Source organism: Haliotis rufescens, unplaced genomic scaffold (assembly GCF_023055435.1).
Source record: "Haliotis rufescens isolate VD_foot unplaced genomic scaffold, xgHalRufe1.0.p SCAF_28, whole genome shotgun sequence".
Taxonomy (NCBI): domain Eukaryota; kingdom Metazoa; phylum Mollusca; class Gastropoda; order Lepetellida; family Haliotidae; genus Haliotis; species Haliotis rufescens.
The window spans coordinates 4,809,668-5,052,239 of NW_025963979.1; the positions used below are offsets into that span (position 1 = coordinate 4,809,668).

A 242,572-nucleotide genomic window follows, 5' to 3' on the forward strand; every position below is an offset into this window, starting at 1 on the left:
GATAGGCAGTGTGTATGTGGTATGCAGAGTAACATGACATTCTTTGGTGTATTCTGATTTTTGAGCCCGATGTGGAATGATATTATAAAATATTACTGCAGATGTAATGTATGTGGACTTCTGTTATTGATCTTTATAAACCTAAAGTTACAAGTATTCCAGGAACATCAAGGAGAACTGCAGGTTTTTCCAACCTACCTACGATATTATAACCATCATACCCAAGGACGTTTAAGTTAGATTTATTAATTTCTCAAAAACAAACTGAGATCCAGCTGGACATATCTCCGTATGAAGTGATAATGACATGACATGTTTTTACACAAGTCAGCAAGGTGTTACAATTCAGTTCTTATTGCCAACGTTAATGACTGGCCCAGGTCGCCACAGAGTTTGCAACTGTGACGTAAAGGAAATTTCAATTATTACTTGGCCAAATATGGCACGTTCCAGGAATACGTGTTATAATCAGCTGATTCTACATTACATACCACTATTTTGAAAAGTGAATATTTCAAGAATTTCAATTCCGGGTTTTAAAGACAACACGAAAGGTGCAATCGATCTCGCTTCAATCCCGACCAGATGCCTGTCTGTGAAGGAAGACAGTCTGTGTAATGTGTCGCTCCAGGGACTCCAGCACAGAACTCTCTTGCATCATGTCTGTGTATATTAGAAGGAATTAATTTGCCGGAAGAGATTGGGATTTCAACTTCTTTCTCGTACATCGCGTTTCTACATTTCTTCGTTTTCTCTATTGCGAGACAAAGCACAAATAACAATACAAATATATTATTAACGTTATTGCAAGAGAAAAAAACAGTCTTGATTACCGCCGAAATTGATTCCATTTGGCGTGTAGGGCAAAATAGATGTGAAAATTATATGAATGGACCTCTAAAAATCAGTGATGACAAAAGGTGTTCGCGAAAAGGGTAGGCATGCCCTGTCCCGGTAGTACCCGCCACTCACACAATATGCAGTTATGAGTTTGTCGTATTTTCATATTGGCAGTATTTCAGCCACTTAATGAAGAGACCAATAAAGCGAGTACACTCACATATGCATGTGTTTGTATTACGGACACCGATAGTCCGGTAACCCCGCCATTCCAACCATTATTGAAGCGTCTAGAGAAACTTTAAACTGTCGGCGACTTCAGACCTGCTATAAGTCGCACTCATTGTTAAAGAGGTCACATTTCGGTTTTATGGGGTTTGACATGATATTTGTATCAGCAAGGTAGGTTGTATATCTGTCTGGTACCACGTCGCGATGGATGTGTTTTTGCGAGCTCGTTGTTGATTGTAAATCGCTCCAATATGGATAGTGATAATGATTGGAGTGGCGGTAGAGGTACTTCAAAATGTTTTATGGCAGTGTAATTTATTGTTAAATAATGATTGTAACTGTATTACATTGTTTCTGTTGAGATTCAGTAGAAGTTCCTTGCATTGTATTTGGTCAATGATTAGTTGTCAGGAATGTAGTACTATTTAATGTAAGCAGTGGGGATGTAGTTATTATATTTAGATGCTGGAATTATCTGTAAACTTCCGGAATAGCATGGATCGATGTCAAGAGTTATAGAAACATGTGGAATATGTTGTGATGCTCTAGTGACACTGGACTGGTCAAGCACTGTGTGGAAAGTGCTGGGAGCTAGTTAGACTATATAAGTGCCTGTCATCACACATTTCATCTGACATTACATCAAGACCAGCTGTTGTGTGAAGATCACTTCTTATCCGAGATTCCCAGCCTACCACTATCTCGGAAGCTTGCCCACTGTTGCAGATAGGTGAATATTATTATCACTGAACTTTTGCTATCACCTCTTTGATACTGCCACTGAATAGAACACTACCACTCTATTGTGTACTGCCATTGTAATTGCTGTGCAGTAATTTGTATTGATTTGTAAACCTACTTAATTTTGTAATACAATTGTTGATTGTAAACCATTTGTTGGTTGGTTGTTGGTTTAACACTGATGTCTTTTAGATACAGATTTCTGGGTTAACTTAATGTTTCAATTTGGGAATCGACACGTCACAAAATGCATTTGACTTTGAAGAAACGTGTACTAGCTTTGCAGAAAGTAACTTTACTATGGTATAAGAAACGCAAGTATCAAGACAGAACTCTCCAGAACTGTCCTCGGATTGAGCCACAAATATTTTAGTCCAGTAACTCTAAATCATGGTGTTCAGAAAAGTATTGGTGATGTGGAGTTCATGTAAAACCTTGAAAATGCAATGTTGTGATTCATTGTAAGGTTGCCTTGAACGTATCCATCATTTCTCACATCCTTGTCGGGGATTGTGTTCCAAAGGGTCTGACTCAAAGCAAAGGGGTGACATATAACGTTGACTGTGACGTTGATGTAAACGAAATTGTTGAAAAAGGTTCTACCTGCCAAGTGTATACTACAAGGCGAGGAACAAGAAATCTGTTGACATTTGATACCCCTCATCTGCCTGTACGCATCGAGGTGTTTTTTTAGTTACCTCTGTTGTCGTTTTGTTGCAATAAGGTGTTGCAATTGTTAACGGTGTGGCAGCGTGTCATCTCGGTGCAACAGAAATATAACCAGTATGTACACGAGCTAGTGGGGATCATAACGCTGAAAATGGTAAGGAGGATTTTTCAATGTGTCAAAACTGTGGAGATAATCACAGTGCTGCTTACTGAGGTTATGAGAAGTATGAGGAAGCCGTGTCTGTTCAACGAGTCCAGATTAATAATATGCCTAAACCACTCACATTGTCATGGTCGCGTATGCTTCTTACACTGTCTACTTCAGGAAGCAACAGTGTTGTCTCACCTCCACCAAGTAAGGCTAGATTGGCGATCTGCTTTTTTAATTATCTGAGATCTGCTAAATAATGTTAGAGTTTGAGAAAGGGACGTTCATGTACAGGTCATCATGTACGACTCCAGATAGAATTTAAAAAAAGTTTTATGCAATCAAGAGTACATACGTCTTCCTCGATATTGAAAATGTTTATAAATCCGTTTAGGTATATTGTCAAAACGAAGTGGGGTGCTGATAAAACCTCAATTGCATTGCTTAATAAAACATTTATATATCAAGGTTTGAATATGGCTGCCAAGTGTTTATGTCTCCTTCAGAATGATATGTTTCTAAACTTGACCGCATTCAGTCTAAGGTTTCGCGAATTTTACACGGGTGAGTTTTGCAACTACCCCAGTTTCAGCTCTCCATGGTTGAACGTGTACAAACGCCACTGGGCCATCGTGAAGCCATGTCTCTCGAACAATAACTCAATTTAAATCCAACTACAATTCAACTAATGATGTTAATGACTGTGTTTTCGATTGGTAACATACTTGGACATACTTATTAGATTTGGGACATCTGTTGTTCAACCACACGCGTCAATCAGTGTGTCCTAAACACTTTATTCGTGATGTTGATAGAAATACAAACTACATAACACAGCAATGACTAGACGTCAGCTTGGAGGCGTTGGTCAGCCGACCTGCCGAGCTGCTGTCCGATGGTCAAGTCAAGTCTCGATTAACACTAACACTATCGCGAATCACTGTCAGACTGCAACGTATACATGCGACACCTGTGTGGTCATTCTGCAGTGTCCCACACCTCATCCACAATGCCATTCTTTGACCAGTGGCCAACCAGTTATTCCCAAACTTCAATCAGAGACCATGTACCGGTAGATGGTCACTGTTTTCATGATGGGTGCAAACCCATCCACGACTGGTCACGGTAAATAGCCCAGCTGCTATTATCTCCTTTGTGTTGACAGCACTGTGATTATCTAGATATATACATGTAACGTACTGATTGCTTTCTTTTCACTCATTGTGACAGGGTTGGTTGGGATTGTTGTTTTACTCCGCACTCAGCAATATTTCTAGCTATATGACGGCGGTCTGTTCAATCATATAACGCTGACCAGACAATCCAGTGATTGACATCATGAACATCGATCGACTCAATTGGGATCGATGACATGCATCAACCAAGTCAGCATGTCTGACCAACCGATATCGTTAGTCGCCTTTTACGACAAGCATGGGCTGCTAAAGACCTATTCTACCCCGGATCGTCGGGTCCATTGTGACAGGGCATAAACATATTTATATGGAATGCGAGTTTCAAATATTCACACATTTTATCACCAAACAGGTCATCGGGTCAGGATCTGCTGGCTTTCCGTTTGAATCACAGATTTGCATCAATAAGGAAGCCAGGTTTGTCAGCACAATACCGTAAAGTGGCAAACGTCCACATTCTTCGTCTCTTTGTTTTTCCGACATTAAAGTGTCGCAGTATAAAGTGAAATACTTGTCAAAGTGGCGCCAAAACCATCTCTCTATTTTCAGTTTTGACCAGGGTACCGTCAAATGCGGGACGGTAGATTGAATTAAAAGGAACACAGATGTTTAAGAAATCCGTCTATTCTTGTGTGGTAAGGCAAATTAGGTTATTACGATACACATAAATCGGAAACCATGAGAGAAATATACTCCGGATAATTCAATCTTGTGCCGTTTAGTGTTTAAGAAATGAGTAATTTGGTTTATCAACGTGAAGATGAGTATTGATCGAGGACAGACGGATTGTCACATCTTCAAATTTTAGCCCACTTTTAGATACAGTGTCTCATTTTGTCTAATCAATTATCCCCCCAAGGCATTCTGGGGCTTAATTGGCCCCTAGTGCTCGATCCGTGTTATAAGAGACGAAGCGCATGAAGTCACTGTAATGTATGGATAGCCGTTAGATCGTCGACCAACCTAGGAAGACTGGCAAGTTCCCATGGCTTGTACAGACGCCCAGTCCATGGTGTACCTGCTCCAGAGCCTTGGCATCGCAGACCGCCGCTATCCAACTGATAAACATCCAGTATAACATTCCTCTCATTCTACAGCATACCCCCATCTTGTCACCCGACAACCCAACCACCCACTTACACATTAAGCCACTCGACAGCCCACCCTACCCACTTACACATCTAGTCACCCGACAGTCCACCCACCCACTTACACATCAAGTCACTCGACAGTCCACCCACCCACTTACACATCTAGTCACTCGACAGTCCACCCACCCACTTACACATCTAGTCACCCGACAGTCCTACCACTCACTTACACATCTAGTCACTCTACAGTCCACCCACCCACTTACACATCTAGTCACTCTACAATCCACCCACCCACTTACACATCAAGTCACTCGACAGTCCACCCACCGACTTACACATCTACTCCTCACTCGACAGTCCACCCACCCACTTACACATCTACTCCTCACTCGACAGTCCACCCACCCACCCACTTACACATCTACTCCTCACTCGACAGTCCACCCACCCACTTACACATCTACTCCTCACTCGACTGTCCACCCACCCACTTACACATCTACTCCTCACTCGACAGTCCACCCACCCACCCACTTACACATCTACTCCTCACTCGACAGTCCACCCACCAACTTACACATCTACTCCTCACTCGACAGTCCACACACCGACTTACACATCTACTCCTCACTCGACAGTCCACCCACCCACTTACACATCTACTCCTCACTCGACAGTCCACCCACCAACTTACACATCTACTCCTCACTCGACAGTCCACTCACCCACTTACACATCTACTCCTCACTCGACAGTCCACCCACCCACCCACTTACACATCTACTCCTCACTCGACAGTCCACCCACCCACTTACACATCTACTCCTCACTCGACTGTCCACCCACCCACTTACACATCTACTCCTCACTCGACAGTCCACCCACCCACCCACTTACACATCTACTCCTCACTCGACAGTCCACCCACCAACTTACACATCTACTCCTCACTCGACAGTCCACACACCGACTTACACATCTACTCCTCACTCGACAGTCCACCCACCCACTTACACATCTACTCCTCACTCGACAGTCCACCCACCAACTTACACATCTACTCCTCACTCGACAGTCCACTCACCCACTTACACATCTACTCCTCACTCGACAGTCCACCCACCCACCCACTTACACATCTACTCCTCACTCGACAGTCCACCCACCCACCCACTTACACATCTACTCCTCACTCGACAGTCCACCCACCCACTTACACATCTACTCCTCACTCGACAGTCCACCCACCCACTTACACATCTACTCCTCACTCGACAGTCCACCCACCCACTTACACATCTACTCCTCACTCGACAGTCCACCACCCATTAACATATCTACTCCTCACTCGACAGTCCACCCACCCACTTTCACATCTACTCCTCACTCGACAGTCCACCCACCCACTTACACATCTACTCCTCACTCGACAGTCCACCCACCCTCTTACACATCTACTCCTCACTCGACAGCCAGCCCACCAACTTACACATCTACTCCTCACTCGACAGTCCACCCACCCACTTACACATCTACTCCTCACTCGACAGTCCACCACCCATTAACACATCTACTCCTCACTCGACAGTTCACCACCCATTAGCACATATACCCTCACTCGACAGTCCACCCACCCACTTACACATCTACTCCTCACTCGACAGTCCACTCACCCATTTCCACAAGTACTCCTCACTCGACAGCCCACCCACCAACTTACACATGTACTCCTCACTCGACAGTCCACCCACCCACTTACACATCTACTCCTCACTCGACAGTCCACCCACCCACTTACACATCTACTCCTCACTCGACAGTCCACCAACCCACTTACACATCTACTCCTCACTCGACAGTCCACCCACCCACTTACACATGTACTCCTCCCTCGACAGTCCACACACCCGCTTACACATCTAGTCACCCGACAGTCCACCCACCCACTTACACATTTAGCCACTCGACAGTCCACCCACCCACTTCCAATTGTACTCCTCACTCGACAGTCCACCCACCCATTTACACATGCACTCTTCACTCGACAGAACACCCACCCACATCCACATGTACTCCTCCCTCGACAGCCCACCCACCCGCTTACACGTGCACTCCTCACTCGACAGACCACCCACCAACTTACACATGTACTCCTCTCTCGACAGTCCACCCACCCACTTACACATCTACTCCTCACTCGACAGTCCACCACCCATTAACACATCTACTCCTCACTCGACAGTTCACCACCCATTAGCACATATACCCTCACTCGACAGTCCACCCACCCACTTACACATCTACTCCTCACTCGACAGTCCACTCACCCATTTCCACATGTACTCCTCACTCGACAGCCCACCCACCAACTTACACATGTACTCCTCACTCGACAGTCCACCCACCCACTTACACATCTACTCCTCACTCGACAGTCCACCCACCCACTTACACATCTACTCCTCACTCGACAGTCCACCCACCCACTTACACATCTACTCCTCACTCGACAGTCCACCTACCCACTTACACATGTACTCCTCCCTCGACAGTCCACACACCCGCTTACACATCTAGTCACCCGACAGTCCACCAAGCCACTTACACATTTAGCCACTCGACAGTCCACCCACCCACTTCCAATTGTACTCCTCACTCGACAGTCCACCCACCCATTTACACATGCACTCTTCACTCGACAGAACACCCACCCACATCCACATGTACTCCTCCCTCGACAGCCCACCCACCCGCTTACACGTGCACTCCTCACTCGACAGACCACCCACCAACTTACACATGTACTCCTCTCTCGACAGTCCACCCACCCACTTACACATCTACTCCTCACTCGACAGTCCACCACCCATTAACACATCTACTCCTCACTCGACAGTTCACCACCCATTAACACATCTACTCCTCACTCGACAGTCCACCCACCCACTTACACATCTACTCCTCACTCGACAGTCAACTCACCAACTTGCACATGTACTCCTCCCTCGAGTCCACCCACCCACTTACACATCTACTCCTCACTCGACAGTCCACCACCCATTAACACATCTCCTACTCACTCGACAGTTCACCACCCATTAACACATCTACTCCTCACTCGACAGTCCACCCAACCACTTACACATCTACTCCTCACTCGACAGTCCACTCACCCACTTCCACATGTACTCCTCCCTCGACAGCCCACCCACCAACTTACACATCTACTCCTCACTCGACAGTCCACCCACCAACTTACACATCTACTCCTCACTCGACAGTCCACTCACCCACTTCCACATGTACTCCTCACTCGACAGTCCACCCACCCACTTACACATCTACTCCTCACTCGACAGTCCACCCACCCACTTACACATCTACTCCTCACTCGACAGTCCACCCACCCACTTACACATCTACTCCTCACTCAACAGTCCACCCACCCACTTACACATCTACTCCTCCCTCGACAGTCCACCCACCAACTTACACATCTACTCCTCACTCGACAGTCCACCCACCCACCCACTTACACATCTACTCCTCACTCGACAGTCCACCCACCCACTTACACATCTACTCCTCACTCAACAGTCCACCCACCCACTTACACATCTACTCCTCACTCGACAGTCCACCCACCCACTTACACATCTACTCCTCACTCAACAGTCCACCCACCCACTTACACATCTACTCCTCACTCGACAGTCCACCCACCCACTTACACATCTACTCCTCCCTCGACAGTCCACCCACCAACTTACACATCTACTCCTCCCTCGACAGTCCACCCACCCACTTACACATCTACTCCTCACTCGACAGTCCACCCACCCACTTACACATCTACTCCTCACTCGACAGTCCACCCACCCATTTACACATCTACTCCTCACTCGACAGTCCACCCACCCACTTACACATCTACTCCTCACTCGACAGTCCACCCACCCACTTACACATCTACTCCTCACTCGATAGCCCCCCCACCAACTTACACATGTACTCCAAAAACATTTCCCTATTCGTAAAACGAATCTCTGCTATAAGCAGAGTCCATTGTACGATTCCTGACTATAAAAGCCAATAGGTAATGTCTTGAAGATACTCACTGCTCTCCTTCAGTAGAAACGGGGGCGGGCTTCTCTACTCCAGGTAAATGGCGGTGCTTTTCGACAACACTCTATAAGATTTATACATTGAGCCCTAGTCGTTCTTAACTGTGAAGCATCAATATACTAGATTTAAACATTATATTAAAAATCAAATCAAGTAAATGGCTCTGCCTCTGATATTTTCCCAAATAGCCAGAGGATGTAAACAAGGAGACATAGCTCCCATTTACATACATTTTCTGGAGTTTGTTCTACAAACAATTGATTTCTCTGCATTCTATTTCTAAACCTGTACTATCTTAGGTAGAAGGGATAGGGTCACAATATTGAGAGTCCCCGGTAAAAAATGGCAGACTGAACTAGTCTGAACTAGAATTTACACTTTTCACGAATTTACGCATAATATAGCGGAAATGGTTCAAAGGAACTGCAAGGACAATTTAAAAGAATAACATTCCTTATGAAGATGTGGTCAACATCGACATAAAGTGCTTAATTCTACCAAACTTCAACCACCTCTTTCAATCGCTTCTCAACCAGAAAGAAAACATTCAAACCATAACTCTCAATGTTTCAAGTACAAGTTGAGAAATAAACCAGACCAAGCAAGTAGAAATTCATAAAAAAAACAAGCTTTGAAAAAGGAGCAGCACAAGTCAAAACACATATGATTCATGCGCATTAAAAATGCACGTGTATCTTCGGCTGCCCAAGCGGCATGTGTATTTCACTTTTTCCCAATTTCTACAAAAACAAATGTGTCGTTGACGTATGTAACTATCTACATGTAGCAATGTTGGTTTGGACGATGTGTTTTGTATTGATTTAGTTTGAAGTTTTGTTTTTAATTTTTTGCAATTTCATTTTTAAAGAGGTAACTACGTTTATAACGAACTCAAAGGGACCATTTCTTTCTTTCAGTTCGTTAAAACCGTAGTGTACTATAAATATGTATACTTGCACTTACACGATACACAATTCATGACATTTTGGTCTCTTTTGCACCTATTGTTCAAGTAATGCCAATCATTATTTATATTTATTGCTCAGATAACAATGTTCGTATAATAACAACTCGGCTGGTGCGCGCAATCATCACTCATTGTGAGTAATTTCCTATCACACGGTTTCTAATATAGGAAACATACGACACAACACTTTACTTGGTTGTGTGCAGTGCCGAGTCATAAATGCCTCGTTCTGTCACATACATACATACATTATACATACATACAAAGACAATGAGACCATCGCCCTGATGTAGGTGTGTCGCACTACTACAGGAGAAGTTCCAGCAATCAATACGCGATGGCAGATAGAGGCTGTGTTGATGCAGGCCGCTGACCTTCGACACGCGCCCGTGGCTCACATTCCTATAGCCTGTAAAATGGAAGAGGTCATCGTTTAGTTTAATATACTTCTCCCCTTTCTCCATGGATCCCCATGAATGCGTACTGTCACAGAAACATGTGACGAATGATAGGCGGCATTACCCTTGCTTGTCTGCCTATGTATCGCAGTTACTTTGGAAGTATTGTTGACTATTATTCAGGAATCTTTTCTTTAAATTAATCATTATGTGAAACGATGTTTGCAGTTGACTTAATTTGCATTTGCACTTATTCATAAAAATACTAAACATGTTAAGGTATAAAACAACATTTCAACTGCGACTTGTATGCATTCAATAGGTTTTTCGCATTATTTGCCTTATTCTAGCATGTTCTGCGTTAAGTGTACCACTAAAAGGCTGTATCCGCGTTTGCGATTGCTTGCCGCTAAATATACACCATCCACCCACCCACCCATCCACCTAAAAGATAATCAAAGAAAAATACATACATTAATTTCAACGTTTTGGTGATGGTAATATATTCAGAGAGCTTCCTATTGTGCGTCTCCTCAGTGAAATTGAGCTGGTGGCGATCTACAGGTCCAGCTTTCCAGCTTCATATTAAAAAAGGGGGCATCGAACGCTTGTACCTCTATACGAGTCTATGGAACTCAACCAACATCTTCACTTGAATAATACAGCATGTACTGGATGAGACTATACTTCACTAGTCAAGTACACGCCAGCGGACACGAATGACAGGGCATGCGTGTGGCCGGATATTGACTTGACCTTTATGTCAGTGAGACATGAATAATATAAAGGAACTGTTTTTTTCAGAAACCCCGGTGTATCATATTTCCTGTCCCCATCTTTCTTGCAATCTTCAGAACAAAATTACATTTAAATAATCCCGAGTCAAGTACATCATTTTATACATCAAAACGATTATCTTCATGTGACACTTTATACCAATATTTACAGCCTAAAACGTAATTTATAAAGTACAGTAATATGTATCTTGAACGTCTTTAAAAACATTATAGCTTACGTCTATTTCACCATACAAACATATGTTACGATAATGTTTGCAGATCGCCGGGTTGGCCTTGTAGTTTAAGGGCTAGCACGTGGCGCTGATTCTCCACGTGAGTGCCAGGCATATGTACATCAATCAAACTAAAGACGAAGAACATGGGTTGGGTGGAGTTACAAAAATAAAATGATCATATGTAATTCATCAGATTTAAACGAGGTAATTGTCTAGATGGGAAAATGTTTCTCCCTTCAGCTGATCTTGATTACAGGATTAGGGTATAAATATTCATGGTTGTTCAACACAATGTCTAATATCGACCCAATCTCGTGGGGTTCCTTGTACCAATCTAACAAGGCATTTACATTTGTACTTTTTTCAATGACGTTTCAGGGCACGCGTACCTGTCAGCCAGACCCCGCCGGGAGGTGAGTTTAGACGTTATCCCAGTATTGTACAACCGCATGGTGGTTGTCAGTTGCTGCCAGTGCTGGATCAAGCCAATCATACCACGCTAGTTACTGCCTTCTGCAAAGTCATCATAGTAATATATAATTTCAAAGAAAATCGAATATTTCCATTTGTATAAAAGACCATCGGTGCCTTGTCGGGTGCCCTTTATGCGGTCAGGCCTACATACTATGAGATCATTCAAAGATATAATAAACATCACGTGGGCAATGGTCACAAGCCAGGATGCAGGAGTCCGACAAGGGTATCAATACTTCGTTAAGACACAAGGAAACATTCGCCGTTTACAATGTTATTCCATATAAAGACCGTATCCTGTATTAATTTCCGACACAACTAGTTGCTTTGTTCACAATGTGACATACTCAGACGGAAATACGGAAACCGAGATCCAGTATCTGCCGACTTGTTTTGTAACTGTGCCAGGGCAATAGCTATAGGTGAAGCCAGTGGGTTCACTTAAAGGTCTATAGTGTGTAATGTGTGTGTTATAAATCAATTAGTAGGTTCAGTAAAATGCTTAGTGTGTAATTTATGTATGAGTCCGTTCTACGATTCCGACTATGTCATGCGCATGAATCACTATCAAATATTGATGACACTAGGTTTTCGCGAAGAGAGTGAACATATCCTGACCCATCTTTGCCACCCGTCGCAAACACATGCGGAGGCAAGTCAATTGTTCACATGCAAATAAAACGTGACAAATGGTACAGTTCAAACTAGGAGATTATATTATACATCATTTTTGTCACTGTTGCGTCATATCTCTCAATGTATTCCACATGTCCGGCATAAATAATTTTGAAAGCTTCACTAATAAGGCCATGAATGTTGTAACCCTGATCAAACAATGTGTTAGGAGGATTTGTGTCGCGCTCTTTGAAATCTTCGCAGAGGGGAGCATGCTCCATCGTACCTTAACAGCTGTGAAATATAGACACCAAAAGCTGGAGCTGCTGTAATATTACTGGATGAAGGGAAGGTTGAAATCCTCGCTTTTGTCATACTGCTTGGTGGTGAGTGGGTTCAAAAGTCGAGTGTCAAACACGTGTGTCCTAAAGTGATTGCTACTTTGAACTGATAAAATTTCAGAAATGAATTCAATATCAAGAAAAGTGTTGCACTTGGGCTATCGAATTCTGTGTCGAATGTTTTGCACGTAGTATATTAAACGTCAGAGAATTATATCAGTATCGATCTGCCGAAACAGACTCCACGCGAACAGTAGCAAAAAACATATGAATGGATCCCAGAACAACAGTGATGCCACCCATGCCCGCGAAAGTCGTGCTTCACCGGTAGCACCCGTCACTAACTCAACTTGCAGGAAAGGGAAGCGTTTTTCTGTTGCCCAGCGCCATACAGCGACACTCCTGCCATACGACGTCTGCCTGCAAACATTTGAGTCCCGACCAGAAATCTGACTGTGTTTAATTGTAACAATAATTATATTGCTAATTATTTTTGTTTGTCTGATGTTTTATTGCACGATCCCTCGTCCCAGAGTTGTCACTAACAAGTCAGTACAATTACCACTGCCGGTATTGGGGGTTTTTTTTAATGCCGCTTTTACAACAGTATATCGTTAGAAATAGGATTCAAAGCGGGATGTTCGGTGTGACGGGCGACTGCTTTAGACACTATGCTACTCATGTCATTGTCTGTTCATACAAACCTTGAATCTACAAGGGTTAATAAGTCAAACTTGATGCAGCAGTTTTGACAGATACATCTGATGAATATTGTTTACCTTGACGTGACCTTTAACCTCCACATGCCCCATTTGCAGCTAGTGATCCTCGGCATATTCAAGGCAAGTACTCGCTCTATGAATCCGCAGTTTAATGTAGACGATATCATACATGTGCCACAACGTCTTTATAGGATTACCATTGACTGATATACGTTTACATTAGACATCATACATGAGTCATAACGTCTTTATAGGATTACCATTGACTGATACACGTTTACTTTAGATATCATACATGAGTCATAACGTCTTTATAGGATTACCATTGACTGATACAAGTTTACATTACATATCATACATGAGTCATAACGTCTTTATATGATCACTATTGACTGATACAAGTTTACATTAGATATCATACATGAGTCATAACGTCTTTATAGGATCACTATTGACTGATACAAGTTTACATTATATATCATACATGAGTCATAACGTCTTTATAGGATTACCATTGACTGATACAAGTTTACATTAGATATCATACATGAGTCATAACGTCTTTATAGGATTACCATTGACTGATATACGTTTACATTAGACTTCATACATGAGTCATAACGTCTTTATATGATTACCATTGACTGATACAAGTTTACATTAGATATCATACATGAGTCATAACGTCTTTATATGATCACTATTGACTGATACAAGTTTACATTAGATATCATACATGAGTCATAACGTCTTTATATGATCACTATTGACTGATACAAGTTTACATTAGATATCATACATGAGTCATAACGTCTTTATATGATTACCATTGACTGATATACGTTTACATTAGACTTCATACATGAGTCATAACGTCTTTATATGATTACCATTGACTGATACAAGTTTACATTGCATATCATACATGAGCCATAACGTCTTTATAGGATTACCATTGACTGATACAAGTTTACATTACATATCATACATGTGCAATATTACCGTTGTTGGCAGGAGAGAGATAATCCCGGGGAGCGGACAGCTGGGAGTGGTGTTGGGCACGTCGTGTCGATGTCGTCACCGCTTTGGCCGCGAGGGTGGTAACGTGTAGTCTGCTCCTGGGCTCGCTATTTCAAGAAGACAGACAGAAATATGACCACCAGCTAGCCTGACTGTCGGCAGTGTGGCACGGACCCACTAATCAGGGCGTCTCAAGAGTGGCCGGCATCTCCCGGCCAGCAACGGACATCAAGCAGGAAGGACGAAGGATAAAACATCATTCTTCTTTGTTCAATAAACTGGCCAACTTTGTTGGATATAGCATTTCCCATATCTGAAGCTAGTTGTCAGTTAAGTCTAAAAAGGAAAACGTGCCTTCTAGATGTTTGATGGGGAAAAGGGGAAGATGGAAAACCCTCCCCCAAACCACGTACCACCCCACCCCTACTCCATAAGATTCCTGCAAGAGCACAGTGCCCCTCGCCAATGCCATTGCAATAACATTGCATGCCTGACACCGCTATATCTCTCAGAGTGTAAAGACTAAGCCGAACGCACCGTAATGTGTCTGCATAACAATTTGTACAGAGTCTAGTAATTCTCTATTGGCTGTGCACGGTGTGTGTGACAACCTCATTTCCATCTCCTGGCACGACAGCCTGCCTCCTCGTCATCGACTACAAAGCTCGGGAGCCCCGCCAACGTCGCTTTAAACAAACTTAGAACTGCGCTAATACAATACAAGATGTAAACGCGTATTGATTTCGCTTCTAACTAAAAACAATCCACTTTACTGTTTTCTGTTTCAGGAGGTAGTTTTAACTGAAACTGAAGTAAGTCTGACTGGGCACGCAACAATCAGCACGCCTTGTGATTATGTGCAGGATTCGTCTCCTGTCATTGTAAACAATGTGGTTGGGCAAGCCCTGCCCGTCACCTCAAAGGCCGATGACTTCCCCCATCCCATCATTAGATCCGCTACTGTGGATGTTAGGGTCGGCATAGCTGGCGAAACCGTCCCACTTCTTTCCCCAGTGTCCCCCGCCGCCATTATACCCAATCAAAGCCTTCCATAAGCCATTACAGCCAATCACTGTACTGCTCTCTCAACTCAACTTGGAGCGGCGCCAGTCTCCACATTCCCGTAATTAGAGTCCAAGTGTTGTTAAATCACGCTAACCCGAGGTTTAGATCCCCCCTGCATACGCGCATCTCTTTGTCTCTGCGTTTCTCTTAGTCCTTCCAAGACTAGACTCCTGAGCCGATTAAGGAGCCACATCGGTTCTGTACGACTGTGCCATGACGTGTTATTTACTCACGGCGTGGACCAACATGGAGAACATGTTCTTCCGTTTCCCGAACACCTGGTGCCATTTCTGTTACGTTGATTCAGAAACACCTGGTGTCACCACTTTTGCAATGATTCATGAATACCTAGTATCACCTTTGCCAAAATGAGTCACGAACACATGGTGTCACCACTTTTACAATGATTCGTGAATACCTAGTCTCACCACTGCCAAAATGAGTCACGAACACCTGGTGTCACCACTTTTACAATGATTCGTGAATACCTAGTCTCACCACTGCCAAAATGAGTCACGAACACCTGGTGTCACCACTTTTACAATGATTCGTGAATACCTAGTCTCACCACTGCCAAAATGAGTCACGAACACCTGGTGTCACCACTTTTACAATGATTCGTGAATACCTAGTCTCACCACTGCCAAAATGAGTCACGAACACCTTGTGTCACCACTTTTACAATGATTCGTGAATACCTAGTCTCACCCCTGCCAAAATGATTCACGAACACCAGTGTCACAGTTTGTATTGTGATTCGTTAACACCCGGTGTCACCACTTTTACGATGATTCATGAATATATATATATATATGAAATAATCTCAAACGCGACAAACCACCTCACCTCACCATCTACCGTCATATCAACAACCGATGGAGCGATCCCATTCCCATATAGAGGATTACAGTATCAGTGTGGAGCACCGGGGACCGGATATATTCCGACCCGCCAATAGCCCTATCTGTATCAATTATCTAAATGCATTACTCGGATACGTTAATGCTCGCAATGAAGCCTGAAGTCTGTTTTCATCCTTATCAGGTAGCGAGAAGAAACATCACCAAACTGTAGCCGTCATATGTGTTGATCTCCAGAACGCCGCCGTTATTGCACCTACAAAGCGAGAGCATCAGTCCATTCGAAGAGATTGCCCTGGAATTGGTCGGAAAATAAGAAATGATCTGGCCAGGACAAAAATTGATAAATGTATGTATGGTTTATGTAAAAAACAAACAAATAGAGATGAGAGCAAGATAAAAGCGGAACACATAATGAATTATAGATGCAGAATTCTCTCAGTCCTGATCGGAAAATAAATCAATTATTTCGGAGATCCTACCTTGTTGACGGATTGTCATTCTAGGAGAGAATATCATCTGCATAAAAAGCTGGCCTAGACATCTAAAGTGAGTGAGTGACTAGGGTGCCATTATTAGCAGTAGCACAGCACGGTGTGAGAGCAGATTCTAACGGTAGTATAATGAAGGGCAGTACTACAGCACGGTGTGAGAGCAGATTCTAACGGCAGTATAATGAAGGGCAGTACTACAGCACGGCGTGAGAGCAGATTCTAACGGCAGTATAATGAAGGGCAGTACTACAGCACGGTGTGAGAGCAGATTCTAACGGCAGTATAATGAAGGGCAGTACTACAGCACGGCGTGAGAGCAGATACTAACGGCAGTATAATGAAGGGCAGTACTACAGCACGGTGTGAGAGCAGATTCTAACGGCAGTATAATGAAGGGCAGTACTACAGCACGGCGTGAGAGCAGATACTAACGGCAGTATAATGAAGGGCAGTACTACAGCACGGCGTGAGAGCAGATTCTAACGGCAGTATAATGAAGGGCAGTACTACAGCACGGCGTGAGAGCAGATTCTAACGGCAGTATAATGAAGGGCAGTACTACAGCACGGCGTGAGAGCAGATTCTAACGGCAGTATAATGAAGGGCAGTACTACAGCACGGCGTGAGAGCAGATTCTAACGGCAGTATAATGAAGGGCAGTACTACAGCACGGCGTGAGAGCAAATTCTAACGGCAGTATAATGAAGGGCAGTACTACAGCACGGCGTGAGAGCAGATTCTAACGGCAGTATAATGAAGGGCAGTAGTACAGCACGGCGTGAGAGCAGATTCTAACGGCAGTATAATGAAGGGCAGTACTACAGCACGGCGTGAGAGCAGATTCTAACGGTAGTATAATGAAGGGCAGTACTACAGCACGGCGTGAGAGCAGATTCTAACGGCATTATAATGAAATGACTACGGCGAGGTTTAACCTATGCACCTACTTCCATGTAAAAGTATCGTTCTCACAAGGTTAGCAGACTTCACGGACCTTCATCCAGATCAAAGTACTGGTTTACAGTTACACAGCGTTTAAAACGGACAAGTTATTTCATATACATATTCAATATATATGCTCAAAGTTATTTAAACTAAACCTTGGCGGGTAGGTCTTATCGTTGTTATCTAAATTACTATCTCATGAAACTGATAGGTAGTGATTGGGTTTCGTTTGTAAAGTTGAACTATAAAAGATATCAATATTGACTGCCAGTTCGTGTCGGCAGAACGTCCACAGGAGTAAGTGAATACGCAAATCGATCGCCGGATCTCATTTGAGACATCAGAATGTTTTTGTTCCCAGTTGAGACCGGAGAACTGACGCTAGTCCTGTGAAAGTGTTTTGCCACATAGGCTAGGGCGCAGAGCCGAGTAGCCGACAGTAGTCATCGTCGTAGTCGATGTATGTGACGGTGGACAGATTGGACGTTGTGTAGTGCTTCATAATAGAGTCACATCTGTGTGGAGGAGACGCAGAGAGGAGCACAATGAAGACGTTTGCTTCTGAAACACATGACCACTGACAGAATAGATTGACAAGTTGCAAGATTCAATATTGTCAATGTGTATGCAGCGCTCCAGTCAGCAGTCGGCTGACAGGTTATTGTCTTCGGCGCTAGGTTGGTCTGTGGGGAGTATCTTCCCTAACATCATCTACCTCCACTGCTACATCACATCTCGGCTGACCAGTGTCCGAGTTCCACCAGTATGACCCCAGGAGCAGAGAGGTTTAAAGGGGGTCACTACCTTGGCATAAGCCAAGAGTCATAGAGAGAAGATTTTACAACTGTGTGGTTCCGTCGAAGTTTAGGTCTGTTTGACATAATCTCATCTGTCAGGAAACGAGCTGACTGTCACTCACCATACCCTTGTGGTCAGCAGTCGGCAGACATTCAATACGGCACACTGGCCCGTGTTCTCCGGTATGGGATTATAAAGACAGACTATTGAATCTCCTCGCGTGGAATTAAAGACTGGTCATTCATTGCGGTTGAGATAGTCGGCGCTCAAGGGGATAGGTGTATCGGACTCGTGGCCAGGAAGGAGAAGAGCTATAATCGTTTGTGTTGCCCCTCCATCCATCATCGACCAGAGCAGAGGATTCCTGCCACTGTGTGTATGTAGTTAGTCTTTCATTCTGCAATAAGACCATGTGGGACATATGGTGCCTCAGCAACACCGCACATGAGTAGATGAGTTTTAGTTCCAACTTGTCGTCTGCTACCACCCTTCGTGAACCCCGGATGTTTAACAGCGGTGGCAGCACACAGACCTAATCTGGTAAGTGACAAAGTTGTACACTTAATTTCCTCCCATTTACTTCGCGCGACAACCTCCGTTGTCATTGATCTCCATGAGGGACGCCGAGAAAAATGACTTGTGGTCGCATGGGGACGGTTCGCAGATATGGGGTGGGTGTGTCTCTTGGACAGAGACAGACTGGAAGGCAACTGCTCGCGATGACTGTTTGTGTCTGACATAGAACACATGTTCAGTGCCTGGTGTCTTACATAGATGTATAGGAACAAGTGTTCAGTGACGAGTGCCTGGAGAGCGTCTTACTTTTAGAAATGGACATACGAACTGACGATCCGATAACCACAGATGGGTAAACTACATGTGAGCACCCTCTGATCGTCCTGATATGGCGACACATAAACTCCACGGCGAATCTTAAACGAGATATGTCTTTACTTGGATGCTAATGCTTACTATGATGTGTGTTCATGTTGCCGCAATGGCGGTTAAGCTTGGAAGTAACCTTGATAAGGAACATACGTTGGAGTGTGTTCTTCGAGTTGTGATCTGGGCGAGTGAAACGCAAATCGATTAATAGAAAATATTTCACTGTTTGTCTGCACTAGGTCCAGTCTCACTCACTGTTTTGAGCTGAAGTTGATCATGGTGAAATCCATCATCACTGCCGCTCTCTCACACGTCCGTCATCTTCTCATCCCTAATGGTGACACTACGCCCTACAACACACGTCCGTCATCTTCTCATCCCTAAGGCTGACACTACACCCTACAACACACTTCCGTCATCTTCTCATACCAAAGGGTGACACTACACCCTACAACACACGTCCGTCATCTTCTCATCCCCAAGGGTGACACTACACCCTACAACACACTTCCGTCATCTTCTCATCCCAAAGGCTGACACTACACCCTACAACACACGTCCGTCATCTTCTCATCCCCAAGGCTGACACTACATCCTACAACACACGTCCGTTATCTTCTCATCCCTAAGGGTGACACTACGCCCTACAGCACACTTCCGTCATCTTCTCATCCCTAAGGGTGACACTACGCCCTACAGCACACTTCCGTCATCTTCTCATCCCAAAGGGTGACACTACATCCTACAACACACGTCCGTCTTCTTCTCATCCCAAAGGGTGACACTACATCCTACAACACACTTCTGTCATCTTCTCGCCCCTAAGGGTGACACTACAACCTACTCACACGTCCGTCATCTTCTCATCCCTAAGGCTGACACAACACCCTACTCATACGTCCGTCATCTTCTCATCCCTAAGGCTGACACTACACCCTTCTCACACGTCCGTTATCTTCTCATCCCCAAGGCTGACACAACACCCTACTCACACGTCCGTTATCTTCTCATCCCTAAGGCTGACACTACACCCTACTCACACGTCCGTTATCTTCTCATCCCTAAGGCTGACACTACATCCTACAACACACTTCCGTCATCTTCTCATCCCTAAGGCTGCCACTACACCCTACATCACACGTCCGTCATCTTCTCATCCCAAAGGGTGACATAACATCCTACAACACTTCCGTCATCTTCTCTTCCCTAAGGGTGACACTACACCCTACATCACACGTCCGTTATCTTCTCATCCCTAAGGGTGACACAACACCCTACATCACACGTCCGTCATCTTCTCATCGCCAAGGCTGACACTACACCCTACTCACACGTCCGTTATCTTCTCATTCCTAAGGGTGACACAACACCCTACATCACACGTCCGTTATCTTCTCATCCCTAAGGGTGACACTACACCCTACATCACACGTCCGTCATCTTCTCATCCCTAAGGGTGACACTACACCCTACTCACACGTCCGTTATCTTCTCATCCCTAAGGGTGACACTACACCCTACAACACACGTCCGTCATCTTCTCATCCCCAAGGGTGACACTACACCCTACAACACACTTCCGTCATCTTCTCATCCCTAAGGCTGACACTACACCCTACAACACACGTCCGTCATCTTCTCATCCCCAAGGCTGACACTACATCCTACAACACACTTCCGTCATCTTCTCATCCCAAAGGGTGACACTACACCCTACTCACACTTTCGTTATCTTCTCATCCCAAAGGCTGACACTACGCCCTACAGCACACTTCCGTCATCTTCTCATCCCTAAGGCTGACACTACGCCCTACAGCACACTTCCGTCATGTTCTCATCCCAAAGGGTGACACTACATCCTACAACACACGTCCGTCTTCTTCTCATCCCAAAGGGTGACACTACATCCTACAACACACTTCTGTCATCTTCTCGCCCCTAAGGGTGACACAACACCCTACTCACACGTCCGTCATCTTCTCATCCCTAAGGCTGACACAACACCCTACTCACACGTCCGTCATCTTCTCATCCCTAAGGCTGACACTACACCCTACTCACACGTCCGTTATCTTCTCATCCCCAAGGCTGACACAACACCCTACTCACACGTCCGTTATCTTCTCATCCCTAAGGCTGACACTACACCCTACTCACACGTCCGTTATCTTCTCATCCCTAAGGCTGACACTACATCCTACAACACACTTCCGTCATCTTCTCATCCCTAAGGCTGCCACTACACCCTACATCACACGTCCGTCATCTTCTCATTCCAAAGGGTGACATAACATCCTACAACACACTTCCGTCATCTTCTCATCCCTAAGGGTGACACTAAACCTTACATCCCACGTCCGTCATCTTCTCATCCCTAAGGGTGACACTACGCCCTACTCACACGTCCGTTATCTTCTCATCCCTAAGGGTGACACAACACCCTACATCACACGTCCGTCATCTTCTCATCCCCAAGGCTGACACTACACCCTACTCACACGTCCGTTATCTTCTCATTCCTAAGGGTGACACAACACCCTACTCACACGTCCGTTATCTTCTCATCCCTAAGGGTGACACTACACCCTACATCACACGTCCGTCATCTTCTCATCCCTAAGGGTGACACTACACCCTACTCACACGTCCGTTATCTTCTCATTCCTAAGGGTGACACAACACCCTACATCACACGTCCGTTATCTTCTCATCCCTAAGGGTGACACTACACCCTACATCACACGTCCGTCATCTTCTCATCCCTAAGGGTGACACTACACCCTACTCACACGTCCGTTATCTTCTCATCCCTAAGGGTGACACTACACCCTACAACACACTTCCGTCATCTTCTCATCCCTAAGGCTTACACTACACCCTACAACACACGTCCGTCATCTTCTCATCCCCAAGGCTGACACTACATCGTACAACACACTTCCGTCATCTTCTCATCCCTAAGGCTTACACCACACCCTACAACACACGTCCGTCATCTTCTCATCCCAAAGGCTGACACTACATCCTACAACACACGTCAGTTATCTTCTCATCCCTAAGGGTGACACTACGCCCTACAACACACTTCCGTCATCTTCTCATCCCTAAGGGTGACACTACGCCCTACAGCACACTTCCGTCATCTTCTCATCCCAAAGGGTGACACTACATCCTACAACACACTTCTGTCATCTTCTCGCCCCTAAGGGTGACACAACACCCTACTCACACGTCCGTCATCTTCTCATCCCTAAGGCTGACACAACACCCCACTCACACGTCCGTCATCTTCTCATTCCTAAGGGTGACACTACACCCTACTCACACGTCCGTTATCTTCTAATCCCTAAGGGTGACACAACACCCTACTCACACGTCCGTTATCTTCTCAACCCTAAGGGTGACACTACGCCCTACAGCACACTTCCGTCATCTTCTCATACCAAAGGGTGACATAACATCCTACATCACACGTCCGTCATCTTCTCATCCCTAAGGCTGACAATACATCCTACAACACACGTCCGTCATCTTCTCATCCCAAAGGATGACACTTCACCCTACAACACACGTCCGTCATCTTCTCATCCCAAAGGCTGACACTACACCCTACTCACACGTCCGTCATCTTCTCATCCCAAAGGATGACACTTCACCCTGCAACACACGTCCGTCATCTTCTCATCCCAAAGACTGCCACTACACCCTACAACACACGTCCGTTATCTTCTCATCCCTAAGGGTGACACTACGCCCTACAGCACACTTCCGTCATCTTCTCATCCCAAAGGGTGACACTACATCCTACAACACACGTCCGTCTTCTTCTCATCCCAAAGGGTGACACTACATCCTACAACACACTTCTGTCATCTTCTCGCCCCTAAGGGTGACACAACACCCTACGCACACGTCAGTCATACTCTCATCCCTAAGGCTGACACAACACCCTCCTCACACGTCCGTCATCTTCTCATCCCCAAGGCTGACACAACACCCTACTCACACGTCCGTTATCTTCTCATCCCTAAGGCTGACACTACACCCTACTCACACGTCCGTTATCTTCTCATCCCTGAGGCTGACACTACATCCTACAACACACTTCCGTCATCTTATCATCCCTAAGGGTGACATAACATCCTACATCACACGTCCGTCATCTTCTCATCCCTAAGGCTGACAATACATCCTACAACACACGTCCGTCATTTTCTCATCCCAAAGGATGACACTTCACCCTACAACACACGTCCGTCATCTTCTCATCCCAAAGGCTGCCACTACACCCTACTCACACGTCCGTCATCTTCTCATCCCAAAGGATGACACTTCACCCTGTAACACACGTCCGTCATCTTTTCATACCAAAGACTGCCACTACACCCTACTCACACGTCCGTTATCTTCTCATCCCTAAGGGTGACACTACGCCCTACAGCACACTTCCGTCATCTTCTCATCCCAAAGGGTGACACTACATCCTACAACACACGTCCGTCTTCTTCTCATCCCAAAGGGTGACACTACATCCTACTCACACTTCTGTCATCTTCTCGCCCCTAAGGGTGACACAACACCCTACTCACATGTCCGTCATCTTCTCATCCCTAAGGCTGACACAACACCCTACTCACACGTCCGTCATCTTCTCATCCCTAAGGCTGACACTACACCCTACATCACACGTCCGCTATCTTCTCATCCCCAAGGCTGACACAACACCCTACTCACACGTCCGTTATCTTCTCATCCCTAAGGCTGACACAACACCCTACTCACACGTCCGTTATCTTCTCATCCCTAAGGCTGACACTACATCCTACAACACTCTTCCGTCATCTTCTCATCCCTAAGGCTGACACTACACCCTACATCACACGTCCGTCATCTTCTCATCACAAAGGGTGACAGAACATCCTACAACACACTTCCGTCATCTTCTCATCCCTAAGGGTGACACAACACCCTACATCACACGTCCGTCATCTTCTCATCCCCAAGGCTGACACAACACCCTACTCACACGTCCGTTATCTTCTCATTCCTAAGGGTGACACAACACCCTACATCACACGTCCGTTATCTTCTCATCCCAAAGGGTGACACTACACCCTACTCACACGTCCGTTATCTTCTCACCCCTAAGGGTGACACAACACCCTACATCACACGTCCGTTATCTTCTCATCCCCAAGGCTGACACAACACCCTACTCACACGTCCGTTATCTTCTCATCCCTAAGGCTGACACTACACCCTATTCACAAGTCCGTTATCTTCTCATCCCTAAGGCTGACACTACATCCTACAACACACTTCCGTCATCTTCTCATCCCTAAGGCTGCCACTACACCCTACATCACACGTCCGTCATCTTCTCATCCCAAAGGGTGACATAACATCCTACAACATACTTCCGTCATCTTCTCATCCCTAAGGGTGACACTACACCCTACATCACACGTCCGTCATCTTCTCATTCCTAAGGGTGACACTACACCCTACTCACACGTCCGTTATCTTCTAATCCCTAAGGGTGACACAACACCCTACTCACACGTCCGTTATCTTCTCAACCCTAAGGGTGACACTACGCCCTACAACACACTTCCGTCATCTTCTCATCCCAAAGGGTGACATAACATCCTACATCACACGTCCGTCATCTTCTCATCCCTAAGGCTGACAATACATCCTACAACACACGTCCGTCATTTTCTCATCCCAAAGGATGACACTTCACCCTACAACACACGTCCGTCATCTTCTCATCCCAAAGGCTGCCACTACACCCTACTCACACGTCCGTCATCTTCTCATCCCAAAGGATGACACTTCACCCTGCAACACACGTCCGTCATCTTTTCATCCCAAAGACTGCCACTACACCCTACTCACACGTCCGTTATCTTCTCATCCCCAAGGCTGACACAACACCCTACTCACACGTCCGTTATCTTCTCATCCCTAAGGCTGACACTACGCCCTACAGCACACTTCCGTTATCTTCTCATCCCAAAGGGTGACACTACATCCTACAACACACGTCCGTCTTCTTCTCATCCCAAAGGGTGACACTACATCCTACAACACACTTCTGTCATCTTCTCGCCCCTAAGGGTGACACAACACCCTACTCACACGTCCGTCATCTTCTCATCCCTAAGGCTGACACAACACCCTACTCACACGTCCGTCATCTTCTCATCCCTAAGGCTGACACTACACCCTACATCACACGTCCGTTATCTTCTCATCCCCAAGGCTGACACAACACCCTACTCACACGTCCGTTATCTTCTCATCCCTAAGGCTGACACTACACCCTACTCACACGTCCGTTATCTTCTCATCCCTAAGGCTGACACTACATCCTACAACACACTTCCGTCATCTTCTCATCCCTAAGGCTGACACTACACCCTACATCACACGTCCGTCATCTTCTCATCCCAAAGGGTGACAGAACATCCTACAACACACGTCCGTCATCTTCTCATCCCTAAGGGTGACACAACACCCTACATCACACGTCCGTTATCTTCTCATCCCCAAGGCTGACACAACACCCTACATCACACGTCCGTTATCTTCTCATCCCTAAGGCTGACACTACACCCTACTCACACGTCCGTTATCTTCTCATCCCTAAGGCTGTTACTACATCCTACAACACACTTCCGTCATCTTCTCATCCCTAAGGCTGCCACTACACCCTACATCACACGTCCGTCATCTTCTCATCCCAAATGGTGACATAACATCCTACAACACACTTCCGTCATCTTCTCATCCCTAAGGGTGACACTACACCCTACATCACACGTCCGTCATCTTCTCATTCCTAAGGGTGACACTGCACCCTACTCACACGTCCGTTATCTTCTCATCCCTAAGGCTGACACAACACCCTACTCACACGTCCGTTATCTTCTCATCCCTAAGGCTGACACTACACCCTACTCACACGTCCGTTATCTTCTCATCCCTAAGGCTGACACTACATCCTACAACACACTTCCGTCATCTTCTCATCCCTAAGGCTGACACTACACCCTACATCACACGTCCGTCATCTTCTCATCACAAAGGGTGACAGAACATCCTACAACACACTTCCGTCATCTTCTCATCCCTAAGGGTGACACAACACCCTACATCACACGTCCGTCATCTTCTCATCCCCAAGGCTGACACAACACCCTACTCACACGTCCGTTATCTTCTCATTCCTAAGGGTGACACAACACCCTACATCACACGTCCGTTATCTTCTCATCCCTTAGGGTGACACTACACCCTACATCACACGTCCGTCATCTTCTCATCCCTAAGGGTGACACTACACCCTACTCACACGTCCGTTATCTTCTCACCCCTAAGGGTGACACAACACCCTACATCACACGTCCGTTATCTTCTCATCCCCAAGGCTGACACAACACCCTACTCACACGTCCGTTATCTTCTCATCCCTAAGGCTGACACTACACCCTACTCACAAGTCCGTTATCTTCTCATCCCTAAGGCTGACACTACATCCTACAACACACTTCCGTCATCTTCTCATCCCTAAGGCTGCCACTACACCCTACATCACACGTCCGTCATCTTCTCATCCCAAAGGGTGACATAACATCCTACAACATACTTCCGTCATCTTCTCATCCCTAAGGGTGACACTACACCCTACATCACACGTCCGTCATCTTCTCATTCCTAAGGGTGACACTACACCCTACTCACACGTCCGTTATCTTCTAATCCCTAAGGGTGACACAACACCCTACTCACACGTCCGTTATCTTCTCAACCCTAAGGGTGACACTACGCCCTACAGCACACTTCCGTCATCTTCTCATCCCAAAGGGTGACATAACATCCTACATCACACGTCCGTCATCTTCTCATCCCTAAGGCTGACAATACATCCTACAACACACGTCCGTCATTTTCTCATCCCAAAGGATGACACTTCACCCTACAACACACGTCCGTCATCTTCTCATCCCAAAGGCTGCCACTACACCCTACTCACACGTCCGTCATCTTCTCATCCCAAAGGATGACACTTCACCCTGCAACACACGTCCGTCATCTTTTCATCCCAAAGACTGCCACTACACCCTACATCACACGTCCGTTATCTTCTCACCCCTAAGGGTGACACTACGCCCTACAGCACACTTCCGTCATCTACTCATCCCAAAGGGTGACACTACATCCTACAACACACGTCCGTCTTCTTCTCATCCCAAAGGGTGACACTACATCCTACAACACACTTCTGTCATCTTCTCGCCCCTAAGGGTGACACAACACCCTACTCACACGTCCGTCATCTTCTCATCCCTAAGGCTGACACAACACCCTACTCACACGTCCGTCATCTTCTCATCCCTAAGGCTGAAACTACACCCTACATCACACGTCCGTTATCTTCTCATCCCCAAGGCTGACACAACACCCTACTCACACGTCCGTTATCTTCTCATCCCTAAGGCTGACACTACACCCTACTCACACGTCCGTTATCTTCTCATCCCTAAGGCTGACACTACATCCTACAACACACTTCCGTCATCTTCTCATCCCTAAGGCTGACACTACACCCTACATCACACGTCCGTCATCTTCTCATCCCAAAGGGTGACAGAACATCCTACAACACACTTCCGTCATCTTCTCATCCCTTAGGGTGACACAACACCCTACATCACACGTCCGTCATCTTCTCATCCCCAAGGCTGACACAACACCCTACTCACACGTCCGTTATCTTCTCATTCCTAAGGGTGACACTACACCCTACATCACACGTCCGTTATCTTCTCATCCCTTAGGGTGACACTACACCCTACATCACACGTCCGTCATCTTCTCATCCCTAAGGGTGACACTACACCCTACTCACACGTCCGTTATCTTCTCATCCCTAAGGGTGACACAACACCCTACATCACACGTCCGTTATCTTCTCATCCCCAAGGCTGACACAACACCCTACTCACACGTCCGTTATCTTCTCATCCCTAAGGCTGACACTACACCCTACTCACAAGTCCGTTATCTTCTCATCCCTAAGGCTGACACTACATCCTACAACACACTTCCGTCATCTTCTCATCCCTAAGGCTGCCACTACACCCTACATCACACGTCCGTCATCTTCTCATCCCAAAGGGTGACATAACATCCTACAACATACTTCCGTCATCTTCTCATCCCTAAGGGTGACACTACACCCTACATCACACGTCCGTCATCTTCTCATTCCTAAGGGTGACACTACACCCTACTCACACGTCCGTTATCTTCTAATCCCTAAGGGTGACACAACACCCTACTCACACGTCCGTTATCTTCTCAACCCTAAGGGTGACACTACGCCCTACAGCACACTTCCGTCATCTTCTCATCCCAAAGGGTGACATAACATCCTACATCACACGTCCGTCATCTTCTCATCCCTAAGGCTGACAATACATCCTACAACACACATCCGTCATCTTCTCATCCCAAAGGATGACACTTCACCCTACAACACACGTCCGTCATCTTCTCATCCCAAAGGCTGCCACTACACCCTACTCACACGTCCTTTATCTTCTCATCCCTAAGGCTGACACTACGCCCTACAACACACGTCCGTCAACTTCTCATCCCTAAGGCTGACACTACACCCTACATCACACGTCCGTCATCTTCTCATCCCTAAGGCTGACACAACACCCTACAACACATGTCCGTCATCTTCTCATCCCAAAGGATGACACTTCACCCTACAACACACGTCCATCATCTTCTCATCCCAAAGGCTGATACTACATCCTACAACACACTTCCGTCATCTTCTCATCCCTAAGGGTGACACTACACCCTACTCACACGTCCGTTATCTTCTCATCCCTAAGGGTGACACAACACCCTACTCACACGTCCGTTATCTTCTCATCCCAAAGGGCGACAATAGACCTACTCTCACATGTCCATCATGTTCTCATCCCAAAGGGAGACAATAGACATTCTCTCACATGTCCATCATGTTCTTATCCCCAAGGGCGACCAAAGACCTACTCTCACATGTCCATCATATTCTCATCCCCAAGGGCGACACAAGTCCGACTCTCGCATGTCCATCATGTTTTCATTCCCCCGACGATACTAGAGCTACTTTCACAAAGTCCCAAGGGCGACACAAGACAAACTCTCACATGTCCATCGTGTTCTCATCCCCCTGACGGCCATAGATTTACTCTCGCATATCAATCATGTTTTCATTCACCCGACGACGCTAGACCTACTTTCACATGTCCATCATTTTCTCATCCCCAAGGGCGACGCAGCACCCACTCTCACATGTCCATCATGTTCTCATTCCCAAGGGCGACATAAGATCTACTCTCACATGTCCATCATGTTCTCATCCCCAAGGGCGACACAAGATCTACTCTCACATGTCCATCATGTTCTCATCCCCCTGACGACAATAGATCGACTCTCGCATGTCCATCATGTTTTCATTCACCCGACGACGCTAGACCTACTTTCACATGTCCATCATGATCTCAGTCCCAAGGGCGACACTAGATCACTCTCACATGTCCATCATGTTTTCATCCCCCTGACGACAATAGACCCACTCTCACATGTCCATCATGTTCTCATCCCCAAGGGCGACGCAGCACCCACTCTCACATGTCCATCATGTTCTCATCCCCAAGGGCGACGCAGCACCCACTCTCACATGTCCATCATGTTCTCATCCCCAAGGGTGACACAAGACCCACTCTCACATGTCCATCATGTTCTCAGCCCCAAGGGCGACACAAGACGAACTCTCACATGTCCATCATGTTCTCAGCCCCAAGGGCGACAATAGACCAACTCTCACATGTCCATCATGTTCTCAGTCCCAAGGACGACAATAGACCAACTCTCACATGTCCATCATGTTCTCAGCCCCAAGGGCGACACAAGACCCACTCTCACATGTCCATCATGTTTTCATTCCCCCTGACGACACAAGACCAACTCTCACATGTCAATCATGTTCTCATCCCCAAGGGCGACAGAAGACCAACTCTCACATGTCCATCATGTTCTCATCCCCAAGGGTGACACAAGACCAACTCTCACATGTCCGTCATGTTCTCATCCACAAGGGCGACACAAGACCCACTCTCACATGTCAATCATGTTCTCGTCCCCAAGGGCGACACAAGATCACTCTCACATGTCCATCATGTTCTCAGTCCCAAGGGCGACAATAGACCAACTCTCACATGTCCATCATGTTCTCATCCCCAAGGGCGACACAAGACCCACTCTCACATGTTCGTCATGTTTTCATTCCCCCTGACGACACAAGACCAACTCTCACATGTCCATCATGTTCTCATCCCCAAGGGCGACAATAGATCAACTCTCACATGTCCATCATGTTCTCAGCCCCAAGGGCGACACAAGACCCACTCTCACATGTTCGTCATGTTTTCATTCCCCCTGACGACACAAGACCAACTCTCACATGTCCATCATGTTCTCAGCCCCAAGGGCGACACAAGACCTTCTCTCGCATATCCATCATGTTCTCATCCCCATGGGCGACAGAAGACCAACTCTCACATGCCCATCATCTTCTCAGTTCCAAGGGCGACACAAGACGAACTCTCACATGTCCATCATGTTCTCAGCCCCAAGGGCGACACAAGACCAACTCTCACATATCCGTCATGTTCTCAGTTCCAAGGGCGACACAAGACGAACTCTCACATGTCCATCATGTTCTTAACCCCAAGGGCGACACAAGACCCACTCTCACATGTCCATCATGTTCTCCGCCCCAAGGGCGACACAAGACCAACTCTCACATGTCCATCATGTTTTCATTCCCCTGACGACACTAGACCCACTCTCACATGTAAATCACGTTCTCACCCGCAAGGGCGACACTAGACCCACTCTCACTTGTTCGTCATGTTTTCATTCCCCCTGACGACACTAGACCTACTCTCACATATCCACCGTGTTCTCAGTCCCCAGGTCGACACCAGGTCACTCTCACATGTACATCATGTTCTCATCCCGAAAGGGCGACACAAGACCTAATTTCACATGTCTATCATGTTCTCATCCCCAAGGGCGACACTAGACCTTATCTCACATGTCTATCATGTTCTCATCCCCAAGGGCGACACTAGACCTAATCTCACATGTCCATCATGTTCTCATCCCCATGGGCGACACAAGACCCACTCTCACATGTTCGTCATGTTTTCATTCCCCCTGACGACACTAGACCTACTCTCACATATCCACCGTGTTCTCAGTCCCCAGGGCGACACCAGGTCACTCTCACATGTCCATCACGATCTCATCCCCTCATCCCCAAGGGCGACCAAAGACCTACTCTCACATGTCCATCATGTTTTCAGCCCCTTGGGTGACCCTAGATCACTCTCACATGTCCATCATGTTCTCATCCCCCCGACGACACCAGACCCACTCTCACATGTCCATCATGATCTCTGTCCCAAGGGCGAGACTACATCACTCTCACATGTCCATCATGTTCTCATCCCCAAGGGCGACACAAGACTCACTCTCACATGTCCATCATGTTTTCATCCCCAAGGGCGACAATAGACCTACTCTCACATGTCCATCATGTTCTCATCCCCAAGGGCGACACAAGACCCACTCTCACATGTCCATCATGTTCTCATCCCCAAGGGCGACAATAGACCTACTCTCACATGTCCATCATGTTCTCATTCCCCCAACGACATTAGACCCACTCTCACATGTCCATCATGATCTCAGTCCCAAGGGGAACACACGACCCACTCCCACATGTCCATCATGTCCATCATGTCCTCATCCCCAAGGGCGACCAAAGACCTACTCTCACATGTCCATCATGTTTTCAGTCCCTTGGGTGACCCAAAATCACTCTCACATGTCCATCATGTTAACATCCCCAAGGGCGACACCAGACCCACTCTCACATATCCATCATGATCTCTGTCCCAAGGACGACACTAGATCACTCTCACATTTCCATCATGTTATCATCCCCAAGGGCGACACTAGACCCCCTCTCACATGTCAATCATGTTCTCATCCCCCGACGACACCAGACCCACTCTCACATGTCCATCATGATCTCTGTCCCAAGGGCGAGACTACATCACTCTCACATGTCCATCGTGTTCTCATCCCCAAGGGCGACACAAGACCAACTCTCACATGTCCATCATGTTCTCATCCCCAAGGGCGACACTAGATCACTCTCACATGTCCATCATGTTCTCTCTCATGTCCATGATTATGTCATCAACCCCCACCCCACCCATCCCCCCACCCCCCACTCCCCACCCGAAGACACAAGACCTACCCCCACTGGTCACTTAGAGCTGTATTCCTGTCACGTCCAGAGAGACTATCTGATGATACATAACCATGGACGTTATTGACCTTTAATCAATAGCTTTCTTAGAGGAAGGGGAGTATCACCTGACCAGTGATTCCTATATCCCCTCTCGATTCATCAGGTAGGAATCAGTGTGTTTCGCGCAGGCCTTTAGGGAACTAGATATTCACTGCGTCTTTGTCATCGCTCAGATTACTGAGGATATCAGAGATAATCTTCATATAATTTACGAGTGCCTCATGTTCGTATAGCATCAATTACACCTACAATCTTTCTGTGATACTGACTGACGTTCCAAAGTTTGACTTGTATCAATTTAAACACTTTCTCAGATTGATCACAACGAAAGTGGCGAAAAGTGGTCTGCCATTAAAGAACTGTCTGCTGACAACTGACAGGAAGAATGTCACGGCATTAAACTGGAATTAAAACATGACACACCTCACTAAACAGGATGCCACGCCATGACACACTTCACTAAACATGACGTTACTTCATGACACACCTCACTAAACAGGAAGTTACTCCAAAACACGCCTTATTAAACACGAGGTCACGCCATGGCTACACTAAGAAGGGAGAAAATTATATTCTTTCTAAGGGACCGGTCAATTATTTTTTTGTTTTTGGGGGGTTGTTTGTTTTGTTGTTTTGTTTTTTGGGTGGAGGGGGGTGGGGGTGGGGGCGGGGGTTGGAGAGGTAGAGTGATATAACATAATACCCAGATTCGGGGAAGGTGTGTAACATTTGACAGTGTATTATAAACTATACAGTGCTTTTGCATTTTGTCTTTTCAGGGTGGATCATGAAAAAAGATGTGTAAGGACATGGGGTCGTCCACAATATGACGAGCATTAGGGCAGGGTTATTATTATCTGGTCCAGGCAATTTTCGAAGTTATTTAATATATCCCCACTCTGCCTGTCTCGAACTACGACTCGAATCTATTATCGATGGTGAAACGTTGCTCGCGTTAATGATAATTCACTGTAAAGCATTATTAGGATACTTATTGAGAAAAACATTAAAGGAGGTGAGATGAGGATGTCGGCAGCATAATTAGGACTCCAACCTGTCCAACATCCCTGCTTCACTCTGTGTGACGATGTCGGATGTCTGAACATATTGCATAATGCTGCGCCAGATCAAGTGACCCGGATATTAAGGCAGGGTAATTGACGATGCCATCCTCTCAATATCAAGTATCCATAGGTAAATGAACACAGTCACGCATCTCCATGACGTCACAGAAATGGAAATAGGCGCTGTCACGTCTACTTTCGTGAGATGCTCCATCTCCCAACAACCGAGGGAAGACTTCAATATCTGTGACGTGAATATCATATGCAGAATTCGGTAGCTCTTACGCGTCTCAAAGTTCAGTGACCCGAGTACATGGCTCTACTTAAGGAACAGCCTGAAGTTGTTTTCTCTTTCGATATTAGCGTTTTACAAAGAGTGGTAGAATTGCAGTTCCGTATGATAATATGTTATTGTTTATTCTCAATGACGCATGCAACATAAGAAGACTTGCACAAGTCTCTAGGTCATCGATTTGGGTTTACAAGTCCAGAATGTGTTAATAATAAGGACAAGTTGTCCCTATAAAAGACGCCCTTGGGTTGTCCACTTATCTATACTTGCCTATTATAAAGGATGGAATTACTATACATCCTATACATGGACGTATCAGTCAGTGCAGCCTTGGAGCAAGGCTACAGCATTAGGAACCGAGCCATTGTGGGGTTTACGTCCTCAAGTGTTTTCATTATGTAATCAAACGCGACACATCAAGTTTCATTTCAACTTTAGAATGTCAACATAAAGAGAATTTACGTCCATGCAAAACTGAAATTCCATTGATAATACGCCAAGTTTATTTCAATTCAAGATATTCTGTAATCCTAAGATTTGAAATGATAGAAGCGCCTTGGGGTTTTGTAAGCTGTGGTTTACCTCAACATTTTGCTATTGGCAGTCTGGCAATTCATATTGGAACGACTATAATCTGGATATATCCGCTTCTTTCACCAAGCCGCCGTCGACTCAGTAGGGTTACATGTCCTTGTTTCATGAAGAGGGACCTCTGGTACCACTAAAAAAAGGCCTCTCATCCCAGTCAACAGGCATCACAGTAATTACAACCGGCGGTCCGTGTATAGTTTCTATGGAAACCAAATTTAAGGATATTGAAAATATATTTAAGGGCGATATTTTTCGAGGACAATGAGAAATATATATTAGTGTAACAGTCTCCGCAGACACTCACACGAAGTCAATCACGTCATTGGAGACAACGTGGCGGCTTGGTCAGAGGTACAGCAGGCTCCGGATTCAGGATCGAAGGTATTGATGGTAGCGTTCTTGAACTGCTCGGACTTTGATCTCCTCGCGTTGGTGGGCGAGTCGTATAGAAGCAGGTTCCCGTCCGCTGAGCCCGTGCACTTGTACATCAGTGGAAGAACTTACAGGCGCAGATTGCATATTGTCAGTGACATGTAGCATTGAATAAGACTCAACTAGTCATAGGGATACTGAGATATTTCACACGTAATAAGAACCTTTGGGAATATCTATTTGTCAACATCTCAGCTTAAAATGAAGTTGAAAACGTCAGTTCCTTGGCAATATTGAAGACTATTTTGCATGACAACAATTCCAAGCAAGCAAGCAGAATTCAGTCTCCGTATGCTATATGAGGGGTCAGACGTAATGAGTGCATGTGTTAAACTGTAACGTCGTTTCGCCATTGTTTCAGCACATAGCGACATCCCGGGTCGGAATAAGTCCCCAGTAAAACATTTTGTGGTAAGAGACGGCTAATATGAAATAGTGTGCCCTGGATTTGTGAATTATTGCTTGTCACAGCATCCCGATTGAGTGGGTCGTGCTCATATTTCTTTGTCTTCCTGGCCTGACTCCAATATTTCGATGCCGCCGTGAATATTACTGGCGCTAACAAAATGTCCCACTCACTACCTGGGACGCCAGAACACCGGGGTAGAACAGGTCTTCAGCAACCTATGCATGTCATATGAGGCGAGTATGCTTGTCGTAACGGGCGACTAACGGAATCAGGTGGTCAGGCTCGATGACTTGGTTGATGCATGTCACCGCATCCAAATTGCGTAGATTGATGCTCATGATGTCAGTCACTGGATTGTCTGGTCCAGACTCGATTATTTTTTAAACCGCCGCGATATAGCTGGAATATTGCTGAATGTGGCGTTAAACAACAAACAAACCAACAAACAGAACGCTCCTTTCCAAAGTTGAGTAGTTTATACAAGAACATGTAAATAGCATGGCAACAGCTGCTCAACAAGCGAGATGAACTACATAGCTTCAATATAAATTGCACTCCCTCGCCTAGGAATTGGTTTAATATACGTGCACACTGAGAGTTATGGTGGTGGTACGAGATGGTGACTATTGTCTGTGCATGGTACAAATAGCTACGCCGGGACAGCAGCGTTAATATCTCCATTCTGGCTGCCATTTGTATCTGGGGGTTATATTGATGTATTGAAGAGGGTAAGTACTAGCATACCCATTACCATGACATCCTGTTTCAGAAAAGTATTATATGAATCATTGATGGGAAGTATTTGGATGTGCTGCTATGATTTTCACACTTAACGAGAAGCAACTACATTAATCTTTCATATCGCATTCTGCCGACACACTTGTAGACCTATGTTAATGACCTGGTGGTCAGGTCGCTGCTGTCATGCAGTCGTGTAGTGTCAGAGTGTGTCGCCATCTCTCGCTGGTCCTGAAACAGCAGGTCGTGAACAAATGCATAGAAACCTGTTAGTGTGTGTATAAGACAAATGTTTATGGTAATGTGGAATCTTCCAAGGTCATATTATGAGATACTGTAAGGGCATTCTCACGTTCCCGCGATAGAAACCATGTCAAAATGCTCAAAGCAAGAGAATGCGAACCCGTGATTTCGCATTCTCGTATTTTCATTTGAAACACGAGAATGTCCCTGAAAATATAGGTCTTCAGCAACCCATGCTTGCCGTAAAAAGCGACTTACGGTATCGGGTGGTCAGGCTCTCTGACTTGGTTGATGCATGCCATCGTATCCCAATGCGTAGATCGATGGTCATGACGCCAATCACTGGATTATCTGGTCCAGATTCGATTAATTACATATAGCTGGAATATTGCTATTGAGAGGGCGTTAAACAACAAACATCAAAGAAAGAGACATATAGCACCGTGCTAGTTTCGTTAAATAGTAAAATAGAAAAAAGCTAGAAAAAACGAGGTAGTATTTGATTCTTGTACGCACGAGTTACTCAGTATTAACATGTCTCACATAATTTTGACTTTAAAGTCATCGACACAATATCTTGTCACAAAATTGTATTCTCTAGCATTTCCCTGGGTTCCAGTTTCCTTCAACCATACCTAGAATCAGGCGAAGGAGGTATGTTGACCTAACACCATGCTTCCTGCCTAGCGTTATTGACAAGACATGACGTGCCTGCAGTAATTGTTATAAGGCCATGCTGCACCTGAAGTCTGCCTTGAACGCCACAGTGTCATCGGCTTCCGCGGGGAGTTGACACGCACAGTGCTGTACACTGACTGAACTGACTGTGTTTCACTTGAGACTAAAAGACATAGCATGTTGAGGGTTAACAGGGATCAATATATACACATACATGGCGGCAATATGTACAATAGTCACTTAAAAACATTTGTAATACATTTACAGAAAATTAAAAACTTCTTCATAGTAAGTTTATCTTTACTTTCAAAAAATTTCACCCAAGTAATCATTGAAGGATTTCTTGTTAAATAAGAATAGATATATTTTGAGCGATAGGTAACATACTTTTCACACATTAAGATATATTGATATCCATCAGCCTTTCCTTGCATGTACAGAACGGGCATGTCATATCGGAGTGTCAGTGTTGGATGACCCGATCTTGTCTTAACCGTACATTTAAAGGACATCGGTACACATGGAGATGTATTTATCCTAAACAGCACCGAGTGGCCGGCTGACCCACTCCGAGAACAATATACAGACATTATCAACCTTCATATCCCCGATAAGAAATAATCATCTCATGTATGTTAGTATATTTATTGCGCTAGCAGAACTGAAATACTCTGTTTGGAAAACGGATGCTGGTACTTCCAAAGAATGGGCCTCAATACCAACACGCATAGAACTTCAGTGTTGAGAGTAATCCGCGTTAACAAAACTTGTTGCGACTTGTTGATGTATCTGGACTAAAACTGAACAACCGTGACTTTAATGATGTTTTGTTTGAGCACATACACGTGGAAATGCACATACAACATCAAGGGTCCGGGACAAGGGGGAAGTGGTGGACATGTAAACCTATGCGACATCAGATGTTAACTATTAGGTCCTATAATTTCGATCAGTATACTGATAATAGAACGGGGGTGTTTTATTTACCTATTACTGCAGCAAGTGTACTACATGATCCTTAAAACGCTGTTAACGTATTTTACTGCGCTACAAGTGTCTCCTAAACCCATAACTTGTCTACTGCTTCATGGCGGCCACGCGGTTTCATAACCGTCTGTACAATTATGTACCAGAATAAAACTATTAATAGATTAATTTCTCGTGAGCCCTGTTTGGAAGAACTATGATTGAGTAAGTGAGTATGGTTTTAGCAATATTCCAGCAATATCACGGCGAGGGACACGAGCAATGGGCTTCACACATTCTACCCATGTCAGGAATCGAACCCGGGTCGTCGGCGTGACAGGCGAACGCTTTAACCACTAGGCTACCCGACCGCCCCGGAACAACTTTGACGCCTCATCTTAATCACAATGTACCTTTACATGACATCTCCATGTATAACCACCATATTCTGCATATCTTCAACATGTCTATTAAAACACCATATACCGCATATATACCATATCTACTTATAACCACCATTTTATGCATATATAAAGTATCTACTTAAAACACCATATACCACAGATATAACGGATCTACATGTAAACACCATGTACCGTATATATATATTCATGTATCTACGTATAAATGCCATGTACCACATATATACTTATAACCATATACCGCATATAACATATCTACTTATAAAGACAATGTACCGCGAATTCAAGTCATCTACTTAAAAGTACCATGACACACATATATAACATGTCTACTTGTAACCATGAACTGCATGTATAACATATCTGCTTATAACCATATACCGTATGTATAACATATATACTTATAAAGACCATGTACCGCAGATATAAACATATATACGTATGAACACCATGTACCGCAGATATAAACATATATACGTATGAACACCATGTACCGCAGATATCAACATATATACGTATGAACACCATGTACCGCAGATATCAACATATATACGTATGAACACCATGTACCGCAGATATCAACATATATACGTATGAACACCATGTACCGCAAATATAAACATATATACGTATGAACACCATGTACCGCAGATATAAACATATATACGTATGAACACCATGTACCGCAGATATAAACATATATACGTATGAACACCATGTACCGCAGATATAAACATATATACGTAGGAACACCATGTACCGCAGATATTTACATATATACGTATGAACACCATGTACCGCAGATATAAACATATATACGTATGAACACCATGTACCGCAGATATTAACATATATACGTATGAACACCATGTACCGCAGATATCAACATATATACGTATGAACACCATGTACCGCAGATATTAACATATATACGTATGAACACCATGTACCGCAGATATAAACATATATACGTATGAACACCATGTACCGCAGATATTAACATATATACGTATGAACACCATGTACCGCATATATCACTGGGACTACCGGGAGATAAAACAGGAGGTATTTGGGGAATTAAGGCCGTATTCGGAGTACCAAGATGAATCCCTTAAAAAAAGATCGAATTGCTAGTTTCTAATGTGCAGTCACAAAGGTAATACCCTCAGGATCTCACAAATGTATTGGCACGTTTTCGCCCACAACTGTTTGCGCGTAGGCTTCTTATTTTGTCTCTTATTTTTTAACTCTTTGTCATATATTTGTCCTAGCCTTTCTTTGCCTGTATTCATTGCGATTACTACCAAGGTCTACTCTTTCCGAAGATGTCATTGGCCTTGAAGCATAAGGGGTTACTGATAGACAGTTAAAAGTCACTGAAAATGTAGATTTTGTTCATAACTTCAAATGGCTATAAAGTGATTATTTTGATGGTATGGGTTTGTTTTGGTGATAGTGTCGAGTGCACATTGCCAAGAGCTTTCCATGAATCTATAACAAATAGCCCTTTTGCATTATGGTCGGAAATAACGTTTGAACAGAGTTTGGACTTGCAGAGCATATGTAACATATCTTCTTATAACATAATGTACCGCATATCTGCTAACATAAGAGAGCTTCACGATAAATCGGCAAAAACAACGAAGAATGAGGCTTGGTGTATTTAGGAGATAAATCTACTGTGTTTTAAAATTTGATGTAATCCCACTGTAGAGTAGATACCTCTTATTTTCTATTTTGAACCGAGCGCTTCAGCGTCATTTTTTTGTTTGTGAGAATCTTCAGGAAATACCAAAATTAACCCCCCCCTGGACATAAAATTGACTTGTTCGACATTGCCGAGATCGGATTTTATTCAGGGAGTCATCATTATTTAAATACAAGTATATATTTTTAAAGCTTATAAATTTTATTAACATTCTTAAAGAGGTTGTACATAATGTTGATATGTCATAAAAGAAATAGACGACTCGTGGTCGTTGTTTATTGCACAATAAAACACTGCAGAGAGAATAAACCACTGCGCAACTCGTGGTTTAATCTCCATGCAGTCTTTTATGTGTACGATAAACAACCCCCCTCGTCATTTAAAGCATATACAACATATCTACTTACAAACACCATGTACCTTTGTGAACGCAAAGGTCCCAGTGGGCTAGGGATTTCCTCATCTACCAGAATGCGTTGGTCGCGTGTTATAATTTCATATTCGTCCCTCCCTACATGGGCACGGTGTGCGAAACCCATTTCTGGTGTCCGCGACATGTTTTTAAGGGAATATTGCTGAAAGCGGCGTGAAATCTAACTCACTCACCCGCACTCACCCGTATTCGCCCTTTTAAGGAGTAAGGGTTTGTACGGACCATACGGTACCCACTGGTTTCAGTAAAGCGGTCTACCTCTACGAACTGCGTCACTTTGGGTTCGCTTCTCACATTAATATGACACGGCGTGATATCAAACTGACATACTGTTCAAAGCGGTGTTTAGGTGTACTCCCTCCTTCATCCATTACCTAAGAGAGTTGTTAACAGCTTCCGTTAAGAACACCAGACAGTATACCGCTAATCTTAATCAGCACTATCCATCGTGCATATAACCAGCATAGACCCTATACATAAACAATATTAGTAGAGATCCCACGATAGACGCCATTAGGCGCTCACCCTTTACTCATACAGGTTCGCAATGATTAAGCTAAAGCACGGCATTTAAGCTAGCACACTCAGGCGCAGGAATGATATAGTGGTTATGACATGCCCAGCACAGTGATATATCAGTTATGTCATGCACACCACAGTAATATACTGCTCATGTCATGCCCAGCACCGTGATCTATACCAGTCATGTCATGCACACCACAGTAATATACAAGTTATGACATGCCCAACACCGTGATCTTTACCAGTCATGTTATGCACAGCACAGTAATATACTAGTTATGACATGCCAAGGGCCGTGATCTATACCAGTCATGTCATGCACACCACAGTAATATACTAGTTATGACATGCCCAGCACCGTGATATATCAGTCATGTCATGCACACCACAGTAATATACAAGTTATGACATGCCCAGCACCGTGATATATCAGTCATGTCATGCACACCACAGTAATATACTAGTTATGACATGCCCAGCACCGTGATATATCAGTCATGTCATGCACACCACAGTAATATACAAGTTATGACATGCCCAGCACCGTGATCTATACCAGTCATGTCATGCACACCACAGTAATATACTGGTTATGACATGCCCAGCACCGTGATCTATACCAGTCATGTCATGCACACCACAGTAATATACTAGTTATGACATGCCTAACACCGTGATCTTTACCAGTCATGTCATGCACACAACAGTAATATACAAGTTATGACATGCCCAGCACCGTGATCTATACCAGTCATGTCATGCACACCACAGTAATGTACTAGTTATGACATGCCCAGGGCCGTGATCTATACCAGTCATGTCATGCACACCACAGTGATGTACTAGTTATGACATGCCCAGCACCGTGATATATCAGTCATGTCATGCACACCACAGTAATATACAAGTTATGACATGCCCAGCACCGTGATCTATACCAGTCATGTCATGCACACCACAGTAATATACTGGTTATGACATGCCTAACACCGTGATCTTTACCAGTCATGTCATACACACAACAGTAATATACTAGTTATGACATGCCAAACACCGTGATCTATACCAGTCATGTCATGCACACCACAGTAATATACTAGTTATGACATGCCCAGGGCCGTGATCTATACCAGTCATGTCATGCACACCACAGTAATATACTAGTTATGACATGCCTAACACCGTTATCTTTACCAGTCATGTCATGCACACAACAGTAATATACTAGTTATGACATGCCCAGCACCGTGATCTATACCAGTCATGTCATGCACACCACAGTAATGTACTAGTTATGACATGCCCAGGGCCGTGATCTATACCAGTCATGTTATGCACACCACAGTAATATACAAGTTATGACATGCCCAGGACCATGATCTATACCAGTCATGTTATGCACACCACAGTAATATACAAGTTATGACATGCCCAGCACCGTGATCTATACCAGTCATGTTATGCACACCACAGTAATATACTGGTTATGACATGCCCAGCACCGTGATCTATACCAGTCATGTTATGCACACCACAGTAATATACTGCTCATGTCATGCCCAGCACCGTGATCTATACCAGTTATGTCATGCACACCACAGTGATGTACTAGTTATGACATGCCAAACACCGTGATCTATACCAGTCATGTCATGCACACCACAGTAATATACAAGTTATGACATGCCCAGGACCATGATCTATACCAGTCATGTTATGCACACCACAGTAATATACAAGTTATGACATGCCCAGCACCGTGATCTATACCAGTCATGTTATGCACACCACAGTAATATACTGGTTATGACATGCCCAGCACCGTGATCTATACCAGTCATGTCATGCACACCACAGTAATATACTTGTTATGACATGACCAGAACCATGATCTATCAGTAATGTCATGTACACCACAGTAATATGCTAGTTATGACATGACCAGAAGCGTGATATACCAGCCATGTTATGCACACCACAGTAATATACTAGTTATGACATGACCAGAACCGTGGTATACCAGTCATGTCATGCACACCACAGTAATATATTAGTTATGACATGCCCATCACCGTCATATACCACTCATGTCATGCACACCACAATAATATAGTCGTTATGACATGCCTATCACCGTCATATACCAGTCATGTTATGCACATATATAACAGTTCCAGAAAAAAACATGATATATCTAGTCATGACATGGTCATCGCCGTGATATAACAGTTCTGAGAAAATCCATGATCTGTGCTCGTCACGACATGGCCATCGCCGTGATATAATAGTTGTGACAATATCACCCTGGCACATCAGGACTATGATGTAACAAGGATGCCTGCAAAGCTGTTCCAGAGTTATAATATGTAAGGAATATGTACGGAATGCAAAGCTACACTACTGTTATTCACCCGACTGACAACACATCAATATTCATACCTCCATTATAAAGCTGGCGGCCAGCAGAGTCGAGTGTGACAGTCTGGTCGTGCTGGGCGGGGACATTCCGGCTGCAGGAGGACTTTCCCGTCCACGCATGTCGAGTCTGGGCTGTCAACACTGTGGCACTTCAGAGTCGTGTATGTTGCATATACCTGAGAAATGATGACTTGTCAAATATTCATGGGGCGTGTAGTATGGGGATACTCTATAAGAGTGTTTGTAGAGTATTGTAAAAGAAACTAAAGTAGTAATAGTGTCATATTGTATGTATGTATAGTGTGAGATATTAGTGTCAAGTGGCGTGTATGGAGTAGTGTGAGATAATACTGTCATATTGCATGTATGGAGTAGTGTGAGATAATACTGTCATATTGCATGTATGGAGTAGTGTGAGATAATACTGTCATATTGTATGTATGGAGTAGTGTGAGATAATACTGTCATATTGTATGTATGGAGTAGTATGAGATAATACTGTCATATTGTATGTATGGAGTAGTGTGAGATAATACTGTCATATTGTATGTATGGAGTAGTGTGAGATAATACTGTCATATTGTATGTATGGAGTGGTGTGAGATAATACTGTCATATTGTATGTATGGAGTAGTGTGAGATAATACTGTCATAATACATGTATGGAGGAGTGCGAGATAATACTGTCATATTGCATGTATGGAGTAGTGTGAGATAATACTGTCATATTGTATGTATGGAGTAGTGTGAGATAATACTGTCATATTGCATGTATGGAGTAGTGCGAGATAATACTGTCATATTGTATGTATGGAGTAGTGTGAGATAATACTGTCATATTGTATGTATGGAGTAGTATGAGATAATACTGTCATATTGTATGTATGGAGTAGTGTGAGATAATACTGTCATATTGCATGTATGGAGTAGTGCGAGATAATACTGTCATATTGTATGTATGGAGTAGTGTGAGATAATACTGTCATATTGTATGTATGGAGTAGTATGAGATAATACTGTCATATTGTATGTATGGAGTAGTGTGAGATAATACTGTCATAATACATGTATGGAGGAGTGCGAGATAATACTGTCATATTGCATGTATGGAGTAGTGTGAGATAATACTGTCATATTGTATGTATGGAGTAGTGTGAGATAATACTGTCATATTGCATGTATGGAGTAGTGTGAGATAATACTGTCATATTGTATGTATGGAGTAGTGTGAGATAATACTGTCATATTGTATGTATGGAGTGGTGTGAGATAATACTGTCATATTGTATGTATGGAGTAGTGTGAGATAATACTGTCATATTGTATGTATGGAGTGGTGTGAGATAATACTGTCATATTGTATGTATGGAGTAGTGTGAGATAATACTGTCATATATATAGGAAGCAGTGAGTGAAAGTAGGACGATGTACTAGTATATATGTAGGAAGCAGTGAGTGAAAATAGGGTTACTATGTATATATGTATATAGTATATAGCAGGAAGCAGTGAGTGGAAATAGGGTTACTATGTATATATGTATATAGTATATAGCAGGAAGCAGCGAGTGAAAGTAGGGTTACTATGTATATATGTATATAGTATATAGCAGGAAGCAGCGAGTGAAAGTAGGACCATGTATATATGTAGGAAGCAGTGAGTTAAAGTATGTGAATCTTGTCGCCATATATTTATGTAGAGATTTATGTGAATTTAGGGCTGTCTTGCATTTTTGTAGGGCGTAGTGTAGGAACATTGGCCAGTTGGGGATATTTGGCTGCCGTGTATCACTGCAGACCGTGATGTGAGAACATAGACATAACTTGTTAATTGAGAGTATGGGTAAATGCACGAATTATCAATGTCGTTTTTATAATACAACCGTCGGTTTACATGAACTAGATGTTTAGCGTCTACTGTATGAGACTAGTACACTCTACACACACCGAACACATCGAATCTTAGGGGCGGTCATATTGCCTGATTTATCTTCCCAGCAGAAATCAATCCTAAATAACAGTGCAATCAGATTTGAGACGCGGCCATGTCAACACTAACTACCACCCAGGACCCGCTGGCAGATTTCCTGTGTACGTACATAATCAGCATAAACTCCCCTCTAATAGTCAGTACCGGCATTTACACACACACACTTAATGTACAGGTGAGATATGGCTTTATAAATCACATCTAGGATTCACATAATTACTAGCTGTTTATTTCCCAGTTGGAAGATAAGGACACATATGTGGCCGCCACATCACGAGGCTGGATTGTTCCTGTCACTCTATCTAGTGGTTGTACACACCAGGGTTATAATCATCTCGACTGCACGACATTTCACATCGAGTGTTGTTTTGTTCTTTCTTACAGATGTAGTCCTTTCTAACATTTAATAGCTGGTTGACCTAGATCACAGCCGAGAAAATAGTGTCCGTTGACATATTCTTATTTCTCAGTGTAACAAGTTGGTTGTTATAGCTATCATTGCCCACTGCCCAACAAAGCTTTGTATCGATACTAGCTGCGCGGAGATACGCCGTACTAAATACACAGAAAGAAGAGCATTTTGTCCTCGATAACGTCCCCTTTTATGTGTGGGTAATTGTGCATACTGGTAACTTGCTGACAAGCCGACAGTCAACGCTCACATACGTCCATTCATACGCGCCAGTGTGCATCTGGCGTTCCAAAGAGAGTAGAGTCGTCACCTCGACTACCTGAACTCCATTACGTGTTCCATGTCCTCAGCCGATTTACGTCTCCGACAACGATTTCTTTTGTTTTCTGTTGATGTCGGAGTCAGCGATATGACACAACGTGAGAATCTCTGCACTCATCCTCAGCAATTACGTCTGAAGGTGGCTGGACATCAAACAACTCTCAATCGTGAAAACTGATAGGGAAAACGAGTCAGTTCCTTCATATCGTTGGCAGGAAAGTTGATGGTTCGTCACGCTTCATCCACGACTAATTAACATCCTACTGGGACCCCATGTATGTCTGGAACGTGCTTTACATTTGGTGGTAAAAGCAGTTTTCGGATTTGAACAGTAGGTATCTATCCAGCTGCCCGAGAAAGCCAAGCATAGCGTAAAACGGAACTCGCAAGACGTCTGAGCCTCGGAGGCAGGAAAGATACGAATTATGACAGCTCGTCGTCCACGATGACGCGAGGGGGCACAGCCCAGCGACGTAGCGATAGTAACGGTAATCCTAGGTCTGCCATGTCAGCTGTTGAGTAACAAGTCGCAGCCACATTCCCCCGAGGTGTTGATATTGGGAATTAACAAGTTTAGTGTTGTCACCCGTGTAGACTCCTCTCGCCGTGTTTCCACATTCCACTTGACTCCACACACGAGCAGGCGACAGTGAAGCAGACGACAGTTTGAGTTGACTTGGGAGACAGTAGCAGAAACTGTGTGTGACTCGTGTAGGCACATCTGAGTGAAGTATTTATACTCTTCAGGTTCACCCGTCAACCCCCAGCTCTGGGTAACGCGCTGGTAAATAACGGTAGGGATATGTGAATGGGGTCATTGAGCCGTGCGAGTCCAGAACGCCAAACACAGTTAGTAGCAAGAGTCTGTATCACAGGAACCACATAGAGGGCGGTACCAAGAACATACTGGAGGCAGAAAGGATACACGATAACACTGGTCATTTTTCAGAAGGATTAACTACGCATCGCACAGTGCATGCATGGGTGTTTATTTCAACAGACCTCAGCTGAAACGCGAAATTTGAACTTGTTTACAATTAAGATATATTTCCGTCGTCCGGAGAAAGGCCACTTAAGGAGGTAAGCGTATAGTTTGTCTTATATTGCCATAGTGAACCTGGCCTTGTTTGTTTTTCTAGACTGAGCAGCGTGTGAGAGGGTTCGCATACCGCTATTGTTGAGCCCATATACCTGTCAGAACCAAAGCCGAGTTTTCTCTTCGAGATTAATCACTCTTGCTCTTATCATTTTATTGAATGTTGAGGCTCAGTAACGTCAGTTGTCTTGATGGGATGTTACACAGAGACACTCACGTCTGTGTCAGTTGTCTAGCAGGGATGTTACACAGAGACACTAACGTCTGTGTCAGTTGTCTAGCAGGGGATGTTACACAGAGACACTAACGTCTGTGTCAGTTGTCTAGCAGGGATGTTACAAGGGGACACTAACGTCTGTGTCTGTCGTCTAGCAGGGATGTTACACAGAGACACTAACGTCTGTGTCTGTCGTCTAGCAGGGATGTTACACAGAGACACTAACGTCTGTGTCAGTTGTCTAGCAGGGATGTTACACAGAGACACTAACGTCTGTGTCAGTTGTCTAGCAGGGATGTTACACAGAGACACTCACGTCTGTGTCAGTCGTCTAGCAGGGATGTTACACAGAGACACTAACGTCTGTGTCAGTCGTCTAGCAGGGATGTTACAAGGGGACACTAACGTCTGTGTCAGTTGTCGAGCAGGGATGTTACACAGAGACACTAACGTCTGTGTCAGTTGTCTAGCAGGGATGTTACAAGGGGACACTAACGTCTGTGTCTATCGTCTAGCAGCGATGTTACACAGAGACACTAACGTCTGTGTCAGTTGTCGAGCAGGGATGTTACACAGAGACACTAACGTCTGTGTCAGTTGTCTAGCAGGGATGTTACACAGAGACACTAACGTCTGTGTCAGTTGTCTAGCAGGGATGTTACACAGAGACACTAACGTCTGTGTCAGTTGTCTTGGATGGATGTTACAAGGGGACACTGACGTCTGTGTCAATTGACAACTCCAATATATAGAAATATATAGATAGGGTGAAGATATATAGTGTTGGAATTATTGTAGATTATTTCAACCACACGGACAATTAAGCATTTGATTGCCCTCAATTATATGACCATATCTATTGACTATCTACGATAAATATATAAAAACACTTGTGACCTGTTCTAATCCTATACACGGATTATATTCTTATACCTAGAAACATACCCACCACCCACCACCCACCACCCACCACCCCACACCCCCTCCCATCCCAACAAATCACACACACACACAATCACAATCACACATAATCACAGACAATCACACACACACATAATCTCTCACTCACTCACTCACACACACACACACACACACACACACACACACACACACACACACACACACACACACACACACACACACACACACACACACACACAAACACACAAACACACAAACACACACACACACACACAGACAATCACACAATCACACCACCACCTTGTCGGTCTCCGGTCCCTTAGTCAACTAGGATCGACATCCCACAAGATTATAAGGTATAAGGTAGTAGAGGGTAACATTTGGTTTCTTCTGTGTTTACATATCCATTGGATAATGGCGCATTTACCTTTACATCTGCACAACAAATACGCTGATCGCCCTCTGTATATAGTATAACAATTACGAACAAGCGTGTAGTCATGCTTGCATTTGAATTTAAGTTTTAACACCATGGTATGGATTCTGTCGCACATCCTCAGTGGAAACAGTTCGTACATGTATGCAACTCGACATAAATGACAGCATTACATATTCTTTCTTGTTACTGAAAAGCTGCGGTAGAACAGAACCTGGCCACAGGCAAAACAACGATACATCAAACAGTGAATAACCGAAATAATCCTTACGACCTCCTCGGATCCCTCCTGAAACACCTGACCAACCAAATCACGCATCTTCACACCACCCAATCCCAGACCACTACACTTCAAACACACACCCAAACGTTCACGACCTAACACCACCCCCACCAACCAACCCCCCCCCCCCCCCCCCCCCCCCACACACACACACACACCCCGACAACTACACTTCACACCCCCACCCCCAGACGTTCACGACCTAACACCACCCAATCCCCGACCACTACACTTCACCCACCCATCACCAGACGTTTACGACCTAACACCACCACCCCCCCCCCCCCCCCCACACACACACCCCGACAACTACACTTCACACACCCACCCCCAGACGTTCACGACCTAACACCACCCACTCCCCGACCACTACACTTCACCCACCCACCCCTACACGTTCACGACCTAACACCACCCCCCCCCCCCCCCCGACAACTACACTTCACACCCCCACCCCCAGACGTTCACGACCTAACACCACCCACTCCCCGACCACTACACTTCACACACCCATCCCCAGACGTTTACGACCTAACACCACCCCCCCCCCCCCCCCACCCCGACAACTACACTTCACCCACCCACCCCCAAACGTTCACGACATACCACCACCCACTCCGCGACCACTACACTTCACCCACCCACCCCCAAACGTTCACGACCTAATACCAGCCCCCCCCCCCCCCCCCACTCCCCCCCCATCCCGACTACTACACTTCACACACACACACCCAGACGTTCACGACCTAACACCACCCACTCCCCGACTACTACACTTCACCCACCCACCCCCAAACGTTCACGACCTAACAACACACTCTCCCCGACCACTACACCTCACCCACCCACCCCCAGACGTTCACGACCTAACACCACCCACTCCTCGACCACTACACTTCACCCACCCACCCCCAAAACGTTCACGACCTAACACCACCCACTCCCCGACCACTACACTTCACCCACCTACCCCCAAAACGTGCACGACCTAACACCACCCACTCCCCGACCAGTACACTTCACCCACCCACCCCCAAACGTTCACGACCTAACACCACCCACTCCTCGACCACTACACTTCACCCACCCACCCCCAAAACGTTCACGACCTAACACCACCCACTCCCCGACCACTACACTTCACCCACCTACCCCCAAAACGTGCACGACCTAACACCACCCACTCCCCGACCAGTACACTTCACCCACCCACCCCCAAACGTTCACGACCTAACACCCCCCACTCCCCGACCACTACACTTCACCCACCACCTCCAAACGTTCACGACCTAACACCACCCACCCCCCGACCACTACACTTCACCCTCCCACCCCCAGACGTTCACGACCTAACATCATCCTCTCCCCGACCACTACACTTCACCCACCCCTCGTACACCACCCCGGTAACCACAATGTCATGTCGACATGCCCTTTGTCACAAGGAGGCCCGACACAACCGGATATTCTAGTTGATTTTGCGCTTTCTGTTTCTTGACCTTTCTCGAACGGTTTTCTTTGAATTCTTGTATTGCGCGAACGTAGCGCCAGCTGAAGAGATGGAAGAAACCAGATGATCGATTTCTGACATTTTATACCAGGTTGGCTTGCGTTCTTGTCAATCTTCAGTGTCCTCAAGTCGAGGTTATCAGACAAAGGGGTTACATCATATCCCCGTACCTCCAAATCATCAACTATCAAGTGCTGTTGTCCTCAATGGGTACAGTGTATTTGTCATAATAAAATAGTGAAATGGTTTTGAATTGGTTTATCGAGGATCCGTCCCCTGGGATTCTGACTGCACTACCAGATTTCAGTATTGCATCAGTGACACAGTCAAGTAGTTTCTTGCAGTGTAAACCAGATTTCAGTATTGCATCGGTGACACAGTCAAGTAGTTTGTGGCAGTGTAAACCAGATTTCAGTATTGCATCGGTGACACAGTCAAGTAGTTTGTTGCAGTGTAAACCAGATTTCAGTATTGCATCGGTGACACAGTCAAGTAGTTTGTGGCAGTGTAAACCAGATTTCAGTATTGCATCTGTGACACAGTCAAGTAGTTTGTGGCAGTGTAAAGCAGATTTCAGTATTGCATCGGTGACACAGTCAAGTAGTTTGTTGCAGTGTAAACCAGATTTTAGTAGGGCATCTGCGACACAGTCAAGTAGTTTGTGGCAGTGTAAACCAGATTTCAGTATTGCATCGGTGACACAGTCAAGTAGTTTGTTGCAGTGTAAACCAGATTTCAGTATTGCATCTGTGACACAGTCAAGTAGTTTGTTGCAGTGTAAACCAGATTTCAGTATTGCATCGGTGACACAGTCAATTAGTTTGTGGCAGTGTAAACCAGATTTAAGTATTGCAACGGTGACACAGTCAATTAGTTTGTGGCAGTGTAAAGCAGATTTCAGTATTGCATCGGTGACACAGTCAAGTAGTTTGTGGCAGTGTAAACCAGATTTCAGTATTGCATCGGTGACACAGTCAAGTAGTTTGTGGCAGTGTAAAGCAGATTTCAGTATTGCATCTGTGACACAGTCAAGTAGTTTGTTGCAGTGTGACCCAGATTTCAGTATTGCATCGGTGACACAGTCAATTAGTTTGTGGCAGTGTAAACCAGATTTCAGTATTGCATCTGTGACACAGTCAATTAGTTTGTGGCAATGTAAACCAGATTTCAGTATTGCATCGGTGACACAGTCAAGTAGTTTGTGGCAGTGTAAATCAGATCTCAGTATTGCATCGATGACACAGTCAAGTAGTTTGTTGCAGTGTAAACCAGATTTTAGTAGGGCATCTGTGACACAGTCAATTAGTTTGTGGCAGTTTAAACCAGATTTCAGTATTGCATCTGTGACACAGTCAAGTAGTTTGTTGCAGTGTAAACCAGATTTCAGTATTGCATCTGTGATACAGTCAAGTAGTTTGTGGCAGTGTAAACCAGATTTCAGTATTGCATCTGTGACACAGTCAATTAGTTTGTGGCAGTTTAAACCAGATTTCAGTATTGCATCTGTGACACAGTCAAGTAGTTTGTTGCAGTGTAAACCAGATTTCAGTATTGCATCTGTGATACAGTCAAGTAGTTTGTGGCAGTGTAAACCAGATCTCAGTATTGCATCGATGACACAGTCAAGTAGTTTGTTGCAGTGTAAACCAGATTTCAGTATTGCATCGGTGACACAGTCAATTAGTTTGTGGCAGTTTAAACCAGATTTCAGTATTGCATCTGTGACACAGTCAAGTAGTTTGTTGCAGTGTAAACCAGATTTCAGTATTGCATCTGTGATACAGTCAATTAGTTTGTGGCAGTGTAAACCAGATCTCAGTATTGCATCGATGACACAGTCAAGTAGTTTGTTGCAGTGTAAACCAGATTTTAGTAGGGCATCTGCGACACAGTCAATTAGTTTGTGGCAGTGTAAACCAGATTTCAGTATTGCATCGGTGACACAGTCAAGTAGTTTGTTGCAGTGTAAACCAGATTTCAGTATTGCATCGGTGACACAGTCAAGTAGTTTGTTGCAGTGTAAACCAGATTTCAGTATTGCATCGGTGACACAGTCAATTAGTTTGTTGCAGTGTAAACCAGATTTAAGTATTGCAACGGTGACACAGTTAAATAGTTTGTGGCAGTGTAAACCAGATTTAAGTATTGCATCGGTGACACAGTCAAGTAGTTTGTTGCAGTGTAAACCAGATCTCAGTATTGCATCGATGACACAGTCAAGTAGTTTGTTGCAGTGTAAACCAGATTTTAGTAGGGCATCTGCGACACAGTCAAGTAGTTTGTTGCAGTGTAAACCAGATTTCAGTATTGCATCGGTGACACAGTCAATTAGTTTGTGGCAGTGTAAACCAGATTTAAGAATTGCAACGATGACACAGTCAATTAGTTTGTGGCAGTGTAAACCAGATTTCAGTATTGCATCTGTGACACAGTCAAGGAGTTTATGGCAGTGTAAAGCAGATTTCAGTATTGCATCGGTGACACAGTCAAGTAGTTTGTGGCAGTGTAAACCAGATTTCAGTATTGCATCGGTAATACAGTCAAGTAGTTTGTGGCAGTGTAAACCAGATCTCAGTATTGCATCGATGACACAGTCAAGTAGTTTGTTGCAGTGTAAACCAGATTTTAGTAGGGCATCTGCGACACAGTCAAGTAGTTTGTGGCAGTGTAAAACAGATTTCAGTATTGCATCTGTGACACAGTCAAGTAGTTTGTTGCAGTGTAAACCAGATTTCAGTATTGCATCTGTGACACAGTCAAGTAGTTTGTTGCAGTGTAAACCAGATTTCAGTATTGCATCGTAGACACAGTCAATTAGTTTGTGGCAGTGTAAACCAGATTTAAGTATTGCAACGGTGACACAGTCAATTAGTTTGTGGCAGTGTAAACCAGATTTCAGTATTGCATCGGTGACACAGTCAAGTAGTTTGTGGCAGTGTAAACCAGATTTCAGTATTGCATCGGTGACACAGTCAAGTAGTTTGTGGCAGTGTAAAGCAGATTTCAGTATTGCATCTGTGACACAGTCAAGTAGTTTGTTGCAGTGTAAACCAGATTTCAGTATTGCATCGGTGACACAGTCAATTAGTTTGTGGCAGTGTAAACCAGATTTAAGTATTGCAACGGTGACACAGTCAATTAGTTTGTGGCAGTGTAAACCAGATTTCAGTATTGCATCGGTGACACAGTCAAGTAGTTTGTGGCAGTGTAAATCAGATCTCAGTATTGCATCGATGACACAGTCAAGTAGTTTGTTGCAGTGTAAACCAGATTTCAGTGTTGTATCGGTGACACAGTCAAGTAGTTTGTTGCAGTGTAAACCAGATTTCAGTATTTCATCTGTGACACAGTCAAGTAGTTTATGGCAGTGTAAACCAGATTTCAGTATTGCATCAGTGACACAGTCAAGTAGTTTGTTGCAGTGTAAACCAGATTTCAGTATTGCATCGATGACACAGTCAAGTAGTTTGTTGCAGTGTTAACCAGATTTCAGTAGGGCATCGGTGACACAGTCAAGTAGTTTGTGGCAGTGTAAACCAGATTTCAGTATTTCATCTGTGACACAGTCAAGTAGTTTGTGGCAGTGTAAACCAGATTTCAGTATTGCATCTGTGACACAGTCAAGTAGTTTGTGGCATTGTAAACCAGATTTTAGTAGGGCATCTGCGACACAGTCAAGTAGTTTGTGGCAGTGTAAACTAGATTTCAGTACTGCATCTGTGACAGAGTCAAGTAGTTTGTTGCAGTGTAAACATGTTCATTATGCAGAGCGGATGGTTTAGCTATAAGATGTACATGATTTAGAGCAGGTGGTCCTATTCAAAGATGTACATGATGTGGAGCAGGTGGTCTTATTCAAAGATGTACATGATGAAGGGCGGGCGGTCCTATTCAAAGATGTAAATGATGTAGGGCGGGATGGTCCTATTCAAAGATGTACATGATGAAGGGCGGGCGGTCTTATTCAAAGATGTAAATGGTGTAGGGCGGGGTGGTCCTATTCAAAGATGAACATGATGTAGAGCAGGTGGTCTTATTCAAAGATGCACAGGTTGTAGGGCGGGATGGTCCTATACGAAGATGAACATGATGTTGAGTGGTGGTCTAATTCAAAGATGTTCATGATGTGGAGCAGGTGGTCTTATTCAAAGATGTACATGATGTTGAGCGGGTGGTGTATTTCAAAGATGTACATGATGTTGAGCGGGTGGTGTTATTCAAAGATGTAAATGATGTAGGCGGATGGTGCTATTCACAGATGTAAATGATGTAGGCGGGTGGTGCTATTCACAGATGTAAATGATGTAGGCGGGTGGTGCTATTCACAGATGTAAATGATGTAGGCGGGTGGTGCTATTCACAGATGAACATGATGTAGGCGGGTGGTGCTATTCACAGATGTAAATGATGTAGGCGGGTGGTGCTATTCACAGATGTAAATGATGTAGGCGGGTGGTGCTATTCACAGATGTAAATGATGTAGGCGGGTGGTGCTATTCACAGATGTAAATGATGTAGGCTGGTGGTGCTATTCAAAGATGTAAATGATGTAGGCGGGTGGTGCTATTCACAGATGTAAATGATGCAGGCGTGTGGTACTATTCAAAGATGAACATGATGTAGGCGGATTGTGCTATTCACAGATGTAAATGATGACGGCGGGTGGTGCTATTCAAAGATGTAAATGATGTAGGCGGGTGGTGCTATTCACAGATGTAAATGATGTAGGCGGATGGTACTATTCACAGATGTAAATGATGTAGGCGGGTGGTGCTATTCAAAGATGTAAATGATGTAGGCGAGTGGTGCTGTTCACAGATGTAAATGATGTAGGCGGGTGCTATTCACAGATGTAAATGATGTAGGCGGGTGGTGCTATTCACAGATGTAAATGATGCAGGCGTGTGGTACTATTCAAAGATGAACATGATGTAGGCGGATTGTGCTATTCACAGATGTAAATGATGACGGCGGGTGGTGCTATTCAAAGATGTAAATGATGTAGGCGGGTGGTGCTATTCACAGATGTAAATGATGTAGGCGGGTGGTACTATTCACAGATGTAAATGATGTAGGCGGGTGGTGCTATTCACAGATGTAAATGATGTAGGCGGGTGGTGCTATTCACAGATGTAAATGATGTAGGCGGGTGGTGCTATTCAAAGATGTAAATGATGTAGGCGGGTGTTGCTATTCACAGATGTAAATGATGTTGGCGGGTGGTGCTATTCACAGATGTAAATGATGTAGGCGGGTGGTGCTATTCAGAGATGTAAATGATGTAGGCGGGTGGTGCTATTCACAGATGAACATGATGTAGGCGGGTGGTGCTATTCACAGATGTAAATGATGTAGGCGGGTGGTGCTATTCACAGATGTAAATGATGTAGGCGGGTGGTGCTATTCACAGATGTAAATGATGTAGGCGGGTGGTGCTATTCACAGATGTAAATGATGTAGGCGGGTGTTGCTATTCACAGATGTAAATGATGTAGGCGGGTGGTGCTATTCACAGATGTAAATGATGTAGGCGGGTGGTACTATTCACAGATGTAAATGATGTAGGCGGGTGGTGCTATTCACAGATGTAAATGATGACGGCGGGTGGTGCTATTCACAGATGTAAATGATGTAGGCGGGTGGTGCTATTCACAGATGTAAATGATGTAGGCGGGTGGTACTATTTACAGATGTAAATGATGTAGGCGGGTGGTGCTATTCAAAGATGTAAATGATGTAGGCGGGTGGTGCTATTCACAGATGTAAATGATGTAGGCGGGTGGTGCTATTCACAGATGTAAATGATGTAGGCGGGTGGTGCTATTCAAAGATGTAAATGATGTAGGCGAGTGGTGCTGTTCACAGATGTAAATGATGTAGGCGGGTGCTATTCACAGATGTAAATGATGTAGGCGGGTGGTGCTATTCACAGATGTAAATGATGCAGGCGTGTGGTACTATTCAAAGATGAACATGATGTAGGCGGATTGTGCTATTCACAGATGTAAATGATGACGGCGGGTGGTGCTATTCAAAGATGTAAATGATGTAGGCGGGTGGTGCTATTCACAGATGTAAATGATGTAGGCGGATGGTACTATTCACAGATGTAAATGATGTAGGCGGGTGGTGCTATTCAAAGATGTAAATGATGTAGGCGGGTGGTGCTATTCACAGATGTAAATGATGTAGGCGGGTGGTGCTATTCAAAGATGTAAATGATGTAGGCGGGTGTTGCTATTCACAGATGTAAATGATGTAGGCGGGTGGTGCTATTCACAGATGTAAATGATGTAGGCGGGTGGTGCTATTCACAGATGTAAATGATGTAGGCGGGTGGTGCTATTCACAGATGAACATGATGTAGGCGGGTGGTGCTATTCACAGATGTAAATGATGTAGTCGGGTGGTGCTATTCACAGATGTAAATGATGTAGGCGGGTGGTGCTATTCACAGATGTAAATGATGTAGGCGGGTGGTGCTATTCACAGATGTAAATGATGTAGGTGAGTGGTGCTATTCACAGATGTAAATGATGTAGGCGGGTGGTGCTATTCACAGATGTAAATGATGCAGGCGTGTGGTACTATTCAAAGATGAACATGATGTAGGCGGATTGTGCTATTCACAGATGTAAATGATGACGGCGGGTGGTGCTATTCAAAGATGTAAATGATGTAGGCGGGTGGTGCTATTCACAGATGTAAATGATGTAGGCGGATGGTACTATTCACAGATGTAAATGATGTAGGCGGGTGGTGCTATTCAAAGATGTAAATGATGTAGGCGAGTGGTGCTGTTCACAGATGTAAATGATGTAGGCGGGTGCTATTCACAGATGTAAATGATGTAGGCGGGTGGTGCTATTCACAGATGTAAATGATGCAGGCGTGTGGTACTATTCAAAGATGAACATGATGTAGGCGGATTGTGCTATTCACAGATGTAAATGATGACGGCGGGTGGTGCTATTCAAAGATGTAAATGATGTAGGCGGGTGGTGCTATTCACAGATGTAAATGATGTAGGCGGGTGGTACTATTCACAGATGTAAATGATGTAGGCGGGTGGTGCTATTCACAGATGTAAATGTTGTAGGCGAGTGGTGCTGTTCACAGATGTAAATGATGTAGGCGGGTGCTATTCACAGATGTAAATGATGTAGGCGGGTGGTGCTATTCAACTGTAATTGTAAGTAAAATTGTCACTACGGGCAAAAGTAAACCGTTTATTAGGATTTCACACTAAAATGAAACAAAGGAATTGTGCAGAACACGTCCAATAAAACAATAAATCAGCTTGATGTGGGTAGGACGTGTTCGTCCCTGAGGTTTTTGATACAATACAACACTAACCCATCTATTAACAAGTCAGAATCCTGCCACGTGCGTCACACGAAGTCAGGTCAAGTCAGGTGAAGCACATCAAGAGCAGGAACAAGCTTCCGTGATAAATTGTCGTGACATCTATGTTAGAGGATGACGGAGAAGGCTGTCCACAAAATGTTGGCCACACACAAGTGTACTGGAGCGTCGGGATGATCACGCAGCTGCATCCCGAGGCTGTTGCCGAGAGCTTGTATGTTACTCATACTTGTCACAACTTTATGGCACTGAAGACGGGATCTTGAATACAGCGAAGAGCTGTTCTGATTTATTCTTAAAGATAGATTTGTCAGCCGTGCTCGTGGGTTTCGCAAACGTGTTAAACGTCTGAGACATGCATCACTTTGGGCTTTCCTCTAGCATTAAGCTGACACGCGGTGATGTAACTGGAATACTGTTCAAAGCGGCGTTAAACCCAACTCACTCACTCACTCACTCACTTATTATTGAAGTTATTATCCCTATACAAAAATACCTCACATTAGTGTCGTTTGTTATTGTTAGTCACATCTGAATAGATCCGTTTGTTGGGTGGGTGGGTATGCCGCTGGTGTCTGTGTTATATACAATGCTCTGAGCTCTTTATAATACTAGCAGCACTCAAGTGGGTTGCTCTTACTTGTTTAGGGTAGGCCGTTCATTTGGTACTCTCTTGTAACATGGCGGACAGTGGATGACAACGGCGTTCACTCATTGAGAAACGAAAAAATTTATCGATTTGTAATGTCGGTTGCATCTAAACACTACCCCACGTATTTTACGTACGCTTCACTCAACCAAGATATTTTTGCGACTACGCAGAACTTTAGCAAAGGTAGCGTTCTGTATTTGTTCACAGACAGTTTGATAATGTAGCTATTCTTTGCCAAGCATTTCACATTCAATGAATATATAACTCTTTAAGTGTTGATATGTTTTCTCATGAAATACATAAGTATATTTAATCTGTATTGTAATTACCATTTTGATAACTTAAGGAGTTTTAAGTTTCGTTATCATGGGAGACAACTCTTATAAGCTTCATTTGTTTTTAAAGCCCACTTGAGCAGAAATAACGACATGCGATCCATCATCCGATGAGACGTGCCTATCATATATGCTGAGAGTTGTCGTGCTATGTCTGACGCAAGCGGTACATGTCGTGATGCTGCGCTATGCCGGCATAGGATGAGTCACCTGGTTGGCTGACAAAAAAAACCATGAATAAATCCTAGGAATATGTTACTTTTCTTGTTACCATTTTTTTCGGAGTAGTTTTTTAATAAACCCGTACGACGAAGAGATAAAAAAGATAATTCTACGCATATTTGGAAGCGTTAAGTGAGCATTTCCTCTCTCAGTAACACGGGGTTGCCGTGGTCATTTCACAAGAACGTCCACATTTATCTCACAGTAAAGACGAAGAAGACATACATGATAGAGCCTATACATGTCTGTGTCAGACCTCATTGCTGCTGGTGTGGACGTATACACCGGTGTATTATGGTGTAGGGGATGGGTGGTCTTATACAAAGATGTACATGATGACGGGAAAGGATGGTCTTATACAGAGATGTACATGATGTACGACAGGGTGGTCTTATACAGAGATGTACATGATGACGGGAATGGATGGTCATATACAGAGATTACATGATGTACGACAGGGTGGTCTTATACCGAGATGTATATGATGTACGACAGGGTGGTCTTATAGAGAGATGTACTTGATGACGGTAATGGGTGGTCTTATACAGAGATGTATATGATGTACGACAGGGTGGTCTTATACAGAGATGTACATGATGTACGACAGGGTGGTATTATACAGAGATGTACATGATGTACGACAGGGTGGTCTTATACAGAGATGTATATGATGTACGACAGGGTGGTCTTATACAGAGATGTACATGATGACGGGAATGGATGGTCTTATACAGAAATGTATATGATGTACGACAGGGTGGTCTCATACAGAGTTGTACATGATGACGGGAAAGGATGGTCTTATACAGAGATGTACATGATGTACGACAGGGTGGTCTTATACAGAGATGTACTTGATGACGGGGATGGGTGGTCTTATACAGAGATGTACTTGATGACGGGAATGGGTGGTCTTATACAGAGATGTATATGATGTACGACAGGGTGGTCTTATACAGAGATGTACATGATGTACGACTGGGTGGTCTTATATACAGAGATGTACATGATGTACGACAGGGTGGTCTTATACAGAGATGTATATGATGTACGACAGGGTGGTCGTATACAGAGATGTATATGATGTACGACATTATGTTCTTAGGCAGTTAGTGTGCTCTAATGCGAGATTGGGATCAGCTATAAGCCAGTGACAAAGTAGACACAAGTTTGGACAAGTTCTACCGAAACGTCGCCTTTACAGTAATTAAAGAAGTTATGAGACCCACCGTCGATGGCTGCAGCAAAGGGAGTAATACATATACGTTCACTCCCCATCCACCCACCCACCTACTCACTCACTCCCGATCCACCCACCCACTGGCTCACTCACTCACTCCCCATCCACTCACCCACCTACTCACTCACTCACTCCCCATCCACCCACCCACCTACTCACTCACTCACTCCCCATCCACCCCCCACCTACTCACTCACTCACTCACTCCCCATCCACCAACCCACCTACTCACTCACTCACTCCCCATCCACCCACCCACCTAATCACTCACTCACTCACTCCCCATCCACCCACCCACCTACTCACTCACTCACTCACTCCCCATCCACCCACCCACCTACTCACTCACTCACTCCCCATCCACCCACCCACCTACTCACTCACTCACTCCCCATCCACCCACCCACCTACTCACTCACTCACTCGCCATCCACCCCCCACCTACTCACTCACTCACTCACTCCCCATCCACCAACCCACCTACTCACTCACTCACTCCCCATCCACCCACCCACCTAATCACTCACTCACTCACTCCCCATCCACCCACCCACCTACTCACTCACTCACTCCCCATCCACCCCCCACCTACTCACTCACTCACTCCCCATCCACCCACCCACCTACTCACTCACTCACTCCCCATCCACCCCCCACCTACTCACTCACTCACTCACTCCCCATCCACCCCCCACCTACTCACTCACTCACTCACTCCCCATCCACCAACCCACCTACTCACTCACTCACTCCCCATCCACCCACCCACCTAATCACTCACTCACTCCCCACCCATCCACCCACCCACCTACTCACTCACTCACTCACTAACTCGCCATCCACCCACCCACCTTCTCACTCACTCACTCCCCATCCACTCACCCACCTACTCACTCACTCACTCCCCATCCACTCACCCACCTACTCACTCACTCACTCACTCACTAACTCCCCATCCACCCACCCACCTACTCACTCACTCACTCCCCATCCACCAACCCACCTACTCACTCACTCACTCACTCACTCACTCGCCATCCACCCACCTACTCACTCACTCACTCCCCATCCACCTAACTTCCTACTCACTCACTCAATCCCCATCCACCAACCCACCTACTCACTCACTCACTCACTCACTCACTCGCCATCCACCCACCTACTTACTCACTAACTCCCAATCCACCCACCCATCTACTCAATCATTCACTCCCCATCCACCCACCCACCTACTCACTCACTCACTCCCCATCCACCCACCCACCTACTCACACACTCACTCCCCACCCATCCACCCACCCAGCTACTCAATCACTCACTCCCCACCCACCCACCCACCTACTCACTCACTCACTCCCCATCCACCCACCCACCTACTCACACACTCACTCCCCATCCACCCACCCACCTACTCACACACTCACTCCCCATCCACGCACCCACCTACTCACTCACTCACTCACTCACTAACTCCCCATCCACCCACCCACCTACTCACTCACTCACTCCCTATCCACTCACCCACCTACTCACTCACTCACTCACTCACTAACTCCCCATCCACCCACCCACCTACTCACTCACTCACTCCCCATCCACCAACCCACCTACTCACTCACTCACTCACTCACTCACTCGCCATCCACCCACCTACTCACTCACTCACTCCCCATCCACCTAACTTCCTACTCACTCACTCGCTCACGATCCACCCACCCACCTACTCACTCACTCACTCCCCATCCACCCATCCACCTACTCACTCACTAACTCCCCATCCACCCACCCACCTACTCACTCACTCACTCGCCATCCACCCACCCACCTACTTACTCACTAACTCCCAATCCACCCATCCATCTACTCAATCATTCACTCCCCATCCACCCACCCACCTACTCAATCACTCACTCCCCATCCACCCACCCACCTACTCACTCACTCACTCCCCATCCACCCACCCACCTACTCACACACTCACTCCCCACCCATCCACCCACCCACCTACTCAATCACTCACTCCCCACCCACCCACCCACCTACTCACTCACTCACTCCCCATCCACCCACCCACCTACTCACACACTCACTCCCCATCCACCCACCCACCTACTCACACACTCACTCCCCATCCACGCACCCACCTACTCACTCACTCACTCCCCATCCACCCACCCACCTACTCACACACTCACTCCCCATCCACCCACCCACCTACTCACTCACTCACTCGCCATCCACCCACCCACCTACTCACACACTCACTCACCATCCACCCACCCACCTACTCACTCACTCACTCGCCATCCACCTACTCATTCACTCAGTCAACCAATTACTGGAATGTATGGACCTGAATCGATTATTTACTTCCGTCATATACATGTTGAATTTTGCTGAGTGCGGCGTTGAACAGGAAACAACCAAGCAAACACTCACTCACCCGCTCACTCACTCACTCACTCACTCACTCACGGTTACAGTGAGGACTGTGCTGCACTAGTTACACTGCAGTCTGTGGAGAATGAAAGGAATTACAGAATAACAAATGACCAACGAGGAGGTATTAAGGATTATCTGTCCTGGCTGATTTGATTTCGAGTCTTTCACTACGAGAATTTATAGGAAGAAAATACAAAGGCAGACGACCCATAATTTTGAGCTATGCTAATTCTATTGCTTACCGATCCTGAATTCATTCTGGCTCAGCTCAAATGAAGTCATATGAGCTTAAACTCCTGGAGACTGTCCATTGTCCGTCCGCCGCGAACGTCTTCATTGACATCACAGGGGCTATGAAAGTGAAACTCTGCTTGAATGAAACGAGGATTGTGTTCCCTCAAAGAATTTCGATCCAATTTGAAACATGGCTATCATGACCGTCATATTTAAAATGCTTAATTACCCGACACTGTGTCATTTGTTCCTAACTACTATTAATCTCGTTGTGCCCAATAGCACAGGTTACGCTTCTTAAGCTCTATTTAACCTTTATTTCCATAAATCAAGCGATATAGCTTTCTCGATATGTCCTCTCAAATAGAGCAGTGAAGTGCTGAGTAAGTGATCCCAGTGTCTCTACGGCGGACTCGCAAAATACCGAGCCAACTTTAAATTTGGCCGTCACGGCTGCCATGCTCAAACTGCCGTGTCTACCTGCATCAACGTGAGTTTTGATATCCAGTAAGTATGCGATACGAAGGCTTTACACTTACAGAAGAATACGGCAGTGTAGGATGAGAAACGCCATCGTCGACATGTATGAAAGGTTTAAACGCGTGTAAAAGTTACGCTGTCAACCAGGCTCAAGAAAAAGTGTAAGTTTCATCTGACGTATTATGAGTTAAGACTGTAAGATGCGTCGTCCTCTGATTCCCCATCTCCGTTGAGATGTTGTATTGATCCTTGCTTCTCGAGCCCGGCATGGACACTTGTGGTACCGACGCAGACATCGAATTCTGAATGATCACATATTTTCGAAAATGATTCCCAAGTATTTAGTGTTCCAAGTATTTATACTGGTGCTGATAAAGACCCTCTACCGTTTGACTAGTTCCCATAAAGGGGCTCAACTGTTTGACTAGTTTCCATGAAGAGGTTCCACTGTTTGACTAGTTCCGATAAAGGGGCTCCACTGTTTGACTAGTTCCGATAAAGGGGCTCCACTGTTTGACTAGTTCCCACGAAGAGGTTCCACTGTTTGACTAGTTCCGATAAAGGGGCTCCACTGTTTGACTAGTTCCCACGAAGAGGTTCCACTGTTTGACTAGTTCCCATGAAGAGGTTCCACTGTTTGACTTGTTCCAATAAAGGGGCTCCACTGTTTGACTAGTTCCCACGAAGAGGTTCCACTGTTTGACTAGTTCCCATGAAGAGGTTCCACTGTTTGACTTGTTCCCATAAAGGGGCTCAACTGTTTGATTTGTTCCCAGGGGCTCCACTGTTTGACTAGTTTCCATGAAGAGGGAGGTTTACAACTGATAACTCTCTGTTTCATGACTGACAGGAATCATCAGTTTACAGGGAGGGGACTTGAGTTCAAACTCTTCCTATGACCCACTGGTGCTTCAAGGAAGTCGACTGGCACCAACGACGTTCTGCAGTTATGCGATCTGCATATCATTAAGGAGCATCGTGTTATAAGGCGGATGTAGCAGCACTGTAGCTCTAGAGTAGTGTGGACAACTGTCCCGCCACATACCAACGTTCTAATCCACATATGTATATTAATTCTACGCTATGATATGCCTCTAGTGTGCTTATACAACCCCACTACCCCAACTGATATACTATATATACCAGTGATATCAGTGTTATAAAACAAAACCTGTTCAGGCAGACTAACAGACGACGTTGTAGGAAGTGGATTTCAACCCACGCTAACGCTGCTGCTGCTGGTGTCATTTTGATCTTCACATCAGCACCTCAATACTGACAAAAAGGTTTGAAGATGGTTTGATTTGAATGGTCAGTTCTGTGGACCAGAGAGTCTGACGATGTCCTTTACACGTAATTAGCGTCATATGTATCCGTGTGTGCGATAACATAATCCTCTCCAGTGAGTATTAGATTACTTCATGTTCAGTTGCTTTTGTGATATTATCAGTATAAACTGATACCGTGTCATGCTGCGACAGTCAGGTATTTGTATGACAGTTAATATGGCGACTAGTAGGGCTCAGTCAAGGGCTGATCTACCACATCAACGGGGAACTAGGGCTTATAATATGGCGTCTAGTAGGGCTCGGTCAAGGGTAGAGCTACCACATCAACGGGGAACTAGGGCTTTAAATAGGGCCTCTAGTAGGGCTCAGTCAAGGGTAGAGCTACCACATCAACGGGGAACTAGGGCTTATAATATGGCGTCTAGTAGGGCTCAGTCAAGGATAGAGCTACCACATCAACGGGGAACTAGGGCTTTAAATAGGGCCTCTAGTAGGGCTCATTCAAGGGTAGAGCTACCACATCAACGGTGAAATAGGGCTTTAAATGGGGCGTCTAGTAGGGCTCAGTCAAGGGTAGAGCTACCACATCAACGGTGAAATAGGGCTTTAAATGGGGCGTCTAGTAGGGCTCAGTCAAGGGTAGAGCTACCACATCAACAGGGAAATAGGGCTTTAAATAGGGCGACTAGTAGGGCTCAGTCAAGGGTAGAGCTACCACATCAACGGGGAACTAGGGCTTTAAATAGTGTAGAGCTGAGATACCTCCCATGTCGACCACTATTAACCAGAAGCTAAACGACAGTCAAATTATTGGGAACAGCTAACGTCTCCAAAGAAAAAGGCAAAGTCTGTACGATCAGCTTACAAGCTGGTTGCTTCGGTTTTGTGGGATGCCAAAGAAGTCCTACTGATGAACACGGGAGGTCTGACCATTAATGGCCAATGTTATGCTTATCTGCTTAGGCAACTGTGTGAGACACGCAAGGCTAGACTCACAAAGGGTGTCTTGTTCCACCAGGACGAGGTACCCGTGCACAAGTCCCTTATCGTCATGGCTGCAATGCATTGTACATTCACACTGGCACGGTCAGATTTCCACCTCTTCCCAATCTTGAAGAAAGAACTGTCTGGTAAGCGTTATTCAAATGATAATGTCGTCATTTCTTGTGTGAAGGACTGTTTACACGACCAGGAGGAAACCTTCTACGCCAGTCCAATTCATGTACTCCGGCATCTTTGGCAGAAAGGCGTGGACCTCGTAAGGGATTATGTTGAAATATAGTTCCATTAACGCATCATCGTTAGGCTCAGAACTTCTCAGCCATCCCTCGGAGATGAAAAGTATCGACAACAAAGGGCAGTCCAAAATATATTCCTCTCTGTCCAAAAATATTTATAAATATAATGAGAGGTATATGTTTTTTCTACCGGTCCCGTTTTGTTAATACGTACCATCTATAACTAGTATTCTGATGGAAGAGCTGTAGAATGTATGCTGTCGACACAATACCGGGCCGACCAAACACATGCCCTTTGCTGTAGGTATTAAAAATACAGATATTGTTTTGTCGATACTATCTACCATCAATTCTCTGTCTCAACTGTGGATATAGGACCAGTTACTCCAATGGACCCGTCTTAATCGGTTCCATACATGCGCAGTTCGTTTTTCACAGTAACTCCAATCTCAACACGTGTAGATGTCTTCAGTTCGTTGTTCAATATTCGCCATATCCAACCCCCTTATAAATCAAACGGTGACTGCACCATAATATATATATATTTCTTCTTGACTCTTGGATTCGATTTATGGACAGCGAACGTCTAAACAGATTTAAAACGTCAAACTAAATACAGAATGAAGCCATGGCCAGTTGTCTGCTTGACCACGTGATGTATCTAACTCTTCAAGATAATATAGCTCTTGGATACTTTTGCAGACGTTGTTCGTGCATTTTGAGCAGTGTATGGTCAGCGTCTTGCAAAAAGATCAGTAGATCAGCAACCTTTTCCGTTTGTGATTCCAACTTTTGATAAATGATTAGTACAACGTGACGTGTGTGATGGTTACGTGATGTGAAAAACGGCATGGAAGAGAATAATGACAATGGACAATTGCAAAAGAATATTGGTTACATGTCTGTCTCTTTATCTCGAATCTCACGCTCGAATCATCTCGAAACTGAAGGGTTGGTCCCTTTAGGTGCCTGATGGAGGACTCTACTGTATTGGGAACATTCCACGTTCCCCATAATCACATCGCCGAGAATGTGTGTTCTGTAGGAGTGTAATATATATCAATATTGAGAAATGGTTTTTCAACAATTGTTTGGGTGCCATCACCTTCTACAGAACCCCTCCCTTTGTGGGCATACAGCTGCAAGCAACGTCTGTGGCGGCCTCCAAAGCTAATGACTTCGCTTATGGCGATGCCCATATCGTCAATGGCGACCCATGTCGCCTTATGACCAGTGTCGCCTGGTCAACAACTAGGGCTTCCAGAGACACAGTCCTAACCTCTATGCATTTATGCGAAAATATATGGATGCTTGGCCGCATTTACATCATTGAAATATCATTTGACCATTACCATACATTTGTTCACGCTGAAAAATAACAATACAAATGTAAGAGAAACATGACCATCGCCATGGTGATGCACCTGGTGTTTTGGTGTTATAGCGGGTTTCACAGCTTGACTTCAACATGGATTTCACACGATGATGAATACACCTGGCACTAAAGTTATATCACATGAGAATATTTCCATGCTATTTGCCAGTCTGAACAATCTTCTCCTTAAAAAAGCAAAACTTGATGAATGCTTGAGAATATTTTGCTCAGAAACCCAATGTCCCAGGGAGTTAATACTGTAGTTGTGTGGGGCCATACCGAAACTGGCATTTGTTCATGGAAGTTTTAGTAAACATTTAAACTTATGCATTTTAGAAATAACGGCATCTTCTCAGAAGCATTACGAAAATTGGTAGAGAGCCTATCCGTACAATGGACTCAGGTGTAATCAAAATGTTTAAGAAGATCCTTCACATAGAAGAACACCCAAGAAAACATTTTGGTTGAAGTGAATCAAGTAATAGTATGTTCGTATCAAATATATTATATTGATGGTACATCTTTAATAACATTCCGTGCCCCCTCCAATCCGCCGGCCCATATCCTTCCCCTAATCCCAACCCAAACAACTCTTAGTCCAACACCCCCCTCCCCACAACTCCCAGTCCCAAACCACACACTCACACACCGCATCTCTCAGTCCCACACACCCCTCCTCCAGCCCAGCCACAAATCCCATTATGAAAGTAACGTTGTTATTATGAAAGTAGTGTTGTTTTGATGAAAGTAATGTTGATATTATGAAGGTAGTGTTGTTTTGATGAAAGTAAAAAATGTTGATATTATGAAGGTAGTGTTGTTATTATGAAAGTAGTGTTGTTATTATGAAGGTAGTGTTGTTATTATGAAAGTAGTGTTGTTATTATGAAAGTAGTGTTGTTACTTAGCAGGTAGTGTTGTTATTATGAAAGTAGTGTTGTTATTATGGAGGTTGTGTTGTTATTGTGAAAGTAGTGTTGTAATTATAAAAGTAGTGTTGAAGTGATGAAGGATTTAGCTGTCCGTTTACGTTGCGTGCTGGCTGAAACTAAAGGTACCCGTAGCCTCGGTCAGAACCATCTTCGATCATACCACAACATCGACATAAGACCAGCAACGTTTATTCATCAAAGTTGCTTGCTAAAGTTAATGTGTCATTCCTTGTGCGTCTAAATATAATTCTTATTTTGTCTGAAACATTGCCATTGCCGGTTGTCTGGGAAAATGAGTGGAGTGGTCATTGCTCGTACCAAAGGTTTCCTGGTCGATCATAGCATTCCAATTATTCGGCAATGGAGAAATATTACGTGGATATGGGACGGTTTGCTATCTCACCCGGTGTCTGCCGAAGTTAATAATGATTTATATCCGTGAAAAGCTCGAGATCGTGCAGTACATATACATAGCTACCAGGGAAGGAAGAGCATCCTGTTGTACTTCAGTGAGAGTCAGAGGGCGTCTGACGCTGGTGCTGTATAGGGAGGACAGTCTCGAGTGAGAGTCATAAGGCGTCTGACGCTGGTAGCTGTATCAGGAGGACAGTCTCGAGTGAGTCATAGGGAGTCTGACGCTGGTTGATGTATAGGGAGGACAGTCTCGAGTGAGAGTCAGAAGGCGTCTGACGCTGGTTGCTGTATAGGGAGGACAGTCTCGAGTGAGTCATAGGGAGTCTGACGCTGGTTGCTGTATAGGGAGGACAGTCTCGAGTGAGTCATAGGGAGTCTGACGCTGGTTGCTGTATAGGGAGGACAGTCTCGAGTGAGAGTCAGAGGGCGTCTGACGCTGGTGCTGTATAGGGAGGACAGTCTAGAGGGAGAGTCATAGGGCGTCTGACGTTGGTTGCTGTATAGGGAGGACAGTCACGAGTGAGAGTCATAGGGCGTCTGACGCTGGTTGCTGTATAGGGAGGACAGTCTCGAGTGAGAGTCATAGGGAGTCTGACGCTGGTTGCTGTATAGGGAGGACAGTCTCGAGTGAGAGTCATAGGGCGACTGACGCTGGTTGCTGTATAGGGAGGACAGTCTCGAGTGAGAGTCACGGGTAAAATTCTGTTGGTTAACTGAGGTGATCTATAGGCAGACGCCAGCCTTAATGTTCCGGCTTCGTAATGGTCATGTATAAAGCATATTTCCCACTTACAAGTTTAGATGATTTGATACAATTTTGAAAAAAGACGTCAGATAATATCAGTTTTGCGCTTGGACGGTATATGGATATTTGATGTAGTGGCATGCATATAGAAAATACTAAACTCGCTCGAGTGTAATATTATTTAGTACTTGCCATTTTTAACTCTTTTCTAAAATGTCACTGTCGTGTGTAAATAGGCGGGCATCTACGCGATCCACAGCATAATCCAATTGAGTTTTAAATGAATAATACGTCAAACACGTCAAAAGTTTACACGTATTATTTAATACCATACAGCGGCCTACCTTTGTCAACTTTGTGATGCAGGTGTCCGTTCCACAAAGCTATCATAGAGATAAATTAAGTTATCGTAACTCCAATACTTTAACATAGACTTTGACCCGTGAAGATCCGGGGTAGAATAGGTCTCCAGCAACCCATGCTTGCTGTTAAAGGCGACCATGCTTGTCGTAAGAGGCGACTAAGGAGATCGTGTGGTCAGGGTCGCTGATTTGGTTGATGCTTGTCATCGATCCCAATTGCATGGATCGATGTTCATGATGTCAGTCACTGGATTGTCTGGTCCAGACTCGATTAGTTACACACCGTCGTCATATAGCTCGAATATAGCTGAGTGCGGCGTTAAACAACAAACAGACAAACAAATAACATAGACTTTATGTTATACATCTTTTATCCTGCACGCAAAGTTTACAATCACGTCACAATACCCTATGACGTAATTTGTGGAATTGTGTTTAAGATCGCCCGGCAAAACAATAGCATGTGACGTCAGCATCCCTGCAGGGTTGCTTGGGTCATCGAGTCTTCACAAGCCCCTCTCAGTGATCTATCATCTCTACACGCAATGTCATTGAAAACCCCAGGGATGTTGGGAGTTTTCAATATTTGTTAGTGAAACTTGTTCCCTCAGTACATCAGCACGCGCTTTGGTATTACACAATGTGTAATACTGCTTATGTTTATTAAAAGGGTGATCTCATCACGGGAGAGTAGTAAATATTAGTTATACATATAAATAAAAGTTGTTGTTGCCGATGATGATGTCATAATTGCCTTGTAACACTGTTATAATAGTATTCTAATACAGTGACGATAATAAGCGCCCCGCTCTAATAAGCGCAAAGGCGATATTTGCTAATATATTGGCTAGTGAACAATCACAATTAGCACCCCTTCCATTTGATCAATGTACACAAGACTTATTTATTCGCGTATAATACACACTCCCCATAATTAATTCTGGAAAAATATATCTGTCGTACATAAACATTTCAGGCTGTCAGCATAAACCACGAAATTTATCTTTCAACTCTGTTTTTTTTTCACCAAAATAATATTCTAATAAGAGCCCCCTACTCCTAATTTTGAGAGCGCCCTGGGCTCTTATTACGTCGAATACGGTAAATGATATTTAATCAGAGAGATTACGAAATGCGTCAAACGGTTGTTATCGACTTCGTTTTGTCGTCACAATGACGTCAGAGGATCATTGTTTATAACGCCTGTCTCTCGTGATCGCGCGGTGTTACAATGCCCTGGTGTCGAACATTAAAGTACCCAACACAAGTTCACCCAACGCTATACACAATGACGTCCTTAGGGTGAGGTATACGGGCACTCGCTATACACAATGACGTTTGGCAGTGTCCAAGACGGGTTGGTTAGCTATACCGGCACTCGCTATACACAATAACGTTGTCCGGCATTGTCTGGAGGGTAGGACGCGTTGGTTGGTTATCAACCTTATTTCGCTATAAGAGTATCATTACATCGAAAATATACATATTATGAAGTGTGTAATGGCGTCTATTATTTTATACGTGTATTCATATTTGTTCCTTTACGGTAATCGGGGATATTGACATAATCCTCGGGAATGTATTTCAGTTATATCAGCTTATATGAGCGTGTCAGCTTCTGTATTAATAAATACAAACCGAAGTGATGCTGGTCCAAGGCGTTTACCACTTTGGGGAAACCCGCGAGCCCGGGCATGGTGCTGATAACCAAAACTCAAACTAAGTGCAAATGATACGATTATCAAGCCCGAGGAACACAAACAATGTATCCGCGAAAACAAGTATAACCTGTAATATTTTATATGTGAAGTAAATTGAATAGTCATATTTACAAATATGTGACCTGTCGAAAATATGAGAACTCCTCTTTATCATTCTAAAAGATGATCATTGAAAACACAGTATCTTCTAAAGTTATATACAGGTATACGTTCTCTATGTAACATGCACTTGATTTCACATGCTAAAGTTATTGCGCGTTTTTGCAAGGCTAACACTCTGTACAGCGTGAATTCGTGTGTCAGTGATGAATTAATAACAATCGATATGTATTATCTCATTTTGTTTAAATGGTTGGTTATCCACTATCATAACTCGCAATAAAGTCGATTAAACAACGGTCTGTCATTAAGCGTTTGTATAGCTTACGCAGTTATCGTGACAGTACAGTTGTCGACACCACTTATTAATCACAGGAAATATCGCTGCCATGTTTAACTATGTATATATTCTGTAATAAAAGACATTCACAGACTACGTAGTTCAACCGTAATATTGCTTATAGCAAACAGAATTCACTGGCGCTCGCATCTGAAGCACGGAAGTTGCTGTTTTAAAATCATTAGATCGGAATCTCACTGAGTATAATCCCTATTTTCATGGTATTTACATCTTGTTATTTCCTCTATTTGCAGAGCCACCGCCCAGTATGGAGTCCTAACGGTTTTACTCAGAGTTAACGCTGAAGAAACGTTGCTATGCAACTGCTCATCAGCACCGTGGCTCTATAAGAATAGACCGTACGTGCGCCAATCGGGTGAGGATTGAGTGTGACGTCACCGACTTGTGTGTACAATGCCTCCACCGCTCAAAGCGTCCGTGGCCACGACTACTCCAGCCAATGCTGGCAAAGGCACGACATCGTCAGGCCGCGGAATCACCGGCGTTCAGTCGGACCGGACAGCTCACGCGGGAGGAAATACCGCATCTAAAACGCTGAACTCTTCAAGCCTGAAAGGAAGTGGGAGCCGGCCCACGGGGGTGCGAGTAAGTGCCACTACCGGCGGCGGCCCCTCCCCCAAAATTCCAGCCAAAAACATGGGGAACGGTGCCAGCGCCACACAGGTGGTCATCGATGGGGAAACCCTGGACTTGGTCAAAATCAAGTTGCTCATCCCGTCCATGAGATCGGATCTCAAAGACAAGGACGTGAAACTGGCTGTATATGAGAAGGAAATTAAGGAGAAGAATAGGGCGATAAAAGAGAAGAACTCTGAGATTCAGAAATTAAAAGAAGAAGTGCACAAACTGAAATCTGTGTTACAGTTGAAGGTGGTCAATGAGGATGGCCGTCCGGATATATTGGCGACAATTCAGGAGGGACCTGCCGCCTCGGAAACCAGGTCCAAAAAGCAAGGCGTGTCTGGGGAGAGCCCTATGGCATCTCAGGGAATTATTGAACTCAAGCACTTCGAGAAAGACTTTAGGTGAGTTTCTGTATTTTCTGTCGCGAAAACACAGCCTTAATTACAAGTTTCATCACAATCTGTCAACACCCAATTAAGAGTAACAAATTTTGCCTGCAACACCATTTTCCCGCCTCTACCTGAAGGCAGAACGGTGTACATCGAACTGTAGCTTCTTACATGAGCACCAAGCATACTAGCTGGCTGTTTCACTTACGTTCTAGAAGTTTTGTTTAGAAGTACTTATGCGGTTTGATGTATATATGATGGTTCCATATAACGAGTTTCAAAACATGTTTCCACTGGTAAGAACTTCCAACAGTAAGCTCTTTGGTATATATACATAGGTGATATGATAAAGGATATCGTCATTATGGTTCCATATAGTTATCGAAATGAAAGTTTCGCAGAACAAGTTTTGAAACCTGGTGGTGCCCTTACAGTTTTTGCTCTTTAAATGGCCATGCAACAACCTTCTTACCTCAACAAAAGTGTGTAGGACGCTTCAAGTTCATGTCCATGTTAAAAAATGATTCTACCCCAGATTTAAAGGTTCTGTAATTTCTATAATATGTGATTTTAATTGAAAATATATGTATTTCAAACCCTAAGTTGCTTTTAGTTTCCACTCAGTTATAGCAATGTTTTTAGACACTGAAATAAGAACCCCTATGGTACAGTTGTGAAGTACACTGAAGATACATTATCCTGCTCTTGAAAATAACCTCCCACATCAGCTATGTTTCATCATCTCCTTCATCTTTGCATTATAGCCTGTAGTTATTCATAAAACAAGATATAAAATTGGCCCTTCCTAAATAACATCCTGTGTCAGAAATAATGTTTGTGATGATCACTCTTTGTGTGTATCCAACTCAATGAGGGTCTTGTGATGCCCAGCATCTTGACTGAAGAACAGTCAGAATATTAAGACAAGGTTGTGTTATCATGATAATAAGGAAATTATTAAAAACAGTCACGTGCACAGGGAACAATCACAGAAGCATTTTCCCATTAAAGGCCATTTTGATCCCTCTTCTGGTTTATTCCAGAATCATTGAGCAATGCAGGGCAATTTCAAAGAAAATATTACCTATGAAGGTCAGGATTAGAGGGTTAGGTCTTCAGCAACCCATGCTTGCCATAATAGGCGACTGTGCGTGTTGTAAGAGTCGGCTAACGGGGTCAGATGGTCAGGCTAGCTGACTTGGTTGATGCATGTCATTGTGTCCCAATTCCGTAGATCGCTGCTCATGATGTCAATCACTTGACTCCCTGGTCCAGACTCGATTTTTTCCAGACTGCCACCATATAGCTGGAATATTGTGGAGTGTGGCATTAAACAAGAAACAAACAAACAAATCATAGAAAATATAAATTTAAGTAATTGTTTATAAACAATGCATAATTTATTGTGTCTAATGTTCAATGGATCAGTGTGGAAGTCAGAAGATACTTAGCGAGTGCTTGACAGTGATGTAGTCTACTACCTTTATAAGGTGAAGAAACTATGTTTCATCTGTAATATTCCATTTCCTTTGGAATGGAGAAAGCACTCAAGGGTGTTTTCAAAATCATTTTGAAATATTTCCCAAGATTGGATGATTGTGTAGGGTAATCCCAACAGGTCATGGCAATTTCTGGTTACGGATGCCTAGGACTTCAATCCTATTATGCAGATACTGAGGCAGATGAGGAAGAATTACTTTGGACAACCCAGCCATAGGGGAGGCACTATCAAGATGGTTGATGTTGCCCTTGGCAAGAAGGCATTAACCGCAAATACACGCAAAGTTAATTGAAAAATTTACAATTCGCAAATATAACTTGAAATATCTTTGACTGATACAAATTGGTTTCAAGAATATTTTAACTTCATATACACAGGAATTAATTGAAACCTTTGCCTTTCAACACGTTAATACCACTTGAAATATCAGCTACAAAAACTGGTCATAGCAGGTATCGTTTCCATGTGCACTACCTTATTCAATCTCATTAGAATCATATCATTTACTTTGACTTCATACCTGTCTGTGGCAAGATCTGGCTAAGTCTCCACAGAAGGTCATATTTGATGAACTTCAGCATCATCATGGATGCTTCCTAATCCTCAAGTACCTACCAGCAAAGCAGAAGAAGCATCAAGTCTGATTTCTGTATCTTTATAACAAACATATACAGGCTTTTAAGAATGGAAAATAATGAAGGCTATGCTCTCTATGCTGTTGATATTTCATACAATGAGTGTTTCTGAAAGCCATGCCATCTTCAACTAAGAAGGTTTTCTATTGAGGGAATATCAATTATTTGTGTTCTTTGTGGGTTTCCTTTTGTTTTGATCAAATTTCTTTTTTGAGGTGGTAAAGCCAATTATGTTTGAGAAAGCTGATGTCTGTTTGGCTCAAGAACCCACCCAGCCTTCATTTTGATTGGGTGACTTCGTATACATTTGGTTGAAACACACACTTCCCACTTACAATATATATGTCCAAAATGCTACAAAGCAAGAATGACTAGATTGCACTGCTTTACCCTGCGACATGGCTTTCTATTGGTGATATGGTTTTTGTAACCATAATTAGATGTATTACAAAACAACATTGCAGATGCAAGTTGTGTGGTTGTTTACGCAATGGACCTCTTATCTCAATGAGATTGAAAGCAATTGGATCCTGTGGCCCATACACATCAGACATGGAGAAAAGAGCAGTGTAGCACTGAAGGATACTGACTCGGATGTAGCTTCAGTGACAGATGTGTGCTTGTGTTTGCTGAGTACTGTGTAATTCCATGGAGTTCAATAATCCTCAGTTTTGAGGTGTCTCCAGAGGCAGTGCACTTCTTCTTTCCCCTTTTCTATTCTGCCCACAACATCTGGGCGTCTGTGGTGTGAGTAGTGCAGTGTGATGCTGCATGACAAGTCCATGGACTGTGTGGAGGCTGGACCTCACATTAAATGGGTGATGCCGATCACCCCCCACAACATCTTTAGACAGCTACAGATGTGTTGTCACTTTGACCTTAACCTGCTCTGCCATTTAGTGCTTTTATGTCAGCATATTTATCTGATCATGGTCAGTTAGGTGTTTTGTTCACACACACAACAAAAAGAAAGTATAAAAATATACAAAGTACACTGAGAATGGCTGTCACTTGCCAGTGGAGTTGTCTAATGTATCTAATCATCTAATCATGGCTGTCACTTGTCAGTGATGCTGTCTAACATATCTAATCATGGCCAATACAGGACAGTTATACATTTTGTAGCCAGAGGATTGAAAGAACCAGTCAATTATGGGTTTTATATCTGTGGATCACCAATATTGGTCATTTATGGGTTTAATAGCATAACTGGGGATTGTCTACAATGGACTCTCACGTTCCTATTGATTATAAGTGGATTCTATCTTCAGCGCCAGGACTATTAGGCCATCTATATTTTTTTTATGTGTTTCTCATCTCCAACCTCCACCAGCTGCAGCAAGAGAGCGGGTAGGTGAAATTTCAAATATAAATAAGAAAACTAGAAACAACTGTTTTTTACTAATTGTGTAACTTATTTTATGAATTTTTAAAGTTTAAAACACTTTATAATGGTCCTTAAATTAATTTATGAAGTAGATTGAATAAATTCAATTTGGCAGTGAATTTTTAATAAATATACCTGAAGAAAGAACCGGTTGTTTGTACAGATTCACTCAGATTATGACCCTTGATACGTCAGCACTGTCTTCATGGGTTTCATTAACGTTGTAAACATATACAATCTGCATCACTTATACCTGCCTCCCACATTAAGCTGATGTGTCATGATGTACCTGAGATACATCTACTGTCAGAGGTCAAGGATTTTGAGAACACTCATGAACGTTATTTTGTTGGTCGTTCAGTCACTATCTAGACTACGTTTGTGTGGGTTCTGGGTTAGGAAAGGTCCCCAGCAACCTATGCTGGTCATAAGAGAAGACCAAATGGATCGGTGATCAGGCTCAATGCTTTGGTTGATTGTGTGTCATCGTCATGATCATACCCTGGTGGTGTTGTCCAGAGTCATTTATTTACAGGCTTCCGTCATATAAGCTGCAATAGCTGAGTACTGCATTATGGAGAAAAAACAAATGTAAGTGAGTCCCATGGCAATTCCTGCACTGATGACAGACAGACTATCAATGACTTCAAATCAGTTTTATTGTATAAAGCCACACACCGGATGCAATGAACGCAAACGCTATGATGATGAATTGGTTTTCAGAATTGATCGATACTGAGTGAAATTTGAGAAGATTCGAGAATCTAAGTTCTAAAAGCTTCATGACTTCAAAGTACTATTGTTTATAACACAGCTATTGCAGGGTATTTAGGTATTGACAGTGAAGGTTAGGTGTACCTGTTATGTTAGTCACAGCAAACTGTTAACTTGACAGTGTGATATTATTACAGAAAATGTAACATGAGAAATTAGCATACAAGGAGCATTAGCTATCATCATTCATTCTTCTTATGATCTGAATTATCATTGTATTGATGAGACATTCTGAAGAAATATGATTATTTCCGCATATCAATAACATTTCGTTCTTTGATAACAGATCTGAGTGAAATAACCTCCACCAGTCCTCTTTGCATTTGACAGCTTTAATATAAGCATTCCCATTAAAGCTGAAACATTTTATGCATGTTCTTTACTTGTTTCTAGTGGCTGCAATTTGTTTCAGTTTATTGGAAATAAAACCAGAAGTATATTTTTTCCATAATGAAATGAATAGGAATTCAATCAGAAAGTTTCCACATTTTCAATACTAATTACTTTTAGTGCCGAGGAATCCAACAATCGAACCACCATGAACCCCCTGGATGCCACAGGAACATATATGTCCTTCCTCTACAACCCTCACTTTGAAGTCGAATAAAATGAAAAATACACCACCTACAAATACACTTCACAGTTTTGAATAAGGTGGGAATTCCCTGTTCTATGATATCATCCACTGGCATTTTAGGCCACGCAAAAGTACTGAAAGTGACCTCTGAAAAATAGGTCCATCGTAAATGTCGCCATTTTTCACACATTACTAAATCACCACTACAGCGTTATTTACAGCATGTTTTGAAATCTAAATTTCGGATATTTACTCGGTGAAATGAAGTATTTAAAATAGATACATTGCCATGATTTGATATTTTCAACAGAAATTGTCAAAGTTACCTTCCTGTGTATCGCCATGACTGACGCAAAATCACGCACGACACAACGGTATTTATCGGAATTTCTGACTATCTTTGTTAGTTTCAATGAAAATTAGAACAACAAATTACAGTACATAGATTGTCAGAATGTTTCTGATAACTTACATGTCACATTTATGTATATATGATCCCTGAATCAACGAAAATCCCCTCGTAAAATCCTGCATGCTAATGACAGTGAACACCCCATTTTGTAAAAGTCGGTCACCGGTAGTGATGTCATACGTCAACATTGTTGTACATATTTGGTCATTTCTTTGAGGTGAAGGGCCTTGAATGAGAGTGCACACGATCATTGTATCATGTTGTTTACAGTTTCAGTTATGATGTAGATTTTGCATATCTTTTATACATTTGTTCACACAATAATTTTCACTTTGGATATTTGTCAATGTTCAAAATGATATCATACGTAAATATGGGCCACAACATGTATGAACGAACCTTTGATAATCTGTTTGTTTGAACATTGTTTACATAACAATTGATAGGTTTATAGTGACGAATACGATATTTCTTTCCTTCGGATAAGTGTTACAAGATGAAGCGTAAATGTAACTGCAGCATGTACGTATTTCTTGTGATGTGTAATAGTCAATATTATAAGTTCATATAACCAATGTCCATGAATAGCCGTTTCATTTTATTGTATAACTAAAACTGAATATATTACTTTAACAATATGGATAATATTTTTCGTTAAAATATATGCACACATTTCTGAAAGAATTGTCTTGGTCTAGGAATTGTTTTTTATGTCGTTTGATACACAGAACAGTGATATCCATCAAATCGCCAGGTTGACGTTTGTCACAAACAATTTACAAATTATTCCTCTTGTTTTGCATTATATAATCAATGGGTTCATTCTTTTTTCAATATTGTGATCACAGGATATTAAACTGTTTACTTTATTTCTCCAGGAATTGTATAAAGTATAAAAACAAAACCCATGCCAGGTACCTCGTTGGTTTAAGCTTATACGATTATCCTGATAATTCTATACCACGCCGAGATTTTTCATACTATTAACGAAAATTAGGAGATAGAGATATATATTAAACAAAATAGCAGTGTTGTCTTTCTCTGACATTATCAAAGACCTAAAACCAGCCATGACGTCAAATAGAATGGTGTTATTTTGGGGGCATTTCATTACATTTGATGATAAGGCTAGTGTTCCATTAATAATTGAGCAACATTAGTCAAATTACACTTACACATTCAGGAGAATGTTGGACTAAGTTATAGGTTAGATAGGGCCATCCATTTCTCTATTACCGTATATGACCGCAGATAAGCTGACCCCGTAGATAAGCCGAGACCATGTATTAAATAAGCCGAGACCGTGTATTAACTTGACCATTGAAATACGAAAGAAAATTATATGACCCCCAGATAAGCCGAACCAGGAAGTGAAAGGCAAAAAACACTGCGAAGTCGGACTGCAAGACATGTACTCGCAGATATTCAATAATATAAGATGAAAAACGTTGTAATTATATTGAAAAAGTCATTATTATTTCTAATAAAGATTTAACAAACCACTCATCCACTTTCATAATGTGGGAAGCTGTCTTTTTTTAATCTCATAATGATCGTTAAATGTTGCCATCAACAACGAGGCGCAATTTTGTGAATCGGTGTATATTGAATCTTTTTTATGAAGTATGATTTCATCATTTCTTATGTTTGTTTGTTTTATAACTAAACGTAAACAGTTTCAATAACAATATTTGTGTTGGAATAGTTTGGTTACTCGTGAACAATACACCACGAGAATATATTGTCCTTAACCACAGCTAATTCTCACCAAGTGACCTGAGTTACAATAAACTAGTGCTAAGCATAGCAGAGTTATAAAAAAATCGTCGCTTAGTACTTTTATTGTGTAAGATATAAGGCGGAAAAATGTACTGTTTTTCAAAGCAGAATAAATTTTCGGACAACATTTAAAAGTGTCTTTTTTAAAACCGGTTTAATATTTGCAAATAAATATACACCATCAAATAGGAAATTTAATATTCTCCGCCTCTGCATAATTTTATAGCTCAGAGGTAGATCCTGTGCCACATGAGCGCAATTTTCGCACAACCTTCACTTTTCCGATCTTAGGAAAATGTTCGTCAGGAAAAAAACCTCGGCATCCAGAGGGTTAAGTGATTGTTGTTTCTGACAGACAACCCGGGTTCAGGGGTTAGTAGGGAGGGACAGAAGGAGACATTTTAGGAATTAAAGATCCATTTAAAGTTAAGAAAATTTAGAAATAAAAAAACAACTTGAAAGCCATGGGGTATCAGAGGCACAGGATATTTTGATTCCAAATCGGTGAAGCCAGGCCAGTGTTCCATGAGTAACCCCCATTGGGATTCTGAGGCAGAAAAGGTTCTGAGTTTCATGTGTGTTGTTAAAGTCAAATGAAGAAGAAGATTGGGTGGTCACCAGATGACTGTGTGTCTTCATACCCTGACTGTGTGGATCTTTGTTCAAGCTGCTTGCTACCCTCTACACTACAGGCGATGTGATGGGCATATTGCTCACTGCAATATGAAATGCATTTGCTCACTCAGACAGGAATAATTAAAATGATTCAGAATCTTTTTAGCATGTTTGAGATATGATGGAGGGTTACCAATAGTCTCTCTCTCAGACGCTAGAAAAGGAGTCCAACTCAAGTCTAGAATGATTTGGCAAGTCTGGATTGCCTCAGCTCAAGTTCTGAAATTAAGGAGTGTTCTGGGTTCCATTTGGCTTTTGTTATTTTTATTTTATAGATAAATATTTTTTAATAAGATAACTTTATTTCTGACTAAATGTTAGTCTAGGCTACCCAAAACAATTTTTATTTAGTCCTCTTACAGCCATGATTCCCCTCTGAATAATGTGGAGTCATTACTTGCTGTCTCCCATGGTTGGAAGGCCGTGAACCCAATCTCAAGTAGCCCATGGTCATCTTGTTGCAGAGCCAGAGGTCTTCAATAAACAAATTAATCAGTGATGAGGATGGGTCACATGACCGGAGATGATGAATGTGAAGAGTGTGTAATCACACTTATTTCGTAGTCTTGTGTACCCGGAACGTCATGATGAAGTGTCGGAAGTGAGTCCAAGTGTCGGAAGTGAGTCTAAGTGTTGGAAGTCAGTCTAAGTGTTGGAAAACAACTCTAGAATGTATCGGAGGGCAACAACCACATTGTCACCATGTGTGAGCTGTGTGACTGAGTAGTGTTTAATGCTGTTTGAACAGTATTTCAGTTATATCACAGTGTGACAGGTTAATGTGGGAGGAATGATATGAACCTAATGATCTCCTGTATTGTGCATAGAAAGATGATGGGAAGAGTTGCATCCCTTAGCCATACCAGGATCCACACATGTGTTCAGTTCCATTATAATGATCTTTACCAAGTATTTTATTGTGCTTGTGGGTTTAATCAAATTGTAAACATGTGTTACTTTACTCCTTGGGTAGGCTGACATGCTGTGACATAATTGAAGTACTGTTCGAACTTGTGTTAACCCTATGTCACTAATACAGGATGACAATAGACAGGTCAGCAGACTTGCCTGACAGTCAGACCACATCAGGATCTGTATTAATTACTGGGAATATTTTCCTTCTTAGTGCTCCAACTTTGCGTGATCTGTGATCCCTTGACTCAATAATAAACAAACTGCCAAGCCCTGTGACTAGCAGCAACCAAAGAACGTGGGGTCGCCACGGATTTCTGTAGACCTGCTGATACAGATAGTCCTACATAGGAATTACAACATGTCCAGTTCATCTTGTTAAAGTTAAGACTAATGTTATGGCTTTCTAGAGGTGACTTTCACTGATGACAGAACCAATAAGTAGGATCGAAGAGGCTTATGTGCTTAGTCTTACACTATTACATTGAACAAAATCAATTTAACAAAGACTCCAGTTTTGAAAAAAATAATGATTTGTTACCCGTTTGCCTGCCAAGGGCACCCAATCTGGGTAAATCCTAGATAAATCCCTGGTCAGACAAAATCAAATGAAATATGTATAGATATTTATTATATCTCAGATTGAAGAGAATTTCCTGTTCAGCCGTTGTGTCCATGCATATATGTTCCAAGTGATGTATTGTTGGGTTGTAATGGGGCTACATTAAAGTGGTTCAGTAAAGTGTGATCAAACAAGGATGTAACAATACCCTGCCTTCAGTAAGATTGGTCATACTTGCGATGTTTACAATATATTTTGTACTTGCAACAAATATTTAATCAAAATTGACTAAAGGTCTGCTAAATTTTAAGGTTTTCTGAAACTATTTTGTCTTTTGTCTGGGGATCTGAGGTAACCAGTTGGGCAAGTCGTGCATTGATTTTTCACCTCCTTGGTGATCAGGATAAATTGTGAAACACTTGGGAAGGATATGTTGAATAATGATGTACCTGTTGGAGGATCATTGCCTACAGTACTGATAGATGGAAAGCTGTCGTCTCTACCATGGGTAAACAACTAAACATTGGACTAAGTGAGTTTAAATTTAAGTAAATGCGGAAAAAACCCTTTCCATATTCATAAGAAATTGATTCCGACTGTTTGTGAATCGCTTTCAAAAGGTGAGCGTATCCTGCACCGCTTTTGGCACCCGTCACAAACACATTCGAAGGCAATTCAGTTTTTCACCTGAAAAAAACATGGGAACATATGGTACAAGTCAAAAGAAAGCCACCTTGGCAGTATTTCAGGTATATCATGATTAAATGAAGAATCGGAACAACATTCAGACATGCTCTATAATAAAGCAGTTAAACTCACTCTAAGAATATTTCACTAAAGTACCAGTTCAATAAAAATAATGTTAGATAGTCATAAAGCAGAAGACTAAGAACTAGAGACCTGATGGTCTACACATCATCCATCTGACCCCTCCGTCTAAACCCCACCATCTGACCCCCCCCCCAACCCCTCCGTCTGACCCCCCAACCCCTCCGTCTGACCCCCCATCTGACCCCTCTGTCTGATCCAACCATCTGACCCAGTCTGACCCCCGTCTGACCCCTCTGTCTGATCCCACCATCTGACCCAGTCTGACCCCTCTGTCTGATCCCCCCGTCTGACCCAATGATCTGACCCCTCTGTCTGATCCCACCATCTGACCCAGTCTGACCCCCATCTGACCCCTCTGTCTGATCCCACCGTCTGACCCCCGTCTGACCCAATGATCTGACACCCGTCTGACCCAACGATCTGACCCCTCTGTCTGATCCAACCATCCGACCCAGTCTGACCCCTCTGTCTGATCCCACCATCTGACCCAGTCTGACCTCCATCTGACCCCTCCATCTGACCCCACCATCTCCCACAGGGCTGGAGGGTGGCATTACCAAGTTCTTACTAGAGGGGGTACCTTAGCCAGGTAGAACAAAAGACAACAGATTTTTTTACATGACCCTCATATATATATAGGTAGGTAACAAATATATACAATAACAGTAAACAAACAATATACTTCCCAGTGGCCGAACATGTTCCTAGGAAGGTGAGAGCAAAGTCTGTAGACACTTCTTCCCGGACCGATATATATACTAACCTACATGTATATGTGTTATACCAAATCACAACAAGCTTAAGTTGTGGGGGGACCACCCATTTTTATGGATTAACATTTATATGAATAAGTAAGGATAGAATTTATGGATGAACAACTTCTTTATTACAATTAAGAGAGACGTTTCGGTGTAAGTTCTAACACCATTATCAAGCAAGTGATATACAGAGTAGGGTTGACAAGTATATTTTCAGGTAGGAGGCAATGTTTATACAGTAGAGTAGATATTAGATGTAGTTTTACTGGAGTGGAGAAGTGTAGTAAAGACAATTATCAGCGAAGTCAGTAACATAAACAAAAGGGTGAAGCCAGTAATATAAACATCACAATTATGGCTGTTTGGGGTCTTTGATGAGTTGATAAGCTGTGTATTTGCATAAAATACGCAATAGATAAACTGAAATACACCAACAAATCAAACCAAGTGTATCAAATACACAAGAAAAACTATAAATATGCTATTGAAATTAAAATTAATGTGTATATTACAGCTATTAGATAAAATACTACCATTGTTAGATAAAATGATTGTGTATCAACCAATCGCGAAATTCACTTACGACAGTAACATTTGGAAAAGCTTGTGTGACAAAAATAATGATAGATGACAATTGAAAAGCACATCGTTCCTAGTCAATGTACATGTAGTTTCTTAAACAGTCGCTGGTTGGAGTTAAAAAAAATAATGCCTTTCTTACAATGCTAGGTTTTGCAAACAAAAACGGCTTCCCAGAGAGGGAGCCACATGCAGACGCAAACGAAATTACGAATATTCACATAGTTCTAAATGATTTTCAGGGATTGTTATGAAACAGGTTTTCAAGTTAAAAGACCCAAATGTCAAGAAACAGGTGGGTAAAAAAGATGGAATACCCTCTAAAAGATATGCAATCAAAATCAAACCCCTAGGTAAAATACCAAAAAAAACAAAGCTTATCTTTAGCTCTGTAACAGTTAAGTTAGGCAACTAAATCTGTGCATGTTGGATAGTCAGTGTTGGATTGTTAATGTTGGATAGTCAATGTTTGATAGTCAGTGTTGGATAGTCAATGTTGGATAGTCAGTGTTGGATAGTCAGTGTTGGATAGTCAATGTTGGATAGTCAATGTTGGATAGTCAATGTTGGATAGTCAATGCTGGATAGTCAAAGCACTAGTGATGGTATATGTTGGACAGTCAGTATGAGAGTTAAGTTAGACATCAATATCTGTGTACATGTTGGAGAGTCAATTTTAAGGTTAAATTAGGCACAAATATCGGTATATGTTAGAGAGTAATATGACTGTACATTTTGGCCCCAGTTATGGTATAATTCACGTAGACAGTAAAATGGTGCACATGGGTACCAGAGATTCACCTTGGACATGTTGGAAGCATTTTAATTCAGTGTTTGGGACACACTGTTTTTTTACTCGCTTTACAGGAAAATACCTGTCGGTAAGTGGGGAAAAAAGCAGGGAAAAAAAAGCAGTTCCTTCTTTTGTTTAGTTTTTTGCTCCATTACAGGTCGGCTGGTATAAAAAATAATAAAGAAGGTTTAATGTGGGAGGTGAATCTGCAACACAGGTGTTGCTTTTTAAAAGCAAACCTGGTGAATCACATGGGTGTACTGTTGTGCATCTATGCATCCTTTTTTTCCATTTCAACAAAATATACAGTTAGCGGATCTCATCTTCCTGAGGCAAAGGAGTTATCTTATTATAAAAGTAAAGTTTTCGTCCTTGCCGAACAAGGTTGGAATTATGGAGTTGTATTTTGGCTAAACTAACGAGTCTATACAATACCCCATCAAAATTGCTTAACAAAATCAACATTTGGTTCATTAACAACATGGCAACTGGCATGCAGATACCGGTCAATTGCAGGGTTTGCTGAGCAAGTGTACTGTCAACTGGGCACGGACAGATGTTTTCCAAATCTTTTCATATTTACAAACAAGGTGCTCAAGTGATTTGATGTACTTTCGCGACGTAAGACCCATTTTATCACAATAAAGATCTTGATTATCGACCAGATCGTATTTACTGGGCTCTGGCATTTTGTTTGAAGCAAATTCAAGTGATATGAGAGGTAAAATCTGATTGGTCTATAGGAGGAACATGGAAGGGACATAACTTGTAATCGCAACTGGTGGTGCTGCTATCGATTACAGCCTTGTTCGGCAAGGGTGGAAACTGGACTTATATAGTCAGTTAACTCCCTTGCCTGGAGGAGTAGACGATGGCAGATCTGTAAAGCAAGTAAAACAAAATGTGGCCTTAATTATTCTTACAAGGGGGAAAATGAATAGTTTGCAGTTTTTCAGTTTGCTAGCAGCACTTCCTTCACATGTTCACTTGGTTCTGTGCACCGAAGTAACAGAAGGAATTAAGCTTGTGAAATACAACCATGACTCGCATGACACTGGAGGGGTTAATGTTATTAATCCTGAATTGAATTGTATTTATGTGTGACAGTTGATCAAATTGTTGAGTTACAAGTGATAGTTGGCTGTTGAATCTTAAATAGAACAACTCTCACTTTGACATGTTGGACTGACACACAGACCTTCATATACTACGGGCAGAAGCATCAGCAGGAAATCTCACTTCAGTTTCCACAGGAGGCATTATTGACAGGGTATTGGCAGGCTGTTGTAATTGTCCAGATTTGTCTAGAACATCCACACCTAGGTGGTAGTGCTAATGCCATTTCCAGTTAGCAGGGTAAATCTAGCCAATCCCAAACAGTAAATATTGATGTTGATTTTCTTCTGGTATGATCAATAGTCCAGCAAAAAGGAGGTTTCTGTACTTGCTAACTGTGATATATGAGCTGTTGTAGAACACATGGACACAGTGTGTCACCTGTAGAAGTAGAACACATGGACACAGTGTGTCACCTGTAGAAGTAGAACACATGGACACAGTGTGTCACCTGTAGAAGTAGAACACATGGACACAGTGTGTCACCTGTAGAAGTAGAACACATGGCCACAGTGTGTCACCTGTAGAAGTAGAACACATGGACACAGTGTGTCACCTGCATAAGTAGAAGTATTCACAGCAGTACTCTGGTTGTCTCAAAGATAAGGGAGTACTTGTTGGGTCAAAAGGGATTTTTTTTTCAATTGGTGTAGAATGAGAACTACACGGTAGTCCAGATCTGCCCTCATCTCAGGGATGCAGGCTGGAACCTCCCTTATTGATGTACAGTGAATAGCCCCTATGTGACACAGTGAAGAGAAATATGTGCTGACTGCATGACCAGTAGAAGTTGTGATCAGGGTATCCACATGGTTGCAGAGAACATGCAAAAAACTAAATAACAAAGAGCACCTAATCACAGGACAAGCCTCAGACCGACCCAGTGACAATAGCCATGAACCTAAAAACGAAATGGCTGAACTACCCAAGCTATACACAGAACTAGCTTACCTGTGAATTACTAGATATGTGTAAGTGCTGAAGTTGACACAAGTATTTAGGAAAATAAATGTTAAATGTTTAGGTTAAGTTATTAATTTAATTCATGTTTGGTTACTATAATGATACTTTAAAATCTAACAATATTCTATTTACAAGCATACTGCTACATTGACACAGCGTGTCTGTGTGTCTGATTGTGTGCCTTAATGCCGAGTGCCAGACAGGGTAACAACAAGTACCATCTTCTCACATCTTTTGGTATGATGAGACCGGGGATCGAACCCAGACATTCCGCTCTCCGGGTGGACACTCTACCACTAGACCATGGAGGTGGTCTATGGTGCTAAGGATTGGAGGTTTGTTTCAGCAAATGAGCAAGCACTATGGCAGTCCAAACCAATGTGTATTCATGTTTGCTTATTTTCATGGATCTGTAATGAATAATTATTTCCAGGATTTCTAAACAATCTACCAAAGGTCCATTAATGTGAGCATGATGGTGTCTTGTGGCCATCAGCGGTTACCTCAGCCCATCTGCCAAAATTATTGTATAATTATTTTCCAAACAAAATAGGTTTGACAGTTTGTCCTGAAAGTAAGGTTGTTATAATGGTTATGTATTACTGGTATATCGGTAGATTGAGGTTCATTCTTTCCGCGATACGTATCACAATTTCAGTTTTCCATGCTCCATATTTCGGGTGATTTTTAACATGTTTTTAAAATCATTATACTTGCCAAATGCCTTCGCTGCCCAGGAGTGAGCATCCAGGGCCCCAAGATGGCTGCGTATTTATTGAATGAGTAAACATTATGTTGCACCAGCATCTTCTTTTGTTCCATTTATGAACTTCAGTTCATACTTTAATGTATCAGATGGCTTCTGAATTAAATATTTAGAATTATACAATATATCGTGATATGTATCGCAATACGATCTTGTGCATTGCAAAATATTGTGATACACTTTAAACTTTCAATACCCATCCCTACCATTAAGAGAATTCAGGTTACTTCAAAGATTTAAAATTGAAACTTGATATGTTGGTTTGTTTTACCACCTTAAGAATTGATTAAAAAAGGACATGTAGAAATGTTAGTTCTTGGGAACATAAATGTCCAAAGAGATCATAAGAAGTTCTCCAAATAATGTCAAACTGCCCTTGACCTTTTTGTGTCTCTGTCAAGGAATAATTTGTGACAAAGCATTCCTCTATTGATCCATTATGCTACAGGCAGGATGTACTATGTTATAGTTTATATACGAGAGGTAAATGGGTTCCTGCTAGAGCGTTCTTCATGTTCAGTAACAGATGGATCAGGATTATAAAGTGGGTGCTGAAGGAGTTCAAAGCCACACTCATGGATTATAACCATGACAATAGCTGATTTGTGCACTGGCACATTGTCTTGGTGGGGAAGCACACCTTTTCTCAGCTTTCCATGTCTCCTTGTCTTAATTCATCATGTATTTGCCTTTAAAGTGCTAGATTATTACGAGATATGTCGTGCCTGGTGCGTTTTTGATCAGATTTCAGAAGCTTTGAAACCCAAAGAGCTGATACTTTCTTCATTGCCGAATTTTCTGTGATGATGGAATGTAATCTCTCCTGGGAAATGCCTACTGAACTAACAATGTGATGCTCAGTCATTCAATGGTCGGTCATCGCCATATTCTGGATTGTCTGGATCATTTCTGGTGTTGTTGAAATGACAGGCTCTTCAAGACGGGATCCTCTCCATGGCTCTCCCTTCATTGTTTAAACTCTGCTTTCTCCCCATTTTACAGTGGCATAAGAAGGGACATTCTTCCTTAGTATCATACTCATATCTTCATGAATAGCTTTTGGTGTTAAGCCCTTTTTCTGCAAATGCATGATCACTGCAGGTTCCTCAAGTTCATCCCATTTTCCAACAGTTTCCGACCAATGCTTATTTTACTGACTTGTCACAGTGAACCAGTTTGCTCCTTTGATTCCAGTTCTTTTGTGTATAAGATGCACTGTCCACAACAAACGATTTCACTATTGTAATTCCTTCTATGTGCAGCACAGAACTTATCAATGAACCCTCATTTACACTTGTATGTATTGATTGCTTTACTCTCTGGAGTCAATTCGCTGTGACACGGGGGTATGTGCTGCGTATACCTCAGGAATGTGTAATTGTTGTATGAGAGGAAATACACACTAGTTCATGAGGACTTGTTGCTATCTGTAATATTGGATGAAAATACTCTAAATACACACTATGTCATGAGGACTTGTTGCTATCTGTAATATTGGATGAAAATACTCTAAATACACACTATATCATGAGGACTTGTTGCTCTCTGTAATATTGGATGAAAATACTCTAAATACACACTATATCATGAGGACTTGTTGCTATCTGTAATATTGGATGAAAATACTCTAAATACACACTATATCATGAGGACTTGTTGCTGTCTGTAATATTGAATGAAAATACTCTAAATACACACTATATCATGAGGCCTTGTTGCTATCTGTAATGTTGGATGAAAATACTCTAAATACACACTATATCATGTGGACTTGTTGCTATCTGTAATGTTGGATGAAAATACTCTAAATACACACTATATCATGAGGAATTGTTGCTCTCTGTACTATTGGATGAAAATACTCTAAATACACACTATACCATGAGGACTTGTTGCTATCTGGAATATTGAATGAAAATACTCTAAATACACACTATATCATGAGGACTTGTTGCTATCTGGAATATTGGATGAAAATACTCTAAATACACACTATATCATGAGGACTTGTTGCTGTCTGTAATATTGGATGAAAATACTCTAAATACACACTATATCATGAGGACTTGTTGCTGTCTGTAATATTGGATGAAAATACTCTAAATACACACTATATCATGAGGCCTTGTTGCTATCTGTAATATTGGATGAAAATACTCTAAATACACACTATATCATGAGGACTTGTTGCTGTCTGTAATATTGGATGAAAATACTCTAAATACACACTATATCATGAGGACTTGTTGCTGTCTGTAATATTGGATGAAAATACTCTAAATACACACTATATCATGAGGACTTGTTGCTATCTGTAATATTGGATGAAAATACTCTAAATACACACTATATCATGAGGACTTGTTGCTATCTGTAATATTGGATGAACATACTCTAAATACACACTATATCATGAGGACTTGTTGCTATCTGGAATATTGAATGAAAATACTCTAAATACACACTATATCATGAGGACTTGTTGCTATTTGTATCAAGCTTCAGTCGCAGGAAAATACACAGTACAAAAAATATCCTGAGGATCGTTTCTTTTTGTGACAAGATTGAGGCGACTACTTGGAGAGATGAGACACCAGTGAGCGGAGATCAGTAGAAAGTGCTTCATGAATAGTTCATGAGGTGTCTGGTATCTTCAGATCTTTCGGGGGCCTGTCACACAAAGAAAGGGGCAACTAAAAAGGTTTTAATTTGCCATATTTAGTTTTATCTTGATGAATTCCAAATTGTTTGTTGAGAATATATGTTGATGAAAAAAATATAAGTTAATATTTCTGTAGTTTTCACTCATTTCTAATGACAGACTGAGACATCTGCACTAGAGAGACATGCTCAGTAGGTCCCTGAAAATGTCTACTGCTGGCCAGAGCTCGGAACACCCTCTGTGTGATAGTGTTGGTTATATTAACTTGGGAAGTGCTTCTTCCATTCCTGTGTTATGTTAAAACCCGCCATGAAGACTGCTATGATCAACCAACTGTTTATTATCTGGCTAGAAGAATAGTTTTGCCATTGCTCTTGCCCCAAAGTATGTTTAAGTAACTGTGGGATGTGGGTATAGATGGAATTTAGACTACACATACAGCAACTTCATGCAGTGTCTAAAGATCAGTACAACACAGAACCTCTAAATTGTATGTATGAGGTTAATGAATGGTTTCATTAGCTCATGAGTACACGTTGTATGCAATGAAACCATGATTTCAGAGAGACGTAATCTGTGTGAAGTCGACACACAGAATCCAGATTAACAAGATGCACTGTGTTTGTTCTGTAGAAATAAGAACATTTTAGATCTTTTTGTTTTCTACTTTATAATTCTTGTGAGTTGATGTACCAACTACCATACTGACAAGTTTTTATCATGACAACCCCATTAGTTTGTTTAATGCCACACTCAGCAATATTACATCTTTATGACGGCGGTCTGTAAATAATCAAGTCTGGACCAGACAATCCAGTGATTGACATCATGAGCATCGATCCACGCAATTGGGATACGATGACATGCATCAACCAAGTCAGCCAGCCTGACCACCCAATCCTGTTAGTCGCCTCTTATGACAAGCCTAGTCACCTTTCACAGTTTTCTGGCTCTTGACATTTAGACCCAGAACAATAATGGTGTTTTATTGTTTTGTCAACCAAGAATTTATTTAGTTAATGCTATTGTATGGTAGGTCAGGCAATTCCTGGATTGTAGAGCCTTATGTTGCTGGTTCCCTAAGAGCTCCTGGTGCAATGCAAGCCCTTAACAGTGATCTAGAACCTCATTTCGTTAACAACCTGATACTTCTGTTGAGTCAGCAGATTTATGTTAACGCTCTACCAGAAACTGAGGTAATTTGCATGGCCAAACTATTTTTTCAATTCTGACAGTTTGCATAGAGGGTTACCAATCTGGCTAGACTAACAACTACTATTTGACAGTCGTGGTATGGAGTTGTGGTTGGCAATTCCATTGCCAAACTTTTCCTGTGCACTGCTGAATGGCTGGTGATTCACACAGGCTTATAATGCCATTGCTGATGCCGATTGCCTGCACTTTCAGCTGGTAACAACATTACATTAAGTCTTGGTCGCAATCCTTCGCTTGATAAGCTGGTAAAGTGGCAAGAAAAGAAGGTAGGTTTGCAAATGTAACTAGGGAAGTCAGGATATCGGGGAGAAACAGCTGAATGGGCCCACCAACATCATCTGCCTCAACTTCACCGCAATTACTGGGTGAAATTCACTTACATTTGGGGGTGGTGATAAACTGAATGTAAAATTTGACATTGGCTTTTCTTAGATGTTTGACTGTCTGGAATGGTCAGGTGAACTGTTAAAAATCATTGGAAGGTCACGACCCTAGCTGTCCAATCTTCAGAACAGTATGGAGCTTGTTATCTTTCCCAGAAGGCCACACATGTTTACAAACACGATTTGATTACAGTGGATGAATTGATTTTTCCAAGATATTATCCATAACTCTGCCTGTTAAAACAAAGAGGATAGCTTCCGTGGGGGTTATCAGGGAATTAGGTTCTGCTGGTGGCATGAAGCAGACACTCTCAATGCGAGATTACAATGTAAGATTTCCATTGATGACATTGAGAAACCTTGGTGGTTCCTGATAGTGGTAAATTTGTGTCTTCTGGTGAATGGTGGTTTGGAAATCCTTCAGTTTTGTCAATTCTTTCAAATGTATTACATTTCAAGCTTCCTGTTGACATTTTCTGCGATAGTTTTTAACATTTAATGATGCCCTCAATTTTGATGTTGTAGCATTAGGGTAACGATTAACTGTCATGCTTGTTTTGAAACACTGGAATATAATTTCAATATCCAATATTATTAAGAAAGCCACAGGGTCACAAGTGGCCTTGTTATCCAAGGAGATGCAATTCACTATGAAGTGTTTATTTGCCCTTGGGCATGCCGGAAACCTATGATGTTGAGTTCGAATTCTTGATTCACCCTATATATGTGTCGGCACCTCACCCGTGCTCCTAAGTTTCACCAAAGTGGTAAACGTTTACCACCTCACATCATGCTCACAAGCTGTGATATGACTGCAATAACTCTATAAAAGACAAACTCATTCAATTAAAAAAAGAAACTCTTATTTGAAACTGATTTAATGAAGGCCATGGTGGACGAAAACAAGTAGTGGCCCTTCCTATCTTTTTTTTAATTTTTTTTTTTTATGAGCAGCATTTTGTTTGATGAAACAATATTCTCCATTAGCTGAGTGAGGATGTATCAAAGAATTGAACAGCATTTCAACAGGAATGTACACACTTACGCGGACCGTATACGTTTGATAGCATGAGGCATATTTGCCTTGCATCACACTGAGTCATACTTGTATCTTGTTCTCACTAAAAGGGTAGCTTAGGCAGGTAGGACAAGAGCTGATTGGTACGATATGCACAGATTGTTTTACATGAACATCATATATATAGGAAGTTAACAAATACATATACAACAAGACTTGCTCGGTCCCTGGGAAGTCTATGTATGGTTACCATTCATTGTTGCATATATTTGTTAGCTACCTATATATATGATAACAAATAACTCAACCCAAAATAGTACGAGAATCTGTTCTTTACTGAGAAAGTGTTAACCCAATATTAACATTTGTTACATTGACCACTTTCTAAATGGCATTGTGTGTTCATATATATATATATGATGTTCATTAAAATATATCTGTGGTTTGGGAATAAAGAGTGGAGTTAATTGAAGAATGAATCTACACACATATAACACTGTGATGAGCGGCATGGAAGAGATGATGGCCTCCATTGAGCAGGGTGGTGAGTGGCAGGGAAGAGATGATGGACTCCATTGAGCAGGGTGGTGAGTGGCATGGAAGGGATGATGGCCTCCAGTAAGCAGGGTGGTGAGTGGCATGGAAGAGATGATGGCCTCCATTGAGCAGGGTGGTGAGTGGCAGGGAAGGGATGATGGCCTCCATTGAGCAGGGTGGTGAGTGGCATGGAAGGGATGATGGCCTCCATTGAGCCGGGTGGTGAGTGGCATGGAAGAGATGATGGCCTCCATTGAGCAGGGTGGTGAGTGGCATGGAAGGGATGATGGCCTCCAGTGAGCAGGGTGGTGAGTGGCATGGAAGGGATGATGGCCTCCATTGAGCAGGGTGGTGAGTGGCATGGAAGAGATGATGGCCTCCATTGAGCCGGGTGGTGAGTGACATGGAAGGGATGATGGCCTCCATTGAGCAGGGTGGTGAGTGGCAGGGAAGAGATGATGGCCTCCATTGAGCAGGGTGGTGAGTGACATGGAAGAGATGATGGCCTCCATTGAGCAGGGTTTTGAGCGGCATGGAAGGGATGATGGCCTCCATTGAGCCGGGTGGTGAGTGGCAGGGAAGGGATGATGGCCTCCATTGAGCCGGGTGGTGAGTGGCAGGGAAGGGATGATGGCCTCCATTGAGCTGGGTGGTGAGCGGCATGGAAGGGATGATGGCCTCCATTGAGCCGGGTGGTGAGTGGTAGGGAAGAGATGATGGCCTCCATTGAGCAGGGTGGTGAGTGGCATGGAAGGGATGATGGCCTCCATTGAGCAGGGTGGTGAGTGGCAGGGAAGAGATGATGGCCTCCATTGAGCAGGGTGGTGAGTGGCAGGGAAGAGATGATGGCCTCCATTGAGCAGGGTGGTGAGTGGCAGGGAAGGGATGATGGCCTCCATTGAGCAGGGTGGTGAGTGACATGGAAGAGATTATGTGGCAATACAAGTCACTGCACTGCTGAAAGTATCTTTCTCAGTGATCAGGAAGTTGTTCAGTGAAATGTTATGCTTTCATAAACAGAACAGAATAGCAGATGTTTCTTTTCTTACAAGGCATTTTCATTTAGTTTGACATCTGACATAAAGAGTTTTAGAATGAGGGAAAGTCCTGGAAACAATAGCAATAAACAGCATGCTTCTGTTTGCAACTTTATCTAAATGTGATTCAATTAGCTGTGTGTTCAACCAGAATCAACTATTTGAATATTGTGTTCATTGAAAGGTCAAAAAGTTTTTGATCTCATGAAAAGAATATCTTCAGGATATATTTTTTGTTATGTGACATTTTTTTACAAATTGTGACTTGAATGTCAGGAATATGCAGTCCATAACTTCATGATGCAGGCTAACAGAACATATAGGCTTTACGACACATAGTAGCTGAAATATAGCAGCTGGGAGTCTTTTGATCCCTGTATGGACTCAGGGGGCAACAGAGAATCCCTGTATGGGCTCAGGGGGCAACAGAGAATCCCTGTATGGACTCAGGGAGCAACAGGGAATCCCTGTATGGACTCAGGGGGCAACAGGGAATCCCTGTATTGGCTCAGGGGGCAACAGGGAATCCCTGTATGGACTCAGGGTACAACAGGGAATCCCTGTATGGACTCAGGGGGCAACAGGGAATCCCTGTATTGGCTCAGGGGGCAACAGGGAATCCCTGTATGGACTCAGGGGACAACAGAAAATCCCTGTATGGACTCAGGGGGCAACAGGGAATCCCCTTGTGGACTCAGGGTACAACAGAGAATCCCTGTATGGACTCAGGGGGCAACAGGGAATCCCTGTATGGGCTCAGGGGGCAACAGGGAATCCCTGTATGGACTCAGGGTACAACAGGGAATCCCTGTATGGACCCAGGGAGCAACAGGGGATCCCTGTATTTGCAAATACTAAATAGTGAACTGTTATTTAGAGGATGCATCGGTAGATGAGGATGTACCTTATATTTTACCATTTTCTGCATCAATAAAACAAACAAAACAGTCATAAAAACCTTAAACCTAACACATTCCTGCTGCTCATGTATACAGTGGTTAATCATACTGAAGCGGTACTTTCTTGTCAGGTCCTATTTTAATCTAACAATAGCTATAAGTTAAAGAGAATGGCAACGGCTAACTCAGATTTTGATGTAACAGTGTACTTTTTGTATAAAATACTATGTAATTCAATACACCTTCTGTGGAACACATTCCCATGATGTGTTACTTTTTAGTGAATTGTGATGCCCATATTGCTGACCTGGGCAGGATTTGAACGGGACGTAGAGGTCGTGGGTTAGTGAGTAGATCATGGTGGGAAATGTACAACTACAGGCTGTGATTACAGTCAGATGAGAGAGATTTCCAGCTACAGCAGTATGCCATGATCTGATTGGCGGACCCACATCAACTCAGAACACTCCCCACGATTGACAAAGTATCGGCAACCTAGGCTGCATTGCTATTGACTGGACACAAAGCAATTCCACAATCTGTGTTTGAAGTAGAGCTATTGCTCGTGTGTAAGCCCTAATCTAATTACGGAAAGTTCGAGAAGGGACACAAATGGTGAAGTCAACATCATGATCAGTGTGACCGGAATCAAAGATTGGTAAGAATAGGTGCTCAGGACAGTCTTTGGCATAGGAATGAAATACAGGATGTCCGATAAAGAGTGGGCCTTATGTTTGTTTGATTGCAAGAATCTGCTGCTGTACATTGGTAGCCTGGTGTAATGGTGTCTCACATTGACCATTGGTAGCCTGGTGTAACAGTGTCTCACATTGACCATTGGGAGCCTGGTACAACAATGTCTCACATTGACCTTTGGGAGCCTGGTGCAAGAGTGTCTCACATTGACCATTGGGAGCCTGGTGTAACAGTGTCTCTAATTGACCATTGGTAGCCTGGTACAACAGTGTCTCTTATTGACCTTTGGGAGCCTGGTGCAACAGTGTCTCCCATTGACCATTGGTAGCCTGGTGTAACAGTGTCTCACATTGACCATTGGGAGCCTGGTGTAACAGTGTCTCACATTGACCATTGGTAGCCTGGTACAACAGTGTCTCTTATTGACCATTGGTAGCCTGGTGTAACAGTGTCTCATATTGACCATTGGGAGCCTGATGTAAAAGTGTCTCACATTGACCATTGGTATCCTGGTGTAACAGTGTCTCACATTGACCATTGGTATCCTGGTGCAACAATGTCACACATTGACCATTGGTATCCTGGTGTAACAGTGTCTCACATTGACCATTGGGAGCCTGGTGTAACAGTGTCTCTTATTGACCATTGGGAGCCTGGTGTAACAGTGTCTCTTATTGACCATTGGGAGCCTGGTGTACCAGTGTCTCACATTGACCATTGGTAGCCTGGTGTAACAGTGTCTCTTATTGACCATTGGTAGCCTGGTGCAACAATGTCACACATTGACCATTGGGAGCCTGGTGTAACAGTGTCTCACATTGACCATTGGTATCCTGGTGCAACAATGTCTTTTATTGACCGTTGGGAGCCTGGTGCAAAAGTGTCTCACATTGACCATTAGTAGCCTGGTGCAACAATGTCTCACATTGACCATTGGTATCCTGGTGTAACAGTGTCTCACATTGACCATTGGGAGCCTGGTGTACCAGTGTCTCTTATTGACCATTGGGAGCCTGGTGTACCAGTGTCTCACATTGACCATTAGTAGCCTGGTGCAACAATGTCTCACATTGACCATTGGGAGCCTGGTGTAACAGTGTCTCTTATTGACCATTGGGAGCCTGGTGTAACAGTGTCTCTTATTGACCATTGGTAGCCTGGTGTAACAGTGTCTCACATTGACCATTGGTAGCCTGGTGTACCAGTGTCTCTTATTGACCATTGGGAGCCTGGTGTACCAGTGTCTCACATTGACCATTGGTAGCCTGGTGCAACAATGTCACACATTGACCATTGGGAGCCTGGTGTAACAGTGTCTCACATTGACCATTGGTATCCTGGTGCAACAATGTCTTTTATTGACCGTTGGGAGCCTGGTGCAAAAGTGTCTCACATTGACCATTGGGAGCCTAGTGTAACAGTGTCTCACATTGACCATTGGGAGCCTGGTGTAACAGTGTCTCACATTGACCATTGGTAGCCTGGTGCAACAATGTCACACATTGACCATTGGGAGCCTGGTGTAACAGTGTCTCACATTGACCATTGGTAGCCTGGTGCAACAATGTCTCACATTGACCATTGGTAGCCTGGTGCAACAATGTCTCACATTGACCATTGGGAGCCTGGTGTAACAGTGTCTCTTATTGACCATTGGGAGCCTGGTGTAACAGTGTCTCACATTGACCATTGGGAGCCTGGTGTAACAGTGTCTCACATTGACCATTGGTAGCCTGGTGTACCAGTGTCTCACATTGACCATTAGTAGCCTGGTGCAACAATGTCTCACATTGACCATTGGGAGCCTGGTGTAACAGTGTCTCTTATTGACCATTAGTAGCCTGGTGTAACAGTGTCTCACATTGACCATTAGTAGCCTGGTGCAACAATGTCTCACATTGACCATTGGGAGCCTGGTGTAACAGTGTCTCTTATTGACCATTGGGAGCCTGGTGTAACAATGTCTCACATTGACCATTGGGAGCCTGGTGTAACAGTGTCTCTTATTGACCATTGGGAGCCTGGTGTAACAGTGTCTCTTATTGACCATTGGGAGCCTGGTGTAACAGTGTCTCTTATTGACCATTGGGAGCCTGGTGTAACAGTGTCTCACATTGACCATTGGTAGCCTGGTGTACCAGTGTCTCTTATTGACCATTGGGAGCCTGGTGTACCAGTGTCTCACATTGACCATTGGTATCCTGGTGCAACAATGTCACACATTGACCATTGGGAGCCTGGTGTAACAGTGTCTCACATTGACCATTGGTATCCTGGTGCAACAATGTCTTTTATTGACCGTTGGGAGCCTGGTGCAAAAGTGTCTCACATTGACCATTGGGAGCCTAGTGTAACAGTGTCTCACATTGACCATTGGGAGCCTGGTGTAACAGTGTCTCACATTGACCATTGGTAGCCTGGTGCAACAATGTCACACATTGACCATTGGTAGCCTGGTGTGACAGTGTCTCACATTGACCATTGGGAGCCTGGTGTAACAGTGTCTCTTATTGACCATTGGGAGCCTGGTGTAACAGTGTCTCACATTGACCATTGGTAGCCTGGTGTACCAGTGTCTCTTATTGACCATTGGGAGCCTGGTGTACCAGTGTCTCACATTGACCATTAGTAGCCTGGTGCAACAATGTCACACATTGACCATTGGTATCCTGGTGTAACAGTGTCTCTTATTGACCATTGGGAGCCTGGTGTAACAGTGTCTCTTATTGACCATTGGGAGCCTGGTGTACCAGTGTCTCACATTGACCATTAGTAGCCTGGTGCAACAATGTCACACATTGACCATTGGTATCCTGGTGTAACAGTGTCTCTTATTGACCATTGGTATCCTGGTGTAACAGTGTCTCTTATTGACCATTGGGAGCCTGGTGTAACAGTGTCTCACATTGACCATTGGTATCCTGGTGTAACAGTGTCTCACATTGACCATTGGGAGCCTGGTGTAACAGTGTCTCTTATTGACCATTGGGAGCCTGGTGTAACAGTGTCTCACATTGACCATTGGTATCCTGGTGTAACAGTGTCTCACATTGACCATTGGTAGCCTGGTGTAACAGTGTCTCTTATTGACCATTGGGAGCCTGGTGTAACAGTGTCTCTTATTGACCATTGGTATCCTGGTGCAACAGTGTCTCACATTGACCATTGGTATCCTGGTGTAACAGTGTCTCACATTGACCATTGGGAGCCTGGTGCAACAATGTCACACATTGACCATTGGTATCCTGGTGTAACAGTGTCTCACATTGACCATTAGTAGCCTGGTGCAACAATGTCACACATTGACCATTGGTATCCTGGTGTAACAGTGTCTCTTATTGACCATTGGGAGCCTGGTGTAACAGTGTCTCTTATTGACCATTGGTATCCTGGTGTAACAGTGTCTCACATTGACCATTGGGAGCCTGGTGTAACAGTGTCTCACATTGACCATTGGTATCCTGGTGTAACAGTGTCTCACATTGACCATTGGTAGCCTGGTGTAACAGTGTCTCACATTGACCATTGGGAGCCTGGTGTAACAGTGTCTCTTATTGACCATTGGGAGCCTGGTGTAACAGTGTCTCACATTGACCATTGGGAGCCTGGTGTAACAGTGTCTCACATTGACCATTGGGAGCCTGGTGTAACAGTGTCTCTTATTGACCATTGGGAGCCTGGTGTAACAGTGTCTCAAATTGACCATTGGTATCCTGGTGCAACAATGTCTTTTATTGACCGTTGGGAGCCTGGTGCAAAAGTGTCTCACATTGACCATTGGGAGCCTGGTGTAACAGTGTCTCTTATTGACCATTGGTAGCCTGGTGTAACAGTGTCTCTTATTGACCATTGGTATCCTGGTGTAACAATGTCACACATTGACCATTGGGAGCCTGGTGTAACAGTGTCTCACATTGACCATTAGTAGCCTGGTGTAACAGTGTCTCACATTGACCATTGGTAGCCTGGTGCAACAGTGTCTCATATTGACCATTAGTAGTCTGGTGCAACAATGTCACACATTGACCATTGGTAGCCTGGTGTGACAGTGTCTCACATTGACCTTTGGGAGCCTGGTGTAAAAGTGTCTCACATTGACCATTGGGAGCCTGGTGTGACAGTGTCTCACATTGACCATTCTCTCTGAGGCTTCAGAGACTATTCTGTCATTTGATCAGGGCTGCTGGGATGTAGAAGTTCCTCTGTCCTTGAATTAGGGCTAATAAGAAAGTAGAGAATTCTCCGTCATTTAATAGTGGCTACTGAGAATTAGACATTCTTCTGTCATTTGTATAACCTCTGTCACTGTCAGTGGTCCAACATAGCCACCCTCATTCAGTGGTCCATCGCAGCAACCCTCTGTCAGTGGTCCAACATAGCCAACCTCTGTCTGTGGTCCACAGCCACACTCCGTCAGTGGTCCAACACAGCCACCCTCTGTCACTGGTCCATTACAGTCACCCTCCATCAGTGGTCCACAACCACCCTTAGTCAGTGGTCCATCTCAGTCACTCTTCGTCAGTGGTCCATCACAGCCACCCTCAGTCAGTGGTCCATTTCAGTCAACCAGTCAGTGGTCCATCACAGTCACCCTCAGTCAGTGGTCCATCTCAGTCACCCAGTCAGTGGTCCATCTCAGTCACCCAGTCAGTGGTCCATCACAGCCACCCTCTAACAGTGATCAGCTGATCAGCCTCGATCGTTTCTATTGGTCAATCAGTTAGTATCTTAACTTGACTCAAGGATTTCAAATGTTTAAACAACATAGAATAATTGATTTATTGGATAATGCTTGGCGCTTTCTTTTCTGGTAATGACTGAATCCTTTAAATTTACCATTCCCCATTTTTCAGAGCCATGTTTACTTAATGAGGAAAAGGTGTTCCATTTGGCCAATGTTAAATTGAGTCATTCCCCACAGCAAAGAAAGACATATTTTGCCATTAGAAAAAGGGGGTTCTGGTTGTTTTGAAGGGTCTTGAATCAAATTAATAGTAAACAATGTTATGAGAAACTAATTTTTTAAATAAAACAAGTCAAATATGAGGGATATTGGCTTGACAATATCTGTCAGCTGGTCACAAAGACCAATTCAGTTAAAGAGCAATGTGTCCGATTGACAGCTGTGACGAGCAACAGTGTTGGGCACCACTTATTTGCTCCATACATGGGGGTGAGTGAAGGACTGTGTCCTTAGTGCAGCAGGGGGCACGCTCAATGATGTGGACCTTACTTGGCCGGGATGAATTTCTTTCACCAAACTCCTGATTTGTGCAGGCAAAATGAATGGGTGTTGAGTTGGATGAATGACTCTTGAAACTTGACTGAATGGTTGGAAAGAGATTTTTGCTCTCCCTGTCTGACCTTCATAATGGACAGTAAAGAGTGGTATGGAATCATCGCTGAATTAAGCCCACACTTGATCAATCTTGCCTAATAGAGTCCATCTATCGTGTGAAAGCTGTAATAATAATGTCATTCAGCGAGGATGGCAAAATAACGTTTCCTATCATACTTTCTATCAAGGTCAATGATTTCCTCATTGTGGGCCTGGTGATGTGGCTGGTGACAGCATTATTGCCAGCAGTGTGTCCAGAAGTGACTTGTGCTAGACTGTAAGCAACATGCCAGACGGTGGGAAGCCCGCTGCTGTCGGAGTCATCACTTTAACAAACGTGGCGGAAAATAACTGGCAAAAACCTATTGAAGCTTGTTAGCGATTTATGGCGGAAAAGAAAGCTGAAAGCATGCACTTGGCATAGTCAGTCTAGAAGCTGTCAGAAAGACGTCTTGAGAGGTTCTTCTGTATTATGCATGTTATCAGAAATTTCCATTAATGCAACTAATTGTCATTTTCCTATTTATAAAACTGAAATTTGAAGTCTGCTGTCTGATGAAGACTTGCACTTGTGCTTTAGGGAGGCTATGCAATGATGACTCAAGACCTGAGAGGAACTATAGCAAGTCTACCTTCTTATATGGGAGAGAAACATCAACCAAACACCTCTGAAGGGAAATGTTGGAATTATTAAAATTCTTAGTGCATAAAACATCTATGATATTTCTAAATCTGGTCCCTCTCTGTATTTATGGAAGAAAAGTAACTTAAAACAATAAAATGTGAAATGTCTTCTTCAGTGCAGCATGGTGTAAACACTGCATGGCTATTGATTCCAGGAACATTACATGCATTGTTGTGTTTGAAGTAGGTATTCCCCTTGCACCTGATAGAGCGGTCATTACTGATGGCTTCCCTCATCAGGGAGAACCCAGGGGACATGTTTGCTGGAGTGGTGCTCTCTACACTCACAGCGGCTGTAGAGCAGCGAGAATGGAAACGTTGAGAAAAGGAATGAAACAATCTTTTTATAATGAACACATTCCATTTTGTGGTTCCGTGTACCCATTTCTGGATTGTTCCCAAAGGCTTCTCCAGTCTGTGTTATAGTGGGTCAGAGTACTGGCTAGACTGTGGATACTGTAAATCAGGAAACTAATGCGTCACCAAATTAATGCAAGCATCGACCCTTGGCCTAAGATGCGTCATGAAATTAATGAGAGTATCCCTGACTTTGAACTTTTAAGACTAATCAGAAAATGATAACACTAAGACTGTACACCTAGAATTCAGTGATATAGTATGGAGTGATAGCTTCAACTCCTTGACATGGGAATCTTGCATCCATGAAATCAAAAGCAGAAATTTCCAAATTAGGCATATTCAAATGAGATAGGTCTGGTGACTGACAAATAGTGTACAAATTCCAAGATTCCAAGAGTTGTCATGCGAGTTAGCACAATCCTGTGAAGATATAAGAGCTGTGTTTGGTATTCATCATGACGCTGTTAGTGTAGTGGACTGGTTCACTATGTGGGTGAGCAGTGTTTTGGCTTCTTATTAGGTGATTATTAGACAGGGTTACCAAGAACACAGACTCCAACATAGATGGTTGGCAACTGATGAACTTGAGTAAACAAACTGACGACACTTGACACGGAACTTGGTGATAAGCACTGTCTAAATCAGTGCTCAATTACATTCTTTGTTGTGAATGTTCTTATATGTGTCCGCTCATGGGCAGTGAACCTGACATGACAATAATATAATAAAAGAGTCTCTTAAGAATGCAAGCAACCCACATTTTTCAATTCAATTTCTTGCTCGCATTACTTTCATCATTTACAGTACTCCAGACCAGTACCATTATCATTTAAAGACACTGCACACTCTTAGTGTCCCTGCACAGTGATGAAACGGGTGTATGACCCAATGGTGCAATGTCTACCCGGAAAGCGGAAGGTCCAGGGTTCAATCCCGGCCACGTCGTACCAAAAGATGTTAAAAGATAGTACTTGTTGTTGCCCTGCCTGGCTCTCGGCATTAAGGGGCTAAAACAAGGACTAGTCGGCTCGGATTCAGTATTCTGTGTCTGAGTAGGGTATTCATGTTAAACTGCGGCATGGTACCTCAGTGAGCTAGCACAATACAATCAGCAGTAGTCTGGACTAGCACAAGCAGCCACATGCATGAGAATAGACACGATGGTTTGTTCCTTGTGGGTCCCTGTGTCCAGCAACTCGTTTCAATATATCACATCTTTTCATTCCATGTATGATGTCACTATATTGTAACCATGCACTTCAAAATTCCCTGTATTTTAGTGCTGAGGATATTGTAAGTGTCATAATTAAATCATATCATTTATAAATCATATTTTTTAAACAAAAATACCTTGTGGCAATGTGTTCTTATAGCTAGCTTCATGGACACACCTTAACATGATCGAGTGCCCTGTGGCCCGCTTGAAAATAAACCTATTTCTATCCTGCTAAGGATCACAAGACTGGATATTGCAGTACACCAAATTCAAATATTTGACATTTGATGTTAATGTGATGTCGTACTCTTACACTTTGTTTTCATTTTCACTACAAATTAAGAATGTTTCTGGTATAATTTTCATCATCTTAAAGAGTTTTAAAACATGGGATAGAAGTGCTTCACCTTTTGAATGTTCATGGGTATCTCGTAATATATGTTTTTCAGAGTATCAAAGACTTGCCCAAAAGGGACTGTGGGGTAGTCTTATGGTTAAAGCATTCATTCGTCATAACAAAGACCCAGGTTTGAGTCCCCACATGGGTAAAATGTGTGAAGCCCATTTCTGGTGCCCCCCGCTGTGATATTGCTGGAATATTGCTAAAAGTGGTGTAAAACCATACTCACTCACGCACCTGCCCAAAATTCTTTTGGCAGTCACAGGTTTCAGTTTGGAGCATGGATTCCCTATTCGATTATGACAAATGTAGTTGGAAAACTTGCTTCATTTACCATTTATCCCCTAACCTAATAGCATGCAGCCCATACTAACTCTCATTCATCACACTCACTGAGCAGCAAAACAAGCAATCAAATCAAATCAGTGAGTGGCAGAAATTTCCAACCATATATATTTCAGGTGGCAAATCAGATTACAAGGTGGCCTGTTTGCTATTTGCTGCCAGTAATATCAATCTCTGTATATTATGTCAATGATCCCGCACTAATTGAAATCCCCCGAACAGCCTGCTCCCTCCGTCTCCATCAGTCATAGCTCATAACACCGTCATCCCTGTACCAGCCAGGTTATAAGACAGATTCTCACACACAGATATGATTCTAGGAGACAGTGCAGGTAGGTGTTGACACACTCACTCCACTGGGTCCTGGGACACTCACAGTGGTGACCTAACCATATTCTGCAAATATACGGCAAATGGTAATCAATTCTGCAAATATTAGGAAGTGTAACAATTTCCAGAAGCAAATTGACTCCCAGTCCCCTGCCTTATTGATACTGAGTATGATGTCCAGGCTTAGAGGGAACAGCAGGAATATGTCCGGGGATTCAGAGGTTGCTCCTAGCTCATCTCAGCTTTTCATTTTTGTGTGGCACACAGATTGCTGGATATTAACATAATTGCCAGTTCATGGTTATAGTTCATGGTTGGCTGTGGTTAGCATTGTTGGTAAAGAAAGTCAATAAGTAAAGCCCAAAGGCTAGAAAAATAAAGTGGTAATGTTAGTCTCGTTGTGGGATAAGTAGCGCTTGGAATGAGCTTACATCATTGCTTACCTTAAGCAATGTTAAGACCAAAGTCTCTGGACCAATTTGTCATATTTGTGTGATGCCATTTCTTCATGTCCTGAGTCATGATCTGGCTAGAATATGGCCAAAACAATAATACATTTATGCACACTCGCTAAGTCAGGCATCTTGAAATGGTTTATTTTTGGACTTGGCTACAGCATAAGTTAAACCAGGTTGTCTGTACCTTTTTACAATACTTGAAAATGTTAGTAATAAAAATATAAATAGTAAATAATCATTAACTCAAAAAGCCATGTCTTCTTAAATTTTGAGATCGCTGCAAAAAATTTGTTTAACATTATATTTGTATGTATGCATTTTGAGTTTTGTAAAAGAACCCCATAAACAAAGTTATCGAGAGAAAAAAGCTAAAGATGAAACTGTGTGAGTGTCATGACACTCCCAACAGCGTGTATCCTGTGTGTGATGACACTCCCAACAGTGTGTATACTGTGTGTGATGATGCTCCCAACAGTGTGTATACTGTGTGTCATGACGCTCTTAACCGTGTGTATCCTGTGTGTCATGACTCTCCCAACAGTGTGTATCCTGTGTGTCATGACATTCCCGACAGTGTGTATCCTGTGTTTCATGACACTCCCGACAGTGTGTATCCTGTGTGTCATGACACTCCCGACAGTGTGTATACTGTGTGTCATGACGCTCCCAACAGTGTGTATCCTGTGTGTCATGACACTCCCAACAGTGTGTATCCTGTGTGTCATGACACTCCCAACAGTGTGTATCCTGTGTGTCATGACACTCCCGACAGTGTGTATCCTGTGTGTAATGACTCTCCCAACAGTGTGTATACTGTGTGTCATGACGCTCCCAACAGTGTGTATCCTGTGTGTCATGACACTCCCAACAGTGTGTATCCTGTGTCATGACACTCCCAACAGTGTGTATCCTGTGTGTCATGACACTCCCAACAGCGTGTTTCCTGTGTGTCATGACACTCCCGACAGTGTGTATCCTGTGTGTCATGACGCTCCCGACAGTGTGTATCCTGTGTGTCATGACGCTCCCAACAGTGTGTATACTGTGTGTCATGACACTCCCAACAGTGTGTATACTGTGTCATGACACTCCCAACAGTGTGTATCCTGTGTCATGACACTCCCAACAGTGTGTTTCCTGTGTGTCATGACGCTCCCGACAGTGTGTATCCTGTGTCATGACGCTCCCGACAGTGTGTATCCTGTGTGTCATATCCTGTGTGTCATGACGCTCCCAACAGTGTGTATCCTGTGTGTCATGACACTCCCAACAGTGTGTATCCTGTGTGTCATGACACTCCCAACAGTGTGTATCCTGTGTCATGACACTCCCAACAGTGTGTATCCTGTGTGTCATGACACTCCCAACAGTGTGTATACTGTGTGTCATGACACTCCCAACAGTGTGTATACTGTGTGTCATGACACTCCCAACAGTGTGTATACTGTGTCATGACGCTCCCAACAGTGTGTATCCTGTGTGTCATGACACTCCCAACAGTGTGTATACTGTGTCATGACACTCCCAACAGTGTGTATCCTGTGTGTCATGACACTCCCAACAATGTGTATACTGTGTGTCATGACACTCCCAACAGTGTGTATCCTGTGTGTCATGACACTCCTGACAGTGTGTATCCTGTGTGTCATGACACTCCCAACAGTGTGTATCCTGTGTGTCATGACACTCCCAACAGTGTGTGTCCTGTGTGTCATGACACTCCCGACAGTGTGTATCCTGTGTGTCATGACACTCCCAACAGTGTGTATACTGTGTGATGACACTCCCAACAGTGTGTATCCTGTGTGTCATGACACTCCCAACAGTGTGTATCCTGTGTGTCATGACACTCCCGACAGTGTGTATCCTGTGTGTGATGATTCTCCCAACAATGTGTATCCTGTGTGTCATGACACTCCCAACAGTGTGTATCCTGTGTCATGACGCTCCCGACAGAGTGTGTCCTGTGTATGATGTCAAACGTCTTCATGCTACATGATTCAGCTGGGATAGTCAGACGTCAGGGTACCACTCACCATGCTCACTTTTGTAAATTGTAATGTTCGTCGTAGTGATAGGAATCTGTGTTAGACTTCTGAGACTTATTTATAAAGTCACTTGGATAATGAATATCACAGACTCTGGTCTTTGACCCGGTAATAGAGATCCTCAGTGGCCCAGAAATACCTCCCTCCAGCTGTCCAAGACTGGAACCAACCAGATGGGAGCAGGAACTGTGAGAATATTTGTACAGAATTGATTCAATGTCCGGCTTTCCCTTCTAAATCCAAGTAGACATCAATTAGGTTGTGTTATGCTCCTGAGGTCTTCTCCACCTCACCCACTCTCCCCTTCCCCTGGCCCCCATTCAGTCCATCACAGAGTCCACAGGTGTCGCTACCTAGTGAGGGAGCATTGATCTGCGGCACTCAGTTACACATTGGCAACAGACGAGCAAGACTTGGTCGGTGATAATGACCTTAATGATGTGAGGAAACACTGCTCTGGCTAACCATTAGAAGAAAAAGTACATTTTGTAATCACTGTTGGTGTGACTGTAGTTAAACCAGTGTATAAAATTCTCCATAATTTCAGTCTAACAACTGAACTGGCAACATTGCAAAGTTACCAGAACAGATATAATGTTGCCAGTCCAGAATTCTCTAGGCTAACAAACAAAACTAACAAAAGGGTTAATATAAGAATAGTACTGTTTCATGTTAGTTCTCAGAAAATAACAATGAATTGGTGGATTGTCAAGTTAGTAACTTTAACCCCCACCCACTGGACATGCAACTTTTCAAAACTGATGGTCCGTCAGCAAAATAGACCGGCTCAGACTGTCATGCAGACGAATATTTTAAACACTGGTTAAACGCGGAAGAAATATTTACTGCATCCATCTCGTTGACACCTAAACATTTCAAGTTAGAAGAACTTTTTGAGATGGATGTGTATTCAAGAGGTCTAAACGTGTGGTTGTCAAGGTCACATGTCAGCAGTGGCTGTACGTCTGACCACTGTTCCGGGTCATAGTTAGGCTTCATGGACAGTCAAGTTATAGATAGGATCCTGACTCCCACATCACTTGTGCCATTGCCACCACTTGAAGCACCATACTACATACCCGACCATTTATGTTTACCTTGCCACCATCCTCGTCCAATCACTAATCACTCCTTCCTTCCTGCCCTCTTGCAATCCCATCTTGGGAAGGTAGTTTATCTCAGACAGGGGGCTCTCCACAAAGGACTCAAACAGAAAACAAGTCTTTGATCATCCACAGCTAATTTCTCCCTTCATTAGCTGCCACCGCAAGACACACAGGTCTCACCACTCTAACCTTCACCAACTTCATATGCACATATTTGGAATGAATAAACGGATTGATCAGCAGTCATCTCAACCTTCACAAGTGTTGTATCCTTCTCATTCCTAGCCGCATCAACATCCATCCCGGCACTAATACAACTGGATCTAAGTTTGGAAACATTTAAGACTTTATGATCAAAATGTGGCAGGTCTATGATAGGGTTTAATTACAATTAGCCTGTTGTTGAATGACATTGAAGATGATAGCTGGCTGCCCTAATGGGCAATGTTTATCAGCATCACTTGTGACAGAACATCAATTCTGGGGTGGAAGTAGCAGCAAAGTTGAAGCTTTCATCCCAGCTTGGTTAAGATGCACATCTCAAAATAGTTGTCAAAAGTCAATATCACATGAAACAAGGGTGTGTTGTGTTTCTGGCCTGGAGGACAACCCTCTCTGCCATCAATTGGTTCTCAATGGCATCTAGATTGAGGAAGCTGTGATCAGTGGTCTACAGGTCAGACTCGGAGATTACTATCACAACACAGTTAATGATTACATAGCCAGCCAAACTATAAAGAGAGTTACAAAAAAACATGTATTTATCTACCATTGGATTTCAAAAGAAGTCATTTTAAAAGGAAGCATGAAGTAGTTTGTATGTTTCAGGTGAAGTATAAATAGCAGAGCAGGTCAGGAATACATTAATGACTTTGTTGATTGGGCACCCCAAGTCAATCATGGCAAAATTGTTTGATTTTCCTTGTTTTCTATCTACCAGCAAGTGACACATTCAAAAGAAATCAGAGCTACATTGGACTACGGTAATTGGTCTGATGTTGTCAATAAGAACCTTTTTGTAGTTTATCATTGTGAAAAATAGAACTAATGTAACTGTTTCTCTTGCTTGCAGATCAAAGCAGCTTATCAAAGATGCTATTCTTGACAACGATTTTCTCAAGAATCTGGATGCAACGCAAGTTCGAGAAATCGTTGATTGTATGTACGAGAAGAAAATATGTCGGGGTCAGCACATCATACAAGAAGGAGAATCGGGACAGCATCTGTATGTCTCTGCAGGTCAGTCCCTCATTTGGGGGGATGGGGGGGGGGGAGACAAGAGCTAGTTGACCCAGGGGTCGCTATATCATTGGAAATGTCATGCATGAATAGAGGTTTTACAACTGATCCAACCATCGCATCCAACCAAGGGTCCTTCTCTTTTCATTAATACCCACTGTGGTCATTTTAGGCAAAGCAAAATTACTGTAAAGCACCCCGAAAATTAGGTTTATTGTTAATATCACTATTTTGTACATTTTACTAAATCACCATTCATGTTTTTTTTTGTTTTTAAAAAAAATATTAAAACATTTAAGAATGCAATTAAAAAATATGAGTGATCACATAAGTACAGATATACAGTGAACACTTTTTATGACCAGATAGGACAGCATTAACAGGATTGAATTGTACTGATTTGTGAACATGGTAATTCCAGTGTTTAACCGCTCACAGTAATGTCTTTGAATTGGGCAATGCAAAATAATCAAAACTCCTTGTAGCATGAATTATGTGCAACCCCTGTATATAGCTGTATACCTTGGAAAAAAGGTGTGCACTTAACTCAAGAAAATACAGTACATGGAGAAGGGGGGTAACTTTGACTAGCCAGACAGGCCATCTACATGACATTTCAGCAAGCCCTTCATAATTTTAATTAAGCACGGGCCAGCAGTTAAATTGACCTTTGTCAACTTCTTTACAATTGTGGAAATGTTGCAGTGTATGGATTCTAAGTCTCTTTAAATGTCACTACAGTTGCAGAAAAGAAGTTGATGGTTCATATTATTTTGTCATCATCAAACATTCACACACAGTTATAGTGGGCCGAGAAGTTAGGCGACACTTTTTTTATTTCTTGGTTTACGGATTTCAAACTCATTTCAAAAGTGAGGCAGGGCAATTCAAAAACAAAAGCAAAAAGCCTCTCACATGTGTTTTACTTGAATTTTGTCCTAAAAAGTTAGGTAGGTATGGAAAAAAAATATCCTGGAGTAACAAAAGTAAAATAACTCAATTTTTCAAGAACATTTTATTACATCCCTGGCACTTAGCTTGTGCACAAATGGCAATATAACAATATTCATGTCATGGGTGGAAATGCTTGAAAGACGCTGCTATTTTGGCAGCATGGGTCTTTGCTACTACATGTTTGGCCATACACTATTTGAAAGGTCTAATTAATCCTATTGTTTATAAATATGAAAGTTATATGTATTACATTATTTAAATAATTCGTTAACATCTTAATAAAGTTTGTTTTAAATAAAAAATAATGTAAGCTAAAACATTCATAACGTCCAGATTAAGGACCAATGAAGCGAAAATTTAATGATTTTCGGCAAATACAAGATTTCATAAAATCCACTTACCTATTTCTTATTTATTTTCATTTGTTAGCGTAGTCAGAACATTATTTTATAAAGAATTACAAATAATATCTGTCATCACCAATTTCCTTATGATAGTGGCTGTCCGCTCACTAACATGAGGAAATACCTCCGTTTTCAAAGCTTCGTATGAATAACACATACGTCGAAGGCTGTCATGTCAGTAGACATTAAAAAAACTTATATTGTTTCACCAACATAGTCTGCTACAAGGTTCGTGATTGGTCAAATTTAAGCAAGTGACCTAAGGCAGCCAATCACATTACAGCAAAGGTAATTTTCAGACTTTGGCGAAGGGTTTGGGTTAAATCATGTTATTCCGAACATTTTAAGCATGAAATCCCGATCTATATTAAAAAATATGGAACTTTATGGATGCATAGTGCTATGTTATGAGCTGTGACAAAGATTTCTTATGCATATATTTTGGCATTAAAGACATTGTATCCGAGCCGAGATATCGAGGCGACGAAAGCCGAGATGTCATTTGATTTACGATTATACGAGACCGCACGGAAAGATGGAAATGATAACTTAGATGTCAGTTTGGAAACTCTTAGATATATTTTTGTTGATTTTATTACTTTGTATAATATATTCAAAGATTTGCTTGAAACGTCTTTATTTTGCTGTTTGAAATGTTCGATGAGGACCCTTTGTGGAAGTGTGTCCGAGAAAATTTTTTTCAATAACATTGCGGGAAATAGTGTCAAATAAATAAAGTTTTAATCTATAGATAAAAAATGGTAAAATCAAATGGAATATGTATTTCAGACATTGTGATATGTGATAGATTTAATAAATGAATGATATGACAAGTAGGTTAATAAAATTATAAACTATTTTGATGTGACTTGGTCGGTCTACCCTGCGGTGTGACTCGTGGCTTCTTGACCGGCCAACAGTGTTGAAAGAGTTAAACTGGTCACCACTGCTGTTTTTAGTTCACAAGCTTTGATGGTATTATAGAAGCATCCCAGAGAGAAATATCAATGTGACTTCCCTTTGCTTTTCGCTCGACAAGGAAATAAAATCTTTTTTTGTTTGAACTTTTTGACGAAAAGATCGGCGGTAATAAAAAAAAGTGTAATGTTCATTTATTTATTTTTTTAACATTTAGACTTTGAAAGAGCGGTGCATCTGTAAACCAAAAAAAAAAAAAAGTATCGCCTTATTTAGTTTGATGGTCCATAAACCTCATTTCAAGACAATCAGAAATTGCAAATTGGAAACTTAATTGTCAATGAAAGTTGGCAAGAAGGCAAGGTTTGCGGCCATCTGAAGTAAGGGGAACTGCCTTGTGTCAGTAGGTGCCTCCAGGCCTACGGTAGAACAACTACTTATTCTAACTTGACTGCCAAAAATATGTGTTTTCATATGTTACTCACAAAACTTACTGAAAGTGAAGGTGCAGTTTGTTACATCTCCTGGTCAGGTTGAACATAATGCATGACTGACAGAACACAGATACGACAGCCATATTTAAAAAGTTATTCATAGCTATTACTTAGACATTTTTTTACTAAACGTAATGAAATTTGGTAAATGTGTAGTTAGTAGTGGGGATGAACATATATGTTCCGGGTAGTTTTGCAATATTTTATGTTTTGGCTTTGTTTGACCATGGTCTTAAATTCTCCCAAAATGTCCATTTGCCTCTGTAAACTTTTTCTCCTCTGTAATTGGCTGATTGAGAGAGCAGATCTTTGCATATATGTGTGTATGTGTTAGAAATTATTTGGATGTCAATGCTGACAGCAAGTTTTGTTTGATATCTGTCCTTTGTGTTTTTAAACTGTTGACTTCATATCCAGGTGAGCTACAGTGCATAGTTTACAGACAGGACATTTTATGTTTTCTAACATTTCTGTCCAAGTTGAATTTGATTTTATAAACTCTTGTAAAATGAGGTCTGATGGAGTGTCAGCATACATAAGCTGTAAAAATTATCTGTGGTTTGATATTCAGTATAATATTGATCAGTGGCTTCAATATGTTTTCTCCACAAGATGTTACACTGGCGTTGTGAGTTGCTAGGGGAGTGAGGGATGTAGAGGGATGAGTCTGTCGCATCAGGGTACCTACTCCCCTTTTGCTTACAAAAATAACTGATCGTGTTGTCAGTTGAATCTTCGCTTCCCCTGAAAGCAACCACTTGATGCATAAATGGTGGTGAGGATGAGAGTGTTATGTGATGCCTGTAACCGAGCACCAGCTAAGAGTGTAAGTGATGCCTTGTGTGTGACGGTATCTCACGTCCACTGCTGCAGACCCATCACACCACCTTGTTCACAGACACCGCATCAGTGTGACAGGAATTGATTGTACGGTAACTGAACCTATTTCCTGTTGTGTCCACAAGTGCTTCCTCTAAACATTGGTGGCCATGTATTCTTGTCAAGTGTTTCGTTGTGATGACTGTCATCATACTCCCTCATTCATACCTCCAGCCACTGGATTGTCCAAGCAATAACCATTCGATACACTATGATTAGTTTCAACAATTTGTGCAGGCCTTTCAGGTTTTATGTGAGAAGGTGTCACTGCCTGTTAGCTGCTTCATTAGCAAGGCTATTCCCATCAGATATTGTCTGGCAGTCTACGTCCAGTCATAAAGTCACAGTGCTTTGTGATTGGTGCTGTCTTCTGCGCTACTGATTAACGAGCAAGCTGGCAGTGATGATTAAACTGTTGTATTGATCAAAGGGGAATAGAAGGGTTGGATAATAAGTATGAATCGTGATAAATACTTCAGATACAATAGCTTCACCTTTCAGTGGCATAGGACACAATATCGGTCTGTTTATTACAGGAGGAATCCCATAGCAACCTCAGTGATTCAACAGTGTGCAACAGCCAGTTCTACCCACTTGAACAGGCCTGTTAGGATCATTAGATTTATTTCAGTCCACTACAGAAATTGCTATTACTTTCAGTGATTTTTTGGTTTAGGAGAAAATTAACTATCCTCACAAAATATATCCCAACAACCTTTGTGCAACAACCAGCTACAGGTAGTCTCTCTCTGATGGTCACAAGGATTGGTGTACATGGAGAGTTGTCTGAAACCTCAGATGATAATCTCCTTCACTTTGTGGATCCTCTTACCCAGCAGTGCTGGTCAGTACTCACTGCTGTTCCCATTGAAGGTGAATGATAAATTTTCAGTCTTATCTATAATCAATATCTTTCTTTAATGGTACCAACAGTCTTGACCATGGGCAGTACATTCCACTGAAGGTGCCAGTGGTTTTAACCTTGCCTAGTACCATCCCTCACTCCCCAAGACAGTTTCCAGAGGGACCTCTCTATGTTATTCCTGAATCAATATCCTGTTAATTGAGTGTCACAGAGCGTATACGCTTGGGCATTTTATTGCCCAACTATAGGCAGAAGTGAACATCTATTGGTTGTTCGTCCACACAACTCAAGCTCAGTTTCATCAAGATTCCTGCCCAACACTTTTTTGTGGTCATATAAGCCTGTTTATTTCGCCCCAATAACAACAGTTCATCAATAAACCCGGACTTCTGTGATGTGAAGAGGTAAATGCTACAAGAGCGAACCCTGCTTCTATGCAGGCTTTATGATCTGTTCAACAATAAATGACAATGACCGAAACCAAGCTGATTGTCAGGTTTGAAGAGCAATCAGTTTTATAGAACAAACATGAACGTGTGCGCTCAGCAGAGCTCGCTTTAAGATAGTATCCACCAAGGCAGCTGAGGCCGTCACAGGAAGTGAAAATACATTCATTGTGGTGAACGAGTGCCAGCCTGTCTTGTGTTGGACCCACTTGTATCATTTCCATGAATGGATGAGATGTGTTAAGGGCTGTTTTGACCACTGATGTTCACAAATTTCATAGTTTGGGAATAAATCGGTATGCAACTTTTCAAAAGTGTGCCAATGGCTGAAAAGAAGCTTTTTATCTTTAACTTGTAAAGTTTAGACCATCTAAAGAATCAGCTTGATTCAAGGATTTGCTCTTGTTTGAAAATGCTCTTCAGGTCTTTTCCACACATTATGGTCATACCAGTGTACTTGATGGTCCATGCTTGTCACTAGGCGACTAACGGGATCGGGTTGTCAGGCTCCCTGACTTAGTTGATGCATGTCATCATATCCAAATTACGTGGATCCATGCTCGTGATGTCAATCTCTGGATTGTCTGGTCCAGACTTGATTATTTACAGACTACCATCATATAGCTGAATATTGCTGCATGTGGCTATAACAACAAACCACCACCAGCAACTACATGTTCATATAAGTGTAAGAAACAAAAATGGTAACTCGTTTTTTACATTTCTCCAAATATAGAATTTGACTGTTTTGTGGGTCAAAAATTGTGCCTTTTCATTTGGGCATCCTAGGTGTATTTACTGAAGGAGTAGCACATAGAGTAAGCATTTTTTACACAAACTGTGTGAAATCTGACATGCAGTTTCACTTGTAAAAGCCAACTAAGTGGGAAATCATGTGGTCACAATGGCTCACTGTGTGTCTAAGGAGTAGTAGTAATAATAATAATAATAATAATAATAATAACAATAATAATTACAAGAGTTTGCCACTAACATGGCTATATCCCCCGCCCCTGTTGCAGAATTTATGACATAATTAAATCTAAACAAACCCTAACCTTTTTTACCCGAGGTGGAACTTGTCATGGAAATTGTAAAAAAAAAGAAGAGTTTGGAACCTAAGTCCATCTTGTTGCCATGGAAATGTAAAAAATAAAAATTTCTAAAATTTCTAAATAGCAAAAGGCACCAGTTCAGCATGTACTTGACGGACCTGCAAAGTTTCATGAAAACATATTGAACGGTTTCTGAGTTAAACTCCGGAAACGAAACGTGACGTACTGACGTTTCTATATCCCCCGCCAACTTTGTTGGGCGGGGGATAATAATAATAATAATAATAATGCTTGTATTTATATAGCTCATAAAGGGCACACAAATTTGTCTTCAGTGCACTTAGCATTGATAGTGTTTGTTAAAAAGGTGGGTTTTGAGTGGGCTTTATAGCAGGGATTAAAGGAGATCATATCACATTATCTGAAAGAGAGTTCTTTCACCAAACGTGATGTTCTGATTTTTGGAATAGAAAATAGTTTCTGTTGTTGAGATCGGAGAGTTCTCTGTGGAGAGTAGAGTTGTAAGAGTAGAGTGATAAGAGTTAAGTGAGATAGTTTTATCTATCGGGCAATGTTGTTGCCTTCCTACCCTAATGGCTTTAATTTTCACTCCAACCACTGGATATACCTGTATCATTCGTGATTAGCAATGAAATAACAGGTACTGACTGGCTCTAATTTCAACATTGTGTTCTGTAAAGGGACAGATATGAAGTAACCTGAAGCCTGTTGTGCATGAAAGGCATCCATCATTCTCAGTGTGTTGAACCTGACGTAGTACACAGGGTGAAGAGAGTCAGTCATGATGTGCCAGGATCTTTGGCCTTACGTGATTGAACCAAACAAACCCAATACTGTTTGTGAGGGGGCACGGGTGGCCCAGTCGTCTAAGGCGCTGCGATTCGCTGTGCAGAGTTGCGTCCCTTGGGTACGCCAGAAACCTATGATTGTGGGTTCGAATCCCGGTTCGCCCCGATTATGTTTCTAGGTTTGTCAGCACCATACCCTTGCTCCTGGGTTTCACCGAAGTGGTAAACGTCTGAGACCTGCATCTCTTCGGGCTTTCCTCCCACATTAAGCTGACACGCCGCGATATAACTGGAATACTGTTAAAAGCGGCGTTAAACCCAACTCACTCACTCACTCACTCACTCAATACTGTTTGAGTTGTGAAGGTAGCATGGAAGCAGACGCCCCAAGCATTGTCACTCCCGAGATGACCTTGGAGTATATGGGGCTTAAAACCCTTCATTAGAACCTGTGTTGGGAGGGAATGTTTCAGTGGGATGCCCGAGGGCCAGAGTTGTGTACCAGCTGATTCAGCAGCTGATCCAGAACCTCTAGTTACCCCGAGGATGTATACGTCTGCTCACACCGTCCATTAGCACAGTGTATACATCCACAGCTCCAGGAAGACACCACTGAAAAGGACAGGAGAGCATAGCATGTGTGCTCCTCACAACAGAACATTTGATACATTTCAGTGTGCAAAATATACCAATCCATCCAAATTGAAAACAATATCATGAGCTGTAGATTTATGGTGATTTTGATTTGAATTTTAAAGGGTATATGGTGGTTTTATAAGAGCACATTTCTACTGAGATGTTCTTGTTCTGGAGAAGAAAGAAACTTGTTGTTAACATGTCCAATGTATGTTATATCCTTAATCTGCCATGCCTGGGGACCATCTCTTAACAGAGAATAGGGTACCGTTGTACAAAGCGATCGTAGTGCTAAGGTGATCGTAACTCCCATACCTTAACATAGACTTACGTCAGTCGTAGCGCTAAGGTTCTTTTTTATTTCTGCCCAAAGTTTGTTATTCATTCATATCTGTCTGAAGGAATGTTTATTTTCTCCAACACTGCACCTGCTACAGCTGCAGGAGTGGCCAGTCTCTACTGTGAGTTGTGCCCACACGTAACTAGCCAATATTTCTTTACAAGTCCTAAGAATAAGACTTGTGTTGCTTCAAGAAAAAAGGCTGATAACTCCAATAGAGCTAGCAGTGCTTTGTGTTTCATGCCGAAGGGAAGTGATTACTGACTGGCTGTGGCATTGACTTCTGAGGGGAAGGGCCATCTCAGTCATTCACAGTCACCGTCAAATGGAGTTTTTATGTCAATAATCAATTCTCAGATTATGGCAAAAATGGTTTTATTACTTGAGCCAAGAGGGAATTGATTCTGGGTGTTTTGTTTAATGGACTAAGGCACACTGTCGACAGCTCCTAAGTTGGAGAAATAAACAGGCTGATTTCTTATGTAATCAGTCAGGGGAGTTGGGAGAAACATTTTGTCTTTAGAAATTACCTGTTAAATTGTCAGTGCTGAATAAAAAAAATATTGAAATGTTTATTGATACTGCCAATAGACGAGGATTTCAAACAAATAAATGGAGGTTAACATGGAGGCATGACTTGATTGTTACATATTCTAGCATGGCTATGTCTCCACACAATTTATTTTGTTAAATTGAAAGAATCACAAATAATATCTCATGCCGTCAGACTCGCTGACTTGGTTGTCATTGTATCCCAATTGTGTGGATCGATGCTCATGTTATCAATCACTAGATTGTCTGATCCAGACTTGATTTACAGACCACCGTCATATAGTGCGGCGTTAAACAACAAACAATACAAAATGTTTTAGTTATGATCCCAAATTGTAGTGTGTATCTGAAATATGATAAGAAAGATTTTAAGTTTGGTGTCTAGAACAGGAAAATCTGATCTCAATGAAACCCTTAAGATAACTTTAATAAATGTTGATAATGATTGTAATGTCTGCAGACATGAAGACTCAGGCAAAATGTATTGTTACTTAGGCCTGAGATTTCTTTTTCGGGTCAGTAAGGTAAAAACAGAAGTGGGTGCTCGGGTAGACTGGTTATTTAAAGCATTCGCTGTCACGCTGAAGACCCTGGTTCGATTCCCTGCATGCATACATTGTGTGAATCCCTTTTCTGAGGTCCCCACCGTGATGTTGCTGGAATGTTGCTAAGAGCGGTATAAAACGTTAACCATGCTTACTGAAATAGAACTTACTAAAGGAGGTTTGGATTAATATGCTTTTCATCCAATACAATATTTGTTATGTTCTTGCGATTCATCTGTTCATTAAGGGTAGCAAAGTGGTAAAAGTGAAGATCAAGGTTTGATTCTTGAAATGGGCACAATGTGTGAAGACCCTTCTTTATGTCCCCTCTGTGATATTGCTGGAATAAAAACATGCTCACCCACTCACTCACTTGTTGTCCAGAGGGAGAGCTGGAGGTTCAGAAGGAGGGGCAGACGCTGGGCAGGATGACGCCGGGACGGGCGTTCGGAGAGCTTGCCATCCTCTACAACTGTACCAGGACCGCTTCTGTCAAGGGTAAGTCAGCACAACTGTACCAGGACCGCTTCTGTCAAGGGTAAGTCAGCACAACTGTACCAGGACCGCTTCTGTCAAGGGTAAGTCAGCACAACTGTACCAGGACCGCTTCTGTCAAGGGTAAGTCAGCACAACTGTACCAGGACCGCTTCTGTCAAGGGTAAGTCAGCACAACTGTACCAGGACCGCTTCTGTCAAGGGTAAGTCAGCACCCCGACTGGGTGGGGATGCCATCAACCTGTGCTCAAGTGGAGTCCTTGAGAAGACTCCCTGTGGTAGCAGGGCCTTGCTTTAGCTAGATGCTGGTTGAGGTTGATATAAAAAACAACATTTATCAATTATGATTTCTCATGAGAATTTTAAAACATCTACTGCATTCCCAAACAACATATCTCCCCGACCATGCCTACCATTACTGAACAACATATCTTACCCACCACACCTGCCAATACTGAACAACATATCTCACCCACCACACCTGCAAATACTGAACAACATATCTCCCCGACCATGCCTGCCATAACTGAACAACATATCTTACCCACCACACCTGCCAATACTGAACAACATATCTCACCCACCACACCTGCCAATACTGAACAACATATCTCCCCGACCATGCCTACCATTACTGAACAACATATCTTACCCACCACACCTGCCAATACTGAACAACATATCTCACCCACCACACCTACCAATACTGAACAACATATCTCACCCACCATGCCTGCCATTACTGAACAACATATCTCACCCACCATGCCTGCCATCACTGAACAACATATCTCACCCACCATGCCTGCCATTACTGAACAACATATCTCACCCACCATGCCTGCCATTCCTAAACAACATATCTCACCCACCATGCCTGCCATTCCCAAACAACATATCTCACCCACCATGACTGCCATTACTGAACAACATATCTCCCCGACCATGCCTGCCATAACTGAACAACATATCTTACCCACCACACCTGCCAATACTGAACAACATATCTCACCCACCACACCTGCCAATACTGAACAACATATCTCCCCGACCATGCCTACCATTACTGAACAACATATCTTACCCACCACACCTGCCAATACTGAACAACATATCTCACCCACCACACCTACCAATACTGAACAACATATCTCACCCACCATGCCTGCCATTACTGAACAACATATCTCACCCACCATGCCTGCCATTACTGAACAACATATCTCACCCACCATGCCTGCCATTACTGAACAACATATCTCACCCACCATGCCTGCCATTCCTAAACAACATATCTCACCCACCATGCCTGCCATTCCCAAACAACATATCTCACCCACCATGACTGCCATTACTGAACAACATATCTCACCCACCATGCCTGCCATTACTGAACAACATATCTCACCCACCATGCCTGCCATTCCTAAACAACATATCTCACCCACCATGCCTGCCATTACTGAACAACATATCTCACCCACCATGCCTGCCATTACTGAACAACATATCTCACCCACCATGCCTGCCATTCCTAAACAACATATCTCACCCACCATGCCTGCCATTACTGAACAACATGGTCATGACAAACCAAGTATAGTTATTTAAGAAATGACTTCAATATTTTTTGTTTATGGAGGTATAAACATAAAAGCCAGTGTGCAAACTGTATAAATCCACTTAGCGGATTTACGCAAAGTATGCACACTAAATTGTTACATTTATATATCTGAAAAAAGCAAAAATATTGAAGTCAATTCTTATAAATAAATATAGTCAACAATAATTACTTTACACACTGCTGCTTATTTAAAGATATATTCACACAAAGCTGTAGACAACAGTAAGAAATCAGGGCCATTATTCAGCACAATAAGTCAACACAAGCCCCTCCCATTATATTATCAACCAATTAGGATACAGTATTTTCTAAGTGGGCGTGGCCTCTTTTTATATGGAAACATAAATGCATAAAATATTGCTTGGTTAGTCAATCAAATGCCACGGAAGCGCTTGCAATTTATTTGTAGTGAACTGTTCCCAACTAGTCCCAACTGCTGATATGGAAATATCATGTGGGATGTGAGTACCGTGAGCCAAACCCATGTAACTGGGTATAGTGCCGACCACCATCATTCAGGAATCCAAAACATTCTTTTTCACTACAAACACTTCTTTAGCTCTAATCTGTGACAATCACAGCATGTGACCAATCAATATTCATGCCAGTCAGGAGTCAGCTTTGTTAATATCCACCTGATTGACACTTGAACATCGACCTGATTGACGCTCTGAACACACACCTGATTGCACTCTGAACACACCTGAATAAATCTCTGAACACACACCTGATTGCACTCTGAATACACCTGATTAACTCTCTGAACACACACCTGATTGCACTCTGAACACACCTGATTAACTCTCTGAACACACACCTGATTGCACTCTGAACAACCACCTGATTGACACTCTGAACACCCACCTTATTTGATGCTCTAAACACCAACCAGATTGACACTAAAACACCTAACTGACGCTCTGAACATCCACCTGATTGACCCTCTGAACACAGCTGAAGGACTCTCTGAACACCCACCTGATAGACACTCTGAACACACACATGATTGATACTCTGAACACCCACCTGATTAATGCCCTGAACACTTACCTGCTTGACACTCTGAACATCCACCTGATTGATGCTCTGAACACAGCTGAAGGACTCTCTGAACACCCACCTGATAGACACTCTGAACACACACCTGATTGATACTCTGAACACCCACCTGATTGATGCCCTGAACACTTACCTGCTTGACACTCTGAACACACACCTGATTGACTCTCTGAACACCCACCTGATTGATGCTCTGAACACTCACCTGATTGATGCTCTGAACACACCTGATTGACTCTCTGAACACACACCTGATTGACTCTCTGAACACACACCTGATTGACACTCTGAACACACCTGATTGACTCTCTGAACACACACCTGATTGACTCTCTGAACACCCACCTGATTGATGCTCTGAACACCCACCTGATTGATGCTCTGAACACTTACCTGCTTGACACTCTGAACATCCACCTGATTGACGCTCTGAACACAGCTGAAGGACTCTCTGAACACCCACCTGATAGACACTCTGACCACACACCTGATTGATACTCTGAACACCCACCTGATTGATGCCCTGAACACTTACCTGCTTGACACTCTGAACACACACCTGATTGACTCTCTGAACACCCACCTGATTGATGCTCTGAACACTCACCTGATTGATGCTCTGAACACACCTGATTGACTCTCTGAACACACACCTGATTGACTCTCTGAACACCCACCTGATTGACACTCTGAACACACCTGATTGACTCTCTGAACACACACCTGATTGACTCTTTGACCACCCACCTGATTGATGCTCTGAACACTCACCTGATTGATGCTCTGAACACACCTGATTGACTCTCTGAACACACACCTGATTGACTCTCTTAACACACACCTGATTGACTCTCTGAACACACACCTGATTGACACTCTGAACACTCACCTGATTGACTCTCTGAACACACACCTGATTGATGCTCTAAACACTCACGTGATTGACTCTGAACACACACCTGATTGATGCTCTGAACTCTCACCTGATTGACTCTCTGAACACCCACCTGATTGATGCTCTGAACACTCACCTGATTGACTCTCTGAACACACACCTGATTGATGCTCTGAACACACACCTGATTGACTCTCTGAACACACACCTGATTGAGCTGAACACACCTGATTGACTCTCTGAACACACACCTGATTGAGCTGAACACACCTGATTGACACTCTGAACACACACCTGATTGACGCTCTGAACACACACCTGATTGAGCTGAACACACCTGATGGACTCTCTGAACTCTGATGTATATGTTACAGCGGTGGTTGATGTGAAGGTGTGGGTGCTGGATCGCCGGATCTTCCAGGCTATCATGATGAAGACTGGACTTCAGAGACGAGAAGAGAGCACCAGGTTCCTCAGAAGGTTGGTACCCTTACTGAACCCTACAGCGGCATGTATCTGCCAAGTTTGCATATTGTATCACATCATTTACTGCCATTAACCGGGACAACAGGAGTTCTTATGCTCCATCATACTTTTCCATTGGATTCCGACAGAAACCAAACGAGAAACCAATGAAGGGTATTTGTCTCTTGTCCACCTAGCTGTTCTCAATAAAGGAAACCCTTCTGTAAACTACTGGGCATTAAAACACATGCAACAGCATGCAATACAACATTTTTACGTCTGCTCCTGCATATTTCTCTTGTTATGTTGGGGATGACATCATGTCCTTGTGTGGTTGGTTCTGCTGTTCTGAAATTCAGTCCATATTGAAGTGACTTCGGGTTCTTGTGTGAGGTTATCGGGAGGGTTTCAGGTGGACACAGTTGCCATTGAGTAAAGATAGTGATTGATTTTTGTGACCACCACCATGAAGCAAACTCGGATCTGGGATCATCATGCCCTTTTATGCTTAAATCATCGGTCACACTATCAAACACTGATTGTCAAACTAGAGGCAAAATTACATCACCAGTCACCATGATGGCATAAATCCTTCACTCAATTAGTCATTTACTGAATGTTGTATCAGTACTGACTTGGATTGAAAATAGCAAAGAGGTAGGAGGAATGGTATTGATACAGTAATCAGACAATTTGTTTTGCATCAATATTTACCCTTCTACTTGCCAGTGACTAGACTATATGTGGTGTTGATATTTGCATCACAAGGCAGTGTGCCCATGTGTATGCTGTGTGATGACGTGTGTGCTGGAGCTCATGAAGCCAGTATTGTGGTGTGCTGATTGCAGTGACCATCGTCTTGGCTGCAACCATGGCAGTAATGAGAGCCATCTCCACCAGCCATCTCGCAACAATGAAGAAGCAGAACAAAGTGTGCATTGTGGTGTCCGAGGACGTCTAATTGCCATGTTTCATGTTCGGGGTGGACTGTCCCTGTGGACAAATGCCAGAAGGCAGTCAGCTCGCACACTCGCTGCAACACCAATTAGTGGACTCTACATCAGACACAGATATTTTAAAGCAACAATGTAGGAACTAGATATTGAATCTGGTGTCATGGAGAGAGGGGCTTGGTGTCATGTAGAGAGGGGCCACATGTCATATAAAGAGGGGGCAGCTTGTTGTCATGGAGAGAGGGGATTGTTGTCATGGAGAGAGGGGATTGTTGTCATGGAGAGAGGGGCATGGTGTCATGTAGAGAGGGGATTGTTGTCATGGAGAGAGGGGCATGGTGTCATGTAGAGAGGTGTTTGTTGTCATGGAGAGAGGGGCATGGTGTCATGTAGAGAGGTGTTTGTTGTCATGGAGAGGGGGGCTTGGTGTCATATAGAGAGAGGGGCTTGGTGTCGTGTAGAGGGGGGCTTGGTGTCATCTACAGAGAGGGGCTTGGTGTCATGTAGAGAGGGGCTTGGTGTCATGTAGAAAGAGGGGCTTGGTGTCATGTAGAGAGGAGGTTGCTGTCATGTAGAAAGAGGCTTGGTGTCATGAAGAGAGGGGCTTGGTGTCATGTAGAGGGGGGCTTGGTGTCATGTAGAGAGAAGGGCTTGGTGTCTTGTAGAGAGAGGGGCTTGGTGTCTTGTAGAGAGAGGGGGTTGGTGTCTTGTAGAGAGAGGCTTGGTGTCATGCAGAGAGCGGCTTGGTGTCGTATAGAGAGGGGCTTGGTGTCATGTAGAGAGAGGCTTGGTGTCATGTAGAGGGGGGCTTGGTGTCTTGTAGAGAAAGGCTTGGTGTCATGTAGAGAGGAGGTTGCTGTCATGTAGAAAGAGGCTTGGTGTCATGAAGAGAGGGGCTTGGTGTCATGCAGAGAGGCACTTGGTGTCATGTACTGAGAGGGGCTTGGTGTCATGTAGAGAGGGGCTTGGTGTCATGTAGAGAGAAGGGCTTGGTGTCTTGTAGAGAGAGGGGCTTGGTGTCTTGTAGAGAGAGGGGGTTGGTGTCTTGTAGAGAGAGGCTTGGTGTCATGCAGAGAGCGGCTTGGTGTCGTATAGAGAGGGGCTTGGTGTCATGTAGAGAGAGGCTTGGTGTCATGTAGAGGGGGGCTTGGTGTCTTGTAGAGAAAGGCTTGGTGTCATGTAGAGAGCGGCTTGTTATCGTGTAGAGAGGGGCTTAGTGTCATGTAGAGAGGGGCTTGGTGTCATGTAGAGAGAGGGGCTTGGTGTCTTGTAGAGAGAGGGGGTTGATGTCATGTAGAGAGGGGCTTGGTGTCATGTAGAGAGGGGCTTGGTGTCATGTAGAGAGAGGGGGTTGCTGTCATGTAGAGAGGGGGTTGCTGTCATGTAGAGAGAGGTGCTTGGTGTCATGTAGAGAGAGGTGCTTGGTGTCATGTAGAGAAGGGCTTGGTGTCTTGTAGAAAGAGGGGCTTGGTGTCATGTAGAGAGAGGGGGTTGGTGTCGTGTAGAGAGAGGGGGTTGCTGTCATGTACAGAGAGGGGCTTGGTGTCGTGTAGAGAGAGGGGGTTGCTGTCATGTACAGAGAGGGGCTTGGTGTCGTGTAGAGAGGGGTTTGGTGTCTTGTAGAGAGAGGGGCTTGGTGTCGTGTAGAGAGGGGCTTGGTGTCATGTAGAGAGAGGGGGTTGCTGTCATGTAGAGAGGGGGTTGCTGTCATGTAGAGAGAGGTGCTTGGTGTCATGTAGAGAGAGATAGGCTTGGTGTCATATAGAGGGGGGCTTGGTGTCATTTAGAGAGGGGGCCTTGGTGTCATGTAGAGAGAGAGGGGCTTGGTGTAGTGTATAGAGGGGCTTGGTGTCATGTAGAGAGAGATAGGCTTGGTGTCATGTAGAGGGGGGCTTGGTGTCATGTAGAGAGAGGTGCTTGGTGTCATGTAGAGAAGGGCTTGGTGTCTTGTAGAGAGAGGGGGTTGGTGTCGTGTAGAGAGAGGGGGTTGCTGTCATGTACAGAGAGGGGGCTTGGTGTCGTGTAGAGAGGGGCTTGGTGTCGTGTAGAGAGAGGGGGTTGCTGTCATGTACAGAGAGGGGCTTGGTGTCGTGTAGAGAGAGGGGCTTGGTGTCATGTAGAGAGAGGGGGTTGCTGTCATGTAGAGAGAGGGGTTTGGTGTCTTGTAGAGAGAGGGGCTTGGTGTCATGTAGAGAGAGGGGGTTGCTGTCATGTAGAGAGGGGGTTGCTGTCATGTAGAGAGAGGTGCTTGGTGTCATGTAGAGAGAGATAGGCTTGGTGTCATGTAGAGGGGGGCTTGGTGTCATGTAGAGAGGGGCTTGGTGTCATGTATAGAGGGGCTTGGTGTCATGTAGAGAGGGGGCTTGGTGTCATGTAGAGAGGGGGCTTGGTGTCATGTAGAGAGAGAGGGGCTTGGTGTCATGTAGAGAGGGGGTTTGGTGTCATGTAGAGAGAGGGGGGCTTGGTGTCATGTAGAGGGGGGCTTGGTGTCATGTAGAGAGAGGGGGGCTTGGTGTCATGTAGAGAGGGGGCTTGGTGTCATGTAGAGAGAGGTGCTTGGTGTCATGTAGAGAGAGATAGGCTTGGTGTCATGTAGAGGGGGGCTTGGTGTCATGTAGAGAGGGGGCTTGGTGTCATGTAGAGAGAGGGGGGCTTGGTGTCATGTATAGAGGGGCTTGGTGTCATGTAGAGAGGGGGGCTTGTTGTCATGTAGAGAGAGATAGGCTTGGTGTCATGTAGAGAGGGGGGCTTGGTGTCATGTAGAGAGGGGGCTTGGTGTCATGTAGAGAGAGGGGGGCTTGGTGTCATGTATAGAGGGGCTTGGTGTCATGTAGAGAGGGGGGCTTGTTGTCATGTAGAGAGAGATAGGCTTGGTGTCATGTAGAGGGGGGCTTGGTGTCATGTAGAGAAGGGGGCTTGGTGTCATGTAGAGAGAGAAGTGGGGTTGGTGTCGTTTAGAGGGGGGCTTAATGTCATGTAGAGAAGGTCTAGAGGTACTGAACCTGGCGTTGTGTGGAGAGAGGCTGTTAAGGTTAGACCAGTTGTGTAGTGAGGAGGGGGCCCAGCTCTTGATGCCTTGTAGCAGATGCCTATGTCAGACGAAGGAGTGGTAGTCTAGTGAGCAGCTCCAGCACACAGATAATCACCACACAACTTTCCCAGCTCTCCATCCTTCTGCTCCACTCTCTACACAGATAGTTCACATGAATAAGCATCAACAAGTGAATATTGATTTGTCTATAATCAGTTTTATAGAGGATCCCTTTCATAGTAATACAGTGCATGAATACGTGAAATTGTTTCATGGATAACAACTTCATTTATTCTTTATAACAATGTTTCTAGCAACTACTTGCAGCTTCATCAGGTGAATATTGAGTAAGTGCATGGAGTTAATATATATACAGGAGGGTAGGTTTGCACAAGGTAGGATTAATGTACAGAGGCAACAATATAGTGACAAAGTCAATGAGATTAACAGGAAAGAAGCCAATTAAGTACAGTGAATGTTTCCTAATGGGGCTTGGTGAATAACAAGGTGTTGACTATGGTAACACCATTTGTGGTTTAAGATATTAAAGCACAGTAGAGTACATGCTGGGTAGGCAGATGCCTCTGTTAATGGCTGGCTTGTATCTCTGGATTTCAATAAATTCTTGAAGTTTCCTCTTTTTCCAGTGACCAATCTTGCCTTGTTGCCAGGAAATATGTTAGTCAGGATTTTTGTTGAGATGTTCTGAAATGTCAGATTTCATGTCAGATTTTTCCACACAGGTCTTTTATTCTGGTGCTATTGGGAGTCACTACACAGTCACTGTCACTCTCCTGTTAATCTCCTTGGCTTTGTGATTATTGTTATCTTTGAACATTAATCCTGCCTTGTGAAAGCATATCATCATGTACAGTCAAGTCTCGTTAATCCGACACTCTGCTTTATCCGACACAAATGATGGGAACTGATTGATTCAGTGCTATTTAGTCCCGTTAATCCGACATTCTCGCACTCCGACTCCGACACACCTAATTTGCAACGAATTACCGAAATCACTCATTAATCAGTCTTGTTAATCCGACACAGTGGTCAGCGTACTCCGTGGTCATCTGCCCGCGAGTACACAACCCCGTGTTTTGACACGCACTGGCTGCAGAGATTAACTTAACAATTAACAGGAAAAGCTATTCAAACCTGTATGTACAAAGCTATACAAATGTAGTTTACAAATTGAAGCCAGATAAATGTGCATGAAGCCAGTTTAAAATACAAACAGGTATATAAAACATGGTCGACTCACCTTGTAACATTCGTCAAAATGTCTGTCTGCAGTACACCTCCGAGAAAGCGTGCACGAGTAGAAATCACCCCGCAAATCAAGAAGGAGATCTGTCAGTTATTATTTTTGCAATGTCATTAATTATAAATTAAGGAAGGAATGAATAAACAACATAACAATATAAATATTTTGTTTTTAATGATTTTATTACAAGGTACACACAGTTATTATCTATCGTGAAGACGTCCGATTTTCGATCACAAATCACTTAATTTCGTTAATCCGACATACTCGTTAATCCGACACAATCATGTGCAACCAATGATGTCGGATTAACGAGACTTGACTGTATATATATTAGCTCAATGCGCTTTTTCAGTATTCACCTGATGAAGGGGCTAAAAATGTCTCTGAAATATCGTTACAAAGAAGAAAAGAAGATGCTTCGATAAAAAAAATGTCATTTATTCATGTTCTAAATGGCTATCAAAGGCTTAATTCAGTGCATATTCAAATCCAACGTCACAAGGCAGCGGTTGACAGTGTGTTAACCTGTGGCATGTGAGGTGTCTATGAGGCACATGAGGCTGAGGCTTGAAGTGCTGTGCCTACCGGCATGCACTGTGGTGACTGACACCCTTGCCTGACCGTTTGTCAGCAGCCATCACAGATATTAATGTGATTCCATAGCCTGGCCTCACCCTGTGTGGCCTGGAATCAGAAAATGGAAGTCTTTAATGAAATGTAGTATTTCATTACATTGTGAAGCACTTGCCGTGTGCTGTAATTATAGCTTGACATTCTGAGCGGGATCGGCTCAGGCATCACTGAATTGACTCTACTTGGACGTGAAGAGTGAATCAAACAATTGATGCTGCCAATAGTGCCTGACCACATAACTTCGTTGGCCCACGGTGGCTGGCCAGGGAGGGTTACCAACTTTCTGACATTAATACTGCAGCACTTGGAGTCACAAAGACACTAATTCAACAAATCAACCATATCGCATCCCGTTCTATTGGTGGGAGAGGAGATAAGTCTACATGTGTCTCCCTGACATGATAACTGATGTGTGCCTTATGTTAAACCTCTCAGTAATAGAATGCATTTGAGTGTCAGGTTATAGTTTCAGTAATACAATGCATGTGTGTCAGGTCCTGGTCTGTATATGGTGCTTCGGTACTGGTGAGATTCCTATCTATTTTAGAAATAAAGGATGAGTGGGAGTTATTTATCGTACACATAAAACACTGCAAGGAGAATAAACCATGAGGGACGCAGCCTTTTTATGGATGTTGATAAAATGTACAATGGCTCTCCCTTCTGGAGACTGTGGCTCTCCCTTGGGGACACTGTGGCTCTCCCTTCTGGAGACTGTGGCTCTCCCTTGGGGACACTGTGGCTCTCCCTTCTGGAGACTGTGGCTCTCCCTTGGGGACACTGTGGCTCTCCCTTCTGGAGACTGTGACTCCCCCTTGGGGACACTGTGGCTCTCCCTTCTGGAGACTGTGACTCTCCCTTGGGGACACTGTGGCTCTCCCTTCTGGAGACTGTGACTCTCCCTTGGGGACACTGTGGCTCTCCCTTGGGGACACTGTGGCTCTCCCTTCTGGAGACTGTGACTCTCCCTTGGGGACACTGTGGCTCTCCCTTCTGGAGACTGTGGCTCTCCCTTGGGGACACTGTGACTCTCCCTTCGGGACACTGTGGCTCTCCCTTCTGAAGACTGTGGCTCTCCCTTCTGGACACTGTGACTCTCCCTTGGGGACACTGTGACTCTACCTTGGGGACACTGTGGCTCTCCCTTCTGGAGACTGTGACTCTCCCTTCTGGAGACTGTGGCTCTCCCTTGGGGACACTGCGACTCTCCCTTGGGGACACTGTGGCTCTCCCTTCTGGAGACTGTGGCTCTCCCTTGATGACATTGTGACTCTCCCTTCTGGAGACTGTGACTCTCCCTTGGGGACACTGTGGCTCTCCCTTGATGACAGTGTGACTCTCCCTTCTGGAGACTGTGACTCTCCCTTGGGGACACTGTGGCTCTCCCTTCTGGAGACTGTGGCTGCCCCTTGGGGATGCTGTGGATCTCCCTTGATGTCACTGTGGCTCTTACTTAGGGACTTGTGGCTCTATCCTCCCCCCTTCGGGACACTGTGGTTCTTCCTTGATGACATTGTGGCTGTCCCTTGTTGACATTGTGGCTCTCCCTTGTTGACATTGTGGCTGTCCCTTGTTGACATTGTGGCTGTCCCTTGATCACATTGTGTTTCTCCCTTGTTGACATTGTGGCTGTCCCTTGATCACATTGTGGCTCTCCCTTGTTGACATTGTGTCTCTTCCTTGTTGACATTGTGGCTCTCCCTTGTTGACATTGGGGCTCTCCCTTGTTGACAGTGTGGCTCTCCCTTGTTGACATTGTGGCTGTCCCTTGATCACATTGTGGCTCTCTCTTGTTGACATTGTGGCTGTCCCTTGATCACATTGTGGCTGTCCCTTGTTGACATTGTGGCTCTCCCTTGTTGACATTGTGGCTGTCCCTTGATCACATTGTGGCTCTCCCTTGTTGACATTGTGGCTCTCCCTTGTTGACATTGTGGCTCTCCCTTGTTGACATTGTGGCTCTACCTTGTTGACATTGTGGCTCTCCCTTGTTGACATTGTGGCTGTCCCTTGTTGACATTGTGGCTGTCTCTTGATCACATTGTGGCTCTACCTTGTTGACATTGTGGCTCTGCCTTGTTGACATTGTGGCTGTCCCTTGTTGACATTGTAGCTGTCCCTTGATCACATTGTGGCTCTCCCTTGTTGACATTGTGGCTGTCCCTTGATCACATTGTGGCTGTCCCTTGATAACATTGTGGCTGTCCCTTGTTGACATTGTGGCTGTCCCTTGATCACATTGTGGCTCTACCTTGTTGACATTGTGGCTGTCCCTTGTTGACATTGTGGCTGTCCCTTGTTGACATTGTGGCTGTCCCTTGATCACATTGTGGCTCTCCCTTGTTGACATTGTGGCTGTCCCTTGATCACATTGTGGCTGTCCCTTGATAACATTGTGGCTCTCCCTTGATCACATTGTGGCTCTACCTTGTTGACATTGTGGCTCTCCCTTGTTGACATTGTGGCTCTCCCTTGGTGACATTGTGGCTGTCCCTTGATCACATTGTGGCTCTCCCTTGTTGACATTTTTACTCTCCTTTGTTGACATTGTGGCTCTCCCTTGTTGACATTGTGGCTCTCCCTTGTTGACAGTGTGGCTCTCCCTTGTTGACATTGTGGCTGTCCCTTGATCACATTGTGGCTCTCCCTTGTTGACATTGTGGCACTCCCTTTGGGACATTGTGGCTCTCCCTTTGGGACACTGTGGCTCTCCCTATGGGACATTGTGGCTCTCCCTTGGGAGACAGTGTGGCATTCTTTTTGGGAGACAGTGGCTCTCCCTTTGGGACATTGAGAATATAACCGTTGGTGACAATATGTAGCACAAGTGATCACACTGTTCACTACAAACATTCAGTGACAAAGTGTTCCTGTAGTCCTTAAGGAACTGACCGTTCATCTAGCTGATGCTTTTTTGTTGCCAATTGTCATTCCATTGCCCAATGAAAAAGACATATTTTCTGGTTAGGATGATATGATGGCCTTTAAAAGTTACTTTTTGCCCTCAAGGGTGGACATGTCAGCATGTGTTAGTTCCACACTCAACAGTTCTTTGTCTGCTCTATAGTTTTTTTCAGCTATCCTCTCAATTGCTCATCGCAGTACTCTTGAGCTGTTAGAAAAAACTGCAACAATTTTGAGGGACAGCTCCCTTGGCCTGCAGGTCTCGAGAATCAATACGGAGCTTTTCTCCATAGCAATTTCATGTGTTATTTTCCTCCACTGTCGTGGACCCATTATAGCTCATTTTGTGCCACAGAGGGTATGTTACTTGGGCAGCCCAAATAAAGAAAGATGGAGCATATGGTAATATATAGAAATGCAGAGTTAGAAAAAAATAATAAAGTAAAACAATTTAATAAAGAAAGATAGAATGTGTGACATAAAGAATTATCCCATCTTAAATGTTGTATTTCCGGAAACATGTTTATCTCAATTGTTGAAAGCATGATGTAAAGTAGAGCTTATCTGATCATGATCTATGTACAGTGACAATTGATATGGTGAGATACTATGTTAATGTTTTTGATTGTTTCTAGTGTGCCTTTACTGAAGAATCTGCAGGTCGACAAGCTTGCCAAAATTGCTGATGTCTTGGAGATTGTGAGTAGTTCCAGTCAATCTGGGTCAATATCAGCCTTACATCAATACATAAGGCAAAAGCAATGTTATTTCATGTTTTACAGATCTGTCTGGCACATTTTAGCCATTCCCACCCCTCCCTCTTTACTCAAATATTGAACAAACTATAAACACAAGAAAGATTGGTGTGTATTACACAGAAGAAAATATTGTATAAGGCCCCTTTTTGGAACAAAATGTAAATTTGGTATTTGTTATTTTTATTGTGGTACTCAACTCATATATTCCATTTTTCATAATGTTTACAATTTCTCTTTGTTGTGACCCTTGTATTCTCTCAAATAATTTTTTAAATTATTATTATTATGATATTATATAATCATATGACACACGTATCCAGGTACTAGTATCTGCTCAATTGCGGTTTTATTTGTTCCCCGACCAGTGGATGCGTTTGCATTCCAGTTATCATTCTCAACTCCCTGGGGTGTATACAACCTGCCTATAGCGGGTACCCATTACCTGCTAGGTGAACAGAGGCACATTTGAACTAAGTCACTTGTGCAGGGTGATATCACACGTTTTGACACTTGTGTTTCGGGTGTATGTACGTTTTTGTGTTTCCACCATCTGGTCCTCTACAATCGGACGAGTGGGTTCCTTTGAGTGCACAGGGTGTATGTACTGTACACTAGGGGTAGTGACAACACTGAAAACACCTGCAAACATTGTTGGTCCCAAGGCTGAATAACAACCTGGTCACTAGCGGGATACGATCTCAGCACCTGGCGCTTGCTAGCCTGACTTTTGACCACTTACCCACTCTGCCCCATGTGCCCCAAATCCATATTTGGCTCTGTAAACCGAGGAGCTGAACTTTGGCATTTAACAGTTTCTTTCTACTAACATCCTAGATTGTTCAAACCATTAGATTTTGGATTTAAGAGTTTAGTCCTCAATATTGATGCAGAAAATATTTCAGTAGCAATGTTGATATCAACTTTCTTTAAGCGAACATCTCTGTTGAGCTTTAAATTTGTTGACTATATATCCAGGTGAGCTACAACATATTTTCCCTCCCGCCTTTAGGTGTTTTTGCTGTATGAAATGTGGAACACAAGTAATTAAGTTTGTCTTGACTAATATAGCTCAGATAACAGTTTAAGGATGCACAAAAGACATAATATTTGATGCAGTAAAATTGCTTTTGCCTTTTGGGTGTAATAATGGCAGATGTTTATTGTCATAACAGCTGACACAGACTCTGGAAGACATCCATTTTATTTAGGGTAAAATTAGGAACTAGAAGAAACCAGATGCATCTACAATTCTTATTGGCAGTAAATAATCGACTGGACAGTGGTATATATGTTTATTCCAAGTCGATTTGGAACTGACACCGAAAAGTTGACCTAATCATCTGTTATGTTCCTATTGCCAATACATGTGTGCACTTGGCCACCTACTCAGTGTGATGTGTCCGTTATGTTCCTATTGCCAATACATGTGTGCATTTGGCCACCTACCCAGTGTGTTGTGTCTGTTGTGTGTCTATTGCCAATACATGTGTGCACTTTGCCACCTACTCAGTGTGATGTGTCTGTTGTGTTCCTATTGCCAATACATGTGTGCAATTGGCCACCTACCCAGTGTGATGTGTCTATTGTGTTCCTATTGCCAATACATGGGTGCACTTGGCCACCTACCCAGTGTGATGTGTCTGTTGTGTGTCTATTGCCAATACATGTGTGCACTTGGCCACCTACTCAGTGTGATGTGTCTGTTGTGTTCCTATTGCCAATACATGTGTGCACTTGGCCACCTACCCAGTGTGATGTGTCTGTTGTGTGTCTATTGCCAATACATGTGTGCACTTGGCCACCTACTCAGTGTGATGTGTCTGTTATGTTCCTATTGCCAATACATGTGTGCATTTGGCCACCTACCCAGTGTGTTGTGTCTGTTATGTTCCTATTGCCAATACATGTGTGCACTTGGCCACCTACCCAGTGTGATGTGTCTGTTGTGTTCCTATTGCCAATACATGTGTGCACTTGGCCACCTACCCAGTGTGATGTGTCTGTTGTGTTCCTATTGCCAATACATGTGTGCACTTGGCCACCTACCCAGTGTGATGTGTCTGTTGTGTGTCTATTGCCAATACATGTGTGCACTTGGCCACCTACCCAGTGTGATGTGTCTGTTGTGTGTCTATTGCCAATACATGTGTGCACTTGGCCACCTACCCAGTGTGATGTGTCTGTTGTGTTCCTATTGCCAATACATGTGTGCACTTGGCCACCTACCCAGTGTGATGTGTCTGTTGTGTTCCTATTGCCAATACATGTGTGCACTTGGCCACCTACTCAGTGTGATGTGTCTGTTGTGTTCCTATTGCCAATACATGTGTGCACTTGGCCACCTACCCAGTGTGATGTGTCTGTTGTGTTCCTATTGCCAATACATGTGTGCACTTGGCCACCTACTCAGTGTGATGTGTCTGTTGTGTTCCTATTGCCAATACATGTGTGCACTTGGCCACCTACTCAGTGTGATGTGTCTGTTGTGTTCCTATTGCCAATACATGTGTGCACTTGGCCACCTACCCAGTGTGATGTGTCTGTTGTGTTCCTATTGCCAATACATGTGTGCACTTGGCCACCTACTCAGTGTGATGTGTCTGTTGTGTGTCCAGGACTTCTTCCACGAGGGAGAGTACATCATCCGGGAGGGGGCCAACGGGGACACATTCTTCATCATCAACAAGGGGGAGGTAAGTTTGCAAGTCCAGAGTTTCTACCAATGGAGTATGGTGGCTAGTTTAGAAAGCCACCTACACATCACAAGCCATGATTGAGTGAGTGAATAGGGTTTTACACAGCTTTAAGCCCTATTCCAGCCATATCACAGGGTGCAGGGACAGCAGAAATGGGTTTCATACATGGTAATCATATCAGTTAGCAAAGCCAGGTTTCGGCATGACGTGCCAACACTTTCAAGATATCTGCTGGTGTTGTAAGCATCAGTATGAAACAGTAAAGCCGAGATCAGTCCAAGGTAAATCAAAGATATGATGTTATATATAAAATTCTAGTCTGGACTAGAAAATCCAGCGATTGATATCATGAGCATTGATCCATGCATTTGGGATATGATGACATGCATCAACAAAGTCAGCAAGCCTGACCATCCGGTACCATTAGTCGCCTCTTGTGACAAGTATGGGTTGCTGAAGACCAATTCTAACCTGGATCTTCACAGGTCGGTTCAAATATTGAAAAGTTAAATATCATTAATTATATATCTATGGGACACTGTTAACATGGTGGATTTTCATTAACAACCCTGATTTTGTTTCTTACCATGTAGTTTTGAATTTACAGATTAAATGTAGCCAGGCTTCAACTCAAAACCAAATGTCACTTGCAGGTGAAGGTCACGCAGAAAATACAAGGTTATAATGACCCTCGAGAAATCCGTCGTTTGAAACGTGGTGACTACTTTGGTGAAAAAGCATTATTAAGGTAAAGAGGTATAACATACCAGTATATAATGCAAGTTCATCTTGCCGCCTCACAGGCTTCCATAAGCAGCACTCAATATTATCCAATTATTGTCATATGATATATTCTTCAAATCATGCTGCTCTATACAATATGTATAATGATCGTATCTTTGTTATCGTCCTGTAAACTCTTGAAGAGTCATTTTGCTAGAGCCAGTAAGCAGAGATTGGAGCAGCCATAAATCTAAGTCCAGCATGTCATTTTTTGATGTTCCACATATCTGAAAAAGTGTCAGGTGCGTAATTATCGCTCATGTGTATATTTGAGTATTCCCTGTAAACATGAGCTGTAAATGATTCATTATATTCATTGTAGCGAGGACTGCCGGACAGCTAGTGTGATAGCCCAGGCCCCTGGAGTCGAGTGTCTTACTGTAGATCGAGAGTAAGTATACACTGTCCTGTCTTATAGTAGATCGAGAGTAAGTATACACCGTCCTGTCTTATAGTAGATCGAGAGTAAGTATACACTGTCCTGTCTTATAGTAGATCAAGAGTAAGTATACACCGTCCTGTCTTACTGTAGATCGAGAGTAAGTATACACCGTCCTGTCTTATAGTAGATCGAGAGTAAGTATACACCGTCCTGTCTTATAGTAGATTGTGAGTAAGTATACACCGTCCTGTCTTATAGTAGATTGTGAGTAAGTATACAATGTCCTGTCTTATAGTAGATTGTGAGTAAGTATACACTGTCCTGTCTTATAGTAGATTGTGAGTAAGTATACACCGTCCTGTCTTATAGTAGATTGTGAGTAAGTATACACCGTCCTGTCTTATAGTAGATCAAGAGTAAGTATACACCGTCCTGTCTTATAGTAGATCGAGAGTAAGTATACACCGTCCTGTCTTATAGTAGATCGAGAGTAAGTATACACTGTCCTGTCTTATAGTAGATCAAGAGTAAGTATACACCGTCCTGTCTTACTGTAGATCGAGAGTAAGTATACACCGTCCTGTCTTATAGTAGATCGAGAGTAAGTATACACCGTCCTGTCTTATAGTAGATTGTGAGTAAGTATACACCGTCCTGTCTTATAGTAGATCGAGAGTAAGTATACACCGTCCTGTCTTATAGTAGATTGTGAGTAAGTATACACCGTCCTGTCTTATAGTAGATCGAGAGTAAGTATACACTGTCCTGTCTTATAGTAGATTGTGAGTAAGTATACACCGTCCTGTCTTATAGTAGATTGTGAGTAAGTATACAATGTCCTGTCTTATAGTAGATTGTGAGTAAGTATACACTGTCCTGTCTTATAGTAGATTGTGAGTAAGTATACACTGTCCTGTCTTATAGTAGATTGTGAGTAAGTATACACCGTCCTGTCTTATAGTAGATCAAGAGTAAGTATACACCGTCCTGTCTTATAGTAGATCGAGAGTAAGTATACACCGTCCTGTCTTATAGTTGATCGAGAGTAAGTATACACTGTCCTGTCTTATAGTAGATCAAGAGTAAGTATACACCGTCCTGTCTTACTGTAGATCGAGAGTAAGTATACACCGTCCTGTCTTATAGTAGATCGAGAGTAAGTATACACCGTCCTGTCTTATAGTAGATTGTGAGTAAGTATACACCGTCCTGTCTTATAGTAGATCGAGAGTAAGTATACACCGTCCTGTCTTATAGTAGATTGTGAGTAAGTATACACCGTCCTGTCTTATAGTAGATCGAGAGTAAGTATACACCGTCCTGTCTTATAGTAGATCGAGAGTAAGTATACACCGTCCTGTCTTACTGTAGATCGAGAGTAAGTATACACCGTCCTGTCTTATAGTAGATCGAGAGTAAGTATACACCGTCCTGTCTTATAGTAGATTGTGAGTAAGTATACACCGTCCTGTCTTATAGTAGATCGAGAGTAAGTATACACCGTCCTGTCTTATAGTAGATCGAGAGTAAGTATACACCGTCCTGTCTTATAGTAGATCGAGAGTAAGTATACACCGTCCTGTCTTATAGTAGATCGAGAGTAAGTATACACCGTCCTGTCTTATAGTAGATCGAGAGTAAGTATACACCGTCCTGTCTTACTGTAGATCGAGAGTAAGTATACACCGTCCTGTCTTATAGTAGATCGAGAGTAAGTATACACCGTCCTGTCTTATAGTAGATTGTGAGTAAGTATACACCGTCCTGTCTTATAGTAGATTGTGAGTAAGTATACACCGTCCTGTCTTATAGTAGATCGAGAGTAATTATACACCGTCCTGTCTTATAGTAGATCGAGAGTAAGTATACACCGTCCTGTCTTATAGTAGATCGAGAGTAAGTATACACCGTCCTGTCTTATAGTAGATCGAGAGTAAGTCATGGTCATTATACACCGCGTACAAGAAGTAGTCATCTTCATGAGAAAGTGAGCTGGGTTGTACAATACTTACAGCAACACGCCAGTCATGTCATGGACAAGACACCAAGAATTGACTCAACCTAGTGTGTCCTGTGTGGGGAATCAAACCGGTTTTATTGTTGTGAAGAATGAACATGTAAAAGCTCAATGCTACTGTCAAACCCATCCAACAGAGTGTGTCACCTCTGTATGTTTGAAAATAGCAGGATACTTTTAAATGACAATGTGTATTTTTTTATCGGGTAATAATGTGAAAAATATTGGTTCAAATGGCCCTTGTTTAATGAAGCACCGACTGTTTGAAATCACCCACCCTCTTCACAGTGCCTTGTGCTAAAATTAATCCAGCAGACAGAGCTAAGCAGCTTAAAAACAATTCAGCAGGCTAAAGGTTAACAACTCAAATGGTTCAAATTTCACAATATTTCAGATTAATCCATGAGAAATCTAAGCATTTTCTATTGATATGTGATTAACTCTCATTGATTAACTCAATACTAGGCATGTGTCATGGCTGTGTCAAATGTGAAGGTCATTTGGGAAGGCTTTCACTCATGAACTAGTTTCTTTCAAAAAGTATTGGCAGTTTCACATGGAGACTTCATTTTGGGTACCCCACCTAAGTTCACAAAACATATGTGATTGGATGACCATGAAGGTTGGACCAATGTCACTCACTGTCAGCTGGGTTTGAAGCCAGCTTGTTTACAAGATATCTGGAGAATTAATGATTGGAATTTGATGAAACTTAATATACACAAACTCTAAGGTGGGTTCTTGATAATATCAAATTTTGGGTGATCTCCATGTAAGGTCACTAAAGGTCAAACTATCATGGTGCATGAAAATTCAATTTAATTCATGAAAAATCAAAATATTTTTCAGTCAGTTAAAAATGAACTCAAAGTATCTGACTCACCACCTGTCATGTATTTGTGTCAGATGTCAAGTTTGCTTGGAGGGTCATTCACTCATGAAATGACTGGTAAGCAGTTTCATTTGGAAAGTGTTTTTTTGTAAGGTTTGAAGACTGTTTATGTGTAATATGGCCGGTTTTCAACAAGTGATGGTCTCACATGTGATTGTAGATGTTGAAGGTCAAGGTCAGTCAGTGAGCAGTAGACGTCTCGAAAAGCTTGTGTATACACAATATAGTGAGCATTTATGATTAAAATTTCAGAAATCTTGTATACATGATCTCCAAGTGGTTCATTACTGAGATTGAAGGTCAATGTCATTAAAGAGGAAGTGATGTTGTTGAACCAGAAGTGCTTATGACTTGGTGATTATGGTAGCTGGAGGCATAGGGTTTACTGTTTCAGAGATGTACTGCATTGGCCATATGTTTTCACAAAAGGGTAGAGTTACTGAAGTGAAAGTGCTCATATCATAGCATAACATAGATGGAGGCATGAGAACTTTTAACTGAGAATTCTCTGTTTCAAAGTTCATTGGAAATGTGTTTTCTGAAGTTTGAAGTGATGTTATTAAACTGTAAGTGCATATACCTTTGTAATTAGGTAGTTTGAGGCATAAGCTTTTCTGCTTCAAAGTTTTCAAAGTTTTTCTGCAGAAAGATTTCTTAAACCCAACCTTGTCTTTTGAGTTGAAGGTATGTATGAGAGACAGTTGTACACTGTCACTGTTAACTCCATTCATCTCTGCCCATTCAAAGTCAATGTTTTTGTTTTTTTACAGTAGTACTGGGTTTTTCTAAATAAATTCATTTTTTGTCCTGTTTGGTATTCAAAACATGTTTTTTCATGTCAACCCCACCCTTCCAGATTAAAAACAGCCATTCACTTTTGCTTTGACATATGAGAATCAGTAACATATACCAAATTAATTCCATTTTGAATGGAAATGGCCTAGTAATGACCATAAGATGTTTCAGCTTTCAGTGCGGTTCAAAGTACAATGGTCAAATTAAGGCTAAAATTCAAAATATCGCGGGGGGAAAAACCCAGAACCTATATGTTGAGCCCCATTAGTAACAACACATATGCCAAATTTCATACCATCTTGAAAATGGCTGAGTAATGGCTCTAAATGGGATTTTCCATATTCCTGCCACGGTAGCCATATTGAAAATCAGATCTGAATCACCATGACATAGAGAATATTTTTATGATCCCTTAGAAGATGACGTACTGACATAAAGAATATGAAAACCTTGGACAAAGACATATTCACACCTCAATATGGATAAATATGTTCAATACTGCTCATTATTCTGAGCTGGAAGCTACTGAAATGGACACCTAGTGGTCTTCAGTTCTGAAATTCCATGACATTATTCTTGTCCTGTATTGTACAGAATCCTCCCAACTGCCAGTCTGTTTTGAAGCCATTCTTCATCTGTGATTGGTCTGTCATTGCTCTTGAAAGGGAAGCATCCCTTCCTCCCAACAAGTATCACATTAATCAAGTGCAGGAGAAATTGGTTTTATTGCATGCCTAGGAGACGTTCTCCCAGATCTGTTATAGATGTGAATGTGAGACTGCTCCCTAATGGTGGGAGCTGTGTGCATTGTTGGCGTAATCACAACAATGCATGCACTGAGTAAACCAACATCACAATAACATAATCAAGCCCTTCCTACGGAAACCAAATTTCATTCAAGCTTTTAACTCTTATTGAAATGGGTGTTTCCAACCTGAAGATTCTGGAACTCACAGCTCATAGCAGGAAATGGTTTATCAAAGTCTAATTCCATGTTGGCACTGCAACTTTTTCTCCCAAAGGAAATCAATATAAATTTCATCTCCAATTGGGCCATAAATGGCATTCATGGATCAGGACATGAAAGAAGGCTTCAAAACATTCACTCATATTCAGATATACACTCTGTAAAACGTAATGCAGTTAGCCTTTATAAACATGGCCGCTAAAAGGGTGTCATTGAGATGCTATGTGGCCTGCTGATGAACAAGTGCAAATCTATATAATACAATCCCAATTTCATGGCTAACATGAGCAGTATTTAATATGCATGTTTATATAGCAGCCATAACATTTCCAAGTCAAATGATGAGATTTGACCATGTACTTTCTGATCCGACGTCCACATGACCAAAGGGTTATCCACGTCAGCAAGCTGACAAAGTGAGGATGTCATCTATGGGATGACTCCACGCCCTGCTACATACTCCCACGTCAACAAAAGGCATGTCCAAGGCCGCATAGTAGGGTACTGAGACTTATTTTGCTCAAACTTAATTTGAACATGCTCAGCCCTACGTTGGGCCATGAAATGTCTGGAACCCAGGTAAGGATGTCATCTGAGGGATGACTCCGCACCCTGCTACACATGGGTGACGCTTGGGTAGGCTGCATGCAATTAAAGCATGCTGGTTTAGTGACAGCTAGTGTATAACTATCCAATCAGAAAGATGTATCATAAACTATTTTCACTTGCCACAGGAGATGACAGTGACCTCATACATGGTCAATGCAGTACAATTTAGAAACAGAAAAAAGCCTACACCACAAAGTACCACATTAAATTCTCTAAATGGCATATTTGCTCTGTAAACTTCTCCTCTGAAATTGATAGACTGAGGTATCTAAACTTTGTGTTATTTTTATTCTTCAGTAATTGTTTCGAAAATATATAATTCTGACATTAAATATCAATGTTGACAACACTGTTTTGTAAGTATCTCTCTTTGTTGACATTTTAACCTGTTGACTACATATTCAGGTGAGCTACAGTGCCATGGCACTATTTTTGGGGGCTTTTCCAGTTTCCACTTTTGAAAATCTGACTACTCATTTTTTGATACTAGGGTTGCTGAAATATTTCATTTTACAGTTAGTACAGTAACATTATCCAACAATCACTGGCAACAAGCATGGTGAAGTCTGATCAAGCTTGTCAGATTTCCCTTGTTAGTAATTTGAAGAAGTGTCCTGGTTAAATTGGCATCAAGAATGATATTACTAGCCAGGGAATACAAGCAGGCAGATATTACTGTATATTGTAAGACATCATGTGAGGATTCCTATTCTGAGACTGAACCTGTCCTCTGTCATCAGACACCTGCTGACATTGAATTAGCATGGCTTGTGCCGGCCACTGCTGTGTATGCCCATGTGAATGCAGCCTGTAATCACAGCAACCAGTGGGGCAGAGATGCAATCATCTCCATGCAGTCATCCAGCAGAGATGGTTATTACAGTCAGCGTGGAATCAAAACATAAAATTATCTTCTGTCTGATTTGGGAAACCTTACTACATTCGACATGCACACATCTACCCTGCGGGTCTAAAGCAGTGCACATCAATATGTCTGATGGTAACGTTCTTGCACAATGACTAATTATCCGATCCTGTCTCGGTGGAGGATTATGACAACACTGATTCTACGTGTTGTTACTCAAATTGATCATTCGATAACACTGCATAATGGACAATTGATCACAGAGACAAGGCCACTGCCTCAATATGCTCAGATCCTGATCAATACCCAGTGTTCAGTCAATACATGGCCATAGTGGCAGACAAATGTTTCCTGTGATAGATCAGTTATGATTAGCAGGAATTACACCAGATGAAAATGTGTATTTATTATTTTGGCATTATGATCAAAATCAAATAAATGATTGTGCAGGGTGTGCTGGGCTCTGATGAGGTGTGATGGTCAGGTTGCTGTACCACTCTGTGGTCGCTCTTGTGACATACAGAGCATCACTCACACCAGTCAGATAAGGCCAATATCTTTGTAGTTTGGAACAAATTCTAAGAGCCAGACTAATGTGTTTGTGGGACACAAAATTGAATGTATTTTGCCAAAAGGCTTTGTACAAAAGGAAACAAAGCTATTAACAAATGAGTATAGTCTATATTTTGGGGTTGTGACCCCAATACCTTACTGTTTTGTGGTCTGGAGTTAAAACAAAAAATATAATTTTTATTTCATACTTTTTAATATATAACATTTAAAAGTACACTTACATATTGATCAAGAACATCAGTTATTCTCATTATTCTTTTAGAAATGAACCACTGAATGCAATTTTCCAGATTATTGAGGTAAAAATATATGTTTATTTTGTGTTGACAAGTACATTTCAATCAAGTGACGTTTACTGCAAAAAGAGTCCAATTTGAGAAAAAACAGTGGCGTTTGGAGAATTTTCATGATATGTTATCTCTTCAACAACAATTAACAAGCTTGGGGACCCCACTGTTTTTATTCTATTGAGAATTCTAATTATCATTTCTTCGTTATCATTTTATGCATAGGATCTATCCTCAATGATCATTTTATTAATTGTTCTATTTTGAATGATTTGTCAAATATCTATGTTTTAGTAATCCATACTTTCATCATTTTGTACAAAACAGACAAAAAAAAGTTGTATGTAATGCATCTAGCGGACACTGAATGGTGACCATTTTGATCAGCATACATTTGACATAATTTCATACAGGAGTTTCTTTATCAAATGGTCAGGAGATAGCCCGGTGGGTGGAGGAGCATTTTCTTGTCATGCTCTGGACCAAGGTTCAATTTCCCACCTGGCAACTGTGTTCATCTGAGCGTTCTAGTTCCCCACCATGACATGGCTGGAATATTGCATAAAATCATCATCACTGATTTGATCAAATAAGTATGTGACAAGAAGCAACAACTCAATGTACAATGATATAGAAGTTGGTGTTTGTTGACATATAGAAATCGTCCATGTTTGTTTACCATGTAGAAGTGACTGTGTTTGAAGGTGCTCATCCTGTTCTGCAGGTCTTTCACCCAACTTATAGGTGACGTGAATGAACTGAAGAATCGGGACTATGGAGATGAAGCCCGCGGTGCTCAAAGGTGAGTCCCTCAACTCTTTCCTGTCTTCACTTTTCTTTTGCAGTTAAATGTTCACCCCTTCACAATGCTTTCATTTTGTCTCCAAGTGTTGTTGTGTCATTAAAAGGTGTGCAAGCATTTCACTTGAATATATGTGTTTGATGTTATATGACTACTTTTCTGCACAGTTTACACTTAATATAAACTCACCGAATCTGGCCCCTCCCCAACATACACCCCTCCTTCCTTTCCCAATCATACTCACCCCTCTAGCCCCTCCAATCACAGACACCCCTCCTTCCTCACCCAATCATACTGGCCCCTCCTCCACATACACCCCTCCTTCCTTTCCCAATCATACTAGCCCCTCTAGCCCCTCCCACCACTGACACCCCTCCTTCCTCACCCAATCATGCTGGCCCCTCCCCACATACACCCCTCCTTCCTCACCTAATCATACCTGCCTCTCCCACCGCATACACCCTCCTTCCTCACCCAATCATATGAGCCCCTCCCACAACAAACACTCCTCCTTCCTCACCCAAACATACCAGCCCCTCCCACCACATACACTCCTCCTTCCTCACCCAATCATATGAGCCCCTCCCACCACATACACTCCTCCTTCCTCACCCAAACATACCAGCCCCTCTCACCACATACACGCCTCCTTCCTCACCCAATCATACCAGCCCCTCCACCGCATACACCCTCCTTCCTCACCCAATCATACCTGCCCCTCCCACCACATACACTCCTCCTTCCTCACCCAATCATACCAGCCCCTCCACCGCATACACCCTCCTTCCTCACCCAATCATACCTGCCTCTCCCACCACATACAGCCTCCTTCCTCACCCAACATACCAGCCCCTCCACAACATACACTCCTCCTTCCTCACCCAATCATATGAGCCCCTCCCACCACATACACTCCTCCTTCCTCACCCAATCATACCTGCCCCTCTCACCACATACACGCCTCCTTCCTCACCCAATCATACCAGCCCCTCCACCGCATACACCCTCCTTCCTCACCCAATCATACCTGCCCCTCCCACCACATACACTCCTCCTTCCTCACCCAATCATACCAGCCCCTCCACCGCATACACCCTCCTTCCTCACCCAATCATACCTGCCTCTCCCACCACATACAGCCTCCTTCCTCACCCAACATACCAGCCCCTCCACAACATACACTCCTCCTTCCTCACCCAATCATATGAGCCCCTCCCACCACATACACTCCTCCTTCCTCACCCAAACATACCAGCCCCTCCCACCTCACTGAACCATGTTTACCCTTCCCACCTCTTTCCATATCCAATCAAAATAGCCCTTCCAACCTCCAACTCAACCCAAAGCCATCCCCAAATAACACCCACAGCCAACCCCAACCCCAACCCCAACCCCTTCCTCCCCTAATCATACAAGAAGTTGCAATTAACTCCAAGGCCCAGATTTCACAACATTGCCTTCAGTTTGAAGACAATATTGGCTAACAGTCTATCCATTCTTGATTATTCCAATCCCGCTTGTCTCCCTGTGACATTATCAGGAGGTCCAGGGATGGCCATCGTACTGCTCAATACACCAATCTTCCTTGATCACCTTCTGTCCTGTCTTGGCACAGCATCAGGAGATACAGACACACATGCCAGTCAAGTCTAGGACATTTGTCTTATTTCCAATTCCGTATACCATTGGTGAGTGTCCATCCACTCATGATCACTCCCAGTCTGATCTAATACTTTCCTGATCCTCAGGATTTCAAGCATCGCCAAGCCAATAAAAGAACATCAACGATCAGGTGTAGTTCGTATGGAGAAAGTTAACACAAAGTAATTCCTTGACATCTGTAGCTTGATTCTTGATCAGTAGAATGTCTTGGATGCCCTGCCTGTGGCTTGGGCTGCTCTCTCGCATGCTGCCTGACAGAGCTACCGGTAGTCATGACCTACACGGTTCCTGCAAACATTACCGATATTAGTCATCTCTTCATTTTGTGAATTCCTGTGGTTATTGCTTACTTGTAAAAGACTGCCTTTTGTAGGACACAATGAAAGGGGATTGAACTGTGCATGTAGTGTTCCCCTCAAAGGCTGCTCTCACGGCTGGTGAGCATGTGACAGGCAGGTTAAGACTCTTAGACCCGGCTAATGCTGCCCTTGATCTGCCTCCAACAAGGCGGCCCCTCTACATGCATGTGGTGTGGATTGACCTGACCTCCTGTAATCCTAGGTCTTAAATACATTAGTAGATGGTTCTGGATTCAGTGGACCTGACAGGTGTTCTACCTCTTCACCAGACTCCCCATTATTTATCTCTCCTGATCAAAGAACCTTATATGTAATGGCTTGATCTTCATGCACACTTGTATGTTTGGATTTACTCAGTATGACAGTTAATAACCACCATCTGTCTTGTCAGCTATAACAAGATCTGTTAGATTCTGACTTGTTACTGGAAGATGGCCTAGGATGTCTCTTATGCAATTAGCAAAGTCAGCCAATTAACAGTCACTCAATCAATTGTAGGCAGTGAGAAACAAATAAATGATAGGTAAATTTTGTAAATCCCAAATTGGACATGGTAGAACAAGGCAGCATTGCAGTTTAGAAAGTAAATTTTGACAAGTTAATTTATCTAGAGATTACAATGAAAGTGATGGATGGGATATGCCTAGCTAGATTTCTCTGTCATTTGTATTTTCAAAAGATGAAATCGAATAGGGCAATTATTTGACATGGCTATCACTCAGGTGGTTTGAAAGAGCATGGAAACTGAAAAGCTTGTTGATAAAAACTTTAACCAGTTAACATTATTTTGTCTCATAAATTGAAGTTCCCTGAAACTGTCACAGAAGCCATTTGTTTCATGAAGAATCCGTTGGCAGCTATACATCAAGCGAGTTATTCAAACTTTTCTTATTTCTTAATAGCACACTGCATAACTGTCCAGCACAGAGGCCTCTGTTACTTCCTCATGGAAGAAGCAGGTGGTCCCAGACTTCTGACTTATTAATGGTCTGCCGTGCTACTGTAGGGTGATGTTTTTCCCTGTGTCTTGCAGCGAGAGGGCAGCGCCCACAGGGTCTAGTCAGGCAACGCCACCAAAGGCAACTGGTGTACTTATAAAGACTCTGAAGTAAACATGAACTTTGGTAGCTAGTAGAAATATAGATCAACACATCTCAGTATGGACTGTTAGGTTCTTTTAGACAATATTGTAGAGTTGATTACTTACTTTAGATAGTATTCTTTTATATCTCTACTAAAACTAGTTTTGTTTCCTAATATTCAGGAGCCCTATGTCAATAGGGATGCCTATGGTTTAGTCTGAATTTGACAAACTGCGTTGCACTTTCATGCATTGTGAGGACATCTCAGGGATATCACATCAAGTATAGCTCCACCTTGAGGAAGTTGAACTGATGAGGTTTTGAGTGACCTTCATGGAGGTCAGGTCACTGAATGGTCATTTCTAAGGAAGTTCATCTTTGCATACACAACCAACCCTTGGTATTTTGGGACATTTCATTCACACTAGATTTTAATCATATTTGCATCTTTGTAATCAGTTTAATTAAGCAGAGAACATTTATTGTGTAAACGTTTGTGGTCATGACACAATCTATTATTGATGCATATGATTGTTTTTCATGTAACAGGCTGCAGACTTAGTGTATGTGGAACAATGTCAGTTGTCCCTGATGCAGATATGTCATGTTGCATGGATACATAACCTCACAATATGGTACTGGTACAAGAATTGCAGTGTGGGATTCTTCAGTAAATGATTAAACCTAGTGTATTCTTGAGAAGTTTAAGACACATCTCAGCTGTGTGCACTCTTTAAAATGTCAAAGCATTATGCTGTTGCATAAAAGTCATGTATAAAATTTCCCCATATATTAAAAATTTGATGAGCTTTGCTTTGCTGCAATGTGAGATGCACATTGTAAGGTAAGCTTGCTTGTTCTGTTGATGGATACCTGTATGGCAGTTACAACACACTCCTGTGATAGGCCAGGGCCTCAGTTACAACATGCTCCTGTGATAGGTCAGGGCCTCAGTTACAACACACTCCTATGATAGGCCAGGGCCTCAGTTACAACACACTCCTATGATAGGCCAGGGCCTCAGTTACAACACACTCCTATGATAGGCCAGGGCCTCAGTTACAACACACTCCTATGATAGGCCAGGGCCTCAGTTACAACATGCTCCTGTGATAGGTCAGGGCCTCAGTTACATCACGCTCCTGTCATAGGCCAGGGCCTCAGTTACAGCACACTCCTGTGATAGGTCAGGGCCTCAGTTACAGCACATGCCTGTGATAGGCCAGGGCCTCAGTTACAGCACACTCATGTCATAGGCCAAGGGTGCAGTTACAGCACACTCCTGTGATAAGCCAGGGCCTCAGTTACAGCATGCTCCTGTCATAGGTCAGGACTGCAGTTACAGCACATTCCTGTCATAGGTCAGGGCTGCTGTAACAGCATGCTCCTGTCATAGGCCAGGGCCTCAGTTACAGCAAGCTCCTGTGATAGGTCAGGGCCTCAGTTACAGCATGCTCCTGTCATAGGTCAGGGCTGCTGTTACAGCATGCTCCTGTCATAGGTCAGGGCTGCCGTTACAGCACACTCCTGTCATAGGTCAGGGCCTCAGTTACAGCAAGCTCCTGTCAAAGGTCACGTCCTCAGTTACAGCACTCTCTTGTGATGGGTCAGGGCCTCAGTTACAGCAAGCTCCTGTGATGGGTCAACAAAATGGATCAACAGCTTGGGTCAGCTTGGTCACTGTGTGCTGTAATATCGGACTTTTGAAAGGTTGATCACATTTGATATGATGACTATTGACTAGGGTAAGGCTAGGTTTTGTGTGGATCATGCTTTTCACACTGTTTACTTGAGTCATACTTAAGAATTTGAATTATATGGCGCTTTAAAAGGTTTTAGCTGGCTTTTGTGTTATGTCAAGAAAATTCAAGTCAATTTTTGAATGATCGTTTATGATGCAGACAGTAATCTGATTTGCCATCTTATATAATCAATGAAATGACATCCATCAAATACTATCTCTGTAAGTAGACGGCAATGTCACAACCATTTCTTAATTTAGGAAGGAATCTTATGTGTTAGGATATAAACAGTCAAGCTTGTGTATCTAATGAGCAGAGGTGAGTCAGGTTAAAGTACACAGACCATGTGTACCACTGTACCAGCGGACAGCCGGGACAGGCTTAATTGCAGGCAGCTTATTGATTGATGATTACAGACAGCCATGAACACACACTGATTGACTATTTCACAGTGAGGGCAGGTGTTGGGCCATCATTTAGCGACCATCAGTGACAGATCAATAGTTACCCTCAAGGGACTCGTTTTTGTTATAGTATAGTCATGGACCATGACATTTGTGTAGTATATCATCACAGACCATGACATTCATGTAGTATATCATCACAGACCATGACATTCATGTAGCATATCATCACAGACCATGACATTCATGTAGTATATCATCATGGACCATGACATTTATGCAGTATATCATCACAGACCATGACATTCATATTGCATATCATCATGGACCATGACATTCATGCAGTATATCATCACAGACCATGACATTCATATTGTATTTCATCATGAACCTTGACATTTAAGTAGTATATCATCATTGGCCATGACATCCATGCAGTATATCATCACAGACCATAACATTTATGTAGAATTTCATCACATACCATTACATTCATGTAGTATATCATCACAGACCATGACATTCATGTAGCATATCATCATGGACCATGACATTCATGTAATATATCATCATGGACCATGACATCCATGAAGTATATCATCATGGACCATAACATTCATGTAGTATATTATCATGGACCATGACATTCATGTAGTAAATCATCATGGACCATGACATCCATGAAGTATATCATCATGGACCATAACATTCATGTAGTATATTATCATGGACCATAACATCCATGTAGTAAATCATCATGGATCATGACATCCATGTAGTATATCATCATGGACCATAACATTCATGTAGTAAATCATCATGGACCATGACATTCATGTAGTAAATCATCATGGACCATGACACCCATGTAGTAAATCATCATGGACCATGACATCCATGTAGTAAACCATCATGGACCATGAGATCCATGTAGTAAATCATCATGGACCATGACATCCATGTAGTATATCATCATGGGCCATGACATTCACGTAGTATATCATCATGGACCATGACATCCATGTAGTAAATCATCATGGATCATGACATCCATGTAGTATATCATCATGGGCCATGACATTCATGTAATATATCATCATGGACCATGACATCCATGAAGTATATCATCATGGACCATAACATTCATGTAGTATATTATCATGGACCATGACATCCATGTAGTAAATCATCATGGACCATGACATCCATGTAGTAAATCATCATGGACCATGACATTCATGTAGTATATCATCATGGACCATGACATCCATGTAGTATATCATCATGGACCATGACATCCATGTAGTAAATCATCATGGACCATGACATCCATGTAGTATATCATCATGGGCCATGACATTCATGCAGTATATCATCACAGACCAAGACATTCGTGTAGTATTTCATCACAGACCATGGCATTCGTGTAGTATATCATCACAGACCATGACATTCATGTAGTATATCATCACAGACCATGACATTTATGCAGTATATCATCACAGACCACGACATTCATATTGTATATCATCATGGACCATGACATTTATGCAGTATATCATCACAGACCATGACATTCATATTGTATATCATCATGGACCATGACATTTATGCAGTATATCATCACAGACCATGACATTCATATTGTATATCATCATGGACCATGACATTTATGCAGTATATCATCATTGACCATGACATTCATATTGTATATCATCATGAACCTTGACATTTAAGTAGTATATCATCATTGGCCATGACATCCATGCAGTATATCATCACAGACCATGACATTCATATTGTATTTCATCATGGACCATGACATTCATGTAGTTTATCATCATTGACCATGACATTCATATTGTATATCATCATTGACCATGACATTTATGCAGTATATCATCACAGACCATGACATTCATATTGTATTTCATCATGAACCTTGACATTTAAGTAGTATGTTAGAACATAAAATCTGTGGAGTGAAGTAGAGTAGTGGCTACTACATAATTCCTAGCCGACAGATTCACTACCTTGCTCTCTGTAGCCTTCTGGTCCTCTGCTAACACAGATGATGGTGACTGTAGTCAGTGATTTCCATGGCTGTACATTATGTGTGTGTGTGTTGTAATACTGTACCCCTGTGAAGAAGGGACATGCTAACTGTCCCTGCTGTAGATTACGTGTGTGTGTGTTGTAATACTGTACCCCTGTGAGGAAGGGACATGCTAACTGTCCCTGCTGTAGATTACGTACGTGTGTGTTGTAATACTGTACCCCTGTGAGGGAGCAAGCACCTGCTAACTGTCCCTGCTGTAGATTATGTACGTGTGTGTTGTAATACTGTACCCCTGTGAGGGAGTAAGCACCTGCTAACTGTCCCTGCTGTAGATTACGTACGTGTGTGTTGTAATACTGTACCCCTGTGAGGGAGTAAGCACCTGCTAACTGTCCCTGCTGTAGATTACGTACGTGTGTGTTGTAATACTGTACCCCTGTGAGGGAGCAAGCACCTGCTAACTGTCCCTGCTGTAGATTATGTACGTGTGTGTTGTAATACTGTACCCCTGTGAGGGAGCAAGCACCTGCTAACTGTCCCTGCTGTAGATTACGTACGTGTGTGTTGTAATACTGTACCCCTGTGAGGGAGCAAGCACCTGCTAACTGTCCCTGCTGTAGATTACGTACGTGTGTGTTGTAATACTGTACCCCTGTGAGGGAGTAAGCACCTGCTAACTGTCCCTGCTGTAGATTACGTACGTGTGTGTTGTAATACTGTACCCCTGTGAGGGAGTAAGCACCTGCTAACTGTCCCTGCTGTAGATTACGTACGTGTGTGTTGTAATACTGTACCCCTGTGAGGGAGTAAGCACCTGCTAACTGTCCCTGCTGTAGATTACGTACGTGTGTGTTGTAATACTGTACCCCTGTGAGGGAGTAAGCACCTGCTAACTGTCCCTGCTGTAGATTATGTACGTGTGTGTTGTAATACTGTACCCCTGTGAGGGAGTAAGCACCTGCTAACTGTCCCTGCTGTAGATTATGTACGTGTGTGTTGACTCCATCTGCTAACCCTATGTACTTGCTATACATTACAGACAGAGCGGGACTGAGGCCTCACTACAGACGCTGCAGCAAGAGAAGGTGGATGCAGAATTCCGCCACGTCAAATTAGAAGATATTGACATCATAGCCACACTTGGCATGGGTGGATTTGGGCGTGTTGAATTGGTAAAGCTCTACTGTTAGCTTTTGGGGAGTAAATCTGGGGCTGGCTGTTTATGTGTGTATAAAAGGATAATCACGAGACTGGCACCTTGCAGAACGGTTGTACCACTGACCTACACTGGTCACATCTGTAGACACTGCACTCACCAGCCTCCGTACCACAATGGAACCATAGCTGCAGTTGCCTTTGAAGTGCAATCTATTGAACAAGTTCCCAGTTTGTCAAAGAAAGGTTCCCTGCGATATAGAATCAGCAGCCATCTTGTCTCACCTTTCGAGACGCCCACCTACAGTTTGTATCAGCAACTCAGTGTATTAATGTCCTAATCTGTGAGCCTTTAATCTGTTAGTGTATGGACTAAATAGCTGACCACTCGCTGACCCTTTCATTCCCACCATCATACAAGCTGCTGCATCCTGCCTTGAAGAAAATCAATTACTCAGCAGAAATTTAAACCGAAATGCTCTTAAGATATTCTTTAAAGCTTTTTAGTGGATTGATGGAAGTAAATCCACTGCACAGTTTTATGCTTAAGTGTAGTAATGATCCAACTCTTCTGGTGGTAATCTGATCAGCTTCACTTGAGTTGGGTACACCATGACAACTGTTGTATTTCTCTCGAGATATCAGTCAGGGGAACACGGTGGTCGACTCTTTGAATGAATGGAGCAGATTCACTGGCTAGTGTTTTGTCACAAGATTATTTATAGCTATAGACTTGCTAGACAATAGCCTAGAGACTCAGACCGGGTTCTTCATTGTTACAGTAATTGATTCAGGGACAAAACCAAGCTCGGGAATTGCTTACACATTATCAGTAAGTGATCTCTGTAATCAGGTCAATATACACTCTAATGGCATCATGGTTGGGAATCATGGACAAACGTGTAAACCAAATCTTCCATCAATGTGTTCAGTGGCCAATGTCATTGCACCAGCATCACATCTGGTTCCTTCTTAGCCTCTTAGGTGCCAGCTGTGTTTTTCAATATGATTTTTATGCATCCATGCTTACATCCTTGTGTGACTTAGAGTATTTATATATATAAGTAGTAGGTGGCGAAGTATTTGTTTTATACAAGGATGAGCACACGTTCAGATCCCTAATCTTACAGACATCAAAAGACATGTGGGGTTTTTTTAAAAGCCAACACAGTTTACCAGCATTCTAAATAACCATAGTCTTTGAAGACATGAGTTTTCTAGTAACCAACATTTTAATAGTAGCCAGTGTCTTTGTAGTAACATTATGTAACAGAATATAATAGTGACTAAACCCTTTCCATAATCATAAGAAATCTCTGCTGAAAGCTGTCTTTTGTACAATTTTAACTATACCATAAGCATGCATTTATAAATCAATATCAAACCGTGATGATACCAGGTGTTTGCAAAAAGGTGAGTGCCTCCTGCCCTAAGTCAGGTGGATAAATCACTGGAAGGAATTGGCTATTTTGCCATTCATTGAAAGATACCATATCGTGGATATATTTGAAACAATAGTTAAATTTGTTGGCCAAATTCCTGTGTTGTTGATTTTTCCAATCTGAGCAGAAATAAGGCGATGTTTCAGTATCTACCATCCAATGCCAAGTTGCTGTAGTATCTAGCAACCAATGCCATGTTTCAGTATCTAGCAACCAAAGCTATGTTTCAGTCTCTAGCAACCAATGCCATGTTTCAGTATCTAGCAACCAAAGCTATGTTTCGGTATCTAGCAACCAATGCCATGTTTCAGTATCTAGCACCCAATGCCTTGTTTCAGGATCTAGCAACCAATGCCATGTTTCAGTAGTATCTAGCAACCAAAGCTATGTTTCAGCAGTATCTAGCAACCAATGCCATGTTTTTAACTATCTAAGACAGGAGGTCATGTTCATGTAGTAGCTAACAGTCAATATAATTGTACAATGGTATCTAGCAGCCAAGGTCATTCCTCACCACCATTTTAGCAACATGTTACGAGGTGTTTCTTCTGTAGTGGTGATTTGAGAACATTTCCCCCACAGTATTGACTCATCTTAGCCATTAACATCCGCCTTGTGAAACGCCATCAGATAATGCTGGGGGTGATGCAGTTAGAGGAGATGAATTGATTCAGCTACTGCACATGAATTAGATGTGACAAGAACTTAAAAATAATCTACTTCTTATAACTGTTTCTATCCTTTTGAGAAAACACCAATACAGCTTGTGTTCATTTAGAGAAAAGTGCCAGTGCTTATATTTCCACTTCTCCCTGTTCTTTACTGAAATTCATGGCTGCTTCAGAACAACCATATCAGCATTCCTGACACATTCTGTAAGAAGCTAATGGAATGTAGCAAGGCCAACAATATTTTCTTCTTTTACTGACGAGTTGCCCTAAATCAGAAAATAATAAATATTAGATATTTTTATTTTGATGATCATTTGCCTTAAGGAAATTTAGGATATTAACTTTCAGTCAACCCTGGACCAAGACAAAAGTAACTATATTGTTCAGGTTTTTGTTTTCGTTCTTACTTAAATTTGGGGAGTTTTTTAACCCTGAATGTCTGAAAGTATGATAGCTCCGTTACATCTTTGGCTCAGCATGCTCCACATCTTGGATCCATTCAGCTTATGGGTGCAAGGTGCAAAGGTCATTCTTGGTGTTCTTGACTACAATGAGTACAGAAACAAAACTCAGTTAAACTCAAAACTCGTGCTTCCACCCATACAGGTTCAGCTGGCCGGAGACAGAAGCAAGACGTTTGCGTTGAAGTGCCTTAAGAAACAGCATATCATGGACACTCGGCAACAGGAGCATGTGTTCTCTGAGAAGAAGATCATGATGGAGGCCACCACGCCATTCATAACAAGGTACAGCCTTTATACAATTGTGTGGCAAGGATCTGACTGCGTTGTATTGAACCAAGGAGACAAGTCTCCTTGAGGTATCATGTAGACAAAAACTGACGTGAAGAATAGGGCACAAAGTCATCCATTTCCGCGACCAACACATTTTCTGTGGTATATTCATTAAGTTTCTATTTTAATAAGTACCTGCTGGATCCTTGGGTTTAGTGATATGAAACTGAAGTGAGTTGTTGTTTTGATTCTCACACCTAATCCTTAGTCCCAGGTTAACTTATGTCCCCGTTAACTATTTAGTTAAAATTGCAGAAAACTGTTTATGATAGCCATGATGGCTGGCCCTGTTAAAAAATGACGTGCAAATAGCTGTCAAGTTGAATCTAAAATGTGACATCATCTCTATGTGAATGTGGATCGTGAGTCTATATGTAGGGAAACATGGGGACATCTGATTCTGCTTTTATTTAATTATTGTAATTTGTGTTTTGTAAATACCAAACACTGACTGGTTCTGTTGTGTTGTTAGATTTAGTTATGTACAACATTTTCAAGATTTTAGCATGATCACGATAAACAGTAAAACTTTAATTGACGCAGTTTTTTATGGACATCTTACTGTAATCTTTTATGATAAAAATTTGACTCATTTTATGTTTACGATAGCATTTTTCAGTTGTTTTATGCAAAACAGTACAACCCCATCTGGACCATCGTAGCAGTGAAATAACCTTGAATGCAATGTTAAACCCAATTTCACCTCACCACATTCACACATGGTAAAGGGCTTCAGCTGCTGAGAAATACTTCTGAACAAGGATCAGTAAGCAAGCAGGGGTTTGTGATTAATCAGTTTGGATATTGGCTTAGTTTCTGACTTAATTTTGTGAAACTGCTTTTGGACGGAATCTGGGGAGGGCCATATCCAGTTGATTACCTGGACGTGAGGGTCACTACTGCCCAACAGAACCCACTCCACTGAATGAGTTAGTCGCAAGATTAAGTTTTGCCTGAAGTCATGAATCAGTAATGACCCATGGTTGAATAAGGGCCAGTAGCAAAGTGTTCACTTTGATTTAGCAGTGAAGTCAATAAACACGTACAACACTTTGAACAAGATCTTCAGTGATGCCTGAACATCTAATTTTATATCAACAGTATTTCATTTAACTTGGTTCTCTACAAGTGAGTTGTCATCTGTCTGTGACAACATGTTGTCCTTCACAACCTGCACATAACTCTGTGCACCCTGCTAGTGATGAAAGATATAACTCTGTGCACCCTGCTAGTGATGAAAGATATTACTCTGGCATCCTGCTTGTGATGCAAGATATAACTCTGTGCACCCTGCTTGTGATGCAAGATGTTACTCTGGCATCCTGCTTGTGATGCAAGATATTACTCTGGCATCCTGCTAGTGATGCAAGATGTTACTCTGGCATCCTGCTTGTGATGCAAGATGTTACTCTGGCATCCTGCTTGTGATGCAAGATGTTACTCTGGCATCCTGCTTGTGATGCAAGATGTTACTCTGGCATCCTGCTTGTGATGCAAGATGTTACTCTGGCATCCTGCTTGTGATGCAAGATGTTACTCTGGCACCCTGCTTGTGATGCAAGATATTACTCTGGCATCCTGCTTGTGATGAAAGATATTACTCTGGCATCCTGCTTGTGATGCAAGATGTTACTCTGGCATCCTGCTAGTGATGCAAGATGTTATGGCACACTGTTGTTAACGAGTCTATGCATAGTCCAATCAAAATGGTGTAAGTAAAATTGACATGGGGTGCGTAAACTGCCGTGCAGATTTCACTCGATCGCAGGGTTTGCAAAGCATGTGTACTGCCAAATCAGCATCAATAGATATTTTACAAATCTTTTTATGTTTTTAATCAAAGTGTTCACTTTGATTTAGCAGTGAAGTCAATAAACAAGTACAACACTTTGAACAAGATCTTCAGTGATGCCTGAACATCTAATTTTATATCAACAGTATTTCATTTAACTTGGTTCTCTACAAGTGAGTTGTCATCTGTCTGTGACAACATGTTGTCCTTCACAACCTGCACATAACTCTGTGCACCCTGCTAGTGATGAAAGATATAACTCTGTGCACATGCTAGTGATGAAAGATATTACTCTGGCATCCTGCTTGTGATGCAAGATATAACTCTGTGCACCCTGCTTGTGATGCAAGATGTTACTCTGGCATCCTGCTTGTGATGCAAGATATTACTCTGGCATCCTGCTAGTGATGCAAGATGTTACTCTGGCATCCTGCTTGTGATGCAAGATGTTACTCTGGCATCCTGCTTGTGATGCAAGATGTTACTCTGGCATCCTGCTTGTGATGCAAGATGTTACTCTGGCATCCTGCTTGTGATGCAAGATGTTACTCTGGCACCCTGCTTGTGATGCAAGATATTACTCTGGCATCCTGCTTGTGATGAAAGATATTACTCTGGCATCCTGCTTGTGATGCAAGATGTTACTCTGGCATCCTGCTAGTGATGCAAGATGTTATGGCACACTGTTGTTAACGAGTCTATGCATAGTCCAATCAAAATGGTGTAAGTAAAATTGACATGGGGTGCGTAAACTGCCGTGCAGATTTCACTCGATCGCAGGGTTTGCAAAGCATGTGTACTGCCAAATCAGCATCAATAGATATTTTACAAATCTTTTTATGTTTTTAATCAAAGTGTTCACTTTGATTTAGCAGTGAAGTCAATAAACAAGTACAACACTTTGAACAAGATCTTCAGTGATGCCTGAACATCTAATTTTATATCAACAGTATTTCATTTAACTTGGTTCTCTACAAGTGAGTTGTCATCTGTCTGTGACAACATGTTGTCCTTCACAACCTGCACATAACTCTGTGCACCCTGCTAGTGATGAAAGATATTACTCTGGCATCCTGCTTGTGATGCAAGATATAACTCTGTGCACCCTGCTAGTGATGCAAGATATTACTCTGGCATCCTGCTTGTGATGCAAGATGTTACTCTGGCACCCTGCTTGTGATGCAAGATGTTACTCTGGCATCCTGCTTGTGATGCAAGATGTTACTCTGGCATCCTGCTTGTGATGCAAGATGTTACTCTGGCATCCTGCTTGTGATGCAAGATATTACTCTGTGCATCCTGCTTGTGATGAAAGATATTACTCTGGCATCCTGCTTGTGATGCAAGATGTTACTCTGGCATCCTGCTTGTGATGAAAGATATTACTCTGGCATCCTGCTTGTGATGCAAGATGTTACTCTGGCATCCTGCTTGTGATGCAAGATGTTACTCTGGCATCCTGCTTGTGATGCAAGATGTTACTCTGGCATCCTGCTTGTGATGCAAGATATTACTCTGGCACCCTGCTAGTGATGCAAGATGTTACTCTGGCATCCTGCTTGTGATGCAAGATGTTACTCTGGCATCCTGCTTGTGATGCAAGATGTTACTCTGGCATCCTGCTTGTGATGCAAGATGTTACTCTGGCATCCTGCTTGTGATGCAAGATGTTACTCTGGCACCCTGCTTGTGATGCAAGATGTTACTCTGGCATCCTGCTTGTGATGCAAGATGTTACTCTGGCATCCTGCTTGTGATGCAAGATGTTACTCTGGCATCCTGCTTGTGATGCAAGATGTTACTCTGGCATCCTGCTTGTGATGCAAGATGTTACTCTGGCATCCTGCTTGTGATGCAAGATGTTACTCTGGCATCCTGCTTGTGATGCAAGATGTTACTCTGGCACCCTGCTTGTGATGCAAGATGTTACTCTGGCATCCTGCTTGTGATGCAAGATATTACTCTGGCATCCTGCTTGTGATGAAAGATATTACTCTGGCATCCTGCTTGTGATGCAAGATGTTACTCTGGCATCCTGCTTGTGATGCAAGATGTTACTCTGGCATCCTGCTTGTGATGCAAGATGTTACTCTGGCACCCTGCTAGTGATGCAAGATATTACTCTGGCATCCTGCTAGTGATGCAAGATGTTACTCTGGCATCCTGCTTGTGATGCAAGATGTTACTCTGGCACCCTGCTAGTGATGCAAGATGTTACTCTGGCATCCTGCTTGTGATGCAAGATGTTACTCTGGCACCCTGCTAGTGATGCAAGATGTTACTCTGGCATCCTGCTTGTGATGCAAGATGTTACTCTGGCATCCTGCTAGTGATGCAAGATGTTACTCTGGCATCCTGCTTGTGATGCAAGATGTTACTCTGGCACCCTGCTTGTGATGCAAGATGTTACTCTGGCATCCTGCTTGTGATGCAAGATATTACTCTGGCATCCTGATTGTGATGAAAGATATTACTCTGGCATCCTGCTTGTGATGAAAGATATTACTCTGGCATCCTGCTAGTGATGCAAGATGTTACTCTGGCATCCTGCTTGTGATGCAAGATGTTACTCTGGCATCCTGCTAGTGATGCAAGATGTTATGGCACACTGTTGTTGACGAGTCTATGCATAGTCCAATCAAAATGGTGTAAGTAAAATTGACATGGGGTGCGTAAACTGCCGTGCAGATTTCACTCGATCGCAGGGTTTGCAAAGCATGTGTACTGCCAAATCAGCATCAATAGATATTTTACAAATCTTTTTATGTTTTTAATCAAAGTGTTCACGTGATTTGATGCACTTTGTGAAGTAAGATCCGTTTTATCACAATATAGATTTTATTATCGATCAGATCCATTGTTGGAAGAAAATGCAAGTGATATGAGAGTTGGAATCTGATTGGTCAATAGGACGGACATAGAAGAGAAGTTCAACAAGGGTGGAGTGAGTGAGTGAGTTGCGTTTAACGCCACTTTTAACAGCATTCCAGTTATATCACGGCGTGTCCGCTTAATGTGTGAGGAAAGCCTGAAGTGATGCAGGTCTCAGATATTTACCACTTTGGTGAAACCCACTTACACTGGTATGGTGCTGACAAACTTAGAAACATAATCGATGGGAACCGGGATTTGAACCATCAATCATAGGTTTCTGGCGTGCCCAAGGGACACAACTCTACACAGCAAATCGCAGGCAGCACCTTAGACGACTGGGCCACCCATGCCCCCCTCGACAAGGGTGGAAACTGGACTTTTACAGTCAGACTTTTAATTGTTTGCCTTGGGAAGATGTGTTGCAACATATAAGTATGGTGTGGTTCCTCTCCTTCTCTTCATATTTGTTTCCTATGCTTTTTTAGCAAAATTCATGTACCAGCATGGATGCAATGTGGGAAATCAAACTCATATCTACTGGGTGACAAGCAAATACTTTAACCTCTAGGCTGCCTCTTTTTGTCCCCCGCCGCGCGAAAGCGCGAAGCGGGGAATATAGTATTCACGACAGTCCGTACGTCCGTCCGTCCGTCCGTCCCACCTGTTTGTTGCCGCGATATCTCAAGAACTAAACACTGGATTGTCTTCATATTTGGAACTATGGTGTATATACAGACTCCTCAGAAACCAGTCGGTTTTGGTGACCTTGACCCCATTTTCAAGGTCACAGCAGGCATATCTGCTTTTGGAGTTGGAAAACGGTGTTGCCGCGATATCTCAAGAACTAATCTCTGGATTGTCTTCCTATTTGGTATTAGGGTGTATATACGGACTCCGCAGACACCAGTCGGTTTTGGTGACCTTGACCCCATTTTCAAGGTCACAGCAGGTAAATCTGCTTTTGGAGTTGGAAAACGGTGTTTCTGTTTAGAACTTTGAGAGAATACAAATTTGATAGAATTTATGAATGACATATTATAAAGAAGTTATCATGTGTGTGTTTTGGAATGGTAAATATCCTTTATTGGGAATAAACACTACGTACTAAGCATGCCAAGACTTGCTAAATACAGTGTTTATTCCAAATAAAGGATACTTACCATCACTAAACACACTTGTGTGATAATCCCTGTGTTTATGCATATACATATCTGTTAGAATAGGTCTTCAGCAACCCATGATTGCCATAACAGGTGACTATGCTTGTCGTAAGAGGCGACAAACGGGTGGTCAGGCTCGCTCACTTGGTTGATGCATGTCATTGTATCCCAATTGCGTATCCTAATCACTGAATTGTCTTGTCCAGACTTGATAATTTACAGACCACCGTCATATAGCTGGAATATTTCCAGCTTAAACAGCAAGCAAACAGCATATGAGATATAGCTTGTTGGTACACAGATAAAGTAAAAATTGGCCCTGTGGTGGTTTTTAGAATTATTTTAGGCTTGGATTGGGAAGAAAGCATGGAAGGAACCTCCTGCTCAGGCTCAATGGATGGTCATGATGTCGGGGATGTTTCATGATTTGTGTAACACAATGCTGATATTTGTGATAATGTGTAGCATTTATGTAAGTCGCAATGCTACTTCATCTGATTATACAAGAACCCAGAAGAGTGGTGTATATCTTTCAATGTAGTTTTTTTGTATTATGATGTCATAATTGTACTTAACAAACATGTATCCCGGTCAAAACTATCATACTGTCTCCTTAAGCCATTGTCAATATGCCAAGTTTTAGAAAACTAATTATTAGTTGTGACAGTGGGTAATTTCACAGAAAGTAATAGCTATGTAAATAGAGATAATAACACAAGATTTCAAAATTTTATTCTGAAAATGCTCATTGATTTTCAATCTTTGTTATCTTTAAAAAGTATCTTGAAATAAGACTTAAAAATTTAAGTAGGAGTTAAATGAGCATGTGCTTTGAACAGAATACTGTTCAATATGTTTAAAGGGAAACAACACTCCAAGTTTGAAAGTATTGAAATATGGATCGACTTTTTCTTCACGGATTCAAATTTTGCTTATTATGGACTATAATTTTGACTGGTTTGACTTGTGTTTGGGGCTTTTCTTGCTGTGCTGCGTGAAATGACGCCCAATATGAGAATGAGAAGCTGTAATATCATAACAAAGGTATACACAAAAGAGCGACAGCCAGACTGACATGTGTTTTTGTTGTTGATTATTGCATACACAACTTGAAAGAATGAAGCTATCCGTCATTATGTTATGTTATGTTATGTAGGTCATAGTTCGCGAAAGGTTGTTCTGACGTGACCTGTAATGGAATGTCCTCGCCGATTTTATCTATGAGATTGAGGTAATCTAAGCATGTGATTAATCCTGTTTTCTTTATTTAAAGCATTAAGTGTTTATTGTTAAGCAAGTTTATCTCTGCAGCCATTGTAATATGCAGCTACCAGCCGATTCGTCTCACATCAAAACACGCAGGCTGTGTACTCGCAGGCAGATGACCACGGAGTACGCTGATCACTGTATCGGATTAACAAGACTTATTAATGAGTGTTTTCGGTCAGAGTCAGAGTGCGAGACTGTCGGATTAATGGGTCTAAATAGCACTGATTTAATCGGATAAAGCCCATTGTCGGATTAACAGGACTTGACTGTATTTGACAATATCTGACAGAACAGGTATTATTATCTAAATATGTGTGATCTTAACTTGATTTTATATGGCAACCACATAAATCTGATGAAACTAACACACAAATTCTTCAATCTGTGCATGATTTTATCTTGTTTTCAGACAGATTAAAACTACCATAATTTGATTTGATACTATTTCCTTCCAACACACACAGACTCTATCATTGATTTCCTTGACTTTTGTTATCAAGAGAGGCATTCAAATAAGCCCATAAGGCTGGTTTGCCGATCCGGCCATGTATATTCTCATGGAATAAATTCCTTTAAACCAAAAAGCACATGGTATCCCTTCAGAGAATTCAGGTAAATGAACAGGTGATAACAAACTTGGTTCATGAAAATGTGAAATTTGAGATAAATTATGAATAGACATAACATTTAAATTGTATTTTCTGTTCTGCTGGGCGTTGTTTTATTTGCAGAAATAATGAATACCGGGTGTATTTTCTCGTAAGCTAAGCCAGAAATTGCAAACAGCTGTACACACTTTTTCTACCAGTGATTTGGTTAAAAACATCCAAATAAATATAACTTTGATGTAATTATTGGATGAATTGTGTCTGAAACTATTATTTTAGCAAAAATAATATATTCTAATATTGAGTTATTTTAGTTGGAACTTTTACAATGTATATTTTGAATAATAACACCCATAAGTGTAGCACTTTGAAACAACTGATATTAATTGCTGGATATGTTTTCAGATGGAACAATTTGATTAGTAACCACTGAGGCCTCTCACGTTCTTGCCAGAGAAAATAAATGAAAACAAAATGTAATTAGCATAATTAATAATTATATTAAAATATTAGGCAGATACCATGTTCGATGGAATGTTTCCGTTAATATCCCATACAGCTGAAGCTGTACAAAGAAATGGTCTTTGTAGCAATGTAATATTTTAAAATATATATAATCGTCTCTCAACTGATCACGAAAGTTTGTTTCAGGTGTTTACATAGGTGTCATAGTGAACAAAGTATGTTGTTTATACATAGGCACTTCAATCCCAGATGAAGGTGTATACCGCCTGCTTTTTTGACCCGTGAAGATCCGGGGTAGAACAGTTCTTCAGCAGTACACGCTTGCCGTAAAAGGTGACTATGCTTGTCGTAAGAGGCGACTAACGGGATTGGGTGGTCAGGCTTCCTGACTTGGTTGATGCATATCATTGATCCTAATTGCGTGGATCGATGCTAATGATATCAATCACTGGATTGTCTTGTCCAGACTCTAATATTTACGGACCACCGTCATATAGCTGGAATATTGGTGAGTGCGGCGTTAAACAACAAACCGACCAGTAAACCTACATATATAAACACTTACCTTTGACACATCCACTGTGCAAGTTAACAGTGATTAATCAATCAACATATTATCGGTTAATCCTTTGATCAATTTTATTTTTAGCAACTCAACTGATCATTCCTCTCTTGTTGTGCTGCCAAGTGCATATTACATAACATGTAATACATTGACTACATCAGACCTGGATAATACACCCAATCTCAGTTTGAATAATTACCACAGACAGTTCTACACCCTCAGAAGCAAGGGTGAACGTTTTTGAGTTGTTTTGCATAGTCTTTGTCAGGTAATCTGGGTGGTTCTACCACTAATTATTTGTAATAAAGTCATTAACCGAGGATCAAGTGAATGACAACAAATTCACAGGTGTAGGGTTATACCATGAAACATGGAAGACAAGAAGGGAAAAATAATTGTATTATATGAAATTTGCCTGGAAAATAAGGGTCGTGGCTGTTTTGAGTATATGAACTTGACTTTTTTGTTGCAAAAATAATAAGTACACATATTTGCTGTATACTTATCTACATAATTGCACATACACGCTGACAGATTTTAAAAGGTGAAAGGTTATAGTAAGCATCAACCAATCAAATGCGAAGATTCAAGGGGATTTCCCCCTCACTGTCAACGAGGTGGTTCAAATCCAGTTTGTTTGGTTCGCTAACTCAAATTAGCTTCTGGTGACTACATGGGCTAATTAAAACAGAGCCGACTCGGCGACTGTGAGTTGGAATGTTGTTTCCCTTTAATCATTTATTATTTTTTAATCTTAGGTTATTTTTGGTATATGTGTGTCTGGTTGGGTATTTCATGTTTCAATATTTAAGGTAGTATCAGCCATGCTATGATATCTCTAAAGGATAATTCTAAAAATACATCTTCTTGCAATAAACTGCATTCATCTGTTTTATTCCTTTGTTGCTGTGAGGGAGTCTGTGTGAGCTACTTTATGTCGCCAATGTTACACAGGATATTAACAGATGTTCACCACAGGTATTGATTCTACATCAGTATCAAGCTAATTGTGTTTATATTAAAATTGTAATTAGTCATTGCTGTCCAAGAATGACATTTGAAATCCAAGGAGCTCTGGCTTATGTTTTCATGTAGACAGATGAGTGATAGCAACAAATCAGCTAAAGCATTATCCTGTAAATTAAGAGTGATCCCAAAATAACTGCACTATGATAAAAATAAGTGCATTCTTCTGATGGTAAAAAAAATTAATTGATGTTATGTTGTTGGTTTCCATGGAAACCACTTTGGTTTAAATTACTGTGCCTGATTTAGTAAAGAAAATAATAGCAACAGACCAAGAACTTGATAATGATTGTCATGCAATTTGTTTTGTCTACAATTATTGTAACAAGTGAAGGGCCACGCAATGTGGATGATAAACAGCCTGCTCTTGTTTAAGACAAAACTGTCATCATTTATCAGTTTTATTAAAAAATAATGTCAATGTTTGACATTTATTGTGATAACGTTACTTGATGGAATATGACACAGTGGTATAGGGCATGATTCTAGAGGTAGGCATGAGTTCTGTGTACATCGACAGCAACGACCATCCACTTCACATAGTGAGACAGATAGATCAATATAGAGTTGATGTCTGCTGTTGGACATGTGATAGCATCCCCATAATGCTGCTGTCCCTGTATGGTGGCATGGCGGCCATGATGATGCAGCCACACGGAGCAGTACTCCGGTAATATGGAGGTATTTGATGACAGGATGGAAATATACCAGTAGTCATTGAGAGCCGTGTTGATACCTTGTATGACACTCACTGAGAATGATGACGAAATACAACACCCAAAGACGGAGATGATGACTGACATTTATCTTGTTTAATGCAACTAATTTGTGATGGAACTGAGCCAACTTTCCCTATCATTGACATGAGTGGGATAATTTAAATTCCAGACTAATCAGATGAGGAATTATTGATATCAGCATTAAGAGCCACAGTTTCTCCTGGTTAGGTCAGAGTCTAGGAGAGAAGTCGGCAGATCCATAATAATAAGATTTAGTTTAGATTTTCAAAAGCTATTTTTGTAACATATTGCTGGTTTTGCCATGACAGGGATATACAGGTACATACATAGTAAAAATTATTCCAAATTTCATCATAGTCTATCCAAGTTTTAGCTCACCAGAAAGGTAGGTTCAAACTAGCTTATTGAATGGCTGTACTTCCTTATGTCTAAAGATGAAATGGGTTTGAATCCGTCCCTGCTGTATTCCGCAGGCAAAACCTTTTACAAATTCAATACTTAATTAAGTAACTTCTGCAACCTAATTCTGATAATTCTGCACACAATTCTGAGCAACTTAGGCAATAGTTGTCATGAATTTTGTATTTTTATACCCCCGTTTACGAAGTAAATCGGGGGTATATAGCATTCCGTCTGTCCATCCTTCTGTCCGTCTGTCCGAGCATTTGTACGGCCCATAACTTTTTAACCATGCACCCTAGCTACACCAAACTTGCTACACACATTGACCACAATGAGTACTTGTGCCTTTTGCTAGTTTGAAGATTCTGATTTTTTTAATTTTTGCCGTTTCCATGGAAACATCAGAAACTTAAACTTTTAGGGTGTGTGTTTTGTACGGCCTATATCTTTTTAACCATGCACCCTAGCTTCACCAAACTTTCTACGCACATTAACCACAATGAGTGCTTGTGCCTTTTGCTAGTTTGAAGATTCTGAATTTTTTAATTTTTGCCATTTCCATGGATACATTAAGAAACATCAAGAATGTATGTTGTGCTAAGCATTTATTATCCCACACTAGATTGAAATATATTTGCAAAAACATGTGTTCATTTCAAACATAATGCATCCTCATGGGGTTACAAAGGAAAGGGCAGTTCCTCTGACTTAAAGCAACAGGTATATTTCATGGTTTATTCTACCATAACTAAAATATGTTTTTTAAAACAAACTCTTTTTCTTGCACACCCCATGTCATTGATTTCTGTGTACTCTTGCTTTTGGAATCAAGAATTAGGTGTTCCAATCCCTTCTCATTGATGGGTTTGAATCGCCTGAATTGTGGTTTTTCGTCATTTATCAAACATATGTTCCAATCAAAATTTGTATAAATAGTTACGCAAATTAAAATAATTTGAAATTACTTTAATGTTTTTTGTTGAAGAAATTAGAAACCTTTCAGTCATCTGTAAGAATGTATGGGCACAAATGCATTCGCCTTTTATTCGATAAACTTAAAAGTAGACATGACGAAAATCATTGTACCTGCAACATTTTCTTGTTCACCTTGTTCTGGAAATTCCATCTCCTCATCAAACCATGTTGGCTCTAATTCAAGATTTCCATGCATGTCAAAATTGTCATTTATGTTGCTGATTGAAATCTATCAACCATCCCAGTAAACCGGACTACATGGTTGTGAACATTGACGCTGGTGCATCTGGTGCAAATAATTCCTACACAATGTGAAGCGGCCCTGAACTCTGAAGTGGTTATCACTCATTAATCACTTTAAACTTAGTCAACTTAACCAACCAAATTAGATCATCCTACAATGACATAGTAGAATCAAGATTATTGCACTTAATTGATGATGTGTTTTGATTGCTGTATTGAACATGAAGTGGAGTATAATTAATAGGATATCAACACAAACCACACCAATGTTATCTTGTGGTGCAGACAGTTACTAGTAGTTTATGTGCTTATTGTCCCATTTGTTGTACAATCAATTTGGTAAGGTTTGTTAAATTGTATAACTGTAATAAGTTTTTCTTAGGGTTTTCTTGTGTATGGGAAGTAAAAGAATATCATGATTTGTATTATTTTTCGTTGTGGATGATTGTTGTAGCAAGCATCGACTACAGTGATCCCTCGCTACAACGCTACCTTCGGGGTCCAAATAATTGATGAGCGTTATAGATGATCAGCGGTTTAACGAAGGTCGAGTCGTAGGTGGTAGATGACCAACAAAACAGTATACATACTCTGCCTACCTAACACGATCTACGTTGCACGTTTCAGAGTCAAAATATTAGAATAGAAGTTATTTATAATTCATAGTGTAGAAAAAGATTTATCGAGTATTAATATGCGCTTTCAAAAACAAACAAACATCATATCCCTTCAGGTGAATAAACAGGTAGATCTATAACAAACTTGGTCAATAAAAGTATGAAATTTGATATAAAACATCACTAGGCATGATGATTTACCATTAAGAATGTATTTCCTGCTCTCTAAGGTATTCTTTTATATGCAGAGATTAAGATTACTGTGTGTATTTTCTTGTAAACTAAGCTGGAAATAGCAATCAGCTGTTCACACGTTTCCTCCCAATCTACCGGTGATTCAGTTAAAACGTACCCAGTGATACCACTTTAGAAGAAATTGTATCTGATATTATTATTTTATCAGGAATAATATATTCCAATATCGTGTTATTTTAGTTGCAGCTTCCATCATATATACTTAAAATTATAAGAACGACAAGCGTAGCACTTTGGTACAGATTGTATGCAGGATATTTTTTGACGTATGAAACGATTTTGACCAGTCACCGTAGGGACTTCCCACGCTATATGTATTTTGATAGCGAAAACGTTATGTTGACATTTAATAGTCAAACTGCCTCGAATATGACGGTGAGTTGTGCGATCTACCGCTCACTTTGCATACGATTTCGCCGAAATTATTGTAAACATTATTATAGAATCTAATAATTGAATGAAATTTTAAATATAATTAAAATATTTATATTGCAACATTAGTCCAGATAAACAATGAACATTTTTTTTTATTAGTCTACCAGATATTATAATAATAGGATTAAATTGCGTACTTCGGTTCGGATTTTTTGACTGGTATTTCCGGTGTTACGTGATCGCGCTGATCAGCTGATAATGTTTTCTGAGATGGGGGAAAACATCGTGTCATTGGAAAACTTGAGTTTATTGAAAATGTTGGGAGCCATGCTTTACCACGCGCTTTAACTGAGTTAGCGCTATATTGAAGGGCGCAATAACGAGGGAACACTGTAGTAGACGAGGGTCGGTGTCTACATCTCTAAGTGAGTACATTGTTTGTTGTTGCAGATTGTTCAAGACGTTCAAGGACAGGAAGTATGTGTACATGCTGATGGAGGTGTGTCTGGGTGGAGAGCTGTGGACGATCCTCAGAGACAGGTGAGACAGGAAGTATTTATACCTGTTGGTGGAGGTGTGTGTGGGTAGAGAGCTGTGGACGATCCTCAGAGACAGGAAGTATGTATACCTGCTGATGGAGGTGTGTGTGGGTGGAGAGCTGTGGACGATCCTCAGAGACAGGTGAGACAGGAAGTATTTATACCTGTTGATGGAGGTGTGTGTGGGTGGAGAGCTGTGGACGATCCTCAGAGACAGGTGAGACAGGAAGTATTTATACCTGTTGATGGAGGTGTGTCTGGGTGGAGAGCTGTGGACGATCCTCGGAGACAGGTGAGGCAGGAAGTATTTATACCTGTGATGGAGGTGTGTGTCTGGGTGGAGAGCTTAGACGATCCTCAGAGACAGATGAGACAGGAAGTATTTATACCTGTTGATGGAGGTGTGTGTCGGTGGAGAGCTTTGGACGATCCTCAGAGACAGGTGAGACAGGAAGTATTTATACCTGTTGGTGGAGGTGTGTCTGGGTGGAGAGCTGTGGACGATCCTCAGAGACAGGTGAGACAGGAAGTATTTATACCTGTTGATGGAGGTGTGTGTCGGTGGAGAGCTTTGGACGATCCTCAGAGACAGGTGAGACAGGAAGTATTTATACCTGTTGGTGGAGGTGTGTGTGGGTAGAGAGCTGTGGACGATCCTCAGAGACAGGAAGTATTTATACCTGTTGATGGAGGTGTGTGTGGGTGGAGAGCTGTGGACGATCCTCAGAGACAGGTGAGACAGGAAGTATTTATACCTGTTGATGGAGGTGTGTGTGGGTGGAGAGCTGTGGACGATCCTCAGAGACAGGTGAGACAGGAAGTATGTATCAAGTTGATGGAGGTGTTTCTGGGTGGAGAGATGTGGACGATCTTCAGAGACAGGTGAGACAGGAAGTATGTATCAAGTTGATGGAGGTGTGTCTGGGTGGAGAGCTGTGGACGATCCTCAGAGACAGGTGAGACAGGAAGTATGTATCAAGTTGATGGAGGTGTGTGTGGTTGGAGAGCTGTGGACGATCCTCAGAGACAGGTGAGACAGGAAGTATGTATCAAGTTGATGGAGGTGTGTGTGGTTGGAGAGCTGTGGACGATCCTCAGAGACAGGTGAGACAGGAAGTATTTATACCTGTTGATGGAGGTGTGTGTGGGTGGAGAGCTGTGGACGATCCTCAGAGACAGGTGAGACAGGAAGTATTTATACCTGTTGATGGAGGTGTGTCTGGGTGGAGAGCTGTGGACGATCCTCGGAGACAGGTGAGGCAGGAAGTATTTATACCTGTGATGGAGGTGTGTGTCAGTGGAGAGCTTAGACGATCCTCAGAGACATATGAGACAGGAAGTATTTATACCTGTTGATGGAGGTGTGTGTCGGTGGAGAGCTTTGGACGATCCTCAGAGACAGGTGAGACAGGAAGTATTTATACCTGTTGGTGGAGGTGTGTCTGGGTGGAGAGCTGTGGACGATCCTCAGAGACAGGTGAGACAGGAAGTATTTATACCTGTTGATGGAGGTGTGTGTCGGTGGAGAGCTTTGGACGATCCTCAGAGACAGGTGAGACAGGAAGTATTTATACCTGTTGGTGGAGGTGTGTGTGGGTAGAGAGCTGTGGACGATCCTCAGAGACAGGAAGTATTTATACCTGTTGATGGAGGTGTGTGTGGGTGGAGAGCTGTGGACGATCCTCAGAGACAGGTGAGACAGGAAGTATTTATACCTGTTGATGGAGGTGTGTGTGGGTGGAGAGCTGTGGACGATCCTCAGAGACAGGTGAGACAGGAAGTATGTATCAAGTTGATGGAGGTGTTTCTGGGTGGAGAGCTGTGGACGATCCTCAGAGACAGGTGAGACAGGAAGTATGTATCAAGTTGATGGAGGTGTGTCTGGGTGGAGAGCTGTGGACGATCCTCAGAGACAGGTGAGACAGGAAGTATGTATCAAGTTGATGGAGGTGTGTGTGGTTGGAGAGCTGTGGACGATCCTCAGAGACAGGTGAGACAGGAAGTATGTATCAAGTTGATGGAGGTGTGTGTGGTTGGAGAGCTGTGGACGATCCTCAGAGACAGGTGAGACAGGAAGTATTTATACCTGTTGAAGGAGGTGTGTGTGGGTGGAGAGCTGTGGACGATCCTCAGAGACAGGTGAGACAGGAAGTATGTATCAAGTTGATGGAGGTGTGTGTGGTTGGAGAGCTGTGGATGATCCTCAGAGACAGGTGAGACAGGAAGTATTTATACCTGTTGATGGAGGTGTGTGTGGGTGGAGAGCTGTGGACGATCCTCAGAGACAGGTGAGACAGGAAGTATTTATACCTGTTGATGGAGGTGTGTGTCGGTGGAGAGCTGTGGACGATCTTCAGAGACAGGTGAGACAGGAAGTATGTATACCTGTTGATGGAGGTGTTGCACTGTAAAACTTCATTTCCGCAGAAACCGCTTGACCAAAAAATCTGAAAGTTCACATGCGTATGTAACAAATGTTATATCTGGGATAACACTTTCTTAGTAAAGTACAGATTCTCATACTTTTTGGGGTTGAGTCCCGTCCGGGATTACATTTGTTGCATTTGACCACTTTCTAAATGGCATTGTGTATTCGTTCACATGCTTGTTCCCACCAATGAGGCACCCCAATTTGTTCCCGTTGAGTTGAATGCAATTTTGGCCTCAATTCAATATCCAGGTGAGCTACAGTGATGTGGCACTACTGTATCATTATCATAGGGAAACATGTTGTGTCTCATTTGTACTTGAAGTGTAAGAAGGTCCCCCCAGAATGATTTGTTTTCCTCAAGCAAATTAAAGCATGTGGTCTGTGTGGTGTTCGGCATAACAGTTCGCTTGATCTACTGGTCATGTAATCCTAGGTCCACTATCTATAGACAGAACTAAAATGGTGCTCACTCTGAAACCCTGTGCATGACTTCACTAAAACACATTTATTAATTCTGTAATATTTAGAAGAATTATGTATTGCCATGTTTTGCCACTAGGGGGAGTTTTGATGACAACATGGCAAGGTTCTGTGTGGCGTGTGTCTTGGAGGCATTCCAGTACCTACATTACAAGGGCATCATCTACCGAGATCTGAAACCTGAGAACTTACTACTTGACTCGAAAGGCTACATTAAACTGGTAGGCACAACAAAGTCAAGCTGATATACCTCTTTGATGCTAACAACACAAGAAATTGTTTACCAATACTCCTGGGGCAGAAAAAATCCCAAGTACCCCTTGCTTGTCCCCAGTATCTCCTGCTTGTCCCCAGTACCTCTTGCTTGTCCCCAGTACATCCTGCTTGTCCCCAGTACCTCTTGCTTGTCCCCAGTACCCCTTGCTTGTCCCCAGTACATCTTGCTTGTCATCAGCACCTCCTGCTTGTCCCCAGTATCCCTTGCTTGTCCCCAGTACCTCCTGCTTGTCCCCAGTATCCCTTGCTTGTCCCCAGTACCTCTTGCTTGTCCCCAGTACCCCTTGCTTGTCCCCAGTACCCCTTGCTTGTCCTCAGTACCCCTTGCTTGTCCTCAGCACCTCCTGCTTGTCCCCAGTACCCCTTGCTTGTCCACGGTACATCTTGCTTGTCCCCAGTATCCCTTGCTTGTCCCCAGTATCCCTTGCTTGTCCTCAGCACCTCCTGCTTGTCCCCAGTATCCCTTGCTTGTCCACGGTACATCTTGCTTGTCGCCAGTACCTCTTGCTTGTCCCCGGTACATCTTGCTTGTCCTCAGCACCTCCTGCTTGTCCCCAGTATCCCTTGCTTGTCCCCAGTACCTCCTGCTTGTCCCCAGTATCCCTTGCTTGTTCCCAGTACCTCTTGCTTGAGCCCAGTACCCCTTGCTTGTCCTCAGCACCTCCTGCTTGTCCGCAGTACCTCCTGCTTGTCCCCAGTACCTCTTGCTTGTCCCCCAGTACCCCTTGCTTGAGCCCTATACCCCTTGCTTGTCCCCAGTACCTCCTGCTTGTCCCCAGTATCCCTTGCTTGTCCCCAGTACCTCCTGCTTGTCCACAGCACCTCCTGCTTGTCCCCAATATCCCTTGCTTGTCCCCAGTACCTCCTGCTTGTCCCCAATATCCCTTGCTTGTCCATAGTACCTCCTGCTTGTCGCCAGTACCTCTTGCTTGTCCCCCAGTACCCCTTGCTTGAGCCCAGTACCCCTTGCTTGTCCCCAGTACCTCTTGCTTGTCCCCAGTACCCCTTGCTTGTCCTCAGCACCTCCTTCTTGTCCCCAGTATCCCTTGCTTGTCCTCAGCACCTCCTGCTTGTCCCCAGTACCTCCTGCTTGTCCCCAGCACCTCCTGCTTGTCCCCAGTATCCCTTGCTTGTCCCCAGTATCCCTTGCTTGTCCCCAGTACCTCCTGCTTGTCCCCAGCACCTCCTGCTTGTCCCCAGTACCTCCTGCTTGTCCCCAGTACCTCTTGCTTGTCCCCCAGTACCCCTTGCTTGAGCCCTGTACCCCTTGCTTGTCCCCAGTACCTCTTGCTTGTCCCCAGTACACCTTGCTTGTCCTCAGCACCTCCTGCTTGTCCCCAGTATCCCTTGCTTGTCCCCAGTACCTCCTGCTTGTCCCCAGTACCCCTTGCTTGTCCCCGGTACATCTTGCTTGTCCTCAGCACCTCCTGCTTGTCCCCAGTATCCCTTGCTTGTCCCCAGTATCCCTTGCTTGTCCCCAGTATCCCTTGCTTGTCCCCAGTACCTCCTGCTTGTCCCCAGTACCCCTTGCTTGTCCCCAGTACCTCCTGATTGTCCCCAGCACCTCCTGCTTGTCCCCAATATCCCTTGCTTGTCCCAAGTACCTCCTGCTTGTCGCCAGTATCCCTTGCTTGTCCTCAGCACCTCCTGCTTGTCCCCTGTACCCCTTGCTTGTCCCCAGTACCTCTTGCTTGTCCCCAGTACACCTTGCTTGTCCTCAGCACCTCCTGCTTGTCCCCAATATCCCTTGCTTGTCCCAAGTACCTCCTGCTTGTCGCCAGTATCCCTTGCTTGTCCCCAGTACCTCCTGATTGTCCCCAGCACCTCCTGCTTGTCCCCAATATCCCTTGCTTGTCCTCAGCACCTCCTTCTTGTCCCCAGTATCCCTTGCTTGTCCTCAGCACCTCCTGCTTGTCCCCAGTACCCCTTGCTTGTCCCCTGTACCTCCTGCTTGTCCCCAGCACCTCCTGCTTGTCCCCAGTATCCCTTGCTTGTCCCCAGTATCCCTTGCTTGTCCCCAGTACCTCCTGCTTGTCCCCAGCACCTCCTGCTTGTCCCCAGTACCTCCTGCTTGTCCCCAGTACCTCTTGCTTGTCCCCCAGTACCCCTTGCTTGAGCCCTGTACCCCTTGCTTGTCCCCGGTACATCTTGCTTGTCCCCAGTACACCTTGCTTGTCCTCAGCACCTCCTGCTTGTCCCCAGTATCCCTTGCTTGTCCCCAGTACCTCCTGCTTGTCCCCAGTACCCCTTGCTTGTCCCCAGTACATCTTGCTTGTCCTCAGCACCTCCTGCTTGTCCCCAGTATCCCTTGCTTGTCCCCAGTATCCCTTGCTTGTCCCCAGTATCCCTTGCTTGTCCCCAGTACCTCCTGCTTGTCCCCAGTACCCCTTGCTTGTCCCCAGTACCTCCTGATTGTCCCCAGCACCTCCTGCTTGTCCCCAATATCCCTTGCTTGTCCCAAGTACCTCCTGCTTGTCGCCAGTACCTCTTGCTTGTCCCCCAGTACCCCTTGCTTGACCCCAGTACCCCTTGCTTGTCCCCAGTACCTCTTGCTTGTCCCCAGTACCCCTTGCTTGTCACCAGAACCCCTTGCTTGTCCCCAGTACATCTTGCTTGTCCCCAGTACCCCTTGCTTGTCACCAGTACCCCTTGCTTGTCTCCAGTACCCCTTGCTTGTCACCAGTACCCCTTGCTTGTCCCCAGTACCCCTTGCTTGTCCCCAGTTACTCCTGCTTGTCCCCAGTACCCCTTGCTTGTCACCAGAACCCCTTGCTTGTCCCCAGTACCCCTTGCTTGTCACCAGTACCCCTTGCTTGTCACCAGTACCCCTTGCTTGTCTCCAGTACCCCTTGCTTGTCCCCAGTACCCCTTGCTTGTCCCCAGTACCTCTTGCTTGTCACCAGTACCCCTTGCTCGTCACCAGTACCTCTTGCTTGTCCCCAGTACCTCTTGCTTGTCCCCAGTACCTCTTGCTTGTCCCCAGTACCTCCTGCTTGTCCCAAGTACCCCTTGCTTGTCCCTAGTACCCCTTGTTTGTCCCCAGTACCTCCTGCTTGTCCCCAGTACCCCTTGCTTATCCCCAGTACCCCTTGCTTGTCCCCAGTTCCTCTTGCTTGTCCCCAGTACCTCCTGCTTGTCCCCAGTACCCCTTGCTTGTCCCCAGTACCTCCTGCTTGTCCACAGTACCCTTTGCATGTCCTCAGTACTGCTTGCTTGTCCTCAGTATCCCTTGCTTGTCTCTAGTACCCCTTGCTTGCTTGTGCATTACGACCACTCCAGCTTCGTTTTGGTGCTTGTCACAGGTAAAATGTGTGTGTTAAATCTAAAAAGAAGATGCCACTCAATCTTCAGTAATATGGACACAGAAATACAGAGTTGCAGTATGGTTTATACAAAACCGTTTGTCAACAAATTCTGGGTTAAGCCACAATATATTTGCTGCAACAAGCCCCAGGTAGCTGTGACCTGGCTGATTGCAGTTGTGTACAGGTCATCATGACACAGCTGTAATATTGCTGACTGTAGCACTATGCACCATTCACTACACACACTAACAACTTCTCACATCGTTCCATGTCAACACTTATGCCTCCGGACTCTCTACATGTGGTTTTTCATGCCTTGTAATCAGAGTATGTGTGTTCTAGGTTGACTTTGGGTTTGCCAAGAAAGTTGGCTCGGGTAAGAAGACCTGGACGTTCTGCGGTACACCTGAATATGTGGCCCCTGAAATCATCCTGAACAAGGGCCATGACCACGCTGTGGATTACTGGTCCCTAGGGATTCTCATGTTTGAGCTGCTGACAGGAAGGTGAGTGGCACCCTCGAAGGAGACAATGGAGGAGGATGCTTGTTACAGGATTCAGCTGTTAATGGATGACCAAAGCTGGGAAAGATGCTAGTTTCCTGAAACATGTTGTAGTCCAACCTGCTCTTCTTTTAAGTTATTGACACTTATAGTATGAAAGTCATTTTGATAATACAGTGAACTACTCTTATAACGAACACGCTTATAACGAAATATCTTTTTGGTCCCGCCCATTTGCTGTGTATATTCCGTACATTTGCTTATATCAAACTTCGGTTATAACGAATTAAAATTAGTGGTCCCTTTGAGTTTGTTGTAACCGTAGTTTACTGTAGTTGAATTAAGCTTCTGACTGCTTTTAGTTTTAGAAAATTATAAGAAATGTTGCTGACCAGATAACCTATCCTAATTTGAACCTTGTTTTAGAATTGGTAATAGGAATGAGTCATCAACAGGTTCATTTCTTTCTGCTCACATTCTGCGAGTAATTTCTTTCATTCCAGCCATTGTGTGTATATACATGTATGTTTATTCCTAGCTTTTTCTTCCAGCCCGCCTTTCTCTGGCTCAGACCCAATGAAGACTTACAATGTGATATTAAAGGGCATTGATGTGATTGAATTTCCACGAAAGATTGGACGAAATGCCCATACACTCATCAAGAAGTTGTGTCGGGAAAACCCGGCGGAAAGACTAGGTTATGGCAAAAACGGAATAATGGAGATTAAGAAACACAAGTGAGTTGCTAAGCACCATCAATGGCCATGCACATCCTTTCCTAATTGGATGTAATTTGGCTTCAGAGAATCAAAATCAGATGTTTGTCAGCTAATAATTGAAATCTGGATGTGAGCATACTTGCTGTGAAGCTGTGATATGGATGGGTATGGTGTGATCTGGTGATCAATCGTTACATAGAGAGTCTGTGTGGACATGGGCAATAATATACTCAGAATATCTAAACAAATGATGAATTATGACACAGTGAGTTTATGTAGATACAGTGATCCCTCGCTACAACGCTACCTTCGGGGTCCAAATAATTGATGAGCGTTATGGATGATCAGCGGTTTAACGAAGGTCGAGTTGTAGGTGGTAGATGACCAACAGAACAGTATACATACTCTGCCTACCTAACACAATCTACGTTGCACGTTTCTGAGTTTCAAAAAGAATAGAATAGAAGTTACTTATGATTCATAGTGTAAAAAAAGATTTATTGAGTATTAATATGCGCTTTAATAAAAAAAAAACATCGTATCCCTTCAGGTGAATAAGCAGGTAGATCTATAACAAACTTGGTCAATAAAAGTATGAAATTTGATATAAAGCATCACCAGACATGATGATTTACTATTTGAAATGTATTTCCTGCTCTCAAAGGCATTGTTTTATATGCAGAGATTAAGATAACCGTGTGTATTTTCTTGTAAACTAAGCTGGAAATAGCAATCAGCTGTGCATGCGCTTCCTCCCAATGTACCGGTGATTCAATTAAAACGTACCCAGTGATACCACTTTAAAAACATTTGATGCAATGGTCAGAAGAAATTGTATCTGAAATTATTATTTTATCGGTAATAACATATTCCAATATTATGTTATTTTAGTTGCAGCTTCCACCATATATACTTAAAATTATAAGAACCGCAAGCATGGCACTTAGGTAGAGATTGTATGCAGGATATTTTTTTACGTATGAAACGATTTGACCAGTCATCGTAGGGAATTCCCGCGCAACATGTTTTTTGATTACGAAAACGTTATGTTGACATTTAATAGTCAAACTGTCTCAAATATGACTTTTAGCGATTTATGGTACAGCATTTATAATATGTGTAACCATTCTCTTGCAACTAAAGTTCGTTTCAAGACATCAATAGCGGTAATCTGACCGTGGTTATTGAATGAAATTTTGAATATAATTAAAAAAATATATTGCAAACATTAGTCCAGATAAACAATGAACATTTTCTTTTATAACAAGATATTAAAATAATAGGATTAAATTGCGTACTTCAGTTCGGATTTGTTGACTGGTATTGCCAGTGTTAGGTGATTGCGGTGATCAGCTGATAATGTTTTCTGTGATGGGGGAAAACATTGTGTCATTGGAAAACTTGAGTTTATTAAAAATGTTAGTAAATTTTGGGGGCCATGCGCGCTATAACCGAGTTTGCACTATATTGAAGGGCGCAATAACGAGGGAACACTGTATGATGAACTATGACAAAGTGAGTCTATGTAGATATGATAAATTAGGACTCATCGAGTTTATGTAGATAAAATGAATTATGACACAGTGAGTCCATATAGATATGATGCATATAGACAGAGTGAGTCTATGTAAATATGATGAATTATGACACAGTGAGTCCATATAGATATGATGCATATAGACAGAGTGAGTCTATGTAAATATGATGAATTATAACACAGTGAGTCCATATAGATATGATGCATATAGACAGAGTGAGTCTATGTAAATATGATGAATTATGACACAGTGAGTCCATATAGATATGATGCATATAGACAGAGTGAGTATATGTAAATATAATGAATTATGACACAGTCAGTCCATATAGATATGATGCATATAGACAGAGTGAGTCTATGTAAATATGATGAATTATGACACAGTGACTCCATATAGATATGATGAATTATGACACAGTGAGTCTACATGGATGTGAATTGATAGTGAGTCTATATAGACATGAAGAATTGTGACTGCAAACATGATGAATAATGACAGTGTCTGTATACAGATGATGAATCATAAAACAGAGTTATTTATGTCTATGTAATTAGTTACAACACAGTATGTGTAGATAGATAGATAGATAGATAGATAAATAGATAAATAGATGAGATAAATTGTGACACAGTAAATGTTAATAAGATGCGTTATGACACGCCAGTATGTATAGATATGATCAATTAAGATACAGTCTATATACATATATTGATTTGAGAGAGTATATATATGATGAGCACTCTATATGACTTGGAACCCAGTGCAAGGTAGTCTTTCATGAACTTAGTGCAAGGTAGTCTTTAATGAACGCAGTGCAAGGTAGTCTTTCATGAATGCAGTGCAAGGTCTTTCATGAATGCAGTGCAAGATAGTCTTCAATGAACTTAGTGCAAGGTAGTCTTTCATGAATGCAGTGCAAGATAGTCTTTCATGAACGCAGTACAAGATAGTCTTTCATGAATGCAGTGCAAGGTCTTTCATAAACTTAGTGCAAGATAGTCTTTAATGAACTTAGTGCAAGGTAGTCTTTCATGAACTTAGTGCAAGATAGACTTTCATGAACTTAGTGCAAGGTAGTCTTTCATGAACTAAGTGCAATGTAGTCTTTCATGAACGAAGTGCAAGGTAGTCTTTCAAGAACTTAGTGCAAGATAGTCTTTCATGAACTTAGTGCAAGGTAGTCTTTCATGTACTTAGTGCAAGATAGTCTTTCATGAATGCAGTGCAAGGTAGTCTTTCATGAATGCAGTGCAAGGTAGTCTTTCATGAATGCAGTGCAAGGTAGTCTTTCATGAACTTAGTGCAAGATAGTCTTTCATGAACTTAGTGCAAGGTAGTCTTTCGTGAACTTAGTGCAAGATAGTCTTTCATGAACTTAGTGCAAGGGAGTCTTCCATGAACGCAGTGCAAGGTAGTCTTTCATGTACTAAGTGCAAGGAAGTCTTTCATGAACGCAGTGCAAGGTAGTCTTTCATGAATGCAGTGCAAGTTAGTCTTTCATGAATGCAGTGCAAGGTAGTCTTTCATGAACTTAGTGCAAGATAGTCTTTCATGAACGCAGTCGGGTATTCTTTCATGTACTTAGTGCAATGTAGTCTTTCATGAACTTAGTGCAAGTTAGTCTCTCATGAACTTAGTGCAAGGTAGTCTCTCATGAACGCAGTGCAAGATAGTCTTTCATTAACTTAGTGCAAGGTAATCTTTTATGAATGCAGTGCAAGGTAGTCTTTTATGTACTTAATGCAAGGTAGTCTTTCATGAACGCAGTGCAAGATAGTCTTTCATGAATGCAGTGCAAGATAGTCTTTCATGAACTTAGCGCAAGGTAGTCTTTCATGAACTCAGTGCAAGGAAGTCTTTCATTTTTATAAGATTCAATCTTGTACCTTGCCAGTGTACTCAAGTGATGATCTCATTCCTTGCAGGTGGTTCCAAGGCTTCGACTGGGATGGTTTGAGCAAATACTCAATGGTACCTCCAATTGTTCCCAAGGTGAGGTGGTGTTTAGCAGATCTGGGATAATGATTTAACATTCCAGCTTTGAATGTGTTTTTTTCTTACACTCTATTATTACAGTTATGTCCTGTATGTATACAGTTATATCTTGTATGTATAGTTATATTTTTTATGTATACAGTTATATCTTGTATGCATAGTTATATTTTGTATGTTTAGTTATATTTTTTATGTATAGTTATATCCTATATGTATACAGTTGTATCCTATATGTATAGTTATATCATGTATGTATAGTTATATCCTGTATGTATAGTTATATCCTGTATGTATAGTTATATCAAGTATGTATAGTTATATCCTGTATGTAGTTATATCCTGTATGTATAGTTACATCATGTATGTATAGTTATATCAAGTATGTATAGTTATATCATGTATGTATAGTTATATCAAGTATGTATAGTTATATCAAGTATGTATAGTTATATCCTGTATGTATAGTTATATCATGTATGTATAGTTATATCCTGTATGTATAGTTATATCCTGTATGTATAGTTATATCAAGTATGTATAGTTATATCCTGTATGTATAGTTATATCAAGTATGTATAGTTATATCCTTTATGTAGTTATATCCTGTATGTATAGTTACATCATGTATGTATAGTTATATCAAGTATGTATAGTTATATCATGTATGTATAGTTATATCAAGTATGTATAGTTATATCAAGTATGTATAGTTATATCCTGTATGTATAGTTATATCATGTATGTATAGTTATATCCTGTATGTATAGTTATATCCTGTATGTATAGTTATATCCTGTATGTATAGTTATATCAAGTATGTATAGTTATATCCTGTATGTAGTTATATCCTGTATGTATAGTTACATCATGTATGTATAGTTATATCAAGTATGTATAGTTATATCATGTATGTATAGTTATATCAAGTATGTATAGTTATATCCTGTATGTAGTTATATCCTGTATGTATAGTTAAATCCTGTGTGTATAGTTATATCAAGTATGTATAGTTATATCCTGTGTGTAGTTATATCCTGTATGTATAGTTGTATTTTGTATGTATAGTTATATCCTGTATGTATAGTTATATTTTGTATGTATAGTTATATCCTGTGTGTAGTTATATCCTGTATGTATAGTTGTATTTTGTATGTATAGTTATATCCTGTATGTATAGTTATATCCTGTATGTATAGTTATATCCTGTATGTATAGTTATATTTTGTATTGGTTCCTCTAACTTTCTGCCTGTCATGTTGCAGATCAAAAGTCCGTGTGACTTCAGCAACTTCGACAACTACCCCGCCGACATGGACATTCCACCAGATGAAAACTCAGGCTGGGACGCCAGCTTCTAGATCACTTGCCACCATCCTGTCCATCGCCATCATCGCCATCTTCATCGTCAGAGCGTCATGTACAGACTTCACTTCTCGCCATCACCTCATGCCTTCTCACGCCATCAGCAGCACTACATTATGCAGTCACATGACAGAGCGCACGTCACATTACCTGCCATGTCACATGAGAGGGGTCAGTTGCATCACATGATCTGCCTTGTTTGTTGTCACATGGTAGGAAAGCCATCATTGCTGTGTGCCTGGATACAATCAAGTATTAGTGAGGACTTCTTCACCATCATATTGTTATGAAAGTTGTGTACATCTGAATCTGTAGCTTGGCCAATTCTTGATCTGTAGATGTATTGGATGTATGACAGAACCTGGGCTACATTCTAATAGGAGTAGGTGCTGCTTATGTTGGTACTGGTGGGTGCAACATCACTAGATATAGATTGATTGATGTAGGTGGTAAATTCCCTGCACTGATGTAGGTGTATGCAGAATAAACTCCCTGCACTGTGAGAGTTGCTGGATAAATTCCATGCACTGTGACAGTTGCTGGGTAAATTCCTTGCACCGTGAGAGTTGCTGGATGTATTCCCTGCACTGTGACAGTTGCTGGGTAAATTCCTTGCACTGATGTAGATATATGCTGGGTAAATTCCCTGCACTGATGTAGGTGTATGCTGAATAAACTCCCTGCACTGTGAGAGTTGCTGGATAAATTCCATGCACTGTGAGAGTTGCTGGGTAAATTCCTTGCACTGTGAGAGTTGCTGGATGTATTCCCTGCACTGTGACAGTTGCTGGGTAAATTCCCTTCGCTGATGTAGATATATGCTGGGTAAATTCCCTGCACTGATGTAGGTGTATGCTGAATAAACTCCCTGCACTGTGAGAGTTGCTGGATGTATTCCCTGCACTGTGAGAGTTGCTGGGTAAATTCCTTGCACTGTGAGAGTTGCTGGATGTATTCCCTGCACTGTGACAGTTGCTGGGTAAATTCCCTGCGCTGATGTAGATATATGCTGGGTAAATTCCCTGCACTGATGTAGGTGTATGCTGAATAAACTCCCTGCACTGTGAGAGTTGCTGGATGTATTCCCTGCACTGTGAGAGTTGCTGATCTCATAGCATAATCATAAACTCCTTGATATGATCTCAGCTCATTCCTTTCTTCACACAACAAACGACCTGGATAGTAGGGGAGGTAACTGAAGGAGACAGTTATGTTAAGTTGTAGAAGGGCTATTGCCATACATTGGGAGGATAGGGGCTGTAGTGGGTGCTAGCACATTCCACAACATTCACATGTCAATGTTGAATTTAGAAAGTGCTGGTATTTTCGTAGTATTTTTCATTTTGGAATATTCAATACTGATGTTCTCTTGTAAGAAAGATACATCCACAACTGTCCAAATAACAGCATTCATCTTTTTTTTGCTGATGTGATTGCAGAAATTCTGTGTGCTCATCCTTTTCAAATGTCTGTTAAACATGCCAAAACTGCCAACAATCTTCCATTTCTTACCAGAGTATCACTAGAGATTCAATCATCAGCAGGGACAAATGTAATGTTTTATGAGACTCAACAATTACACTGACAACTGCATATTTCATTGAAAAATAATGATGAGTTTTGGTTCCATATTAGGTTATTGTTTTTTTTGCCAGAACACTGTTTGAACCTGTTTTCTGCTTTCCAACATGTCAACCAACATGTTACCATCCACCTGACATGCAGAGTTATCTCCCATGCTCAATCGCATTTAGAGTAGTCTGCCCATATTTCCAGTGATCCTGGATCCTGGATGATTCTCAAGTAAAACAGTGTATGCAAGTAATGACAGCCTGAGGATGGCATTTCTTCAGGAGCTACTGATATTATGGAATTTTTTGAATATTTGGATATTTCTAGTAAAGTATTACACTTTAGAAATATAACATTAGCCACATATTAGCAAATGTACACATGTATGGTTCTTTCCTACAAATCAAGTTCTCCCATGGATGTCATGATCAGCATTAGCAGAATGACAAACTCAGGTTTAGATATAGCTGTTACCAGTTACCTTGTCATGTCACTTTTTTGTACCTGTTAAAGATGGGACCTGCTTCTCTGTTGGCTGAGGAAGCAGGGTACCATGATCAATGTGGGACCGCCATGTTGTTCAGTGTCACATAAAGCGATCGACATTTATTAGAATTTGAATAAAAAATATAAAAATACCACACCACACCACACCACACCACACCCCACCACACCACACCACACCACACACACACACACACACACACACACACACACACACACACACACACACACACACACACAAACACACACATCTAAAGAAATCTACATGGTATGGCTTGGATTAGTATGAATATAGCATAGAAGCTCCAGTATTGACAATACTCTCAAGTCTGCCATGCTTGCTTGGATACGACATGTTGGTTATATATCACTCTAGTGTTTGTTATGAATGATGTACTGTTTATCATATCTGATATTATTTTTCCTGTGATATTGTTGTTAATGGTGTTTATTGTGATACAGATTTGATGACAGGGGTCATGTATTACTACATGTCACAGCCTCTCCACGTTGTACACACACAGTTCCTTGTTTGTCTAGACATCATGGACACAGTGAGATATACAGACCATGTCCATCACAACCTGTAATTGTTGCTGGGTTGTGGGGAGGGGTAGGAATGTATGTCTGTATCAGCAATTATTCTCAGGAATGATCAATCAACCTAAACTTATAATATACTATTTAAAGAAGTTAAAGAACACCCATGACAGATTAACTATAGTCATTTGAAAACGTACACTCTCATATCTGTCTGTGACTGACTTCAGTGTTGATATGATAGAATTTTCATGCCAGTACTTTCAGATTGTTATTATTGTTTTACTGATAGATATATATGGATACAACTAACTCATGATGGAGCATTTTTGAAGGTGATCTTTTGTAATGCTGTAAATATGCTGTCTTGCATTTTTTCTGATAATTAAAAGATAAGTCTAAATTTTTTAAACCTTGTTTTTAGTTTGAATAGCTGGAACCTTACAGATTTTTGTTCTGTTTGTTATTACAGTCTTGTTAACATGGTGTACCATATTCTGTATGCTGATATATGAATACCAGCATACTGATGTGTGTATATGTGTATGTTCATATAAGAGTACTCATATGCTGATTTTTTTATATACTCACTGCCAAAAGAAACATGAATACCATACATGTTGGTTGATATATGAAGAATTACTCCTATTCAAGAGTTATTAGATTGGTTTCCATACATAAACGAAACATCTCTCCTTAATGTATGTACTTCTCTATGTGTGTCTATGGGTCGTGTTTCTGTTGGCGGTGAGTATATATGCTAATACGTGTATGTGTGTATGTTAATATCAGAGTACACATTGGCTGATATGTAATACTGATATATGCGTCCACAATTACTGTGTGCGCAGGTGGTGACATGGCCTAGTTGTGTATTGTTGCATGGTGATAGGCCATCTGTTTACATATATATACATATAGTTGACATAATTTTAGGTATATTTTGTTTCAGTGTCTTTACTTCTGATTCCAGATGCAATTACTTATGGGTATGATTTAATGAGTTTTGTAAACACATTTAGATATTGGGTTATCTGTTGTGTTGCTGTAGAACTAGTGGATCGTCATAGTCTAGGTGCTGGTGTATCTCATTGTCGTAACATTTACCTCACATATTCAGTTCATGAAAGATATTGTGAGTCTCAAGGGTGAAGACTATTTGTTTATGTTTGTGTGGAAGTACAGACATGTCAGGAACACTAAGTTGCACATCTTATAATGTTGAGATCTTTCTTTTTGCCTAGCACACACTAACAGTATAGATACTAACAAGCAACTAGTTCCGATCCCATGCATGAGAATAAGGGATATCCCAACCGACTACCTGAGTCATGGTACCATATGCATCACAAGACACAGCTTTGAGAGACCTCCCTTGGTGGTAGTTCAGTATTGAAGCATATTAACAACTAGAAGAAATTTATATGAAACAAACTGATCAAAAAATTCAATGTTATATATTTGTTTGAATCTGTGTTGTTTTGCCCTAGTACTTCTTCTACTGGATATGACTTTTTCTGCTCTGTCTGAAGAATATATAAGTTTTCAAGCCTTTCTGCGCCAATAAGTTATCAGTTTGGTGTATCATTGAATAAAAGAATTATCCCACTCATTAAGATTGAATAAAATACTATAACCCAGAGGAAGTATCTGTTCAGATTATAGTGACATAGTACATACAGTGTTTGACACTGACCAAAATATGTGAGCATGCGTAATTGGAATGAAGAAGGTAACCACTGTACCACGCAGGCTTGTTTAGGATGTCGGTGTTGATCTATCATACAAACTAAAATTGCTTTACTCATGCTCAAAAAAACACTAGACAACCGGACCAGCATGTATTTAATTTTACTGGCCCTTAAGGAAATGTACTAGACTCGGACCAGCAGACCAGTGATAGTGTCGAACACTGCTGTCATAGTATACATATTGTGTGATCTTGGACTTTGGACCATTTCTGTAATCTCAAACATAAACATCACTTGCTAGTACAATCCATACTTAGATGACAATGTTGGCATCATTCTCTAACAATACATACCCAGGTGACTATCTCTGCATCATTCTCAAAATGCATACAACAGTGACCATCTCAGTGACCATCTTGGCATCATTCCCTCACAATCCAAACCTAGCTGACCATCTTGGCATCATTCTCTAACAATCCAAACCTAGCTGACCATCTTGGCATCATTCCCTCACAATCCAAACCTAGCTGACCATCTTGGCATCATTCCCTAACAATCCAAACCTAGCTGACCATCTTGGCATCATTCTCTAACAATCCAAACCTAGCTGACCATCTTGGCATCATTGTCCTAGTGGCCATCTTGGTATCATTCTCTAACAATCCAAACCTAGCTGACCATCTTGGCATCATTCCCTAACAATCCAAACCTAGCTGACCATCTTGGCATCATTCTCTAACAATCCAAACCTAGCTGACCATCTTGGCATCATTCTCCTACTTGGCCATCTTGGTATCATTCCCAAACAATCCAAACCTAGCTGACCATCTTGGCATCATTCTCCTACGTGGCCATCTTGGTACCATTCCCTAACTATCCAAACCTAGCTGACCATCTTGGTATCATTCCCTAACACTCCAAAGCTAGGTGACCATCTTGGCATCATTGTCCTAGTGGCCATCTTGGTATCATTCTCCTAGGTTGCCATCTTGGTATCATTCTCCTAGGTTCCCATCTTGGTATCATTCTCCTAGCTGACCATCTTGGTATCATTCTCCTAGCTGACCATCTTGGTATCATATTGCTAGGTGGCCATCTTGGTATCATTCTCTTACGTGGCCATTTTGGTATCATTCTCCTAGGTGGCCACCTTGGTATCTCTCCTTGAAGACCATTTTGGCATCATTATCTGACACAGTCCATACCTTGTTGACCATCTTTGCATCATTTATTCTACATGGCAAATTTGATATCTGTGTCTGCATTACCTTATTACATGGACGCATAAATGACTGTGTATCTTATCCTCAGTAATATCTTCTCTTAAACATAGGTAGGTTATATAGTATAGACCTTATTACTGGGTATTTGTAGATCAAACAAGAAGTTCATTTGTAAGACAATCTTCTCTTCCATTTTCTCTTCCTCCCCCTCACCTAGACTAGAGTATGCATCACATGTAGAAGTGTTTCACATCCCTCAGCAGTGTTATATTGGAGTGTATTGATTATCCAGATGTGGAATAATACAGACAGTGTTATGGTGTTATGTAGCTGTTGAATAATGCCAGTGGTGTAAAAGTGGAGCATGGGAAAGTAGCTCAATTTAATATTTTGGTAGCATTATATCAGTTTCATATCTTGATATTTACCTAAGTATTCATATCTTGATATGTACCTAAGTATTTATATCTGGATATGTACTTAACTATTCATATCTGGATATGTACGTAACTATTCATATCTGGCAATTACATAACACATATCAAAATATCCACACACTTATGTGGTATTTTCTGAAATATACATTCCATATCACATTGTATTACGCTACCAGTTTTTTTAAAAGCGCTTTGTTTAAGGATTGGGGTAAGAAACTTCCATATGTTCATGTAAGAGAAACTATGATTACTGAAACAAATCTACAAAAAACAAGTAACATTGGTGAACTCTTGATCACACCTATCAGTTCATGGCTGTATTATCACACACCTCTAGTGTTGTGTTGAATGGAGCCAGCTGAGCACTGTACCACTTTGTTGTAGGAACCTATGCAATGTAGTTAGTCAATGGATACAGGTGTACAGGGATTATCAGCATTATGTGTTGGGTATTGTCCGCTGTGTGTGCTTCTTTATGGTTCGAAACATTTGGATTCCTTCACAGAGAGCATTTCCCTCTCTGGTTTGGTGATACGTTCTTCCCACTAGGAGGTATGGCTTGAGGACTGCTTTCCTTTCATGAGGGGAGAAACACATGCAACTGTGGCTAGGTAGGCCACATGGAGGCTTTGAAACACTTCTAATGACAACATTGTAATTGTAGTCAGACTGGATCACATGATCAAGTCATGTGACCTGTGACCTGAAAGCTGAACTGTGACCTAGCCACATCCAGATTATATTTTTATATTACAAGGCTACTGCTAGTCTTTGATTGCATCATGTTAGATTGAATAAATCTGTTGACATATTCATATTAAACTTTTTTGTATGTTGTCTTTTCCATCAGCTTTGTAGAAGACATCAGTGACAGGATCAGGACCTCAGTTTCTTTCATTTGTTTTCTTTTTTGGTGATGCTGATGCATCTTTTTGCCTGAATAAGGACAGTGGGATTGATTGCTATATCTTGCATGCTTTGCTACAATCTCTCATTGAAAAGTGAGGCTTCACCAAATACACCCCATACAATGTTAGGCTGGGATTTTGTAATGGGTTATTTTTTTATTTTGTTTGTCCACTTTCATTTTCAAACAACTTCGTAGAAGACATTGATGGATTGTGACCAGATCAGGTCCTCAGTAGAGATTGTCCTTGACCTTCACACAAAACAAGGATATACTTGACATGTGATAGTTGGCATGACTACCTGAATGATATTTTGCACCACAGTCCAGGATGGGACAGGATATCTGTGTGACTTGAGAGTAACCAGTCACACCAGTGGTTGAATCTATGAGCAATTATCCCAGGCAGTGATGACTTGACATTACATCACTGCCACATGCTAATTTGCATATCACATGACCTGACTTCATCTAGACAGTAAACAAACGCTGCATGTATAAACTGAAATCAGAGCAGTGGTAAACAAATACACGAAGTAGCTAAATTAATTTTTTTTAACTTTTGACAAGTATTTTCACTTACGTCCCTTTCATGCATTGTGCACTTATGTCCCATTCATGCAATATTCACTTACGTCAAGCTCATGCAATATGCATTTACGTCCCACTCATACAATATTCACTAACGTCCCACTCATACAATATTCACTTACGTCCCACTCATACAATGTTCACTTACGTCCCACTCATACAATATTCAATTACGTCCCACTCATACAATTTTCAATTACGTCCCACTCATACAATATTCACTAACGTCCCACTAATACAACATTCACTAATGTCCCACTCATGCATTATTCACTTATGTCAAGCTCATGCAAGATACATTTACGTCCCACTTACGTCCCATTCATACAATATCCACTGATATCGCACTCATAGAATATTCAATTACGTCCCAGTCATACAATATTCACTTACGTCCCAGTCATACAATATTCACTTACATCAAACTCATACAATATTCACTTACATCACACTCATACAATATTCACTGATGTCCCACTCATACCATATTCCGTTACGTCCCATTCATACAATATTTACTTACGTCCCATTCATACAATATTCAGTTAACTCACACTCATACAATATTCACTTACGTCCCACCCATACAATTTTCACTTATATCCCCCTCATACAATATTCACTTACGTCCCACTCATACATTATTCACTTACTTTCCGGTCATCAAATATACTCTATGCACTAAGGTCCAACTCATGCTCTATGCACTTACGGTCCCATCCATACACTATTCACTTTCGTCTCATTCATACAATATTCACTTACGTCCTACTCATTCAATATTCACTTACGACACACTCCTACAGTATGCACTTACGTCCCACTCATTCAATATTCACTTACGTCCCACTCATTCAGTTTTCACTTACGTCCCACTCATTCAAAATTCACTTACGTCCCACTCATTCAGTTTTCTCTTACGTCCCACTCATTCAGTTTTCACTTACGTCCCACTCATTCAAAATTCACTTACGTCCCACTCATTCAGTTTTCTCTTACGTCCCACTCATTCAGTTTTCACTTACGTCCCACTCATTCAGTTTTCACTTACGTCCCACTCATTCAGTCTTCTCTTACGTCCCACTCATTCAGTTTTCACTTACGTCCCACTCATTCAGTCTTCTCTTACGTCCCACTCATTCAGTTTTCACTTACGTCCCACTCATTCAGTTTTCACTTACGTCCCACTCATTCAGTCTTCTCTTACGTCCCACTCATTCAGTTTTCACTTACGTCCCACTCATTCAGTCTTCTCTTACGTCCCACTCATTCAGTTTTCACTTACGTCCCACTCATTCAGTTTTCACTTACGTCCCACTCATTCAGTCTTCTCTTACGTCCCACTCATTCAGTTTTCACTTACGTCCCACTCATTCAGTTTTCACTTACGTCCCACTCAGTCAGTCTTCTCTTACGTCCCACTCATTCAGTTTTCACTTACGTCCCACTCATTCAGTTTTCACTTACGTCCCACTCATTCAGTTTTCACTTACGTCCCACTCATTCAGTCTTCTCTTACGTCCCACTCATTCAATATTCACTTACGTCCCACTCATTCAATATTCACTTACGTCCCACTCATTCAGTTTTCTCTTACGTCCCACTCATTCAGTTTTCACTTACGTCCCACTCATTCAGTTTTCTCTTACGTCCCACTCATTCAGTTTTCACTTACGTCCCACTCATTCAGTTTTCACTTACGTCCCACTCATTCAGTTTTCACTTACGTCCCACTCATTCAGTTTTCACTTACGTCCCACTCATTCAGTCTTCTCTTACGTCCCACTCATTCAGTTTTCACTTACGTCCCACTCATTCAGTCTTCTCTTACGTCCCACTCATTCAGTTTTCACTTACGTCCCACTCATTCAGTTTTCACTTACGTCCCACTCATTCAGTCTTCTCTTACGTCCCACTCATTCAGTTTTCACTTACGTCCCACTCATTCAGTTTTCACTTACGTCCCACTCAGTCAGTCTTCTCTTACGTCCCACTCATTCAGTTTTCACTTACGTCCCACTCATTCAGTTTTCACTTACGTCCCACTCATTCAGTTTTCACTTACGTCCCACTCATTCAGTCTTCTCTTACGTCCCACTCATTCAATATTCACTTACGTCCCACTCATTCAATATTCACTTACGTCCCACTCATTCAGTTTTCTCTTACGTCCCACTCATTCAGTTTTCACTTACGTCCCACTCATTCAGTTTTCTCTTACGTCCCACTCATTCAGTTTTCACTTACGTCCCACTCATTCAGTTTTCACTTACGTCCCACTCATTCAGTTTTCACTTACGTCCCACTCATTCAGTTTTCACTTACGTCCCACTCATTCAGTTTTCTCTTACGTCCCACTCATTCAGTTTTCACTTACGTCCCACTCATTCAGTTTTCACTTACGTCCCACTCATTCAGTTTTCACTTACGTCCCACTCATTCAGTTTTCACTTACGGTCCCCGCGTTTAAACTAAAAGGTGTAGTCAAAGTGCAATGATCAAGCTGGAAGGTTGTTATTTATATAATGGAGGAGGATAAACATGCTCCAAAACTGACCGGCAGAATAAAAACTCGAAATCATTTGTCATTCACCATATACATCACAAGATTTAGAATTCTCACATAAAAACACCGGTATTCCCTCAGACGTTTGTAATTTGATAAACACATTTTGCAGAATCGCCCAGTTAAGAGATGCATGCACGCCTGGGGTCTTACCTTCTGGCGCTTCCTCCTTTTGTCCTTTAGGTGAGACGAAGAGTGAGGCTCGCCAATAAGGGTGTCTTTACTGGGTATATATCTATTCCTTATTAAAAAAACATGATCACAAAAGTTCTGAGAATCGTGATGGGTTTTACTGACAAGCGTAAAAAAACTCAAAAACATAATTCTAAAACGTAAGATCAGTCTTCTTGTACCGTAAAAGTATTATGTAAAACAACGAACAAAACACTGAAAAGTAACGCTAGAATTTGCTTCTTATACTAAAGTTTGAGATGGTGGTCGATCCAAGTTGTTGTGGTAAATACAAGCGACAAACCCCTTTCCTTAACCATAATTCTAAAAGCATTGTACTACTCCGATACACCATAACCATGTAGTTATGTATCACTATCAAATAGTGATTATACCAGGTGTTCGCGAAAAGGTGAGCGTATCCTACCCCATCGGTGGCACGCGTCATAAACACACGCAGATGCAAGTCAAGTGTTCATCTAAAAAAAACACGGATACATGTGGTACAAGTCTAAATAGAGAATTTCGTCGGACATCATTTGGGTCTCTGCTCAATGCGTCAAATTTGGAAATGTCCTCCACATGTCTCCAATTCAACTTTTTGAAAGCTTTACTGAGGCCTTGGATGCTATAACCCTGATCAAACAATATTTTAGCAAGCGTCGTAAAACACTTAGAAATATTTGAAGAAAGAGCAATGTTCCGCTTGATTTAGTCTGCCGTACAGACCCTGAAGCAAATATACAGCCTATAATGTTTGGCAAGTCTAGATTACTGCAGTATCTTCTGAAAATGAAGAAAGGCTCCTTTTTATTATGTTTTATAACTATAATTTAACAACTGTTTTTTTCTGTAAAATATGTTCATTTCAGAGAATAGATGTTAGACTACGCTTGATTGTACCTCAAAGGTTGAGGGACGTATGGACACGAAAGGATGGAGATGCTGGAATAGTGCAGATACTATAGATTTTACAGCCGCTTCCTTCACTAGAGGGGCCGTTTCATGGCACAAGCTGATTTGTTTGTTTGTTGTCAGCAATATTCCAGCTATATGTCGGTGGTCTGTAAATAATCGAGTCTGGGCCAGATAGTCCAGTGATTGACATCATGAGCATCGACCCACACAATTGGGATACGATGACATGCATCAACCAAGTCACCCCATCCCGTTAGTCGCCTCTTACGACAAGCATAGTCGCCTTTTATGGCAAGCAAGGGTTGCTGAAGACCTATTCCATCCCTAATTTTCACGGGTCTGGCACAAGCAGAACATGCAAGTTATCTCTGCATATATGTTGCACCCGAATTCAATTTTACGATCGTAAATATCTACATGTAGTCCAGCAATAGTCCAGCTATATCCCGGGGGCCCGTAAATAACATAGTCTGAGTCACACAAGTAGTAGGCTGAGAGCATGAGCTACGATACTGTCAGCCACATGACACATTTAAACCACCGTATCCCCTTTTCATGTAATTATTCAGCAATGAACTCTCACTTCACAGCATATAATAAAGTTATTTATTGTCGAACCCAAATTATACATAAGGCCAAGTATCGTAGAGGTATAATTTGATTCATGTACATGCGTTGCCGGTATAGATTAATATCGAAGCCTCTCCCATGTAACACCGTTCGAACTAGAAACTATGATATCTTCATAACATATTGAACCCAGCTGTGCTTCCTTGTTTACCAAGCAGAACCAAACACGTGTTCGGCTACTTCACCAAGACGTAACATACAACAACAATAATAATAACAACAACAATAATAATACATTCGATCAATATTTTTTTTTCCATATCGTTCACTTACGCAATAAAACATTAAAAACGAAATGTGTCCTTTAAATTCCCCCCAAAATCAAATGAAAATAAAAACATAATTAGCAGGAAAATTCTGAATACTTAAAGATACTAGTTTTCGGGGCTTCAGAACACTTTTCTGTTTCATTTTCGGGAGATTTATCAATACATTGAGTTTTCTTGCTTAAAGTTATTGGGAGTTTCGATAAGTTTGTACTTCTTATTTTCACTTATTGTGCAGTTAATACGTAATTACTCCAGCAGGTATCATTAATCTTAATACATTGGTTATCTCTCTATCTGTCATGTCATAGAACTAGTCGTGATCGATTAAAACCCGTTATAGTCCAGCACGACAACACATATATTATAACACGGGTGCCACTTGAGTCGATACATATAGTCTGTAAGACTTACATAGACTCATTGGTGAGACGTAGGCTTCTCTGTCAGCCTCCATTCAATTAACTGATGTGACACGTTCGCAGTATTTTGAAGCGGGACTATATGCTCTACGGTGAGGAGTGAATCACCCTGCTTGGACCGCCAGAGGGCGTGAGACTACTGTCCACGGTTTTAAAGATATTCCGCAATTGGGGAAAACAAAACAATATACCACCTGCTACAGTAGATACTATTTGTTCTTATTATTAGGTCTCGCGAACGGGCTACTACATATAACAGTTTGATTGGCATTCTAGAAGCTGGTGAGTAAGAAAACGTACAACTTCATAGATAACTTCTGGTGGATCCAATCAGCTTGTCACATAATCCTTGTCCTTATTGTACATCTGGCTTCACTACCGTCCGCTTCATTACTTGCGTGCTATGTGTTATTCTTACTGTACATTTGGCTTCATCCAATTATCTGTATGTAACTTGTTATCTATTACCTGTTGATGTCAATGTTAATCTGCTGCTTATCACAACATGCCATGCATATACATGTGTACCTCTCATCGCTTGGCTGTTGTCACTTGATGACGGTGTAAAAATCTACATCGAAACGTCACTGTATGCAATAAACAAGAAGCTGTTACCCATAAAGCTGTACGTTTTCTTACTATATATCTCTGAACAAGGGAGACAGTTCTGTGGATATACAACTCCTTTATCACAACAAATGCGACGTTTCGGTGTAGATGCTTACCCCGTTATCAAGAAAGTGATGTGAACCATCTCCTTGTTCACCATACCAACTTATAAATGCCACTTAAAGCGCGTCCGCACACACACACACACACACACACACACACACACCATCGAACCGCATCGTCGATGACGTTGATCTTAAATTCAAATGTGTGTTCAATAATCGTAGCAACAGTTTTTGTTGTATACAAATAAGGGATCTCGGAGTGGACTGCATGATCACACTAACTGTTTGATTAACATTCTGGAAGTTGGTGGGTAAGTAAGAAAACGAACAACGTACGTCATGGATAACGACTTCTGGTTTATTGCCTACAGCGACATGACACTATTGTGACACAACCATTATGTTCTTCAGAGCTCTGCAGTATTTGTGACATGTGAGTAGTGCGTCCAGCAAACAAACACTCATAAGCATCACAGTGGTTACGACGGAAGATATACACAGACAATAAAGATTGTCAGGTCGCTTATGGACAGAGCTGTCGTGTTTATCTAAAGCCATTTACATAACGGGTGCGCCTTGCACACCGGATTAACAAGTTTGTCAGCGACCAACAACAGTTATTATAATAACACTATAGTAATGTCTATTTTCTCCATTGGTAATGCTAATAAACCTGTAGGCTATTACTTATGTAGGCCCACACAATTATAGTCAAAGACCGTAACACTTCGGTGACGACACTTCCCAAGCCACACGTAACCGAGATATATTTAGGATACAACGCACACCGGTCTACATAACAGCTTTATTGGCACATAGACCGGTATATATATATATTTATTACTTGCCCGTGAAGAGATCACCCGTTTAATAAACATACAGCTGTATTACACATTGTGAAATACCAAAACGCGTGCTTATGTACTCTCGGAACACGTTTCTAGAACAAATATTGAAAGCTCTTAACATCCCTTGGCTTATTCAACGACTTTGCGTGTGGAGATAATAGATCACTGAGAGGAGCTTATGCACACTCGATGACCCCAGCAACCTTTGTTGCTAGGCTGACGTCACATGGCATTGTTTCGCCGAAGGATCTTGCAACAAATTTCCACAAATTACGTCATCGGGTATTGTGACGTGATTGTAGACTTTGAGATGCAAGGCCCCGTTCCACAAGGCGATCGTACTGTAGCGCAACGACAGTCGTTGGTCTAAGTTAAAGTATGTGAGTTGCGATAACCTAACGCTACAATAATTTTGTGGAACGGACGCCTGAATTCTAAAGGTGGGCCGTTGTATGGTATTAAAATCATACGTTTCAACTTTTGACGTGTTTGAAGTTATGTGAGTATTATAATTGTGTTAAACTCAATTGGCTCGTGTAGGTGTCAGCCTATTCACACTCAACAGTATAATTCTAAAAACGTTATAATTGGCAAGTAATAAATAAAATACTAAACTCGCTCCCGTGTAAAACCAATTTTATGAAACTCGTGAATAGTTGTGTTCACTCGTTTCATAAAATTGGTATTACACGGGAGCGAGTTTAGTATTATATATATATATATATATACACATACATACGAGCTAAACGAGCTATATATATAATAGGTAGGTTTCTCGGCAGGATAAGGTCAACGGATAAAAACGATATCTGTTGGGTTCATATGCGGATAGATATGCAAATATCAGAGGTCAAGTAGGGACTACTTTCACTGTTTACAAACAAACATGGCGTCACCCTTGTCATTCGGCGATCGAGTCAGAATTAACCATAAGGAATCTGGAGAAACTACTGGGATAATTGCTTTCATTATAAAAAGAACAGTCTATTATACTAAAACTCAGTGTCTAACTGTGACGTGGCTAAGGCATTTCACAAGTTTGGGCAACTTTGGAGACATAAATTGCAAAACAGTTTTGCGAGGGCTCTAGCAGGGGATTTAGCGGGATGAGTAGCCATATCAGTGCTCGTTGACCTCTGTGGCTTGGAACCTTTTCACAAATTAAAAAAGGTCGATTTGGTCGACTGTTGGCCGAAATATGTTTGAATTGTTACCATGTTTCGTTTTGTCGCTGTGTGTACATCTGACTGCACTTCGTAACGTTATGACAGGACAGACTGTCAACAACGTCTGACAGTGGCCGTGACGTCTCATAGACTAAGGTCAGAGTAGCTTCCCTTTGACAAAGGGCAATTACTCTAGCGGACATACCTACTGATTGCCGTGAAAGGCAAGTAAAAACAATTTTTTGTAGGCAATTGTTGTTTTGCGTTTATGTTGTTTCGCCACTGTATAAGAAACATGTTTCAGTTGGAACTATATTGGCTACTGCCATTGTCCGACTGACACATCACTTACCCAAGCTTCTTCCCAGCGCGTGACACCTTCGTTACACTCTCGGTAACATCGCTGCCACCAGTGTGGGCGCGGCCATTACAAGAATCTTGAAATTTGCCCTCCAACCCCATATGTAGTAACGTTTATACTTTTGTTTATGTCTGTGAGAATGCCATCATATTTTAATTTGAAAAGGTTTACGACTGACCATGTTTTCCAGATGAATTTACTTTGTTGTTTTGATAATCAGATTGGTTCGAGATTGCAGACTAACGGAAAATCAACCAACTTCTCCCTTACATTCTTACCATATCAATGACATGATAGATTTAATGAAATAGAAATTCAAATTGACATACAAAGAAAGTAATTTAGCAGGGGTAAGTGTATTTGGCGTCATGACAGTCGTCACTTGTTTGTAAACATAACGGTCATTCGGTTGCGAGTTCAACTCCAAGCACGGTTGTGGCCACCTATTCACAGTGGGGAGTTTTGACTGGTGGCAGCGATAGTATAGAGAGCTCCGGGAACGTACTATCGCTGTGAGGAGCTTGATCACTTACCCTGTGACGTAATATATATTAATGCGCACATTCCAGGAATAATTGCATTGTCTCGGTAATTTTTGTGAGAGAAGGAAAGCGATTTTCAAGCACAGAATTGAAGAATGACATTATATGATAAAGAGGTTATCGCGCTTGTGTGTTTGGAGATGGTAAATATCCTGTACTAGGAATAAACAATATGCTTTTAGATCGCCAAATCTCGCTAAATACAATGTTTATTCCTAATACAGGATATTTACCACCCACAAACACTCGCGTGACACCTCTGGCCTATATATAAAGTGTACGCCGGTCTATTTTTAGATCTCACAATAAGCCAAATATTTGGAATTGCGTGTGAGAAAAAAAGGACTTTATTGCAGGTATTGTGAGAAATGGTATGTCAGAAACCATATACCGATATGTATACAAAAAAAGTTGTTATTAATTAGATCTAGATATTAATATATAAATGCGTATTTATTTCATTTTCCGAACCCGATACTTTGATACGTAACAAAACAAACGGCCGGATATAGATCTGCGGTGACTTACTATTTACTTTCCAGAACACCTTCTTACGTTTTCACAGTTACACATCTTTAGTTTATTTTTTTAAAATGTGGACTTGTATCATTATCTCCCCTTGACGAACCGGAAGTTGTAATTCATTTCAAAATGGCTTCCATGTAGAAACAAGTTGTGTTATTGGAATGATGGATTTTGGTTAGCTGTTCGGGATGTAGTGTACCCACAGGTTTGTTTCTTTGCTTCTTGAAACTTCGATGTATTTGTCCTTGGTTTACATCTTTTACTTGCTTAACAAAGTTTAGAACTCCCCAGCCGCGCCTGTGTTTACAGCAAGTCTTCACAGCGTGTGGTTGAACTGAGTAGGCCCCTAATGCACTGTGACCATGAGTAGGCCAAATTGCCCAACAAGAAGATACAAGAAATGTTAGAATGATGAAATTGATCGACATCATTGCTAACATATAAGGTAGACTGTCATCTACCAGCCGTTAAAAGTGTATGCTATGTATCAGTTTGTATTTTAAGCGTGTGATTTATGCCTAGATCCAAGTACACATGGTAAAATGTACACTTACAACAGAAATGTCAAAAATCAATATGGACATTATAAGGCCATCTGTGACATCAGTGTTTCACAGTAAGTAAACACATTCTCTTGTTTTTTCTTTGAAGTTCTATTTGCTTATCTTACTTTGTGTACTTACAATCAATCTAATCAACATGATCAAGCCAAACATTTTTTATTGTGGGCAAGGTTGCGCGATAGGTATCAGTTCGCACAGTTGGTGCATCGTCCCAGCCCTAGTGTTAACCATGTTGACTGTGTTGCCCAATTGCAATTAAACATGTTAAACTATTTAAAGGTAACCATATGATTACAGATGATAGTTTTGCGTAGTGTATCATAAGATTTCAACCATTTTGGTGTTCATATTTCTAAATGGGGTAAAGTTTAAGGTGGAAATGCTAAAAAGAATTCAGCACTCATGAGTCATGTTTTGTAGCCTTGTCCTGTAAAACGATATTAACTAAGGCACTGTTGATATTTCCCATATTAAAACACTTGTTATGAAACCTCTATTTATCATGTTTAGGAAACTGTCATAGCGGATAGAATGATATATATATACCATGTGTACTCAACACAACTACTGAAGGGTGGCCTATGTAATATGGGACTGAAAACTATATCTATATAAATATTGAAGACATATTGAAAATTCATTTCAAAATTTATCACAACAGAGAAGAGATACAGGTAATAGGTCACTGGTACTTGATACAGTTCAACATATTCAATTGCTACCCAACAACATCATGTTCACATAAACTACTGTAACACTCAGGACATTTTTATCTGTCAGTATCTGATGTAACCTCCCCTGCTTCCAATTCCCTCTTTGCATCTTGCCCTCATGTTCCATACCAGGTTCCTAATCACAGCCTGGGGCATTGCGTTCCTCTCCCAGAGCAGAGCTGCTTGCGTCCCAAGATCATATGGAGCAAGGTGACTCCTATGAACACTGCACCCTAGCTCACCCCCATTCATGTTCCATAGGGCTAAAGTCAGGAGAGCAAGCAAGACACTCATGCTCCATCCTGCGTGTTCCTTGTTGATGAATAAGGCGTTGACAACGTTACCATGGTGAGGACATGCACTATCATCCTGCAGGATCGGACATCTCTGCAGTGACGCATGGTCCTCATGAATGGTACCACAATTGGGGCCAGTATCTAATCCCTGTAGCATTGTGAAGAGAGATTTCCAACAACAATGTGTAATTGTGTCCTTGCAGTAGCTGTAGTGCAACTCCAGACCATTATGGAACCACCTCAAAATCAACAACAGCAGCATCAGCGAAATGTTCATGGCGCATCTGTATACCCGTCTACGGCCATCATGAAATGACAGATTGAATCTGCTTTCATCAGTCAACAGAACTGATGACAACTGACATTGATTCCAACGCTGATGATGCCAGCACTGTTGCAAGTGAGCTTGTCTGTGACGTGGTGTCTGTTGTAGACGAACTGCTGAACGTTGAGAACAGAGAATGAAATCTCTGCTTCTTATGGTGGTCTGGACATTATTGGCGTTAAAGTGTTCAGCACTTATCTGACATGACGTCAGAAATCGGCCACATAGGGCAAGGTTCACTTGGTACCTGTCCGGCTTCTATGTTGTAACCCTATGACAACCTGGTTTTCAAGCATAGGCAACTGTTTCAGTGACCTGGTACTACTGCCACAGCCTCCCAAACACTCTGTGAGTAATGTTAAAATGTGCAGCCACCTGATGTTGACTTTTTACCTGTTTGGAGCATCCCAATTTCTCTGCCTCGATTCTCAACACTCAAAAATGGACGCACTGTTTTACATGTTTCCTGTAATTTACTACTGTTAATGTGGTTTAAAGCCATGCATCCTTACCCTGATTTGCACGTGCAACAACTGGCAACCATGGCAACTGGTTGTGTTCGGGCAATACAGCATTGTTACCATGAACACAATGCTTATATTTGTGAAAAGCTGGTCATTATTTACCATGGTTCAAACATTGCTTTCATTAATAGAGCCAAAACATTAATGTGGACTTTCAAAACTGGGGATTTTCTTATTATAAGTTCTAGATTTGACTGGGAGACCCTCTTCCATACCCATGATACCTACATGGGTGACCCTTCAATAGTCATGATAGTTGTGTATTGAGCATGTTGATTATATGATGCTGTAAATGTCAGGGGGGCATGTGTCTTTGTTGCCATGGTTGCCATTCCCAATAGTCAACCGGGTCAGATTTTCATCTGGTTATGTTGTTTAACCATTTTAAAAAATAAATATATTGACAATTAACTGAACGCTTTTATGTTGCAGGCAAGCATTGGAGTGAGGTGGGAAGGGAAGTAGTTTGGCATGAAGATACCCAACTGTTATCAAACTCAAAGCATCCATCTCATATCAGTCCTACCTGGTCAGCATTGGCTCACCAGGACATTTTCACATCTCTTGCTTCACAAACAACACATTCAAGTGGTAAGGGTATTAAGTCACTTGTTGGTTGTCTCAAGGGCACTTATGATCTTGTGGGTAGTCATTGTCAATGTGTAGGACTCATGCTCACAGAAGTAGGAGTCATTATCATGATTCCTTTACATTTTTTTGTGCATTTATCGAAGGATAACAGTCACAAATTTGTATAAAATCGTGTATCTGTCTGTCAGCGGCATGATTTTCAGGGTGCCCATTGAAGGGAGATCCCTCAATGATCTCCAGCAGAAGGGCTTCTACATCCTCATCAAATCCCTTGAGTAATAATCACATCTAAACACAATGCTAAAGGGTGATGAATTTACCAAAGATAATATCTAAAGCTACGTTGTCCGGCATCATCTGTCAGTAGACTGCCGGGTAGCTATCAAAAGACCATTTTTTAATTTTGTAAATGGGAAATACAACAAGAAACATAAATGGGTTATCACATTGATTTGTATTATACATGTAACATGCATTAATCAGTGAAATGTTTAAGAAAATAGCCAAATACATCCCTGAAAATGTGTCAAATCTCGTAGGTACGGGTAAGGGGTTCCCAGTGCAATGTTTTATTATTAGATTCATAAACTTACTCTTTCCAAGCTAAAGCTCACACCCCTCTGAAAAGCCGGGAAACACCCCTCTGAAAAACCAGGAATAACCCCTCTGAAAACCGGGAAACACCCCTCTGAAAAACCAGGAATAACCCCTCTGAAAACCGGGAAACACCCCTCTGAAAAACCAGGAATAACCCCTCTGAAAACCGGGAAACACCCCTCTGAAAAACCAGGAATAACCCCTCTGAAAACCGGGAAACACCCCTCTGAAAAGTCGTTCTGTCCCTCTCGCAGTTGTTAAAAAATAACATTCAATTTTGATTCCACATAGCCAATCAGATTAGCGGAATATAGTACAACACACATACTTTATTATTAGTTTTTTTCTAATTCCATTTTCAGTTAGGATGGTTATAATACCATCCAATCATCAATGACCATCAAAATGTATTGGTTAGCATATAGGTCAGGGATCCAGAAATATTATAGGATATGAACATGATCATGATGAAAAGCAACTTTCTGCCCCACGTTACATGTATTAGGTACAGTAAACTCTGTTTAAACCGAACTGAGGGATATAATGTTTTTTTAGTCCCGGACATTCGCTGTATATTTTATCATAAAAAAACTGATGGATGTAATAAACATCCTTATAACAAAATAATGGATATAGCAGACTCACTTCGTGGACCTGTGTGTTCTCTGTCAGCAACAGTGTTTATAACCAACTGTTAATCTCTGAGCTGCTCACATGTCACCATGCTCAATAAACAGTTGAAGGCAAGTGATTAACTGTATTTAGTACTTAAACCTTGTCAGCTGAGTATGTCAGCCGAGCTAGAAAACGATTCTGACCGTCTTCTTACGCAGATGTAGAAAACCCGCTGTTTGAGTGGTTCATAGACGTTCAAAGTTAAAACATTCGAGAGTGCATCAGTTGACCCTGAGCTTGTCAGTGATTTGTTGACCCCTCATGATCCAAACTACCTGATGATATTCAACCCTGATGATATTTTTAAAGCCAATGATTTAGTGAGTGAGTATGGTTTGTCACCGCTTTTAGCAATATTTCAGCAATATCATGGCGGGGGGCACCAGAAATGGGCATCACAAATTGCATCCTGTGGGGAATCAAACCCAGGTCTTCAGCTGGACAAGCAAATGCTTTAACCACTGAGATACCCCACCGTCCCTTAACTCTGATGAGACTGGTTTGTTTTGTGAAAGGTTAAAAATGTCATTGATGACATTGTGACGACATTTAACTCTTGTGTCTGGATGTCAATGAAACTGTATCAATAATATATTTATAACATATATTTACTTATGCTATATATTTTATGTCATTTATGAGATGAATAAACATAGTACATATACACTGCACACTTTTGATATTTATTGAGTCACATGGTGTGGTCACGTGACTTGGTCCAAGATGTCCGACAGTCGAAATGCTTATAACAAGTATAATGAACTACAGTTCTAACAAACTAAAATTAGTGGTCTCTTTGAGTTTGTTATAACTGTTCCTTACTGCATTTTAGACCCGTGAAGATTCCAGGGTAGACTAGGTCTTCAGCAACCCATGCTTGCCGTAAAAGATGACTATGCATGTCGTAAGAGGCAACTAACCGGATCTGGTGGTCAGGCTCTCTGACTTGGTTGGTGCATGTCCTCGATCCCAATTGCGTGGATCGATGCTCATGATATCAATCACTGGATTGTCTGGTCCAGACTCGATTATTTACAGACCGCAATCATATAGCTGGAATATTGCTGAGTGCGGCGTTAAACAACAAGCAACCAACCAACTACCGCATTTTTTAATATAAATTTATTAATTGTGATCGTTGGCCAATAAGAAAATATGTATGTTGTATTCAGTATGTTCATGATGTTCATGGGACTAAATTAAACAAAATGGCAAACTGGATATTCTGAAAGAATGTTCATTATGTTCATGTATCCTTTCTGAAAGGGCTCATGGAACGTTTTTAACAATGTTGAAGGCAGAAAAGTGACAATTAGCTGATCATCAATTTGAAATGTGTTTTTAGTGAACAGATGAACCAAGTGCGACACCGTTACAGTGTCATCCGTCTTCAGTTCTCCTGTGGATAATAAGTTTACTTGCACTAAATGGGCTTAGACTTGTACTAATTTATGAATGAACAACTTCTTTATTACAATTAAGGGCGACGTTTCGGTGTAGGTTCTAACAGCGTTATCAAGCAAGTGAACCTACACTGAAACATCACTCTTAATTGTAATAAAGAAGTTGTTCATTCATCAATTCTTATACTTACTTAGTACTCCCAACTTCTAAATGCCTATCAAAGAAGTTGTGCTAATTTGTATTTCTGTTCACTTCAGTTAGAATGACGTACCAGGTCATATTATCGGATTATTGTAGGAATTTATTATCAACTTTTATTTTGTTTAATTGTTCAATTATGTTTAGTCTGTGTTGTCATGGTTATTGTGATAGTATGGATGATAATTTATTTTATTATTATTTACATGATTTCAGTAGATTAAAACCAACCTATTTAAGTTGCATCCAGAAGCTGTCGTATCAATAAAGACAGGACTGACTTAGGAAGATCCGGGTAGAGATTAGTACAGATTGGGCGGTCAGACTCGTCAACTTGGTTGATACATCTCACACTTACAAACCTATTAAATATATATGCAAAATATTTCTTCTTTCTTCAACTTTTATGACAACATCAATTAGGATTGATCAATGCTGAGTTTGTTTACCGAGTCATTAGAGACTCAAGGGTGGGCAACTCTATATTATTGCAGTATGGCTATTTATATGTGTGGAATAAGTGCTTTTCTTTTTTATTATGCATATTCAGTATGCATGCGACCCATTTGGGTCAAGAGACATTGTCCAAACAAATGGGTTCTTTTCTAATCAATTATGAATGAAGTTATGTGTAATTCCACATGAAAACATTCTAGAAATTATCAGTAAAACATGTATTCGTATGAGTAGTCATGACATACCATGAGTCCTGTATTCGATCAAGCAATGAATTATTGTGCTTAGATTTGCATAATTCAACAGTTGACAGAGGGTGTGGATTACAAGATTTACTGATACTGCGATAATATTGAGCCTGCGATAATATAAGAGTCATACTATACCTTTATAAAGGTGGCAGATGTATCTTTGACTGTGAGTTACAGACATGTACACTGATTTCTTGTAGCCACTGCCTGCTGTAAGATGGGAGAAGATTCCCCTGCTATAGGTGTGTTCTGGGACATCGAGAACTGCCCAGTCCCAAAATGGAAATCAGCCTTGAGTGTAGTTCAGCGGATACGGGACCGCTTCTTCCATGGTCACCGAGAGGCAGAGTTCATGTGTGTTTGTGATATCTTAAAGGAACGCAAGGACATCATAGAGGAATTGAACTCAGCACAGGTAACCACAGACAATTTGCTTAAGTTGTGGTCATAGATGGTGGAACACAAGTTTGCACTCAACAACATTGTTACATGGATTCGAAGCCAGGCCTTTTCACCATGTTCACTGTGTACGAATACTTTTCTTGACTGAAGGTCTGCCTGTGTCCTTATTCTGAAAACAAAGAACTTGGCATGGCAACATGATTGTCACATCCATAATGTTGGGTTCAATAAACATGTATTACAAAAAAAACTGATGGTTTAGTCACTTTGCCCACGCACACAAAAAAACAGGTCCTGTAGTAGGAATTGAAAATCCACTTCCCAAAGAGGCCACCCTGACTGTTAGTTGGCATGGAAACATTTGGCACCATATATGAAGTCAAAGTTTCTGTTTAACAGCTGTTTTACCATGGTTACAGGTAGAACCAACATAAAGTACCAGTAATGCTGTTTATGTGCAGGTAGATATCTATGTAACTTTTCTAAACTGATGTTGTTGAAGTACAGGTAGATATCTATGTATTTTTGAAAACTGATGCTGTTGTGTTACAGGTAGATATTATACACATCAGTGCCAGCAGTAAGAATGCAGCCGACGACAAGATTAAACAGAGTCTACGACGTTTTGCCGACACTCACCCACCACACACCAAGGTTATTCTCATCTCAGGTAGGCCACAGCAACCATATTACAGCTGAAAACAAGGGGGCACAGCAGCCCACAATGAGCAATGGGTAGCCTATTTATTAAGGCATTACCATGTAAATGTGTAATGCATAAGTCCAGAGTCCGATTCCCCAAATGGATGCCATGAGAGAGGCCTATTTCTGGTGTCGTCTGTTGTCACATGGCTGGAATATTCCTAAAAGCAGTGTAATACTCTCCCCACTCACAAAGTCAATGGTAATGTCTTCCTTGGCACTTGGTATAACTTCCTTGTGTAATACGGAGGGAGTGGGTCTATTTTATGGCCTGTCATCAGTTGTTAATACAGACAGATTCAGATGCTCATAAAAACTGCAGTTCTTTGAATTTTGTGAATTTGATGTTTTAGTGTGGTTACAATGGCCAGGCTTGTTTGTTATTTGTGATTGGGTTTTCAGGTGACGTCAACTTTTCCATGGACCTTTCTGACCTCCGACACCGAAAAAATTTCCACGTCATCCTCATCCATCGTGCACACTCTCACCCCTCCCTCATCGCATGTGCTAATGAGCACTTCTGTTTCGAGGAGCTTGTGGAGGATGTTCCTTGTCGATCACCATCTAAGGTAAGCCGTTATGAACATGATGAAGGATGGAAATTGTAACAGGATAAAGCCCTTTTATGCACGCTTCAGTGACTTTGGTGGGTTTTGTATAATTATGGAATTGAAATAAGAACTAGCAAGAGTTAGGTTATTTCTCCTCTGATTTTGTTAGGGACACATTTTCTCTTTAACTGAATGTATATTTTGAATAAGGAATAATACAAATTTAATAACCACAATAATTACTCAATGTGAAATGTAATCTGTAACTACAAGGACCAATTTTTTATATAGGTCTTCAGCAACCCAAACTGGTCTTAAGAGGCAACTAACAGGATCAGTCTGGTCAGGCTCGCTGACTTGGTTGATGCATGTCATCGTATCCCAATTGCGTAGATCGATGTTCATGGTAGCAATCACTGGATTTTCTGGTCCAGACTTGATTATTTACAGACTGCCATCATATAGCTGTATAGAGTGTGGTGTCAAAAAAACAACAAACAGTTTCTGCCACCATTTGTCTTTAAAGATGAAGATGAAGCTATTTCAGATTTTCTACTCAACACTGTTGCTTCTAGTCATTTGAATGTTTGTACCTACAGACATTTGAGGGACTGTCAGAAGTAGAAGTACGGGGTTTCCCCTCCCACATGCATACTGATAAGCTGAGGGCCAGGCTTAAGAAGCTGTCTGAGAACTGTGGTGGGCGTGTCACCAGCATCACCCAGGACTATGCCTTGCTCAAGTTCAGCAGTCATGAAGTTGCACTCAGGTCAGTACTCCAAGGTCATCCTAAGGTCACACACCGGTCTCCCAGTTGGGTGCTGTAGCAGTTAGTGTTGTGTGTTGCTGTATAAGTGGAGTAAACAGCACAGTTGAGCAGGGTTACAAAACTTGGGGCGTAGTTGTCTGAATTATTCCTGGTGAAAAAGCTGAACTGACTCTCATGTTGCCAGGATCTGATGGTTGTTGAACCAAATCCCAGATTCACACCAATCATCGGCATAACTCTTTAGCTTGTGGGTTAAGTAAGTGTTCTGCCTATGCTTCTCGAGCAAGGAAATCGTTGTTAACTAGCCCAGAGTGAGGTATAAGTTAGTTCTACCCATAATTTCCACAATATCTCGGCCAATTCACCTATGTTTTGTCTTACGACATTTGAGGAATTGTCCATTTAGGTTTTACATGTGAACCTGTTAGTATTTGAGCCACAACACTGAGGAAAGTATGTGTAGAACTTACTTATATCTCCCTCAGGGCAAGTTGACCTTTATTTGCTGTTTCCATAGGTATTCACACAAAACATTCCTTTAAATGTAATAGTTTCCAAATGCTTTCACTCCCACTCAGTCCAGATGGCACAGTGGTAACCGTAAAGTCAGCGGCTTGATAATCAGTAGGTTTGAAGATGAAGTCCTTGCTGGAAAGGTTTGCACAATTGCTTGACTTGGATTTTATTTGAAGTCTTGAATTGCAAGTAAACATTTAGGATTATCTTTTTAATGTGAAAACATGGAAAGAATATGTATGTTATATACCTACCCTATACGTGAAAAGTATTATGCTACACCTACCCTGTATTTGAAAGGTATTATGCTACCCCCACCCTAAAAGTATTATGCTCCACCTATCATGTTGGTGAAAAGTATTATTCTACCCCTACCCTGTATGTGAAAAGTATTATGCTACCCCTACCCTGTATGTCAAAGGTATTATGCTACCCCCACCCTAAAAGTATTATGCTACACCTATCATGTTGGTGAAAAGTAATATGCTACCCCTACCCTGTATCATGCTGTATGTGAAAATATTATGCTACCCCTACCTTGTATGTGAAAAGTATTATGCTACCCCAACCCTGTATGTGAAAAGTATTATGCTACCCCTACCCTGTATGTAAAAAGTATTATGCTACCCCCACTCTGTATCATGTATATGTGAAACAGAGCCGTGAATCTACCAATACCAGTATGATTAATACAAAAGAAACCATGGAAACAAGTCTGGCAGTGGGTTATAGGGTGGTAAGCATCTGTGACCTGTGTCTCCCACAATACACTGACATGCCATGACACGACTGAAACCATGTTCAGGGCAGCAGTAAACCCAAACCACACTCACAAGACATTGTTTGAGTTGAGCTGGTTTTGTGTAGGTAGTTCCATTTCCTTCATACCACACTCACAAGACATTGTTTGAGTTGAGCTGGTTTTGTGTAGGTAGTTCCATTTCCTTCATACCACACTCACAAGACATTGTTTGAGTTGAGCTGGTTTTGTGTAGGTAGTTCAATTTCCTTCATACCACACTCACAAGACATTGTTTGAGTTGAGCTGGTTTTGTGTAGGTAGTTCAATTTCCTTCATGACTTCAAAAGAGTTTTTATGTCTCGGGGCAATCACGACAAGTTAGCTATCAGCCAGACACAGTAACTCCGTCAACATGGTCAAGACCCTGGTCTTCTAGGGGGATTACTGATTTACCATGACAAGATTCCTGTGACACATTTTCTAACATTGGAAGTCACTCATATCCATATTTAGTTGCCATTTTGACCACCCATACCACATATCATGCATACACAGGCTTTTCATGATAGGTACTGCAGACCAGGTCAGTTTTAAAAGTCCACTGTATGACACTAGGTAATATTGACTAGTGTCAACAGTTACATCTAGAGGATTGAATTAAAGTGTGGGGAGTTGGTAGATTGGCCATGGTTCATGAGTTCTTCCCTTGCTTTGTGTGGCATCAGGTGGCAGGCAAACCTTTCTGTACTACTCTCAAGTTGATTAAGTGTTAGAATTCACTCCAGGGCACCCAGGCACTAGTAAGTCTTCTTAGGTGCTGCCTGTACTTATCAATGTTTGTGTTAATTTGTAAACATTTAGTTGGGGATCCAAATCCAGGAATTTATGTTTACATAATGCAGGGCTCGATTTATGGAACTTGATTTAACCTGCACCAGGTGTATGTTGACATGAAAACTAGTTGCGCCAGAGTAAACCAGTTTGCACCCTGGTCCTATGAATGTATCAATGTTGAAACACAAGCTGCATAAACTAGTCTAAATAAGTTTTGTTTGATTGTTGTTTAACGCCGCACTCATTAATATTCCAGCTATATGGTTTGGTTAGTTTGTTGTTTAACGCCGCACTCAGCAATATCCCAGCTATATGACGGTGATCTGTAAATAATCAAGTCTGGACCAGACAATCCAGTGATTGATATCATGAGCATTAATCTACGCAATTGAGATCGATGACATGCATCAACCAAATCAGTTAGCCTGACCACCTGATCCTGTTAGTTGCTTTTTATGACAAACATAGTGGACTTTTACGGCAAGCATGGGTTGCTGATGATCTATTCTACCCCGGATCTTCACAGGTTAGTCTAAATAAGTACGATCTCGGATGACTGTGTCGCATGTCATGAATTACGCATGACAAAGGGATGAGTGATAGAGTATGGTTAATAAAGCTCAGAGATATTGAGTGTGTTCAAAGATTTATCATACCGTATTTGACGTAATAAGCGCCCAGGGCGCTCTCAAAATTAGAAATAGGGGGCTATTAATAGAATATTATTTTGGTGGAAAAAACAGAGTTGAAAGATAAATTTCGTGGTTTATGCTGACAGCCTGAAATGTTTATGTACGACAGATATATTTTTCCAGAATTAATTATGGGGAGTGTGTATTATACGCGAATAAATAAGTCTTGTGTACATTGATCAATCAGAAGGGGTGCTAATTGGGATTGTCCACTAGCCAATGTATTAGCAAATATCGCTGTGGGCGCTTATTAGAGCGGGGCGCTTATTACGTCGAATACGGTATGTGTTCAAGTAAGGGTCAGTCACACAGAACTTTGAATCTTTTGGACATCCACTTGGTGCATGTTGATATAAATATTAGGTTGCATTTTCAATAATAGGTTGCACTGGTGCATGTTTTATATAGTTAAATCGAGCCCTGTAACATAAGAAACACATTTGCTATAGGAGACATTGATGTTAGATATGTAATGATGGATTCATTTGTGGTCAGTTTTTGTAACAATGCTTCATGTAACATGATGTAGTATTTACCAGTTAGTGATGTTCAAAGAACCTAACACTGCTAAGTAACAATATATGTTATGAAAAATACATGTCTGATATTGGTATTAGTGTTGCATTGGATATTGTAAATTTTCACCTGAATTACAGAATGATATACACATGATATACTTAAAATGAATGTGTTAAGAAGTTTTAAGTATAGACTCCAACAATTTTCCTATTAACATGATTAAGATGGTATTAAGTTTCTAACAAAGTTCAATTAACAAATGGGCTCCACGATAGAATTCTGTTAAGTGCATGATTAAAGTTAGTCCAACACTGAAACAGTGAGATGTTGGGAGGACTTGTGATGGGTTATGTAATTGATTACTAATGATTAGCATATGAAAGCCTTGCCAGTGGCTGTCTCGGGCTGGTACAGGCATGGAAAGCGAGCTGCACATGCTGCATGGGCTTTAGGTGCTGGGAGGCTCAACAGGGTGGGCCACAAACCACCTTACTTACAATTGGACACAGTATGGTAGGTTTTACAGTGCTGTGGGATATTTCAGAGCTCAGAAGAGAATGGATGGGGAGGATGTGTTTGGCCAGAAGATTATTGCCCAGATACCAGCTACATCAAACACAGGGGACAGCACAGTAGGATCGCCTCACACAGGTCAGTGTTGTACAGTGCTCAACCTGTTCACATGTTTATGTTGGGATCTTGCTGTGTTGGTCAAAATACCAGTACACATGTTTAATGGATGTGTGCACAGTTGGTTTCAGTCGACATGTTGGCTGAAATTGGTGTTCAGGATATCTGCTGTAGCCTGCTGTCAGTGTATGACAGAGCTTATGCTGGGTCCCTATGTTGGAAGAGTTGGGCAGGAGTAATCTGTCCAGTTGTTCATGGGCAAAGTAAAGGAATTATTTTATTTTTTTTATTTTGTAAACATATTTGTTTGAATATTTTCTATGTATCCTTTAAGTCTTGACCAAGTCCTTTTTGAATTTCTTCTTTGACACTGCCCCCATCATGTACAAGTATTGACATGTTGTTTTCCCTACCTTCAGTAGATGATCAGCAACATGGGAGTTCTGTCTGCATGATCAGGGGAATCCAAGTATGTTCCCAAAAATTACCTGTACATTCAGGGAATGACTTCCGCCTGTATCCAAAAGTTGCATATGTATGCATTGACGCTTAACCCTTTTAATTATATATACATATATACAACTCAAGTCCTAGACAAATGTAAATACCATACATGTTGGTCAATGTATGAAGAATTACTCATGTTCAATAGATATTAAATGGATGCCCAAACATACATAATGGAATGTTGTATGAATGAACGCTCATGAACGCAACACATCTGACGTCATAGATCGGTGACTAGAGATGCAACATTTGTCTCATGCAGGATTAACATGTATAGTTTGGAAATTAAAAGAATAAAGATACTCTTGTTAGTTTTGTCATTAAGTGTAACACATTGGAACCATCTTTTCTTAACATACATACTTCTCTACATGTTTGTATCATGTCTATGGTTCACCTTTCTTGTTGTGGTGAGTATATACTTGAGGGGGGATACGGATGAAAGTTTTAACTCTGCATGAAAGTTGAAGGAAGTCTTGGTCTTTGTCATAACCCAAATGTTGCCCTTTGAGTAAATTCCAAGATTCCAATGCTATAGGATCCAACCTTACAGACTGCGGGGCCCCTGTTTATGGCATGTTTAAATCTTTGACACTTGATCTGAGCATGTGTTGGTGTTTACAACTGCAAAAACATGTCACGTGTCAAACACAGATAATTATGTCCCCTTGTCGATCAGGGTTAGAATTGGTCGTCACCAACCCATACTTGTAAGAGGCGACTAAAGGGTGGTGAGACTTACTTACTTGGTAGGTCAATGTTCATGTCAATCTCTGGATTGTCTGGTCCAGACTCGATTATATACAGAGTCCTGTCATATAGGTGAAGTATTGCTGAATGTGGCATTAAACGACAAGCAAATATGTTTTACAAGTTTTAGTGTACTGAATTTCATAGTGGATAAAATTAGTTGTATCCTACTTGATGTACTTAGTCTTATTGTTAATATTTCCAGGTTATACAAAGAGGTCTAAACTTTCGATGCCCGGTTTTGGAAGCCCTAAACATTATAATCGACACAGCAGTCCATCCGGCGACAGACGGACATTCCGCAACAACTCCCCATATCGGGGGTGTGTGAGTGCGCCTGTAGCCAGTGGGTACACCTCAAGCCCTGAGGCCAACAACAGGCCATCAGATGTTGATGCTGACAAACAGCCTGACAACTATTCTACAAACGGGAAGCGTCCAAGTCGAGAAATGTTGATGCTGCAGCAGCAGCGCTACCAGGAGAGTCAGCATAAGCTGAATGGGGGCTGTGGAGGAGGGGGAGATGCTGGGGATGAGATGGACGGTACAGGCGAACTGGATAACCACAGATACGCTCAGCGAGTTGGGCACTGGTCTGGAGATGAGAAAGGGAAAATACAAAGCTACAAGAGAAGGCATTTCAGTGGATCTCACTCAGATGAACAGACCGAGAACTATCATTACTATTCTGCCCTAAGCCATAATTCAAGCTTTACCTATGGGAGTGGCAGCCCTATCCACAACCCACAGCGTGTCCGACATGGCAGTGGTCCTTTTGGATGTCGTCCCAAAAGTGTCCCATATGAGTTGGACCACCCATATGGCTCTTCATGGCCTCCACCGCAGGACAATGAGTTCTTCCACAGAGGGAGCCCAAACTTCCGTTCGTACAGCCCTCGGCGCTACAACTGCATGAACTCAAACCAAAACAATTGTAACTATCAACAAAACAACTACCACAACAACTTTCACAACAACATCAATAGTAGCAACAGCTTCCAGCCCATCATGCCTGGTGCATCGCCCCCAGGGTCCCCGCTGACAGATGGCTCCTCACCCCAGGGGATGGGCCCAGTAGAGCTAGTGGTCACAAACCTTGACTACAATATCAGTGCCAAGGAGTGGAGGAAGATCCTGTTCACCACCTTTCATCCTCATGTCAAGGTTGGTAGGATATTACTCAAAACGAGTTTAGATGACAATCAAGAATTGTTCTCCTTCAACCTTATCCATTTAGTAAATTTTGATCTTTTTACAATTTAAGTTATTATGCCATGTTCAGTATAAGATTCAAAGAAACAAAATGAATATGTCAACCTTGAATATCAACAAGCCACAACATATTATGGTACTAACAGATAAGAACATGCCAATATTTTAGAATCTAGTGGCACTAGGTCAACCTCATTTTCAGTAAACCAACATGGGCTTGTGCAACTTTCCTAATACCTTGAGGTGTTTGTTGAATTAATGGTGATATACAGCTACCCTGTCATTGTGAAAAATATTATTGACTTCAGGTTTTGAATGTGCATGTGAAGACCCAGCTGGACAACACTTGTATTGGCATGATTAAAGTCCCCACCATAGAGGAAGCACGTTTTGCAATCTCCCAGTTTCACAGAAAGAAAATTGGCTACAAGCGTATCCAGGTCAGCCTGAAGACGGACGATGCCCACACAGCAAGCGCAAACATCCGTGCCGAAGCCATTGCACTGCTGCAGGAGGCTAAGGGCAATGTTCTGCCACTCTTCAAGTTCATCGAACTGTTTGACAAGAGGTAAACAAATGACAGTGAGCCTTTCAGATAGTGTAAATCTTTTCTGCAATCCTTTCTCACTAGACTGTTTTCATTACTATTCTTTGCAAGTACAGGGGTAGATTTAACAAATTTGTCTGTAGCCAGCAGGGCTTGCTCCTTTTGAAAGTTACTGGCCCTTCTCCAAACTTAACTGGCCTACAACTAATGGTGAAGACCGCAAATTGGCGGAACCTGCGGTTGCATAGCCACCTAGCAGGGCTCTGAAAGTTTTAGAACTCCTCACCCCTAACACGTTTTTTCCTGCACTGTGATTAAATCTTGTCTTCAAATTGCCTTAACTCATGGTGATTCATTAGCAAATACAAAAGTTGTTGTACACAAGATTACCAAATGGCATCTGGTTGTCATTCTACTGAGATGATCCAATAAAAATTCTTGAACATACAAGAAGGGGTGAGACTTTGACTAGCCAGACGGGCCCACCTACTTGACGTTTCACCAAGCCCTTTGTCATTTTAACTGGCCACGGGCCAACAGGCCAGCAGTTAAATCAACCCCTGCAAGTAAATGTATATGCATATTGTCTTGTAAGAAATAAGATTATGAAAGTGAGTTGTTTCTAAAGAAATTCTGGTGATCAAATATGGTTATTGAAATAGTTTTAAACTTCAGCCTTTGTGTTTCTAAGATATATTATTTTTCACTAGGTACCACAGATCCATCAGTGTCTCCGAGCTGTACAAGATGCGTGACACGCTCGACATCCGTGAGCAGGGTGGGGCAGGTAGGATGGTGTATCTGGCCCCAGTACTTGCCAAACCACCCACCCCACTAGAGGCCTCAGACACAGAGGGGGAGGATGTTTTGGAGGAGCCTGTCTGTGCCAGTCACTGCCCCGAGGGAAGTGTGTTCTATGCGGAAGCCATGAACTCCTCAATGTTGCCCAATGTCCGCATCCAGTTGAAGACGCTCGCTGCCCAAGTCCACTCCATGCTGCAGTCTCACAATGGCCACATGCCACTCATGAGGTTAGCATAACACACAGAAGATTATCTCCAAATTCCGAAGTATTTTTGTAGTTAATTTGGCACATCCTACTTATATAGACATTTCTCAGCTATAGTCTGGAAGGTAATTTAGCGAGCATTCATTGTAACAGCCATCTGCATAATGCTACCCCTGCGTCACAGGGCCATATGACACAGTTGAACCAATCAACTCAACTCGAAAGGGTGCACAGGAATCACGCACGTTGAGACGCCCAATGCTAACACTGTATTCGTGCGTGCGTGATTCCCGTGCACCCTTTCGAGTTGAGTTGATTGGTTCAACTGTGTCATATGGCCCTGTGATGCAGGGGTAGCATTATGCAGATGGCTGTTACAATGAATGCTCGTTCCTCGTTCCACCCGTAACTAACAGGTCTGGTTGTTGATGTAATATAGTGATAGCTAAATAGACAGATTATTTATTCATGCACTGATTGTCTTTAAATGTAATATCCAGTTATGTATGACTGTTTAATAATCTCATACCAACTTTGACTGGAGTAGGTCCGATGGTTTTTCAGATATTGAAGTAAATGTCTGTACCTTAAATTACCTTCCAGACTATAGCTCAGTCTATAGTATGAGCCAGTTTCACTACTTTGTAACGAGACATGACAGGGGCGGTAGGGTAGTCTCGTGGTTAAAGCATTCACTTGTCACGCCAAGGGCCAGGTATTAGCTGGAACATTGCTAAAGGCAGCGTAAACCCATACTCATACCACTACTATCCCTGTTTATATTTCCAGTTTCCCGGCCTGTTATGCTGCTGAGTTCAGTGCCCTGGTGTCAGTGAAGGAGGGCGTGCCCCTGGAGCACCTGATCAGCTGTGTGCCCGGCATACAGGTGCAAGTGTCTCGGCTGGGTGTCAAGAAGGTGCAGTGGATGGAGAACCAACCTCCCCAGGCTATAGGTGCGATCACCATCACAACATCCCCTTTTGCAATTATGAATTAACTGACGTTATAAACCTCCAGTGATGCATGACCATTGTTACAACAGGTTGTTCTTTTCTCCGAAAATCTCTCTGCCCACGGGATTCTCGAGCTGTGCGCTTTTGACTGAGAACTTTCGAGTGCTACAATTGAAATTTCAGAATTAAAGTTATGTCATGTAAACAAAAAAGCATCTTCATATCTGTCGGTTTATAAGTCAGATATAAACCTTCTCCTATGGCTATCCGTGAAAATAATGCACTCCAGCGCAGGAAAAGCCCTTGGGCCTACGGCCCGCAGGCTTTTCCTTTGCCGGACTGCATTATTTTCACGGATAGCCATAGGAGAAGGTTTATATCCTATACATAGCACATAAAAAAGGGCCTCTACGCATTATTATTAGTTGAGGTCATGTTAGATATATTTATGTCATAGACATTTTGAGTAAATAACATGACTTGTTGCAGAGTTCGGTCGGCAGTCAGCTACAGCCAGCCCCCTGTTGTCTCACCAGCTGGGGCAGATAAGCCGCGAGGTGACAGATCTTCTCAAACACAGTGCCAACTGCCGAATGCCAGTGTCCAAGTTCATTCCAGCATATCACCATCATTTCGGGCGTCAGTGTCGTGTAGCAGACTACGGGTACACCAAACTCATGGAGCTTTTCGAGGCTATTCCATATGCTCTGCAGGTAAACCATTTTAAAACATTTGAACTCACTCATTTCTCGGATATTAAAAGTGAGTTTCTATTCCTTTTTGTGCATAAAGAACGACTTCAAAGTTTTTGATCTTGGAGTGGCCTTTTGAATGTATGTCACCAGAAAGTATGTAAGATTGACTATCATTAATAATACAGGAACAGAGTTTGTCCGTCTGTCCATCCACTTCTCAAATGGAAATATTTTCTCAAAAGCTATTTAAGTCAGAGAAATAAATTTTTACACACTGTTACTGGTCTTGATCTAAAATGAGTTTGAAAATTGGTGTTGTTCATTAATTGTTTAAAGAGTTATGGCCCTTGCTCGGTGCTTTTCTACTTAGTGCAAACTGCTTGGAATTGGGACAGGCTTTCTCAAACTACTGAAGTTTCAGGAATAAAACTTTGCATGCTTATCTACGAGATACTTATCAATACTGAGTTATTTGTTCCAGAGAACATGGAGAAGGGGTCTTTTGTTTGTATTAATTTCACATTTAATCCTTTTTATTTGATGACATAAAGTGGCCAAGTGCCTATCTCTTCTCAAGGCTTAAGACTCATTTGTATGATTTATATTCACTACTATGTGAACAAACAAAATTGTAATGTGACCCATGCCGGGGGATAGTGATAAAGTTGTTTTCTTGTTATGATTATAGTGACATTATAATGAAGTGTAAGAATCTACATCAAATGTAGCTGCGATCATAATAAAGATGTTGGTCACTAAAAATATTAGTTTCTAGTGGGGATCCTAAAAAAAATACAGATTTGGGGAGGGTCATGAAAAAACATTTTATAGTAAAATATTAAGTGCTTTTACATTGTCCTTTCAGGCTTGTTTTTTAAAATAAACTTTTGGATTTGTGTTGAGGGGATAAGAGTGAGTGATTATTTCAGGTTCTTGGTACCGGAGATCGTAAGATCCTGACTTTGAGTCACCGTGCTCAGATTCGTCGCTTCACTGCTGATCTACTCAAGGTGCTGAAGGGTCAGCCTGCCAAACAGCTGGCAGTGGAGGAGTTCCCTGAGGCTTTCGGTGAGCTCTGGTTACCACTCTACAATATATAGTGGATTTTATAACCCCTTGTCGTTGATTGCTTCTTGATGAAATGATCAACTGTAAATGCCAAGTGATTTTTATGTAAAATATTCAATGTCTTTTCCAAATGTTCAGAGCTTTCATTAAATTTGTTCAGTGAATGATTTGAAAAGCTTGATTATGAAAATAAAAAATTTGATATTCCTTTTACTCATGTATACTGTTTGAACAGCTAAAGATGCCATGTAATAGCCCTAGTGTCTAACTACAATCCTCTGTGTACAGAAGCCGTGTTTGGCAAGGCCTGGGATGTTACGGAGTATGGAGTCTGCTACATCGAGGATCTTCTCATGGAGATCCCTCCATCAACTCTCCTGGTGAGTCCAGCAGGGGCCTTAGTAGGGGGCAGTAAGTTAAAATTAAACACTGCAGTTGCAATATTTGAACCATATAGTGACATGAACAGGTTTCCTTAGATTTATCAGGGTCATAACATTATTAAATATATTTAGTAGAGCAAAACAGTTGCATAATATAGGTTTACCACTGGCATTGAAATCTGGATCAATTTGAACAAGTACATTATTCCTGTGGTAATTTTGTATAATCTGTCATGTGATCTGCATAACTGTATATTGACATGGTACGTTCTATATTGTTGAATGATCTTACTTCAGATGACTGTGGAGGAAGGGAAGTCTTTTATTTCGGTTCCCAAGAGAGGTAGGTTACACAACCATAGCATCTGTGTCATGGGGAAGTTAAAGTAGGTTATAATACACTGGACCTGAAAGGGCAGGGGAATAGTTACAACAAGGAATTCCTGCCATCCATCCGTCTGTCCTTCCGATGACATTTTCCTTAGGATCTACAACTTGAGAACTACTGCATAGATCTTTTCAAACTTTTTATACCTAACGGAGAGGTACAGTGCAAAGTTTGATTTCAATGTTTGGAATATCTGTATAAATATGGCTTTTTTTCATATTTTTTCTTAAATGTTTTTACCTTAACATTTGTATGACCTTTAACCTGAAAATTCTGCATGGATTCTTTTCCATTTGGGGGAACAGTTTCTGTACCAATAGATTTGCAATGCAAGTTTGATTTGGATAAGTGGATTTTCTGAGAAAAGATTGCCTTCTCATGATGGAGTCGGGGGTATTAGTGAGCCCTGCACACCTTTTCTCTTGTTTAATAATAATAGTGCTATTTATGTAACGCTAACGTTCCACATTACTTCAGGACATGGAAAAAGTGCATATTTATTACCAATTCCATAGATGTGCATGTATAGCTATTTTTAACAAGGATAACTTGATATTATCTTTGATTGTGTTTTCAGAACTTATATTTCTGAATTTTGAAAGCACATTAGTGACTGTTTATTTTCACTTTTCAGAAACAGACAATCTTAAAAAGTAAAATAAAAAGTAATACCAAATATAGCTGAAATAAGAAGTAACGGTTTTGTACAAGTTTAATTACGTTGTCTTCAGACCAGACATCGGAGGAGATGGAGCGCACTAAACAGTTTGCCCTAGAAGTAGTTGACCTGCTGAAGCACAACCCGCGATGCCGCATGCCATTTAACAAGTTTATCCCTGCGTACCATCACCACTTCGGCAGACAGTGTAGAGTAGCCGACTATGGCTTCACTAAGCTTACTGACCTCTTCGAAGCTGTGCCTCAGGTTGTGGAGGTAAGCCCACTGCACATTAGACGAATGAAGGCTGAAATTCTGCATTGTCTTCCTTACTTGGAAAATGCCTTGCATGTCAATTGAGAATCTGAGGATGTCTGTTGAGTCAGTAATTTGGGACACCATAAGCAGTGCTGGTTGCATTTCTTGTGTATTGATATTGTTACCTGTTCAAAATTAACAATGCTGAGTAAAGATTATGTTGTTCAATTCTACAACTTTAGTTGCTTATCCAAGTCTAGTAACATTCCCTTTGGTCTAGTTTCATTGTCCATACAATAAGAATCTGAAGAAAATTATTCATAGAGCCAAGTTCAATCTATTAGACTGAACAGTTGTTGGCGCAGACTGTTCCCTGTAGACAATGATGTAAATACCATTGTGTTAGTGGTAACATTCTTTGGGCACTCTACTAAACATGAGTCCTCTACTCCAGCTGGAGGAGGAGGGTGATGAGAGACTGCTGCGGCTCACGCAGCCAGAGATGAGGAAGGTTCTGTCTGAACAGATCACAAACCTGCTCAAGATACAGCCAGGTCATGGCATGGTGAAGGACGAACTTTTACCAGCCTTCACTCGCCAGTTCAGCTTCAATCTTCACCTACAGGATTTCCAGGTGGTGTCACTAGATGCTCTGCTGGCCAGACTGAGACACATCATCAGTGTGAGTAGTGCCAATGTGGTGTTCAGATTGTGAGAATCAAATTCCTTTGACTTGACCATGGGGCCATCTTAGGCTTCTGAGATAACTGAGTATATGGAATTCTTTTTCTTCAGATTGAGACCTACAACAATGTGGAATATGTTGTGTTGATGAAGACCACAGAGTTGCCTCCCCTTGCCCTTCGTGTTCTGCAGCTGCTAATGGATCAGAGCTCTGGCTGTCTCCCCCTGGTGGAACTGTGCAGCTGGTACAAGACCACCTTTTCTGAAGAGTGTGATGTCCAGACCATCAAGGAGGAACTTGTAGATTTCGTTCATGTAAGTCCACAGCTGTTGAGATTCAAACTGTATTCAGGGTTTAAAAGCTGCTGCGAAAGCATAAGTCACTCACTCACATTCTAAAGAAATTCCTATCTGCAACATGAATCTTAAATCCTGTTATTTTTTCAAGCAATCATTATAACGTTATGCCAGAGGGGGAATGTAGATAAATGCAAGTAGAAGAATGTCAAATATTCAATTTGCGCCAAATGATAAGGATATGTAATCTGTAGACAATAAGATTTTGTTGTGCCAAGCACTAAAGTTGTTTTTACAGCAACATGGTCTGTTAATTATCTGAACTGTGACTTCTTCCAGGTGTCGGGGGACGATGATGGCTCAGCCGTGATCCGCCTGACAGCACTTCAGACTCTTGCTCGAGATATCCGCCACATGCTGATGCGCCATGGCCGAATCCCACTCCACCAGTTTGACAAGATATTCTTCGAGGTGCATGGAGTGGAGATGAAGCCAGCGCTGCATGGGTTCGACTGCACCCACACCCTCCTGCAGGCCATCCCCCATGTTGTGTCTGTTCGAGGGAAGGGTAACCGCAAATACGTGCAGCTCTCCCCAGCCATTAAAGTGCCAGGTCAGTTGCTGTAGTTCATGTCATGCTAATGTCATGCTTATGTCATGCTAATGTCATGCTAATGTCACTATAATAGGCATTTGTCATTTGAAATCAGTTTTGAAGTTGGAAGTTACTTGTCAGAAATATATTCCCTGCCATTTCACAAAAAACATTGGCATTTTCAAAATATTATGCGAGCTATATACCATGTGTGTTGAAAAATGATATTTTAGGTTAGTATCTGTGCTTTCGTCTATTTGGCCTCCATAGGTTTAGTTGAAAGGTCATGTCTCCATGTAGACACTAGATACGACATGATTCAAGAGAGCAGTACGCTCTGCTTGATCCCACTCAACACTTTTGTAAGCCAAGGATCCCTTGATTCGTATGTACTCACATCTCGGTGAAGCAGTTGAATTCCAAATAGAAAAGATCCCTGATTGCCATGCTTGTCCAAATAACCATTTGATGTTAACTGCTTAGTGAAGAATGTACCTGGATGGGATACATAATCTGTGCATAACATCACATAGCCTTTGTCTTGCTTGAGCCTTGACAACCACCTCTCACTTCTCCATGCTCTTGTTGTCATAGCTACTCTGCCAGCCTCGCTCAAAGCCAGTCCAGCTCGCATCTTCTTTTCCGGGGACCACAAGGCACTGAATGCTGGGAAGGGAGAGTCCTCGAACGATTCTGGTGTCAATGATGCTTTAGGTAGATACTCTTCCATTTGCTTTAGTCTTGCATAGGTGAATCAGGTTAATTCTTGTATTCTTGAGTATTTGTTTTTCAAGTGGTGCAGCCAGTGAAAATGGGATTTCTTGCTGATCTTACTCAGAAAAACATTGAGGAAAACCATATTTCAGGAGGAAGGTTTTTTCACTCAACCTAATCAAGTGAAATATTGATTGTAATACAGCCTATATATCTATAATAGTCTATATATAGCCACTGACACTTTCAGATGAGGAGCTTGACAGGTCCCATGTTGATGTACTGAGCCAGCCAGTGCCCTCTGCCATCCCATCCCCTGAGCTCAGACCAGATCTTCACCATGCCAAGGACCTCATTCAGCTTGACTCCCCACAAGGTACATGCAAAGGTCACCAGCTCTTGTAATCAATCAGAATATTGATCACAACTACTCAAAGGCAAAAGTAATGTTAAAGATTTATCGCCAAGTGAAAGTTAATTGCAACATGGGTGCTTTGGCTTTACAAGATGATCAATATACTAAGTACACAAAAGACCAACTGGATGTGTGTTGGTGGCATGATGAAAGACACCTCAAATTGTTTCATCTTCACACTGTTATGACCAGGTGTTACACTGTAAATGAAAAGAAACATTCTAGGCAGAAAGTTCATTTGAATCTTGAACATATTGAAAACTCAGATTAGTTCTAAGTCTATAATGAAAGGTTTTGTGTGCTTTTAAAACATGATCAGTTTTTTTATTTAAACATATTTCATTCATATCACGTGAAAAGGATTGAGTACAAATTTTTTTTATAATGCCTTCTCCTAAACCTATATACAATAATGCCCCTACACTGACAGGGATCGAATCATGAAGATCTGTTTAGAAAAAAGGTCTTCAGCAACCCTTGCTTGTCGTAAGAGGCGACCAACTGGGTCAGGTTTGCTGACCCAATTGTGTGGACCGATGCTCGTGATGTCAATCACTGGACTGTCTGGTCCAAACTACCGTTGTATCGCTGAACTATTGCTGAGTGTGGCATTAAACAACAAAACAGAAAAACAAACACTTACAGGGATCACAGGAAAGTGTGTACAAGCGACGAGAATAGTATGCAAGAATAACCATGAGTTACTCGAGCCAGACTAGGCATACATATTCTTTTCGAGTACAGGAAGCATGTTGGATGATCATGTATCCATGTTCAAAGTGCTTCTTTCAGGTTGATCATGGATTTTTTTTATTTTGGAATAGTTGTATGGGGATGTAATTAACGTTGTGACAGTGATAGGATTTAAAAGCATGAGAATATAACCAACAAACTTTTCACTGTTCTTAATTTTCGTTTTGCGTTGTAGACCAAGACATCTTGTTTCTGACTGATGAGGAGAAGCGAGGACAGAAAACTCCGCTTTGTCTGACTCCAACATCTGAGCTGCTGCAGTTTGCTGCCCAGTGTCTCGTCATCCGACCACCAGAGGGAGCTGGCAGCAGTCGCAGTACGTCACCTGCTGGTGACAGCCAACAGGGACTCGCTAGAAATAGTGCACTCACCCTGGCTGTCACGGCAACAGAATTCGGTGACCATGACCCTTCGTCATCCAATGAACTGCTGGAGCTACTTAAAGGAGGCTGGTGGAAGGCAAGTCCGGAACAACTGGAAGAAGTAAGCAGAACTTTCCGTGTTACAGCCTCGGGACGGGAGAGTCCAGCCGATCCAGCATTACGTAGCCATGGACACACTCCCAGTATAGAGCCCGCAGAGAAGTTACCTAATGGTGAAGAGTCTAAGCCAAGTGTTAGCTTGGCTACCTCCATCCTAATGGAAGTCTCTGCCTCTGAAGGAGGCAGCATCAACACCACTCTGAAGGATGCAAGCAGCAGTTTTAGCAGTGATGAAAGTAGTGAGCAGAATGTTGCCCACGATGTGTCCTTTGACGAGATGTTTAAAATGAGTATGCCCCTGGAGACAAGCTCCACTAAGTCCAGCACGGGGTCGACCACCGACACCCCAGTCTCCTCACCGAGGAAGTCCCGCTCCAGGATGGCAGCTAGGTTTGTTAACCCCATACACAATGACAGTGCTTGAGACAAAGAGTTGCTTGTGTAGGACAGCATGGCTAGTGTCAGGGTGGCCCTGCAACACAAGATGGGAAGTGTTCCATGAAGTATTTGAATAATATCCGGTTCATGGAGTGACACTAGAAGGAGGCCATGTTGGAATGTGAAGAATGAAGTGTACTCTTACAAGATGTATTTGTCAGCATGCGTGTCGCCTGGATGAGACATGCGGGCAGAAGTTTATGTAAATCCATGAAGACTGTCACTGGGGATGTAACATTTTACCCTGTAAAACAAGTTTTACGCTTTTAGAGTGATTACAAACCTAGACCTAGCATCTTGACGACATATTGTAGATTTCATCACTGAATTTTAGTGTTTTAAATTATAGTTTCACTTATGCTTGCGTATCTTCCTGTATGAGAAATGTTTTAATTTTGGTAATTCTTACATGAAGAATGTACATGAATTAGAAAATGAATTTAATTTGAATGTTTGGAAGTATGTCCTATTGAATTAGTTTTGCCATGTATTGGAAATACAATACAGATACCGCTGCCTCCAGGCACAAGTCACATTGTATCGGCTAGTCTCCAGGTACAAGTCACATTGTATCGGCTAGTCTCCAGGTACAAGTCACATTGTATCGGCTAGTCTCCAGGTACAAGTCACATTGTATCGGCCAGTCTCCAGGTAGGATTAGGTTTGTGTACTTGTATATACCAAGTACTTGTTTCTAGTTTCCAGGACACACAATGGGATGTGTTGTTTATGTTCAGTGGTGTTGTAGAGGAAGGGACATGATGGGACTCGCACCTAATGACCGCAGTTGAAACCTTGCAGTGTTACTGTATCTCAGTCTGTTGAAGAAAACAGTTTTGTTGAGTTTACAGATATTATCGAATCTAATGATTGCATTAGTTTCATGTTAACAGGGAGTTTTGAAAGCTGTTGCTGTGGTAACCACACTAATCAAAGTGATTCCTGATTGGTGCCGTGATTACACAGCTGGCTATCTGGTTGCAGGCCAACACTGGACCATGTAAACGCAGTATCGCCTGCATCATGGTCGGCCAGGTCATGGGTGACGTAGCTGGATACACAAGTTCAATGTCTTTCCCTTCTTTGGCAACTTGTCTTGTATGTATTACAAGTGTGATGGTTCATATTTAGTTACTAAAAGTTATTTGTACTTATTTACTTATTTTCGCTATATTAGTACATTTTCGTATGTATTTCTCCAAGTGCTAAAGTGTCATGTAGAGGTACATGACGGTAGTGATCTGGTACACCATCTTACAGGTGTAAGAGGGGATGATGCTGGCTCTAGGCCTCAATCTTGAGGCAAATTCATGAAGGAATAGGTTTATGAAGTGTATTTGCATTAAGTCCAGTTCAAGGTAATTCCTGCATGTGTGCATGCAGTGTATTGTACATGATTCTCAATGAATTTGCTGCTTTTCTATAATAAAAGTGCAAAAATATAAAAAGTTCTGAATTTATGGTGTCCCTGTCGTTCCCTTCACATGAAGCTAGTGTGACCTGTAGTTACTAATTCTCCAATGTTTTATGATAAGGTTTTCAGAAGTTTCAGCATCTGACTACCACGTGAGCCAAGATCTGTTTATCTGTATTTTCACATTATTTTAGTATGACACTTTTGATTTGAGATAGTTGACATCTTAACTTGTCCACAAATGTTTGCAAAAGACATTATCTTCTTATTTTGTATTCCACATTGAAGTTTCTATCTCCAGTGCTTGAAACAATGGTAAATAATGTGTCGAATCCCAAATTGAAACAATATGTATGTGAGAAACCAGTCAATTGTATTACAAAATTAACTAGGTTTACAAATCAACACAAATTGCAATAATTAGGATGGCAGTTGTCAGTATCACATACAAAAATAGTGGTGATAGCAAAAGTCAGTGATGATATATTCACCCAGCAGCGACAGTGGTCAAGCTTCCAAGATAAGCGATTCTCACATGAAAGTGTGAGAGACTCATAAACACTCATGTAAAGTTTCTATAATGTGCCCTCACGTCTAGAACTTAACATGTTTCTATAACATACTATCACCGTCCATGGTATACGGACCGGTATTTACACACCACACTAGCATCTAAAGATAACACAATGCGACGTGCATCTACCAAATCTCGACATAAATAATTTAACAGTTACATGGCAGTTTATTGTTTAACAATGATTGTAACAAATGCCAGTAAGACAAAGTATGGATAACTTCTTTATTTACTGTCAAGGGGACGTTTCGGTCAACTTCCAAGTAATGTCTATCAAACAGTTCAAATGCCAGTAAGGTTTACCTGAAATGGTCTTCATAGAATATATTCCAAAACTGACAAGTTCCTTTTTTATCTATACTAAGTTAGCTGATACATTGAATTGTGTACATCTGTTAAAATAGCCAGTTGTCATGTGCCAACAAACATGTGACCAATAATCAGATCACCTGTCAAAATGAGAGTATCTGACCAAAGCTGATACGTTTTAAAATTATTATTTTTTAAATCAACTCTCAGTAGCATGTATGTGATCCACAATGCAATCACAGCCTGGCACCATCTTATCATGCTCCAGATGCTTGTGGGCAATCCTTGGCAAGATTGTTAAAATTTTCAGTAAGAGCATTGCCAAGTTTCTGTAGTTGTTGGAAGGGACAGGACATCGCGAGAGGGTGGTCTGCAACTCTTTCCACATGTGTTCGTTGAGGTCTGATGACCGATAGGCCGCTGAAACTAAGGTGCACCTCCCCTCACTGACAGTTCTCGGCCACGGACACCAAGGTGCACCTCCCCTCACTGACAGTTCTCGGCCACTGACACCAAGGTGCACCTCCCCTCACTGACAGTTCTAGGCCGCTGACACCAAGGTGCACCTCCCCTCACTGACAGTTCTCGGCCACTGACACCAAGGTGCACCTCCCCTCACTGACAGTTCTCGGCCACTGACACCAAGGTGCACCTCCCCTCACTGACAGTTCTAGGCCGCTGACACCAAGGTGCCTACATGGTCCTTGGTTCAGTTGAAGTGGACATATTCTGTTCCCTCAATAAGATTCAGAGAGGCCAAATTCTCCTCAAAACTGCCACTTGTTAGGTCCTGGGGGAAAAAGAAACAAGAAGATATACCATTTTTACAGGCAATAATGGTTTACAGTATGCCAGTCATTTATTTTGTCTAGAAAATCATGTCATGGTGTACAGCCTTCACAGGTTAGAATAGGACTTCAGTAACCCATGCTTGGCGTAAAAGGCGACTAACAGAAACGAGTGGTCAGGCTCTTGGACTTGGTTGAGCATGTTATCATATCCCAGTTGTGTGGATCGATGCTCTGGTCCAACTCGATTATTTGCAGACCGCCATCATATAGCTGGACTATTGCTGAGTGCAGCGTTAAACAACAAACAAACACATGAAATTGTCCCTGAATATCATTGACTGAAAAACATACTTAAATGTTCCACACAGCGATAACAATGACCATCGGACCCGGATTACAGTAGGTCCTGAGCACTCTATTGGTGGGCGTGAGAGGCGAATAAATTTAATCAGTTCGTCAAGCTCAGTTGATTGTGTATCAACTTACCCTGATGGCCTAAGATGTTCATCATATCAAACTTTGGTTTGTCTGGCCCAGCCATAATTATTCAGGAGCCCATGTGATACGATACAGCTAGGATATTGCTGACTGTGAGGCAAAACAAACAAACTAGGATTACCTGTTTCACACAGATGATGAGCGGTGGAATGGCAGTACTGAAATGCATGATGGGAAGTCGGGGTTTAGGACGCTCCTGCAACAATACAACATACACACTGTGACATTACAACATACACAATGTGACATTACAACAATACAACATGCACAATGTGACATCACTACAATACATACAATACAATACAGACCCCCCTAGACTTTTCCTCTTTTTTCGGGAAAACCTGCTCACATCCCTGAACAATACAACATACACAATGTGAGATCACTACAATACAACATACACAATGTGAGATCACTACAATACATACACAATGTGACATCACAACACTACAACATACACAATGTGACATCACAACAAAACAACATACACACTGACATCACAACAAAACAACATACACACTGACATCAAAACACTACAACATACACACTGTGACATCACAACACTACAACATACACACCGTGACATCACAACACTACAACATACACAATGTGACATCACAACAATACAACATACACTCTATGACATCCCAACACTACAACACTACAACATACACACTGTGACATCACAACAATACAACATACACAATGTGACATCACAACACTACAACATACACAATGTGACATCACAACAATACAACATACACTCTATGACATCCCAACTCTACAACACTACAACATACACACTGTGACATCACAACAATACAACATACACAATGTGACATCACAACACTACAACATACACACTGTGACATCACAACAATACAACATACACAATGTGACATTACAACAATACAACATACACAATGTGACATCACAACACTACAACATACACAATGTGAGATCACTACAATACATACAATACAATACAGACCCCCCTAGACTTTTCCTCTTTTTTCGGGAAAACCTGCTCACATCCCTGAACAATACAACATACACAATGTAAGATCACAACACTACAACATACACAATGTGACATCACAACACTACAACATACACAATGTGAGATCACTACAATACATACACAATGTGACATCACAACACTACAACATACACAATGTGACATCACTACAATACATACACACTGTGACATCACAACACTACAACATACACACCGTGACATCACAACATACACAATGTGAGATCACTACAATACATACACAATGTGACATCACAACACTACAACATACACAATGTGACATCACAACAATACAACATACACACTGACATCAAAACACTACAACATACACAATGTGAGATCACAACAATACAACATACACAATGTGACATCACAACAATACAACATACACACTGTGACATCACAACAATACAACATACACACTGACAACATACACTATGACATCACAACAATACAACATACACAATGTAAGATCACAACACTACAACATACACAATGTAAGATCACAACACTACAACATACACAATGTGACATCACAACACTACAACATACACAATGTGAGATCACTACAATACATACACACTGTGACATCACAACACTACAACATACACAATGTAAGATCACAACACTACAACATACACAATGTGACATCACAACACTACAACATACACAATGTGAGATCACTACAATACATACACACTGTGTCATCACAACACTACAACATACACAATGTGAGATCACTACAATACATACACAATGTGACATCACAACACTACAACATACACAATGTGACATCACTACAATACATACACACTGTGACATCACAACACTACAACATACACACCGTGACATCACAACATACACAATGTGAGATCACTACAATACATACACAATGTGACATCACAACACTACAACATACACAATGTGACATCACAACAAAACAACATACACACTGACATCAAAACACTACAACATACACAATGTGAGATCACAACAATACAACATACACAATGTGACATCACAACAATACAACATACACACTGTGACATCACAACAATACAACATACACACTGACAACATACACTATGACATCACAACAATACAACATACATACTGTGACATCACAATATACATACTGTGACATCACAACAATACAACATACACACTGTGACATCACAACAATACTGCACAAAGTTATATTCTGGTGCTACAACTTCAACATGCTATTCTAATGTCACAATATATCCTATAAAGCATTATATTATTTTAATCATCCAGTTTAGTCCATAAGTGCAGTTGTATTCCACAAAACAAACACAGTATATATTGTATCCATCTGCCTGAGACCACTGTAGAAATGGTGGTGGTGGAGGAATTGCCTCCCTTACCTTGGACTCCTCGTAGATGTACACTCCTTTACTGATCTTCTTTGCATCCACATCACAGAAGCCACACACCTGCAACACCAAACTCATACATCACTGGAGGGCCATACAGTTTGTATCTTGCAGTAGAGACACTTACCACAAGTACACATAGATTCAGGCTTCCAGGCCGGCCTGTAGGGCAAAATATACTCAACTCCAAAAGAAACGCAAGTTGTACATAAAATGGTGATGATGTTATGACCATAAAAAATATGAAGATAATATTTTAGAAATGATAACAGAGAAAACATTTGATAACAAATTGGCATTGATTGTTTGATGACAACCGTCCGTGTTTATTGAAAAATCCCTCCGAAAACAGGGAACCCCCAAAACTGAAAAATGACAATGAAAAAAATTTTAAATGTGTCGGTCGTGTCCATTAATAGCATGGCCTCTGTTAGCTGTAAATCAGGCCACACATCGCCATCTCATTGAGTCGACAAGTCTTTGGAAGAAGGCTTGAGGAATCTTGTTCCATTCCCGCAGCGAAAAATCTTCCAGTTCCTCAAGTGTATGAGGCTTCCTTGCAGCCTGAAGACTTCTCCCAATCTTGCCCAAGACACGCTTAGTTGGCACCAGGTCCGATGACATACACGGCCAGGGCATCACAGGAATGTTATTCACTCTGTGCAAGTCCACAGAGACCCGTGCTGTGGGGACGAATGTTGTCCCGCTGACAGACATGGAGTTGAGCTTGACCCAGGAAGAGAGGTGTGACGTGATTACAAAGAACATCATCCCTGTACACGACAGCAGTCACACGCTGATGGAAGACGTGTAGAGGGGTAACTGCAGCCTTCCCACACCATGATGCTTATTCCTCCCCACCGGTCAGCCTGTAAGACACAGCAGTTAGCGTAACGCTCATTACGTCGTCTCCATACTCTGATGTGGCCATCAGTATGAGAAAGGGCCCACTACACATGTTGTTGGTGGTGACGTTGAGTCAGTATCTGATAGCATCTGATTCCCGCCATTCTTAGACGACAAACTGTGTCAGCAGACACAGGATGACGTGGATCTTGAATGGTTGCAGCAGTCTGTGTGGCTTGTCGCTGTCCGTCACCCGAATGTAACGGTCCTGCACTGGAGTAGTGACCCTCGGCCGTCCAGAACGAGGCTGGACTTGGACAGTGTCTGTCTGTTGATGCCCTGCGGCCAATCTGGTGATGGCAGACACATGACATCCAAAGTGCCAGCCACTGCAGTTGATGCTGATCCGGCCTGTAGCATCCCATTGGCATCGTCTCTCTGAAGTTCAGTTAATCCAGTGTGAAATGCTTGGTGTTTTTTTTATATTGTGGCTTATAAAGGTGGACAAGGATGGGATTTGTGATTTGCCCTGCACATGTTAAGAAACATCATCACTAACAAGATGCCATACAGCTGTACTTATACTAACTGGAAAAACATCATCACTCACAAAATGTCCAACATTGACATTACTTCAGACACATTCACCAGTATATATACTTGAGCTTTCACAGGAGTTAGGTTCATGCAGGTCAAATATCAAACAATGTCTACATATGTCCCTTACATTCCTGGCTACACAAAGAATTTCATCTTGTACTTACACTGCATCTTGCATCAAATTCCACTCACTAAGTTTTGTATGTAATGATCAGATTACAATACATTTCACCTACCTTCTTCTGATTCTCAGGTGTAAGAGAACGAAAGAGTTTTCTCCCCTGTTTCCCAGCATTCCAGATTGTGAATTTGGACCAATGAGACAGTACCTGTTTCTGTAGGAAGTCAACTCTCAGATTCCAGATGGTGTCCCTGAAGGAAAGCTTCAAATCATACATACCGGTAACATGGCAACATTGGAGTAACAACAGGGAGGGTTTGGCAGACTCATGGAAAGATATGTATCTTGTTAAAGCCACAGTCAGCAATATTCTAGTCACATCATGGCAGCCTGATAATATTGTTTTTTGTTGTTTAACGCTGCACTCAGCAATATTCCAGCTAAATAATGGTAAATATCCAACTAGGACTCTCATCTATACCCTGTACATCACGACCAGTGAAGATCTGGGTTAGAATAGGTCTTCAGCAACCCATGTTTGCCGTAAGGGGCGTCTATGCTTATTGTTAGAGGCGACTAACAGGATCAGGTGGTCAGGCTCACTGAATTGGTTAATGCATGTCATCCCAATTGCATAGATTGATGCTCATAACATCAATCACTGGATTGTGTGGTCCAGACCTGATTATGACTACCATCGTATAGCTAGAATATTGCTGAGTGCAGTATAAAACAACAAACAAACAAACAAACAAACAAACAAAAACCTGTACATGACTTGCTTGATAATGGTGTTAGAACCTACACTGAAACACGTTCCTAAATGTAATAAAGAAGTTGTTCATCCATATATCATATTTCTTGATCAACTTCATGTTAGAATGGTTTGATGAGGCATTAATATTCAGCAATATCATGGCAGGGAACACCAAAACGGAGCTGTACACATTGTGCCCATGTTGGGAATCGAACCTGGGCCTTTGGCCCATTTTTACCACTGGGCTACCCCATGGCCCCTCAACATGGTGTCATCAACTTGTCATCTATTCAACTAGGTCTCCAGTGCTACATGCTTCTATCACCTGTATGAAATGAATAGGTGCAAGTAGACCATTGATCACAGCAACTGTGATATAGACAATTTGTCTTGTCATCTGCCTGAGACAGACATACTCATGGACAGAGAATGTTGTGGCTTGTGGGTGGTATCTGTAGGTGAGCAGGTCTCGGTCCACACGCACCACGTCCCCATCCAGGTCCAGGTGTCGGTAGAAGAACATCAGGTCCTCTGGAACTCCCTGCACAGATGAGACAGATGAGACAGATAAGACATCAGTATGCAGGAATAATGTAGTGATATATGGAATCGCTGATCAAACATTACATCTCCATTGATTCCCTAGCACAAGACACAACAATAGAACTGCTGCGAGACAAAATGAGATTCAACAATAGAATTGCTGAGACAGAATGAGACACAACAACAGTGAGTGAGTGAGTGAGTGAGTGAGTTGGGTTTAACATCGTTTTTAACAGTATTCAAGTTATATCACGGCATGTCAGCTTAATGTGGGAGGAAAGCCCGAATTGATGCAGGTCTCAGACGTTTACCACTTCGGTGAAACCCACAAGCACGGGTATGGTGCTGACAAACCTAGAAACATAATTGGGGCAAACCGGGATTCAAACCCACAATAATAGGTTTCTAGCGTGCCCAAGGGACGCAACTCTACACAGCAAATCGTGGCGCCTTAGACGACTGGGCCACCCGTGCCCCCGACACAACAGAATTGCTGTGAGACAAAATGAGGTACAACAACAGAATTGCTGTGAGGCAAAGTGAGAGGTGAGTCTGAATGGTAAGCATATTTAATCCACTCGCACAAACATGTCCTGCAGTAACTATAGCTCATACATAAGCGGAACATAATGTAACTGAACATTGGCATTAGTCTAGCTGCTGAAGTACTTGACAATTCCTCTGATCAAAACCCACCTTGCCACCTTCATCGAAGCCACTGACTTTGTTGAACACTTTCCTGGAGCAAAACCATGTTGGCATGATGACAGTTGGTCCGTGCGATGTGAACACCTGGGAGACAAGACATGTCCTTACTCACAATTAAAGGTTACTCTGGTTTTACTCCCACTCACAGTATAACTCATCAAGGTTTTATATGCTATGATTCATATCTCTTCCAGACTTGACTACTTACAGGTGACGTGAAGTGGGGTTTAATGTAGAGATCAAGATTATTTCACTCATACAGCAGCATGCATGGATGTGTGTGTGTGGCGGCTTGTACTAGTCCGGATCAATGACAGTTTTCTACTACAAGCCCACTGAGTAACAAAGATACCAACTCACACACAGTATACTGACTCCATGCAAACCAGTTCTTGTGTTATCCCCATAATTCAGAGTGACAGGCAGGGTAACAACAAGTACCATCTTTTAACATCGTTTGGTAGGATGCGCCTGGGGCTCAAACCACCCCACATATAGTGTTTCTCATCTTAGTGTTTCACATATAGTGTTTCTCATCTTAGTGTTTCACATATAGTGTTTCTCATCTTAGACAAGAATAATAAGGACCGCCTCCCTGGTCTAGTGGAAGAGCGACTGCCCGGAAAGGGGAAGGTTGGTGGTTCGATCCCTGGCCACATAATACCAAAAGATGTTAAAAGATGGTACTTGTTGACAGACAGACAGACATATATGTCGCAATATAAGTGCAATAATTTAGAATGCGAAGAAACTCCATTTCGCTTCACTTCACAAGATCAATAAGGGAATTTCCATTTAATATTCGAGGGGAGGAGTACTCTGAAAGGAAGAGCTGAGTACTTACTTTTTTTTCAAAATACATTTATTTGCTGAAACAGCCAACAATTACAGGGCAGGTGTGTTTTTTCTCCACTTTTCAGTGAGTTCCCACAACACTTACCTGTAGAGGCAGCTGGTCCGGAGACAGGGAATTAGCCCACCGGGTGAACCTGAGCGTGGAGTCTCCAGGTGTACGATGGAAGCAACAGCCAATTATCTACAACACAGCATTGCTGCACATCAGATCCAGAGTGGCGTCCTGTTATAGTACACTGGTATCACGATACATCGGTACAAGGATACAAATAGCTGGTACCAGTCATTTTCAGGAAAATAACCTTATCAACTAATCAGTAGATATGGCGGACATTATGTGAGCTATATCATTCTCAGATGATTCTGAATAGTTCATAAAAATTATGATGACTGCTTCGTCTTTTAACGTTTCTGACAAAATTTATATTTCTTCTCTCACTGAGAAGTGTTCCTTCCATCTGATCAAGAGGACTCACAGCATTTGGGTGTGCCCTGGCAGCCTCAATCTGACTTCTGATGCGGTCACAGTGCATCACGTCATCCTACAACAAACATCTTTATTCTTTAAGCATACACTGGACAATATTGATTTGAATGTTATATCAATGACTTGCATTTTGTCATATTCTAATATGTTTTGTCTAGTGCCTTGGTATCCATTTCTGCCTGAGAGAACAATATCTGAAGATCATACTCGCAGACAGACACGTTTGGGGTAGTTTTTACATTATTTCCATTTTATGATGTGAAGAGATGGATTCATTTCCCAATCATTTTAATGAATCTCTGTTTGGTTGATACTTAATGTCCTTCAGATGCATGTTTCTTCATTGCTTTAATAAGGTTTACACAGTGCAGGAAGGGAAGTGGTGTTAGTTTGTAAATATAAACAGAAATCAAATTAAACATAAATGGGAACAATGACACATGATTTGTGCTGTATGACAAAGTATAGAGTGCTGCATGTCAGTAAAATGTGCACTAATGTCATGGAGCATATAGTGTGTCAGTAAAGTAAGTACCTACAGCATAGAGTGTGTCAGTAAAGTAAGTACCCACAGCATAGAGTGTGTCAGTAACGTATGTACCCACAGCATAGAGTGTCAGTAAAGCATGTACCCACAGCATAGAGTGTGTCAGTAAAGTATGTACACACAGCATAGAGTGTGTCAGTAAAGCATGTACCCACAGCATAGAGTGTGTCAGTAAAGTAAGTACCTACAGCATAGAGTGTGTCAGTATAGTAAGTACCTACAGCATAGAGTGTGTCAGTAAAGTATGTACCCACAGCATAGAGAGTGTCAGTAAAGTATGTACACACAGCATAGAGTGTGTCAGTAAAGCATGTACCCACAGCATAGAGTATGTCAGTAAAGTAAGTACCTACAGCATAGAGTGTGTCAGTAAAGTAAGTACCTACAGCATAGAGTGTGTCAGTAAAGTAAGTACCTACAGCATATAGTGTGTCAGTAAAGTAAGTACCTACAGCATAGAGTATGTCAGTAAAGTAAGTACCTACAACATAGAGTGTGTCAGTAAAGTAAGTAGCCACAGCATAGAGTGTGTCAGTAAAGTATGTACCCACAGCATAGATTGTGTCAGTAAAGCATGTACCCACAGCATAGAGTGTGTCAGTAAAGTAAGTAGCCACAGCATAGAGTGTGTCAGTAAAGTAAGTACCCCCAACATAGATTGTGTCAGTAAAGCATGTACCCACAGCAAAGAGTGTGTCAGTAAAGTATGTACCCACAGCATAGAGCGTGTCAGTAAAGCATGTACCCACAGCATAGATTGTGTCAGTAAAGTATGTACCCACAGCATAGAGCGTGTCAGTAAAGTATGTACCCACAGCATAGATTGTGTCAGTAAAGTATGTACCCACAGCATAGAGTGTGTCAGTAAAGTATGTACCCACAGCATATAGTGTGTCAGTAAAGCATGTTCCCACAGCATAGAGTGTGTCAGTAAAGTAAGTACCCAAAGCATAGAGTGTGTCAGTAAAGTAAGTACCCACAGCATAGAGTGTGTCAGTAAAGCATGTACCCACAGCATAGAGTGTGTCAGTAAAGTAAGTACCTACAGCATAGAGTATGTCAGTAAAGTAAGTACCTACAGCATAGAGTGTGTCAGTAAAGCATGTACCCACAGCATAGAATGTGTCAGTAAAGAAAGTACCTACAGCATAGAGTGTGTCAGTAAAGTATGTACCCACAGCATATAGTGTGTCAGTAAAGTAAGTACCCACAGCATAGAGTGTGTCAGTAAAGTATGTACCCACAGCATAGAGTGTGTCAGTAAAGTAAGTACCTACAGCATAGAGTGTGTCAGTAAAGTATGTACCCACAGCATATAGTGTGTCAGTAAAGCAAGTACCTACAGCATAGAGCGTGTCAGTAAAGTAAGTACCTACAGCATAGAGTGTGTCAGTAAAGTATGTACCCACAGCATATAGTGTGTCAGTAAAGTATTTACCTACAGCATAGAGCGTGTCAGTAAAGTAAGTACCTACAGCATAGAGTGTGTCAGTAAAGCATGTACCTACAACATAGAGCGTTTTTAGTAAAGTAAGTACCTACAGAATAGAGTGTGTCAGTAAAGTAAGTTCCTACAGAATAGAGTGTGTCAGTAAAGTAAGTACCTACAGAATAGAGTGTGTCAGTAAAGTAAGTACCTACAGAATAGAGTGTGTCAGTAAAGTCAGTACCTACAGAATAGAGTGTGTCAGTAAAGTCAGTACCCACAGCATAGAGTGTGTCAGTAAAGCATGTATCCACAGCATAGAGTGTGTCAGTAAAGTAAGTACCTACAGAATAGAGTGTGTCAGTAAAGTCAGTACCCACAGCATAGAGTGTGTCAGTAAAGCATGTACCCACAGCATAGATTGTGTCAGAAAAGTAAGTACCCACAGCATGGAGTGTGTCAGTAAAGTAAGTACCTGCAGCATAGAGTGTGTCAGTAAGGTATGTACCCACAGCATAGAGTGTGTCAGTAAAGTATGTACCCACAGCATATAGTGTGTCAGTAAAGTATGTACCCACAGCATATAGTGTGTCAGTAAAGCATGTACCCACAGCATAGAATGTGTCCTTAAAGTATGTACCTACAGCATATAGTGTGTCAGTAAAGTAAGTACCCACAGCATAGAGTTTGTCAGTAAAGTATGTACCCACAGCATAGAGTGTGTCAGTAAAGTATGTACCCACAGCATATAGTGTGTCAGTAAAGTAAGTACCCACAGCATAGAGTGTGTCAGTAAAGTATGTACCCACAGCATATAGTGTGTCAGTAAAGCATGTACAGACAGCATAGGGTGTGTCAGTAAAGTATGTACCTACAGCATAGAGTGTGTCAGTAAAGTAAGTACCTACAGCATAGAGTGTGTCAGTAAAGTAAGTACCCACAGCATAGAGTGTGTCAGTAAAGTATGTACCCACAGCATAGAGTGTGTCAGTAAAGTAAGTACCCCCAACATAGAGTATGTCAGTAAAGTATGTACCCACAGCATATAGTGTGTCAGTAAAGTAAGTACCCACAGCATAGAGTATGTCAGTAAAGTAAGTACCCACAGCATAGAGCGTGTCAGTAAAGTAAGTACCTACAGCATGAGTGTGTCAGTAAAGTATGTACCCACAGCATATAGTGTGTCAGTAAAGTATTTACCTACAGCATAGAGTGTGTCAGTAAAGTATGTACCTACAGCATAGAGTGTGTCAGTAAAGTTAGTGCTCACAGTATATAGTGTGTCAGTAAAGTAAGTACCCACAGCATATAGTGTGTAAGTAAAGTATGTACCCACAGCATATAGTGGGCCAGTAAAGTATTTACCTACAGCATAGAGTGTGTCAGTAAAGTAAGTACCCACAGCATAGAGTGTTTCAGTAAAGCATGTACCCACAGCATATCGTGTGTCAGTAAAGTATGTACCCACAGCATATAGTGTGTCAGTAAAGTTAGTGCTCACAGTATATAGTGTGTCAGTAAAGTGTGTACCCACAGCATATAGTGTGTCAGTAAAGTAAGTACCCACAGTATATAGTGTGTCAGTAAAGTTAGTGCTCACAGTATAAAGTGTGTCAGTAAAGTTTGTACCCACAGCATATAGTGTGTCAGTAAAGCATGTACTCACTGCATCCAGGAAACAGAGGAAGTCCCCTGTACTCTGTCTGACAGCCATGTTCTTTGCATAGCCAACTGTAAAACATCCCAAAGTTGTACATCAGAAAGTTGTACATCAGAAAGTCGTACATCAGAAAGTTGTACATCAGAAAGTTGTACATCAGAAAGTTGTACATCAGAAAGTCGTACATCACAAAGTTGTACATCACAAAGTTGTACATCACAAAGTTGTACATCACAAAGTTATGAACACAAAGAATACCATCCTAAAGTATTTCAACTTGATACATCACAAAGCACTTACCTCCCCTGGGCTGTGCATCGGTATGTCCACCTGTGACCACCTCTATACCGTGATGCTCCAAGCGCTGTCTCCATGTCCCGATCAGGTCACTTGTACCATCCTAAGGCGGAAACATTCATTAGCGACAAAATGGAGCTATAAAAACATTTTCCTAGCATACATATGTTACCTCTCATCACATAACACACATAGAAATAAACCTGTTTGTGTTGTCAGCATGTCTTGGCTGCTTCACAGAATGCAGTACTGTGTCTCACCGTGCTTCCATCGTCATACATCGACAGCTGGAGACGGCCACTGAATGTCTGCTGCTCTACTGACTCCAGACACTCACACAACCACTTCTCTCCATTGTAGACAGGGACTATCACGCTCTGTAACCAACAAGGACTTCGTTATAGCATGGATAGATACAATAAATTATGATAATATATTTAGTCACACAGGTATACACTCATTACGATACTCATAAAACATTGTAAATATTTGGAGCAGCATCTTGTTATTCTTTATACAGAGTTGGGCATTACAATATCATAATACCAGTCTACACACTTACCGTATATCAATATTGCAACAACATATCACAGTTACATCCACAGGGGCTTGTCATGCAAAAATAAGCAGCAATATATATAAGGTCACTAATGGGGTCATAGTACTACCGGTATATAAAATCCTGTTATATAGTAGTATGACCCTGTTAGTGACCGTATATATCTTGCTGATAATTTTAGCGTTCCAACCCCTGTGTGTACATCTACACCAAAATAACATGTTTTAACTTTGTCATCAACATGACTAAAAAATCACACCTCCTACTGGTAATCTTTCAATATTAGGGCTCTTCTCAGTATATGGTTTATTATATCCATGTCCCTCAAAACACCTCAGTTTTCTACCTACATTCTTATTGGAGATTTCAGTTCAATCGACCCAGTTCTACATTGTAAATATATAGGCTATGTAGGCTAGACCACAGGACCATGTAACTAATAATAATAACAAACAAACTCGCAGACGATGCCAAAAGCCTTAGGCCTCCTCTACGCATTTTTTGCGAGTTTGTTTATTAGTACTACTACTACTACTACTACTAACTACTACTACTTCTACTAACTACTACTACTACTTCTACTAACTACTACTACTAACTACTACTACTTCTACTAACTACTACTACTTCTACTAACTACTACTACTACTACTTCTACTAACTACTACTACTTCTACTAACTACTACTACTACTTCTACTAACTACTACTACTACTTCTACTAACTACTACTACTACTATCAGTAACATGTTCCTTTGGCTAGAGTCTACAATGTGTAGGACAGGGCAGCCGAATGCCATTCCACCTCCAAAGACAACAAGACTTGAACAAGTGTATTCTCACCACATCAGCCATAATCTGCTACAATGCATCTCGATCTATATACTGCTATTCTAAATCTGATCAGGCACACATGCCTTGTTGACGTCTTGTCAGGGGCACGTAACTCTAATATCGTTATATTTCTTCAACTTTTCATAAACATCGCATCAAATCTAAGTTCGAATCTATATGCGTGCTCATTAATTTCACAACAGCCTTTGATTTTTATCTTCGACAATAAAGAAAATAACAATTGCTTCCTGTTTTGCAAACTAAATATGAAGTAGCTTTGTAATTCACAAAGAATAGATCTAGAGCTGTATCAATATATATACCCCCGCCCCCCTCACCACCACCCCGCTCTCATGTACGTCAGTTTGAGTTTTAGGATCAATAGTTAATATAATTATATAACTGACGCTAAGGACAGATATCTAGTAGAGCATACCGAGGAGGAAAGTTACATTGTGATAAGATAAGATAAGATAATATTTATTGCAGAAACGTTCCATTACGGGACAGATGCAATTTTAAAAGACAAGACATTATGAATCATATAAACATATATACAGACATCCATAATTTACATTCCTGTAGACACATACAAAAACAATAATATATGATATGTGGGTTTCAGCACTGCGAGACTGTCAACAGTTTAGGGGAGAGTTATCTCCCTTTGATCAGGACAGTCGTCTTTCTGTCCCGACTCTCGATTCAATACCTGCGGTCCAATATATTTCACACCAGGCCATGGCGGTGCAGGTCTTA

The 242,572-nt window shown here is 42.1% G+C and overlaps 3 protein-coding genes and 1 long non-coding RNA gene across 8 annotated transcripts; 2 read left to right on the top strand and 2 right to left on the bottom strand.

The window, feature by feature from the left end:
* Positions 1-10,265: 10,265 nt before the first annotated feature.
* LOC124140107 lies at positions 10,266-14,743 on the bottom strand. Its single transcript, XR_006861875.2, has 3 exons — positions 14,579-14,743; positions 11,814-11,937; positions 10,266-10,420 (listed from the first exon to the last, which is right to left on the bottom strand). It is a non-coding gene; the product is annotated as an uncharacterized LOC124140107 (long non-coding RNA).
* A 31,879-nt stretch (positions 14,744-46,622) lies between these two features.
* Positions 46,623-190,033, top strand: LOC124139612 (cGMP-dependent protein kinase 1-like). Of its 2 annotated transcripts, XM_046506830.2 has the most exons (19): positions 46,623-47,815; positions 72,938-73,729; positions 110,542-110,708; positions 119,990-120,103; positions 124,053-124,158; positions 133,567-133,630; positions 136,305-136,382; positions 137,039-137,133; positions 137,491-137,559; positions 145,280-145,357; positions 147,106-147,180; positions 153,705-153,837; positions 156,540-156,679; positions 170,544-170,633; positions 173,623-173,764; positions 177,467-177,630; positions 178,179-178,364; positions 181,813-181,879; positions 183,145-190,033. In XM_046506830.2, exons 2-19 carry the CDS (start codon positions 73,098-73,100, stop codon positions 183,238-183,240), a joined length of 2,496 nt encoding a protein of 831 aa, XP_046362786.1. In that variant the 5' UTR covers positions 46,623-47,815; positions 72,938-73,097; the 3' UTR covers positions 183,241-190,033. The 2 variants fall into 2 exon arrangements, with proteins under 2 accessions (XP_046362786.1, XP_046362795.1); XM_046506839.2 differs by lacking the exon at positions 147,106-147,180.
* A 9,835-nt stretch (positions 190,034-199,868) lies between these two features.
* LOC124139600 (meiosis regulator and mRNA stability factor 1-like) lies at positions 199,869-227,014 on the top strand. 3 transcript variants are annotated; one of them, XR_007223027.1, is made up of 23 exons: positions 201,678-201,770; positions 202,652-202,810; positions 206,592-206,806; positions 207,346-207,463; positions 207,898-208,064; positions 208,646-208,815; positions 212,663-212,769; positions 214,211-215,169; positions 215,526-215,785; positions 216,475-216,795; positions 217,563-217,726; positions 218,216-218,439; positions 219,351-219,489; positions 219,778-219,869; positions 220,170-220,215; positions 220,992-221,194; positions 221,631-221,858; positions 221,972-222,175; positions 222,497-222,770; positions 223,347-223,466; positions 223,717-223,842; positions 224,810-226,173; positions 226,206-227,014. XR_007223027.1 is itself a non-coding variant. In XM_046506791.2 (22 exons), exons 3-22 carry the CDS (start codon positions 206,609-206,611, stop codon positions 225,538-225,540), a joined length of 4,851 nt encoding a protein of 1,616 aa, XP_046362747.1. In that variant the 5' UTR covers positions 199,869-200,003; positions 202,652-202,810; positions 206,592-206,608; the 3' UTR covers positions 225,541-227,014. The 3 variants fall into 3 exon arrangements, 2 of the variants coding, with proteins under 2 accessions (XP_046362747.1, XP_046362740.1); XM_046506791.2 differs by lacking the exon at positions 201,678-201,770 and adding an exon at positions 199,869-200,003 and having other exon boundaries at positions 224,810-227,014; XM_046506784.2 differs by having other exon boundaries at positions 224,810-227,014.
* A 468-nt stretch (positions 227,015-227,482) lies between these two features.
* Positions 227,483-241,936, bottom strand: LOC124139608 (UDP-GlcNAc:betaGal beta-1,3-N-acetylglucosaminyltransferase-like protein 1). Of its 2 annotated transcripts, XR_007223028.1 has the most exons (13): positions 241,823-241,913; positions 240,681-240,797; positions 240,424-240,523; positions 240,130-240,194; positions 236,480-236,545; positions 236,089-236,184; positions 235,137-235,232; positions 234,314-234,438; positions 233,256-233,391; positions 231,565-231,633; positions 229,262-229,336; positions 228,494-228,641; positions 227,483-228,450 (listed from the first exon to the last, which is right to left on the bottom strand). XR_007223028.1 is itself a non-coding variant. In XM_046506805.2 (12 exons), exons 1-12 carry the CDS (start codon positions 241,832-241,834, stop codon positions 228,561-228,563), a joined length of 1,038 nt encoding a protein of 345 aa, XP_046362761.1. In that variant the 5' UTR covers positions 241,835-241,936; the 3' UTR covers positions 227,525-228,560. The 2 variants fall into 2 exon arrangements, 1 of the variants encoding a protein (XP_046362761.1); XM_046506805.2 differs by having other exon boundaries at positions 227,525-228,641; positions 241,823-241,936.
* Positions 241,937-242,572: the final 636 nt, after the last annotated feature.

Coding starts and splice junctions, on each gene's coding strand:
- LOC124139612 (XM_046506830.2), top strand. CDS start 73,098: ATGCCTCCACCGCTCAAAGCGTCCGTGGCCACGACTACTCCAGCCAAT. Junction 170,634..173,622: donor TGGACGATCCTCAGAGACAG/GTGAGACAGGAA, acceptor TTTTGCCACTAG/GGGGAGTTTTGATGACAACA. Junction 178,365..181,812: donor ATGGAGATTAAGAAACACAA/GTGAGTTGCTAA, acceptor CATTCCTTGCAG/GTGGTTCCAAGGCTTCGACT.
- LOC124139600 (XM_046506784.2), top strand. CDS start 201,722: ATGACAACTGACATTGATTCCAACGCTGATGATGCCAGCACTGTTGCA. Junction 202,811..206,591: donor ACAAACAACACATTCAAGTG/GTAAGGGTATTA, acceptor GATTTCTTGTAG/CCACTGCCTGCTGTAAGATG. Junction 218,440..219,350: donor CTATTCCATATGCTCTGCAG/GTAAACCATTTT, acceptor TGATTATTTCAG/GTTCTTGGTACCGGAGATCG.
- LOC124139608 (XM_046506805.2), bottom strand. Junction 234,439..235,136: donor GCTTCGATGAAGGTGGCAAG/GTGGGTTTTGAT, acceptor TCATCTGTGCAG/GGAGTTCCAGAGGACCTGAT. Junction 229,337..231,564: donor ACATCTACGAGGAGTCCAAG/GTAAGGGAGGCA, acceptor GTATTGTTGCAG/GAGCGTCCTAAACCCCGACT.